Source organism: Schistocerca cancellata, chromosome 3 (assembly GCF_023864275.1).
Source record: "Schistocerca cancellata isolate TAMUIC-IGC-003103 chromosome 3, iqSchCanc2.1, whole genome shotgun sequence".
NCBI classification, from domain to species: Eukaryota; Metazoa; Arthropoda; class Insecta; order Orthoptera; family Acrididae; genus Schistocerca; species Schistocerca cancellata.
In genome coordinates this window covers 851391475-851679832 of record NC_064628.1, presented here as the reverse complement: position 1 = coordinate 851679832, position 288358 = coordinate 851391475, and the positions used below count along the sequence as shown (strand labels likewise).

General features: G+C 40.9%; 2 protein-coding genes across 2 annotated transcripts; both read right to left on the bottom strand.

Moving 5' to 3' along the window:
• Positions 1–26084: 26084 nt before the first annotated feature.
• Positions 26085–87154, bottom strand: LOC126175908 (E3 UFM1-protein ligase 1 homolog). Its single transcript, XM_049922975.1, has 13 exons — positions 86880–87154; positions 86646–86791; positions 86286–86527; positions 86014–86203; positions 77765–77914; positions 77479–77654; positions 75344–75532; positions 61026–61172; positions 58160–58371; positions 43757–44054; positions 26751–26923; positions 26462–26673; positions 26085–26383 (listed from the first exon to the last, which is right to left on the bottom strand). Exons 1-13 carry the CDS (start codon positions 86957–86959, stop codon positions 26229–26231), a joined length of 2370 nt encoding a protein of 789 aa, XP_049778932.1. The 5' UTR covers positions 86960–87154; the 3' UTR covers positions 26085–26228.
• A 36564-nt stretch (positions 87155–123718) lies between these two features.
• Positions 123719–287566, bottom strand: LOC126175907 (mismatch repair endonuclease PMS2). The gene is made up of 14 exons (XM_049922973.1): positions 287247–287566; positions 287016–287175; positions 265245–265450; positions 264966–265105; positions 252856–252964; positions 231058–231258; positions 213849–214013; positions 186255–186564; positions 185409–186160; positions 185174–185322; positions 174618–174718; positions 143276–143373; positions 130217–130366; positions 123719–124267 (listed from the first exon to the last, which is right to left on the bottom strand). Exons 1-14 carry the CDS (start codon positions 287379–287381, stop codon positions 124166–124168), a joined length of 2778 nt encoding a protein of 925 aa, XP_049778930.1. The 5' UTR covers positions 287382–287566; the 3' UTR covers positions 123719–124165.
• Between the last annotated feature and the right edge of the window lie 792 nt (positions 287567–288358).

Genomic DNA, 288358 nt, shown 5'->3' with positions numbered 1-288358 from the left:
CCACCGGAGGTTGGAGTCCTCCCTCGGGCATGGGTGTGCGTGTTGTTCTTAGCATAAGTTAGTTTAAGGAGTGTGTAAGTCTAGGGACCGATGACCTAAGCAGTTTGGTCCCTTAAGAATTCACACACATTTGAACATTTTTGTTATCTTGAAGGCAGTGCTGCGTGTAGTTACCACGCATCCTCACATAGTTTCAACCCCTCTTCGCGGGGAATCGTACACACTTCCAAAGATACCTGGCTCTATTTTGGATTTTGCCCCATACTTTGGTCACACATTCCTGTAACGTCTGCGCATTGCCGGTGTGTTGAGCATAAAGCGATGCCTCTGTTCCAATGAATGCGAAGGCCATACTACAGGGCCTCCTCGACCAATCAATAACTTATGAAACGTAGCAATGAGGTACTATACCATGACTTGTACAAGTAGAGTAGCTACCTGTTGTGCATAAACCACAGTTGTCTTTTTGCTAGTGTCACTTTCTACATCAAGAGCCAAGAAAACTGATACACCTGCCTAATATTGTGTGGGGCCCCCGCGAGCGCCCAAAAATGCCACAACACGACGTGGAATGGACTCAACTAACGTCTGCAGTACTGCTGCAGTGAATTGACAGCATGAATCCTGCAGGGCTATCCATAAATCCGTAAGAGTACGAGGGGGTGGAGATCTCTTCTGAACAGCACGTTGCAAGCAGTCCCAGGCACGCTCGATAATGATCATGACTGGGGAGTTTGATGCCTAGCAGAAGTGTTTAAACTCAAAAAGAGTGTTCCTGGAGCAGCTCTGTAGCAATTCTGTGTGGAGTCGCATTGTCCTGCTGGAATTGCCCATGTCCGTCGGAATACACAATGGACGTGAATGGATGCAGGTGATAAGACAGGATGCTTACGTACGAATCACAGGTCAGAGACGAATCAGGGGTCTCATATCACTCTAACTCCAAACGCCCCGCACCATTACATACCCTCCACCAGCTGGAACAGCCCCTGCTGACATACAGGGTCCATGGGTTCATGAGGTTGTCTCCGTACCGTACACGTCCATCCGCTCGATACAATTGGAAACGAGACTCGATCAACCAGGCGACATGTTTCCAGTCATCAATAGTCTCATGTCACTGTTGACGGGTCCAGGCGAGGCATAAAGCTTTGTATCGTGCAGTCTACAAGGGTATACGAGTGGGCCTTCGGCCTGAAAGCCTATATCGATGATGTTTCGTTGAATGGTTCGCACGCTGACCCAGCATTGAAATCTACAGCAGTTTGCGGATGGGTTGCACTTCTGCCATGTTGAACGATTCTCTTCAGTCTTTGTTGGTCCCATTCTTGCAGGATGTTTTTCCGGTATCAGTGATGTCGGAGATTTGATGTTTCACCGGATTACTGATATTCACGGTACACTCGTGAAATGGTCGTACGGGAAAATCCCCGCTTCATTGCTACCTCGGAGATGTGTCCCATCGCTCCTGCGCCGACTATAACACCACGTGCAAACTTAACTTAAACCTTAATAACCTACCACTTTCGGAGCAGTAACCGATCTAACAACTGCGCCACACACTTGTCTTACATAGGCGTTGCCGACCGCAGCGCCGTATTCAACCTGTTTAGATATCTCCGTATTTGAATACGCGTGCCTATGCCAGTTTCTTTGGCTTTTCAGTGTATAACAGCGCAGGTTACCCATCACTCAGTTATCGGCTATACACAGCACTTGTTAATCTGTTTTGTAAAGTTTATGGCGCTTTGAGTCTGTCACCGTCAATTCCTACCCATACTATGATAACTGAAACGATCGTCGCGCCTCATCTCCACGATTGCTGGAGGATATGCATTTCATACGTTTGGCCACACGTGCGTCTTGTGGTAATGTACGATGCCATTTCTTTTGAATCCTGTCTCATCTGCAGGCTGTCAACAACGGCCCATATCCTAATATATATATATATATATATATATATATATATATATATATATATATATATATATATATATATATACAGGGTGTTTCAAAAATGACCGGTATATTTGAAACGGCAGTAAAAACTAAACGAGCAGCGATAGAAATACACCGTTTGTTGCAATATGCTTGGGACAACAGTACATTTTCAGGCGGACAAACTTTCGAAATTACAGTAGTTACAATTTTCAACAACAGATGGCGCTGCAAGTGATGTGAAAGATATAGAAGACAACGCAGTCTGTGGGTGCGCCATTCTGTACGTCGTCTTTCTGCTGTAAGTGTGTGCTGTTCACAACGTGCAAGTGTGCTGTAGACAACATGGTTTATTCCTTAGAACAGAGGATTTTCCTGGTGTTGGAATTCCACCGCCTAGAACACAGTGTTGTTGCAACAAGACGAAGTTTTCAACGGAGGTTTAATGTAACCAAAGGACCGAAAAGCGATACAACAAAGGATCTGTTTGAAAAATTTCAACGGACTGGGAACGTGACGGATGAACGTGCTGGAAAGGTAGGGCGACCGCGTACGGCAACCACAGAGGGCAACGCGCAGCTAGTACAGCAGGTGATCCAACAGCGGCCTCGGGTTTCCGTTTGCCGTGTTGCAGCTGCGGTCCAAATGACGCCAACATCCACGTATCGTCTCATGCGCCAGAGTTTACACCTCTATCCATACAAAATTCAAACGCGGCAACCCCTCAGCGCCGCTACCATTGCTGCACGAGAGACATTCGCTAACGATATAGTGCACAGGATTGATGACGGCGATATGCATGTGGGCAGCATTTGGTTTACTGACGAAGCTTATTTTTACCTGGACGGCTTCGTCAATAAACAGAACTGGCGCATATGGGGAACCGAAAAGCCCCATGTTGCAGTCCCATCGTCCCTGCATCCTCAAAAAGTACTGGTCTGGGCCGCCATTTCTTCCAAAGGAATCATTGGCCCATTTTTCAGATCCGAAACGATTACTGCATCACGCTATCTGGACATTCTTCGTGAATTTGTGGCGGTACAAACTGCCTTAGACGACACTGCGAACACCTCGTGGATTATGCAAGATTGTGCCCGGCCACATCGCACGGCCGACGTCTTTAATTTCCTGAATGAATATTTCGATGATCGTGTGATTGCTTTGGGCTATCCGAAACATACAGGAGGCGGCGTGGATTGGCCTCCCTATTCGCCAGACATGAACCCCTGTGACTTCTTTCTGTGGGGACACTTGAAAGACCAGGTATACCGCCAGAATCCAGAAACAATTGAACACCTGAAGCAGTACATCTCATCTGCATGTGAAGCCATTCCGCCAGACACGTTGTCAAAGGTTTCGGGTAATTTCATTCAGAGACTACGCCATATTATTGCTACGCATGGTGGATATGTGGAAAATATCGTACTATAGAGTTTCCCAGACCGCAGTGCCATCTGTTGTTGAAAATTGTAATTACTGTAATTTCGGAAGTTTGTCTGTCTGAAAATGTACTGTTGTCCCAAGCATATTGCAACAAACGGTGTATTTCTATCGCTGCTCGTTTAGTTTTTATTGCCGTTTCAAATATACCGGTCATTTTTGAAACACCCTATATATATATATATATATATATATTGTGTGTGTGTGTGTGAGAGAGAGAGAGAGAGAGAGAGAGAGAGAGAGAGAGAGAGAGAGAGAGAGATCATGGATCTGAAGATTTTAGATGTTCAAAACTGAAAGAAACTTAATCAATATAAATAAAAATGGGACAACAGACTGTAATAAGTATATATACAGGGCTCAGTTTTCTTGTGTCACACTACCCTCTGTCGAAATCATTGAAAAGGCTGCATAACTTACATTTTGGTCGAAATATGATGATGGTGGAACTGATAAGCAGCTGAAAAGAGGAATCAGAAACATCTGGGAGACTGAACAAATAAAAAATTTGAAAATAGTGCTTGTTCATCTATTACACGAAAAGGAACCAAAAAGATGTAAGTCAACAGTTACTAAGGGATATCTCTCTTCCCAATGATGTATAAAACACTGGCAAAAGCATTGCGAAATAGATTATAGAACCAAGTAGAGAAAGTGTTAGGAGAATACTAGGGAGGGTTTAGGACAGGAAGATTATGTGTCGAGCAGGTATCGAATCTATAGTTGCGTCTTAAACGGCACTTGCGATTCCCCAACAATTTTGCTGTCAATAACTCGTGGACAAGACATTGCTAATATTTCGCAAAGGCATTCTGTAACTAGTATTCATATGCAATGTAGGTTCTTTGATTGCTGTCTCTCTGAGACACTGTGGTGGAAGCCCGTTACCTCTGATGGTTTCCGCATGACGATGTATATTGACACTAATTTTATTATAGTGTTTTAATTTTATGATGAAGACCTACAAAGTTTAAAGGTTACCTTATACAAGTCCTAAAATATTATTATATAATACAGAAACAACTTTGTGGAAGAGTATCCATAATATAACGACTTATGTGAATCGACGGCAGCATGATGAAGGGAAGATTGTGGTACACCGATGCTACGATGTCGAATGCCGTGCTACAACAGACGACACGTACGAGGAGGCTACTATGACGACGGAATCCTAGCCAAACAGGCTAAGGAACACTTCATATACTTCGTTTTTCTAATGTGTTAATGTTATAATGTAGAATACACCGATTTTAAAGTTTTTTTACTAATTACTAGGAAAAGTTTTTATGGATAGTAGCCAGAACACATCACGTCAACGCATGATGTACAAACATAACGCCGCAGCAGAAGACCACATGGATTGCCAATAACATGGCGGAAGAATCGTTATGGTACGCCGTTACCATAACAACGAACGCCGCGCATAGATGATATTACAGCAGACGACCTATACGAAGCGGCTACCATGACGACAGCGTCCCAACCACACAGGCTAGGGGGCGCTTGATATACTATCGCCCATGGCAACGGGGTCCCTACCACAAAAGATAGAGGGCTCTACTCTATCCACAAATTATGTGAAAAATGAAGGGGAGAACAGTTATCTGAATTTTAAATAATTGTAAATTTCTCGAGATTTAATTAGTAATAATTATTATTATGTTTTATATTACAACTGGAACAAACTTCAAAATTTACGATTCCTTGCTTAAGCGTGTAACGACCGTTGGTCACCGTGGAGGGCGTTAACCGTCTGCCCACGTGTTGTTGGCCGTTATTTAAGCTCATGCAGAGAGGCAACTACGTCCTATGTTATGCCAGTCCTGCCTGGATATCTGCCCCCTCCCCCCAAATTCTATAAGTCCCTCCAGATCCTTGAGCGTCATGCACTCCGCCTCGCCTTCCATATACGCCTCCCGTCCCCCACGCGGATCCTCTATGATCTCATTCCTTTCCCCCATCTGCTCCTATTCCTCGAACATATCCGCATCCTCTACACCTCCCGCCGTCCTGAACCCCCTCAGCCCCTGGTTGCTCCTCTCCTCTCCCATCCCCGCCCCCTGCCACGTCTTCACCGTTGTGTCCCCCCTACCCTCCATCTCTACACCCTACATCTCCTTTCCGAAGGTGGCTTCCATCAACTCACCCTCCCGGATGATGCCCTCTCTCCCTCCATTTATCCCTCACATCAACTCTGATCCTCACTCCCCCTCCTTTCCTCTGTCCTTTTCCCGGGCTCCCTCTCCCTCCCCTTACATCCTCTTTCTTCCCCACCTCCCCTCTTTTTGCCCCCTTCTCTCCCCCGAGTCCTTTTACATTTCCCTCCTCTACCTCCTCTCATTCCCTCTCGCGTCTGCCCTTCTCCCCCTTTATTAGTCCTCTCCCTCCTTGGTTCCCCCCCTTTTCGTTTTTTCCTCTCCTCCCTCCTTGTTTTTCCCCCTTCTCCAGGTCCCCCCCCCCTATCTGCCTTTGGATCGGGAGTGCCATATTTGTGCCGCCATTTTCGTGCGGTGTTTTACGGTGTGTTTTTCCAGTGAGTGTTCCGTGTTGTGTCTTTTGGGAAGTGTAGCGAACAGCCATCATACTGTCGCTGGGTCTGAATTTTTTTTTTTATCTCTTGCGAACAGAAACCAGACTGTCGCCCTGTTTTTTTAAATTATGTGTCTACTATGTTACTTGTCTGATTCCTGTGTATTTTATCAACATTGCCAACCCCTTTTGCTTTCTGTTTTAACTTTCCGCATTTTTACGCCATTTTACACTTTAAATCACCATTTTATCGCCTGTTTTTTTCTTGTTTCTTTCTTCTTCCTTTTTTACCAAAAAGTCTGTAGGATGTAGAGGAGCGTAGTAAGCTGCTGCCAGCCCGCCCCCTTCGGGGGGAATTGAAAATCAATAAAAGAAAAAGAAAAAAAAGGCAACTACGCATAGTTACCAACCGTGCACAGGCAGGGTGACTACTCCAGCGAGCGACCAAATGGGTATAAAAATCTGTTTACTTATGAAACTTTGACTAATTGCTTGTAGATTACGTACATGATTACTTACTAATATTATAACTTTACAGTGTAAATTGCCCTGAAGATGACCCCATCGCGGGTTGAAACCGTTTGGCGACAAAGTAAATAATGCGATTGTGACTGTCATTTTTAGTAATTGAGTTTGAGTTTAATAGAGGAGTGACAGCAGCGGATTCAGCTAGAACCAGTTGCGCAGTGTATGGGGATAGCCGGCCGCGGTGGTCTAGCGGTTCTGGCGTTGCAGTCCGGAACCGCGGGACTGCTACGTTCGCAGGTTTGAATCCTGCCTCGGGCATGGGTGTGTGTGATGTCCTTAGGTTAGTTAGGTTTAAGTAGTTCTAAGTTCTAGGGGACTTATGAAGTAAGATGTTGAGTCCCATAGTGCTCAGAGCCATTTGAGCCATTTTGTATGGGGATAATGCCACTGCAAATAACAGCAAGAAACTGCTTTCCAGTTTTAAGTGGGATCGTTTTGACGTAAGTGACTCTCCACATTCAAAATACCTTCGTAGTTTGATGAAGATCGTTTAAACGTATTAATCGACAATGATCCATGTCAGCGTGCTCGAGAACTGGCAGATGTGATAAACTGTGATCATTCCACTAACGTGCGACATTTGCATGCAATGGTGAAGGTTTAAAAATCGGGTGTATGGCTACCGCACGCTCTAAGCCAAAGGAACAAAAATCAAAGGGTTGCAATATGTGCAACTCTACTTGCTCATCATAAATTGCGTCGTGAACGACAACGACCATTCCTATCCTGTATCGCTCCTGGTAACGAGAAATAGTGGTTTCATGCTAACAGAAGGGAAAGGAAGGAATAGGAATGGTTGAACCCAAACAAAGCAGCAACTCTCCGTGGAAAGACTTACACACATCCACAAAAGATGATGGTATGCGTCTGGTGCATCAGCGACATTGTGGTGTACTACAAATTGCTTCCCTGAGGTGTAACCATCACTGCTGACATTTGCTGTCAAAAACTGCGACATCTTGCAGACATAGTCCTAGAACAACGGCAAGGAAGACTGCAAGAAGCTATGTTAGTCCTCGATAACGCCCGACCACGTTCTACAAGACTCACAAAAAACACTATACGAGTACAGGAGTTCGGTTGGGAAGTCATTCCGCACCCACCTTATTCACCTGATATTTCGCCCTCAGATTTTCACTTTTTCCGCTCTCTAGCGAGCAGCCTTCAAGGAAACTCTTTTCCAGATGAAAATGCGCTCCGGATATGGCTCCACGAGTTCTATGCCCCAAAACCAAGTGATTCCTACAGTCGCAGAATCGGAATGTTACCCCGCCGTTCGCAGACTATTGTAAATGGCGAAAGAGGATATACACTCCTGGAAATTGAAATAAGAACACCGTGAATTCATTGTCCCAGGAAGGGGAAACTTTATTGACACATTCCTGGGGTCAGATACATCACATGATCACACTGACAGAACCACAGGCACATAGACACAGGCAACAGAGCATGCACAATGTCGGCACTAGTACAGTGTATATCCACCTTTCGCAGCAATGCAGGCTGCTATTCTCCAATGGAGACGATCGTAGAGATGCTGGATGTAGTCCTGTGGAACGGCTTGCCATGCCATTTCCACCTGGCGCCTCAGTTGGACCAGCGTTCGTGCTGGACGTGCAGACCGCGTGAGACGACGCTTCATCCAGTCCCAAACATGCTCAATGGGGGACAGATCCGGAGATCTTGCTGGCTAGGGTAGTTGACTTACACCTTCTAGAGCACGTTGGGTGGCACGGGATACATGCGGACGTGCATTGTCCTGTTGGAACAGCAAGTTCCCTTGCCGGTCTAGGAATGGTAGAACGATGGGTTCGATGACGGTTTGGATGTACCGTGCACTATTCAGTGTCCCCTCGACGATCACCAGTGGTGTACGGCCAGTGTAGGAGATCGCTCCCCACACCATGATGCCGGGTGTTGGCCCTGTGTGCATCGGTCGTATGCAGTCCTGATTGTGGCGCTCACCTGCACGGCGCCAAACACGCATACGACCATCATTGGCACCAAGGCAGAAGCGACTCTCATCGCTGAAGACGACACGTCTCCATTCGTCCCTCCATTCACGCCTGTCGCGACACCACTGGAGGCGGGCTGCACGATGTTGGGGCGTGAGCGGAAGACGGCCTAACGGTGTGCGGGACCGTAGCCCAGCTTCATGGAGACGGTTGCGAATGGTCCTCGCCGATACCCCAGGAGCAACAGTGTCCCTAATTTGCTGAGAAGTGGCGGTGCGGTCCCCTACGCCACTGCGTAGATCCTACGGTCTTGGCGTGCATCCGTGCGTCGCTGCGGTCCGGTCCCAGGTCGACGGGCACGTGCACCTTCCGCCGACCACTGGCGACAACATCGATGTACTGTGGAGACCTCACGCCCCACGTGTTGAGCAATTCGGCGGTACGTCCACCTTGCCTCCCGCATGCCCACTCTACGCCCTCGCTCAAAGTTCGTCAACTGCACATACGGTTCACGTCCACGCTGTCGCGGCATGCTACCAGTGTTAAAGACTGCGATGGAGCTCCGTATGCCGCGGCAAACTGGTTGACACTGACGGCGGCGGTCCACAAATGCTGCGCAGCTAGCGCCATTCGACGGCCAACACCGCGGTTCCTGGTGTGTCCGCTGTGCCGTGCGTGTGATCATTGCTTGTACAGCCCTCTCGCAGTGTCCGGAGCAAGTATGGTGGGTCTGACACACCGGTGTCAATGTGTTCTTTTTTCCATTTCCAGGAGTGTATTATTGATGACTAAAGTCTCTGCTATGTGTATCTATTGTGTTAATTACACTTATGGAAAGACGCTACGAACTTATGCACCTACATGATAGTTTCCCACACTAATCGTGATAAACACCCCGTTCCATGCATGCAAATTTTCGGGTAAGTTTTCTCGTCGATTGCTGGATGTGGCAACGCTGTGGCAAATTTTTCATGGCCCATTTTCATGTTCCACGAAATAAGCTCCAGGTGTTTTGCGTTGATGTGTTCAGTACTTCGTAATAGTTCTTGTAGCTTCAATTCTTCTGAGCCCCGTCATTATTAAAATAACTTGAAGTATTATCAGCAATTAGCCATTTCCATACCTAAGTACAGTGATTCCAAACGGAAGCCAAGATCCCTACTGCACAACGTTCAACTATGAAGTCATCACCATTACGCATTTGTAAATTTTATATGATCTTACGAGTGATTTTTCACATTATTTGACGTTCATTTCTACAAGTTCTGGCTGCCTTTTACCAGCTGCGCGATTTTTTTAAGTACAAATACCGAGTTAATTTCTTATTCTTATTCAAAGGCAGATTGCTTATGAAACTGTTTGTGAGTCATGACTTTATTTATAACAAGGCACCATTTAACTAAATTTGGATTTAGAGATACTAGTTGCATTGATACTCCATTCTCCTAAAACAGTACACCACTTGCAAGCTCTTATTCAGATATAAGAACCTTCGAGCTCAAAAATCTTTATGTATCCTTTTTTTGTCTTCAAAAGCCTATAACTCCGTCGACAGAAATACACTATTCAGTTTCCTAAAATAATTTGGAACTAACAATAACACAATGACCATCACTAAGAAACTTTAACTCATACAATTTTCAAAATCAAATTTTTAAATTAAATATCAGAATCTTCCAAAATTAAAGTAAGTGTGAGGCTGGGGGATTGTGTGGCTCCATTATCATTGAACTGCATTTTGGAGAAAATAGTACGAGAATGGAGAAAAAGCACAGTGGAAGAGGAGGAAAATAAAGTGAAACTTCGAAGAAAGATAGTTAGCCCTGAAGTTGACTGCTTATCTTTTGCTGACGATTTAGCAATCTTAGGAGAAAACCTACAAGATACAACGAAACATAAATTTTCTCCAAGTGGTAAAGAAAGAACTGGATTATAAATTTCTTTCGAAAAACTTGACCAGTGAAAGGTGCACCAACACATATGGAATTAAAATGTGCAATAATTTTAAAAAATCGGATTTTAAATTCTTTGGAGAAATAATCCAGCCAAATGCTCTGGACACAGAAGGGAACACAAATAGAGCTAGAGAAATGGAAATGGCGTTCCGCTTAACAAAGAACATGTACAATAAAAAATCGGTATATATTAATACAGAACTGAAGCATTACAATGGAGTTATTATAACTGGTTCTCTTTGTACTTCAAATAACACTGCCACGAACACAGCTAGAATGTTAAATAATATGGGGAAGAAGGAAAGTAGTAGAACTCGAAAAATTTTGTGCCAAGCTATGAAAATGGGATTTGGAAAGTGATAAGCAACAAGGAGAAACATGAAGAAACTGAGAATGTAATAGATACAATGACAAAGTGGAGAATTACATTATTTACAGCCACTTAAATAGAATGGATAACGAGAGGCTGTCAAAAAACCTTCAAAAACAAAAATCTAAAAACCCAAATTTCATGGTTGTTAGAAATTGAGAAAGATCTACAGGAGTTCGTAATGCCAACAGAGACATAGGAAACTGACATGTATTCAGGGGGTTCCAGAAGAAAAGTCAAGGGGTTCCAGAAGAAAACACGTAATAGAAGAGGAGGGACATGGACAGAAAAAATAGGACGAACAAGAGAGAGCAAGAATGAAGAAGTATTGGGAAGCAAAGAGAAAAAAGAAAAGAATATTATGATGCCATAAATCATCTGTTTCATATAGTCCCGAATTGGCCAAATTCGAATAATAAGAACATACAGTGTGTTTCAAATTAGGTGGTCTTCTCTGTAGCCTTCAAAATAATAAGTGAAATGAATATTTCTTTAAATAGGTAAATCAAAAAATTACAAAATTGTGACTATAATTTATTTACGCTGACGGAAGCACCAAAAAGAATAATGAAATTTCGGGAATACATTTATCTTGGTAACGTATTTGACATTAACACTGCAAGACCACAGGTTAATGTAGGCACGAGATAAGCCATTGCAAATATGAAATGCTGGCACGTTAATAACCGGTGTAACCGCCGGAAAGATGAATGCAAGCATGCAGCCGTGCATACATTGTATAATGCAAGTGTCGGATGTCAGCTGGTGGCATGGAATGGCGTTCCGCGCCTGTCGCACTTGGTCGGTCAATACAAGGGCGGTTAATATTGATTGCGGATGACGCTGGAGTTGTTGTCCGATGATGTCACATAATTGCTCGATTGGAGACAGATCTTGTGATCGAACGGACCAAGGCAACATGTCGACACTCTTCCCTAGGAACATTGTTCATGAATTACAGCACAACAGGACGAATTACCAGAATGATGTACGGTTTTGCAGTCAGGGCGCGTGGGATAACCACGAAAGTACTCCTGCTGTCATGCGAAATCGTATTTCAGTCCATAACTGCAGGTGTAGGTCCAATGTGTCTAGCGTGCAGACATGTTGGTTGCAGGCCTTGAACTGCTCTCTTCCTAACCAACACACGACCATCACAGGCACCGAGGCAGAACCAGCTTTCATCAGAAGGTGCAACAGACCTCCACCCTGCCCTCCAGTCAGTTGTCCCTTGACACCACAGAAGTTGCAAATGGAGGTGGTTTGGGATCAGTGGAATGAACGCTACAGGGCGTCTGGCTCGGAGCTGTCCTTGAGGTGACCAATTTGTAACAGTTCGTGGTGTCACAGTGGTGCCAACTGCTGCTGAAGTTGCTGCTGCAGTTGCAGTGCAATGCGCCATAGCCATACGCCGAACACGATGGTTTTCCCCTCTCGTTAGTGCCAACTGGCCGTTCACAGCCTGGTCTTCTCGCGATCGTACATTCCAGTGAACACCGCTGCCAGAAAACATGTTCATTGGCTACATTCCTGCCAAGTCTTTCTGCAGTATCGCGGAAGGAACATTCAGCTTCTCTTAGCCCTAATACACGGCCTCGTTCAGACTCTGTGAGGTGTTGGTAGTGGCGTCTCTGCCTCATTCTTGAGTGACATCAACTCACCACGTCCAGTTACAAAAGTAACTAACGTTCATGGTCGTAACAGCGTGTATTTCAAGCAAACGTGATTTGCGTTGTCGCAGTGGCACTACTAGCGCCACACTTGAGCGACCGGCACGAAATTTGAATAGACATCATATTGCAGATGTAAAAATGCGCCCACCAAATTTCGTTTGTGTTGCACAACTGCACTTGGTGTTGCGATTTTCTCCGCCATTATATTTATTTTCCAGAGAACTACAGCAAAAAGTTACATCTTTTTACATACAACATTACTTTTTTGTTTCAGATAGCTCATGTATAAAAATTAATTTAAGTCAAATTTCTATCTATTTTGATTAGGGATCTAGAAAGATACTAATAGGAATTTAGCCAATAACGCCTCTTCTTCTGCATTAGCGTCTATGATGGAAATGAAATGAGCGAATGGCGTTGTTGGCCGGGAGGCCCCAAGCGGGGGAGTTCGTCCGCCGTATTGCAAGTCCTTTTTAGTTGAAGCCACTTCGACGACTTGCGGGTCGATGAAAATGATAATGAAGGACACACAACACCCAGTCCCCTCCCGGGAACCGAACCCAGGCCCCCTGCGTGATAGGCGGAAACGCTATCGCTACACTACGGCGGCGGACAGCGTCTATGATGATGTAGGATCACCAATGACAGCCACAAGAATTTTAACCGTTGCTCCCACTTCTCCAGCACAAACGCGAGAAAACTCCCCTTTATAAGAGAACGCAACACTGGTCTCTGACAGTGTTCTAGCAATAGTGGACACCGGAGCACCCTGAAGAAGGACCCCAGCAGAGGAGTCGAAACGTCGATTATTTTAGACGGAAATACGACGCAGTCTACCAACCCAGAAGATTTTAACTTTATAAAACCTGGTTGACGGCCGGCCGCCACAGAAACTGTCTTTCACTTAAGACGCAAATAAATCAGGCGACGTTGGAATACTCTCCGTGTGCTGCAATGGCGGTTGAAAATTAAATGTTCTTCAAAGGTGCGGTAATAATTTAACAATTTGCAAATTGTGTAACCCACACTGAGGATGAATAACTTTACTAAGACACAATGTGGTACGTCACAGGGAAGTTCAACCACTCTCGTGTTTTTATTCATAGATCTGCTTGGCATTAGGCCAATGAGCAGGCTGGAAGACGTCACTGTTCGGAAACGGAAACCGATCAGACCCGCGTAATTTTGATTGCAAAATACTCCATACAGCTGAGAAACGATTGAATAAAATATCTCAGGGGGTTTGGAGAGTTAATTGAAGTGTAACTAACGAAACGAGATCAATTGTATCCTATCCTTCGTACCCGAACAACCTGCCACCAATCTCGTCCGTTTTTCCGTGAAGCATATATAAATTACAACGTAAACTGCATAAAAGGTAAGGAGACAAGGTAGTGGCTTCGATTAATGACGTAATCGACACAAATATCTAGATATGAGTAACATTTATCCAGCAAACAGTAACTGTTGTCACACCTTAGGTCTGCACAGCTCAAGAGGTTTTTTAACAAGAGACGGACGATTTTACAGGAATAATGTAAGAGAGTGGCTTTACATTAACCACCTCTGCAACTTCTAGAAGTTTCGCTATGTTAAATGCAATCTTTGAACAATCACCAAATAAGTTTATCATAACCTTTTTTTCCGAACGTGTCATCCTTGTCTTACTACACATTGAGAGAAAAATTGTCTTATTACACATTGAGAGAAAAATTAGAGCAAACTAAAAATAATAAAATGAAATACTTCACCGCCTTTGCGCTTTCTGTCTGGCCATCTGCGCGGTCTGGCAACGCTGTAGGTTTCTGTAGTGTTATCTTCCGATCGATCTATTAGAGTGCTTTATCTGCTCGTGGTGCAGTGGTAAGTCACACAATGTAAACAACATGAAGTCACGAGTTCAACTCCATTCTTTCCTTTACTTCTTTAAACCGTATTTCGGCTCTCAGCTAAAGGTATCAGCCTTATAGGACCCCAAAGATTGCTTCACTCGGTAAACCATCAGCAACGGAAAAAATTTACTGAAACATTTCAGCGAATCATTGCCCTGCAGAGGCCACCGGTCACAGGCGACCTGGCATCAGGTCCCGTCCGACCAGGTAAATGCGGCGCAGTGCGCCTTTGGCACGTTTCTGCTATACGATAGTTTGATTTCCCATGCGAAATAACTTCGTAAAATCGAGCGAACACGGCGCAGTGACACAACACACACCGGTAGTTGTCAGTTCAGTTATTTTCTTGTTTGAAGTGCTAGTATTTGCCTTACATACTTGAAACTTACGAACGTTGTTGAAATTCCTGGGCTAGCATGACAGAGCGGATGCGGTTATATTTGCGTAAAGGGGCCAAAATAAGTTACTGTCAGTTATACTCAACATATAACTTTATTTCTTAAAACACACAATCACACAATCAAGAATCAAAACTTGCAAGGTTTTAACGAAAAACCTCCTTTGATTTAATTTAGATCGGCTGAAGGCCACATCGAAAATCCAAGGCACAAGGCCTAAGCAAGGAATTGAGGTACAGAAGTTCTTCTGGAGGTCTCACTTCTTTAGAAAAAGATTTTTTATCTTCAATATAAATAGGCTGAAAGCCTTAGCTTAAATTTTTCCCTTAGAACTCGGCTGAAGGCCACACATTAATCAAGAACAGTGTTACGGCTTAAGGCCGAGACAAAGGTTTTCAAAGTTTAATCTAAATAGGCTGAAAACTCGGCTGAAGGCCGCATATCAACAAAACAATTTAACGGCTTAAGTTCTAGGAAGAAGAGCTTTCAATTTCTTAAAATATTTCGTGTAAAACTCGGCTGAAGGCCTCTACTAAAGAGTAACAACCTTATGATTTAAGGGCAAGACAAGGATTTTGAATTTTTAATTTAAGAGAGATTAAAACTCGACTGAAGGCCACACACCATGCAGAAAACAATTTTACGGCTTAAGGCCTAAAGGGAAGAGCTTCTAAATTTCAACTGAAATAGACTAAAGGCTTTATCCTAAAATGCTCCACATAACTCTCGGGTGAAGGCCACATACGAAACATAAACAATCTCACGGCTTAAAGCCCAGACAAAGAAATTTCCAGTTTTTAATTTAAGCTGGAAAACTCGGCTGTAGGCCACGTAAAAACTAGAAAATATTTCTTACGGCTTAAGGCCTAGACGAAATTTTTCAACTTTTGATTTGAAAAGGCTGAAAACTCGGCTGAAGTCTACATACCAACTTGAAACCAATTTACGGCTTAATTTTAAAAAGCAAAATCTCGGCTGAAGGCCACACAGAGTACTTAAGACTAAAAAGGAAATCACTATATAAAACACAAGGAGCGGCGGCGCTCGGAAGGTTCCAAGGATCGACCTGGGAAGGTAGCACTAACGCACGTTTAGGTGAGACAGGCAGCCAGACCGACAACCTCTTAATCGTAAGGCAACACAATCTAGGGACGGTTCACGACCAATCGACACTCTGACCGATTTCCAACAGTCAGATCCAGCTGCACATATAATGGAATATATCGGCCTATGAAGAGAAAACCAAGATACCAGTAACTTCAAACTCAGCCTCACCAAGATCAAGGCATCAAACACCAGACAAGAAAAGTTTAAAAGGATATCGAAAACACAAGTCACAACTGTCAAGTCACTACGGAAAGCTACAGATTCTAGGCAACAAAACACTCGACTTGTTGTCACACGCGTCAACGGCTGAGGAAACAACAATCCACAAGCAACGAACAAATCGCAACAGTCGAGTTTTAAGAACACGTAACTAATTACTCAGCTTGAGGATCCTGCTCACACCGCTAGTGCCTCCAAATGCAACAGCGCGTGCCCGCCGCCAAAAGCCCCGGCCTGGCTTCGCACTGTGGAGACTACGTCGCTGCTCAGTTCAAACGAACCAACAAGGTCTAACCACATCCCAATTCGGAAAATGGTGTTCGTCCTGAGGATCCAAGATGTCGACTGAGACGACCAGCCGAGCAAACGACCAATGGCAGTCCACTTTCGCCGACAGCGGTCCCGGCGAATACTAACACCATACGGACCCGACAGTTGCTGGCTGCCAATTCTTCCCCGACTGATACTGGTGTCAGTGCTCAGCAGACAACATGTCGCCATCCCACGACCAGGCGACCGCCCGACCAACGGCCTTCCGTCTGCGTCGACCACGGTCCCGGCGCGTACTTGCACCGTGCGGACCTGCTACTGACTAGCAACTCGTCCAACCTCTGAGCAACGACGAACCCGACTCAGTCCACAACACAAAAGCGACTGAGACTCAGAGCCAACTGACTAACATGAGACTGCCTGCCTTCCGACTGACTCTGTCGACTCACTGCACCGACTCACTCCACCCTCCGTCCACCGACTCAGTCTTTTCTTTCAGAGCAGAGCCTGGAAATACTCGCGGTCGCTCCACAGATAGTAACACGAACCAACTATCGATAACACTGGTGCTGCCACTCACGGACAGCGAAGGTGAGCAAGGATAGTGGCGCCAGAAGACATTAACAGAAAATTTAAAAAAAATATTCTCGCTGTTTCAGAATTGCAGGAAGGACAGGTCACAATCGAGTGCCACGCACGGCTCAGTTGTTTAAGTGTTGTAAACTATAGTCGCAGGTGGAATAAAGACTGTTTGCTTTGCATTTAACAGAAGAGTGACTACTGCGGAGGCAGTTCGAAGCATTTTTATCGTGTCTGGGGCAAGTACTTTTCCTCTGCAGTAGTATGGAGTTGTATTTTCTCGCTACTATTTCGGCAACTTAATAACCGGCCACTTGTGGTCTTTTGTTCAGAAATAGTTGCTTTCCGTACCAAGGCTTTGGCTTGCTTTTCTGCTGATGAAATCAATCAAATAAGATAGTTCTTACTTTCCCCACATAAATGACCATGCTCGCTATTGAAATGTCTCTTCAGTTTCCTAGGGACCACGGGCTCTGCTTAGTATTTGTCCGCTCGGCACGGACAGTTTTCAGATCCCTGAACAGAAATCCAAATTTTAAATAATTCTCTTGCTACTTACGAAATGTTCCCGTATTTCACACCGCTTTCACGAGACATGTCTGGAATCGGTTCGTTCATACTTTTGTTATTGTTATTTGTTTCTCTCACTGAATTATCTTCAACTTTTTTTCCATTTAATCAAAAACTTATCCATATTGAAAAATAAAAACATAACCGAAAAATGCGTATATGTGTGTAGCTAAATATCAACCTCAAAATATGCCGCAACAAGGACTGCGAGTCTTACAGACACTGTTCAAAGTTCATGAGTCCTAGTTTATTGTGCCCACATAAAATAGTCCCTCACCCGCAAGGGTGTCGATGTACTGCGTTGCTATACTGGCTGAAATACAGGGGAGTTTCAACACTTGAAATACAGGGGAGTGGAAGTTCAACACTGTGGTGTCACCGCCAGACACCACACTTGCTAGGTGGTAGCTTTTAAATCGGCCGCGGTCCATTAGTATACGACGGACCCGCGTGTCGCCACTGTCAGTAATTGCAGACCGAGCGCCACCACACGGCAGGTCTAGAGAGACGTACTAGCACTCGGCCCAGTTGTACAGCCGACGTTGCTAGCCATGGTTCACTGAGAATTACGCTCTCATTTGCCGAGACGATAGTAGCATAGCCTTTAGCTACATTTGCTACGACCTAGCAAGGCGCCATTACCAGTATAGATATTGAGATTCTATTAATGTATCATCAAGAGCGATGTTCTACAAATGTGGATTAAAGTTAAGTATTCCAGAAGCTACGTACTTTTCTTTATAGCATTCATTACGTATCCTGTTTCAGACCTCACGCCAGCCTGCGTGAGTTTAAGCGCGTGCCTTTCGGCTTCCTCGCATTGTGTCTAGACTGTCTTGTCTAGACACAACAAACACTGACTACGAAAACTGAAGTAACCGACAGTTGGACAGTTGCTTTTCACAGTTCTTTACTTTAATTATTCACAACCCCCCCCCCTCCTCCTCCTCAATAATAGAGTTATATGGCCAGTGCACTACTGTTTATCTTTCGATAAGCCTCATAAATACACTCCTGGAAATGGAAAAAAGAACACATTGACACCGGTGTGTCAGACCCACCATACTTGCTCTGGACACTGCGAGAGGGCTGAACAAGCAATGATCACACGCACGGCACAGCGGACACACCAGGAACCGCGGTGTTGGCCGTCGAATGGCGCTAGCTGCGCAGCATTTGTGCACCGCCGCCGTCAGTGTCAGCCAGTTTGCCGCGGCATACGGAGCTCCATCGCAGTCTTTAACACTGGTAGCATGCCGCGACAGCGTGGACGTGAACCGTATGTGCAGTTGACGGACTTTGAGCGAGGGCGTAGAGTGGGCATGCGGGAGGCCGGGTGGACGTACCGCCGAATTGCTCAACACGTGGGGCGAGAGGTCTCCACAGTACATCGATGTTGTCGCCAGTGGTCGGCGGAAGGTGCACGTGCCCGTCGACCTGGGACCGGACCGCAGCGACGCACGGATGCACGCCAAGTCCGTAGGATCCTACGCAGTGCCGTAGGGGACCGCACCGCCACTTCCCAGCAAATTAGGGACACTGTTGCTCCTGGGGTATCGGCGAGGACCATTCGCAACCGTCTCCATGAAGCTGGGCTACGGTCCCGCACACCGTTAGGCCGTCTTCCGCTCACGCCCCAAAATCGTGCAGCCCGCCTCCAGTGGTGTCGCGACAGGCGTGAATGGAGGGACGAATGGAGACGTGTCGTCTTCAGCGATGAGAGTCGCTTCTGCCTTGGTGCCAATGATGGTCGTATGCGTGTTTGGCGCCGTGCAGGTGAGCGCCACAATCAGGACTGCATACGACCGAGGCACACAGGGCCAACACCCGGCATCATGGTGTGGGGAGCGATCTCCTACACTGGCCGTACACCACTGGTGATCGTCGAGGGGACACTGAATAGTGCACGGTACATCCAAACCGTCATCGAACCCATCGTTCTACCATTCCTAGACCGGCAAGGGAACTTGCTGTTCCAACAGGACAATGCACGTCCGCATGTATCCCGTGCCACCCAACGTGCTCTAGAAGGTGTAAGTCAACTACCCTGGCCAGCAAGATCTCCGGATCTGTCCCCCATTGAGCATGTTTGGGACTGGATGAAGCGTCGTCTCACGCGGTCTGCACGTCCAGCACGAACGCTGGTCCAACTGTGGCGCCAGGTGGAAATGGCATGGCAAGCCGTTCCACAGGACTACATCCAGCATCTCTACGATCGTCTCCATGGGAGAATAGCAGCCTGCATTGCTGCGAAAGGTGGATATACACTATACTAGTGCCGACATTGTGCATGCTCTGTTGCCTGTGTCTATGTGCCTGTGGTTCTGTCAGTGTGATCAAGTGATGTATCTGACCCCAGGAATGTGTCAATAAAGTTTGCCCTTCCTGGGACAATGAATTCACGGTGTTCTTATTTCAATTTCCAGGAGTGTAGTTTGCAGGCAAACATCAGCATACTGCTACAATAGTTTACTGTTGAACATCTATGAGCAGTAAAAACATAACCACACACTACACAGTTCTTGCAGAATAGTACGGTACATATTGAACAGACACTGTCATTGTTTTAACACGTGACCTAATTGTATTACATTTATTTCACAGTTAAGTTGATGCACTGCTGTTGTTCTCACTATCACAGGTTTCTTCTCTGAAACTCGGCCATGGACTGACTGTCTCGAGACCAAAAGCTGGGCCTTTACATATCATCACAATAATAGGTACTGAAACTATTCATTATTTTATGTTTAATTTACAGAAATTTACTATCAAAACATAACTCATTAAATTAACTGAATACAACGAAAAATTGGTTCTTTTTAACTGTTTCTCCTACCACAGCCTTGGGTTAAGCCGAATTATTTGTTTAAATGATGAAATTAACAGATATAGATGTACAAACAATACTTTTGATGAAACTGGTAATTATTTTGGAATTAATTAAGAGCTGGCTTTGCTAGCAAGTTCACGAAACATCCCCATACTTGCTTTTTGATTGACTCTACTGGTAACCAGTCCTGCAGCATGCCTCCAAACTGCTTCGATGTCTTCCTTTAATCTGAGCTGGTGTGGATTCCAGTCACTTGCAGTGGTTGAAATTTTAAGGCCATTACAATATACAAGGCAAACAGTAATAAAACCTACAAACTGCACGAACAGGTTCCTGACTGGAAATGGAGGAAAAAAAGGTTCTTTTAACATGTGTCTGGAAACGCATCATTGCCACAGTAGATGGCGCTGTGTGATTGACGCAATATGCTGTAAGCAACAGAATAGTCTGGTACTCATGTTAGGAACAAGTCAAGGTGATGTTTGTGAACAGCCAATATAGCGTCCCCAGTGAACAATACGAAAAGAAACGGTATTTATAAAGAAGAGACATCTAAAACATGAATAATATAGATTTTTTATCATTTAACCGTAAAATAATAATTTCTCTGTGTAAGTTTCGAGTGCAAAGAAATATAACAGAATGATCTAAAGAGACGACAACATACGCTCTTTTGTTAATTTTTTAGTAGTCTTCACTTCTTCTCTTGTCTTGATTGCGTGTAGACAGACATCTTGTGTGTGCTGGCAAATGTAAGCATATTTGTACTAATTAATAAGATAATATATTCATTTAATATTATTGTGCACTTTTAATTTGTAAGAGGTGATCCCGATTTCATGTCCGCCTTCCTTGAATTAACCTGCATTCAAGTAATTTACAGTTCAACAATCGCAGCGGCCAATGCAGCCGACGAAGCCATTGCGTGGCAATATTAACTTATAAAAAATTTGCGCAAGCGAAAAACTCGCACGCTATTAACATAGTATTCATTTTTCTCCACAGTCGCCTGACGTTGCAGAAAATACGTAGCTTTAAGATTCTTATTTTCAGTATCACAGCCAAGACCCAGAGCCAGGACTCCGACTACAATGCAATGGTTAACGGAGGTAAGAAAACATACTCTCGCGCGTGTGTGGGCCGCAATTGTAATTAATTACTAAAGATTTTTGCTTTAAAGTGAACTGACTAGCCGAGGAAAGTAATATGAAAAGTTTATTCCATTGTTCAACTTATATGCTCATGTCTTAAGATTCAGCGAGTCTGACATTCATTAACGTAACAAATAATTTAAGATTAATATTGTTAAAAAGGAGAACTTCACAAAAGCATTTAATCATAAATCAAAATTGAATGAAATATCACTTTTATTAAGGCCCACTACGTAAGTCGGCAACAATCAAAATAATGAACATAATAATAATATATTAAATTATGACGGCCGACGGACGTGAGACCAAGCAGATGAAAACGGTCAAGAGGCAGCACGGATATACCCGAACAAGTACCCTCACAGACACCAACCACATCACACAACATTTCAAGCCATTTTTAAGTTTTATTTAGCAAATTACCTGGACAGGGACGCCGTCGCACGGTAAGAACGCTGCAATTTGACGAAGCTATCTTGCAGCATGTGGATGGGATCCTTCAATCAGCACTCGTGCAATTGCACGTAACATGGGGACGAATCAGACAAATGTAAGAACAATCCTTCAAGAGCAATTGCTACATCCATTTCACTTACAGAGTGTTCACAACCTGGAACCAGTTGATTCTCCACCCACAGCACAGTTTTCGCAGTGGTACCTGGAACAATGTGAAATGCATCCTACATTTCCATCCTCTTTGTTGTTTACCAATGAAGCAACGTTCGGGCGTGATGGAGTCTTCAATATGCACAATTCGCATGTTTGTAGTGAGGATAACCCACATGCCACAGTTACTAGTGCTCATCAAGTGCGGTTCTTCGTTAATGTGAGGGTCGGTGTTGTTGGGGTCTGTTTAATTAGTCCGTATCTGCTAACTAGGCCATTAAATGGCACGCACTGTCACAATTTTCTCGCCAGTGCATTGACAGAATTGCTGGAAGACGTCTCGTTCCCTACAAGACAACACATGTGGTTCCAACATGATGAGGCGCCCGCACATTTCAGTCGTCGTGTGCGCCGATTCCTGGATCGACGGTTTCCAGAAACGTGGATTGGCAGAGGTGGTCCTGTGCCATGGCCCGCTCGATCCCCAGATATAACCCCTCTGGACTTTTTTGTGTGGGGAGAGATGCGCAACCTTGTTTACGCAACTCCTGTTGCATCAGAAGAGGATCTGGTTGCCCGGATAGTAGCAGCAGCAGCAGGAACAATTCAGGATACTTGTGCAGTTTTTGCCCGTGTCAGACAGGACATGATCCAATGATGTAACCTTTGTTTATGTGTCAATGGAGGCATTTTTGAAAATCAACTGTAACTGAAATTGGTTGTGTTAATGCGCCATCTCTTGGTAATAAAAAAATGGAAATGTGTTTGTTGGTTTAATTAATTTGCCGCCAGAGAAATCTTCCTCTAGCGGTTTAAATACTCCTCATAGGAAAAATTGACATTAGGGAAAAATATTTGTTTTGATGTCCCCTAAAACCTCCCAGAGTTTGTCGGTTTAAATACTTTTCACCCTGTATAAAAGTGCAGTTGAGTGTGGCATTAGTATATTCAATAAAAATGATCAGGAGTGCCAGCAGGAAGAATTTAAGAAGATTAGTGATTAATATTATGTGTAGAAGCAAAATGCCTCTGTAACACAGCTATTCAAATAAATTTACAAATTACATCTATTTATATAAAAAAAGAAATAATAATTTGCCCATTACTGACTGCAAATTTCTCAGTGTTATTACCAGGATGTTTAAATTGTGGTTGCTATGAGAGAAATGGAACTATCAGGCAGACTTAGATGAGAGCTGAAGTGTATTTTTACTGGGCGTAGATCCTGCTGTTATCGGCATGGAGGAGGAGGAGGAGATTTAGTGTTTAACGTCCCGTCGACAACGAGGTCATTAGAGACGGAGCGCAAGCTCGGGTTAGGGAAGAATGGGGAAGGAAATCGTCCGTGCCCTTTCAAAGGATCCATCCCAGCATTTGCCTGAAGCGATTTAGGGAAATCACGGAAAACCTAAATCCGGATGGTCGGAGACGGGATTGAACCGTCGTCCTCCCGAATGCAAGTCCAGTGGGCATGGAGGAAGGGATGCTGCACACAGTTGGCAGCACCTTGGTTGCAGCACACAGTCGAGAGGTAATGCCTATTCTGGCAGCAGACGGAGCTGGGCAGCCCACAGAAGACTCTCGGCAACCAAATGTCATCTCTTGCCCCTCAGCAGGAGGTCTCTCCTTTTCTGTCAGGACAGCAAGCGTATTCTCTCCCAGCTCGGTCACCAGTTTCCCTTCAACACGACCTCTTTGCATCCTCCAGAGTATGTCCCTGCGCATGGCCATACATTCAGCTAGCTGCCTCATATTCTTCTCTGGCCAATCAGATCATTGTTCACTATCAATATTAAACAGTTTTGTACTGCCCACAATTTCCAAATTCTTGTGGTAAGACTGCTGACCACATGCACAGCTTATCATCGTAGAATTCGGTCACTGCGCAAGCTCCATGTTGCCAGTTAAGAATAGACAACATGTGCCCCCATCAATTTGTCACCTATGCCCCCTCCTCTGGTTAAACCTTCTTTCCCACACTTTCTCTTGGCAAGAGAGCATACATAGCCACTAAAAGGCACTTCATACCAAGCTTTCTTTTCCATAGCAAACTGCATATTGTCATTTCACATAGGCGACTATGTCCTGTAGAGGAATCCAGTTGTCCCCGTAAGTGGCACACTGCAGTTTTTCCGCATCCCTTCCATTCTTATCGAGAGCACAGAAAAACAATCTTTCAGATTACAGCTTTTATGTCCTGGAAATGAAGGAGGAGGAGGGGGTGGGGATCATTCATATTTGGCCCATCAGCACCTGCCTACTTCCAACCGGGGCAGTCAGGGTCTGGGTGAGGGGGTGTGGCAGCCAAGTCTCTATCGACAGGTCCATTACCCCCTCAAGCAGTATTCAAAAATGGGTCACACTAGTGCTCTATATTAAGAAGTTTTCAAGCCACCCATATACCCAAGAACCTAATCCATATGCTTGGACCTTAATTAACAGTCTGTAGCAATGCACTATGTCAAACACTTTCCAAAAATCTAGGAATATGGAATCCATCTTTGCCCTTCATCCATGGTTCACAGGATATGTGAGAAAAGGGCACCAGTGATGCTTTCTAAATCCTTGTCAATTTAGGGACAGAAGCATTTCAGTCTCCAGGAACTTTATTATATTCAATCTCATAATATGTTCAAGAATTCTGCAGCAACCCCATGTTAAGGACGTTGGTCTGTAATTTTGCAGGACCATTGTTCTACCCTTGCTGCATACAACAGTTATCTGTGCTTTTTTCCACTCGCATGGGGCTTCGTGCTTTGTTAGATGTTCACAATAAATGCAAGCTAAGTAGGGGGCAAAACTGTAGAATATGTAGTGAAACATAGTAATCTGCTTGCTGCCAATTATGCTGGTGAACCTGCAAGAACCAACAAAAAATTTGAAAAGGGAGACATCTGTTGTTGAATCTATTCTCTTCGTATGCCTGGAAAAAGTATCAGAGATCTAAAGAATACTAGTTTCATTGTGATAATTTCACAGGGATGTGATACAGCGCAATAAAAGACACTTGTTTTATACTTGCAGGGAAGAGTGTTCCTCCTACACTGAGCTCTTCACAGCAATCAGGAAAATAACTGAATTTCCATGGTCTGTCAAAACATTAAGGAGACTGTTACATGCAATAGGATTTAAATGAGAAAGATGGACTAGCAACAAGAAAACTTTGATTGGGCACCTGCATATTATACATCAGAGTGCACTGACTGTGACTGAAAAAATAAACTATGTTGCTTCTTGAAGAACCAGCAACCAAACAACTACAGGATTATGTTCTCACTTAAGGGTGTGTGTGTGTGTGTGTGTGTGTGTGTGTGTGTGTGTGATTGAGGCATGTTTTTGGTCATTAAATTAGTATATGCATAATAGGGCAAGGCATAGGGCACAGATTGATATGAACACACTACTCATAGTAATAATGTGTTGCAACTACTAAGATGTGTTCTTGTCACTATTGATGTCACATTATTTACTTAAAACTTGTTAATTGTGGCATTCTATCATCTGTTTCTCACTTAGAAACAAATGTGTTGCCTGCTTGCACTTTTCTTTTTTTACCCTTGACACTTGTTTTTTCGCTCATTTTTTATTTACTGCATAAGTCAAAAAAATTGAAAATTTTTATCATATGCACATGCAGACATCAAACCCTCACTGCATGCAAGAAACAGATGAAGAACACAACATTTCATGATATTTTAACTGAATAAGATGGAATGTGTCTTGTGACAAGAAAAAGCACATTTCACTAGTTATGATGTATTAAATGGTTCCAAAAATATTTGAGACAAACACTTTAGTTCACTCATCCTGCGTGTTTCATCACCATAGCTTTATTTCCTGTTTCTTAAGTGTTTACAATATAATTCTGAATGTGTACACTATGGCTTTGTGTATGTGTATGTGTTTGTGTTTCAAGAACACTAAGCTTTATCACAAGCTTTTTCCCAACAGTTTGTTGGGAAAGAATGAATGTCCTCCTTAGTTGGACAAAAACTGATTTGCCTCATACAGAGACTATTTCTGAGACACAACAGCTTATATTGTAAGGCCTTTTTTTAATTTTAATAAAGAAAACACAGTTATACATTTTTATTGTACACCATTTCTTGTTTTACAGCCATATATTTCTTTCGACTTTCCAACAGATTAAATTAACTGAAAAGGCACATGGTAATCACATATCCAGAGTTTTGCTTGAACTTATCCTGAAACTGTAAGTTACTCTGAAATTTTCTGTTGTCTTTCAGAGGCTGTCAACTTCTTGAATGTGTTTGCTATCTCCTTTATAGCTGGCATTTTATCCACCAAAGTTGCCATACATTCTGAAGAATTGTCAGGATTCTGCTCAGCCTGTAAATTCTTCCACACTAGGCCTGAAAGCAAAGGAGAAATAAATTGGTAACAGCTAACACTGAGCAAAGAACAGGCTAGACATTTGCTGGATAAAGTACCATAATATTCCTGAAGTGTGTTGAATGTGTCTGCTGGCAAGTTTGGTTGTAAAAATGACAGAATGTTGTTAACAAATCTGCCAGATGCATGTACCGTGCTCTGGGTCACAGCTTGAAATATCAGTAGCACAGTAATAAGAAGTACTTTAGCTGGCTCTTGTGACGTAGACAGCTCATCCAAAAGACTCTGTCGGCGATTCAGCAGATGGATTCTGAAAAAGTGAAGCATTAGATATGATTGGACAAATTAAGTTAAATGTTAAATGCATACAGAAAGAAATAAATGTACCTTTCTTTCTTTTTATCTGGCTTACGTACTATCATGTCACATATTCCTTGACCCATTACAACTTCTACTGCAGACATGAAGTCTTCCACTGAACTTCCACTCAGTGACTTGTGAAGCTTCAAAAGTGGTTCCTTCATATCATTTGACACTTCATTTATGATCTTCATTCTTGCCTGAAAAGAAATGTGAATGGGGTTAGTATTATAGAACAATCTGATATTACCTAGATTGCTTCACTAAAATAATAAATGAAATTTATGACAACTCAACTACGATTCAATGAGGCTTAACCTAAGGATGGCGGGAGCCAACCAGGAGTAAGTGAAACTAAAGTAGTAAGATACTAAGAGAGAAGGAAATCAGCAACTTCCAAGTCGATAGTACTGAACTAAAGGAGTAAATTACTGCATGGGTAAATTACTCCAGAGGAAATTTTTCATTTACTTCAAAAGTAAATTTATTTAATCCATTACTGGTAGAGAGCACCACTGAGGAGTACACTACTATGCTAGTAACTTAAGGAGGAAATAAAGCCAAAACTTACTCTTAGGCACTAGTAGTAGTAAAGTGAGAGAGTAAGGTGCAATCTTCAAGTTCTGTGTTTTAAGTGCCAAACTCTACGGATTACCTGGACTATGAAGAATATATGGAGATGGAGGAAGAGGTGAACATCCCAAGAATGAGGATTGTAATGGAGAGAAGAGACCCATTTGTGATGTTAACAGTGATTTCAAAGAGCTGATTGGATTTTGTAAGGAATCTTTTGGGTTGCTGCTTGGTATACTGGAGCCATTACCGTAGCATAAATCTGACAGAAACCATGCTTTATCTCCTAGGCTGCAATTTCTTTGTGGAATGCAAATCCTTTGCACAGGTACTTATCAAATTGTAACATAGGAACTCATTAATATCCATCGTAATACTGCTGGAAGAGCTTTTTACGGTATGATAAACAGTTTAATTACCTTGAAGCCATTGTGTGTGTCCATGCCACAGATCCAAGAAAATACGAGGGTAAGGCAATTGTTGTTGTTGTCTTCAGTCCTGGTTTGATGCAGCTCTCCACGCTACTCTATCCTGTGCAAGCTCCTTCATCTCCCAGTACCTACTGCAACCTACATCCTTCTGAATGTGCTTAGTGTATTCATCTCTTGGTCTCCCTCTACGATTTTTACCCTCCACACTGCCCTCCAATGCTAAATTTGTGATCCCTTGATGCCTCAGGACATGTCATACCAACCGATCCCTTCTTCTAGTCAAGTTTTTCCACAAACTTCTCTACTTCCCCAATCCTATTCACTACCTCCTCATTAGTTACGTGACCTACCCACCTGATCTTCAACATTCTTCTGTAGCACCACATTTCGAAAGCTTCTATTCTCTTCTTGTCCAAACTATTTATTGTCCATGTTTCACTCCCATACATGGCTACAGTCCATACAAACACTTACAGAAACGACTTCCTGACACTTAAATCTATACTCGATGTTAACAAATTTCTCTTCTCCAGAAACGCTTTCCTTGCCATTGCCAGTCTACATTTTATATCCTCTTTACTTCGACCATCATCAGTTATTTTGCTCCCCAAATAGCAAAACTCCTTTACAACTTTAAGTGTCTCATTTCCTAATCTAATTCCCCCAGCATCACCCGACTTAATTCGACTACATTCCATTACCCTCGTTTTGCTTTTGTTGGTGTTATATCCTCCTTTCAAGACGCTATCCATTCCGTTCAACTGCTCTTCCAAGTTCTTTGCTGTCTGACAGAATTACAATGTCATCGGCAAACCTCAAAGTTTTTATTTCTTCTCCCTGGATTTTATCCGCAATTTAGTTATATTTTGGTTTATTTTGGTAGTACTGTCCTTTTACGTTGATGACGCTTGCTTTGTTTATTTGTTGTTATATCTTTGCAATTTTCAAGGCGCTAGATTAGTTTCGTTATCGCTGCCATGCTGTTAATCATGGCTCCTCCACTGTCTATTTGCACCAAAGAGGAGCAACATTCAGAGATCTTTTTTTGTGTTCGGAAGGCATATCAGGGGCCGAAATTCATCGAAGACTTTCGGTACAGTATGGAAACAGTGTTTTCCTACAACGGAGTGTCTACACATAGATTGAAAAATTCCGAAATGGTCACACAAGTGTTACACACGATGAAGGAGCCAGACGACCATTTACCGCCACAAATGAAGAAACCATTGAGCGTTCATGTTAGATGATTAACTATTGACAAAGTGGCACATCCTCTGCAAATTAGTAAAGGTTCTGCCTACAAAATCATCCACAACAGAATTGGGTTTCATAAAGTTTGTGCCAGAAGGTTCCCAAAACAACTTGCACAGTTGCATGAACAAACGCACTTGGACATCTGCAAAAAACATTTGGATCGCTATGGTAATGAAGGGGACAACTTCTTAGACAGGATGATTACTGGTGATACATCACTATGAGCTGGAGAGTAAACTGCAGAGTATGAAATGGAAACATCCAAATTCAGCGTGCAAGAAAAAGTTCAAGACCCAACCGTTTGCAGGAAAACCGATGCTGATGGTTTTTTGGGATGCACACGGTCCAGTACTGGAACATTATAGGGAAAGGGGCACAACAATAAACAGTGTACGTTACAGTGAGATGCTTACTGCCAGGCTAAAGCCTGCATTTCGAAGCAAATGCCAAGGACTGCTGTCAAAAGGTGTTGTGTTGTTGCATGACAATGCCTGTCTGCATACTGCTGCCCACACTGCTGAAACGCTTTAGAAACTCAAATTTGTAGTCTTGCCCCTTCTGACTATCACTTGTTTGGTCCACTCAGACAGGCATTAAGGGGGCATTGATTTGCCTCTGACGAAGCAGTGAAAGAAGCTGTGCATTCCTGGCTCACAGCCCAGCCAAGAACCTTCTTTTATGAGGACATCATGAAGCTTGTACAATGATGGACCAAGTGCATTGAAACGCAAGGAGACTATGTCGAAAAATGATGTTCTTGTAAGTTTCCTATTTGATTACAATAAAATTTCATAACTACTTTGTGGATAATAATCGACTTACCCTCGTATATCAAAGAACAAAAGGGAATTCTATTAAACCGGTGGATTCCCAAATATCATAGAGGCTATTGATTGTGTACTCATACCCACACTCTGTCCTGAAGCACAAGCAGAACAATACAGAAATCTGAAGAATTTCTTTTCTATCAATATACAAATCATCTGTGATGCCAATATGAAAATTTTGAAAGTGGTAAGCTGTTGGTTGGGTTCCACGTATGATGCACACATTTGGGACAATAGTAGAGTTGCTGCAGGATTTGATAATTGACAATATGATGGGTTGCTTGTTGGAATAGTGGTTATGCTCTCTCCAAACATCTTATGATGCCTGTGGTCCGAGTTCACACAGGAGCTGAATGGCACTACAATAGAGCCCATATTGCTACCAGATGTGTAACAGGTGAGTGTTCAGTGTTTGGAAGAAACTTTACCAAATTGTCACTAAAACAGTGTGATTTAGACCAAACAAGTGTGGGAATGTTATTGTGGCTGCTGCAGTTGTACACAACTTTGGAATAGAAGTTAGAGATGTGTTTCACCCCGATGCTCTGGAGGTGAATGACATCGAACAACATGTATTACAGCCAAAAAAGGAGATGCTGCAAGTCAAACTGTCAGATTGTCTATAATGCTTAATTACTTTAATTAAAATTGTACCTTGTTTGCTAGTAAAATTAGAAGTTAGTGTAAAGACTTCTCCTTCTTAAGTGAATAAATATGCCACCGGATTGTCACTACTGCATGAAAAGTGACTCATTTTATTTATGTGTAATTTTATAATTATGTTCTTTTTTTCATTCTTTCTTTCTTGTTTTTTTGCTAGGGGATTAACATTTTCATTTTATTTCTTAATTGAATATACAAAGTCATAACGTTTTAATTATTTCTAAAAAAAAAAGGCTTATTTTATAATACTGCAAATTCAGATAAATATTAGAATGTGGTGTTAACAAAAATTAATACCAATGCTGAAATGATAAACATAAATATTATGCCATACAAGAACATATTAACCATTTGAAAAAATATCAAGGAAATAAAAGATGTTTTAAACATATGAATATTTTCTTATTCATTCACAAAAACCCAAATTTCTTGAGCACATCGGTTGGAGAACTGGAACCTGAAGTTTGCTCCATTGCGTTCTTGAACTTATTCATAATTTCCATTTTAAGATTATGCTCTTCTTCTATGATTTCTCTTTGTCTTTTTATTAATAACATTTTTGCATTGTATTCCTCTCATATTAAATGCATTTTTAAGGAATGAAGTTCGTCTGCTCTTTTCAACAACTCTCGGTTTTTTGCTACAACTGCATGTTCTCTCCCTCTTTTGCTGGGCACATAGTCTGATAAGCTCCCACCACAGAATGTAGGCCGAGGTTCATGACTATGGGATAAATTTCCATCTTCAACTGTTTCATTGCTACCTTCAGAGCAGTTATCATCAAAGTTGCTTGAAAGTATCACATTATTTTCAGATGTGTCATTGTCGTTAACTCTAGCTATCCCCTTGAAAACTTGTGTGATCATATCAACAATCATTTGGCTTATATTGTTGACCTTTGTTTCGCCTACTCCACTGCCAGTTTGAAATTGTTCTCAATAACATTTAGCTTTCATTTTCTTTGCTTTCACTTTCATGTCCTTCTAAATTAATTTAAGTTGCTCTTGTGATCTTTGTGTAAGAGCTTCTGTGTTGTATTCAACATTTATTTTTTCCCAAGCATCCTTTGCTTTTTAGCATGTTGGCATCATGCTTTTTACATTCAATAATAGTTATGAACTTTCTCATTATTTCAGAAACTGCTCTTTTTAATTTTCTGGTACGTTTTCTTTAACATTTCTTGGTTACATCCATGTTGCTGCTAGCTCGTATCTCAAGCTGGTGCTTAAATTAATAAGTGTCACCAACCATCAATGGACATTGGTAGCTGTACATGGTAAGGTTAACAATAGATTCATCCATCAATAGCACGTTTCTTTTTCATAATACACAGATCATATCATTAATTAGTACAATAGCATTTAGATTTTCCAATTTTAACAATTCAATTTAATAATCCTTTCTAGCTTCTAAAATCATAGCAAAGAACATAAATTCCACAAAAGGCGATGCAATAATGCCTGCCGACAATCAATATTTTCTGAGAAGTAGCACCATGCATGTGCCAGCTGCGGGCAGAGATGACTTAATTCTTTAGTAAAAAGGTGTTACTACTTTAGTTACAACTAAAGAAGTAAATAGAAATTAAGCTCTCCAACAATTACTAAAGAGTGTATTATTAAAGAAGTAATTTACTAAAACACCCCAGATTAAAGAAGCAATAGTTACTACAAGAGTAATTTATACTAGTTTGGTGCTAACCAACCTAAATGTTTAGTATTTTATTGTTGTCATCATCTAGCTATTCAGGGGTCTCCTCATTAAAATAACCACTTGCGAGTAGGATTTTTAACTCTAGATGTCTTCTTGTTTAATCGGATACACCAATCAGTCCACTGTTCATACTCTTTTGTTTCATATAAGAACTTCAAAATCTATGTTTAACTCTGAAAAACATCTGAAGAGTGAAAGAAAATAAAACATTTCTAGTTGAAAGTTTTCACCAATATGTTTAGGAATGAAGAGATACACACATAAAATACTGGATTCACCTTTGGATTGCACTGTGTCCAACAATGATCTAATTCACAGCAAGTCCTTGTAACAAACTCATTATTAACAGATTTCCCAGTTCTTGTGAGAACTGAATTGTTCTTTCATTTTAAATGACTCTTAAAATATATTGATAAAGATGAAAGTGCTAGCAGGTCGATAGACACACAAACAAACACAAACACACACACAAAATTCAAGCTTTCGCAACCAACGGTTGTTTCATCAGGAAAGAGGGAAGGAGAGGGAAAGACGAAAGGATGTGGGTTTTAAGGGAGAGGGTAAGGAGTCATTCCAATCCCGGGAGCGGAAAGACTTATCTTAGGGGGAAAAAAGGACAGGAATACACTCACACACACACACACACACATATCCATCCGCACATACACAGACACAAGCAGACATTTTATGTGTATGTTTGTGTTTGTTTGTGTGTCTATCGACCTGCCAGCACTTTCGTTTGGTAAGTCACGTCATCTTTGTTTTTAGATATATCTTTCCCACGTGGAATGTTTCCCTCTGTTATATTAAAATATACTGAGTTACATTTGAGGCATCATGAATTTTTTGGATGTTAAAGATTCTTTCAACACACACAATCACCACATATTAAGTTTCATCATGCAGCAAATAAGCAGTAATAAAAGGTTCTCCTTTTTTAATTTTTTATTTATTTAATTTTTGAGAGAATGTCTCAAAATTGCTATTGGTGTACCATCTGACATCGAAAAACCATTGAATTTGGACAGATATATTAAGTGAAAAACAATACTAACACATCTTGCACCATGGTGACTGCCAATAAGAAGAAATTAGTATTCCTTTAATTTAATCAAATTCATACGGTTTTTCTGTCAACTATCAGTTATCCAAGGACTATACTAACTAAGACTAAATTCTCCCTCCTGGCTATCATATATTTGAAGTTTATATCACTCCTTCATAAGAAAGAATCATGTGGTATGTAATACAAAAATAAGATACAATGGAAAATCTAGGATGAAATAATGACAATATTATGAAAGAGACGGACGCCTACTCACTACAAGGAGGAGAAGCCGAGTCGCAGACAGATACAACAAAAAGACTGCTGTACATTTGAGCTTTCGGCCAAAAGGCCTTCTTCTACAGCAGGAAATACACACAAATTCACACAAGCACATCTCATACACAAACAACCACTGTCTTGGCTGTTGAGGGCAAACTGCATACAGTAACTGCACCTCATAGGAGAACTAATCTGTTGGTGGTGGGCGTAAGGAGAAGGTTTGGGCAGGGAGGGGGAGGGATAACAGGGTAGGGGAACATGCAGAGCAGCTTGTGGAAGTGTCCAGTGGGGTGGTAGGAACAGGGTAGGGCTGGTACACTTCCTTCATCATAAGAATAAACCTGATGTAAACAAACAAAAACGTGATGACTGGTCAGCAGCCACAGCTCTTGTACACTGGTGTTGTTCTGCTCTTAGAAGTAGGTCCAATTTATGTATTAGATATCTTGTTACTATGTCACTGTAAATGAAACTTTAAGAAATTCTGATGTACTAACAGACATCAATGTTTTTGTTAATCATACCAGAGCTATGTAATTTTTATTTCACCAAACTGTGTACAGTCACAGTCTTTGTAAGCGTTTCTTGTGCTCTGATTGTCTCGCTGTTCATACGTACCACGAAAATGAATGACACTGCTTCCTGCTTCATAGTGAAACAGTACACCATTAATGGCTAGAAACAAGTTGTTTTTAATGTTTTTCACAAGATTACAGAGAAAAATCGGCTTTGACATTTTTCTTGGCTGGTGGGCAGCAGCTCGAATTCTGTTGTAACCTACAATTTTTTTGTTCAGTTAGTATATGTAAATCATTTAAATATGAAATTCATCAAATATATGAAGGCTGTTCAAAAAGTAAGATGACTTTTCAAATTGTGTGGGCAACATACATTCAATTATTGATTTTTTTTTATTATTTTGGTACACTTGTCCTGAACATATGTTCACAGTTTCAAGTGTACAGCATACTTCATTTGCTTTTGACAGACAGAAAGGTTCGAAGTGTTTCACAGCACTCTGTGATTTACGATTATTATAAAAAATAGAGCCAGGAATTTGCGTCAAATTCTGTGCGAGAAATGGAATCAAATGTTCTAAGACACTTTAAATGTTGATAGTGGCATATGATGCATCTTTTATAAGAAAAATAATGTTTACAATGGTACAAGATTTTCCAAGATGGCCGAGAAGATGCCCAATGACGAACCTTGCTTTGGACGCCCCAGCATATCAACAACAGATGACAACGTCGAAGCTGTGAAGAAAATTGTTTAATTGTTTCGGAAAATCATCGAATTACTGTAAGAGAAGTTGCTGAGGATGTTAGCATATCAGTCAGCTCGTGTCATGCAATTTTTTCAGATGTTCTGGGCACAAGCTGTGTGTCAGCAAAGTTTTTTCCGAAACTTCTCAATTTTGATCAGAAGAAATGTCGCATGTGCATCGCTCAGGAGCTCTTGAATGACATCGATGATTTTCTCAAAAGGGTCATTACTGGTGATGAATCATGTATTTACGATTACGATGTCGAAACCAGATACGAATCGCCCCAATGGAAGCATCCCGGACAGCCAAGACTGAAAAAAGCATACCAAGTTCAATCAAATGTCAAAGTGTTGCTCATTGTTGTTTTTTTTTCCCCCAAATACTGTGGCATAGTGCATCATGAATTTTTGCCTCAAGAGTCGTACGGTCAATAAGAAGTATTACATTGATATTATGCACCATTTGGGAGAAGCAATACGCAAAAAACTCCCATAATTGTGGAAAAAAAATTCATGGCTTTTGCATCACAACAATGCACCTGCTGATTCATGGTTGCTTTTGAGAGATTTTTCGGACAAAAAACAACACAAAATCATGCCTCAGCCACCATATTCAATGGATTTGGCCCCCTGCGACTTTTTTCTGTTCCCAAAACTAAAGAGATCTATGAAAGGATAAAGATTTTCAACAACTGAGGATATAAAAACTGCATCGATGGAAGTACTCCAGGCTACACCTAAAAGTGCTTATGAGAAGTACTTCAAGGACTGGAAGAAGCATAGGAGACAACATGAATATTGATGAATAAATACATATTTTTTCATAAAAATATAAAGTCACTTTACTTTTAAACACACCTTGTTATGTAATTAATTGAGACTTAATCACCATTTTTTCAAGAAAAATGATCATCATCTAGTTTCTAATAACATATCACATGCAAAATTCTGGTTTTCAATGCAAATACATATTCTTAATTATTGACATTTTATAAAAGATTGTTAAAGACTGCTGAAGTTAATGAAACACTACACAGTTAAATTTTTTGGAGATAAATGAAAAATCAAACAGGCTTTGTTTGAATATGTCCATTGTTTTGTAGGACAGATGTGGTCTCACACGAGCCAGAGTAGTAAGTGTCACAGAAATATGGAAAACAGTAATTTTCAAGGTGTTGAGCACACTGTACAAATGCTGCATTTTTACAGTTGTCACCTTAACACTGAAATCTGAACCCAATAGAACTGATATGGAGCCAAGCTAAGGGATTTGTCACAAGAAATAACAAGATATTTAAGCTGCCAAAGATACTGAACTAATGCAAGAAGTTTTGTGACATGTCACTACTGAATGATAGTGAAATGCAGAATAGTATGCCATAAAAGAGAAGGAAGGAATGTGGACTTTCTGGTGGCTTGGGATTCTGCTGCTGATTGCCTCATTATCAATGTAGCAGTACCGAAGTGTACCATATTCCTCAGAGTCTGATATGGAAGGCATTCAGAAATTATCAGATGACTGATTGTATCACCTTCAGTGGCTTCAATATTTAACTCCATGGTGAAATCCCAGCAGTGCACTTTTACGCTGGACATAGCTCATGTACAAAAATTACCCTTTTAAAAGACAGGGATTTTCATCATTCTTATTTTTAATTATACTGCTGTGTTGGCTAAGATCGAGAGCATGTTATGTTTTCCATCAGATCACCGATGAAGCATATCACCTGCGTTTTACCATTATTTCCTCAATTTCAAAACTTAAATGACATTCAATGCTATATTGTTCTCTGCTCAACTCTTTTTATGTCTTTACTACAACTGTTCACATCACTGCAGGTTAGTTGTATCAGGTGGCTGGCCAGTGCCATCCAAGTTAAATGCGCCGGTAAAGCTGTTGTCCCGTATTATCGCTGAGTCGATGTACACATAACACACAGCATAAAATGTATCCTCATTGTCATAATTGACTGCACTGGAGACAGCTTGGGTTCCGCTCCACGCGAAACGAAATCCAATGAGGTTTCAGCATTTAATGTTTACATGAGGTTTAGTTTTATGGTGAACCAAGTATGGATGCAGTCTGGAGGGGAACTGCTCAGAACCACAGCCTAGTGACGAGCAGTCCTCCTCCAAGTATAAAAAGGGTCTCACTGAGGCCTTTACAGACAAAATTACCCCCACAACCTTGTTCAGAAACAGATCTCCCTTGCCTTGTCCCTCCAGACATATACCGCCTCCAACATTCCCACCATCAGGCCACAAATGATGACTTCCCTCATGACTTGGTGCCATGCAGAACTGAGACAACTGAACTGCATTCCCCACCAGTGTTTCGATTACTTCTTGTTGTGCTCTAAAAGGAGGAATATCCTACCCACTATCCTTCCTAACACTCCCACAGTATTCCAGCACCCATTGAACCTACACAACATCCTTGTCAATCCCTACTCTACCCTTTCTTCCAATCCTTTGCCTCTTGGCTCATGTCTCTGCAATAGATCTACATGCAAGACCTGTCCCATACATCCTCCCACTACCACCTACCCCAGTCTGGTCACAGGCATCACCTATCTATCCCATCAAAGGCAGGGCTACCTATAAAAGCAATCATGTGATCTGCAAACTAAGCTGACAACCACTGTGCTGCTTTCTACGTAAGCATGACAACCAACAAGCTGTCTGTCCACATGAATGGCTGCCAACAAACTGAAACCCAGAGACAGCTGGAGCACCCAGTTGCTGAACATACTGCTCAACACAACATTCGTAGCTTCAACTACTAATTCACAGCCTGCACCATCCGGATCCTTCCTATCAACACCAGCTTTTCTGAATTGTACAGGTGCGAACTCTCCCTGCAATATACAGTGAAACACCTATTTTATGTTTTTGTGTGGTCCAGGCTTCAAAAACTCAAAACTGAGGAAAATGTTAAAACGCCCCCCAAAATATGAGCAAAAACACATGTAATTGGCATATGTGATTAAAAATCACAATCCTCTCCAACACTTTGTATAAAATTTGTCTAAGTGAGGAAATTAAATCTACAAAACAATGTTTATACAATAATTTGTAGCAATCAATTTAATCAGTTCCTAAAAAAAATCAAAGATGTGTAACAGCAAGTAAAAACTCAAACTCATCAAAAAATTGAAACTGATATCTGGGTACAAGGTAATCTAGCTATTTTAAGACATTCTATGACCGCAAATTATATGTTCAAACATGCATTTTTGAGAGATCATCCTTTGTGCTCATCCAGAAAAAAGTAAAAATTGATGAACATGGTGAATTACACCACAAACATCACAGCAGCTTAGCAGTTAAGCCCTAAGCATAAATTTGGACATCTGCTTAATGACATTTTGTCACTATTGTTGTTATTGTTTAATGTTTTTCTTATGAGCTGCACTTCATATGCTCACCACCATTAAAGTGTTATTTTAGGCTTGTTGAGAGAATCAAAGATGTGAAAAAATGAGTTTACTTTCTTAATTGATGTTACAAAGCTTATTACAGTCGGCTCGGTGAATTTCTGCATACTGTGTAAAATGTTAATTTGAAAGAAAGCTCAGGTGCTACAATTTCATTTCATGCCCTGTGTCACTGATGCCAAACTTTATGAGCTATAGCGTGTGGTGCAAAGTATACGCATGATTAGTGTATGTAATTGTTGCAATTGTATCGTGTTGTTGCAACTGTATCATGTCAGATTTGAACACTAAAGTCTTTAAAATGTGCTATTGCAAAACCCTATTGTTCTATTTCCACGTGACATCTCTGCCATAGCACATAATTTGCACAAAAAGTGTATTTTCAGCACTTCTTAAAATGCTTTCGCCCCAACCTGCACTCCCAACACTGAAGGGCCACACCCCCTCTACACACATCCGGTAGGTGAGCTCATTTTGCATGTATTGGTGGCTGCACTGGCTACTACGTTGCTTAACAAGTCACCAACCAATAAGAGTTCACTAGCCTGAAATCGTCGATGTTTCCTCGATTATGATTGAGCATATTCTTCAAGACTCAAACTTCAAATTTAAAAGATTGATGACATATTGCTGCGGAACACCGTATGCGGGAAATATGTGAAAAACGATGAGACTGAATTACAAGTGGCACAAAAGGTGGTGGCTGGGACTCTTCATCAAATAGTGGCTCGGTCTGGAACGCTTCACGTTGACTGTCTTGTTTTTCCTTTACCGCAGCATCCTTGCAGTAGTTGTATCATAACTGCATGGTGAAGGTAAATGTTGCAAGTTGTGCTGGCAACACCGATCGTGGATTATATCAGCGTTTCCTGTCTCACGTCTCCCCTCTCCACAATGGCCAAAAATATTCCCCTAATTCTGCCACCACCTGTGGTGCAAACTATATGTCTTTTTAGCCACTTGTAACTTGTTTAGTGACATCCAATGTCAATGGGAAGAAAATGAGATGAAGTCAAGCGAGACATTGAGTATGAACTTATAATCAAGGTAAACCTTAGTTGGACAAAATGTAAAATCAGAGATTTTTACATTGATCTTGTGGGTTTTTCACAGGGGCTATGTATTTATCCGAGAAAGCAAAATCGAAGTTCCACTGTATCCTGCATTCTCTTAACCACCCCCTTGCCTCAGCCTCTGCTACTCTCTGTCCTTCACTCACCTGTCATCTTCCCTGCACCAACTCCATCACTACACAGCCACATCTCTCTTTTTCCCCAAGCCGCTGTCCCCAAATCATCTCAGCTGCACATAGCATCCCTACCCTAACCCTACCATGTCTCTGCATGCTCCCATAAGCATCTCTGCACCCTCCTCTACCCCTTTACTACTATCTCTCCTCCTCCCCGCCGCAGCTGCCTCCTTATACCCACCAACAGACTGGTCCTCCCATCAGGTGCAGTTTTTGTGTACGCAGTTTGGCCTCAGACGCCGGAGATGGAAGTTGTGTCTGTGTTTTCTACTTTAGAAGAAGGCTTTTTGACTGAAGCTCAAAGGTATAGCTGTCTTTTTGCTGTGCCTGTCTGAGTCACCGTCTCCTCTAAACAGTCAGAAGCAATTTATCAATTTCACAAAAATAAAATATATTTGAATATGCACTTGTAAACAATGCCAGTATGAAACAAAGTCCATCTGCAATCCAAATTTGCATATGACCCACATGATAAGATTGCTTAATGCTAAGGAAAATTCTGCAGAATGTAAATAATTTAGGTGTAAAAGAGACCACTCATCGAATAGCAAGAGTTGCCGACAGCCACACCCACAAGAGAATGAAAACTTGCTAGGAATTCTTTGATGAGCTAAAGTACATGCATATGAGCACATGCCCCCCCCCCCACACACACACACACACACACACACACACACACAAATACATACACCCCTCTGTGACGTTACATTGTACTGGTTGGAAAACAATTCTGGGATTGACATTTGGGGTGGAGGACGTGTCAGGTGGGGTGGGTAGTGGAAGAAAGATATGGGATGCAGGAAGAGGCATTGGGGATGGGTAGCTAAGGGTTTGGAGGAAAGCAGCAGGTTTAATCATTAGGAATGTGGGTGGGAGGCATGACATGTGCATGGGCTAAGCATGTGATACACAGGAACTGGAGATGATAAGAGGCAGTGCACGATGAAGACAATGTGGAGATGTGGATTGGAAGGCATGGCAGGATGGAGGGAGATGAAACTGTTCAGTAGAGGGTGTGGAGACAGAGTGTTACTGGAAGTAAGGACATCCTACTCAATATCTTTCCCACCATTCCTAAAGTGGCATTCCATCTCCGCCCAACCTGCACAACATCCTGGTCCATCCCTTTGCCACTCCCACTCCCAACCTCTTGCCACAAATCTCATATGCCTGTAGAAGACTTGCCTGATTCATCTATTCATCTACCCAGCACTTCCTACTCAAGTCCTGTCTCAGGTTTATACTCTTCCATCAAAGACAGTGCCACTTGTGAAAGTAGCCATGTTATATACAGTAGTGGAAATCACTATAAAGGGATGGATATTTATAGGAAAACTACTACTGTCAGTTGGCATAGTTGCACACAGTGTATATGCAGTAGTATGAGATCAAATATACTGACAAATGCAGTCAAATGGTATCACATTCGATGTCAGTAGCACAGTATATAACAAAATATCAGTGACTGAAGTGGTAGAGGATGAAACTCGACATAAAGGCAGTTGGCCCCGTGTGGTGTTGCTGTGTGCGTACATGCCTTTCCTGCCAATAGAAAAGAGACACCATTAGTGACAATGCATATTGTGTACATAAACCACGAATGTGACATAGCCGTGCGGAAAACATTTATCATGCGACGAAAAAGGAAAAAATTGAAGTGTACAAGGAAATGGGACACTCCAATTGTCACGTCACCAAGAAGTTGAAGCATTTAAGTGCAGCGATTTATTATTTCACTATATTCAGCACATAATATGGACAAAATGGAAAACATGGACAAAGTAAAAAATTATCCGAGGCAACAATATGATTACTTCAGTACAAAGCAAGGGCCACAAACCATCATTCATCTCAACTTGTTGCTGATTTACAGTTGCCAGGAACTGCCAAATCTGAATGACATATTTTGTCAAATGGTAAAACATGTTGCATTCAAGAAATGACTGCAGAAATGTGCTCTAACACCTGAACATAAACAGGCTAGTTTGGAGCTTGCTGAAAAACACACGTCATGGACTCCAGAATGGAATAAAGTGATCTTCAGTGATGAAAAGAGGCTTAATTTAGGTGGTCTGGATGGATTTCAATATGACTGACATGATCTGAGAACAGAGCGGCAGGTAAGAATGAGCAGAAATTTTAGTGGTGGAAGATTTGTGATTTAGGCAGCATTCTACACGAAAGATAAATTGCAGCACATTGTTTCGGTGTACAGTAGAATGAACTACAATATGTACACTGAGGCAGAATGGATCAGAATGTATGACGACCTACGGGACAAAAGTCTAGTTTCAACATGGAAATGCATCTGTGCAGATCCCTGCATAACCAAGAAGGGTTTGGAGGTAATGATATCAATCTCTTGTCCTTGCCTGCACGCGACCTAGATTTAAACATCATGGAAAATGTTTGGGGAACACTCTCAAGGTATGTTTATCACAATGGAACACAATTTGAGATTGTATGTGAGCTGAAATGAGCAATACGAGAAGAGTGGGCAGCATCTGCACTACAAGATCAACAAACCCTAACAGAATCAATGCCAAAGAGAATTTTTTGAGGTATTTAGGAAGAACAGAGGTTAGGCAAAGTACTAACAATGCATTTACACAACAGGACAGTGAGTGCCTTTATACACGTTTCCACCCAGGAAATGCAATCATCTTATTTTATTACTCATGTTATGAAAGAAACTATGTAGTTCCATCATGATTGTTTATGTCTTACATGCATCTACTACTTTCATTATAAATTTGACATGAGAGTGGTTCAAACACTGTGTATTGCTTTTGTGGGAACCCTACCTTTATATCTGATTTCCTCTACTGTGCCAATTCTGCTGCAATCAATGCACATCTGTTTGTACCAGCACAACAACCACCCAGCTGTTCGCCAGGATGAAAGGCCACCATCAAATCTTGGCCAAGAACAAAGTTGACCTCACAGTGGCATAACAGACTCCTGAGCACAACATGTTTTGAGTTCAAGGGATGCTTTACAGCCCATGCCATTTGGAGCCTTCCCTCCAGCACCAGCTTTTCTGAACTACACAGATGGGTGTTACTCTTACAACACATCCTTCACTCCCAAAACCCTCCTGGCCTCAATCTCTGCTAACTCACTGTCCTCATATCCTCTACCCAACAGTTCCCTGTCCTGTCACTATGTCTAAAGCCACTCCTCCATATCATCTTAACTATGCACCACATCTCGCTGGCTCTGGTACACATTATCACATGCCTAGCTGTCCATTTGTCACTCCCTCCTGTATTCCTAGCCAGCAAACCTGTTGCCTCTCTTTGAGCCACTAGCTACCCATCTGTAACGCTTCTCCCCTATTTTTCTCCCTTCACCCATCTCATGCAACACAATCCCCATCCCACCCCAGTCCACCTACCAAAATGCAATCCTGGCAAGCATGTTTTCATTCTCTTTTGTATGTGCCTATCAACAACTCATTGCTTCTGCTATTAGGTGTGTGGCCTCCTTCACTCATAAATTATTTTCTAAGTACTAGCTGGTCATGATACACTGGCAGCATAATTTAAGGTAACAACTGTGGCAAACTCAGAGCCCTAATCTGTCTCACAAAGTAGTTAAGGAAGGGTGTAAAATAAAGAAAAATCACTAGAAGGTAAACTAGTGTGACACAAGGAAGGAAAAGTTTAAAATAATTTTAACAACAATATTGAACTGAAAGTGAGGCACAAATAAGTGACAATAGATTTCCAAAAGACATGATTTTCATTACATATATCTCAGTATGTGCAGTAGAGTGTCTTATGTTTAATATCTGAATTAAAATGAAAAGAGACAATGATCTTTCACAACATACTGGGTCCAAATTACAGAGATGAAATCTACACTTTAAAAAATCAATACCAAAAATATATTACAAAGTAGAAAAAATTTGACACAAATTGTAAAACCAGAATTTGTTTTTATGATCATACAAAGAACAAATTACTCTAAATGAACAAAATGTGTCTCCACCATCTGTGATTCAAAACCAAAACAACAATGCCATGGCATATAAACATTTGGGTATACAATAAGATGCACAAAACTGAAACACTTTTAGAAGTTCTATAGGCTTTCTACAGAACTTTCTGAGTGTGGCTATAAGAAGATTAGAGAGAGAGAGAGAGAGAGAGAGAGAGAGAGAGAGAGAGAGAGAGAGAGAGAGAGAGCACAAAAATAAGAACAATTGTCGTAATGGTTGTAAGCTATCATGATCATTGAATGGCTGACTAACGAATTATTATTATTATAAAAAGAAGAACAAGAAATTACCTCTGCTGTTAGCTCCTTTGTTAAATCACACTGAAGCATATTTTCCTGTGCAACATATGTAAAAAGATCAGTAACTATGTCAGTGCATAGACTCTTCAAGAGATATTTTGTTAATTGTTGCTGTAAATCTTTGTCATTAAAAGAGCGGAGCCCTTTTTCAAATAATCGTACATCGATCAAGAGATTGTTCAGTTTCTCCTGTAATTCACTATGGGTTTTTCGACGATTCTGTGCAGTAGAAGCCATGCTGCTTTCAAATATTTTCTGGGCTGCTGCTTCAGCCTGGTTGTTTAAGGTACTGTAGAACAAGAGCAATTTAATAATTTGCTGTTTTAAGGAACCAATCTTCAAATTTAAGATATTTCTTTACAGTAACAGACATCAGATGCATCATGAAAATGTAAACTCTTGCTGGAGAACAAATCAAGACAAGGAGAACAAGTCAAGACATTACATAAATGTTCAAATATCAAACATTGTACATAAAATTATGATAAGGCAATAGCCTGCTGGCAGGATGTATTTGACTATTTTGTTACCTACACACTACAGCTTTGCTTACAAAAAGAAACTTATGTGGAGCTGTATAAAATATACATACTGAAATAAACTCAACTTTCTCTAACGTTTTTATTTTCTTCTTCCTTCAGTAATCAATCAACGACTGGAATCAAATGATTCTCCAGTTCTTTCCACTTTGTGCCATGTTATCCATACCAAATTTGAGTAATTAAAATTTTGAAAACGTGTATTGCTTGCTTCAATTCCTGTCATTTTCTGTAATTAACATGCTCTACTACTCTTTCAGTTCCCCAGTTCATTAACCTGGATGTTATCTGCTCTCATTTGCCTTAATTATAAATATCTTGTTGTGATACAATATACTAAGAAGTTTCTGAACTCACCTTTATGAGCTCTTTTCTTTACCTTTTCAACTATAATATCTCACTAACTTCTTGTTCAATTCCAGACAAGTAACTTTTGCCATAAAACTATTTTCTTTAAGAATGTTTAGCTTGTTTCTGTCCTCACCATTGCTTCTATATTCTTACACAATGCCACTTTCCTGCAAAGTAATGTTCTGTTGTCCATTCAATCTACATCCAACCAGCAGTCAAATGAAAACCGAACACCCACCTCAATACAACCACGGAATAGTTCGATTCAAAAGTAATCACCACATACATTAGGATGTTTATCCCACTGGGAGATAAGATAATCAATTCCTGTTTTGGAGAAGGCGGTCAGTCGTTAAGGGATCCACAACTGCACCCACTCTTGTACTCCCTCATCTAACGGCAACTGCTATCCATGCAGCCAAAGATGTGAAAATCACACGGTTAAGGATCTGGGCTGTACGGAAGATGTTGCAATGTTTCCCAACCAAATCACTGAAGTGTAGGCTTCATCCGATTGTCAGTGTGGACCGGGCATTATCACGCAACAAAGTAAGTCCATCCGATAGCATACCTGGGCATTATGACTTCATAGTCTGTTGCACTTCCTGCAAAGTGTCTTCATAGCGCAGCACATTGATTGTGGTTCCACACTCAAGGAACTCAATGAGCACAGGGCCCCTGGAGTCATACAAGAAGGCAGGATGTATACAAGGCCAAGAAAAAAAAAAAAAATCCTGGATTGTTCCTGGTTAAAATATGCTTTTTACTGGATGCAAATACACTTTCTCTATGTTAAATAATGTGTTTCAAAAATATCTTTGATGCGGTAACAATATGTACACTCCATATTTTCTTATTACGAAAGTATAAATACGAGTTCCACCATATTAGTCTCCGAAGCACTGACATCGAGATTGCTATGTCCTTTTGTTAGGCGATCATAATTCACATCAAGTGTTCTCGCCAACCAATGATAGCAGACATTCAGAGCATATGACACGTGATGCAGACAGCCAACAGGAACATCACTGTTAAGTAGCGCAACCACAAAAATAGAAAGAGTTAAAGGTTTAAATTAACATATGAGGGTTAGAACTTAAATAGTGGCAACTATTTATTCACAACCAATACAAAAGAGTTACACTTTTGCACCTGCTACTGTCCTTCAAAGTAGTCCCCAGCATTGTGTAGAACCTGTTGCCAATGACGTGGAAGGCATAGTATACCATTAGCAGAGCCTGTTCTGTTGATGGTGCAAATGGAGCGGTCTAAAGTTAAGGTGATTCTCGTGTACAACTGTGATGGTGTTATCCTAACGCATTATGTTCCTCCCCGGCAGACCGTCAATGCTCAGTATCACTGTTTGTTTTTGGAGAATCACCTGTGCAACCCTCCCATCATTTTGCATGACAATGCGCGGGCGCATACAGCGCAAGCTGTGGCTGCTCTGTTCAGTCGATAGGACAGGGAAGTATTGTACCACCCACCATATTCCCCGGACTTAAGCCCTTGTGACTGATTCTGAAGATGAAGGAACCACTTCGTGGCATTTGCTTCAGAACTGTTCCAGAGATTCGACAGGCAGTAGACTGCTCCAGATAAGGAATGCCGAATAATAAAAGCAGTCCTTGGTATAATATTAGTTTCAAAACTAGACTATACAACTCAAAATACCCTGATATTTTGCTATGTGGTGACTTTAACATTTTTTTTTATTCATACTTTGCAGAAAAACAGCTATATGTATACACCAGAACTAAGAACAGTAAGTTTTCCATGATTTTTTCAAATGGATTAACAATCAACAAGGTTATCTGTGAAGCTAAGAAATTGTGTGATTGGCCATTTATACTCTACTCCAGGAGTAAAAATACAGCCTTGTGGGGAGTTACAGTGATAAAATAGTGTGCTACTAACCTATAATATAGCGAAGAATGGCATTCTGTAAATTTAAGATACAAGCAACATAAATTAAGAAATAACATAAAGCCTAGAGGAGGTACCAGACAAGTGATGAAACATGTCGTGATTGAAAACCATTGTATTTCACAGAAGGCAGATTTGTAAAATTCTGCTAAGGCTGTCGATGTATTTGAAACAAAACAATTTATTCAATACTACTGGCCAAATTTGCCTGCTTAGTCCTCCTCAACTGAACTTTTACACATGCATACAGCATTAAGAGAGCTTACATTATGTCATAAAAAGAACAGGACATCAGAGAATATTCCAAGATCATTGGAATTTTGTAAACCATACTCAAATGCATAATTAGGCTTAAAGTACACATTCGTATGTCCAGATTCACACTGAAGTAGGCCCCTACCTGGTATTAACTTTTCAGTGAGATTTTCTGGATGCCAGTTTTCTTGCAGTAGCAGTACTGTACTATGTCACGATTCATTGTTTATTATGGCATTATGCCATACATACCAGAAGATGAAAAACGTGCACTTGAAGTTCAGTGATCAGTTGAAACTAGCCTATAATGTGTAATGAAACAATTTGCTTCAAATAAATAGATTGCCTTTGTGGAGAAGATTAATGATAGCCAAAATTCTTTAACAAACCAACAAAAATAACATCACTGTTCTGCAAGACAATTAATGCTTGACTGCCAATAACGTGGAGGTACAATAAAATCAGAAAACTGAAACAAACAACATATTTTTGGTCTTCTGTAACTATATGAATGTATTTTAATTCACTTGATAGCTCCCATACACAGAAATCCACTTTGTTTTCATTTGACATGAGAGATGTAAAAGAGAGAAAACAGCAAAATCATTAAATGTAGACATGGGACATGTGGCGACTTATCCTCCACTGTGACTCAAGACCGCTCACTGATCTGCACACACAAACCTGGCGGCCTGGGCGTGCCAGAAAAATTTTTCTGGTTAGGGTTTGGCTGCTTGCTGCTACTGCTTACACAACTGAGCCACACCTCAAGTAACCAGATGCTGGATGAAGAGCTAATCATGCAAGACTTCAGCTCTGCACATGCACATGAGAGCACTGACAACTACTCAACTGACCTAATGTAAACAGTTGTGACATCACACTCATCGGCAGAAGTTTATTGTTACAAAGTATTGCATAGTTTTTGTGCCAAAGCCTTTGATACATTTTGCTGTCGGCAGACACCTGTGTGTGCCCTGTGTCCTTGTTATTGTAAATGGCACATTTTCTTTGCAACTAAATTTTTATTTTGGCATTTTTCTCTCATTTATGTTATATTGCTGCAGTATAATTCTGCAGTATTGAGCTAAATTAAAATTCTTTGTTAGAGTTTGGTTCTTAGCAGTTGAAATTACAAAAATTTTAATGAAAATTGAAACAATGAAAAAATCCTAGAATTCTAAAAAATTCCCGGGTTCTTCCCAGCTTTCTTCCAGATGAAAAAATGTCCAAGTTTTTCCCAGATTTCCCAGTCGGTCCAGGGCATATACACCCTGAGAAGATCATCATGATATCACCAGTACTTGTGGGTACAGTTTTGGATTTCTTTTGCAGGGAGACATGAGATGTTTCCAGAGATGAATTTTCCAGTTGCCCTTCGGCTGTTGGAATGTTGTCTGACAGAATCATTCTCTTGCCTGTTAATGCCTGCCCCCACACTACCAATCAGACGAAGGCTACGCTTCAGCAATTTGGTTGGGAAATACTGCAACATCCTCCATACAGCCCAGATCCTTCACTGTGTGATTTTTCACATTTTGGCAACATGAAGAAACTCGTGCATGGATGTTGGGTTCAATTGGACAAGGAAGTGCAAGAGTGGATGCGGTTGTAGGTCCGTCAGCAGCTAGCCACATTGTACGAAACAGGAACTGATCATCTCCTCTTCCAGCGGGATAAATGTCTTAACACATGTTGTTATTACTTTTGAATGGCACCATTCCATGCTTCCACTGTGGTAGGTGTTTGGTTTTCATTTGACTGCCCTTCATAATATCTTAATCTATCCACATGCCAGCATCACACTCACCCCTCCCCTGACCATTGCTCTATAACCAGGTGAAATACCTACTATCTACTGTTGCAAACCTGTTACAGACATTTTTTATGCAAAAAGCAGCAGGATTATATGCGAAAGAAGCAATATTACACAGCTAAATTGCTATTACTTTGCATCATTCTATGTATTTATACCAACTTTCTGCATATCTACTGCTGTGCATCACTATGTTTTTATGCCTAATTTCTGTGTGTCAGAATGAATGAACACTGCCAAACTATCTCTAATGCTAGCTTGATCATCCTGTTGCCAAACATGCCGTATGTTGGAGCATAAATGGTTTCAACAGTTGCTTCAGTATTAATAAATCTCAGGTGAGTGCCTATGTGCACCTGTCACCTGCACAACAGATCCATCAGGCAGGTCCTGGACCAAATAGAGGCCAGCCTGTCAGCTGACAAGCAGAATCTAGGTCACACTGGCAGCTGCCCAAAGGCATCAGATATGCCACTAGAGCTTCCATCATACATGGACAAGTCTATTGCACACAGACACGTGACTGAAAATAGTGCACATAGTATTGATGTGCACAGCCAGATGATTGAAAATAGTGCAGCACTTGCAAGAGGAGAACATCCTCACACCCAACAGTCGATGGGCCTACCCGATTATGCTTATCAAGAAGCCCAACAGAGTGCTGCCAATCTGTGGGGATTTTGAGGACACCATTAATGATCAGTCAGTAGACGATGCCTACCTGATCCTCAAAGTCGAGCATATCTTCTCACGTTTATCTGAGGGATGACTCTTTGCCAAAACAGATCTTATGGATGCTGAATTCAGGTTACCACTGGAGGAGGACTCCCGATGGCTTTTGGCAATCAACAACTCTTTTGGTCTTTTCAAGTATAATAGACTGCCTTTTAGCATTCCATATGCACCAGCTATTTTTAGAGGTATTTCGAACAGCTCACAAGGGAGATCCAAAGAGTAGCAAAATACCTCAATAATATACTTATTGCAGGAAAGACTGCCCAAGACTTGGTGGACAATCTGCACTCTCTTCAAGATGATGCACCTTCAAGATGATGCACCAAGCTAACAAAGTATAACAAGGATAAGTGTTCTTTTTTTGTCCACCAAGTAGAATAGCTTGGACCCGTTTCCAGTGCTGCAGGAATCCACCCCAAGCCACAATATGTCGAGGCTGTCCAGCACCTGACCGACCTTGTGACATTAGCCAACTGAAGTATGTTCTTCTTCACCTTAATTATTATTACTAAAAGCCAACTGAAGTCTGTTCTTAGTCACATCAATTATTATTATTAAGTTTATATTATTATTGTAAGTTTATACCACAGGCAGCTGCCACTGCTGAACCCTTACAAAGACTGCTCAGCAAGAATGTGATGTGGCACTGGTCACTGGAGTGTGGTAAGGCCTTCCAAGCTTTGAACAGGCACTGTTGCAGCCCACTTGTTTGGCAGAATGTGATCCATTCTGACCACTGATCTTGGCAGTAGATGCATTGGATTACAGGGAAAGGGCAGCCCTTTCTCAAATCATGGACTGTGTAGTGCATCCCATCAACTTTTTCCAAAACCCAGCCCAAAGAAAGCATAGGCTAGTAAAGAATGAGACCCTGACAGTCATTTTTGAAGTTAAAAAGTTTCATGACTATGTCTATGGTCACCCGTCCACTCTTCTCACAGATCACAAACCTCTCCCCCTTCTCTGCTTCAGTGCCTACAAAGACAGTACAACATCTACAGCGATGGGTTCACTTTATCTCCAGTTATCGATATGAGATTCAATATCAGTATACTATTCATCACGCTATGCTGATGTACTTTCTAGGTTACCCCTGGGATGTGATCTGGCCTTTGACACAAGACTTTAACTGGCGTTCCATTTGGATACATCAGCTGAGGAACCGGTGTCCACACTGCTGGTGGATGCTATTCTCATCACTCAACACAAGGCAGAAGATACAGTTCTGCATGGGATACTACACTGAACACAGGTATGGTGGCTGGCCAACCAGAAGCAGCTCCAGCATCCAGAGGTAGAAGCATATCAACATCATGAAGCATATCAACATCATGAACTCTCAGTCCTCAGTGGGGTCGTCCTCTTTCATGGAGACAATAAGTGAACCTCATTCAACAGAAACGAGTCTTCAACCTTCTTCACATAGGACTTTGGGGAGAGTTTCTAACTATATGGTTTGGGTGATAGCACATCTATCGGCGATGCACGGATGGAGACATCACCACTATGGTTACGGCTTGTCATACTTGTCAAACCAAGCAAGCAGCAACACACCGAAGGTTTTTTTTCCTGGGTGGAGATGTTGGACATGCAATCCCGTATCCACTTTGATTTTGAGAGCTCCTTGTTAGTTCATACTCAGTTGATCCCAGTGAACACTGATACAGGTTTCCCATATGCCTCTCGAATAGCAAATACTTCTGATCATGAAACTTTCAACATCCTTTCTTGCAATTTTTTTTTACTGAGGGCCTAACTGAGATGGATAACTGTTCACAATTTTCATATGCAGAGTTCACCACCTTCTGCGGAAAAATTGGTATTGAGGTTATTCATAGAGCTCCATTCCATCCAGCCTCTAATGACCTGGCCGAACATCCCATTTACACAGGATGTCTAAGCTGACTGTTCAGCATCCTGTCAAAGTAGCATTGCCCCTCTTTTTGGCTTTTTACTGATCTGCTCTGCAACATGGTTCATCTCCAACTGAGTGTCTCTAAGGGCACTTACATCATTATCTGGCTTCCGTACTTCTTCCGGCACACCAAAATCCTCCCAGTGAGCAACAAGGGCAGTAACATTTTCCTGTCCACAGCCCAGTGTGGGCTCTGGCTTTTCCTAATGGACTTGGGCAATGGGGCCCCCAGGTGTGTCTCTTGTTTGCTGGGGCTATTGATAATTTAAGTCACACTCTTCACCAGCACGGTGTTTCGAAAACATACCAATCATTTGTAACCTTGTCATGGGGGCTATTCAGGTACCTCTACCTCCCCACCTCCTTTGTTCACAGATGTGGCACCTTCATTGTAGCATGACCAAATCCAGTTGCCCTCAACTTGATCTTCCACTTCCTCTGCAGTGCTGGCCAATGCTCCACCTACAGAGATGGAAATGCAACCCATCCTTTCAGTGCCACCGGAACCATTTTTGATCTGGAGGCCCCATGGGAGGTTGACATGTGCTGTGCTTTATCTTTGCTATTGGGGGGGGGGGGGGGGGCAAAGGGTATAAGATATCTCAGCCAAGTGGGTACACACATCAGTCACCTGTAGAATATATCTTTCAGGTGGGTCCTGAAATGAGTATGGGCTAGCCTGCTGGCCACCAAGCACAGTCCAGGTCACAGCACAAGCCACTAGGAGACATCAGATATGCCCCTAGAGGTCGCATCATACACAGACTAGTATACTGAACACAGACATGGGACAAACTAGTGCACAGAGTTTTCTGCCAAAGGTAGCCCCACTCAAGGTCGCACACACACCACAGGAGGCAGTCTTCACTGAGTGAGAGCTGAGAGTAATCGTTCTTCCACAATTAGGGGCTTACTCCAGTGCATCCAGGAAGACACATCACAGTCCACTGCTGTTACATTGCTGATTCTTCCTCCCGGAGCAACCACTACACTCCAGACCATTACCAGTCCATGTGTGGCCTAAGAAGTTGTATCAAAAGTCTGGATCTGTAAATCATACTGGTTGTTGATTTTGGCTGTAATAAACTCTGAAACTCTCACCTGTTGTGGATATTGACTGCAAATGATTATATCAAACTCCAGAAAATATAACTGATATACTCGTTTATTTTCTGATCTATGTTGACAGCCAAATTCAGGCTGGTTTAAGTAATTTTTCATATCGGCTTTCTGTCAGACTAGTTGGTGGTGATATTCATGTTGTTCTGTTAGAATTGGCCTTCTGCCAAGAGCTATTTTGTGATTTAAGTATTTAGTCAGAAATTTTTTGTTATTGTTGTAATTTGGCCATCAGCCAATTATTGTTTCTTATTTCAGCCTTGAGCCATGGTCACCACCACTATAAAGGAATCTGTGTTTACTGGCAGGAAATTAACTTTGTTTCTTTACATTCTGAAAACTGTTCTTGTCCACTGACTGTAAATATGATGCATCAATCAATACAATGTAGTGATACATTCAACTCCTTGAATGAGGAGTATCACGCCCTTAAATACATACGTCAGAGAAAAGATGTTAGTGACAGTAGTCAATAAGTGGTGAGCACCGCACTGTTGGGAGGTGCTTTAAATCGTAGGTGCTGATACCACAGCTAACAATCCAGTGACTGTATGGAACGGGGTAGTAGTCACACGACCCTACCTACTGAGATGGAGATAAGAGTTCCATGGAAAGGGCAGTGAGGAGAAAAGAGCTCCATGAAACCTAAGAACGTGAAATGTCAAAGACAATAAATGTATTGCAACTGAAGTTGAATAAGAGCTCTGTTATATACGTAGTACAGAGAGGCAGTATATGAATTGGTAGCTGTCCCCATATATCACTTATTAAGTTGTAATTTTGAAGATAATATAAGAAGGTGAATTGAATCTCACTTCTTATTTATGTCAATGAGTGAATGAGAATGACAAATTAATTTTCAGCTGTTTTATCTGCAGTCTGTAAGGAGGAAGTCTGAACAAAGTTAATAATATTTAACAGCGACCAAATGTTCAGTAAGCAACATTCATTGTATATAAAAGGAGTGTTCATGTGGCAATTTATTTAAGGCTTGGTGCATGAAGTGAAGTATAACAAACCACCATGCAGGCCACAACAACCTGAAACACTTCAACAATTAGGCATACATCTGGTGATGTCATTAAGCATGGCACAGAGTGATACGTCTGTTGGTGCCAAGTCACATGGGTTAACAGCAGCAGCATATTTTAGGACTGTCGCAGACCATCTCGGCCACACTTGTCTACGCCAGCTGATATGTATCATGTGCTCTCCTGTGGACTAATTTACAGCGACCTTTTGAAACTTGCTGAATCCATGGACATTGATTTGGACTCTCTTATTCCCGAGGGTTGACATTTGGCTTCAACATAGACATTTCTATACTCCTAATGCAGTGCAGAATCCATTCTCCACTTCACTACATTTCACCTGCTGTGTGTGCAGTGGGCAGTGAGAGCGGTTCATATTAAGAGAAATTCTCAGCATGACAAAGTTACAATGTTTTCCAGCATTGTAGTGGAGTGCTCATAAGAATGCAGCAGTGCAATAGATTCTTTGCAGAGAAAAAGAGAGAGGGGGGGAAGGGAGGGAGGGAGGGAGGGAGGGAGGGAGGGAGAGAGAGAGAATCACCAGTGTGCTCTGTGTCTCTGTCCCACACCTCATGCTCCTACTGTTGCCTACCCTGGTAACTGGCTATGCTGTAATGAGTGCTACACCATACCACTGTTTATGCTCCTGACTCTCCTTAGCAGCATTTACATCTTAGAAAACTACTGCTGTCACTTCTTAACTAAATACTTTTGTATTTGCTTTATGCCACCCATCATGAACAGTACACTGGCTAAGTAACCTTCCATACCTAAACTAAGATGAAAATCCCCACTACATGATCTATATGGACCTTGATGCACATGTTACAGGCAACAGCAACACCGCACAAGATTACCATGAAGGAAAGTAACAGAAAACTGAGCTATTGGAGGCTTATCGGCAATTGTTCTTCACATACTCCGTTCAAAAATTCAAAGGTAAGAGGGAAATAGCGGTGGTATACACTGTTAAGTGGCTTGCGGAAAAATGACATTGTATGGGAAGAATAAAATCTAAGCTCTGATTATGATTATCTGACCTTTCTGTGTGCCTATGTGCCACACGAGGTACATCTGTGAGTGACTGACTGAATTTCTCCGTCTTTTTTGCCAGTTATTTCTGTCTTGGAATTTTCATTTTATAATGAAAGGATCCTTCCCTAAATTCATACCCTCTCCCACTGTGTGCTTATTCATCATCAATGTTACAAAAAAAATTATTATTTTTATTTGAATCAGAAGATTTTTCCTCTGGAACATCTGGAATGTTTTAAATTACTTGGTAGCATATGAATTTGCTGTGTCTCCCTTAATAGTTCAAAAAACCATTCTTTACTTTATAGCATGGCAAATTCCCAATGGAACTATTCCAGTTTAATACTTTTCTACAAAGTGTATCTTCTATAACTAAATTCAGGAAAAACTATGACTCATCTGTGTGGTCTCCCATATAAAGTCACTGGACAAAATATTAGTCATATTTTAAAAGAAGTCATCGGCCACAGTAAAATGTCACTGTAAATGGTGTAGAGCTGATACCAATTCTTCATCATAGATATACACTGAAGCACCAAAGACACTGGTATAGACATGTGTATTCAAATACAATGATATGTAAACAGGCAGTAGATGGCACTGTGGTCGGCAATGCCTCTATAACACAACAGTTGTTTGGCACAATTGTTAGATCAGTTACTGCTGCTACAATGGCAGGTTATTAAGATTTATGTGAGTTTGAACATGGTGTTATAGTCAGTGCATGAACGATGGGACACAGCACCTCCGAGGTAGAGATGAAGTGGGGATTTTCCCGTACAACCATTTCACAAGTGTACCGTGAATATCACAAATCCAGTAAAACATCAAATCTCCAACATTGCTGCCAACGGAAGAAGATCCTTCCAGAGTGGGATCAAAAATAACTGAAGAGAATCATTCAATGTGAAAAGTGCAACCCTTCCACAAACTGCTGCAGATTTCAATGCTGGGCCACCAACAGGTGTCAGCATGTGAAACATTCAACGAAACATCATCGATATGGGAGCTGAAGCCCACTCTTGTACCCTTGATGACTTCACAACGCAAGCTGTATGCCTCGCCAAGGCCCATCAACATTAACATTGGACTGTTGATGACTGGAAACATGTGGCCCGGTCAGACGAGTCTCATTTCAAATTATATCGAGTGGATGGACGTGTACGGGTATGGAGACAACCTCTTGAATCCATGGACCCTGCATGTCAGCACGGGACTGTTCAAGTTGGTGGAGGCTCTGTAAAGCTGTGGGGCATGTGCAGTTGGAGTGATATGGGACCCCTGATATGTCTAGATATGACTAACAGGTGACACATATGTAAGCATCCTGCCTGATGATCTGCATCCATTTATGTCCATTGTTCATTCCAACAGACTTGGGCAATTCCAGCAGGACAATGCAACGCTCATGCATCCAGAATTGCTACAGAGTGGTTCTAGGAATGCCCTTCTCAGTTTAAGCACTCCTATGGCCACCAAACTCCTCAGACATGAACATCACTGAGCATATCTGGCATGCCTTAAAATATGCTGTTCAGAAGAGATCTCCACCCCCTCATACTCTTAACGGATTTATGGACAGCCCTGCACGACTCATCATGTCAATTCCTTCCAGCATTACTTCAGACATTTGTCAAGTCCATGCCACGTCATGTTGCGGCACTTCTGTACGCTTGTGGGGGCTCTGCACAATATTAAGCAGGTGTACCAGTTTCTTTGGCTCTTCAGCTATGTCAGTACAGTGGTGTGTGTGTGTGTGTGTGTGTGTGTGTGTGTGTGTGTGTGTGTGTGTGGAGGGGGGGGGGGGGGGGGCGCACAGATCCATTGTATGCAACCAGTGCAGTAAAATGGGCTCATATGGTGATGTAACAGAATGATAGAAAGGAACTGTCACATTTGGGCATGCCCATGACCATACTGTGAATGATGTTGCTCAGTTTGTTGGCGTATCAACATGCTCCATCTACAAGGAATGTTCTATCGCTCTCTGCCATCTAAAGATGAATGTCACACCTTTGTTACTGACAAATGGCTCTGAGCACTATGGGACTCAACATCTATGGTCATAAGTCCCCTAGAACTTAGAACTACTTAAACCGAACTAACCTAAGGACAGCACACAACACCCAGCCATCACGAGGCAGAGAAAATCCCTGACCCCGCCGGGAATCGAACCCGGGAACCCGGGCGTGGGAAGCGAGAACGCTACCGCACGACCACGAGATGCGGGCTTTGTTACTGACAATCAGTTTCCAACCTGACAGGAATTGCTGCCGTCAGTGAATGCGGGTTCGCCTTGACTAGTTTCTGAGTGAACATTTCCAAGGGAAGGTCATTGCTCGGAGCAATACACAAAGCTGCACAATTTCAGAGTCAAACAATGCAGAAGCTGGACAGTATCTGACTGGTGGCACATAATGTGGTCCAACGACTCATGATTTTGCTTCTTTTCAGAAGATGCAAGATGTTGGGTGCACTGGTGGCGCAGTGTAGCATTTAACCTACAGTGTGGAAGGAGAGTTGAAGATCGAGGAGGTTCTGAGATTTTTTTGGGTTGGTTTTGTACCATGATTTGGGCTCTCACATACATATTGCTGAGAACATGAATCAGGATGTTTACTTCAACATTCTCAGTAACCATAAGTTGCCCTTTTTCCTACCGGTTCATTATGAATATGCTGTGAACACTCCCATTTTTCAAGAGTCAGCCATGTCCACTGGGCTGCATGCATACATTCCTGTTTGTTCCACACTCGAGTACCCTACTGCACCTCAGCTGGCTACCTAAATAATCCATCCTTAATCATTCAGAAAGTGCCTGGGTCTATCTGGAACAGCAGTTAAAATGAAGCAGCCAACATCCTCACACTTTGGTAGTCCTATTGGTTCTGATTATCAATGAATGTGTTCAGCCGCATATGGCTCACCTGGAGGAATTGCAGACATTCTACTGTGCAGTACTAGAACCATTATCAGGGTGAGAGGCAGTATCGCATTATATTAGCATAATGTATACTGGGAATGACTAATTTTTTTGTCCAATGTGATTTTAGGCTTAACAACTGCAGAGACAACAGATTTGTCAGTGATATTTAACTATGCTTGAATTGTAACTATGAGACTAATAGAGACCCGTAAAACTTAGATGTTTCCTCTTATTCAAAGATTATTGTTCAGTCTGGAGAATAACTGTACATTTTGTCAGCAATAACAGGGCTCAAATTTGTTTGAGTATGCTTGAAATGCAACTACAAGAATAACAGAGACCACGAAACTGTAGATCTTTCCTTTCATTCAAAGATTATGGACACTTCAGAGAATAACTGTACATTTTGTAAGTGGCCCTTTTAGATTAGGCTTCCTGAAAAGCATTCTCCACAATCTAAAGATAACTTTAACAATATTTCAAGTTCAGATGGCAATGGTATAATATCAGTTTCTCCAATATCTATGTCTTCTCTTTTCACCACAAACTGGAAAGGGTATGAAAGTAGGAAGTAAGAGGCAGATGAACAACATGAGAACAGGAAATGAATACGAAGAGGTAAGAAGGCAGGGATTGTGAAAAGGACAAAAAGAAATATAGGAGAAGGGATGAGTAGCACCATCAGAAGAAAATAGGAAGAAAAGAAGAAAATGCTAGAGTAATCGTGATTGACAGTGACAACTTACGAATGTAATGTTGCTGCAATTTCAGACACCAGTTCATCAAGTTCATCATCTTGTAAGGACTTCTCCTTTCTTAAAACTTCTTCAATGTCTGAAATACTAAGAAGTTCAAGCTTCTTAGTTGGTACTGGACCAGTATCTTCATCTGAATCCTCATCCTGCACATGACCACGCTGAGGTTTCTTCTTCAGAGATTTCATTTTTGTTTCACGACCCTGGAAAATAGAATGAAAGAAGAGGGGATTAAAGCTGAGCCAGGCTTAAAATATATGGAGTTTACTGCATGATTTAAAAGTGGAATACTCTATTTAAGCAATGTTTTTGAATTGGAATACCATTACTGTGATTATATATATAATCACAGCATTTCCTTTGCGATGATGAATAAAATTCATAGCTGCATGGATTCAAGACAATCTTGACTTCAATTTCCCATAAAATTAAAATAAGAAACTACAATGAACTGCATTTTCTTACATAATTATCACTTTTGAGGGGTGCTTGTCTAGTGGGAAATAGTAAGTGTTGAACTTGATGCATTTATTAGAAACAGCAATACGATCAATTACCAAACTAGTGGTTTCAGGCATTGATGTGTTGTAATAACTGTACATGTGTTCTGTATCGACCTTTAGGGAGAAATTCGCTGCTACACAGTAAAGACTGAAAATTCCAGGAACAAAGAGAATTTCTTAGTATGACAAGAAAGACGGAAGAACTAATTAATTTAAAGCACTAATTAATGCTACGACACTGAAAGGACCAATGTGAGTTTGGTTACCATCATAAGGCCATGAACAGCCCTGTTAAATGACAGGTAAAGTTGTGATACACTACTGGCCATTAAAATTGCTACACCACAAAGATGACATGCTACAGACACAAAATTTAACTGACAGGAAGATGATGCTGTGATATGCAAGTGATTAGCTTTTCAGAGCATTCACACAATGTTGGTGCCGGAGGCAACACCTACAATGTGCCGACATGAGGAAAGTTTCCAACCGATTTCTCATACACAAAGAGCAGTTGACCAGCGTTGCCTGGTGAAACATTGTTGTGATGCCTCGTGTAAGGAGGAGAAATGCATACCATCACGTTTCCGACTTTGATAAAGGTCGGATTGTAGCCTATCGCGATTGTGGTTTATCATATTGTGACAGTGCTGCTCGCGTTGGTTGAGATCCAATGACTGTTAGCAGAATATGGAATCGGTGGGTTCAGAAGGGTAATACGAAACACCGTGCTGGATCCCAACGGCCTCGTATCACTAGCAGTCGAGATGACAGGCATCTTATCTGCATGGCTGTAACTTATCATGTGGCCACGTCTCGATTCCTGAGTCAACAGATGGGGACGTTTGCAAGAGAACAACAATCTGCACGAACAGTTGGATGACGTTTGCAGCAGCATGGACTATCAGCTCCGAGACTGTGGCTGTGGTTACCCTTGACGCTGCATCACAGACAAGAGCGCCTGCGATGGTGTACTCAACGACGAACCTGGCTGCTCGAATGGCAAAACGTCATTTTTTCGGATGAATCCAGGTTCTGTTAACAGCATAATGATGGTCGCATCTGTGTTTGGTGACATCGCAGTGAACGCACATTGGAAGTGTGTATTCGTCATCACCATACAGCCGTATCACCAGGTGTGATGGTATGGGGTGCCATTGGTTACACGTCTCGGTCACCTCTTGTTCGCATTGACGGCACTTTGAACAGTTGATGTTACCTTTCAGATGTGTTACAACCCATGGCTCTACCCTTCACTCGATCCCTGCGAAACCCTACATTTCAGCACGATAATGCACGACTGCATGTTGCAGGTCCTGTACGGGCCTTTCTGGATACTGAAAATGTTCGACTGCTGCCCTGGACAGCACTGACCATTTACACATCAGGATTTTGCATTAGTCTTTGCTACTAGTAATTCATTTTTATGCACAGTGATTTACATGGTCAAACACACCCATATAAAAGCATTATACACATTTTGAAAAATTATGTGGAGTAGAAGCAGTTCGAACCCCAGAAGTCCTTGTCTATTTTTGTTTATATATATATATATATATATATATATATATATATATATATGAATATAATAGAGGGAAATATTCCACGTGGGAAAATATATTTAAAAAGAAAGATGATGAGACTTACCCAACAAAAGCGCTGGCAGGTCGATAGACACACAAATAAACACAAACATACACACAAAACTCTAGCTTTCGCAACCAATGGTTGCCTCGTCAGGAAAGAGGGAAGGAGAAGGAAAGACAAAAGGATTGGGTTTTAAGGGAGAGGGTAAGGAGTCATTCCAATCCCGGGAGCGGAAAGACTTACCTTAGGGGGAAAAAAGGACAGGTTTACACTCGCACACACACACATATCCATCCACACATCCATACATATGTGTGGATGGATATGTGTGTGTGTGCGAGTGTAAACCTGTCCTTTTTTCCCCCTAAGGTAAGTCTTTCCGCTCCCGGGATTGGAATGACTCCTTACCCTCTCCCTTAAAACCCAATCCTTTTGTCTTTCCTTCTCCTTCCCTCTTTCCTGACGAGGCAACCATTGGTTGCGAAAGCTAGAGTTTTGTGTGTATGTTTGTGTTTATTTGTGTGTCTATCGACCTGCCAGCGCTTTTGTTGGGTAAGTCTCATCATCTTTCTTTTTAAATATATATATATATATATATATATATATATATATATATAATGTCTGTTCAAATGTTTGAGCATAAAGTAAAAATTTGAAGTAAAATGGTCAAGAACTTTGAGATTTAAGACAACAGTACATTTTCTGGTTTACAAAAATGAAAACAGCCAACACAGAAGAGAATCAAGAAGGGCAGATTCCAACACTACCTGTGTGCCACCCCCACCTTTTCCTCCAGCAGCTTTCTTGCGTCTTTCTTCACGGCGGTCAACTTTTGTCTCCTGTTCCACAGCCACTTTCTTATTTGGTAGTTTGTTTTCTATCTGTGCTGCAATGTAAGCACCAGAAGATACTGCCTGAAAGTACCAAAAAAAGTAGACATAAAAATGAATGGTAAGTTGTAAAAACAAAATCATTTCCTAACACACATACAGGAATATTAAAAATCACTTAACATAAAATTTCTACTAACAAGAAGCAGTAAACACAAGCATATAATTTTAGTCACACAGTCAGTAACTTTCACAATTGTAATTTCTTTAACATGGAAGTAGATAGGAAAATTTGGAAACATGAGACCATCCAGAAATGAACTAGGGAAGGCACCCAAAACACCAACTCAACAATTTAGTGATACAGCTTGAGAACATGAGAAAGTACCTTACGTTCAACAGAAATAAAAGTAGCATCAGGTGTGCTGTAGGAAGTGCAATAGTACCACTGAAGTACATTAGTACAGGTAAACGATAGGATCAGCAACGCATTCAGATCGCTGACAATGTTATTGTTTATAGGAATCTGTGCTCAACTGTATGCTTTGGTAGACTCTTTTTTAAATCTCTGCATGTTAATCTAATTTATTAGACACACATTTTGCATTTTCGTCAGTGTCTACAGTAGAGTTTTGTAGCATATGTCAACAGTTGTTTTTCTGTTTGTTTGTTTTGGAAGCTTGTGATCACTTGTTGGCGCTAGTCAGTTAGACAGGCCGCAGCTGCCAGCCAAGACAGAGCAGCAACAGGGAAGTAATCATTTTTGTAACATTTTACGGGCTCCTAACTAGGAGTGAATTATACAGTTTCACCTTGTGCTTTGTTAGTTTAGTTTTTGAATTTCTGTGTGCTAATTTAATAGACACAGTTGTCACATTTTCATCTGCGTCAGAAACTGATTTTGTGACATATTACAAGTTCCTAATAAGCAGTGAATTATCACCTACACGCTTTTGTACTTGAGTTTTTGAGTCACTGCATGTTAATCTAATTTAATACACAAACTTATTGTGTTTTCATCAGCGTGTATAGTAGAGTTTTACAGTGCATACTGATAGTCCTTTGTCTATCTGTGTAGTGTATGGATAGGGACTGTGACTGCTGTGCACAAATGTGAGCCGAATTGTGAGGCTTTGCTCTCAGCTCCAAGCTGTGTTCATTTCAGTTTCATAGCTTGAGGCTGCAGTGGATGGGCATCACTGTTGTGGTCCAGCAATAGGGATCCAATGGACATACAGCATGACCCAAAAGTCCACCGATTGGTCCACACCAGTGGCCAGCCCACATACTGCTGGCATTGAGGTTGACCCCTCGCCTGTGGTTGAGTGGAAGGTCACCTCAAAGTGTGGCAGTCTGCAAGAGACTTCCCGCAAGACCAAACCTAAGGCCTCCCCAGTTAGTCTGACAAACAGGTTCCAGGTGTAAACAGTGGCTGACAGTGTCTCTCAGCCAGATGCAGTCACTTGTCCTGTTTCAGAGAAAACCTCTCAGCCTACAAGATCTGGGCAGCCACTGAGGTTATGATTATTGTAGTTGGCAGCTCCAATGTTAGATGCATTATGGGGCCTCTTATGGGCATGGCTGCTGGTGTGTGTGGGGGGGGGGGGGGGGGTGTGAGGAGGGGGGGGGGGGAGGGAGAGGGAGAGAGAGAGAGAGAGAGAAAGAGGGAGAGAGACTACAAGTGGTAGCTCGCATTGGTACCAATGATGCATGTCGCTTTGTGTCGGAAGAGATACTCTCTGGTTTCAAGCAGCTATCAGAAGTTGTACAGGCTGCCAGTCTTGCTTGTGAGATGAAAGCAGAGCTCAGCAATCATCGACAGGACTGATTGCGGATCTCTGGTACAGAGCCCACTGCAGGGTCTGAATCAGAGGCTCAGGTGGTTCTGCAACTGCGTAGGCTACAGATTCCTCAACTTGCACTATAGGATGGTGGGGTTTCAGGTTCTGCTAAACAGATCAGGACTCCATTAGATCTATGAGGTGGCTACACTGGCAGCGGGGGCTGTGTGGAGTGGACTGGTCAGTTTTTTAGGTTAGAGCATCTCGGGGAATCAGTCTCAAAGGGCTCAGGCCAATCACAGGAAGAATGTAGATCTAGGAACCATTGGTATAACAATAGCAATTTGACGTAGCTGTGTTGGGAAAGTACCAGAGCTCAAAGTGCTAATAGAAAGCACTGATGCTCAAATTGTTATAAGCTGTGAAAGCTGGCTAATACCAAAGATAAGTTTAGACGAAACTTAAGCTAAGGGCCTAATGGTGTTCAGAAAGGATAGTCTATATACAGTTGGCAGTGGTGTGTTTGTTGCTGTTAGAAGTAGCTTGCCTTGTAGTGAAATTAAAGTAGACAGCTCTTGCAAGTTAGTATTGGTAGAGGTCATTCTTGGCAACTGGAATAAAAAAATAATTGGGTCCTTTCGACAAACTCCCAATGCAAATGATGCAGTTGCAGAAAGGTTAAAAATAATTTGAGTCTCATTTCAAATGTGTACTCGACTCATACAACTACAGTTGGTAGTGACTTCAACTTAGGCTCAATATGATGGTGAAAGCACATGTTTAAATCTGGAGGTATCTACATCTACATTTACTTAGGTACTCTGCCAACCACTGTAAGGTGCATGGCCAAGGGTGCCCTGTCGAAATACTAGTCATTTCCTCTCTTGTTCCATTTGCAAAAAGAGTGAGGGAAAAATGACTCTCTACATGCCTTCGTATGAGCCCTAATTTCTCTTGTCTTCGTGGTCCTTTTGCGCAATTTATGTTGGCAACAGTAGAATCATTAGGCAGTCAGCTTCAAATGCCGGTTTTCTAAATTTTCTCAACAGTGTTTCTCGAAAAGAAAATCGCCGTCCCTACAGGAATTCCCATTTGAGTTCCCGAAGCTTCACCATACCTCTTACGTGTTGTTCAAACCTACTGGTAACAAAACTAACAGCCCGCCTCTGAATCGCTTCGATGTCTTCCTTCAATCCAACCTGGTATGGATACGAAACCCTTGAGAAGTATTGAATAGGTCGCACCAGCGTCTTACACGCAGTCTACTTTACAAGTGAATTACTCTTTCCTAAAATTCTTCCAATTAACTCAAGTCAACCATTTGACTTCCTTACCACAGTTATCACATGCTTGTTCCATTCACACATTGCTTTGCAACATTATGTCCAAATATTTAAACAACTTGACTGTGTGAAGCAGAACACTTGTTGTACTGTATCCGAACATTACAGGTTTGATCTTCCTACTCATCTGCATTAACTTATATTTTTCCACATTTAGAACCAGCTGCCGTTCATCACACCAACTAGAAATTTTGTCTAAGCCATCTTGTATCTTCCTACAGTCACTCATCTTTGACACATTACTGTACACAACGGCATAATCAGCAAACAGAAGATTGCTGGCTACCCTGTCCACCAAATGAATTATGTATATACAGAACAACAGTAAGCCTATCACACTTCCCTGGGGCACTCCTGACGATACCCTTGTCTCCGATGAACACTTGTCATCAAGGACAACATAATGGGTTCTACTACTTAAGAAGTCTTTGAGCCACTCACATATCTGTGAATGTATTCCCTATGCTTGTACCTTCATTAACAGCCTTCAGTGGGGCACTGTGTCAAATGCTTTTCAGAAATCGAGAAATATGAAATCTGCTTGCCTTTCATCCATAGTTTGCAGTATATCATGTGAGAAAAAGGGCAAGGTATGCATAATACATCATCTGAAATTGTGCTAAACACATTTTCTGAAAATTATTTCAAGCAATTAGTTCATGAGCCCACTCCAATAGTAAACAGTTGTGAAAACACGCTTGACCTCTAAGCAACAAATAATCCTGATGTAATAATGAGCATCAAAACAGATGCAGAGATCAGCAAAAACAGGGATGTAACTCCCAAATATTCCAAAAATAAACAAAAAATATACGTTCAAAAACACAGATAAAAATTTGCGTGACACCTTCCTGAGACACAATCTCCATTCATTTCAAATTAACAATGTAAGTGTATACCAGATGTGGCTTTAACTCAAAGAAAGAGTATCGATAGCAACTGAGAGATTTATAACAAATAAACTAACAATGGAGGTGATCCAACACGGTAAACAAAACAGGACTGAACACTGTTGCACAAACAAAGTAAAAAGCATTCCAAATTTAAATGAACACCAAATCTTCAAAATTGGCGACCTTTTACAGAACCTCCAAATTTAGTGTGGATTTCAATGTGAGATGCTTATAACAGTTTCCACAATGAAACTTTGTCTCAAAACCTGGCAGAAAATACAAAGAGATTCTAGTCGAATGCAAATTATCTTAGTGGCACGACACAATGCCTTCTCTGTGTGATACCAATGGAAATACTATCAATGAAGCACTGCTAAAGCAGAGCTACTAAACACAGTTTTCCAAAATTCCTTCACCAAAGATGACGAAGTAAATATTCCAGAATTTGAATCAAGAAGAGCTATCAACATGAATAACTTAGACATTGATATCCTTGGAGTAGTGAAGCAATTTACATCACTTAATAAAAGCAACTCTTCCAGTCCAGATGGTTGGTTGGTTTAAAAGAGGGGGGAAGGGACCAAACTACGTGGTCATCGGTCCCTTGTTCCTAATAAAACAATGCCACAAGTGTGAGAATAAAACAGACAAGACATATAACACAAACACTAAAAGGAACAAAAGAAGACAAGAAAACAACAGAGAGATACAGGAAACAGTTAGAAGAGAGTAAAACAAGGAAGCAGATTACAGTGGCTGGCCGACCACAAAAATAGAAAGGAAAAGCTAGCCACCCTGCAACACATTAAAACCTCCACCCTAAAAGCACTAGGGTGGAGGTCACAGAGAGACAAAGAACATGCGTTAAAACTCAGACCGAATGATTAAACCCGCCCTCACAGATGAAACGTAAAACCAAATCATCCGATGAGGCGTTGTCTGCTAAAATCAATGATAACGAGTCCAGCAACTGATGAAGTTGCAGGGCATCCAAAGGAGGACAGAGCAGACGAATATGTGCCACTGTCCACCGGGCGCCGTACCGACAGTGAGGTGGGTCTTCACAGCACAGGAGATAGCCATGGGCCGCCCAGGCATGGCCAATGCGGAAACAGCAGAGAACCATGGAGTCCCTGCAAGAGGCCCTCAACGAGGACTTCCACACATTCGTGGTCCCCATAATGGCTCGCAGTTTGTTGTGTATACTGAGATTTTGATATTCCGTCTCCCAAAGCTGAAAAATCCTGTGGCGTAATAACAAACGCAGGTCAGTTGTAGGGATGCCGATCTCCAGAAATGGTTTCCATGTAGCCTGTTTGGCCAGCCTGTCAGCAAGTTCATTTCCTGGGATTTCGACATGACCAGGGGTCCAGATGAACACCACTGAACAACTGGACCATCCCAGGACATAGACGGACTCCTGGATGGATGCTACTGAAGGATGATGAGGGTAGCACTGGTCAATAATTTTTAGGCTGCTTAAGGAATCAGTACATAAAAGAAAAAACTCCCCAGGGCATGAACAGAGACACTGAAGTGCACGAGAAATGGACACCAGCTCTGCAGTGAATACACTGCCGCCATCAGATAAGGAATGTTGTTCAATATGGCCGCCGTGAACGTAGGCAAAGCCAATGTGGCAATCAGCCATCAAGCCGTCAATGTAAACCACTTCAGAGCCCCCAAACACGTAAAGAATCGAGAGGAAGTGACAGCAGAGAGCCGCAGGGTTAACGGAGTCCTTAGGGCCACGTAAAAGGTCCAGGCAAAGCTGCAGTTGAGGTGTACACCGTAGAGGAGTACGTGAACGGACCGCAAGTAGAGGTGCTAAAGGGAAGGACTCCAGTTCGGAGAGAAGGGACCGCACACCAACCACAATCGTTAGCCCTGACCTGGGCTGCCGATGCGGGAGATGGACTGCCGCAGGTGGGAAAAGGAGACGGTAATTCGGATGCTCAGGAGAACAAAGAATGTGTGCTGTGTAACTCGCAAGCAGTTGTGCACATCTGGTCTTCAATGGAGGAACCCCAACCTCCACCAGTACGCTGGTCACCGAACTTGTCCTAAAAGCATCTGTCGCTAGTTGAACCCCACAGTGGTGCACAGGGTCAAGTAAATGCAATACTGCGGGTGCTGCTGAACCATAAACCAGACTCCCATAGTCAATTCAGGATTGGACAAGGGCTCTGTAAAGCTGCAGCAGAGTAGAGCGATCTGCATTCCAATTGGTGCTGCTCAAGCAACGGAGGGCATTGAGGTGCTGCCAGCACTTCTGCTTAAGCTGACGAAGATGAGGACACCAAGTCAATCGAGTGTCGAAAACCAGTCCTAAGAATCGATAGGTCTCCACTACAGTGACTGGATGGTCATGAAGGTAAAGTTCTGGGCCCGGATGAATGGTATGACGCCAACAGAACTGCATGACAGACGACTTTGCAGCTGAAAACTGGAAGCTGTGGGCTAGAGCCCTAGACTGCACCTTGTGAATGGCTCCCTGTAGGCACCACTGAGTAACACCAGTACTGGAAAAGCAGTACGAAATGCAGAAGTCATCCATATACAGAGAAGGTAAGACCGACGATTCTACAGCTGCTGCTACACCATTAATAGCCTCTAAAAATAGACACACACTCAATACAGAGCCCTGCGAGACTCCATTCTCCTGGATGTGGATGGAACTATGGGAGGCACAGGAGCGACACGAAGTTATGGATAAAAATCTGGAGTGGGACCCGGAGACCCCACTCATACAATGTGACAAGGGTATGACATCATCAGGTCGTGTTGTATGCTTTATGTAAGTCAAAAAAGATGGCAACCAGGTTTTGCCATCTCAAAAAGGCTGTTCAGATGGCAGACTCAAGGGACACAAGATTATCAGTGGTAGAGCGACCCTGGCAGAAGCCACCCTGACATGGAGACAGTAAGCCATGTGACTCCTGGACCCAACCCAACCACCAACATACCATACGTTCCAGCAGCTTACAAAGAATGTTGGTGAGGCTAATGGGCCTATAGCTATCCACATCAAGCAGGTTTTTGCCGGGTTTCAGCACCAAAATGATGGTGGCTCTCTCGCCACTGCGATGGAAAGATGATATCGCACCAGATCCAGTTGAAGATGACGACGAGCTGTCGCTTGCAGTCGGATGAGAGATGTTTAATCATCTGACTGTGGATCCGATCTGGCCCAGGAGCTGTTTTAGGGCAATGTGTAAGGGCACTGAGGAGCTCCCACTCTGTAAATGGGGTGTTATAGGATTCACTGTAGCACGTAGTGAATGAGAGGACATTCCCTTCCAGCTGCCGTTTGAGAGTGCGAAAAGCTGGGGGGTAATTCTCCGACGCAGAGGCTCAAGCAAAGTGCTCAGCTAAGTGCTCGGTAATCATGTTTGTGTTGGTAGATAACACTCCATTTATGGTAACACTGGGAACACCTGTTGGGGTCTGGTATCCAAAAACACATATGATCTTTGCCCAGACTTGGGAAGGCGATGTATGGCACCCAATGGTAGAGACATATCTCTCCCAACACTCCCGTCGTCTGATAAGTTGGCGGACACGGGCACGGAGCCGTTTAAAGGCTATGAAACGCTCCAGGGAAAGGTGCCACTTATGCCACTGTAGAGCTCGCCGATGCCCCTTAACTACTTCAACGACTTCCAGCTACCACCAAGCGACTGCCTTATGATTTGGGCACCCTAAAGAGTGAGGTATCGCAATTTCTGTCACAGAAACAATTGTTGTAGTCACCTGCTCAACCATCACATTGATGTTACCATGTGGGGAAGATTCAGCGGTGACAGCAGACGTGAAAGTTTCCCACTTTGACTTGTTTAAAGCTCATCTGGGCAGATGTCCATGGGCCTGATGCTGGGGCAGTGACAGGAAGATGGGGAAGTGGTCACTACCACACAGGTTGTCATGTGCTCTCCAGTGGATAGATGAGTTAAGTCCTGGGCTGCAAATTGATAAATCAATGGCCAAGTAACTACCATGAGGCACACTGAAATGGGTGGCAGCCCCAGTATTTAAGAGGCAGAGGTCGAACTGAGACAGTAAAGTTTCGACATCTCTGCCTTGGCCAGTAAGCATGGTGCCATCCCACAAGGGGTTATGAGGGTTAAAATCTCCCGAAAGTAGGAAAGGTTTAGGGAGTTGATCAATCAGTGCAGTTAATACATTCAGGGGTACAGCACCATCTGGAGGAAGATATACATCACAGACAGTTATTTCCTGTGTCGTCCTTATTCTGACAGCCACAGCTTCAAGAGGGGTTTGAAGGGGCGCAGTTTCACTACAGACTGAGTTTAGGACATAAACGTAAACTCCACCTGTCACTCAATTGTAGTCACTACGCTGGAAAAAACCGCTGCAATTCCACTGGAGGATGACGTCATCGTGATACTGGGAAGGTATGGAACATTCAATGAGGCAGCTTACACCTCAGGTCACCTGCTGCCACTGACTTTTTGCCTGATCAGTATATATCCATTGTGTCTGAGGGTCCGGTGAGATCTAGGTCCTCAGGGGATGCCAGAATCTCAACCTCATCCTCAGACACAGAGCTCGTAAGTAGTGATGGTGTGGGTGCCACCACAGTGCCTTGGTTCTTGGGGGTCTTTTTCTTTTTAGGTTTATCTCGCTGCTCGTTAGGTTTGTCTGGTCGGGAGGGCTTAACTGATTCAGTCTCAGGGACTAAGGACGGCCGTGAAGCCCTACAACCAGCTGCTTTTGGGCTCCCCATGAAGGGGACAAGTGAAGTCTTCCAGCTCCAAGACGTGACTGGGGTTGGCAGAGCGGATGGTGCCAGAACTGTTGTAGCGGCGGCGTAAGACGATGTCATACATACCGGAGGCAGGCATTCAAATTTTCTCTTAGCCTCAGTGTAGGTCAGTTGGTCCAAGGTCTTGTACTCCATTATTTTCCTTTCTTTCTGGAGAATTTTGCAGTCTGACAAGCAATGCAAATGGTGCTCTCGGCAGTTGACACAGATGGGAGGTGCAGCACATGGATTACTGGGATGTGATGAGCAACTGCAATCCCGACATGTGACACTGGATGTACAGTGGGAAGACATAAGGCCGAACTTCCAGCACTTAAAAGTGCCCCATCAGGGGAGGGATGTAGGGCTTTACATCACATCGGCAGGCCATCACCTTGACCTTCTTGGGCAATGTATCACCCTCGAAGGCCAAGATGACGGCACCAGTGGCTACCTGATTATCCCTCGGACCCCAGTGGACACACCGGACAGAAGTACACCGTACACCTCGCCGCTCTAAACTGGCATACAGCTCATCATCAGACTGCAAAAGAAGGTCCCTGTGAAATATGATACCCTGGACCATATTTAAGCTCTTATTCAGTATGATGGTGATAGAAACATCCCCCAGCTTGTCACAAGCGAGTAATGTCCGTGACTGGGCAGACTGACTCAGATCTCATTTTGGACAATCCCTCTACCTCCCCAAACTTGTCCTCTAAATGTTCAACAAAAAACTGAGGCTTCATCGTCATGAAAGATTCCTCATCAGCTCTCGAACATACAAGGTACCGGGGGGAGTAAGATCCGCTGCCATCCTTAGCCTGATGTTCCTCCCATGGTGTGGCCAGGGAAGGGAATGATTTGAGGTTGTACTTCTGTGTGTTAAATTGAGCTCGTGAATGCTTAGAGACTGCTGGTGGTTCACCACCAGCAAGAATGATGGACTACACTTCATTGCGTGTCATCTGCCCTCATGCCACCCACTCCGACCAGGGTCCCTCCCCACAGGCGCCACCCGACCGCAGCAAAGGCCACCTGGCAGGATGGCCATGCCGGGAGTCCCGAAGTCCCAGGGGGATGGGCATCTACCCCTTGGCATATGTGGGGAGTTAATGGCGAAGGCATCAGCAGAGCAATCCCTGTGGGGTCAGGGGGCTACAACAAACAGGGTACATGGCGACCCCACTATAGCAGACTCGCTACCATGCTGGATATCAGGTGCAAAGAAGTCCATGTTCATCGTCGACGCAGACTGCGACACTGCATAGTGCATGGTGGAAAATGCACCCAGGAAGTTGTTCCCGCCCAAGAAATGGAGAATGAGTAGGGCTGTATTGTGACAACGAGAAATTGGGCTAAATCTCAATGCACGATGGATACTATGCACCATGTAAGGCGCCCTTCCCCAATTGGCTCACTCTTCAGAAAAATTTTGAAAAATGGAGGTCAAACCCTACAGGTGCCATCACATACAGAGCAAAACATATGAGACTCCTTTTAATCACCTCTTACGACATGCAGGAATACCTTGGGCCTATTCTAATCCCTGGACCTGCAGGAGGATCTTCCAGTCCAGACTGTAGAGCAATTAGATTCCTTTCACAGTATGCTGACGCAATAGCTCCATACATAATCATATACAACCGCTCACACAACAAAAGATTGGAAAGCTGCACAGGTCACACCAATATTCAAGAAAGTCAACAGGAGTAATCCATTAAATTACAGGCCCACATCATTAACATCGAGGATGCAGCAGAATTTTGGAACACATACTGTGTTCACACAAGGTAGTGTTATAGACACTCTGCTGTTCCTTATCTATATGAACAATTTAGCAGACAATCTGAGCAGCCGTCTTAGGTTGTTTGCACATGATGATGTCATTTGTTGTCTATTAAAGTCGTCAGAAGAGCAAATCAGATTGCAAAATGATTTAAGAAAGATATCTATATGGTGTGAAAATTGGCAAGGGACCCTAAATAATTAAAAGTGTATGGTCATCTACATGAATATGAAAAGAAATCTGCTAAATTTTGGTTACACGATAAATCACAAAAATCTAAATGCCGTCAATTTAACTAAATATCCAGGAATTGTGATTACAGACAACTTAAATTGGAAAGCACAGGAAAGCAAACCAAAGACTGCATTTTATTGGCTGAACACTTAGAAGATGCAACATATTCAAGAAAGTCAACAGGAAGATGACTTAAGAGACTGCCTACACAATGCCTGCCCGTCCTCTTTTGGAGTACTGCTGCACGGTGTGGGATCTGTACCAGATAGTATCCACGGAGTAGAAGGGCATCACATTTGGTATTATGATGAAATAGGGGAGAGAGTCTCACGGACATGATACGGAATTTGGGGTGAATATCATTAAAACAAAGGCGTTTCTTGTTGCAGCGAGATCTCCTCACAAAATTTCAATCACCAAGTAACTCCTCCAAATGCAAAAATATCTTGTTGACACTAACCTACATAGGAAGATACGACCACCATAATAAAGTAAGTGAAATCAGGGCTCACACAGAAAGATAAAGGTGTTCATTTTTTCTGTGTGCTGTTTGAGAGTGGAATAATAGAGAATTTTTGTGAATGTGGTTCGAGGAATCCTCTGCCAGGCATTTAAGTGTGATTTGCAGAGAATCCTTGTTGATGAAAGTGTAGATGACAGCAACAAATGCGAAAGGACCTGAGACTGTGTTTTTACTACTAGCTGGCAAACCCGACACTGTCCAGGTACTCACTTTGCCAATTGTCTATTAGAAATGGACAGTTTCTGAACACTGGGTGAAACTGCTTTGTGTGTCTACAATGCGATTTTATAACGGTCTCTAAGGCAATGCCTTTTTGTACCTCTAGAGATTGCTACTGATTTCACCTACAGCCATTTATCCTTTACAGCTGAAAGCTGTCAGAGGTGTTGCCAGGTGTCAGGAATTTCCCTAATTTGATCTTATGCATGAGTATCTCAATAGTACAGAATATGACTTCATATATCCTGATCAACATTATGCAGGTGGCTCTTACTACTACAGCAATTGTTGGCCAACATTAAAGGATATATGTACCAAGTTTGGTTGAAATCACTCCAGTGGCTTAAGACAAGATGTGGGGAAAAAATGTGCACGTGCACACACACACAATTTTTATAATATGCGTGGATTTTGGAAAGGGTATAAGACAACACAATTATAGAACACATACAATATTCAGAACACTTTTGGGAAACTAAGTGGTTATATGGTTTTCTGATTCATGCACCTAATGCCAATGCTACTAGATGCTGCAAAAATGATGTATTGTAGGTGTGAGCCTAAAATGAATCTGTTCCTATTCACACAGTTATATAAAACTACAATTGTCTTCTCTCAGTTAACACGCAAATGAAAGACTATTTGCCTCGCAGATAAGCATCACTAGCTGTCAAACCAAATGGCAGTCAGCTACTCTGGTACACATTAAAATCTACAACCTGACAAGACAAGGGGATTCATACCTCTCATAAAATTTTTGAACCCATGTTATAGGCATATAATCACTGATTCTTCAGTTTCTCCTGGCATATTTCTTGCTCAAACAGTCCACAGGTGTAATGCTGGTCCATAGTGTCCAACAGGCACAATATTTCGGCAATCAGACATGTCGCCATCATCAGGCGCACTGACAAACTGAGCTCCTGAGGGCGGGTGGCTGTATTAAATCCCCTACCCTCACAGTAAATACTTGTATAAGTTATGTTGCAAAAAATTCTAAAAGCATAACAAACCTGCTCACTTTTACAGGACAGTTTAAATATGGCACTGCAAAATAGAATGACCTTGTCTCTTCTGAGGGAATGGATGCAGGTACGACCGTCCTCACCAGTGACAATATCGACCACAAAGGTATCTCTCATAATGTTAACACATTTTATTTACAAGTCTTCTTGATTGCAACGGATTCAATACTCTGCTTGTCAAGAGGAAGATGGATTTCCTGGAAGTCCAGGGCAAGATTCTATATTGGATGCATTTTCTGGTTACTCTGAAAAGCACTCTGCGACTTGGAGCAGGTGAGTTAAGTCTTGGCATATTTCATCTCCTTGACATTAGTGAAACCAATATATAATTTTGTAAAAAAATGCACGACATTCTTTGAGTAAGCAATGGAACACCCAACTGAGTATCTGTGGAACCATCTGTGTCATCAAGTTTATCTTTTAAAATTTAATGGGATGTAAGTTTATAATTAAATTTTCCAATGCTCATACAGAATTATTTTCTCTATTGTGCACTGCAAGAACTGATGATCTGCAGGATGGACAGTACCCACCTGTGCAGTTCAGATGTGTGAGTGTTGGGAATAAGAAGGCCTAAAGACACACATACTGAAGCAGCTGTTGGAACCATCAGTACTGTGGTATGTAGCTTTTTTAGCAAACACATCATAAAGCTTGTACTTTGGCACAATGCTGAGGTCAGCCATTAGTGCAGGCGAACAATTGATACGTTACCATATCCGCGAAGAACACTGCACAGTAACCATAACACAATTTATATTTGATGTGGCTGTTTTCATATTTCAACATACAGGAGGTGGCTATGACTGGAATGCAGTAGGAGGTGGTGAGTGGTCGTAAATGGCAAGTCTCGTCCTTGGGTCGTCCACATGTGAACTGACCTCTGGAGTGCCAAATTGGGAGTAGGTGTAACATGGGAATGATATGGCATAATGCTCACAATTGAGTAAGCAACCGAATACTACAAAGGCTGCCTTTTTAGTTTTAACAAATTACCACTAGATGGCACTACTGAGATTTGACATTACTGACTGTTATTCCAAAATTTGTAATTTGTTATTACTGAAACAATGACATCTCAAAACTGGCCAAGTAGTTTGCTTACAATGACTGTTTAAAGCAGCAGTTTGTGAAAAACATAAATTTCGTAGGACATTTTCATTGGACGATTTGTTAGATAACTCAACAACAACATAATTTATTTCCACTTTTGGCAATCAATCACCTTCAGAAAACTAGATTACAGAATTTCATCATGGCTTAGCTTCTGTGAAGCAAAACCCAGCTGGAAGGCTACAAATGCCTGCCTGACAACTCACTAGTGACTGACACTGAATTATCTACACTGAATGGGTATAAGGGAAGTTTTAATATTTCCAAGGTTTGTTCACAAGTTGCCTGAGTAAACGTTGAATTTTAAGTTTATGTGGAAATAAAAAGAGACAACTTGGGGTTTACTAAGTGGTTACACAATAATAATTTTATTAAATCAAAAATTTCCAAACCAAACATATGAGAGTCATTTTGTATGGTTGCCAATAAATTTAGTCAATTATAATGTGGATGCTCATTGTTCATTCTGTGCTATTAAATAATTAAAAAAAAGCATAAACTGCCTCATTATAACAGAGGGAAAATACTTTCTCATGAATAACTATGATAAGAAGAAATATAACAACTCACATTTTCTGCTTTCTTCTGAATCACTGTGTCGAAAGACTTAAGGAGCAGATGTAAAAAGGCATCAGAAACCAAAACAGTCTTGTTAAATATATGCATTTCTTGATTCGGGAACTTATTTTTAACATTCTTTACAACTCTTTCCAACATATGTTCAGCATCTTCTTTCTCAAACACTGGTGGAATGATATCCTGTGGATAAAATGCAGAGGAATAGACATAACTGTAACTTTACCTGTATGTTTTTAACATAGAAAGTGCTCTATTCAATGGCAAGAACAGCTAGATGTCTTCCCAAACACTTACAAATTACAGATCCATGTGCAAGCAGACCAATTTATTTGCAAAATATATGAAAATGGTGCCCTGCATTGAATAAGTTCACAATCAAAATACACTATAGTTTTCAGAGAAGTGACTTTTTAAGATGTATTGGAAACTCAGTGATAAGTGCTCGTAAAACAGAGATTTTGTATTGCCTCTGACTAGTATACTGTCCAGTTTATGACACATTCAGAAATTATCAAATAATTGAAGGTACACTGCAAGAAAAAAAAAAGTATGCAATCACAAAGGATTTATCCAAATGGGACAGAAATCGGTACATGTGTTGTACATGTACAGACAAACAAGTGAGTACAATTTCTGAGAAATCTGAATGATAAGAACTTCACACATTGAGAAACTCAATACTGCATTGCTCTACCTCTGGCCCTAATGCAAGCAGTTTTTCAGCTTGTCATTAACTGATAGAGTGGCTGGATGTCCTGCTGAGGGATATCTTACCAAATTCTGTCCATGTTGTGTGTCAGATCATCAGAATCCCCAGATAGCTGGAGGGCCCTGCCCATAAAGCTGCAAATGTTCTCGAGTGGGAAGAAATCCAGTGACCTAGCCAGCCAAGCTAGCGTTTGGCATGTACGAAGACAAACTAGAAACTCTTGCCAAGTGTGGGCGGGCGTTATCTTGCTGAAATGTGACACTGGGATCAGGGATGGTTTGCCATGAAGGACAACAAATCAGGGGGTAAAATATCGTTGACATACACTGTGCTGTAAAAGGTGCCACAAATGACAACCACAGGGGTCTACGGAAAAAAATAATGGAACCCTACACCATCAGCCCTGCTTTTCGGGCCATATGGTGGGTGACAGTAAGGTGGGCATACCACTGCTGTCAGGAGTCTCCAGTCATATCTTCGGCCTGGAATCACATTGACTGGAGTAGAATTGTATTAACTGAGCCCCAACGGCCAGATGATATGTCTGGAGGTGCCCCAGACAGCGGCAGGATTTCTTTTTACAGCACAACCCCTTTTGTTATAATCAACAGGACTTTTACAGCATAGCGGTACTTCGACAATATGCTACGCCCGTTTTGTTGCCCTTCATAGCAATCCATTCTGCACTTACATTTCCAAGATAATGCCCATCAGCACACGGCTGAGAGTTTCTAATGCTTGTCTTTGTGGTTTCCAAACCCTACCTTGGCCAGCAAGGTCACTATCTCTCTGCCAAATTGACAATGTTTGGAGAATTATGGGCAGAGCTCTCCAACCATCTCAGGATTTTGATGATCTGATGCACCAAATGGACAGAATTTGGCAAGATATCCCTCATGAGGAATCCAACAGCTCTATTGCTGGATGTCACGCCGAATACCTGCTTGGATAAGGGCCAGAGATGGACCAATGTATTATTGACTTGTTCAGTTTATGAAGCCCATCTCTTAAATATATCTGACATATATAGAGAAAATATACTCACAAAATAGTGGCAGATGAAAAGAAAAAGAAGTATATAAAACACTCAGGCTTTTGGATCTGGGACTCTTTCTTTGGGAAGAAAACAAATGATTAAACAAAAAAAAGGCTGGTCACGGCTTAAAGTTACTGGGAAAGCCACCCAATGCCAGGGGGCAAGGGACAGTAACCAGGTAGGAATTATGGAGCTTGTGGTCCATTTAATAGAAAACCATATGCGTCTTGCTGTATTATGTTATGAATTAGAGTATCTTGTGTTACTGTACTGTACTTTTCTTTATCATGTCGTATTTTAATTATTTTGTGTATCTAAATCCTGGACATGTGAACTAAAATAAATAAATCTGCTTTATATGTAAGGCACTTCCAAACTTACCTTTATGTCTACCCATGATCCAGTTGACATTGCTTCCTCAACAACTGATTCTATTTGACCAATAAGTTGAGGGCCCACAGCAAAGTTTTTAATTTTTATAAGCTTTTCTTTTGGGAATCTTTCATTAACAAAATTATGTACATTGTTTACACCCATTCTTGAGAGGTCATCGTAATCTGAAAATTAAACTCAATGCACTTTTTCTTTCTAATATCATAATGCAACTAAGAATTATGTTTAGATTTCTCTCATGAATCATTCTTATACTACTGAAACCAAAGCTCACCTAAGTATCCATTCTGCTTATAAAAGTTGTCTGCATAATCCTGTAATGATTTGGCAAAAATTGCTGGCATATAAACACTGCTACTTCCAGCCTGTCGGCCACTCAAAAATCCTTGCACTTCTTTTTTCTCAATCAGGTTATCTATTATAGCTGAAACCAATTATGAAGAGACATTACTACAAAGGTAATTCTAAGGAGGAAACAAAAACAAAAATGAGGAGACACAACCGCTCACCTTCATATGAATGATGGATTGTGCATAAGTACGCAAAAAGATCGGAAAATTTAACTATCTACTGGGTGACCATTCTTTGTTGTTGATCAGGAAACATTAAAATGTATGAAATAATTGTAGCAAACAGCAATGTGCACAAAAGTAAAGACAAATGCAAAAACATTGTCGTCAACGCCACTCAGTGAAGCACGGTTTCACAATTTGTCAACACAACAAGTTCACTGCGTCATATAGGATCACTGGATCTAATTAGAATCAGTTGTACAATATTTACTTATACAAAACACAGGGAGTTCTGGGATGTAAACACAAATCAGATTACTTTTCCATGTCTGACTAAAATAATGACAAGGAAAGAAATCTCTAACAACCAAGGACTTTCCAAATGACAAAGGTGCAAGCTGACATCTGTGAGATCTCAAATTCATAGTTGGCATAATGGTGGTGTTACATCATCCAGATGAAGAACAATGTACTTCTACAAACATGTCAGTGAAATCACTAATTTCACCCCCTGAAACACTTAACTGGTATCCACTACTACCAGAATTTTAAAAAATACCACTGAAAACTTCAAAGTATCGTCCAGATTTAGACATGAATGCCTGGCAAAACTGACAGTAATGACTGAAAAAAGCTCTGGAGTGTTAGCTTATGGTGATATCATCACAATAAATAAATACAAGGATAAGTCAATTATTATCCACGATTTAGTTATATTTTTGTTTATTTGGTAGTACTGTAATTTTACATTGATGATGCATGCTTTGTTTATTTGTTGTTATATCTTTGCAATTTTCAAGCTGCTAGTTTAGTTTCATTATCATTGCTGTGCTGTTAATCATGCCTGCTCCACCGTCTATTTGCACCAAAGAAGAGCAACATTCAGTGATCTGTTTTTGGTCATCAGAAGGCGTATCAGGGGCCAAAATTCATTGAAGACTTACGGTACAACACAGGAACAGCATTTTGCCACAAAGGAGTGTCTACAAATGGATTGAAAAATTTTTAAATGGTCACACAAGTATTACACACGATGAACGAGCCGGACTACCATTTACCACCACAAATGAAGAAACCATTGCGCGTTCATGTGAAATCATTCTCTTAGACAGATGATTCACTATTGATGAAGTGGCACATCGTCTGCAAATTAGTCACTGTTCTGCCTACAAAACCATCCACAACTGACTTGCATTTCATTAAGTTTGCACAAGATCGGTCCCAAACAACTCACACAGTTGAATAAACAAATGCACTTGACATCTGCAAAAGACATTTGGATTGCTATGGTAACAAAGGGGACAACTTTTTAGAAAGGATCATTACTGGTGATGAAACATGGACGCATCATTATGAGCCAGAGAGTAAACAGCAGAGTATGGAATGGAAACATCCAATTCGCCATGCAAGAAAAAGTTCAAGACCCAACTGTCCACAGGAAAATTGATGCTTACGGTTTTTTAGGATGCACAAGGTCCAGTACTGGAACATTATGGGGAAAGGGGCATAACAATAAACAGTGTATGTTACAGTTAGATGCTTACTGCCAGGATAAAGTCTGCATTTCAAAGCAAATGCCGAGGATTGCTGTCAAAAGGTGTTGTGTTGTTGCACGACAATGCCTGTCCAGATACTGCTGCCCACACTGCTGAAACACTCCAGAAACTCAAATCTGAAGTACTGGATCATCCTCCATATAGCCCCAATCTTGCCCCTTGGTCCACTCAAACAGGCATTAAGAGGACGTTGATTTTCCTCGGACAAAGCAGTGAAAGCAGCGGTGCATTCCGGGCTCGCAGCTCAACCGGGAACATTCTTTTATAAGGGCATCAGGGAGCTTGTACAATTATGGACCAAGTGCGTTGAAACACAAGGAGACTATGTCGAAAAATGATGTTCTTGTAAGTTTCCTATTTGATTACAATAATTTTTTATAACTACTTTGCGGAATATAATTGATTTACCCTCGTATTAATGGTGTTGAGGTGTCTCAAAGCAAAATATGAACAACAGTGAATGGGACTCAAATCTAGAGCTTTATGAGCACTGTCAGAGATGCAAAAGTATTACATAAAAAATGTGAACTGCCAATAAACACACTTTTAAATCTAGAGCTTTATGAGCACTGTCAGAGATGCAAAAGTATTACATAAAAAATGTGAACTGCCAATAAACACACTTTTTAATCATCATATTCAGAAATCATGTACAGCACCTGTCTGAGAACTCATGGAGAAATCTTCATTTCACTCTCGTCAGCACTAGCTGTAAATATTCTGGTATTAAAGTAAAACACTACCAGCTGCTAGTGTGAAATAAGTCAAATGCTATACATTCTTCTTGAGGTTTCCGATAACTGCACACACAATGAATGGATTAAAAAAATGAAGCTAAGAGATGAAAATTTTAAAATTTCAAAAACAATACCTGAAGTTACTTCCCTTTCCAAAAGGGGAATCAATCTAGGTATCATCATTAAATAACACAGACACCTGGCAAGAAAGTGTAAGGAAGAATAGCAGGCAACAGTAGTTACATATTGCTAAAAACCCAGATTTTCAGTGAAAAAAGAGATGTGAACTGATTCAGAATGCTTATGATGCATCAGAAAATAGTTTTGATATTGACTGTGTTTTCTAACAGCAGCTCCACAATACATAAAAACTTCTTGTCTCTAGCTAAAACAATAAATAAGAAATTCCATTAGGAAGTGTTAAAATTCTTGCTAGCTTCAACTCGCTTGGTTCTCATTACCTTACTTTTCTGCTGTAGCAATGAACAGCCATAAAATAAGGTCTCAACATTACACCACATTACTGATCTGTTACTGCTGGACTATCTACTTTTCTCAGAATTGAAAATGGATGTGGACAGTTCAAGACTGTATTGTAACGAGGAGACACAGAAGGCTGGTAAAGCAGCACTTATCATGTCCATTCTTTCCCATTGCATGCTGCTATTGATAATGGTTCCCATGATGAACGATGGAGAATGAGCATAATGAATTATTAGTTAGATGTGGGTAATCAACCACACTGCTCGTTTGTAATTCCCTATGCTTTGTCAATGAAGTTAGGTAGTACTTTCCAGTCATCCATTTTCTTTATCTGGTGTGCTTACATGAAAGACTGTATTATGTAGGAAGCTCTGCGAGACCCTTCGTAGGTGTTTCACTCACAGCAAAGTAAGATGAGCTATTAAGTTACATCCTAACCTCAATCTCAGAAATGCAAGTATTGTGGGAAAGCAGCCAAATATTTGTGAAAAACCAACATTATAACTGTTATTGCTGCTCATTTCACTCATAGCTATTTAGGCTGCGTCTCAACCTTTCCAAAGGCTCAGAAATTGAGAAATATTAAGAAACAAAACATGAGATTCAACTGTCATATACTATCATTCTATCGGCTAAGATCGACGACAATGAACTGACAACAGAAACACACAACAGAAGAAGAAGAAGAAGAAGAAGAAGAAGAAGAAGATGGTGGTGGTGGTGGTGGTGGTGGTGATTGGTTTGTTGGGCACTCAACTGCACACTTATCAGCTCCTGTACAAATTCCCAACCTTTGCTCAGCCCAATCTCGCCATATTCATGAATGATGAAATGATGAGGACAACACAAAAACCCAGCCATCTCGAGACAGGTGAAAATTCCTGACCCAACCGGGAATCTACAACGTGACCACAAGACCACAAGCTGCAGACACACACAACAGAAGAGTCGCAGACACCATAAGTGCACTTTGGTTGAAGGTTGTGGCCAAAACACTCACGACAATTCAGAAAGAAGGCTTCTCTGTAACCAAAAAGAGACTGAAATTTTTCCTGAGCGATATATCATGTCAAGTGAGGCATATTTCCATACCGAGCGGGGTGGCGCAGTGGTTAGACACTGGACTCGCATTCAGGAGGACGACGGTTCAATCCCGCGTCCGGCCATCCTGATTTAGGTTTTCCGTGATTTCCCTAAATCACTCCAGGCAAATGCCGGGATGGTTCCTCTGAAAGGGCACGGCCGACTTCCTTCCCAATCCTTCCCTAATCCGATGAGACCGATGACCACGCTGTCTGGTCTCCTTCCCTAAACCAACCAACCATATTTCCATAAATAAAGTCAAAACTCGTATCATACTGATATTGGCTGGCAATGTATAGATGATGGTGTGTGTGAGGAAAAGACTTTCTAGATAACAGTTAAAGAGCATGCAATTACTGTATCCAAATACCACCGCCATATTCCAGTACTCACAAATGCTGCGTCAGTTACCATACAACACCAATACTAAATACAAGTCACTGAAACACTCAGACAAGACAGACAGCACACACATTCTCAATTATGTTTTGGGAATGTAACCAGTTTTTGTTTCATATCATGGACACTACTACATTTGGGCACTTGCCAGGCAACTTCAGGTGAGCTGTCGAAGGCTGAAAGTTGCTATCCATGTCATACAATTTATTAGCACACTGTATGTAATTTGCATGTGTCATGATCATAACTGCGAGGCCAACAATAATGAAACAACTCTCATTGGCAGAATTACGAAACTCCGATGTATGGTGGGATGCCACTCACTAAGCCCTAGGCATTCTCTATTGTCTTTGCTGGCAGCAAGTCATGGAAATAATAGCAACCCATGCATTAACCAACTGACAACTGCTGTTGCGTTAATAATGTTTTGCGCCATGTATACCTAAGTAGACTCTTTAATAATGGAACTCCAAAACGAATCAGCAGTAATCAAAATGATGTTTTATTGTATTCCCTTGTACACTCAGAGGAAATACAATGTGCAGCAATGGCGGACTTTGAGAGTTGCAAAACCCAACACTAAAGTTGATATCCTATGTAATGTTCTTCCATGGTGCATGTGGTCCAACCTAAATAAGCTGTACTGTATTGGCAAGGTAGAGGATTAGACTAAATGATTCAATGGGTGTCAAAGCACTGTTTATTAACAAGTATGCACTGTACAAATACGGTCAATACATGAAAAAGTAGGTACACTCACCATGTTTAAGAAGCCCATCCTGTGGCCTGCATACATGCTAGATAGGAGCCCTGTGACAGTACTCTACAAGATGGTGGCAATGCAGAAGAGTTTTTGTTTGATGGATATACGAATGACTAATCGAATTTCATCTTTCAAATGGACAGGGCTCCATCTCAATGGAGCACAATTGTCCACGGCTTTCTCAAGAGAGAACTGCCACATCACTGGATAGGGTACGCTGGTCTGGGAAGTGTTATATGGTTGCCATGGCGACCCAGGTTGCCAAATCTTGTGTCGTGATTTCTTCTTCTGGGGTTATGTTGAGAACAAAGATTATATACCCCAATGCCAACAAAGCTGCAAGAACTACAGGAATGGTCAGCTGCTGCTGTGATGGACACTGATGCAAACGCACTAGTAAACATACAGACAGAACTAGATTACTGTTTGGATGTGTGCTAGGTGACGAACACATTGAACATTTGTAGAATGTACCAGAAACTTTACGAGTGTGTCTATCTTCTCATGTAGCTCCCATCTTTGCAGGTTGAACACTTGTTAATAAATGCTGCTTTGAAATCTGCTGAATCATTTGGCTAACACTGTATTTTAATACTCCAGCCTACCACAACAGATTACCTTTCACTGAACAAAAATATCTGCAATGTTAGATGGTGGATGGAAAACCATTTTAGCTGTCTATCTTGAATGAGATATTGCCAACAAATGGAAGACCAGCTGAAGCAAAAAATCAAAAATTTAATGAAACTTCCTGACAAATTAATCTGCCAGGAAGTTTCATACCAGTGCACACTCCGCTGCAGAGTGAAAATCTCATTCTCAAAAATTTAATGTTAGCTCACGACACATGCATATTAATCATGAGCAGAACCTAACCATGCCAAATTTACATTAATAACATTTCTTCAAGCATTGAAGATACCTGTGAAGTGGTTTTGTATGAAGATTAAGCAAGCATAATTGTTATAGATTTAGATTAGGAACTGAGTAATATCATAAATCATAATCTAAAGAGAAGTAGCTCTTGGTTGCCTCTCAGTTGCAATGAAACAAGGAACGTCCAATTACTTACACATTAATCTGATGACACTAGCATTAAGCTCCCATATAATGTCGGCATGATTAGTGAAGCAGAAGACATTAGGTTTCTGGGACTGAGAGAAGATGGTAAACGATCACTGAATGCACCTTCATATAATCTCCTGCAAAAGCTAAGCACAGATACCTTTACAGTAAGAATGCTGTCTACTGCTAGCACCCGTAACACACTTACACTTCACACACTTTCACTACTTCTTGTCAAGCAGCATATTTTGAGCTCAAATAATATTTTAAGCCCAAATCAAGCCATCTGGGTCATACGCATGGTGAAAGTCGAGAATAGGGCCAGTCGTGTACTTTTGTGTTTTGTTCTAGAATGTTGTCAGCACTTGGTGTGAGATATGATGGGAACAAAAAATGATGTGCAGATGTTTGTGTTATGCAGCCAATGACAGAGCAGCAGGCCGATATATTTCGAAGTAAACATTTGGAAGAAAGGGTTAAACATTGCTGTAAATTACAATTATAAATTTAATTGCTCCTTGTTTAAGTTACATCTATTTGAACCGTGCTAGTATCTGCAAACCAAGGACGGCATCTCAACCCATGACATATTTGAAAAAGCAGTGAAATATTTTTCTAGTATGTGTTGCTTCGCGATCAATCTGCACCCACAGTTAAAGGATCAAAATTTTTTAATTAAATCTTGGGAGAAGGTAGCTGGATCAATGTTTTTGTCTAAATCATGGGAGAAGGTAGGTGGATTAATGTTTTTTAATTAAATCATGGGAGATGGAAAGTGAATCAATGTTTATTTATATATCGACTGTGCAACTCTATTGTGAATAAACATTGATCCACCTGCCTTCTCCCAATATTTAATTAATAAACACTGATCCATCTAGTGTGCTTGCACAGATCAACTGTGTTGTCATTGAACCACCACATCTGATACACTTTCAGGACTCTGCAATTAATCAATGAGACATACACCAACATCAATCCACTTTACAGCACTCACTGCCATTATCACAAAATATTTCTCTAAAAATTCACTGATATACCAAAAAACAGCAAACAAAACAATGCTTTTAATTTTGACACTAGAAATATGTTGCCTCTCTTCTTGCCTCTCATTGATTACGTCAAAGGATCATTCCACTGACTATGTGAAACTGAAGAGTTGCAAACCTATGAGCAGTAGATAAGTGCCGCTGTGACTGCAGCTGGCCCTGATCTCCACTTTAGCCCATATGCAGTATTAATTCATTAAGCTTATGCAAGTTGCTAATTAAATTGCCAGGAAATCTTACAATGATGTTGCAGTATGTTAACTGCAGGCAAATGCACATATAACACAAATCACAGATAACCAGTTACGAAAATTTGTGGAGCATGTACTTTTTTACACATATAAAGACAAAGTGGAATGGATGAGTGTAGCATGGAGAACACATCTGGATGCAAAACATAACTTTTCTACAAATGAAGAGCATTAGGACAGCCAAAAAATAAGAAATACCAAAGTGTTAATGACACTGTGTTTTCGTTCCAAACCACTGACTTTACCATGTTAGAATCTACACAACCATATTTCCCTTTCACTAACTTGCATATGAACACCAATCAATAAACTAATGACAACAGCTAATACTATTATAACAGCAATACTTACAGTATACGTAAAAAAAGCAAAACTGCTTTGTTCTACAATTAGTAAGTACAAGTGCATTCACACACACACACACACACACACACACACACACACACACACACACAAGTGCATGCGCTGCAATCATGTCAACATATCACAGTAAGAGTGTAAATATGTCAATCAGTGTTTATTCAAAATGAGGTTCAACAAAGCTACCTCATTAATACACCGGAAAGCAAACTGCACATGCAGCTTAGTGCTTTAGATGATAATGCAAGCTCAGACCTCCACATACCATAGAACAGCCGTTCATTTAAGCCACACTGTTTAACCAGTGTCGCTATACGAATAGGCGCAGTTGCTGCAGCCAATGCTCCACGTATACATGCTTTGTTACGAGCAATGTAAGAGTCTGTGAAGAAAACTCGAGGATCAGTTTTGTCTTGTTTTGCATGTATAACCTTCCCAAGATGGTTCTGGACAACCTGCAAACAATCCGTATATAAATATGGAGCTAAGTTGCTTAAAACATTACTGCACTTTAAAATTTACATGACATCAACGTACTGACTGCAAGAAATCAGCTGGTAAGTCATAAATCCTAGTCAGCTCTCCTATAGACACCTGACCTTCTTGAACTAGTTTATCATTAATTTCTTGCGCTATCTGATTAAGATAGGTTTTATCAATCAATTGGCCAAGCACAACAGTGCACCCTGAGTCTGTGCGTTCGATTTCTGCTGCTCGAGCTGAAATATGACTCAGATCCACGCATAAGATTTTTGCAAGATCCACCAAATTAATGCGACCTGTAGGGACAAGGCATTCTTATCAGTAAACAATATAACAAGAACTGCCAATCGCATGTAATAGTTTTATTATAAAGTGACAAAAACTGCTAAATAAAGGGACAGAAATCAGCGTTACCTCCATGCACATACAGTTCGTCGCGGATTTCTGTTGTTAACTGCTGTGGAGTGACGTAGCCCTTCCCGTCATTGGTGAAGATCACATCCAACAACTTCAACTCAACAAGTTTGGTGACAATTTCTATACAGTTTCTTTCTGACAACCTAAAACATAGCGGAAAATTTGTTATTTGTGCTTTTCAACACAGAATAATGGACATAACAGAAACTAAAAGATTATTTGCTGGGTTACCTCTGAACAGTGGAGCTTAGCTGAGCCCTTTGAAAATCAGCTGCTAAACGCTTAACCTCATTCCAGTCAACAGCTGTCATATTTGATATCGATATCACAGCACAGTTTTATGTTTAAATCGTTTCTTTCCTTTCAGGAATCAACAACAAAAATAAGGTACAATCGACAGCATATTATTAATTACTAAATCTATGTTCTTTCGTTGATCAGGAAGATCCTCCACAACCCAAAACAACACAACTGCCAGGCGCTCACCTGTGCGATGTCAGAGATGTGCTGACGCTACAACGATAAAAGAAAACTTTTGTGTGTACACACATGCAACTACCGTGCCACGAGCAGTGGCGTCACTGTAGTTGCGTGTGTGAACATGGTTTTATGATTAACTAAATTCATTATACGTAGCTTTAGAATAAGCGTCCTTTGACCGTCTGTTAGCGGTTGACCTTCGGAACGTCACTAGTGTTTGTTTACAGTTGAAACCAAACAAACACCACAAAACTAATGTATTGTCAATAGCATGAGACTCAATTTGACACTGTTTTGTACAGATATACGAGAAATAGATTACACTCTCAGAAATACTTGTTTTACTCTTTTACTTTTATCCGCATCAGGGATAAGAGTGGGAATTTGTGTGAGATGGATAAACATTTCATTTGTTACTCCTTGATTAGCAATAATGCATGAAAATGTAACCATTTTATATTGTACGATAACATCCTAACAATAACGACAGCAAAATTATTAGTGCGCGTTTATTGAACCATGAGATTCCTATTCTTCATTTCATTTACAATCTTGACTTCATTCACGAGTTTCGTCATTCCAGTTACAGGCACACAGCAAACTTAAATGGTGAGTGTACATGAGGTTTGCCATCTGATCTCTAGATCAGGGGTTCCCAAATTTTGAGAATCCTGATGAAACACACAGTTTATTTTGAAAGGTAATAAAATGCATAAAAATAAAAAACTTTGCTTATTCATTCATTATTTCAATTCTAAATCGTAACTAGCTACACAGAAATTATAATAAAACGTTTAAAAAAATTACTAACGTCAAAATGCCGAAAAAAACGTATTATTTAATATTGTTTTGCCGACCACCTATTCTCTTACCGCAAAACACTAGTGTTTTTTGGAACACAGATTTGGAAACCAAGCCCTAGATAAGGATTGACTCCATGTAAATTATATTGTTTATAAACAAGAATAGTTGATTAATTAATAACAGAGGGCTGTTTGTGGTTTCTCAGAGGTACTGTTCACTTCTAAAATGGTAAAACTTAAAGACCTCAGATGTACAGTTAATGAGACCCTATCATTCACTCCTCATAGTTTATTCATATTTTGCTAATAGAACCATAACATGATCACAAATGAGCTTATTGGCTGAAAACTGGGGTCACAAGAGAACTTCCAGTAAATTAGAGGCGCAATAATTTTGGTTTGGTTTAAGGTCCTATTCTTGGAATGTGAAACTCTAAGCTCGTATTCTATGTACTACTCGATGATTTTCAATTCTCAATTTATTGCTCATAAAGTAATTTTACATGCATGTCCGTTTTCAGTGAAGTATAAAGTTTTTACAATAACAGTTTTTTAGTTTACATTCTTTTTTATTATATTATAATTCATGATAAATTGAAGTTGTAAGAGCATTTTTGGATAAGCCACTGCTTACTCGCTGCTTAAAAATATCCCATGTCAATATTTTAACTCCCTTTGGTAACAAGTTATTTAAAACAGCTCCTTTGATGAAGGGGCTTTTCGCTGTTGTTTAATCTTTTTAGCCATATGAAAGTCTTTTCTATGCCTTGTTTCATAGTTGTGAATATCCATGTTTCTTTTTGTGATCTTAGTGTCTTCTTTCACTAGCATTATAGTTTCTAGTATATACATGGCATAAAGTGTGAGAATATTGTGTCTAATGAATAGGGGTTTGCAAGAAGTTCCTGGTTTTACTTTTGCTATGATCCTCAAGGCTCGCTTCTGCAGTATGAAAACCCTTTTCATACTAGTTTGGCATGTCCCACCCCACATAATATAAAGTCTTTAGGGTTTCAGAACTAATATATGGTGATAATCTTCTTAATACAAATAGACTGGGTGTTAGGATTTTGCAGACATAATCAGCTTGCTACTTCCATGAATGTCGAGCATCTATGCATGAACCCAAGAATTTGCTATCTGTACAGGTTTATGGTAGAATTTCATTAATAACATTATTTTGTCTGTTTAGACCACTTCGTTTAAAATAAATAGTATTAGTTTTTTCTATGTTTGCTTTCAGGCTGTCTCATTCAAAATGAGCTCTTGCCTTTTCAATAAAGTTATGTATCTTTTCAACTAGGCTGGGCTCACTGTCTGCTTAGCAGACACCAGACATATCGTCTGCATACCTAGTGATCAATTGCTTATTGTCAAGAGAACTTGGGAAATCTTTTACATAGCATATGAATAGGACTGGGCCTAAAATGGAGCCCTGAGGAATACCAAAATGTATATCTCTTATACTTGATCTGCTCTAAAGTATTTCTCCATTAGAGTATACAGTCTCCATGTACTGCTGTCTACCCTTTAAATACGTATCTAGCAATTGCATGAGTTTTCCAGTGACACCACTCTTCGCAATTTTTGATAAGAGCATGTCATGATCTACTCTTACAAAAGCCTTTGAGATGTCCAGGAATACTCCTGTTGCTTGGGATTTTTCATTTATTTTTTCAAGTACATGGACAAATTTTACTGCTGCTGATGTTGTACTTCAGCCTCTTCTGAAACCATTACGGAAATCACTTACTATCTCAGCATTGTTGTAATGTTCTAGGATTTTTTAAAATATTATTTTCTCTATCGGTTGCTGAAAGTTGAGATTAGGGAAGTCGTTCTGTAGTTCTGTACATGCTTTATTTTCCCCTTTTTGTGTACTGGTTTAACTACAGCCAGGAAACACACCACCTTCGAGAACACAGTTTATTTAGTGAACTAGAGGTTTCATTAGTTCATGTTTGCATTTCTTCAATATATGTGGAGAAAATTCATCTAATCCTAATGATTTTTTCTTTCTGGGCTACCTACAAGCTGCAGAATGTTACATATGCTTACTGTGGATAGTGTACTGCAGTTCTGTTTGGTTATGTGCTGTATATCCTGTTTCATAGAGAAATCATTTTCAACAGTATCTATGAAGCAATTATTAATAATATTCCTTATTTACAGTTAATTGTATATTATTAATTTTAGTTCCTGTTTCATTGTTTCTGATTTTATTTACAACTGACCAACAAGTGTTTGAAACGTTATCTGGACCTCGTATCTGTTGGCTGATTCTTTCTAATTTTAATCTCCTGACTTCTTTGCGGTACATATATTTCTGGTGTCTGTAGAGTACTTTATGTAACTCTGAGTTAGTCAGTCAGTAAGAGTTATACATGTTTTCCATTTTTTTCTTTCAGATCTTTCGTTTTAAAGTCTAGTGGTACAGGCTTCAATTTTGAAAGCTGATTTTTCAGGACACTCACTTTTTTTAATGGTATGGCTCTATTTGATTGCTCAGTCAGAATTTCTGTGAACATGTTCGATTTATTATTGACCCCAATGGTATTCATAACTGATTCCCATGATTCCTGTCTTAAACCAACTTAGTGAAGCAATGTTGTCTGCAAATAGTATTTGCCCATGCTCATACATTTTTCTTGGTTTCAATTTGGTATTAAATTTTAGCACAAGTGTTTGGCCAAAATGATCTGAGAGAAGACCATTTATGACATCTGTTGACATGATGTGGTTATAATTTGTGATAACATGATCAACTGAACTACTATGTATGTTATCTGTTCAGGTGAATATCATTCCAAGAATATCTTTAGCCCCATAAGGTAGTACGAGGGTTGTTTTTTTAAGTAAGGGCCATTTTTATTTTTTTAAAAAGATACAAATACTTTTACCTATTTCTCTACATAGTTGCCTTGTTTATTTAAGCACTTGTCATACCGTACAACTAAGTTTTTAATTCCCCCTTCAAAGAATTCGGCTGCCTGCTGCGACAGCCAAGAGTTCATGGCCGCTTTCACTTCATCGTCATCATTGAAGCACTGCCCGCCAAGATGGTGTTTCAGGTACCGGAAAACGTGAAACTCGCTAGGAGCAAGGTTGGGGCTGTATGGTGCATGGTCCAAAACTTCCCAGCCAAAAGAATCAATCAAATCCCGAGAGGTGTGAGGCCTAGCGTTATCATGCAGGAGCAAAACTCCTTTTGTCAGTATGCCACGCCTGTTGTTTTGAATTGCTCTGCGGAGCTTCTTTAGAGTTGCACAGTAGGCATCTGGGTTGATTGTCGTTCCTCGTGGCATAAAATCCACTAGCAAAACACCGTGCCGGTCCCAGAACACAGTTGCCATAATCTTGCGCTTTGACAGCGTCTGTTTGGATTTGACCTTGACGGGTGAGGTTGTGTGTCGCCATTCCATCGATTGTCGCTTGCTTTCGGGAGTGATATGGGATACCCATGTTTCATCTCCAGTGACAATTTGACTCAACATGTCATCCCCTTCTTCCTCGTAACGAATCAAAAAGTCCAAATCTCTTCCGTTTGTGGTCCTCTGTGAGGAGTCTGGGTACCCACCGAGAACACAGTTTCTTAAATTTTAGATTTTCAGACACAATTTTGTACAAAACCGATCTTGAAACGTGTGGAAATTCCAAAGAAATAGTGGAAATTGTGAATCTTCTGTCCTCACGAAACTTTGTTTCGACTGCAGCCACCAAATCATCAGTGATCACAGAGGGCTGGCCTGAGCGTTCTTCGTCATGGACGTTTTGACGGCCATTTTTAAACTCTCTAACCCATTGACGCACTTTACCTTCACTCACTGCAGTCAAGCCGTAAACTTCTGTTAACTGACGATGAATTTCTGCAGCTGATAGGCTTCTCGCGGTCAAACAACGTATCACTGATCGTATCTCACACGCGGCGGGCGATTCAATAATCGTAAACATTATAAAGTAGCACAGCGATGCGTACACGTCAGCTACAGAGCTGCAACTTGCATCAGTGTGAACGGGAAGGATGCCGGCAAGTGGCGCGGTGGCTTGTTGCGGCGTCCGCGCGAACTACGGGACTATACGCGCGAATGGCCCTTACTTAAAAAATAACCCTCGTATACTATCTGTAAAAGATTTGCTTTCCTGACCATCATGTTAAGTGTTGATGTTCAGATCTCCCAGTATGACAAGATTTACACTTCTATAACCCGACATTAATTTTCTTAAAACTCCATCAAGTGATTTCAGAAAATCATCAAAATTTTCACAGGGTTATCTATAAACATCTATGACACAGAGAGGATCAGTGCAAAATGTGACTTTTAGAAATGCAACTTAAAATCTTTGTCAACACAGAAATTGCACTTTTTCCATGGTGGTTATGAAATTACATTTTCTTGAGTAGATGGCAACATTACCACCTTTATTATGTGTTGTACAATAGAATGTAGCTAGGTTGTAGCCTTCGAATTTGCAATATTGAACATTGTCCACTGTTTTGTGGTTTCTGTAACTATTACTACATGTGGAGATAGTCCAGTGATAAATGATTCAAGAGCATCTATTTTGTTTTCTAAACCCTGTACATTACAATGCAAAAGTGGTAAATTATTCTCGTGTGGACTGATGTCTGTGTGAGGTACATATAAAACACACACACACTTGCATCTGGTGTTGCACTGGTGGAAGGTTTTATTGTCCTAAAAAACGTCGCTCTTGTCTTGCCGATGTATTGTTGTCACTGAGCTGGCATTTCGTCATTGAGTCTCCAAGTATTCGTTATTTTTGTCCTTGAAAGGGTTTGCCTCTGTAGCCCAACATTGCACATTCAATTTGCTGTTCACTACTTCTTGGATCCGTATTATAATTAAGTCCTTTCCTAGGCTGTTGAGACGTAAACCATGAGATGTGTGGAATCTTCTTCCTACGCAGCTTATGTCCACGAATGTAACATTTTTTAATCTCGTTCGTATATTTAGACTCTGTTTATTTGCGATTCGCACTTCTTTGTTTACACATGACCAGATTGGGTAGTCATGTCGATGTGGGACAGAGAAGACGATCACGTTTGAGTTTCTCAACTCATGTAGACTTCTTTTCAGTGAGAACATCGGTCTTTCGTTTCGTTTTTTGACACATTATTTGCTCCCGCTAAGAACACGAGAAGTCGTTATTTGTTGTTGCTATTTTCATGTCATGGTTAATGGAAGTAACTGCCTGAAATTTTGCGCCTGGTTTCACTATGCTAGTTATTTTGTGATTGCTTCTAAACTGAAATTTGGCTGCTATGTTCTGTCTTTGACTATCTGTAAATAAGTTAATTTTACACGTTTTTGCTGGTTAATGATAACTATTTTTAGGGCTGCGAGTACTTGGGTGTTGCGTGGTGGCACTGTTTCTTTCGTCTTTTTTGTTCATATTAGTCTTTAGCTGTAGGGCTAAGTTCTGGCCCATCTGACCGGTTAGGCTGCTAGTTTGCTATAAATAACGCACAATGATATCTCCAATGCTGAGATGACAAGAACTATAGACGCAGTGTACGCCAAGGCAAGACTCGCGCGAAAACAAATAAGTGACTTGTTCGCTGGTTGCTAGAGAACTAACACGGAGAAAAAAAAGGGTCTTAAGAATTAACATGGAGAAAACAAAAACTCACGGTTGAATTGATTCAAGATTCAAGATTCAAGATTCTTTATTAGCCATTGATCATGCAAGATGAAATAGGCTTCGTCAGTACATAAAATAATATTAATATTCCAGACACTATATATAAGGCATAGATATAATTAGCATATGAGTAACTTACAAATAACATAAACCTTAAGCAGGTGACTACAATGCTTAATACATATTCTTGTTTCAGATACATACAAAGGAACCAAAAATGAGTTACATTGTAGTAGCAAACACAGTAGTTACGTAACACATCATAACACTGGCAAATAAAGTAGTTACCTAACACAGTTGAAATACAAAGGTATTAAATATGAAATATTTTGTAACAGTATATATAGTAGTTAATTAAGTTAATTATGCAATTACAGGTTTATCTCTGTGCTACTCAGATCATAATATTCTTGCATAGAATAAAATGGATTGTCAGATAACCAATTGTACAAATTTTGTTTAAGAATTTTTGTGGGCATGTCCCGAGCAGATTGCGGTAGTTTGTTGAATATTTTTAAGGTATTCACTTTGTGTGAGTTACTACTTTTTGTTAGTCTGTGTCTTGGTATATCATAATCTGCCTTCCTTCTAGTGTTGTAGTTATGAATTTCTTCCCTGACAACACCTTCCATACCATTGTTTTTAATGTGTAACACACAGATATAAATATACAAGTTTACAATGGTCAACAGTCTTAGCCTTATAAAGAGAGGACGACAGTGCTCCGTGGGACCGACTTTACACATTATGCGCAGCATTCTTTTCTGCATCAACAAAATTTTGTTACTGTGAGAGCTGTGCCCCCATATGAGAAGGCCATATGTAATATGTGACTGGAAGAGTCCACAGTACATTGTTCTCAGAAAGTTCATGCTAATCATGTCCCTAAGTTTCCAAAGGAGATAGGAGACTCTTGAAAGCTTTTTGCAAACCTGATTTACGTGTTCTTCCCAGTTAAGTTTGGAATCAATATGCATTCCTAATAGTTTTACAGTTTTGTTTTCTATGGTTTTGGGTAACCCTAAGAGAAGCTGTTGTGTTTTCTCTGAGTTACACAGTAATTTATTGGATGTGAACCAGTGGATGGCTGATTTGAGTGATTCCTGTGTGTTATTGTCCAAAGCTGAGATGTTCTGATGTGAGGTGAGGAGGGTTGTGTCATCTGCATAGCATATGGTAGTACTATTTATGTGATGAGGTAGATCATTGATGGCTATGATGAAGAAGAAGGGTCCCAGAACCGAGCCCTGTGGTACACCAGTACTAACTGCTGCTACAGGGGAGTAATTATTTTTAACTGAGACAAACTGTCTTCTATTATGAAGATATGACTCTATTACTGCTAATGCTGGGTTACATACACCATAAAATTCTAGTTTTGCAACCAGGGTGCCAAAGGGAATGCAGTCAAAAGCTTTGCTCAGATCACACAAGACAAGTGACACCATATTCCGGTCTTCAAAGGCTGTTAATGTCTGGTCAACAATTTCCAGGATGGCCGCAGTGGTATTTCTGCCCTGTCGGAATCCGAACTGACTATTGCTCAAAAGGTTGTGTGTCTCAAAATAGCTACTTAATTGAGTGTACATAAGTGACTCAAATACTTTAGAAAATATTGGCACAATTGAGATTGGGCGATAACTTTTAGGAAGATGTTTGTCACCCTTTTTAAACACTGGAATAACTTTGGAAATTTTGAGGGAGTCGGGAAACACTCCTGACTGTAAACATTTATTAAATATGAATGCCAATGGTTTAGCGATCGAGTCTACAGTTTTTTTTACTATGTAATTGGAGAGCCAGTAGCAGTCCATACTTTTAGAATTTGAAAATTTTGTGACTGTTCTTTTAATCTGAGCAGGTGTGATACTATACCAGTTAAAGACATGATCTACTGGTGGAAGGGCATTAAGTAAATCGCTTGCAGATGTATCTGTTTTTTCTATCTTACTTTCAATTTCTTTAATTGAGCTAATGAAGTAGTCATTTAGTTCCCTTGGAGTGAGCTGAGTTTCATGTGTGTGACGTGTGGGATTTTCTTGTGCTACAATCTGCCATGCTGCCTTGCACTTGTTTGTTGCACCTTCTATGTACCCTTCATAAGCAGCCTTTTTTGTCTGTATCAGCTTAAGTTTGTAGAATTTTTTACATTTTTGGTATGCTGCATAAAAGGTGCCCTCCTGCTCTGATCTTTGTTTACATGCATTTTTATATGCTGTGTATAGTACGAGCATGTTTTTTCTTATCTGGACCAGTTCGTCTGTGTACCATTCCAGCTTTTTATTTTTATATGTTCCAGAAGAGTTGGTTTTAATTAGTGGTGAGCATGAATACCATAATTCTGTATAATTTTTAAGGAAGTTTTCAAAGGTAGTTTCAACATCAGACTTCTCAGATGAACACTTATAGACAAAGTCCCAACTTGCATCCTCTAGTATACGAATAAATGACATAATGTATTCTTCTTTTTGTCTTCTTACCCATGTCATATTGTGCACACTAGTGGAATTTGGTTGCTTACTAAAGAGATTGAGAAGCAATGGGTCGTGGTCTGCAAAGCACCCATTTGCAAGGCTAACAGTGTAGCTGCCACGGGGAAAATTCACAATAATATTGTCTATGCATGAATTTTTACGTGTTGGACACTGGATGGTACAGTACAGATTAAGGGACCTTAATAAATTAAGAAAAGTTCTTGAGGGCTCATTACTTGTGTTTACCATTTCTATATTAAGATCACCACATATGGCAATCTTTGTTTTATGCATTAGTATTTTTCTAACCAGTAGTTCAAATCTTTCAAAAAATATATCAATGTTGCCATTGGGAGATCTGTATAGGCTTACAATTATTAGATTTTCATCAGTCATTTTTATACAACTAAATTCTGCATCTAACTCTGTACATTAAGATGATACATCTATTTTTGTAAAGTTGAAATTATCTCTGATAAAGATCCCAGCCCCACCATTTCGCCTCTGCTTTCTGCACATTATGTCTGCAGTGACGTATCCTTGAGGTACAAACATATCTACCTCATTTGCAACTAACCAATGCTCACATACACATATTACATCAACATTCTTAATCTTACAGAAATGTTCCAATTCTAACATCTTATTTCTAATACAACAAATATTAACTTGAAGTAATGTCAGCATATTATCTCCCTTTTTGTTTATCTGGATACAGTTTGACTTTGAATCACAGTTTATATTTTTTACATTACCTACGAGTGGTGTGCTTGTCAGATTGTTGATCCCCATGTCTGTTATGGTGTGCTGTTGCTGATCTGGGGCCAACAAAAATCCTGACTTCTCGCAGGTGGTTGCCTCTTGTGAATTGGTCGGCTGCTGCTGGCTTCATTGTATACAAAATCCTGGTCCTTTAGCTGTTTCTTTCTTCTCTCTCCTCTCCCATATCTTGGCTGCAGGATCTCTGAAGGTGGTGCTTCTTCTTCAGCTGGTGGTGTCACAACTTCTTCTTCTGGAGGTGACAACACTGGTTCTTCTGCTGGTAATAACACTGATTTTTCCTTTATAGGGCAAAGTGGTGACTCTTCCTTTTCTTCCTTCACTGGCAGTGTTATGGGTGGATGTATCTGTTCTTGTGGTTTGTCAATTTTTTCTAATATTTCTTTGCACAGAATTGTTTTACCAAAATTGCTTCTGTGCAACCCATGCTTTGTAAAATGATCTCTCTGAGAGCTTGTTGCATCAATAAATGTTACATTGGCGAAACTGCTACAGATCTTTCTAAATTTTCTATTTGTTCGAATAATTTCTTTATTTACGCATGAAGCTTCCATCAAGTCGTGTCTTTGTGGAATGCTTACAACATATACATCTGAATGTGTAATTTTCCCTAAGGTTTCACGTAGAGCCCTTGTTGTATTGACACTTTCGTTTCTATAAACGTCGTTACCTCCTCCAATAATGACACATTTCGAACCTTTTGTTACTGATGTTTCACAGTTTTTTAGCACTTCTCGTAGAGGAGCCCCAGGCTTGGTGGTTCCACTTACTTTTCGTTTATTTTGCATAGTGGCCATTTTACCTGCTAAGCCTCTTCCGTGGCTAGCTGAAAAAATGTAAACATCGCCCTTACTCTCACTTCGTGAACCATTTTGCGAAAATTTAGTGTTTTCTTCACTCTTCAAAGTATGCCCTAGAGACGTGTATTCATTTCTCTTATGTCCCTGGTTGTTCGTCTCTTCATACGTGTCTAGCAGCTCATATTTATTCCTTGTTTTTAGTTCGAAACGATTTCCACTTTGTTTCACACGCCTGTTTATTTTAGGCCTAAGAAAAGGCTCGTTTTCCACTTTTTGTTTTTGTTTGAGATCACTAATCACTGTTTCCAAATTATGTATACAATCGCACCAAAAAGTATTGGCACAGTTACATTTTAGTGGTTGTAGGTTAAACGAAACATATATTTCAGAACAGAACCCATACATGTGACACCTTACATTACATAGTTTACAAATATGTCAAAATCACCTGTCCTTAAAGTAACATACAGTGTCATGAAAAAAAACATCGCTCTTCTGCACCCAAAAAAGTATTGGCACACGCATATGAATCGGACAGTGTGTTCGTTTTCTTCATTGATGTTCACCATCTAATAGCTAGTGTGCATCCCTTTAGCATCTATAACAGCACGTAAACGCCTAGGAATGCTTTGTATTAAATTCCGGGTGATATCAGGGGTAATTTTCGACCATTCCTCCAGGAGCACTTTCTCCAAGTCGTTTTTACCGGACGGACGCCTTTTTCTGACTTGTGTGTCAAGATGAGCCCACAGGTTCTCAATGGGGTTCAAATCAGGGCTCTGAGGTGGTGTTAGAACCCTTCTGGGGGCATTGTACAGTAACCACTCCCGGGTTTTCATGGCGGTATGTTTTGGGTCGTTGTCTTGCTGGAACTGAAACACCCCAGTAAGGCCCAATTTCTGTGCACTAGCGTGTAAATTACCTCGCAACACGTCAATGTATCTCATATGATCCATTGTGCCGTGAATTACAGCTAGATTTCCAACGCCGGAAGCCGCCATACAGCCCCAGACCATGATACCGCCCCCACCGTGTTTGACTGTGGGATGCATGTGTTTGATGTCGAGGTGCGTATTCGGCTTGCGCCAAATTTTCTTTCTTGCATCAAATCCGAACACATTGAACTTCGATTCGTCGCTAAATATCACAGTGTTCCAAAACTCCATCGGCTTGCTGATGTAGTCCTTGGCAAACTGCAGGCGTTTCTGCCGGTTAATTTCCGAAATGTATGGCTTCTTCCTGGGAGAACGTCCATGCATGTCAGCCTCATTCAACACATTTCGTATAGTCTGAACACTAACCGTCTTGTCGGACGTTGTCTGAACAATCTCAGCAATAGTTGCTGCACTTGTAGCAGGTTCCTTCCGAGCAAGTGCGATGATATGGCGACGCTCTCGGGTTGTAAGCACTTTTGGACGTCCAGGACGACACTTATTCACTGTTGTTCCAGTCTCTTTATATTTCTGAATGATGGCTCTTACCGTGGTGTAGCTCACAGACACCTCTGCTCCGATTTGTCGATAGCTTCTCCCTTGTGAATGGAGCAATACCACTCTCTCACGCAACGCCACTGAATGTTCCTTCTTCTTCGGCCCCATGCTGACCACTATCGCGCACTACAGCAACATACTGGCGACCGGGCCGTCAACAACACGCAGTGTCTAATGTGTCAGCAGATGGCGTTCCGGTACCTGAAAACCCAGCAATATACCGAGATGCCATGCTCTGTGCCAATACTTTTTGTGTGCAGAGGAGATACGTGTTTGCCCATAACACTGCATTTCTTTGTTAATGGTAGGCACTATGGGCAGAATTGTAATGTCTGGTATGTGAGGTAGCACGTACATGTACTGTGTACCGGAAAGTGCGGCGTTTGTAACCAGCAACGATAAATACGCACGTGTGCCAATACTTTTTGGTGCGATTGTATACTCTTTAGCGTACAATAAATCCTGTTCTAATGTGGAAACAACGTTTTCTTCTCGCACAGTATCTTGTTTTGATAAGCACATCGATCGCAAACAACAGCCAATTACACCACAGTCACATTTTGCGCTTACCGCGGCAGAACTCGAGATGCATTTTGAATGAATCCATTTTTGACTCGCTGAACATAGTCTGAAAGCATTAAAAAGTCTTTCACTGCATAAGATGCACTTTATATCGGCAGTATACATGTTTTTCACGGAGCCACTTACTAAAACTTCTATACGAGCCGCCATCTTACTACTACTTGTTTTCTTTTTTTTCCTGTAGTTGAAAGCGACAAAGTTGTTCTTTGTTTCTTACGCCCTTTTTCTTCCATTGTGGCTGGACGCAGCTCATTGAGATATCACAGTGTACAGTTGAAAGCACTTCAAAAGAGTTTTAGTCCACAAAGACTGTGTCACCGGTACGTTTACCGTTTACACGATTTTGCGTGCTTTTTTTTGTAATTGACTTTATTCCACTTTTCGCTAGCAGGCGCGATGCTTTACTGAACTTACAGAGTATTGGGCTCATTTAGAAAGGGATTTTACAACTTGAAATCTTGTAGTGAATAACAGATTTTCTCTGTTAATAAATGCTTAAATTTTCACTGTAAGTTGTTTAAATTAGCTGTCTTGAGGTCGGACGGTCTACATCTACGTAGATTCTCCGCAAGCCACCGTACAGTGCGTGGCGCAGGGTACCCTGTACCACTTTCTTGCTCTACTTGCAAATAGAGCAAGGTAAAAACGACTATCTATATGACCCTTCATGAGTCCTAATTTCTCATATCTTATCTTCGTTGCCCTTATGCCCAATGTACGCTGGCAGCTTCAAATGCTGGTTCTCTAAATTTTCTGAATAGTGTTTCTTGAAAAGAACATTTCTTTCTCTCCAGCTGAGTTCCCAAAGCATGTCTGTAACACTTATGTGTTGTTCGAACCTACCAGTAACAAATCTAGCAGCGCACCTCAGAAGTGCTTCGATGTCTTCCTTCAATCTGACCTGGTACAGATCCCAAACACACGAGCAGCACTCAATCACAGGTTGCACCAGCATCCTATATGCAGTCTCCTGTACAGGTGAATAACTCTTTCCTAAAATTGTCCCAACAAACCCAAGTCGACCATTCGTCTTCCCTACCACAGTTCTCACGTGCTTGTTCCATCTCATATTGCTGTGCAACATTATACCCAGATATTTAAACGACTTGACCTTGTGAAGCAGGACACTTGTAGTACTGTATCCCAACACAGGTTTGATCTTCCTACTCATCTGAATTAACTTACATTTTTCCACATTTAGAGCTAGCTACCATTCATCACACCAACTGGAAATTTTGTCTAAGTCATCTTGTATCTTCCTACAGTCACTCAACTTCGTGAACCACACTAAAATGCATAATTCGGCTTAAAGTGCACATTCGTATGTCGATATTCGGATGTAAATTTTCTTGGAGTACCAGTGCTGTATTATCTCTTGTTTGGTTCTTTATTATGGTATAATGCCATACATGCACTTGAAATGCAGCTAACAGTTGAAATCAGGCAAGAGTGCGAAATTAAACTCTTCGTTTCAAATAAATTGACTGCCTCAGCAGAAAAGATCAAGAAAAGTCAAATCTCTTTAGCAAAGCGACAAAATTAACTTCATTGTTCTGCAAGGCGATTAATGCTTGACTGTCAGAAAAGTGGAAATAAAATCTGAAAATAACAACACATTTTTGCCTTCCGTTACTAAACGAACGTATTTTAATTCATTTCATAGCTCCCGGCGGCAAAAATCAGCCTCATCATCATTTAACGTGAGAGCAATAAACGAAGACAAAACAACAAAATCACTGAACGTAAAGACGGGTCACGTGGAGACGACCCACCTCCTCACCACAACTCTGCTCTGTGCATCAGCCCTGATTTACTATATTCCAGAACAGGGGCAATATTAGGTAGTGGCGCCCAGCCACACTTTGGTAACCAGAAGTTGGAGAAGGTACTACGCATACGCCACTAAACTGCGCATTTGCAAGAGCCTGCCCGCAACTGCTCAAACGACTCTAATTTAAACAGTTGTCACGTCACGCTCATCGGAGGCAATTTTTTGTTATGAAGCATTGCATAATCTTCCTAAGCCTTCGACACACTGTGCTGTTGGTAGACGCTTGTATGAGCACTATGTTTTGTTGTTGTATACGGCGCATTTCCTTTGCAACTAAAGTTTTACTTCCGTTTTTTTTTCTCTCAGTCATGTTTTGTTGCTGCAGTATTATTCTGCAGTAGCGGGATACAGTAATATCCTTAGTTAGAGTATTGGTTCTTACCAGTCAAAAATCACAAAAATTTAACTGAAAATCAAAACAATAAAAATTCCCGAAATTCTAAACAATTCCCAGGTTTTTCCCGGTTTTCTCTCGGATGAAAAAATTCCCGGGTTTTCCCAGATCTCCCGGTTGTCCTGGGACATATACACCCTGGGGTGTATCACTCTGAAGGATATTCTTGTGAAGCCAGCTCACGAAAGCTGAGACCCGCTTCAGTAGATACACATTTGTACTGATTTTCTTACAAATATGGTCTACATGTTCTTTCCATGACAGCTGTTAATGAACAATTATACCCAAAAATTTGTGTTAGTTTGTGTTTCTAGTGGACAATGGACATGTAAGTTGAGTACTATTTATGTTCTGATTATAGTTAAGCATAAATTTCATTGTCAGTGTCTTCTGTTTATTTACAAGTAGCTTATTTGCAGTAAGATAAAGTGACAGAAAATTATGATTGATTTCACTATAGCTTGTAGTGTATTGCAGCTCCAGCTGACAAAAGAGTGTCATCAGCATAGCATACAACCTTGCACCTTTGGGGTTCAGCTACATTGATAACGTACACAAGAAACAGAGAAGGCCCCAATATACATCCTTGGGGACATCACATTGAGGTATCTTGTTGGTTGATTTGGTTGTTACCAATTGTTAATTGCTTTTATAAGTTATCTTGATACATTGTTTCCTGTCTTTCAAATAGGATGTAAGTAATTGTAAGCTACCACTCTCATCCCGTATGCTTCTAATTTATGCAATAGAATTATGTGATTCACAGTATCAAAAGCTTTACTCGTACACAGGAAGGTGCCCGTTATCTTTTCTCCTTCATCTAGGTTGTATAATATTTCATGTATAAAAGTTGCTACTGCATTTATAATAGATATTCCTTTTCTAAAATCATGTTGTAGATCGTTGAATAGATTACGTTTGATGAAATATGCCTCAGAGTGATTTAATATTACTTTCTCTAGTTATTTCTCAAGCTCTGAAGTTAATGACATTGGCCTACAGTTTTTCATGTCAGTTTTTATTCCTGGTAGGATTTCAGTGATTTTCAAAAGCTCAGGGAATTCTCTGTGCCAGAGGGAGATACTTATTAGATGTGTCAGAGGCTTCACTAATTTTCCTCTGCATTCCTTTAGCAGCTTGGATGAAATGTCACTCCAGCCACAAGACATTTTAGCTTGAAGTTTTGAAATGATTGTTAGGAGTAATTTCCTGGATGAAAAAAGATTGGCAGGTATTTTGTAACATTTAAATTAGGGGGCCCAGTCAAGTGTCTCATGTATGCCAATTGTATTACACATCTGTATGAATTTCTCACACACTTATTTTGGGACATTCATTATTTCTTCATTTCCTTATAATGTAATGCTGGTGTGTTCATGAGACTGGTGTTTCTCACATTTTTAATACAATATTTTCCATGCTGTTATACTAACACAAGTTGAGTTGCTTATTTGATAGGCATAGTCACGAGTTTTGAGGTTAGTCAAGGAATCTCTGTATTTTTTCTGAGCAGTTTGTATTTTGTTAAGTAGTATTGTAATTTATTATCTCTAAAGAGTGTGTAACAGTCTTTTGTGTTCTCTCTCAGTTCAGTGATTTCAGAAGTGAAATTCTTAGTTTTGTAATTAAAAGCTTTGTTTACTTGTCTTACTAAATAATATGTTTCATTTAAAGTTTTATTATATAATTTATAGAACTTTTTCCATTTATCATTCATGTTTGTTCCCATTTTTCATTGCCTAATGCCCTCTTAAGTTTATTATAATTAAAGTGCCTTTATGGTAACATTTTCTGCAAACATCTTTTCAGTATCTTTAGGCATTTTCACTGACTACTCCTGATAGTCTGTTATTAGATTTATTTTTATTTGTAGTTCTATTTTGTACTGATCTTGTGAACTACATTTTCATTAGCAGATGGACCAAACAGTCCCCATTTTCCACTCTTTTGCGGCCATCTACGTCAGTTCCCCCAAGCCAATGGCTCCTACATCAGTCACCTCTGCTGCCACAAGCAGCTTGCTTCTGGGCTGTCTGCACCAGTCATTACCATGTTGTGCTGTCCAGGTGGATGCAGTGGTTGCTGCCCCTACACCTGAGTGCAGTTACTATTTACTTACATTATTACTGAATTCATTCCCATCCAGAATAATCCTCCAATGTTAGCATCTTTGTTCCAGTCTCATGCATTTGTTTCACATGGGTGTGATTCCCTGCCTCTGGCCCCATGTTTGACTGGCATGATCAGTAGATTGTAGATTGTATTTTATTGGTCCTGTTGTCTACATAGCAGCTTATGCATAAGACATTGGACAAGTCAAGTTATAAATATACAGGCTGAAAATAATTTCAAGGCATACATATTTAAGCTTACAATAATACACTTTACACACAAGTATTTATATAACAGCACACATTTATGTTCCTATAATTATGTGAGTACACCACTTTTAATGACTGTAGCTTTCATTTTGGTTGCCACCCGTATAGAGCTTGTATGCTAGTCGCCTCTCCTCTAGTTCGCAGTTGGTGGCAGCTGAATATGAAGCCTTATGCTTCAAAACTGGTCATGAGATAAATCAAGAAATGACTGGCAACTTAAATGGTTTTTTAATTCCATAAATATATTCTTCAGTTTTGATGTTCATTGGACCAAATCCTTTGTGCTGGTTATTGAGACCAAAACAGAAGAATCAAGTCTTGCAGCAGAATGGTTTAGAGCACCTTTTTTAACATTTTGGATGCTGCACGCTTTGTGATAGATTTTTCACCATCAATTCAGGCAAGGCACATAGCATAAGGTGTGAGGCATATCATTCTGCTGTGGCTGCTGGCTGGCACATGGTAGTAAATGTGTTAAGCGAGCTCTCCATTCTGTATCAAACTATAGGAAGCTATTTTAAGACAAAAATTATGTAGTTCTCTTTTCTTACGGGAGATGACAGAGTGGTGTGGGCTGCTGTAGATGTGGGTGCATTATGAGATGGGCAGTGGGAGAGTTTTGAAATTTGAATAGGCTGCTGCAGTCACACTGTGAATAGTTGTTCCCTCACTGCTGGGTTTGCCACCTGATTTGTGATAAAGACAGTGCTTTTATAGTCATTCCCTCATTGTTGTTTGCCATCTGGTTTGTGATAACGATATCATTATACATTGCCAAAGTTGCATTTGTAGCGATTCTCCACACTAATAAGTGGATGCGAAGGTTAATTGTTCTTCTGTTTTTTAATTTTTTTAGAGGAACTATTTTTCATTAAGTTACTTTCTTGAATGTTATGAAAAAAGCATGAGTTTACTGAAATCCTTGAATGATCTCCATGGATACCAAGAGTTCCAAGGTATATAGTTTAAGGAATGCTGCTTTACGAGATGAAATCTGTAACGTCAGAATAAATTACCCAAGAATTAATTACCAGGTCTGGTTGACTGCGCAGATAAACTATTACCACAGCTTTGATTTTGAGGAATATGACCCATAAACAAAGCAGCGTATGTCAAACTATGAATGTACTGCATATTCCTGTGAGGCAATAATGGAGGATATTTGGAACTAGTCAAAACAGTTGAAGCTCCATGCAGAAATGTGACTAATGTGTGCTTGCGGACTATGACACAGCAACTCGCTCTGCAGTAACATTTTGGAACACACACACTCTGATCAAAAGTATCCAGGCACCTATCAGTGGGCATTAGTATGGATTGTGTTCACCTTTATGATGGCTTGAACTCTGTGGGGAATACATTTAGTTTGGTGCCTGAATGTCTGTGTGGAAATGGCAGCTCATTCTTTCTGTAGACCCACATTAGTGATATTGCTAGGTCATTGGTTCCACGTTCCAATTAAAATAATTCCACAAGGGTGGGAGTAAAATAATTGAGACATACAAAACATAGCTGGAAGAAAGGAGAAAACCACAAGAATGACAGAAGGGCAAACAAACACTAAAATGGACACAATCAGACAAGAAAACCACAGAGAGATGCAAGAAACGTGTAGAAGAGATCAAAACAAGAGAGCAGATTACCATGGCTGGCTGACCATGAGAATAAAAAGGAGAAGCCAGCCACTCTGCAACACATTAAACCCTCCATCATAAAAGCACTAGGGTGAAGGACACAGAGGGACAATGGACATATTCTAAAACTTAATCAAATGATGAAACCCATCCTCACGAATAAAACGTAAAACTAAAGCTGCTGTTGAGGCAGTCGCCTAACACTGAAGGTAGGCTGCTGGGAAAGTTAAAAGTCCACAGCTGAGCAGCTAAAAGTGGGCAGTCCAGCAAGAGGTGGACGGCCGTCATTGGTGAGCCACAGTGACACTGAGGTGGGTCCTTGCGGCGGATGAGGTAACCATGCGTTAGCCATGTATGGCCAATGCGGAGCCAGCAGAGAAAACTGATTCCCTGCGAGAGGACTGCATGGAAGACTTCCATACATTCTTAGTCTCCTTAATGGCACACAGTTTTGTTATGCCATTCTGTCTCCCGCAGCTGAAAAACCCTGCAGCATAAGGCAGAATGCAGGTGAGTTTCTGAGATGCCCATCTCCAGAAGTGGTTTCTGCGTAGCCTGTTTGGCCAGCCTGTTGGCAAGTTTGTTGCCTGGGATTCTGATGTGTCCAGGGGTCCACACAAACACCACTGAATGACAGGACTGTTCCAGGGCATAGATGGACTCCTGAATGGATGCTACCAAAGGATGGCAAGGGTAGCACTGGTCGATAGCTTGTAGGCTGCTCAAGGAGTCAGTATACAGTAGAAATGACTCGCCAGGACCACGAGCGGATGTTCTCCAGAGCATGAGATATGACCGCCAGCTCTGCAGTGAAAACACTGCAGCCATCTGGCAAGGAGTGCTGTTCAATATGTCCTCCATGAACATACGCAAAGCCTACATGACCATCAGCCATCGAGCCATTGGTGTAAACCACTTCATGGCCCCGGTACATGTCGAGAATCGAGAAGAAGTGATAGCAGAGAGCTGCAGGGATAATGGAGACCTTAGGGTCATGTGAAAGGTCCAGAAGAATATGCGGCCTACGTGTACACCATGGAGGTGGCCATGAATGGACCTCAAGGAGAGGTGGTAATGGGAAGGACTCCAGTTCAGATAGAAGGGACCAAATTCGAAACGCAATCATAAGCCCTGATCTAGGCTGCCGATGCAGGAGTTGAACCGCTGTGCTTGGGAAAAGGAGACGGTAATTCAGACGCGCAGGAGAACTATGACCAGGTGCAACATAACTGGCGAGCAGTTGTGCCCACCTAACCTTCGATGGAGGGACTCCGGCCTCCACCAGGTCACTGGTCACAGGACTCGTTCTAAAAGCTGCCGTCACTAGGTGAACGCCACAGTGGTGCACTGGGTTGAGTAAATGCAATGCTGAGGGCGCCGCCTAACCATAAACCAGACTCCCATCGTCAAGGCAGGATTGAACAAGGGCTCTGTAGAGCTACAGCAGCATAGAACGATCTGCACCCCAGTTGGTGTTGCTCAGGCAGGGGAGGGCAATGACGTGCTGCCAGCACTTCCACTTAAGCTGATGAAGTTGAGGTAGCCAAGTCAGTTGGGCATTGAAAACCAGTTCTAAGAATAGATATGCCTCCACTACAGTGAGTAGATCATCATTAAGGTACAGTTCCAGTTCTGGATGAATAGTGCGATGCCGACAGAAATGCATGAGACACAACTTCGTGTCTGAAAACTGGAAGCTGTGGGCTAGAGCTAGCCCATGACTGCACCTTGTGAATGGTTCCCTGTAGGCACCGCTCAGCAACACCAGTACTGGAGCAGCAGTACGACATGCAGAAGTCCTCCACATACAGAGAAGGTGAGACCGACAGTTCTACAGCTGCTGCTAGACCATTAATAGCCACTAGAAATAGAGAGACACTAAATATGGAGCCCTGCAAGACTCAATTCTCCTGGATATGGATGGCATTATGGGAGGCACCAACTTGGGCATGGAAAGTATAGAGTGACAGGAAGTTTTGGATAAAAATCGAGAGTGGGCCCGAGAGACCCCACTCATACAATGTGGCATGGATATGATATCGCCTGGTCGTGTCATATGCTTTATGTAAGTAAAAAAGACAGCCACCAGGTGTTGCTGTCTGGGAAAGGGTGTTCAGATAACAGACTCAAGGGACGCAAGACTATCAGCGGTAGAGCGACCCTGGCAGAAGCTGCCCTGACATGGTGCCAGTAGGCCTCGTCACTCCCGGACCTGACCCAACTGCCGACATGCCGTACGTTCCAGCAGCTTACGAGGAATGTTGGTGAGGCTGATGAGAAGATAGCTATCCACATCAAGAGGATTTCGACCGGATTTGAGCACCAGAATGATGGTGCTCTCTCGCCATTGCGATGGAAAGACCCCATTGCACCAGATCCAGTTGAAGATGACGAGAAGATGTCACTTGTAGTCAGACGAGAGATGTTTAATCATCTAACTGTGGATCCAATCCAGCCCAGGAGCTATGTCGGGGCAATGTGCAAGGGTGCTGAGGAGCTCTCACTCTGTAAATGGAGCATTATAGAGTTCACTGTGGCGTGTAGTGAACGAGAGAACTTTCCTTTCCATCTGCGGTTTGAGGGCGCAAAAAGGCTGGAGGGTAGTTCTCCGACACAGAGGCTCGAGCATAGTGCTCAGCAAAGTGCTCGGCAATCGTGTTTGCGTCAGTAGATAACACGCCATTGATGTTAATGCCAGGGACACCTGTTGGGGTCTGGTACCCAAAAAGACATCTGATCTTGGTCCAGACTTGGGAAGGTGACATATGGTACCCAATGGTCGGCATGTACCTCTCCCAACACTCGTTTTATAAGGTGGCAAATGCAATTATGTGCTCTCGGGAAGGGTGCCACTTATGTCGCTGTAGAGCTCGCCAACACACTTTAATTGCCTCAGTGACTTCCGGCGACCATCAAGGGGGCACGCTAAAGAACAAGGGATCACATTTTCTGTCGCAGAAATTATCTTTGCAGTGACCTGCTCAACGACAACATCGATGGCACCATGTGGGGGAGATTCAGTGGTAACAGCAGAGGTGGATGCTTCCCCGTCTGCCTTGTTTAATGCCCATTTGGGTAGGTGCCCGTGGGCATGACGCTGGGGGGAGTGACAGGAAGATAGGAAGTGGTCACTACCACACAGGTCGTCATGTGCTCTACAGTGGACATATGACTGCAAACCGAGAGATCAATTGCTGACTATGTGCCATGTGCCTCACTGAAATGTGTTGGGGGCACCTGTATGTAAGAGGCAGAGGTCGAGTTGTGATGGTAAATTTTCGATCTCTCTGCCTTGGCCAGTAAGCATGATGGCTCCCCACAAGGGGTTATGCGCGTTAAAATCTCGCAAAACTAGGAAAGGTTTAGCGAGTTGATCAATCAGTGCTGCGAATACATTCAAAGGTACTGCACCATCTGGAGGAAGATATACATTGCACACAGTTATTTCCTGCGCCGTCCTTATCCTGACAGCCACAGCTTCAAGAGGGGTTTGAAGGGGCACAGGTTCACTACATACTAAGTTCAGGACATAGGCGCAAACTCCATCTGACACACTATTATAGTCGCTGCAGTTCCTGTAATATCCCTTATAGCCGTGGAAGACAGAGATCTGCATTGCTGGGAACCAGGTTTCCTGGAGAGCAATGCAGAAAGCAGGTGTAAAGCTTAACAGTTGCCGTAGCCCAGCCAGGTGGTGGAAAAAACCGCCGCAATTCCACTGGAGGATTACGTGATCATGAGACTGGGAAGGCATGAAGCACTCAATGAGGCAGTCTATGCCTCAGGGTCACCTGCTGCAACCAGATGAGTACCTGTGCGATCAACAATCATTGTGTCTGAGGGCCCAGCGAGATCTGGGATTCTCTAGCTGGTCCTTAGGTTTGTCCGGCTGGGAGGGCTTCACTGATTCAGTCTCAGGGACTGAGGAGGACCATGAAGCCCTATGACCAGCTACCTGTGGTTGCTTCAGCCACTGGCAGGTGTCAGCTTTGCCACTGGTAGGAACCTGGGAAGGGAGTGACCCAAGGGATCCCTTCCTGGCAAAAGGAGCCAAAGAAGACTTACGTTTCTCTGCCTGAGACGTGGGGACTGACGTCCCTGATGGTTGGGAGGGTGTTGCTCCTGAAGTAGGTTGTGCAGGAGCAACAGGGAGGGAAGTGTCCTCTGCCGTCAAATGGGCAGGTGGAGTCTGACGGCTCTGAGAGTCAGTTGTACACAGCAGAACAGAAGAGGGTAGAACCGGTGTTGTAGTGGCAGCATAGGTTGATGTCATATGCACAGGATGTAGCCTATTGTATTTTCTCTTAGCCTCAGTGTAGATCAGTCGCTCCAGGGTCTTGTATTCCATTATTTTTCTTCTTTCTGCAGAATCCTGATGTCTGACGAGCAAGGCGAAAGGTGCTATCTCTAGTTGACACAGGGAGTATTGGGGCACAGGGAGTATTGGGATGTGAAGGATGTCCACAATTCTGACAGGTGACACTGGAAGTACAGTCAGAAGACATACGGCCTAACTTCCAGCACTTAAAGCACTGCATTGGGGGAGGGGTATATGGCTTTAAGTCACAGCGGTAAACCATCACCTTGACCTTCTCGGGTAATGTGTCACCCTTGAAGACCAAGCTGAAGGCACCGGTGGCAACCTGATTATTCCTCGGACCCCGGTGGACTCACCAGACGAAATGTACAGCTCGCTGCTCTAAACTGGCACACAGCTCATTGTCAGACTGCAAAAGAAGGTCCCTGTGAAATATGATACCCCAGACCATATTGAAGCTCTTATGGGAAACAGAAACATCCCCCAGCTTGTCACAGGCAAGTAGTGCCCATGACTGGGCCGAGGATGCTGTTTTGATCATGACCGACCCTGACTGCATTTGTGACAAGCCACAAACTTGTCCTCTAAATGCTCCACAAAAAACTGAGGTTACATTGACAAGAAAGATTCCCCATCAACTCTCCTACATATGAGGTACTGGGATGAATAAGCTTCGTTGCCATCCTAAGCCTGGCATTCCTTCCATGGTGTGGCGGGGGGGGGGGGGGGGGAGGGGGATGATTTGTGGTCATATTTCTTAGCACTGAAGTTAGACCTTGATCGCTTACAGACTGCTGGTGTTTGACCACCAGCAAGAGATGACATACTACGCTTCATGACGTGTCATCCGTCCTCATGCCACCCACTCCGACCAGGGGCCCTCCCCACGGGCGCCACCCAGCCACAGCAAAGGCCACCTGGCAGGATGGCCATTGGCAGGAGTCCCGATGCCCCAGGGTGGTGGGCATCTACTCCTTGGCATACGTGGGGAGTTAACGGTGCAGGCATCAACAGAGCGATCCCTGTGTGGTCAGGGGGGCCACAACCGGCAGGGTACATGGCCGCTCCACCACAATTGACTGGCTACCGTGCTGGATATCAGGCGCAAACAAGCTAAGAAGTCCATTATCGTCGACAGCGCAGAAAGCAATACTGCACAGAGGATGGAGGAAAATACACCTATGAGGGTGGCCTCGCCCAACAGCTGGAGAATGAGCGGATCCACATTCCCCGGGAAAATTTTGAATAATGGAGGTCAAACCCTGCAGGGGACCATCACATAAAGGCTGAAATGTGAGAGACTTCTTTTAGTCACCTCTTACAACAGACAGGGGTACCTTGGGCCTATTCTAACTCTGAGGCCCGCAGGGGGGACTGATGGATTTGTTAGTCAGGAGACCTCCAATGACTAGTCCACATTGAAATCGGTTACCTCTCCTGACCAACACATTCTGCTATTGGTGCTTCTCCACTGTCAACACAATACTCCCTGCCTGTTTTTATACTAGCGGGTCTGCCTCTCGTCAAATCTAGAGGTCGTTTTTGCTTTATATTGGGGTGTATTGGATATTTTTTATTATATAGTGTACATCTCACCTTTCTGATACTGTGACAGCTGTGGAGTAACTGCATGAGATCAGTACATTGATATGGTGCCGATTTTCAGGATAGGCTGTTATTGGGTACGGAGGGATTTTCATGCAATACTATTCCATGCTAACAGGTGTGAGTCCAAATACTAGTTTCCTTGCAATCTTGTACAAATTATTCCATCATAGTTCTTGATATGATGTTGTACTCGTACATATGTAGTCCAAGGGTTACTGTATGAGATTAATTAACATTGTTTCGTAAAAATTCTCAACACCTTTGTTGATTGGACCTCTGCCACTACTTGCCTTGCTGCAGTTGTAAGGGATGTCTATTCATCAGTCGTTAATTATTTCTGAAACATTCCTCCACAGTTTCTGTCACAAGTTGCAAAAATATCTGGGACTGACCTCCTATTTGCACTGACATGGATAATGAAATGAATTCTGAGCAGTACATTGTAAATCTAGGCACTATTTAAGGGCTTTAGCAATTTGGTTTGGTGTCACCTGAAACTCAACAGATTTTCTGCTGTATCTGAAAATAACTGAGATCCTTTTTCAAATACACAAGTGTACTCCATGCTCTTAGCTTCCACCTTATGCCTTAAATGATTACATTGCATTCAAACTTGTCTGGATTGAGAGAAGTATGGTAGTGACTAGACATTGGATTCATACCTGTGAAGAAAGCAGTTCAAATTTCCATTTGAACAGCCAGATTTAGAATTATGTGATTTCTGTAAATCACTTACGGCGTTCTAGGATGGTTCTTTGCAAGGACTCAACTGACTCTTTCCCCTACCCAAGCATGTGCTCAGTCTCTTGTGACCTCTTTTCATCAACAGGGTGTTAAACTCTGATCTTTCTTCACAATACTTGCGAAACTGTTGAGCTGGCTGTTTGCTTGTAAAAAAGTTTCAGAAGAAATGTCAAGTTGGCATTAGGGGAGGAGGGTGGAATGGAAGTGCAGGGAGTATGGTGAGTTGAATTAGTGGTGACTTTGACTAACGGGTTTGCAAGAAAGATTAATATATTGGAGTTACACTTTGAACTTACACAGCTTAGCAATTCGATGTCAGCAAAGGGGTCGTACAGAGCCTGTGCACATTTGAACTGCCCTTCGTCATATGAGAGATTAACAGACACAGTACTGTGGAACCCTAAAGGGTAAATACAGAGGGGAGAGGAAACTGTCACTTAAATGAAACGTTCTAGTTTCTTGATATATCTGTTGCAGAAGGAGGAATAAAACATAAGGCTATGTTTGCTCAGACAAACAATAAGTAGAAACAGCACTGCGAGTGTGTGTTAAGCCCATTAAATCCTTAGAATTCATTTTGCACATGTGAATCCAATTTCACTTCACAGACGGAGCTTTGCTGCATATTGGTCTGGGTACTGCAACAAGCTATGCAACTTTTCAGAGATGCAATTGTCCAGACTAAACTTCATGGATGACAATGCCTGCCTTCAGTCAGTTCATGTGGGTGAGTTTCTTGTTGGTGAAGATTTGTACTTTATGGACTGACCAGACAGGTTTCTAGATATGAATCCCATATGCACAGAAGAGACAAAATGCTTCCTGTCTGCCTTCTTCAAGAACTTTTACAGATCTCTGCAAAGTTTGTTCTCAGGAATGAAACTGATTTCAAATAAAGCTTTTAATATGTTATCACACAGAGCATGCAAAATCACTATCAAGCATACACAGCACATAGAAGTAATCGTACCTCTTCCGTTTTGTTGTTGTGAAAGAGATTTCTCTCTTAATGTGAAACTTCTGTTGTATTTTAGTAACTTGTAGCAGAAACATATTCCAATTAAGGTTTATCTAGTGTTGTAATATATCCAACATCCTTTTCAGGAAGCATATGCTCATTTTTTGATTAAAATTATCTTTGGGATACTAATGGGGATTGATCACTGGAAGTACAGTAACTAAGCTGCCTGATATTGAAGGATAAAGGATACAGAACACTGTTCCATATCTCCCAGTGTGACACAGCCAAAGAGATTAAAAGACAATGTAAACTGACAGAAGTGAATGAGCAGAATATCTCTGCAGATGGCCATCATCTTGGATAGCACCTTACACAAAGGTCCCGAGTTCTAGTCTCAGTCTGGCAACAGTTTTAATCTGCTAGTAAGTTTTATATCGGTGCGTACACCGTCACAGAGTAAAAATTTAATTCTGGAAACATTCCCCAAGCTGTTGGTAAGCCATGTCTCTGCAACATCCTTTCTTTCAAGAGTGCTAGCTCTGCAAGTTTTGCAAGAAGGATCCTCTAAAGTATGCAAGGTAGGAGGTGACGTACTGGTAGAACTAAAGTTGTGAGGACAGGCTGCAAATTGTGTGTAACTCAGTAGGTATAGCACTTTCCTGCCAAAAGCAAAAGTCCCCCGGGGCGCTGATGACCTCGATGTTGAGCGCCCATAAACCCCAACACACACACACGCAAAAGTCCCAAGTTTGAGTCTCGGTCCGGCACACGTTTTTAATCTGCTAGGAAGTTTCACGATGAGTGTAACCTTATATTAAGCGTAAGCTTGTTAATATGTGAATTATCACACGTGTACAATAATGTGCAGCTACATCATAGAAAGCTACCCCCTTGAAAAGAAAGTTCCTCTCTTTAGAGTATAGAATTGTGTCATATGACATGCTGTCACCCCTTGCGTAAGGTTTCTGTGCAGCTGTGATACACAGAATGGACAAGACATCATATCGCAATAAATTTGATCTCGCCCAGATCATTGGAACCAGACCAATGAAATATTGCATTTAAGAATAATGCAGATCATTTCTAGTTCCCAGTTGCCAAGTGTTTTCTACATCATTACTCAAAAGAGATGAATGCCTGTTATGCCCACACCCATTTGGATTATCTCAGCAACACTAATTTCTTGGAATTATTGGAGATTGGAATTTGCTCTCTGGTGTGCCACTGGCAGGCACAGGTGAACAGCTCAGGTATAGGGAACAAACAAAAGTTTATTGAACACAAATTCCAAGTAAATATTTTCCACAATGAAACAAAAGAAATGATGGTTCTTCAGTAAGTGAAAAAAAGTGGATGCTAGTCCTTAAGTAAAAGAAAAAAGTAAATGAAGCCACTTAGAGTTCCCCAATCACAAAGAAAGAAAGTAAGTAAGTTCCATGATGCTTAAAACAATCACACATGCTTCAGTGAAGACAATCTTGAAGTCTTAAGAGCTTTCCATTAAAACAGTGAATTAAGTTTCTGTAGTCTCATGCTCTTTAATGAGCAGAATCTTGAAGTCCTAATATCTTTAGGTTAAAACAGAAACATAAGTTTTCTCACTTCAGGTTTAAAACCAAAGTCCAAATCCAAGCTTTATTCAAGAAGAATAAACACTTAACAACTCCTCTGGTGTACATCTCTGAAGGAGTACTGAGGGCCAACGGTAATGAAATGTCTAAGCCTGACAAGGACAGAAACTTCCAGTCTGACACTATCTTGTTGGTTAGAAGAACAGCAGTACAATTACACCATGTCTCTATGAGCACACTGCTGGTCACTTTGGAGTCCCATCTGAGAAGGTGGCATGCTGTCCAGAAGTCGATGGGTCAGTCCTTCATGTGATGTAATGGAGATGTTCAGGTTGCAAGCTGTGCCAAAACTGCTCTCCGGAGCTTGTGTGCCAACCTAAATAGCTGCCTTGTAGACAGATATATGTGGTCTTATTTTTGGCACATGACATGGCAGATGCATGAAGAGGCGCAGTATGCTAAGAACACCTACTGTTGCCATGTACGCAGCCTTGTGACTTGGCCAGAATGTTGTTGATACTCTTTGCTGGTCTTGCTGCTGAGTTTTGGGGTTGTAAAGTTTCATGTCATTTGCACTGCAGGGGCTGAGCATGGTGGCACCTATGCCTAGAGAGCCATGGCACTCTCCAACATATCCTCAAAAAACTGCCGCCATCCTGGAGACTCAACTTTATTAGCTCACCCCCCCCCCCCCCCAATTTTTCTTTCACTATTCTTTCAGGAATTTTTTTTCTCTGGTTTATTACTTTGAAGTGTATTCTTTTTCCTACTGCTCTTTCCCTTTATTCTTTTATATTCATATTTACTTCTTACTGCATCACTCTCATCAGCTTTGAATTGAAGCTGGCAAAGCGTTACTGACGTACTACCTTTGACCTCACACTTTCTCAGAAGCCTTTTGTTTCATTTTTGCTTCCCTTCCTCCATACATCGCAACACTATCTTAACTCAGGGTTTGGGTGACTCTTCTCCTGCAGAAAGAACTTGGGGCTTCCAAAGGTAAGTGTACTTGATATTTATTTGTAATTTGTAAGTGTTGTGTGTAAACTAGGAGCTGCACCAGCTGAAGGTAAGTATGGCCAGCACATCTCTCGCTTTGTGAATTAAAACATTTCTAAATCAAATTTTCCTTTTTATACAATATACAGGCTGAGATTTTTTATCTTGGCAGAATGAAATATCTCAAAAACTAAGCTTTGGATTAAAAAATGCAGTAATACATGTTCCAACATTATGAAAGGATAGTTGCTACTCACCATACAGTGGAGATGTTGAATCACAGACAGGCACAACAGAAGGACTTGTCACAAAACTTTTGGCATGGCCTTTGCCCACACACACACACACACACACACACACACACACACACACACACACACACACACACACACACAACCACAGTCTCTGGCAGCTAAAGTTAGACTACAAGCAGCAGCTGTAGCGTATGATAGGAGAGGCAACTGGGTGGGAGTAAGGAGGAGGCTGGAGCAGGGAGGGGGAGGGATAGAAGGGTAGGGGTGGGAGATGCTAAAGTGCTGCTGGCGAACATCCAGGGATGAGGTGGAGAGAGGTTAGGGCAGCTCGATGCAGTCAAGAGGTTAGATGGAGGGTGGGGGAGGGACGAGGGGGGTGTAGCGGAAAAGGATTGAAGTAAAAAGACTGGGCGTGTTGGTGGAATAGAGAACTGTGTAGTGCTGGAATGGGAACAGGGAAGGGGCTAGATGGGTGAGGACAATGACTAACTAAGGTTGAGCCCAGGAGGGTTACAGGAACATAGCTTATATTGCAGGGAGAGTTCCCACCTGTGCAATTCAGAAAGCTGGTGTTGGTGGGAAGGAACCATATGGTCTAGGCTGTGAAACAGTCATTGAAATGAAGAACATTGAGTTTGGTAGTGTGCTCAGCAGCAGGATGGTCCAGTTGTTTCTTGGTCACAGTTTCAGTGGCCATTCATGCAAACAGACAGCTTGTTGGTTGTCATGCCCATGTAGAATGCAGCACAATGGTTGCAGCTCAGCTTGTAGATCACATAACTGGTTTCACAGGAAGCCCTGCCTTTGATGGGATAGGTGATGTTTGGAACCAGAATGAAGTAGGTAGTGGTGGTGGTGGTGGTGGTGGTAGTGGAAGGATGTATGGGACAGTTCTTGCACCTAGGCCTACTACAGGGATAAGAGCCATGAGGCAAGGAGTTGGGAGCAGTGGACAGGTCTTGCATCTAGGTCTACTACAGGCATATTAGCCATGAGGCAAGGAGTTGGGAGCAGGGGTTGTGTAGGGATGGATGAGGATATTAAGTAGGTTCAGTGGACCACTGCGGGGGACAAGGTTGGGAAGGACAGTGGGCAGGACATTTCTCATTTCAGGACATGATGAGAGGTAGTTGAAATCCTAGCAGAGAATGTAATTCAGTTGCTCCAGTCCTGGGTAGTACTGAGTTACGAGGGGAATGCCCCTCTGTGGCCAGATGGTGGGACTTTGGGAGGTGGTGGCTGACTGGAAAGATAAGGCACGAGACATTTGTTTTTGTACAAGGTCTCATTGAGATCCTTGGTATATTTCAAGAGGGACCACTCACCACTGCAGATGTGACGGCCATGGGTGGCTAGGTTATATGGAAGAGAATTTTTGGTATGCAATGGGTGGCAGGTGTTGAAAGTGGAGGTACTGCTTGTGGTTGGTAGGTTTGATATGGACAGAGGTAGTGATGTAGCCATTTCCGAGGTGAAGTCAGCATCTAGGAAGGTGGCTTGTTGGGCTGAGTAGAACCAGGTGAAGCGAATGGGGGAGAAGGTGTTTAAGTGCCTGTGGAATGTGGATAGGGTGTACTCACCCTCAATTCAGTTCACGAAGATGCCATCAATGAATCTGAACCAGGTGAAGGGTTTAGGATTCTGGGTGTTTAGGATGGATTCCTCTAGATGGCCCATCAATAGGTTGGCATAGGATGCTGCCATGTGGGTGCCCATAGCCATACCCCAGATTTGTTTGTAGGTAATACCTTCAAAGAAGTAATTGTGGGTGAGGATATAGTTGGTCCTGTCGACTAGGAAGTAGGTTGTTGGTCTGGAATCTGTGGAGTGTTGGGTAAGGTAGTGTTCAATACTGGTAAGGCCATGGGCATTAGGGATGTTCAAGTAAAGGGAGACCTAGTCACCAGCCACAATGGGGTGTCCTGCATTGTCGGTTTCATGGACTTTAGAAAGCTTATAGAAGGTAGGTGTGCAGGGAGTGGAAGGGGTGAGGAGAGAGTTGGACTCCAGGGAGAGGCTGTGGGATGGGCCTAAGGATTTGAGGAGAAACTGAACCAATAAGCTGTCTGTCCGCATGAATGGCCAATGGACCACCCTGTTGCGGAGCACGCCACCCAATATGACGCTTTTCATTTTAATGACTGCTTTACAGCCTGTGCCATATGGATCCTTCCCACCAACACCAGCTTTTCTGAACTTTGCAGGTGGGAACTCTCCCTGTAATATATCCTATGTTCCCATAACCCTCCTGGCCTCAACTTCCATTAGTCATTGTCCTCACCCATCTAGCCCATTCCCTGTTCCCATTCCGGTACTAACTACACAACCCTCTATTCCACCAATGCATCCAGTCTTTTTACTTCTATCCTTCTCTACTACCCCCCCCCCACCCCCCATTCTTTCCCACTCTCCATAAAACCACCGAGCTGCCCCACCCTCTCTCCATCTCATCCCTGCACACTCCACAGCAGCATTTTAGCGCCCCCCAGCCCCACCCTTACCCTGTTATATCCCTTGTCCTCCCTACCCAGCCTCCTCCTTACTCCCACCAAGTTTCCTCTCCCATCATGCACTGCTGCTGCTGCTCATAGTTTGGCTTCAGCTGCCAGAGACTGTGGTTGTGTGTGTGTGTGTGTGTGTGTGTGTGTGTGTGTGTGTGTGTGTGTGTGTGTTGTCTATTTTTGACAAAGGCTTTATTGGCTGAAAGCTTATTTTGTGACAGTTTTTTAAGGCGTCTACCTGTGACTCAGTATCTCCACTATATGGTGAGTAGCAACTACCCTTTCATAATATTGTTACATTCCATCCTTAATTTTCCACTTAATACATGTACATTATTTTTAAAAATGCTATCCAGCAAGAGAAAGTTCGAAATCGTAAATAGGAACATCCCATTTTCATTGTAGAATTTAATTCGATGGGAAAGAATACATCACATCACCACAAATGAAAAAACACAAAAAATAGCTAGAAAAGAAGCTTAAATGAACAAAACTTAACAGACCTTAGGATAAAACTTCAAAAAGAAGAATGGGAAATACTGGAAAAAGACTCTCCATCAATGGATCATAAAGTGACTTATTTTATTGACACACTTTCCTACCATCTCAATATTACACGCCCAGTAATAAAAACTAAAGACAAAACCACAAACAAAAACAAAAAATGGATAACAAAAGACATTTTGGTCTCTAGTAACAAGATAAAAATGATGCACAGAATATATAAAATCAGCATTGATGAAAACTTTAAAGAGTACAAATCGCAAACCCTCCAACTCACAGGAACATAGCAAAATACAGTTCATGATCAGCAAAGAAACTATAGCTGAACAGAATAAAATCATAAATATCTTCAATGACTATTTTGCCACTGTAGGCCAAAAACTAAAAGAAAAAACAAATAACAGAAAATACAATAACACATGAAAAACATTTATTAATCACCAGGGAAAAACAATAGCACTTTTACCACTGACAGAAGAAGAAACACTAAAGATAAAAAACTTAAAACAAACAGTCATGTGGAATTGACAGAATATCAAGTATAGAAATTAAACATTGTATGCAGGAACTCAAGAAACCTCTTACACAACTAAGCAATTCATCATTACTGGAAGGAACTTTTCTAAAGGGCTTAAAGACAGCACTGACAAAACCAATACATAAAAAGGGGAATGAATACAATCCAGAAAACTATAGGCCTATAGCTCTTTTTACCAGTTATATCAAAAATATTTGAATGAGCTTATGCACAGAGCCTCGTTGCTTTTCTGATGAAATATGAAATAATCAACAAGAATCAGTTTCCAGAATGAGATTTTCACTCTGCAGCAGAGTGTGCGCTGATATGAAACTTCCTGGCAGATTAAAACTGTGTGCCCGAGTGAGACTCAAACTCTACCATCTGAGCTACCGAAGCACGACTACCGCCCGGTACTCACAGCTTTACTTCTGCCAGTACCTCGTCTCCTCAGCTCAGCTGGTAGAGCACTTGCCCGTGAAAGGCAAAGGTCCTGAGTTCGAGTCTCGGTCGGGCACACAGTTGTAATCTGCCAGGAAGTTTCATATCAGCGCACACTCCGCTGCAGAGTGAAAATCTCATTCTGGAAACATCCCCCAGGCTGTGGCTAAGCCATGTCTCCGCAATATCCTTTCTTTCAGGAGTGCTAGTTCTGCAAGGTGCGCAGGAGAGCTTCTGTAAAGTTTGGAAGGTAGGAGATGAGGTACTGGCAGAAGTAAAGCTGTGAGTACCGGGCGTGAGTCGTGCTTCGGTAGCTCAGATGGTAGAGCACTTGCCCGCGAAAGGCAAAGGTCCCGAGTTCGAGTCTCGGTCGGGCACACAGTTTTAATCTGCCAGGAAGTTTCAAGAATCAGTTTGGCTTCCAGAAAGATAAATGTACCATAGATGCAGTAACAGATCTCATCAAAAATGTCATAACAAACAAAATAAATGTGTAGGAGTATTTATGGATCTAACAAAGGCATTTGACTGTGTAGACCACAAAACTTTAGTAGAAATATTAGGAGTATATGGCGTAAGAGGAAATGCAGGAGACTGTATTCTCTCGTACCTGACGAACAGGAACCAATCTACTGCTACCGGTGAAAAAATACGATCTAAAGCAAGAATTTTACACTTCTCTGTGCCACAAGGCTCCATTCTTGGCCCAAACTCTTCATTCTGTGCACAAATCAGATCCCAAATATGATTAGGTATGGTAGTATAGTGACCTATGCAGATGACACAACTCTTCTGTTCAAAGATAAAGACACAGAAAAGCTAGAAATAAACGCCAATGTAGAAGTAAATAATGCCATCCAAAGATTTACTGAATTAAGCCTGCACAACAATATTACTAAAACAATTTGTGTAAACTTCAAACTTCGAAACTTTCACAGTGAAGATATCAATGTATGCAAAGATGAGTGCATAGCAGAGAACACCAAATATACAAAATTCCTTGGGATAATTATTGATGAAAATGTAAACTGGGATAAGCATGTAGGATGTATAAGGGGGAACTCAGTGCAAATCTATATGTTCTGCACAAACTCAGCTACCTAAAAGATACAGGCATAATGAAAACAATATACTATGCATTAATTCATACGACATTAAGTTACGGCATAATTTTGAGGGGAGGTTCCTCAAAAACAAACATTAATAAAGTATTTAAATTACAAAAAAGAGCCATAAGAATGATAGCAAACCTTAAATGGAAAGATTCATGTAAACCAGCATTTAAAGCTCTCAAAATACTAACATTACCCAGTATATACCTATACGATCTCCTCTGTTGGACAAAATTCAAATATTCTGCCAATACTAGAGATAACAACACACAACACAACCATGACACAAGAAAACGGAACCTTTTCCATGAGCCTACACATAACATCACAAAATACCAAAAAAGTAGCCATCATGAGCCGGACCAAAAGCCCTTGAGAAACTCCATTCATTCTTGAGAGAAATAAACAAAAAAAATATTTTCAAAAAGGTCTGAAAAATTTTTCTAATAGAAAACTGTTGTTACAGTGTTAATGAATTTATGTGCACTACAGTTCAAAACAATTGCAATACCATTATTGTATCAAAAGAAAAATGTACAAAATCTAATTTAATATGAAATAGCCCTAGAATAATTTTTTAATAAATTATATTTTTGTTAAACAGTAGACAGTAAAAACTATGTACCTGTCGCATGAAATGAAAATATATCTTGATCCATACAATGTTCTTTGTCAAAGGATAAATAAATATAATTTTTTTACATACCACTTTTGTTGTTGTGCAACAGATGGCACTGTAATTGACAAACAACTCAATTGAGTTCCAAAATGTTATTATCTGTGGGTAAAAAAAAAAAAAAAAAAAAAAAAAAAAACTGTGTGGCAAATAGCTTACACGTTTAGCAGTTTTCTCCATGTAGCTGTTTTGAAACATTCATTCATTCATTATCTGACTCGATGTCATTGCACGCACCTTGTCCTTCATTTCTTAAATATGTTCCATCATAACCAGGCTGCATTATTAGTTAGAATGCAGGCCTTTGCAATAGAAGAGAAAATTGAAATTGTTTACATTTATGGAGACAGTGGCAGGGAATGTTGAGACCTACACAAACCACACCATGATTAATCAAAACAACACACATTATTAGAACGTGGAAAACCCACATTAGATATGGCACATTGGACATCAGCATCCTTGGACTGTGAATGCTTTGTGTAGAATGACTTGTGACAAACTCACTGATTGATTCTGTATTGATGGCACCTTGAATGGTTATAAATATCAAATATATCCTTGTACTTGAGACAAATACTGTGGTTTCAATATTATGTTTGTCTCACACATTATTCTGCAGCAGCACAGGACGTATTAGATCACATCTATAATCATTCGTGAATCAGAATAGGTGGTCCAATGTGATTCAGTGTATCACCAGATTATATTGGAGACACTTATTGGTTGCATGGAATTATTTCATGTGTGAATAAATAAGTGCATCAAGGAATTATTCCATGTGCGAATAAATAAGTGCATCAAAGTGGGCAGCAACACTGATTTGGAACAAGAGTTACATATTTTTTCCTATGTATTCCAAATCTCCATTAAAATTGGGATGTTCCTATTTAAAATTTCAAAGTTGCCCCACACAGCACAACCTGGGGGGAGGGGGGGGGGGGGGGGGGGAGGGTGGAGGGGGGTTTGAGGAAAACATTTGTATCGCCAGATAGCATTTTTAAAAATACTGAACAGTTATTTTTTCATTTTTTAAATCCATTGCATGGTTTTTCAGATATTTCCTTGTCTCAAGTTAACAAAGTCATCCTATGCATGATTGTTAATGTAAGTATTGTTATTTACCAGAATTATGAAACAAAACAGCAAATTCCACAACTTCCCATCGATTAACATTTTGACTGCCATGAGGCTGCTGCTGGCCACAGCAGAGCATTACACCTGAACTATGTGCCTGTCTCCATCCAAAGCAGAGCTTCACAGCTGATGCCATAGCATAGCCTGGCAGTGAAACGTCAATCACCGTGCATGTGCCAGTCAGTGTGTTAAAAACCAATAATAATAATAATAATAATCACCCAATCTAAATTATAAACAGAGGGACAAAACCATAATCCATGCTGCAACTGTTTGACTAATGAGTGAGTGATTAAAATCATAATTGGCTTTTTTTCTTAATGATTTATTCCTTAGCTTACTTTTTTTTAGCTTCAAAGTTGTAAAAGGCAGAGTTCTAGTATAAAGTATCGTGTTACAAAGAAGTTCCACTAGAATTCTTATGCTGTATGAGCTCCTCTTTCATATTTCCTCTAGTGCAAATAAGAAGTTGAGGAAACTGCGTAGGGAAACAAAAATATTTATTTTACAATCACATGTACATTTCATTATACGAAAGAATAAAAACAAAACGTATACAACATAAAATACCACACAGCTTAGTTATGGTATTTTGTATAAATATGTACACATTTAAATTAAACTGTGAATGTAAAAGCATAGGCCTATTAATTAAAAGAAAATCTTTTAAGGCACAATAGTCTTAACTGCTCCTCAGTTGCCTGTCTAATAAATATTCTTATCTACAAGTATCATAAACACCAAGAACAAAACTGCTATAAAAATATGTAAATGGTTTCTATAAAAGAGTTTCTGTAGTTTTTTTACATCATTTGTGTTTTTTGTATATTTTATAACAAAATCAGCACAACAGCACTAAAATTATTTCCTAATTACTTTTATTCCTGAATCTGGTATTTCATTTTTGAAGAAAATGCTGAAATTTACCAAGTGCCGCATAGTTGGACGTCCATGTGGGCAGTTCTGTAACAAGGGAGAAAAATATTTTTTTGAAAGACAGCTGATAATTAAATTCAATGTCTTTGTTCTACTGACATACAGAGCTCTACTAATGCAGTAACATGATGGGAGACAAGATTTTTTTCTGAACACTTCATCCTTGCTTCAAGGCACTACAGAGGAATCATGATGTACAAGTTCTGTGAAGAAAAGATATTTAAAAAAATATTATGGCCTATGAAAAATATTTGTTACTATAAACAAAATTTTTACATATTTGGCAAAATTATTCACTAATCTTTACACTGATTGTTGGAACAACAATATGGTTCCTCAATAACAAACAATAATAATATGGTTGCTTTACCTACAAATAATTTTCATAAAGAAATAGTCATAATTTCAGATTCTTCAAGAATACTTGGAGATAAAATTTGCAGTGAACTAATAGATGTTTACTTGTCAACTGATATAGATTGTCTAAAAGGACTCATTCTGCTCTTTCCCATAAGCATTTTATATTTTTTACAAAATCTTCCTATTTAAAAAATAATTCATAATCAAAAGTCGTATATTCCAGAATGTGTGAATCATAAATAATGGTTATTTCCAATATTCATTACAATAGTTTTCTAACTCACATTTTTCTCATTAATAAAGTGCCCATTATTGCTAGAAGAACTTGTTAATTTGCTAACTATTCAATTTAGAAAATTTCATTTTTTCAGTAACTTCTGGCGGGTTTCTGTGAATGCCCACAGTAGCAGATTTTATTTACATAAAATAGTACATATAATTTTGCACTTTTGTTACTAAAGCTAAACACACTTGCATTTTGTTCATTATAATTTTGTACCCTCTAATTTTTCTCTCTTTTGTGTTAATATTTAATATGCAACACCAAATTAATTTTTTTTTAATTTTATTTATTTATTTATTTTTTTTTTTTACGTGCCTCTGTAAGTATACTTAGACAATGCTTCCATCAGTATGCAATAGTGAACCAAACTGTGAAGATCTCTGGGTCATTGTCAATGAGCTTGCATTAAGTAGCCAACTTGATAACATCTCTCCATCTGTGTCCTCAAAATGTACAATTATTTTGTAAGTTAGTCTGCAGCTAACTGGTAAATCATTAATAGTGTACTGACAGTATTGGAGTCTGTCCTCAGTGTCATATCAAAATGTACAATTATGATGTTTAACCAATAATACAAATTTAACAGGTACTATGTGCAGTGACTCCATAACCAAATTAAATGCCAAGTTATGTGTCAATCGGAATTGGATAATAAAAGTGTCTAGTAAAACTGCTGCCACTCAGTCAAAACATCTGTATGTATGTTGCTGGCCCTGTGATGTAAGTACTGTCTCAATTATTGAGTACAATGTGATCATCATCGTTTTTCTGATGTCAATAAATGTGAAAAGATCACAATTTACACAGCACTGTGTATGTAATTTAATACAAACTGGTCACTAAACTAAATTATAGCAAGTAGCCAGGAGACTGAAGTGCAGCAGCATTACTACCTATGCTAAGTCTAGGTCTGTAACATTAGAGAGACTGAGTTTCAGTTAGTAATTTTCCTCAGCACAGGCTGGCATGATCACATCACATGCTTTTCTAAATCTGAAGGCCTGTGTCTGATGGCTTAGTTTATGTTTAAATGTACTATTAAATGTTTGCCACTCAGTGCCTCCTCTATGTGATGAGTAGCAAACTATTCTAGCTATATCATTTGTTAGATAGCATTAGAGAAACACATGTTTTTACACATAATTACAGATAATATATATTTTTAAAATATGATTCTGCAGAAAAAAGAACTTCACATTCTGTGCCTTTGAAAGTTATACTATAGTAAGATGTTTCTTACTAAATGTCTTTGCTAGTACATACTTTATATTGCCCTCTTGGTCTTCTCCTAATTGTCTTGGCAAAATGTTTGGAAAATCCATTAATATGAGAAGAGCTACAGTACTTCTGTTGTTTGTGGTGTGTGTCTAGCTGATGGTCCTCATGGAGGAGAAGACACAACTAACTGTTTATGGAGACTTATCATGAATTCCATTCTGCTGTTTTCAATACCACATTGTTTTTTATGCACAGAACATATGTACTGAGGCATGCAACATTCAACAAATGGAAAAATCGTCTCTGATAATACTTTATCAGGCTGCTACAGCCATTTGGTAATCCTACAATTGGTTTTTTATGCACAGAACATATGTACTGAGGCATCCAACATTCAACAACAGCCATTTGGTACTCCTACAATTGGGAATAGCTCCCAAGTACACTGTTTTGTTGTAACCCAGACCAGCATCTACATCTATATCTACATCCATACTCTGAAAACCACCATGAAGTGAAGAGGGTACATCTTGTTGTATCAGTTTTTAGGATTCTTTCTTGTTCATTCATGTATAGAGTGAGGGAAGACTGACTATTTGAATGCCCCTGTGCATGCTGTAATTATTCTAATCTTGTTCTCATGATCCCTATGTAAGCGATACTTAGGGTGCGGTTGTATCTTCCTAGTGTCGTCATTTAAAGCGGATTCTTGAAACTTTTGTTAGTAGATTTTCTTGGGATTGCTTATGCCTATCTTCAAGATTCTGCCAGTTCAGTTTCTTCAGCATCACTGTAACACTTTCCCATGGGTCAAACAAACCTACGACCATTCGTCCTGCCCTCCTCTGTATACATTCAATAGTCCCTGTTAGTACTATCTGGTAGGGGTCTCACACGTCTGAGAAATATTCTAGAATGGGTCATACAAGGGATTTGTAAGCAATCTAGTTTGTGGACTGATTGAACTTCCCCAGTATTCTACCAATAAACTCAAGTCTAGCATCTGCTTTATCCACAATTGAAACTGTGTGATCATTCCATTTCATATCCTTACAAATTGTTACACCCAGGTTTTTGTGTGAATAGGTCAATTCCAATTGTGACTCACTGATATCATAGTCAGAGAATACCACATTTTTTTCATTTTGTGAAATGCACAATTTTACATTTCTGAACATTTAAAGCAAGTTGCCAATCTCCGTGCCACTTTGAAATCTTATCAAGAACTGACTGAATATTTATGCAGCTTCTTTCACACAGTACTTCATTATAGATAACTGCACCATCAGCGAAAAGTCTGACGTTAGTATTAATACTGTCCACAAGGTCATTAATGCACAACATGAATAGCAAGGGTCCCAGCACACGTCCCTGGGGAATGCCCGAAGTTGCTTCTACATCTGACAATGACATTCCTAGATAACATGTTGTGACCTCCCACTAAAAAGTCCTCAATCCACTCACAAAATCCACCTGATACTCCATCTGTTCGAACTTTTAACAATGTAGGTGAAGTACTGAGTCAAATACTTTTCAGAAATCAAGAAGTACTACATATATGTGACTGCCTTGAACCAAAGCTTTCAGTATGTCATGTGAGAAAAGTGTGAGTTGGGTTTCACATGATCAATGTTGGCAGAGAGAAGGTTATACTGTTCTAGATATCTCCTTATGTTTGAGATGAGAATATTTTCTGAAATTCTACAACAAATCAGTGTCAAGGCTATGGAACAGTAGTTTTGTAGATCACTTCTACTACCCTTCTCGTAGAGGGGTGTGACAACTACTGGGTTATTGTTCAAGGGCTCTATGACAGACTATAATTAGAAGAGGGACTAACTCATACGAATTTTCAATATAGAATCTGATAGGGATTCCATCAGGCCCTGGTGCTTTGTTCAATTTTAATGATTTCAGCGTTTATCAACACTGCTGACACTAGTACTGATTTCACACACCTGGCAGTGGTAAGAGGATTAAATTAAGACAGTTCTCCTGGGTTTCCTTTGTAAAGGAACATTTTGAAACAGAGTTAAGCTTTTCAGCTTTTGCTTTGCTCCCTCAATTTCAGTTCCTGTTCCATTTGATAAGGAATGGACACTAACTTTGGTGCCACCAACAGCTTTTACATACGACCAGAATTTCCTTGGGTTTTGTGAAAAGGCTTCATGCATTGGTCTCTCTACAGCCGAACATATTTCATTAAGCATCCCTCTACCCATAGTCCTATGCTTTGTTTTACACCTATTATGCAGTGGTCTCTGTTTCTTTACAGTGACTGTATACCATGGAGGATATATACAACCAGTGCATGGTAAACTATTCTCCTCTACATGCTCCTGCCCTGTGCTGAAAGTTTGAAGTTCCTCATTTAGATATGAAACTACTGATTTTTTTATCTGTTTTACTGAACATATATATCTTTCTGCTTATTTTAGCTTATCACTGATACCATTTTCATTGTGGATATCATCAAAGAGGTCAGCTCTATTTGTTGCCATTAGATTCACTACATTTCCATCACGAGTTGGGTTCTGAACTATCTGTGCAAGGTAGTTTTCAAAGAAGGCATTCAGTAATATTTCAAAGGATGTGTTATCAGGGCCACCACTAACAAAATTGTAATTTCTCCGAGTGATTGCTGGACGATTAAGGTCTGCACTGATGAGTAAAATATAGTTGAGGAACTTATGTACAAGTGAACTGAGGTGTTATCTAAAGTTTTCAGTTACATCATGAAACAAGTCCGGTGGGCAAAAGAAGGAGACAATTACCACTTGATGCCCACCCGATATTGAATCTTGCCCAAACAATCTCGCATGCAGCTTTGGTTTCTATCTTGGTGGGTTTGAATTTTTTGTCTACTGTGACAAATACACCACTTCCATTTCCCCGTTAGCCTATCCTTTAAATATACACTTAAATTTTCCCCCCAAAATTTTAATCAGCTCTCTGTATCTTTTATTATGTGAGCTTCATTGCTTTTCAGGGGAACTTGAAACTCTGGCACTTTGTTGTGAATACTTCGGCAGTTAATCACTAATATTTTAATACTCTCACCTGAGGGAGGCACCTGAAAACAACAGAGTGGAAACAAACAAATTTTCGGGCCATCACCCAAGCTGTGACTAAGAGCAAAGTTATGTTGTTGTTCTTCTTCTTCTCCTCCTCCTCCTCCTTTTTTGGCTTATACACCTGTTATGAGTGCTGCACTATATGGAAAATCAGCTTACAGTACTGGATGCAAACAAGGGCAGAATATGCAACCAGTATATTTACTAGAATACCAGGAGAAAACATTATGGGACTGTACAAGTCACAGAGAGTGAATAATAAAAGCACAACAAAGGGATCATGAGTATTATGTGTGTGATGGTTGATGTCACTGGTTAGAGAAAGATATATGCATTAGTTGTCCTAGAACCAGATGGCACAGCAAAGGGCTAACGCTTGGACACCATACTACCCAATGCCTACAGAAGAGTCAAGGGTTCAGATTGGAACCACATTTGCATCAGAGTAACCACCAGCATTGTGGGGTGGGGGGAGGGGGTTGGGCAATGGTGTAGGGTGCCAATCTCTGACATGAGTGGCTTTTTCATGACTACTAATACTGGCCATCTGCCACTATGAGCCTGCACCAATATGTAATGTCAGTGACAATCCATGACTGACTGCAACGCGAATGAATGAAGTATGGACCTTCATTCCATTTGTGTGACTATACGTGTAATCTGTCCATTGTGTGCACAAATTTTGTTTTCAGCTATGGCTTCATGGAGTTCATTTTCTGTTTCTCTTTGTACATGAAGACTGCTTGTAGAATTTTTATAAATACAAAAGTAAAAATTGTTTTCCCCCTTAATGAAAAGAATAAAACAGTAGAATAACACAATATAAGCAGAAGAAAGTAAGAAGTAATAGTATTTGCAAACAACAAATGTCCAATATGTAGGTTATGAAACCTCATATATACGAGACATTTCCTGAAAAGCAAATTAATTCACTGTAAATTATACGGCAATGCTGTAATGTATTCATTAAGGAAACATACTAATATTATTTGAGATAAAAAAGAAAGATGACACACAAATAAATGCATCAAAGGAACTTACCCAGGGACTGTCCATCTCACCCATATGATCTACAATTCTTCGCATTTCTGCCAGACTAAGATCTGTTCCAATCATAACGGCTTTACGACATGCTCGTGATGCAAACATTGCCCGTACACGAGTTGGTCGACACATTACATGGGGAGCACCCTGAGAGAGAAACATACATCTCAGTCAACAGTCTTCAGTTGTTATGAAATAATTACAATAGTAATTTTAATAATAATATAATGATGATAATAGTAATAATAATAATAATAATAATAATAATAATAATAATAAGTGGGGAAGTCCTTATGGATGTGAAACATCAGGAAACAAAATATGGAACACATATTTTATATAAGAATTAATGCACTCAGAGTAAATTTTCTTTCCACATATCCTCAGTGAAATGGACCTCAGCCTTGTCCACCAGATCAAAATAGTGTATAACACTCACATTACTTCATATTATTAATAGTATAAACTTGAATTGATTCTGCAGACAATCCACTGATGAATAGAAGGAATCTGACACCAACAAGTCTTACAAGCTTCTCTTCCACTGTACATTATTTTAGAAGCTGCTAAGCACATTTGTCAGAAGATATTGAAAATGTGTGTTCCTGAACAACAGGCACCTCTTTGGATCAAAGTGCCGTAGAGTCTTTATATAAAGTTATTCTTATTTCTAGTTCCCATGTCAACCAGCATGGGTTTGGAAAAAAGTGATCACGTAAAATCTAACTTGTTTTTTTCTCACGTAACATCCTTTAAGCTACAGATCAAGGCAGTAAAGTATATGTCCGCCTAATTTCTTGACTTCCAAAAAACATCTGACTCAGTACCACACAAACACTTATTAAAGAAAGTAGGATCACATGGGGTATCAAAGGAAATTTGTGGGTGAACAGAAGAATTCTTGGCGTGGAGGACGCATCATATTGTCTTGGATGGAAAGTCATCAATAGATATAGAAGCAATTTCAGGCATGCCCCAGGAAAGTGTGTTGGGATCCTTGCTGTTCATGTTGTATATTAATAATCTAACAGACAATGTTAATACTAACTACAGATTTTTTTCCTGATGAAGCAGTTATACATGTGAAGTACTATCTGAAAACAGCTGCATAGATTTTCAGTCAGATATTGATCAAGTTTCAAAGTCATGCAGATATTGGCAACTTGCTTCAAATTTTCAGAAAATGAAAATAATGTATTTCACAAAATTTAGAAACGCTTTGTCCCACAGCTACAGTATCAATGTTTCAATTAGAATCAGTCAACTCATACAAATATCTGGGTGTAACAGTTTGTAGGAATATTAAATGGAATTAACACACAGACTCAATGGTAGATAAAGCAAGTGGTAAACTTCATTACTATGACACTGGAGACCTGCAGTCCGTATATAAATGATATTGCTTACAAAACACTTGTGCATAACATCCTTGGAAACTCATAAGGCGTTTGGAACCTATACCAAATACAATAGTCACAGAAATGCTGAAAAACTTAAAGTGGCAGATGCTTAAATTTACATGCCAACAATCTCACAAAAGCTTACTTATGAAGTTTGGGAAACCAGTTTTTAGTGAAAAAATATACTGTAGCTCCCTATGTATCACTCCTATATGGACCCTGACGACAAAGTCAGACTAATTGGGACCATACCAAGATGAATTTATTTTCATCCTTTGGCCTTTGAGAACTTGAAGTTGTGATGTCAAAGGCCTCTTCTGGATAACAGGACCCTAGCAACAGAGGTTTTTCTTTTTCTTCTACAATTCTTTTGCAGCAATCTGGTATAGAAGATCATGTCAATTGTACATCTGGAGGAGTAAAACCAAAAACAAGATTTAAGAAATATTTCTTCTCAGATTGTCATGTGCTTGTTCAACAGAAATATAACCAATATTTTTTCCATGAAGGAAGAAAAAGATATGTCATGATAATTGTCACAGATGTTGCAATCAACTTTTCTTTAAACAAAATGGTGACTATAATATTGTTTTTCAGGTCTTAGAAGGCTCAGGGAGAAGGTACTGGCCCTGAAGGGTATTTATCTACTTTATAAGTTCTAGAGGTGGCCCAGGATCCTTTCTCAGTTTCAGGCCTTTAAGTGCTCTTTGTTGAACTCTGTAAAGGTTGCTCTGGTAAGGCTATCGGTACATTTCTACAACAGAGTTCAACAACTGCCTTTACTGACAGAGAACATTCTATTCAGCTCTCCACAAACAAGTCTCCCATGGCATCTCCTCCTTTGGTACCAGTAAACCTATTAAACAGCCAGCAATCAGTTCTCTTCTGATCACCCAGTATTACCTTGGCCTTGAAAAGCTCAACCACATCCTCCACGAGGGCTTCAACAATCTCATATCCTATACCGAGATGAGCGATATCCAACCCAAAATCCTATCAACACTGCCCCAAAGCAGTGTTCGGCTGCCCATAAACCTACAGAATATCCTTGTCCATCCCTGTTCCAATCCTACTCCCAATACTGCACTCCATTGGTCATTCCCTTATGGTTGGTCCAGATGCGAGAACTGTCTCGTACACCAACCCACCACCTCCTACTGCAGTTCAGCCACAGGCACTTCCCACCCAATAAGAGGCAGTGCCACGTGTGAAAGCAGGCATGTTATACATCAGCTATGCTGCAATTACTATACAAGATTATATGTGGACATAACAAGTAAGCAACTGTCTACTCGCATAAATGGTCACTGTCAAACTGTGGCAAACCACAAACTTTACCATCCAGTTGCTGGACATGCAGCACAACACACATGCCTTCAACAGCTGCTTCACTGCCCAGGCCATCTGTGTACTCCCTTCCAGCACAAGTTTCTCTCAACTACAAAAATGGGAACTGTCTCTCTAACACGTCCTGCACACTCAAAATCCACCAAGCCTAAACCTCTGCTAATCTGTTCCCACTGCCTCACCTTGCCTTTTCCCTTCTCTCTTCTGTCCATATCACTGCTTCTCCATTCAAATCATGTACTGCCTTCTCCCACTACTCTTTCTCAGTCTCCCCTTGTCATGAGCATCCCCTCTCCCCCCCCCCCTGTCTCTCCATCGCTTTCAATGCCTCTCCCCTCCATTTCTTCCTTGTAATCTTCACCTTTTCCAACTTCCCCCGCCCCCTCACCCCACCTGTCGTCCTCTTCCTACACCTCTTTTTGTTGTATCGTCTGTACTTTTATCGTTTTGTTGTGCAGCCACAAAGACAGATGTCCAAAGACGTGCCTCTTTTCTGGTAATCCCTCCTTGTGTTCTTACATACCCCTCCCCACCTCCATCACCTCAAGTAACTGCTTTCAACAATCAAGTATCAACAATTAGTCTTGATGTGGTCTCACGGGTGGGTGGGAGGGAGGGAGGGAGGGTGGGAGGGAGGGAGGGAGAGGGAGAGAGAGAATGTGTGTGTGTGGGGGGGGGCGGGGCAAGGGGAGGGGGAAGTGGGGGGAGGCACTGCTGAAAAAAGAACTTGTGCTAGAAAGCTAGTGTGACTGCTGTATTCCATTATGTATTACTGTGCTTCATGCATCTATCCACTGTACACAAGTGGTTGCCTTTCTATTATTTTACATTTTGCTCCACCCAGGAATTTACATTATTGTTATAAATATTTTATTCATTTATGCAAGTCCAGCTTTAAAAATTATAGAGGAACTTAACAAATGTGGAATATGTAAAAATAGCAACTAAAAATTTCATAAAGACAAGGGAATAAGTATCACATTAACTTAATGAAGACAACTGGAAAGTAATGAAAAACACAGAAAGCATAACTAACTAAAAACACAGTGTAGTGTAGTGTCATAAAAACTGCTGGCTAAACATACTACTGGAAAATGAAAGATGAACATGTTGAGAGAATTAAGTTTTATTATTAAAATATGCAGATTACAGAATATGGTAAAAATAACAGGATCATACAGCTATGGACGAATTCTCTTGATGAACAATTTCAGTATGCTAAACAGTAATGGAATAATGCAAAGATGTGTCACATGCACCTTCAGAAATGTTCTCCTATACTTCCATTTGTTGCCAGTATAGTTTACAGCAATAATCTACAGTGGCTGCTTCCATCAAATGAAACACAATTTGATTTTTTCCATATCTCTCAAGGCTGTCCTTCAAAATAAGATTTATATAACATGACGTATGAATGAATGAATGAAATAGTCAGGGGACACCATTATCAATGCAGATTAAACCAGACACTGTCTCATCATGTCCCACAGTGAACTCAATAATGAACTGGTCTGGTGAACAAGATGACTTGAGGGTAACATCTTGGAAAGTTGACTGGGTATGAAATGAGAAGTGTTTGTGTGCTCCCTGTCCCATTGTGAGAGAACGTCTTTCTGACACTATGGGAATGACATTGGAATGAGCCTGGTAATGCTCTCAGCATACACTATAGTCTTTCTGGTACTGCGCGCCGCGGAATTTGAATCCCCGCCAGACGTCAAGGACGTGTGCCTCCTGGCCCGCATTTAGTGTGAGGGCGCCACAGTGGAACACGTGGTTCCAGCAGCCAATAGCAGCACTCCCAATAGAGTACTTAAGCACCTGCCTCTCGCACGGCCAGCCAGTCTAACCTTTCGTACGTCTCTGGACACATCGCCTCACCTTAGACAGCTTATTTACTTTCTTGTTCTGTGTACGAGTGGACGTGGTTGTTAGGTTTTCTTGTGCCTCTGTTGTTTCGATCTTGTTGTTGTTTGTTCTGTCCTTCGTTGGTTGTGTCCGTCCTCTCCCATTGTGTTGTTGTTCGCGGACCACTCTGCGGGTCCCGCCGCACTTTCCGTCACTTCAACCCCGCGACCATTCCGGTTGCCGTTACAACATTTTGGCGACGAGGTAAACAGTGGTCGTTGTTGGTATGGAGGTGAAGTTGGTCTGTCTGCTGGAGCAACAGCAGAAACTCACGCAGCAGCAGCAGAATCAGCAGCTTCAGTTAGACATCTTACAAAAGTCGCTGAAGTTGCTAACAAAGTTGATGCCTGGGACGCGTTACCACAACAGTTTCAGAGTCCTCGGGTGTCCGATACTTTCCCACGTCTGCCATCGTTTCCACCCTTTAATGACACTAAAGAGGACTGGGAAACCTACTTACATCGGATGAAACAACATTTCACGGATTTTCAAGTCACGGACGACTCCTTGCAGCAGTCATTGTTTTTGTATTGGGCCTCCCCGGACACGTTCTTTCTTCTCCGCAAGTTGGCACCGTTGTCCGATCCTGTGGCTCTCACTTTCCAGGAGATCTGCCTTTTGCTGACAAACTATTATTCCCAATGCTACCATGTGGCCACCTCTCCGCTGGAGTTCCACCAGTGGTAGGGACAGAGCATTGAGTGACATTATACTGAGTGCACCATCCGAAAATTACCTCAAGCAATTAAACAGAGAACCGACTTGCGGAGATAACATCTTGGACCTACTGATAACAAACAGACCCGAACTTTTCGACTCTGTGAGCGCAGAACAGGGAATCAGTCATCATAAGGCCGTTGCAGCATTCCTGAATATGGAAGTAAATAGGAATATAAAAAAAGGGAGGAAGGTTTACCTGTTCAGCAAGCGTAATAGAAGGCAGATTTCAGACTACCTAACAGATCGAAACAAAAATTTCTGTTCCGACACTGACAATGTTGAATGTTTATGGAAAAAGTTCAAGGCAATCGTAAAATGCGTTTTAGACAGGTATGTGCCGAGTAAAACTGTGAGAGACGGGAAAAACCCACCGTGGTTAAACAACAAAGTTAGGAAACTACTGCGAAAGCAAAGAGAGCTTCACTGCAAGTTTAAACGCAGCCAGAACCTCTCAGACAAACAGAAGCTAAACAATGTCAAAGTTAGCGTAAGGAGGCCTATGCGTTAAGCGTTCAGTGAATTCGAAAGTAAAATTCTATGTACCGACTTGACAGAAAATCCTAGGAAGTTCTGGTCTTACGTTAAATCAGTAAGTGGCTCGAAACAGCATATCCAGACACTCCGGGATGATGATGGCATTGAAAGGGATGATGATGGCATTGAAACAGAGGATGACACGTGTAAAGCTGAAACACTAAACAACTTTTTCCAAAGCTGTTTCACAGAGGAAGACCGCACTGCAGTTCCTTCTCTAAATCCTCACACAAACGAAAAAATGGCTGACATCGAAATAAGTGTCGAAGGAATAGAAAAGCAACAGGAATCACTCAACAGAGGAAAGTCCACTGAACCTGACGGGATACCAATTCGATTCCACACAGAGTACGCGAAAGAACTTGCCCCCATTCTAACAGCCGTGTGCCACAAGTCTCTAGAGGAACGGAAGGTTCCAAATGATTGGAAAAGAGCACAGGTAGTTCCAGTCTTCAAGAAGGGTCGTCGAGCAGATGCGCAAAACTATAGACCTATATCTCTGACATCAGTCTGTTGTAGAATTTTAGAACATTTTTTTTGCTTACGTATCATGTCGTTTCTGGAAACCCAGAATCTACTCTGTAGGAATCAACATGGATTCCGGAAACAGCGATCCTGTGAGACCCAACTCACTTTATTTGTTCATGAGACCCAGAAAATATTAGATACAGGCTCCCAGGTAGATGCTATTTTCCTTGACTTCCGGAAGGCGTTCGATACAGTTCCGCACTGTCGCCTGATAAACAAAGTAAGAGCATACAGAATATCAGACCAGCTGTGTGGCTGGATTGAAGAGTTTTTAGCAAACAGAACACGGCATGTTCTCAATGGAGAGATGTCTACAGACATTAAAGTAACCTCTGGCATGCCACAGGGAAGTGTTATGGGACCATTGCTTTGGACAATATATATAAATGACCTAGTAGATAGTGTCGGAAGTTCCATGCAGCTTTTCACGGATGATGCTGTAGTATACAGAGAAGTTGCAGCATTAGAAAATTGTATCGAAATGCAGGAAGATCTGCAGCGGATAGGCACTTGGTGCAGGGAGTGGCAACTGACCCTTACCACAGACAAATGTAATGTATTGCGAATACATAGAAAGAAGGATCCTTTATTGTATGATTATATGACAGCGGAACAAACACTGGTAGCAGTTCCTTCTATAAAATATCAGGGAGTATGCGTGTGGAACGATTTGAAGTAGAATGATCATATAAAATTAATTTTTGGTAAGGCGGGTACCAAGATGAGTTCATTGGGAGAGTACTTAGAAAATGTAGTCCATGAACAAAGGAGGTGGCTTACAAAACACTCGTTCGACCTATACTTGAGTATTGCTCATCAGTGTGGGATCCGTACCAGGTCGGGTTGATGGAAGAGAGAGAGAAGATCCAAAGAAGAGTGGCGCGTTTCGTCAAAGGGTTATTTGGCAAGTGTGATAGCGTTACGGAGATGTTTAGCAAACTCAAGTGGCAGACTCTGCAAGAGAGGCGCTCTGCATCGTGGTGTAGCTTGCTGTCCAGGTTTCGAGAGGGTGCGTTTCTGGATGAGGTATCGAATATATTGCTTCCCCCTGCTTATACCTCCCGAGGAGATCACGAATGTAAAATTAGAGAGATTCGAGTGCACACAGAGGCTTTCCGGCAGTCGTTCTTCCCACGAACCACACGCGACTAGAACCGGAAAGGGAGGTAATGAGAGTGGCATGTAAAGTGCCCTCCGCAACACACCGTTGGGTGGCTTGTGGAGTATAAATGTAGATGTAGATGTACCATAAACTGCCTGGTTAATCGTATCGTTCCTGGGTCACGGACTTGCAGGGTCTCAGCCATCGATGCGATTTTACGTGTACCAATCAGCAGTGTGAGACTTCGTATGCGGACTCTCCAGGATGTGGTGGTTCAGCTGGCTCTCGATCCTGAGGTCTGTACTGCGGCATTGAAACTCGACAACCCCTCCTTGGAAGAGGTTCTCTGCATTGCCTGCCCACTCCTTTGAAATTGCTAAAGCGGCTAACCAGTGTCTTATGGCGCGACCGCAGGTGGCGGCGATCGCGACGTCATGGCTGGTTCTGCTCTCGCAACGTTGACGTGGCCCAGCCGACAAAGGCCAGTGCCATCAGGACTCCTCGTTGTCCGACGTCTCTATGGCATCGGCACCTTTGGTCGCCCCTCATCACCGGTTGATGGCCCACTTTCATCTTGCCCACAGTGCTTTACTGCCCATTCGCGGGCTGATTGACCCCACCGCTGGAAAATGTGCACGCTGTGTAACAAGGAGGGCCACATCCGAACGGTTTGTCGTAGTCGCTCGACTCGCTCCAGTCCTGCCCCTCCTGGGCCTCAAGATACAGTCCATGCTCTGCAATCGGTCGTTCCACAGGATGACCCGCCAGCACAGAAGCTTTTCCTCATGCTCTGCATTTTCACTGAGGATGTCAGTTTTCAAGTCGACACTGGGGCCACCATCTCCATGATTAATACGGCGACATATACCTGGCTGGGCTCTCCTGCATTGTCACCTCCCTCTCACCGTTTGGTCGCCTACGGAGACGGTTCCATTCCCTTTCATGGGCAGTTCATCGTCCAAGTGATGTACAAGCGTGTTCCCCGGATCCCTACCCTCTTTGTCATCGACCATCCATCGGCTTCGAATATTTTTGGCCTGGATGCGTTTCAACTGTTTGGCATTTCAATTTCCAACAAAGTTAAGGTTGTTTCCACGGCTGTTCCCTTTCAGGACTTGGATGATCTGTGCTCTGCTTTTGCGTCGTTGTTTGCACCAGATCTCAGATGTGCTTCCGGCTTTCAGGCGCACATCACCCTAGGCCGGATGCGGCACATCACCCTATGGTCGGATGCACAGCCTCACTTTTTCTGGGCCCGGCCCCTTCCAGTGGCCTTACGGTCAGCAGGCAAGCAGGAACTTGATCGGCTCCAGGCTGCTGGCGTGCTGGAGCCTGTATCTTACAGTGCATGGGTGACGCCACTGGTGGTCATACGGAAACCCAATAGGTCCCTTCGGCTGTGTGGGGACTTCGGCACTACAGTCACTGCTCAGTCCCTCATTGAAACTTACCCCATTCTCCAACAGGAAGACCTTCTTGCCAAGCTTGCCGGGGGAGAGTATTTTTCCAAGTTCGATCTGGCTGAGGCATACCACCAGTTGCTCTTGGATGCCGAATCTAAGAACATCATGGTTATCAACATGCTTTTCTGATTGTATAAGTACAAGCGCCTTCCCTTTGGTGTCTCTTCAGCGCCGGCCATTTTCCAGCAATTCCTGGAGCAGCTTACACAGCCTATCCCTGCCTGTGTGAATTATCTGGATGACATCCTGGTCACTATTTGTTCCCACAAGGAACATTTGCAAAACCTCAGCGCCTTATTTCATGCTCTGCAGTCTGCTGGTTTACGCTGTCGGCTGGACAAGTGTTGTTTTTTTCAACCGGAAGTGGAATACTTAGGCCACTGGCTTAGCAAAGATGGCATTCACCCTTCGGGCCGTAATGTCGCAGCCATTGAGGCCCTTCCTTGTCCCAAGGACTTATCTGAACTCCAGGTGCTCTTGGGCAAGGTTACTTATTACTTAAAGTTCTTGCCCCAGGCTACCTCCGTTGCTCAACCCCTCAATCACTTGCAGCGCAAAGGGGTACCTTTTGATTGGACTCATGCTTGTGACCAGGCTTTTCTCAGTTTAAAGGTGATGCTGAAGTCCGCTGCTTGCCTTACTCCCTTTTCTCCAGACTACCCCTTGGTTGTGGCGGCTGACACGTCAGGCATTGGGGACGTCCTTGAGCACTGGGGCCCTTGCGCACTGGGATGCCGATGGTTCCAAACAGCCCATCGCTTATGCCTCTAAGATGTTGACCCCAGCACAATGGAACTACTCCCAGAATCAAAAGGAGGCTCTGGCAATTGTGTTCGCTGTCCAGAAATTTCACACCTATCTCTTTGGGGCAAGGATTATCCTCCTGACGGACCATAAACCCTTGGTTACACTTTTCGGACCCCACTCTCACCTTCCAGAGCGGACGGCTCAACGTCTCCAGTGCGGGGCATTGTTTTTACGTAATTACACTTACACCATCCGGTATAAGCCCACCGCCCCCCATGCTCTAATGTGGACGCTTAGTCACGTCTCCCAGCAGGCCCCGATCCTGCCTTTGACCAACAGGAGGTCCTCTGCTTTCACATTGATTCCGCCCACCGGGATGCGCTGGATGGTCTGCCTCTTATGGCTGCTCACATTGCTGCGGCAACCCGCCGTGACCCTGTCTTGCAGCAGTTTCTCATCTACGTGGTCCACGGGTGGCCGTTCTATGTTACTTGTTGGATGCAGTCCGATTTCAGCCCCTGGCGCAACCTGTCCCACAGGTTCTCCATGATTGGTGATGTCCTTCTGTTGGCCACAGAGTCGGATGCCCATCAGATGGTCACCCCTCCGGAATTGCGGCTTTGGGTGCTCGGTTTGTTACTGTCCTGTATGAAAGTTTTGGCTCGCCGCCATGTGTATTGGCCCAGCATTGATGGCGATATTGAGCGCCTGGTCCGTGGGTACACTGTCTGTGAGCATCACCAGGCAAGGACCCCCCCCCCCCCCCCAGTCATTTGCACCCTGGCCTGTGCCTCGCCGTCCTTGGGATCACATCCATATCGATTTTGCGGGCCCCTTTTTGGGGCTATGTGGTTACTCATCATTGATGCCTACTCCAAATACCCATATGTTGTCCGCATGGCATCCACCACCACAGAGGCTACACTCATGGCCCTAGTCCAGGTTCTTGCAACTGAGGGCCTGCCACACACGTTGATCTCCGATAATGGTCCCCAATTCATGGCGGCCTCCTTCCATGACTTCTGTCAGGCCAACGGTGTCAAACATATCTGTAGCCCCCCCTTGCCATCTCCCCGTGGGCCTGCCGCCGGCTCTCTCTACCTCCGGGTGGATGGGCAGCTCCATCCCCCGCCCTGGTCTCTGGATCGGCTGTCACGGATGCCTCGGGTGTCCCTTCCTCCACAACAATAGCGGTTGATGAGCCTGGCTCCTCTTCCCACTGCCGCCCACCTCGGCACCGTCCAGGGCATTTCCGCCCCTACGCGCAAGTTTCAGGGAGGAGGGATCTGGTATCATGCACCACGGAATTTGAATCCCTGTCAGGCATCATGGACGTCGAAGACCCCTAGAGGTCTCCACAACATCGCGCCGTAAGCTGTAGCAGCACGTGCCTCCTGGCCCGCATTTAGTTTGCGGGCGCCACAGTGGACTACGTGGTTGCAGCGGCCTATAGCGGCGCCCCGATAGAGTACTTAAGTGCCTGCCTCTCGCTCAGCCAGCCAGTCTAACCTTGTGTATGTCTCTGGACACATTGCCTCGCCTTAGACAGCTTATTTACTTTCTTGTTCTGTGTACGAGTGGACGTGGTTGTTAGGTTTTCTTGTGACTCTGTTGTTTTGATCTTCTTGTTGTTCGGCTGTCCTTCGTTGGTCGTGTCCGTCCTCTCCTGTTGTTTTGTTGTTCGCGGGCCACTCCGCAGGTCCCGCCACGCTTTCCGTCACTTCAACCCCGCGACCGTTCCAGTCGCCGTTACAACAGTCTTCAGTCTTCCATCAGCAAACATCAGTGGTATAAAAAAAAAAGGCAAAGGTCCCGAGTTCATGTCTCAGTCCGGCACACAGTTTTAATTTGCCAGGAAGTTTCATATCAGCGCACACTCTGCTGCAGTGTGAAAATCTCATTCTGGGATCAGTGGTATAGTCACTGTAGAGGATTCCCCCCTCAGTCCCTACCATGATGCCTGCTGTTATTTCTGTATGTTACAGTTTATACACTGCAATCACAACTGCTCATTGCTAATCATAAGGCAGAATTTTTCTTATCCCCGAAAACCAACTATGTGGAATTTATCCATGCAGCTGCGACTTTTGCTAGACCATAGTAAGTGGGCAGCCAGGTAATGATGAGTGAGAGGAAGCTTTACAGGTAGAACTGTTGCTCATAGTCTAGCTTCTACCGAACAGTCCCAGATAGGTCTAGCTGATACTCTTGGTAGAACACTTATACTAATTTTCGCTGTAGCCATTGTGCAATCACTAATGACAGCTAGTTTTTTCTGACAGTCCAGGCACACTGCCATCCAAAATGAGGGCAATGAGAATCTGTACCGTCCTTGGATTATTAGCACGAACACAGACACCTAACTCATGTCTGACTTGTTGGGTAGCTGTTCAAAAGAACTATCTAGTCTCCCAAAGGCCCACAATCCATTCTTCAGGTCATTGCTTGCTTCACAGTCATTGACAGCATTCTAACAGGTCTGTAACATTTAGTAAGCTAGTGTGATGTTCAAAACAACAGACCACTAAGCCAGCAAGTAAAGTCCCATGGCATGAACGGTTGGGAGACACTGAAGGGCACATCATGAAGTATGAGAGCTGAGAGCTGTGTGTGTAAGTGTATTTGTTAAGTGTAGGTGACTGTAATACATGTGTGTGTGTGTGTGTGTGTGTGTGTGTGTGTGTGTGTGTGTGTAGTGTAGTGTAGTGTAGTGCAGTGTCACATTTGAGCTGCAGATGATGAGAGAAGAAAGAGGGTGAAAAGCAGTGCTGACACATGCCTAATTGTCTAGAAAAGCATTAAGGGGACAAGTGTGCTTAATGTCCCCATCTGACAGAGGGATCACCATCAACAGTGTCACATGCCCTCATTTCATGAAACACTGTGGAGAGGTTTGGAACATAATCCAGGACATTGGTGAAAAGATGGGTGATCAAGCCACAAAGTCAAAGAGAAAATTGTCAACAGCACGTGGCATATAAGGACGATCACCCATCCAAGTTCGGGCCATGCCCAACAGTGCTTAACTTCGGTGATCTGAGGGGACCGCTGTATCCACCTTAGCACTGCCACTGACATCCAACAAGTCAAATGCCATAATTATTAATTTAGGATTTTCATGCTCAGTTAATGGTTTTTAACCTGACAATACATTTTGAATCATTGCCTTTGCTGTCCTGCATCAGTGACCCATGCAAATATCATGATCCTGTTACATATTTAGAGTTGTTCATTTTTCATTTTCACTGTTTTACATACAAAAAGAAGATCATTTCCTTTACATTATCAATAAAATGTTTGTACTTACTTCCAACATAAACAGCAACTCATCAATGTCATCCTTCCCAAACATCCAATTTTTGCTTATGGGAATTGAACTCAATTTCACCCTTTTTGTTGGTTCAGCTAAAATGAGACAATAAGAGAATATTAGGATTATTTTGAACATTATGTTCAAGAGAAAGAAATATTTGTATACAAATACTTACAGATAAAAGATACATTATTTACTGACAGAAATGACTGAATCTAAGACGACTGTAAAGGTTAAACACAATCATTATTTTTCTTAATTGTGATTGTAAAAAGTAATGTAAGCCTGGGAAAGGAAAATGCCCACCATTCTCCAGCAGGTTTCCGAAAACTTTGTCTCTAAATAATGGTTTTTGAGGTTCTTTCTTCTTTTTATAACTATTAAGCAACTTTATTTCTTCCATTTTCCTGTAAACTTTTGCAAAACTACCAAATGATTTTTTTCCTCTGAGAGATGTTTGTTACTGTGTCACACTCTCATCTTTAGCTGCACATGGCTTTTTGTTGTTAGTGAAATATACCATCACAAACATGAATACTAAAGGCAATTATTATTGCATATTTCCCAAAGGTAAAATAAAGTTGAGGAATGCAATTGACTATAATGTGAGGAAAATATAATCAAGATGATAAACATTCTGAAACAATTTTAGAGCAGATCTTGGTCTGCTGAAACACATTTTACATTCAATACAGAGCAGATATGTAGAAAGACTGCGACAGCTGTTTAAAATATTAAAGTAGTGTCTCTCCAAGCCTAACTACATGTATTACTTTTGTTTAAAGCAAATGTAATGGGCAAACAACTGACAATTCATGCAATAAGTGGAAAATGAAGTATGAGTCCTATATTTTGTCAGCATCTTATAATAATAATCATAAACCTCTGAAATCAACAACAAGTTTGTCAACTGAAGAATTTAATTATTGGAAAGTAGTTTCATTCAGGGCTAACCCCCATCTCTGGAGAGCAACATATATTATTTCCATAAAACTTGAGTTTCTCCTGGTGTGTAAAATATTCAAATAAGTTCTGTGAATGCAGCCAGGTGATGAATTAATGAACTTATTTTGACACGTGTTGACTCCCACTTACTTTTTATTCAGTGACCAGTACTATGAAATGAGAGATGGAATTTCCATGGGGAGCCTGTTGTCATTTATTATCATCAATTTCTTTATGTAAGATTTCCAAGAATGTGTTCTAGAGTTGGTGGTATTGAAACGTGTCCTTTTTTTTTTCCCCAGATATGTAGATGATGCTTTCATTGTCTGGTCTCATGGAGATGAGAATTTAAATGGCTTTTCAGAACATCTGAATTCAATCAACCTGAACATTAGCTTCATGATGGCTGTCTTCCCTTTCTTGATGTACTGGTCAGGAGGAATATTGATGGGATGTGGGAACTTGTCATTTACAGGACAACAATGCACAATGATTTGTATCTACAGGCAGGTATTTGCCACCCTCTGACTCAGCGTGAAGGGTTACTTCATACCTTCGTTCACAGGGCCCACATCATTTCAGATCCGAAGAGTGTGTCAACTGAAGTAGGCCACCTTGAAGTCACCTTTCATCACAATAATTACAGTGAAAGACACAGCAGATGCACATTGCACTACCGACCAACTGTGAATTGGGTGAGTGATGATAATAACATGGTGGCACTAAAGTCTATGGCATTTTTGCATTACACAGAAAGCATTTTCAATAGGACTGGTTGTTTTCTATGGAAATCTGATGTTAAATATTTTTTTCAACCACCAGCTAAGATTAGGGCCCTCTTAGGATCTGTAAAGGATGATCTTGGCTTGTGTAAGGCAGATATCTGTTGTATTCCTTGCAGGTGCAGCATATGATTTATTGGTTAGTCCATGAGGATTGTCTAGAACCACTGTATTGAGCAAAAGCATCACAATAACTGAGCAAATCTGCTATTGAAGGCATTACCTTGGCACCAGTCAACTTATGGAACAAAGCAACACAGAGAATCTGGCATGCACATCCAGCTACTGGAATAGCATTATTAAGGAGGCATTGAGGTTAAATTAGCAAGTGACCTTATAAACAGAGATGAAGGTTTTTGCTTAAATTGTGCATGGAATCCTCCTCCATCCTTAGTCAAAGAACAGGGGGACAGAGTTAATGCTACCTCACCCAATGGTCTCTCTCTCTCTCTCTCTCTCTCAGAGAGAGAGAGAGAGAGAGAGAGAGAGAGAGAGAGAGAGAGAGAGAGATCTTTTGGCAAATTTTCTGCATACCGAGGTTTTAAATTTCCTCGTATAGCACCCTTTTATTGCATCTGTGCCTTGAAAATGACAGCGTGTGCACCTGTCGAAATAAGGGTGCTTTTTGAATACGTCATCTGGATGCATTCCCATAATTTATTAGAATATATTATTTATGTACTCTTTTATACTTCAGAAGGATATCCTACAGATTATACAACCATTAAAAAATTTCTGCAGATTTTATCAAAGCCTTTATTGATAGTAAGTTCGTTACAAATTTTTGCTTATGCCAGTACGAATGATGTTTAATGCCTCCGTTCAGTTCCTTTAGACAGTTAGCCTTTGCACTGGGTTGAAGAATAGCTTTTAATTTGAAAGCACTGTTCCCACAGCAAATCACAGGCCTTTCAATTACAAAATAATCTTGGTGTGAATTTTTTGTCTTTCATGATTGGTTGCAGAGATCATTTCAGCAGACCGGGCATGTACTATGAACAGAAAGTTGCTACTTTGGTAAGAGAGTTCCAGTTATAGCCCATACTTGGAGAGAAGAATAGATTGGCCATATACTTTGCATACAGCAGTGTTCATCATGACAGGTCAGGAAGAGTAAACATTAATACTATGTTGTTGGAGTGTACCTGGTAGGATCTTAGAATTAGTCTTGCATATTAACACCAATGATGCATATGCTGTACTGCAAACAGAATGCTGGTTGAAACCAAAAGTGACTAGCAACCAAATTTTACAACCCATCTGAAATATACATTGCATGGACAGGTTGAACACTGAGGCATATTTATTGTCATAAGTAGCATTAAGGTTACTAGTGATTGCAAGAATTCGGACAAAGATAGACAGCAAAGGCACATCAAACAAAGTTTTTAAGATCAGCCTTTAAGGAGCTGCAGTAGCAGAATCCAACAGGAAACATAAATTTTAGAATTATGCTATGGTAATCAGGAGAGATTTCAGTTTACCAGCTAGAGATGTGGAAACTCCATTGATTTGAATGACTGGCATTGTGTGATATTGTATTAAATGTCTTATCTGAAAATTACCTTGGGCAGTACGAAATGATTTCTGAGTATGCAGTTTTAGCTTTCCTGGTGAAAAACAGACCCTCCTTACAATTCATTTAATACAAGAGGTGGATTTCTGAGTCTGTACGACTCATATAGCATCAGTGATTGCATGTGTTTAATGAAATGTAAGAACATATAGCTTCAATGAGTGCATGTGTTAAATTAAGCTAACAAGTGCAACAAGAAACTAATCAGTCAACATTGAACATTCATCCCTGGGACTAGAAAACAAAAAGTCAGAAGTATTGTATAAAAAAATCTAACACAGGTATGTGTTGATAGCTATTAGCTATTTCTCACAAATGATAACAGCCAACACTGTCCAGTAGCTGTGTTACAAAGTTACTACAAAGCACAGATAACTTCTTCAAAGATTTAAACAAATTCAAAGCCTTGTTGACATTCATAAGCTGAATGAAGCCAAAATGATCTTAAGCAGAGCAATGTGAGAAGTGTTCAATGGATTCAAAAGTAGAATTCTATTGAGCAATCTCAAGAAGCTTTGGTTTTATCTGCAGTAAGTAAACAGATCAGACCCATGAATAATATTCTACTAAGCAATCTAAAGAAGTTTTAGTTTTATCTACAGTAAGTAAAAACATCAATATGAAAGCCAAAATATTGAATTCCATTTTCCAGTTCTGTTTCACTGAGGAAGATCATATTATGGTTCGTCCTTTCAATCATTGCAAGAACTCAAAATAAAAGATATTGAGATAAGTGATAGTGGAACACGAACTCAACTAAAATTGCTCTACTGCAGGAAGATGATTGGCCCAGACAGGATACCAGCAGAGTAAAAATGAATTAATGAAATAAATTTGTTATCTTGTAGCGGAACTTTACTGCATATCATTGATGCCCTGCAGCAATCCAAGTGTATGGAGAAAGTGCATGTTGTCTTTATTTCCAAGAATGATTGTTTGATAGATGATGATAATATAAACGTATAAAACTAAGGTCATTTTGTTCTATAATTATGGAATATGTTTTGTGCTAGTGCATTAATATCTTCCTGGAAACCAAAAAATTATCTTTTGGAAACAACATGGATTCTGAGCTGATGAATAAAGCTGTTCTTGGAATCACAACACAAAAAAATTATAGTGAAGCACAGGAATACCTGCAGGGGATCGATGGCTGATTTAGGTACGGGCAGTTGATTCTCCACATAAACAAGTAAAGGTTGGAGGTGGAACGAGTCATTAGTTTTTTATCACATAGTTGATGACCAGTCAGTGAAAACAGTAACAACAATATATAAGAGTACAGACATGGAGTGATTTCAACTTGAACGACTATGTACAGCTACATACAGAAAAGGCAGATGGCTGAATGGGATTGAAAGGGAGAATCCTAAAGAAATATAACTCACACATACAGGCTGTAGCTTGTAAGAGCTTGTTCAATCAATTCTTGAGAATAGCTCATCAGTTTGGGATCAGCAGAAGAGACAGAAAAGAACCTAAGAAGAACGTTACTTTTTGTCACAGGTTAGCTTACAAAACCCAAGAAAATCGTAGAAATGGTCATCATTTTCTAATGGCATATGCCAGATAGATGCCGTGGGTCAAAGAAGGGTTTACTGTCAAAATTGGAATACAGTACATTCTGAGAAGAGTAATGAAACCCATTACTTTTCTCTACATTATTGTGAATGTAAAAATTAGAGAAACTGTAGCTCTTGTGGAAGCTGACTGACTGCTCTTCTTCCCACACATCATTTACACAAAAAGGGACAGGAACGAAGGAGATGGGGAGAGGTAGCGACCTGGTTCATAAAGTACCCTCAGTCACAAATCATAGGGTGCTTGGCAGGCTACAGGCATACTTCTGTCCCATCTGTTTGAAGTTAAAAAGTATAAGAACTACGTCCTGCTACAACATTCCTGACACTTCTCACACTATTAATATTTTTTCTTATGTGGGTAAGCAGTAGTTCAGTCTGCAGCGGTAATTCTCTCTCATATTCTCTGCTCAGCTACCTGCCAAATCTGTTGACTCACTCCTTTATCAGCTGCACAAAGTTTTTTATCTGGTTGTGTTTCTTTCCCTTGCAATCTCTTCTTTCACTACACTTGAGTGGTCTGACTTGCTTTTAACAAATTTTTTGTGATAGTTTTGCAGTGCCTTATAAGTTTGTGGATAACTGGATTGTTCTCTCAAAATTTTCCTGTCAGAGGGTTTCTTGTGCAGTGAGCTGGAAGCTATTTGGGCTCATGTGCTTTGCTGTGGTTTTGGCATGGAGAGTAGCACTGTGGGTTGTGTGGTGGCTCCCTGTGAGGTGCTGCGAGCAATGCGGTCTGTGATGACAGATGCCGGGACAGTCAGCTGTGGTGTATCTAAGGTGGCTGTTGCTTGTATAGTGGCTTGCTCTGGTTTGCCATCATTGCTACAGGCAGACTGAAGAGCAGATCAGGAGTCTGTGTGCTATTTTGCAATTCTGTGGAGCAGATTCTTGTGGAGCCTGCAATGAATTGACACATTGTGGCAAACTATTGTGGGAGTCTTGTCAGTTATTCTTATTCTGGTATCCTGCCATACCATGTAAATTCTTGCTGGTCTGCAGAGCTAAGCTATGTGTCGGTTGTTTTCCTCTAATGAGTCTTCCAGAAAGTAATGAGAATTTTTGCACTACTTATACTGTTCCTGCACCCTGGTTACATCTGAAAGCCAAATTATGTTTATTCTCATGTCAACTTTTGAACAGTGCTATGACTTCAAGTTGGTTGTGTTTTTGTAATAATCGAATCAATAGCTATAGCACATAACAAGTGCACAAAGGCCATACCTATGTTTCAGTTATATTGGTTCCTTGTGGTAACGAATCTATGTTTCAGATAATCCCACCCAAATGTTGTCCTTGTTTGTTGTTTGTTTTGTTTTAGGGTGCAAAAAACAACTAAGGTCATATGCACCCAAGTCGAAACTACAGAGCACAAACACAGAGACAAGGGAAATGACTATATGCCAGTCCCAATGGAAAGAATAGGAGACATCTAAACAAGGCACATGGAAAAGGGCTAAAAAAGACACTATACCAAAATGGATATCCAAAACTAAAAATTAAAGGGCCTTCACCATATTGCTTCGGTGAATAAAAAGGAAAACGTGGGTGACAGCCCATGCGTCATCTGCTGAAACAGCTGATAAATCAGATGGCAAACCCAAGATGGAATGTAAATTATTAAAAAAAAAGGGCATTCCAGCAGGTAGTGGTGGACAGTTAAAATTTAGGCGCAATGCATACAAAGTGGTGGGGCAGTGCCATTGAACTCATGACGATGGCTAAAAAGGTAATGCCCAATACGCAGCCGAGTTAAAATAACAAATAGGGCCGATAGGAGGTCATTCATCGGAGGGAATAGAGGTACTCGTGGGCTGAGGTAAGAGGACTGCAGCCTTGGCAACAGCGTTAGCACCCTCATTTCCTGGCAGACCTACATGACCAGGGACCCACAGAAACAGGACATCGGCTCCACCAAGAGTGAGCTAGTGGCAGGTTTCCTGGACCTGCTTCACTAAGGGATGAGCAGTGTACAGAGACTTTGGAAGGTGCTGAGTGAGTCTGAGCAGAGGACACAACTGGGACGGCTGTGTCACTGGATGTACTCTGTGGCCTGATAAAAGGCGAAAAATTCTGCTGTGAACACTCAGAGTGGGCCGGAAGCCAATATCGAAAGACACGGGTGCCAATGACAAATGCACACCTGACCCCACGATCAGTCCGAGAGCCATCAGTGAATACAAAGGTACTATCGCTAAGTTCCATGTGAAGGTCATGAAACTGGAGGAAATAGACCGAGGCTGGAGTAATGTTCTTAGGAAGCGAATGAAGGCCAAGGTTAACATGGGCCACATCACAAAGCCAAGGTGGTGAAGGGTTCACACCCATGGGGAAAGTTGCACATAGTGTGAAGTTAAGCCGCCATAGTAAGTGGCGAAAGTTGATGCCTGGAAGTAACAGGGACGAGGGACGAGCCCCATACTGACGATCAAAGGAATCATCAAAGGAGGAGGCATAGGAAGGGTGGCCAAGCATGGCAGACTAATGGCATGCATATCTGCTGAGGAGGAAGTCACGGCAGTAGGACAGTAGCAGCTTCAGCATACATTCTCAACCGGGCTGGTGTTAAAGGCAGCCGTAGCCAAACAGATGCCACGATGATGGGTAGTGTTGAGACAGCGTAAAAGGGATGGGTGTGCAGATGCATAAACAAAGCACCCATAGTCGAGTTTCGAACGGACAAGGGACCGGTACAAACGGAGGAGGGTGGTTCAATCGGCACCCCAAGAAGTACCACTGAGGACACATAGGACATTGAGGGATTGTGTATAGCGGGCTTCTAGGTAAGAGACATGGGAGGACCAAGAGTGTTTCCTATCGAGCATGACACCCAGGAATTTTGTAGTGTCAATGAATGGAAGGGCAACAGGCCAAGGCGTAGAGATGGTGGGAGAAACCATTTGCGCCACCGGAAATTCATACAGATGGTTTTGTCATTGGAAAAGTGAAAGCCATTGGCAATGTTCCAGGAGTGAAGACGATCAAGACAGTGCTGAAGACGCCGCTTAGTGAGACAGGTCCGTGGAGAACTGCAATACATGGCAAAATCTTTGACAAAAAGGGAGCCAAAGATGCCCGGCGAGAGACAGGCCATGATAGGGTTAGTGGTGATAGCAGAGAGGACGACACTCCTGACAGAACCCTGAGGCACACCAGTTTCCTGAATAAAGATGTCCAATGAAGCAGAACCCACGTGCACCTTGAAAACTTGGTCTTGAAAAAATGACCGAAGAAAACAGGGCAGGCGCCCACAGAAGCCCGACGTGTAAAGAGTACGAAGGATACCAGTTTTCCAGCAGGTGTCGTAGGCCTTCTCCAAATTGAAAAACACGGCCACAGTCTGTGATTTCTGCAGAAAACCATTCATGACATGGGTGGACAAAGTAACAAGATAGTCAACTGCAGAACACCGCGCTCGAAATCCACACTGTGCATTTATGAGTAAATGGCGAGATTCGAGCCACCACACCGACTGAGCATGAATCATATGTTCCATCACCTTGCAAACACAGCTGGTAAGAAAGGTGGGGCAACAGCTAGAAGGAAGGTTTTTGTCCTTACCCAGCTTAGGTATGGGTATGATGGCTTCACGCCAGCATCCAAGAAATGTGCCCTCAGCCAAGATGCGGTTGTATGTGTTAAGCAGAAAGTGCTTGCCCACAAGAGAGAGGTGCTGCAACATTTGAATGTGGATAGCGTCTGGCTCCCTCATAGTGAAGGCGGCATTTGTAGCACTCATGTTTCAGAGAAGAGAAGGGTATCGCCCGAGCCTCCTCAACTCGTTTCCTATAGATAAAGGCAGGGCGATAGCGGGAAGAGCTTGAAACTTCTGCAAAATGGCGGCCCAAGGTGTTGGAGATAGCAACAGGATTCACAATGACATCAGCACGTACTGTCAGGCCGAAAATGGGGGAATGGATCTTGGTTCCAGAGAGTCGTCGGAGGTTGGCCCACACAGCAGAGGAAGGTGTGGAACTGTTAAAAGAACTAGTGAACGAAATCCAACTAGCTCCTTTGCTATTCCAAAGAACTGGACAACACTTTGCATGCATTTGTTTATAATGAATGCAGTTTTCCAAAATAGGGTGGTGGTTAAAAACACGGAGAGCACGTCTCCACACGCGAATTGCGTCAAGGCATGCCTCAGTCCACCATGGGACTGGGACACGATATGGTAAAGAGGAAGTGCGAGGAATGGAACACTCTGCAGCAGTAAGGATAACATTTGTGAGATAGTCCACCTGGTCATCACAACTGAGGAAATCTTGTTCTGCGAACATCGCAGGGAGGAGTAAAGCTGCCAGTCAGCCTTAGTAAGCTGCCATTTGGGCAAGCATGGGAATGGGGCAGGAGACAGGAGATGGAAAGCACACGGGAAATGGTCGCTCGAGTAGGCATCAGAAAGAATGGACCATTCAAGACGATGGGCAAGCTGGGCAGTGCAAAAGGATAGGTCCAAATGGGAATAGGTGTGCAAGGAGTCAGAAAGGAAAGTGGGTGCACCGGTGTTAAGGCAGAAGAGGTTGAGTTGGTTAAGAATGTCAGCAAAGACGGCACCTCTCTGGCAGGTCCTGGGAGAACCACAAAGGGCATGATGTGCGTTAAAGTCACCAAGTCGTAAAAACAGTGGAGGCAGCTGCCCAATAAGCTGAAGGAAGTCAGCCTTGGTAACATCGAAGGATGGAGGTACATAAATGGTACAGAGGGAGAAAGTCAGGTGGGGAAGGAAGAGGCGAACGGCAACAGCTTGAAGACAGGTAGTCAGAGAGATGGGCTGACTATGAAAGTATCCTGTATAAGCATCATGACGCCCCAACGAGATGGGATGCTGACATCAGGGCGAAGGTCAAAATGAATCGGTAAGTAGTGTGGAAGCTCAAAGTGGTCTTGAGGGCGCAATTTCGTTTCCTGAAGGCAAAGTACAAGGGGATGCTGTGATGCTAGAAGCAACCGTAAATCCTCTTTGTGGGCCGAAGCCTGCAAACGTTCCATTGGAGGACAGTCACGAGGTGGAAGAGATGTAGGGGTGGCAACTCAAGTGTCCGCCAAGGGACACCCAGTAGAGAGTCACTACTACAGGGCACAGAAGCAGGAGGATCCTGCTCCATGGGGTCCACACAAGCATCAGCATGCTTGTGAGGTTGGTCGGTGGAGTCCAACGCCGAAAAACGGTTGGTGGTGCGCACCGGCGAGCGACCACGTGGTGACACCGTCGAGCAGGATCAAGTCGGTGAAGGGGAAGACCGTTTATCTTTAGCGGACTTCTTCGAGCCCTTCTGCTTAGAGGAAGACTTGGGTGTTTGGCTGGAGGGATGGAGGAAGTCTTCTCGGGAGTACTCCTTCTGGCCTTTCCTGCCTGCTGGTTGTGTAGTGGGTAGCTTCACCCCTTGAGGCGAGAGTTTGACTGTTTGTTGCACAGCGGGATGGGGGGACGGTGATGCTACCTTGAAACTGGGCGACTTCACAACCTCAGAGCCAAATTTGAGGTCGCAAGTCTGCACAGCCATGTCCTTCATGGAGCGAGGGGTAACAAGAACTGAACTATAAGTGCCAGATGGGAGCACAGGGTTTGCGACTAGCTTGTAACTTGTGAGCTACTGGGTAAGGCACTTTTTCCTTTACCCGAATCTCTCAAACAGCCCTCTCATCTAGATAAAAGGGACAATCCCGGGAGGAGGCAGCGTGGCCACCATTGCAGTTAATACAGAGGTGGAGAAGGAGGTGGACATTCACCCTCATGTGCATTCCTGCCACAGGTTACGCATTTGGATGGGTGTCGACAAGACGTTCTAGTGTGATTGAACTGATGACACTGGTAACAGTGCATCGGATTTGGAATGTATGGCTGGACTGGGATGATTTCGTAGCCTGCTTTAATCTTGGATGGCAGCACCACCCTATCAAAGGTGAGGAAAAGAGTGCGGGTGGGCACCAAGGAGGAATCGACCTTTTTCATGACACGATGTACGTCAATCACACCTTGATCAGAGGTAAGCTTGTATTTCAGCCTCGGTTAGACCATCAGGCAGCCTGGAGTAAATTACACCATGGGAAGAATTCAAAGTTCTACGTGCTTTGACACAAACAGGGTAGCCATGGAGAAGCGAGGCAGCAAGTAATTGTTGTGTTTGAGCATCAGAAGCTGTCTCCAAAAGCAAAGTGCCATTCCGTAAACGAGAGCAGGATTTCACAGGGCCAGCAATGGCATCAACACCTTTCTGAATAATAAATGGATTGAGTGTGGTGAAAGACTGACCATCTTCAGTACCTGATACCACAAGGAACTGCGGTCCAGCAGGAAAGGTCTTCAAATCAGTAGCCTCATTACGCTTTCATTTCATCGATGCTGATGGAGAGGATCCCCCATGATTGCCACCATCTCTGATGGTGCGCTCCTTCCAAATAGGGGCCACCTACACAAGGGGGCACACCCGCCTTAAGTGATTGTTCACACCTCAGGTCACACATCCTAAACACCTGATGGAGGGACCAATGGGCAATCTGGGAAGGGTTACAGCTCAGGCAATCACCCCTACCTGGGCCTGGCCTGTACCGGGGGGTATGTGCGAACCCTACCTGTTGATCTGGGGCTGGGAATTACGCGTTACCCAGTCACGGGCCTGGCCTGTACCGGGGGTATGTGCGAACCCTACGTGTTGATCTGGGGTGGGAATTATGCGTTACCCAGCCACCTTTTACATGTCAGACGTATGCGCTGGCCTTCAGGAGCGCACAGGGAGGAAGACAAAAAAAGGGGATCCTCAAATGCCGAAGTGGAGGAACGAGAGGAGAAGGGAAAAAAAGGAAGGAAAAAGGAGCCAAAAAGAAAGTTGAGACTGTTCGCAGGTCATCAACAGAATGCAGAACATTCCTAATAATACCCCAGATATGTTCCCCAAGGGAAGGGAAAAAGAATAGCAAGAGCGTAGACATGCAGTACGGAAGGGAAAAAGTGCTGCAAAGGCTGCGACCCCGTGGTTGCCAAGCACGAACTTGCCAAAGAGTGGCGAGCGCCCTGGGGGGAATGTTTTTCTTTGTTAACAGTTGTAAAGGCCACCTTGATAACTGACATTTTGTTAAACACCCAGGAAGCAGTCATTTGACAGTGGAGCTTGTAGCTGCATGTTATTATTTGGAGCCAGGCTCTTAAGTAATCTGGGTTTTAATTTGTCGCATTGTAAGCTAGTCGGTGTTTCAATTTGTCATGTTGTAAGCTAGTCAAAGGTAATTATTACTTGGTGCTCATTAATTATTTGATTCTGAGTGGTCACTACTGTTTTCTTGGAACTACCACTGTTTCTAATGAGATGCATCAGCTCCTACAGGTAGGTAATGTGGAAAGCTTCTGTGCCTCAGGTTACATTATAAGGTATTTGTGTATTCAAGCTGAAGTTAAGTAATTACTGTTGCTCTTTTAAAAATCTGTGCACTCCACTGAACTCTGCTATAATGCCTTTTAATAATTTAAGTGGTAACTGCAAGTTCATTCTTCTGGAATTGGATATGTCAAAATTTACGAAAGCACAGCTAAGTTTTCCAGCTCCAGCTCTAACTTGTCTAGTTGTCATCCGATCTCTGTGAAACTGATGTCAGTTTTGAAACATTCTTTTCATGAGTTACAGTCAATGTGTAAAACTTGTCATTTGAGCTTGATTTCATGTGTATTGCCATTAAACTGTTAAGCTCTTATTTCTGTAGCATGGTGTCATTGGAAACTGCATTGTGAAGTAAGGGAGCTTTAATATTAAAACCCAATCTTCGTGTAATAAATAATTTTTTGGTAAAATGTGTAAAGTAATTTCAGTCCAGCACTTTACCACTTCCTCCCTGCTCCTACCACTACAGCCCTTCCAAAATCTGCCTTGTCTTCATATACGCCCAACTCATTTATCTAACAGTGGAAAATCCAGGATGGAATGTAACAATATTATTGCTACTCACCACATTGCGGAGTGGTAGATAGGCACAACAAAAAGTCTGTCACAAAAAAAATCTTTCGGCCAGTAAGGCCTTCATCAAAAACAGACGACACACACACATATGCAGGCAAAACTTTTGACTGAGACTGCAGTTGCATTTACATGAGTGTGTGTGTGTGTGTATGTGTGTGTGTGTGTGAGAGAGAGAGAGAGAGAGAGAGAGAGAGAGAGAGAGAGAGATCTATTTCTGACGAGGACCTTACTGGCTGAAAGCTTTATTTGTGACGGTCTTTTGTTGTGCCTATCTGCGACTGAGCATCTTCGCTATATGGTGAGTAGCAACTTTCCTTTTCATAGTATTATTAAAATTCATTTATCTTATTATCATTAAAATATTAAATGGCTCTGCTTCCACTTTAAATTAAATCACATTATCGAAGTGATATTAAGGTACTCCAGTGACACCATATCTCAAAACTTTCCCCTTTTTTAGGGGTGAGTAGTAAGTTGAGATGGAATGGGGGGGGGGGGGGGGAGAAGCTGGGGTATAATACAGACCATTATACCACCTGTAAGCTTTGACCAAAATGGTATCCTCGTTCACAGAATGAAGAATGTACTGTGTATTACTTTTATAAGATAATTAAAAGGTATCACCATTTTACTGATTAGATACTATTATGTTATGAAGTATTATATTATGCAGTATTATGTTACATAGTGAGACAAAATTGGGTATATAAGGCACCAGAATAGGATATTGTCAAAGAAATTGAAGAGTGTCCTTTGAAAATATCCTTGCACTTGGTTTATAGTTTTGACTCTAGTTGTCAAAATACCTGATATGAAGCCTACCATTAATTTCATTAAGAAACAGAAAATTTTGTAAGTACAATTGTATACATGTAGCACAACATGGCGAAAGTATGCTTCTGTGAGATTGGGATGAGTTTGTGGCTAAGTCCTCCCCATAAACCATCGTCCTTGCCGTTGGTGGGGAGGCCTGCGTGCCTCAGCGATACAGATGGCCGTACCGTAGGTGCAACCACAACGGAGGGGTATCTGTTGAGAGACCAGACAAACGTGTGGTTCCTGAAGAGGGGCAGCAGCCTTTTCAGTAGTTGCAGGGGCAACAGTCTGGATGATTGACTGATCTGGCCTTGTAACAATAACCAAAACGGCCTTGCTGTGCTGGTACTGCGAATGGCTGAAAGCAAGGGGAAACTACAGCCGTAATTTTTCCCGAGGGCATGCAGCTTTACTGTATGGTTAAATGATGATGGCGTCCTCTTGGGTAAAATATTCCGGAGGTAAAATAGTCCCCCCATTCGGATCTCCGGGCGGGGACTACTCAAGAGGACGTTGTTATCAGGAGAAAGAAAACTGGCATTCTGGAGCGTGGAATGTCAGATCCCTTAATCGAGCAGGTAGGTTAGAAAATTTAAAAAGGCAAATGGATAGGTTAAAGTTAGATATAGTGGGAATTAGTGAAGTTCGGCGGCAGGAGGAACAAGGCTTCTGGTCAGGTGACTACAGGGTTATAAATACAAAATCAAATAGTGGTAATGCAGGAGTAGGTTTAATAATGAATAAAAAAATAGGCATGCGGGTAAGCTACTACAAACAGCATAGTGAACGCATTATTGTGGCCAAGATAGACACGAAGCCCATGCCTACTACAGTAGTACAAGTTTATATGCCAACTAGCTCTGCAGATGATGAAGAAATTGATGATATGTATGATGAGATAAAAGAAATTATTCAGATAGTGAAGGGAGACGAAAATTTAATAGTCATGGGTGACTGGAATTCGAGTGTAGGGAAAGGGAGAGAAGGAAACATACTAGGTGAATATGGATTGGGGCTAAGAAATGAAAGAGGAAGCCGTCTGGTAGAATTTTGCACAGAGCATAACTTAATCATAGCTAACACTTGGTTCAAATATCATAAAAGAAGGTTGTATACTAGAGATGGGCAAAACTGTTCTTTTCAGAGATCGGATCAGAACTGTTCACTCCCTGAAATGAACTAGCTCTTTTTCATGACTCACCACTCATTCACAATAGAAAATAAATGGAAGGCACATTGCCCTTTAAACTTGGTTTATTCCAGTACTATACCTGTATTTTGATCTTATTTGATCCTATTTTGAAGTAACACAAATAATGAGTAAGAATTTTGTATTGTTTATTGAAATTTCCACGATATGACAAAGTTTTTGATTACTGATATATTTTGCACTATCATGGTTTTTTGGGTGATCGGAAAATGTTGTAACTTGAGATTTACATTAACAATATATTTGGCTATAATGTATTAAAATTTGATTAACCTCATACAAATACATCACAAGCCATATATTTTTAAAGTGAACGTTTCCTTCCAGACGCCTAAAATTGCAAAATCCGTACCAGAATAAGAAAAAAAAAATATAAATTTGACTGTAAGACTAAAGTGCTGCATATAGCCTTACGCAGAATAAAACAAGAAAAATATTGGTGTATCACATTTTGCGATACGTTTATCGGTTCGCTCGTAATTAAAGCGTAAATTCGAGTGTCCGTAATAAAAATCCTATAGTAAGAGGAGTCGTCAGGAACCTAATCTGATCAGTTTAAACAAATAAAAATAAAATAAAAACAAATGATGTATACATAACAAAATAATGTAATATACATAGCGGTATTACTACGAAGAACAATATCCAGTAGAGACAAACTCCGATGCAGAAGCGCTGAGTCAAGTAGGTCGAGCCGCGAGCTGTATTACTGCGTGAGCTAAGACCGCAGAGACCAGAGTGACACCTGAGTTGCTTTGCTCAACGCTCTGGCTGGAGTCAAGAACGGTGGGGTGAGCGTTGAGCGGGCGAGTTCCGAGGGTGGGGGGAGCGGTGAACGGCCACCAGTCACCCGCTCCGAGACAAATCGTCCGTTCTCCTGCGAGCAGGTTGTTGCAAGTAGTTCTTATGTTCTCCGCTAGGAGGCTCTCTGTCCTGTTGCTCGCATCAACTGCCCAGAGGGCAGGACGTGCGACTGAAACGATCGCCGACAGAGTGCGATGCTAAGTTAAGCTGCGCCAGACACTGCACGCGGCAGAGGACGCACAGAGACGGCACGGCATATGTGAAACACAAAATCCAATGGGGCACTGCACAATGCAGGCAGCCAAGGCAGAAGCAGGGCAGAGGCCGGCGCCGGCTGTGTTGTGTGGTGTGCACTGTGCTCTGACCAGCAGAGGCGCCACTGATATGCTCTCTCTCTCTCTCTCTCTCTCTCTCTCTCTCTCTCTCTCTCTCTCTCTCTCTCTCTGCTGTGGGAAACGTTTGGAGCTACCGTTCTTTTTTTCTGAATCACTGATTGTTCACTCCTTTGAAAGATTCAACTCTATGGATCAGTTCAGGAGTGGATCCCCCATCTCTATTGTATACATGGAAGAATCCCGGAGATACTAAAAGGTATCAGATAGATTATATAATGGTAAGACAGAGATTTAGGAACCAGGTTTTAAATTGTAAGACATTTCAAGGGGGAGATGTGGACTCTGATCACAATCTATTGGTTATGAACTGCAGATTAAAATTGAAGAAACTGCAAAAAGGTGGGAAATGAAGGAGATGGGACCTGGATAAATTGAAAGAACCAGAGGTTGTACAGAGTTTCAGGGAGAGCATAAGGGAACAATTGACAGGAATGGGGGAAAGAAATACAGTAGAAGCAGAATGGGTAGCTTTGAGGAATGAAACAATGAAGGCAGCAGTGGATCAAGTAGGTAAAAAGACGAGGGCTATTAGAAATCCTTGGGTAACAGAAGAAATACTGAATTTAATTGATGAAAGGAGAAAATATAAAAATGCAGTAAATGAAGCAGGCAAAAAAGGAATACAAACGTCTCAAAAATGAGATCGACAAGAAGTGCAAAATGGCTAAGCAGGGATGGCTAGAGGACAAATGTAAGGATTTAGAGGCTTATCTCACTAGGGGTAAGATAGATACTGCCTACAGGAAAATTAAACAGACCTTTGGAGAAAAGAGAACCACTTGTATGAATATCAAGAACTGAGATGGGAACCCAGTTCTAACCAAAGAAGGGAAAGCAGAAAGGAAGGAGTATATAGAGGGTCTATACAAGGGCAATGTACTTGAGGACAATATTATAGAAATGGAAGAGAATGTAGATGAAGATGAAATGGGAGATATGATTCTACGTGAAGAGTTTGACAGAGCACTGAAAGACCTGAGCTGAAACAAGGCCTAATTCTATTAGAACTACTGACGGCCTTGGGAGAGCCAGTCCTGACAAAACTCTACCATCTGGTGAGGAAGATGTATGAGACAGGTGAAGTACCCTCAGACTTCAAGAAGAATATAAGAATTCCAATCCCAAAGAAAGCACGTGTGACAGATGTGAAAATTACCGTACTATCAGTTTAATAAGTCACAGCTGCAAAATACTAACGCGAATTCTTTACAGACGAATTGAAAAACTGGTAGAAGCCGACATGGGGGAAGATCAGTTTGGTTCCCGTAGAAATGTTGGAACACGTGAGGCAATACTGATCCTACAACTTATCTTAGAAAATAGATTAAGGAAAGGCAAACCTACGATTCTAGCATTTGTAGACTTAGAGAAAGCTTTTGAAAATGTTGACTGGAATACTCTCTTCCAAATTCTAAAGGTGGCAGGGGTAAAATACAGTGAGCGAAAGGCTATTTTCGATTTGTACAGATACCATATGGCTGTTATAAGAGTCGAGGGGCATGAAAGGGAAGCAGTGGTTGGGTAGGGAGTGAGACAGGGTTGGGGCCTCTCCCCGATGTTATTCAATCTGTATATTGAGCAAGCAGTAAAGGAAACAAAAGAAAAATTCGGAGTAGGTATTAAAATCCATGGAGAAGAAATAAAAACGTTGAGGTTCGCCAATGACATTGTAGTTCTGTCAGAGACAGCAAAGGACTTGGAAGAGCAGTTGAACGGAATGGACAGTGTCTTGAAAGGAGGATATAAGATGAACATCAACAAAGGCAAAACGAGGATAATGGAATGTAGTCGCATTAAGTGGGGTGATGCTGAAGGAATTAGATTAGGAAGTGAGACACTTAAAGTAGTAAAGGAGTTTTGCTATTTGGGGAGCAAAATAACTGATGATGGTCGAAATAGAGAGGATATAAAATGTAGACTGGCAATGGCAAGGAAAGCGTTTCTGAAGAAGAGAAATTTGTTAACATCGAGTATAGATTTAAGTGTCAGGAAGTCGTTTCTGAAAGTATTTGTATGGCGTGTAGCCATGTATGGTAGTGAAACATGGATGATAAATAGTTCGGACAGGAGGAGAATAGAAGCTTTCAAAATGTGGTGCTACAGAAGATTGCTGAAGATTAGATGGGTAGATCACATAACTAATGAGGAGGTATTGAATAGAATTGGGGAGAAGAGGAGTTTTTGGCACAACTTGACGAGAAGAAGGAATCGGTTGGTAGGACATGTTCTGAGGCATTGCACAATTGCATATGCAGCCTGCCAGCTGAGCCCCCTGTTGGAACTAATGACTACACAGACCGCAATGCAAGGATCCACAACCCACTTGTGTGTTGTCCATTGTATGTAATTTATCTCCCATGTGTTCATGTTTTTTCATGTAAAAAAATTACAATGTTCTTGGGTTAGAACACTTTGGCGACAAGGATGGGATTCAACCCCATGCGTTCTTCTTCAGTCATCGGTCCTTTGAGTTTAATTTCAATGGAGACAGTACTTACATCTCTTCTCGAGCAAACAGCAAGTGCTGACAGCTGCTATTTATGATTTAACGACTACATTCTCACAATTATTTTTCAGAGACTGACTAAGCAGATGCATTATTTACAGCTGCTGCTAGACGAGGAATCTAAATGCCTTCTTATTATCAATACACCATTTGGGCTTTATCACACCAGTATTTTCCTTTTGGGCAACGGCCTTGCCGCAGTGGATACACTGGTTCCCGTGAGATCACCGAAGTTAAGCACTGTTGGGCGTGGCCAGCACTTGGATGGGTGACAATCCAGCCACCATGCGCTGTTGCCATTTTTCGGGGTGCACTCAGCCTTTTGATGCCAATTGAGGAGCTACTCGACCGAATAGTAGCGGCTTCGGTCAAGAAGACCATCATAACGACCGGGAGAGCGGTGTGCTGACTCCACGCCCCTCCTATCTGCATCCTCCTTGAGGATGACACGGTGGTCGGATGGTCCCGGTAGGCCACTCGTGACCTGAAGACGGAGTGCATTTGCCTTTTGGTGTGGCAAGTGGACCAGCTATTTTTCATGCTTTTTTGAGCAACTTATCACATCTGTCCCAGGCTGTATCAATTATTTAGAGGACATAGTAGTGTCTGGTGCCTCTATAGAGGAACATTTGCACAACTATCATACTCTATTTTCTGTTTTATAGTCTGCAGGGCTAAATCACAATTTGGACACAGTTTTTCAACCATCTACTATTCATTTGGGTTTTGAAGTACTGGCATTAAACCACTACACCAGAATATTGATGCTATTGCCATGTTGTCACACCCCATATCAATGACGAATGACGGACTTTTTAGCCAAAATTGCGTACTATTATGGATTCCTATCAGATGCTGCTATTGTAACACCACTCCAAGCATTATTACTTAAAGATGTTTCTTTCAAGTGGTCTCTGGCTTGTGACCGGGCATTCAAGTTGTTGAAATCTAAGCTTCAGTCGGCCTCTTGTTTGGTAACTTTTCAGCCAGGCTAACAGTTTGTGTTAACAACACATGCAGCTCAGTTTGGCCTCCGCGCCATTCTTGCTCATAGTATGTGGATGGATCAGAACACCCTATTGCATGTGCCTTTAAAACCTTAAATTCAGTGCAACAGTGTTATTCTCAAATAGATAAAAAAAGCTTGACCAATCACGTAAGCTCTAAAAAAAATTCATGTTTTTCTGTAAGGGTCTAAGTTTCGCCTGATCACAGACCAAACACTGCTTGTGTTTCTTTTTAATCCTTCAGCAGTCTTGTTGGAAAAAGCCACACACTGCTTACAGCGATGGGCTTTTGCTCATCACAATACAATTATGAGATACATTTTTTACCTACGGAACAACATGCAAATGCTGATGACTTATCACGTTTGCCGATTGATCTGGATCCAGAGTTTGATAAAGAGGCATTGCTTTGTTTTCATTTAGACATTGTAGCCCAAAATATTCTTGATGGTTTTCCAGTAAAATTCCAGCCACATTAGCTGCAGGTTCTGTTCTAAGTAAAGATGTTTCTTTTGTGCAACACAGCTGGCAAACAAACCTCCAGGCCATGCTCCTGATCCTTTAATAAACTATTCTGAATAACAAAATTTTCTTTCTGTTTGGAATGGAGTTCTGCCATTAGCTACAGAGGACATTGCTCCATGGGTTATAGCTCCATCTAACCCTCAGCGTGAGGTTATGCACTTATTACATGTGGACCACTGGGATTTGTTACATACAAAAATGTTGGCAAGCAGACGGGTTTTTTTGGTCAGGCATTGATGGGAAAGTAGTGCAAGTGCTGCAGCCTGCCCACAGTGTGCCACCCATCGCAGATGAGGAATTTTGCAGTCTGATCACGCCTCATCTGCTCCAGTGTCCTCCAGATTGTGCACAATTCCCTTTTGGAGACTGCTTCAGCTACTAAATGGATCCAGAGTTAGAAGTGGTTGCTGGAATTGAGGTCATTCATAATATCGCCCTAAACAGAAACTGCAAAGGCTAGAGAGCATAAGGGAGGTCTATGACTGAAGCTGACCCAGTAACAGTGCTGAAATGTGTGTGGTTGCTGGTGTTGCGCATACACAACACTTGAGACATCATGAGCCCATTTAAAATCAACCCCAGGGAAAGTACTTACATGCCTTTATTTCTCCCAGTAGGAAATAGTACAGGGCAGTTCTACTACAAGACTTGGAGAGTCCCATAATCTAATGGGTCTTATGGTGGTAAGCATGGAGACCATACATCATTCTCCCATTTGAATTCCCAGTCAGCAAAAAGGGATATAGCAGTGGGGTGGTATGCATTATTCACAAACACTGCTACCCCTCCCTTGGTTCTCTTCCCAGTAAGGTCACTCTTGTGGCGAAAAGTGTAGGTCATTTGCACAAGTGCATCAGTAAGTTTAATACGTTTTCTTGCAAACTCAAACCCAGACGACTTACATGTGCAAGGAGTTTCAGTTACTTTCATGTGACTTGAAATTTTTACTCCCCACGAGAGCCACCTTACCAGTGAGCTTTGTGTTTGTCTTTGCCTTAATCCTTCTGCAGTTGGGAAACCTAAAGTGTATGGTGGATTGGACGAGAGGCTCAGTGGTTCCACCAGACAAATTTCACAGGTCTATCATCTTCTGAAATATTGTAAGATCCATCAGATAAACTTGGTGTTGAATGATCTGACAGGTATGGACTAAGTCTTGTATTTTGTTTTTTATTCCCTGTTTATCTCTTGGTGATGAAGGCGATGATTTAACTACTGTACAAACACTATTAGATTTATCTTTGTCTGCCCTTTACGTAGGTGCAGTTTCCTGTATAATATTCATAAGTAAAGGCTTCATTAATTGCTTGGAGCAGATAAGCTGCTTTCTCACTAATGAACTTCCATACACACACATACACACACACACACACACACACACACATTTGCATATACATATATTTTCTTTCTCCATAACTGCCTCAATCTGTGTAAAACAGGTTAACTCTTTCTGGCAGTTTTTTCACTGTTGTCACACATTACATTGCAAGGTAGGCAGTTTTGTCTTTTTCACTTTGCTGCAAGGTACTAACTTCATCACTTTAATTTCTTGAATCTTTTTCTCTTCCAAGTAAATGTGACAATTCTGACTCCAAACAGCATTGATTCTATGACAATTAACAGGAGGATGGAGATGTAAACATGGTGCCAAGTTTATGGTGTGCTTTGCCACAATTGCTGTAATCTGCCTGACCCTAAAATGCCACTGTATTGTGTCCAGAATGCTTGCATTTAAATTACCTCAAAAGGTTTGGTATGTAGGAATGGACTTGTAAGCAGATAAAACCTGCCTTGACCTACCCTAGGAAGAACAACCATTTTAAAACTCAAAATAAATGCAGCTGTTTTTTTAGAGTTCTCCACTGACCTTTTTTATGTCACATATACAGTGAATTCATCAGTCTCCCATTCTTCCTTCAATTAATTTGTGTCCAAGTCGATAATGTCACTGCAGGTTACAACACTTTTGATAAAATTTAATATGTTCTGTAACTTTGTCATGATTGGGTATTCACCAGTTTAGTGTTCCTGGATACAAGGTTGCAGCTTCCACTAGTTGTGTCCCATTTCGTGGATGTTTCAGCAACTTCAGTGTAGCTTCCATCCCACGGAAAGTTGACAACTATTCTTAAGCACTGTCTTCCCCCTTTATGATTAAAAACACATTCTGGCAGTTGATCTGTGTTCTGTTACTATTATTATGTCTCATCTTACATAGTACAAGTTCAGGATGGCTGAACTAAGACTTTTCTTGGTTGGTTGAGTGTTAATACAACATAACAACCTATCCGCACTGCTGTGATTCTAGGCAACATATCTTCATGCTCCATAAGGTTAAGCCAAAATCCTCAATTCCTGTGACAGACAATATTCAACATTCACAGCATAGTTGTCACTGAAGCATGCAACGAGCTTACATTTACATATGGCTGGCAATGTAAACTACAGCTCGACTCTGGAAACTTACCCAGTCAATGGGGAATGAGCTCCCTGAGATGCTTGCCATTTGGTATGATCCAGGAGGTGAGTGTGGCTTGCCAACTGCCACAGACCTCGTGGGCAATAATCACATAATTAAGAAGTGATTGATAGGAGAAGGTGTACTCATTACTTGTAAATAATAATAATGCCGTTGTCTGTGCTTTGATTTTCTATCATCATGCCCTGAAATCCTACCCAAGATCATTCCCAACCCTCCTAAATTTGGTGTTCCATCGCCCACCCAACCTCCACAACTTCCTAGTCCATCCCTGTGCCACCCCAAACCGAGCCCGTTGCCACAGGCAAGACCCAGGTGCAAGACCTGTCCAGTCCACATACCCAGCACTTCCTATTGCAGTTCTGTCACAAGCTTATCCTGCCCCATCAGAGGCTGGGCCACCTGCAAAACCAGCCTCGTCATACACCAGTTATACTGCGATCACTGTACAGCTTTCTATAATGCTATGACTGCCAACCAGCTGTCCAGCAGAATGAATTGCCACTGTCAAACAGTGGCCAAGAGCAAAGTGGATGGATGGATAAGGTGTTATGGGCGCTCAACAGTGTAGTCTTTAGCACCCAAACGGAAACAACAATGGACGAGTGTCACTAAAATGCAGCAAGTGCAAAAATAGGACTAAAATTAAAGGTGACAGTCTATGTAGGCAGTGTGCACATCAACAGTAGCAAAGTGGAAAGCAGCACATAAACAGAAGAACTGCAAGAGAACGTAGGGGAAGGGGTTAAAATAAAACACATAGCACATGTTTGGAACTGGCCTATTACAAGAATAAAAAGGAGTAGTCAGCCACTCGGCAACACTCTAAAAATGCCAACCTAAAATTTTAGGCTGAAGCCCAGAAACAGCACAGTACTTTAAAACTTTCTTGACACTCGCCTCGTCATCGGCTAAAATCGAGGGCAGATCCCCACTAATATTAACTTCCGTCCTGACAGAACGATATAAATCACACTCAACTAAAATGTGGCATACAGTGATTCGTACGCCACAGGCATCACACAGCGGGGGTTCCTCTCGCCGTAGTAAGAAGGCATGTGTAAGAGGACAGTGCCCTATGCGAAGACGTGTAAGGGTCACTTCGTCACGCCTAGGTGACCAGCAGGAGGAACACCACGGCTGGATGGTGGGTTTCACCAACCGCAGCTTATTTTCCCTCACCGCCAGCCATTCCTCCTCCCACAATTGCATATACTTCCGCCGCAGCACAGAAACAACACCTTGCAAAGGAATAGAACATTGTGTCACCTCCGGTAATCTGCAGGCGCCCTTGGCAGCTCTATCAGCTTGTTCATTTCCCCGTATGCCCACATGCCCTGGCACCCAGCAAAAGGACACTTGCTTGCCCTGTTGTTGGAGGATGTACAGTTGGTCGTATATCAGCTGTTCCAACTTCTCCGCTGGGTACAGGTTCTGCAGTGACTGTAATGCGCTCAGTGAGTCAGAGCAAATTAGGAAGTGTTTGCCCTGAGTACACCATATCTGCTCCAATGCTTTCAGGATCGCGTCAAGTTCTGTGGAGAAAACAGTGTAGTCCTGGGGAAGGCGAATCCTGATGACACATTCGGGGAACACTACTGAGCAGCCAAGAAAATCCCCCTGTTGGGATCCATCAGTGTAGACTACTGTAAAATCATGATGCCTATCTAAAATGGTAAAAAACAAAGATTTGAAAGTAAAATCTGATGTACTGTCTTTCTTAAAATTTGCCAAATCTAAAATCAGCCTGGGCCTCTGGAGGAGCCAAGGTGAATATCTGCTCCAACCTCGACGTGAAACATTAAAACCGGCCACACCCATCAAGAGCAAAGTGGACCACCCTGTGGCATAACATGCTTTATTTCCATGGCTACTTCACAACCTGGGCCACCTGAAGCCTCCCTTCCTCCACCACGTTTCCGAACTATGCATATGGAAGCTATCCTTAAAACACATTCTCCACTTCTGAAATCACCCCAGCTTCAACTTGTGGTAACCTACTGCTCCACGCCCTCCATCCTACAGTTTCCACTTCCTCTGTCCTACAACATCTCCCAGTTCATGTCTCCTTGCCACTTTCTACCAATGCATCCAATGGTTTTTCCACCTGCTCCACTATCTCTCCTTTTCCACTCCCCCCCACCCCCTTTCCCCTCCCCCACAGCCTCACGATGCTGTGGCTGGCAGCCTCCTCCTCCTGCCACCAACTACGCACTCCACCAGGTAGCATTGACTTCTCGGCCCCCACCCATACATGCCTGGCTATACCTCTTCCTTCCCCACCCCACTCTACATTGCTGCTTCTGTTCGATGTGACACAATTGCAATGTGGCCAGAGCAGCTGGAGATAGTAATCATGGGCATGAGGTGTGCTTGCTTGTGTGAATGTGTGCGTGTGGGTGGGTGTTTTTCTTTCTGATGAAGATTTTGGATGAAGGCTCAAATGTGGAACAGTCCTTTTGTCATGCCTGTCTGGAACTTAACATGTCATCTTTACTGTGAATAGCAACCTTGTCTTTTCTTAAAAGTGTTAATACTGACCTTACAGTAAAGGGGAGGGGAGAGATTGCAGGAACACTACTGTGGGGGAAATCAAAAGTATCACTGGGCAGACAAGGTAGGGACTATCATCTAGATGAATATACCTTGAGGGAAAGTGCGTCACATGAAACATATTTCATGAAACAGGTAAAGAAAATTTATATTCCTAAAATCAAAAACTAAAGTATTATATATCGAAAAATTAGCAGAAATGTAATTATGTGAAAGGAGTGAAGTGTAACAGATGCAAAAAGGAAAGCATGTCTGCTCCTGCTAACTCTTTTTATGTAAATTTCTAGTTTAATGACATTGCTTTTGTATTTTAGTGTATTTCATACTGAGTACTGAAATTTCCTGGTTATAAGTCCAGGTTTGTTTTATGTGGCATTGACTACAATGTTTTATTGTCATTTCTTAAGAGATGAAGTTGTTTTTTATTTCTATGTGTTTAATATTTTCTAAAGCCTTAGGTCTGGGGATTCGGGAAGATTAGAGCTGGATTACATTAAGATCAGAAACAGACTCTGAGATCAGATATTGGATCATAAAACACAGACACAGATCACATTTAGTGGTGATGAAAGGTAGACTGGAGTTTAAGAGAACTGTAGGGTAGAATCAGTGGGGAAGTGGGATATTAGAGTACTGAGGAATGATGAGACATGTTTGTAGTTCATTAAAGACATCAATACTATGATACTGTAGGCAGTTCAGCAGAAGAGGAGTGGATATCTCTTTAAAAAAAAAGAGGGGGGGGGGGGGGGAGGAGGCAACTACATGTGTTGGAAAGACAAACATAGGTTGTAGGAACATAACAGGTGAAATATTTCAGTTTATCAATGGGTGAAAGGAAGTACAAAAATATTCAAGGAAAGCCAGGAATACATGGAATACAATAAATAAGAAGTGCAGAGAAACCGGGGCAAAATGGCTGCAGTAAAAATGTGAAGAAATTGAAAAATAAATAAATAAATAAATAAAGTTCATCTGAAGGACTGAAACAGCATACAGAAAGGATGGAGAAATTAAAAGCAAGGTTCTGCAACATTAAGAGTGCAATGGTAATATCACAGTTCAAATGTAGAGAGGAGAGTAGATATGTGGAAAGAATGCACTGAAGGCCTCTACTGGGGGCCTATCTTCAAAGATAGGAAGAGCACTTAAGAGCAAGAACAACTGCACAATGATCTTAAGAGCTTATACTTCCAAACTGATGACAAGAGTAACAGACAAAAGAATGGAAAAGAAAACTGAGGGAAGGTAAAAGCACCAGAGATTTGGTCCACTTGATAATGGAAGAAAGACTGAAATAAATTAAGACATATTTGTAGGATTTGTTGACCTGGAAAACGTGTTCAACACTGTAAAATGGTGCAAGATGTTTGAAATTCTGATAAAAATAGCAGTAAGATGCAGGGAAAGATGAGTAATATGTACAAGAAGCAAGAGGGATCAATAAGATTGGAAACCAAGAATGAAGTGCTCAGATTAAAAAGTGTGCAAGACAAGGATGCAGTCTTTTTCCCCGGCTGTTCAATCAATATGTCATAGAAGCCATGATGGAAGTAAAAGAAAGGTTCAAGAGCATGATTAAAATTCAGGGTGAAAAGATATTAATGATAAGATTTGCTGGTGATATTGCTGTCTTGAGTGAAGGTGAAGAAGAATTACAAGTTCTGTTGACTGGAATAATCAATAAAATGAGTACAGAATATGGACTGAGAGTAAATGAAAGAAAGATGCAAGTAATGAGTAGCAGCATAAATGAGAATAACGAGAAATTCAACATCCACACTGGTATCACAAAGTAGGCGAAGTTAAGGAACTCTGCTACCTTGGAAGCAAAATAACCCATGACAGATGAACCAAGGACTACATAAACAGCAGACTAGCACAGGCAAAGGGGACATTCCTGGCCACAAACATCTACTAGTATCAAACACAGGCTTTAAATTGAGGAAGAAATTTCTGACAATGTACTTTTGAAGTGCAACACTGTATGGTGGTGCATCACGATCTGTGGGAAAACCGAAACCGAAGAGCATCAAAATGTTTGAGATGTGGTGCTACAGAAGAAAGTTGAAAATTAGATGGACCAATAAGGTACAGGGTAAAGAGGTTCACCTCAGAACATATGGAAAACACAGGCAGGAAGAAGAGACAGGATGATAGGAAGCATATTAAGGCATCAGGCAATAACTTCCTTTGTACTACAGGGGTCTGTAATGTAAAAACTATAGAGGAAGACAGAGATTGGAATATATAAAAAAAAAAAAAAAAATTGATGATATATGGCACAAGTGCTACTCTGTGGTGATGAAAAGGAAAAGGATGGCAAAGAAGAGAGAGAGAGAGAGAGAGAGAGAGAGAGAGAGAGAGAGAGAGAGGATGTTTTGGGGAATTGTTTTGCAATTTGATTTCTCAGAAATTACTCCGCAGGAAGAATTCATTTAATTTATGTGTTGTTATGTAAGTCATTGTCAAGTTGATAAATGTAGCTAAAATAATAAAATGAAAATAATTGCTTGTGATGCATTTTGTATCCCTAATTGTTTCTATGTAGTCACAGTTCATATCATGATACATGAGATCCTATGAAACCACATTATTAGTCTTCGCAGTTGGCATTTATGTATCATATTCAGAACTTGTTCTGTACAGCAGAAGTTAAAGTATAAATATTGGATGAAACAAAGGTAACAATTCACCATATTTGGCTGAGACTTTGAGCCATCAACAGGGATGTAAATGAAACTGAGAACATTGCTAACTTTTGGATGAATCACTCTTCAGAGATAATAAATCCACAAACATACACATGCTTGGCAACATTCCATGTGTATGTGTATTTTGTTAGCTCTGAAGGAAGATTCATATAAAAGCTTAACAACATTCTCAGTTTTGTTCATGTGCTTATCAATTAATCAACTCCTATATTTTGAGTGAAATTTCATGCCAGATTAAAAATGTGTGCTGGGCCAAGACTCGAACTTGAGGCCTTTGCTTTTCATTGGCAAGTGCTTTACCAACTGAACTACAAGACTCATGACCCATCCTCACCACTTTACTACTGCCACTAGCTTGCCTCCTACCTTCCAAACTTCACTAAAGTTCTCCTGCAAAAGTTGCAGGACTGTCACTCCTGGAAGAAAGGATATTGTGGAGACATGGCTTAGTCACAACCTAGAGGATGTTTCCAGAATGAAATTTTCACTCTGCAGTGGAATGTGCAGTGATATGAAATTCTCTGGCAGGTTAAAACTGCATGCAGGAATGAGACTTGTACACAGGACCTTTGCCTGTCATGGGTAAGTGCTCTACCAACTGAGCTACCCAAGTGTGACTTAGGACCCCTCCTCCCAGCTTTACTTCCGCCAGTATCTCAGCTCTTATCTTCCAAACTTTAATCTGCTGGTAAGTTGCATATCAGCACACATTCCACTGCAGAGTGAAAATTTTATTCCGGAAACATTTCCCACATTGTGACTAAGCCAGGTTTCAACGATATCTTTTCTTCCAGGAATGCTAGTCCTGAAGTTCTGCACGAGAATTTCCATGAAAGGCAGCAGGTAAGATACTGGCAGAAGAACATCTGTGAGGGCAGTTGTGACTCATGCTTGGGTGGCTCAGTTGGTAGAGCAGTTGCCCATGAAAGGCAAAGTTCCCAAGTTCAAGTCTTGGTCTGGGACGCAGTTTTAATTGGCCAGGAAGTTTCATATCACCTCACTCTTCAGCGCACAGCGACAATTTGATTTTGTATACTGTAAGTTGTTAGCTTTATTGTTTCCATTATTTACATTCCATCAAGGGCTATCAACATCTTTTGGAGACATACCCCTTTCTTGGCAGAAACTATGGAAATTGCAGCAGAACTTGAAATGCTTGAAATGAACAAATTATACCAGTAATTGTACAAAATGTTGATTTGGCACAACAGTAACATCCAGGGAATCACATGGTTACAGTAATTTTCCCAGAATTGTTTGAGTCTCCATATGAAAGTTATATATTTACTTTTCCTAAATCCAGTCCAGCTATCTTCAACCCAGAGCCAGATCAAGAACTTTTTTCCACAGAAGCAGCAACTCATTTGGAATCACACACACTAATTGCCCTTCCTTGGGATTTTACTCATGTAAAATATAATAATCTCTCTCCGTAGCTGATTGGTGACATTAAAGCTTCTCATGCAGTGGACTTGTGTTCGATTATTGATGACAGCACCGATTTAAACTACAATGGCTGTCATTGGAAACATGACAGATAAAAACTTTTCCATTGAGCTTTGAACCACACTGGATTTATTATTTATTTATCTATAAATATTACAGTTAAATTTTGTTGTTATTTACACTAGGTGGATCAAAATTTTAATAGTGAAAACCAGCACATCTAAAAGTATACAACGAAAAAAAAAAAAAAAATTTCCAGGAAACACGAGTCCGTAAATGAGCTGTTTCAACATAATTGTGAATATGTGGTTACAAACACCACTAACTTCAGTATGAAATATTGTCCTAATTTGTACATATGTAGTTGAAATATAAACTTTCTGATTAAGTCCCCATGTAATTGTGCTCAAATTTCATTCATGGCCTGCCTAACCTTGAACAACATTGGAGAAATGTGGTATGCGCATGATGTGGCACAGGTCTATTTTGCTGCTGATGCAAGACATATATCACACCATTATGGTCCAAGATGTGTAGGTTTAACAGTGAGCACAGCCTATATTTTAGCCTCCATGGTTACCAGACCTCAGTCTTTTGGATTTTTTTGTCTGTTTTTTTATATTAAAACTATAGGGTGCGACACTCACTTGATATGGTTGAAGAACAGGAATGGTGAGTTGTACAGTCTTATCAAGATTTTATGAGATGATCGGGGTGGGTCTGAAAAAATTCATAACTTGCTGCAGAGATGAATATAGTGCAGTAATACTGGTTCAAAATGTGAGGCCAACATATTGACCTTGTTAGAGTAGGTGTTGGGTGGAATTTAAAAATTACATTTAAAGTACATATCCACTAACTACGATAATATTTGGTACTGAAGTCAGTTGCAGTTTGCAACCATACATTAGCAATTATTATGCAAACAAATCATTTGCGGACTCATGTTTATTGAAAGTTTTGGCTTGTGTTATAGTTTGTATGCTTTCTGTGGCTGCTGTGCCCTCCTGTAATGTTTTATGGTTCCTGGTTGGATGAGGAGAGGGTGGTATGATAAGATGGGTGGTCAGTTTCCTCTCACTACAACAAAAAATGCACATGTGGTTAAAATATGCTTCATTTCAGGAACCAATTGAGTACTTAACTTCAATGATGTCCAACATGTACTAATTTCTGAATCTTGTCCGTGTCCATATCGCAACTATATCCAATGACTAACGTTCCCTCACAGCTAGCTAATGTGCAAGACAACGACTATCACTGTGGAAGGCTAGAGCACTGTGTGACGTATTGAGGTACGATGAAAACTAAGTCCCGATGCAACGTACTGAGGCTGAGCGACTGAGACAGGTTGGTTGGCGGCGACGGTAGCCTATATGCACACTGCCCAGGGGGCTTTATCGGCACATAGCCTGGGGGCGTGTCTTGGTCTTCTCTTGTCATAGGCACACTTAGTTCAGCACCTGCTATACAATGTCTCCTAGTGCCAACTGGTGGACTGGCAAAGGCATATGCCATCACATTTCCACCTGTGTCAGTTTTCACTGCTAATTACTGTAAGCTACATGTATGAACTGTGCAATTTCGTGCCTCTGGTGCCCCTTAAACTAGCCTCACTACTACTCTTTCATTCTTTACTGAAAATTTTATCAGTTTTCTGTCTATCACCAGATGCTTTCTAACCATTATACTTATATTATGTATTATCCCTGTCTTGTACATAATATGCAGCACATAACCAATAAATTTCATTTGAGTGTGAATTGTGTTACAGACATTATTCCTCCATACTGGTAGTAAATTTAAGTCACAAAAACTTAAACTTTATATAAAAAAAAACACAGGTAAAGTTGAGGTCATAATGGACAACATATGAAATTACCTATTTAAAATAATATGGAGAAGAAATGAGACATTAGCTCTGCTGCATTTACTGTGATAGTTTATTATAAAATTGAAATTATAAGTATTGAAGTATTGCATTCCACAGCCATCTGTAGATACTTAGACACATAAAATAAATATTACATGCATTAAAGTACTTACCTGTTTCATCAATAATAAATTCAAAACCATTTCTATTGAAAATGTCCAAATTTTCAATGAGTAAACATTCCTTAATATAAGTGAGATCTAACTTCTGTGGCCTGCAAAAAAATGACACAATATTCAAGTCAAAAAATATCAATCAATATAGATGTTATTAAAACCATAAACTTATTTAAATTAGTTATTATTACCTTAACAGGTACCACACTCAAAACAGGAAATTGAGAAATTGACAATATCAGAACACTGTTGTCATTAAGTCCTCACAAAAAATCGCGGAAACCAATATATGACATTACAAGACACTGGGAATTGCACTTGAATGATAGTAAAAGTTGTTATTGGACAAACAAAAGGAGAAAATCATTTACAACTCATATACAGTAGGTATTGGTTCACATTTAAAATGTCGAAGAGTATAACTTTAACGAGGCTACAGGATTTCAGAGCATTGTTATGATATAAGAAAGAGAGGATGAGATATCCCCTAATCATATGAAACCAAGAGTCATGTGAAAGACTGGATTTTAATGAATAGAGTTACCTTGGATTACATATAGAAAACACATGTGAGTTATCAAGGGGAGGGGGGCGGGGAATCTGTTGTCAGATGTCGAAGTGTCTGGGCTGTCTTCAGTGAAATCAAACGTGGCTGCATTTAAGCTCTCCTGTACCAACCCATGGTGTGCGACCAGCTGGGCAACATAGCTGCACCCAGACTGTGTCAACCGCAGCCTTGGAGGCTTTATCGTAACTATGTCATTGTTACCACTGGTGCCATCAAAATCCACGACCACTGCCTAATTGCTCACAACTTATCACCCAACACTCTGCCACAGGCTCTACAGGACTGCTCACCATTGCCAGAGTCTGTCAGCTGCCCACCAATGCACTCCAGCCAACAGGTCAGAGTTACGTTCTGGGCAGCACCACAACCTAATGCAATGGCAGAAGATGCTTGACTGCCCCATGCCACACAGCATGTGCAGTGCTACGGCAGCACACCACCACCCGAGCAGAGCGTATTGTCCGCACGCATGTCTTCTTTGCCTGGTACTATAAGGCCGGAATATTATGGGATAATGCCACATGTGCCAAAGAAGAGGGCACATTCAGGAGACGGCATAATTAGAATAAATTAATAAGGAACTGTTTTATACTCATGACTGGTTTGCTGCAACTTCCCCACCTGTCGCATCTGTCTCTCAAACTATCTACAAATCCCACAATACTCCAGGAAGATTCAAGCATATCCTGACAAGCAAGAACTGTTTATGTTTCATTCCTATTTCTCCACAGCTATGTTGGACCCAGTATGTTTTAGTCCCCAGTGAGGAACATCTTACTTTTGCACCATTACATTTTGGGATTGAAGCAGGAGGAAGAAGACACGCATCATTCCATGATGATGATGATGATGATGATTAGTGTTTTAGGGCGCACAACAGCGAGGTTATCAGTGCCCGTTCCCAAAAGTTCAATTCAGAGCCAAATTGTGAGAGAATTGGTATCGTTCAAATTGCAAGATTGGACACAGCACATCAAAACAGGGAGATAAAACTAAAAATAAAATAGCAGTACAAACAGGTACAAATAATTAATTAACGGTGGCTGAGTGACCACTTACAAATAATGGGTGACCAAACTCATCATTCCAGTGGTAGAAGACTGCAAGTGGTGGTTCAACTGGGACAGCAACATATGTGAGTAGCAGCAAAGGCTCTTCAGTTGTGGGATCCGTACATTCGGGTACCTTTGTTCCATGTCTAGTGTGGCACTGTTTTGATTTAGCCTTCCAGGTTGACACCACTTTCTGTACTTTGCTGCTGGCGAGTGTGGCTTTTCTCTCTGGTTTGGAAATATTTATCTGGCCATGAGCTGTGGGCATTGAGCAGAGCAATGAGGACAGAGGTAGTTGCTCAGCAGGAGAGCAAGGAGTTGAGAGTGGGCTTGTTAATATGTGGCCATCCACATGCACAGAGTTATTGTAGATCTGCGGAACTGAGCAGTTTGAGGCACTGCAGCCTGTGGCTTATGCATTTGCTGATAGTGTGACCATGTCCCAGGTACGTCAGACATAAGGAGGTATATTGTGGCCACAAGATACACGTAACTGATTGTGGCAAGCAACATTCAATTCTGAACAGCTACAGTAATCTGATGAGTGCTATAACTGCCATTATCAAACAACCACAACCAACCACCTATACTGATGTTTGCTGTATAATTCTACAGATCTTCAATGAATTTGCATTGTCACTGGTCAGTTGGCTTGCTGTTTCTGATACTGAGGTGTTTGATTTTTTTTTTTTCTTGGAAGAGAAACTCTGTAATGGCCTAAACCACAGACAGTGCAAGTGCCGTATCTGGAGTGCCAACTGCTGCATTCAACCTCCTGATAACAGAAGCACCTCTCACCATGTGCCTGCTACTGTAGTGTCACTTTCGAATGTCAAGAAGCAGGGACATCAGGAAGCTTGTACAGTTTGACACACAGCCACAAAACAACAGCCAAGCGGCACTTACTGACTCTGTTCTAGACCTTCCCATCGTGGCACACAAAATCTGTCCCTCCGTGAAGTCAGCATTGAGTGACTGCATTTAAACCCATCTGCCACCAGCCCATAGTGTGCATTGTAGCTTCACCCATACTGTCAGCCTCAACCTTGAAGTCTTTGCCATAACTCTTGTCACCATCACTACTGCCAGCATTGAGCCATGATCCAAGAACTACTGCCTGACTGCCCAGGACTCAGCATCCAATGCTTTGCTGCTGCCTCTATGAGGGTGCTCACCACCTCCGGAGTCTGCCTGCTGAGCGCTCTCCAGCTAGTAGTTCAGAGTAAGAACTTGGGTAGCACTGCAACCTACTACAATGACAGAAGATGCTGCTGGCTGCCCCAAGACGCACAAAAGCAGAACCATGTGCGGTGCTACAGACATCACTGGCAGCTCAGCCCTGGCATGGCTGTGATGCCAGGCATGCCACCACCTGAGCAGCATGTATTGCCCATTCTTCCTTTTCTGCTGCTACAACACTTGAATATTAGAAAGACTGCCAGACTGCAGCACAGAAGAGGGCGCACTCAGAAGCGTGTCTAAGTTCAATAAATAAATAAATAATAGTTTTACATTTACCATTCGTTTCTGCAAGTTTCCCACATCACACCTGTCTCCCGAACTATCTACAAACCCTATGATGTCCCAAAAGACTCCAGCACATCCTAACAAGCAAGAACTGTTTATCCAGAATGACATTCTCACTCTACAATGAAGTGTGTGCTGATACAAAACTTCCTGGCAGTTCGCAGGAGCACTTCTGTGAAGCTGGGAAGGTAGGAGATGAGGTAGTAAAGCTGTGAGGACAGGTCGTGAGTCATGCTTGGGTAGCTCAGTTGGTAGAGCACTTGCTCACAAAAGGCAAAGGCCCTGAGTTCAAGTCTCAGTCCAGCACACAGTTTTCATCTGCCAGGAAGTTTCATATCAGTGCACATTCTGTTGCAGAGTGAAAATTTCACTCTGGAAACTTCCCCCAGCCTGTAGCTAAGCTACGTCTCCACAATATCCTTTCTTCCCAGAGTGCTTGTCTTGCAAGGTCCACAGGAGAACTCCTGTGAAGTTGGGAAGATATGAGACAAGGCACCCATGGAAGTAAAGCTGTAAGATTGGGTCGTGAGTCGTGCTTGGGTAGCTCAGTCGATATTATGCCCGCCCCGAAAGGCAAAGGTCCTGAGTTCGAGTTTGGTCCACCACAAAGTTTTAATCTTCCAGGAAGTGTCAAGAACTGTTAATGTTTCACTCGTGTTTCTCCGACCTGCTACAATATTTACAAAAATCACATAACACAAACCAACCATTGTCACACAAAGCTAAGAGCCTACAGAACATACTATGCACTCAAGTACTCAGTGAGTGTATGCATCCATGCAGCCTCAAGACCTTTCTCCTGCAATGCACTGAATGACAAGATTCTGAGGAAGATTTGACTTTTTTTTTATGCTTGCCATCGGACTCACAAGAAGTTCTCACTGTATGCATCAGTGGCCTTCATTCCCTAGGCTGAACAATTGATCGTTTCTTGAAAATGTATCTAACCACTTGCATTGCTATCATTTCTATAAAGACAGAAGATCCCATCATTGAGCTGACCAAGTAAATTGTGGGCCTCACAGCAATTACATTTCTGAAGTAGAACACAGGTCACTCAAATCAGGAGATACCTATTTGTACAACAGGAAATTTGGACCTAACACTCAAGAGTGCTACCCACTTCACGGTAAGGGAAATGCAGTTGGAAGCCAACAACAATGATGACTGACTAGAAAGAAAGACAATGCTGACTTTTTATAACACAGCATTCAATGAAACTTTGTGTTTTTGGAGTGTAAAATTGTTGAAAATTCTTCTTTTTGCTTTTATTTTTCCAGACAAAATCACATTTTTTGTTATTAAAATGTGTGTTCTAGCTATAAAGTACAGTCATCAGATCAAATGTTGTACTCATAAAGAGCCTCTTGTAACATCTGAGATGCATGTATTGTATGTTTTGTAGAGCTGTTGACAATTCCATTTACCCTTCCACTCTTGACTGATAACCCAGCAGTTTAGTCCCATTATTCTCCAACCACCCTCCCCCCTCCTTTCCTCTCATCTTCCACAGTGCAGATGGATGTCAGGTACTTGTATGCTCCAAACTGGTCGATCTTTAAGGCTTGGGTCACATCACACTATCTGCTAACTTTCACCTCCAGCACATGTGTGGCAGTCATGATTTTCTACGTGATCATTGGGAAAGACTTCCTACCATTTTATAGATTTCTACTGAGTATTTGCTACTAACACCATGTGGAGGACATTGCAAATTTGAGGGATCATGGGTGAATCTCTCTATGTTGACTGATCTTTCATTTCCCAGAGATCACTCATCAACTGCAGCATCAGTAGAGCATTCACATTCAACTATGCACCACATCACCACTAAGTCTGGGCCATTGATCTATGCACAAAATGCCATCTAGGTCCAGAAAAGCACACAGTCATCAGCCAGGAATTTTTCTTAAGACTTATGCAAGAGTCGTTTAGTCTCTCAGATAGAACCTAGGTTTCTTTATCACATATTCTGCTAGCAAAGAACAATGGTTGGTGTCCGTGAAGCTATTATAGGCAACTGAACACTCAAACTGTACTTGAATACAATCATTTTTCATATATACTGATGGGAAAAAAATCGCAACACCAAGAAGGAGTTGTGCCACATAAACGAAAGTTGGTAGGTGTGTTTCTACATTGGAAGAATGATGTCTATTCAAATTTCGTGCCGGTCACATAAAAGTAGCACTAGTAGCGCCACTATAAGGATGCAAATCAGGTTTGCTTTAAATACATGTTGTAATGGTTGTGAGCATTAGTTACCACTGAACTTGGACAGGGTGAGCTGATGTTAATTGAGAATGCCTTTAAGGTGACAAAGATGCCATTATCAAAACCTCACTGAGTTTGGATGAGGTCGTGTAATCGGACTACAAGGAGCTGGATGTTCCTTTCGCGACACTGCAGAAAGACTTGGCAGGAATGCAGCCACTGTACATGATTGCTGACAGTGCTGGTCATGAGATGCAAGACGACCAGATTCTGAATGGTAACATGGTTCTACCGAGACAGAAGAACACCGTGTCGAATGGCTCCAGCATGTCATACTGCATCTGCAGCAGCAATTTGAATAAGCATTTGGCACCACAGTGACACAACAAACTGTTAAAAATCGGCTACTTCAAGGATGGCTCTGAGCCAGACATCCTGTAGCGTGTATTCCACTGACCTCAAAACAACCACCGTTTGCTACTTCAATGGTGCCAAGCAAGAGCTCATTGGAGTGCAGGGTGGAGGCCTGTTGTGTCTTCCCATGAAAGATGGTTCTGCATTGGTGCCAGTGATCATCATGTATTGATTAAAAGAAGGCCAGCTGAAGGCCTGGAACCAACCTGTCTGCGTGCTAGAGACACTGGATCTACACATGGAGTTATGGTCTAGAGAGCAATTTTGTATGACAGCCAGGAGCACTCATGTGGTTAACCCACATACACTGACTGCAAAACTGTAAGTCAGTCTGGTAATTCAACCTATTGTGCTGCCATTCATGAACAGTATTCCAGAGGATGTTTTCCAACACGATAATGCTCACCAACATACCGCTGTTGTAACCCAACATGCTCTACAGAGTGCTGTCATGTTACCTTGGCCTGCTCGATTACCAGATCTGTCTCCAATCAAGTATGTACCCCACGTCGTCAGAAGACAACACCAGTGTTATGCACAAGCACCCTTAACCATCCCTTTACTAACCCACCAACTGCAACAGGCATGGAACTCCATACAACAAACTGACATCTGAGCCCTGTACACCACGATGCACTCACACTTTCATGCTTGCGTTCAACATTCTAGCAGTTACACCAGTTATTAACGTACCAGAATTTCACATTTTTAATGGCTTACCTCGGAGTTACATTAACCTGTGATCTTGAAATGTTAATCACTTGAATATGTTAACTAGTAAACGTATTCCCGAAATTTCATTAATCTAGATTAATTTTTTTTGTGTTGCGATATCAGAATAATTATCAAAGACTTCATGGTGAATATCCACAACAAACAAGTTTTTTGTGTGATAAATGTCGTCTGCAACATCTACCACATTCAGCTGCTTCAGATGATGACTGAAAAGCTCTCTTGATAAGTGAAGGGTCTGCATGTAGACTAGATCAGCTGTTGTCACTTTTAGGTCCTCTTTAAAAGCTGTATGCAGCCCCACTTTGTCTATGTGTAGATTCATAGTCCATTGTTCAGTGCCCTAATAACCTGTTTACAGCAGAATTGTAGTCAGTTTTCTGGATTCACTTCATGTCAAATGATGCTGCAATGACAACGATAAGATTCACTTGGTGTACCTTGGTCCATTTTAATGGGAAGTGTTTTGCTGAATCACAGCTGTGTTTAGCAGTCCATTCTGACTGCTCAAGTTCACCCACCAAAGGAGCATAAATTTGTAATACTGCTGACAGACACACATAAAGGTAAAAGTGACTGCTTTGGTGTTGGGAAGTAATATTTTCTTCCTTGGGAATGTGAGGGGGACATGTCGGGAAAGGTTAAAAAAGGAAGAGCAGAAGAGCTGATCACTCAGACCCCAGGGAGGGTAGACAAAGATCAGATTAGAGCAAAATGAAGGGTATCTGTACAAAGACAAATGGGATGCTGAAAAAATTTTCAGAATATAACTGAAAAGAAATATTCATTTAATATATTGCAAAGATTGTGGAAATGCAGATAAGACTGGAAGAAATAGCTAAACAGCAGAAGCCAAAAAAAAGAAGGTTGGTTCCTCTCATTCTGGGTCCTGAGAGTCCTGCACATTCTTTTCAACCTTCTGCAATCTATTCCTCTCTTGGTCCCGAGGGAGGAACTATTAGTTTCAAATGCTAGGATAGTGTTTAACTTTAATCTATGTCTATCGGCAATACTATACATTTCACTTTGATGGTATGTATTGGCCAGAAATTCTGTCTCATAATTTGTTATGTTTCTCAATTGATTTTTGCTTTGACATATAATTTAACAGACGAGATACCTCATGACCTAGAAACCTGTTTTGTGTATATTGGGGATCTCTATACCACATCGTATAACAAAGCAGAGTACATTGCACAGCTATGAGAGAAATTCACTGAAATGTGAGAGTATGTTTTAGTGGCCCATGCCTATAAGTGAGTGTTTACAGTTAATGAAGCATAATACCTCATCTAACTATAGCAGATCTCACAAAACTCTGAGTGAATGTTTTAGTGCTCCATGCTTACAAATGTGTCTTTAGAGCAATGGAAGCACATTTTCTTAGTTATGTGATTAATGCAAAGGGAATTCGGCTAATACTAGAAAGAGTGACAGCTACCTCTGCATTTCAACGGTGTGCTATGATATGCAAGTTCCAATGATTTTTGGGCTTGATGAGCTTTTAGCACAAATTTGCCATGAGATTATGGCTTTTTACCATTCAGCACATTCATCAAAAGGATGTCCAAAACCAGCACATATGTTACTGTCAATGGAACATGATAAAAATAGGTTTGCCAATGTAGGAGCCGGTATCACAGGAGTTGCACTGTTGGCCCTTTGTCTTGTGCTCCCTCTGCTCTCATGGTAGTTGCATATGCAATAGCTATACAAACCACATTACGATAATCCATCAACTTCAGTGGCTACCTCTGACATTTTTTAGCTAAAAACTATCACCATTCAAAGCAAATTGGTCAGCACATAACTGCACATTCTACGAGGCCAATAAATTTATTAAAATATTTCAGCATAGGCTCAAAGAAAGGCACATAACGCCTTTCACCAACCACAAGCAATTGAAATTCATGCTATGCCAGAAGCCTGACAAAGTGGACATCAGATACATTAATAATAACAAAATAAGCTGGCAGCCAGCTGTCTTTCATCAAGACAGCTACAAACAGACTAATTTTCAAAGCAACTGCCCTTGTTCAACGATGTTGTTTGGTTGGCTGGTTGATTGATTTGGAGAAGGGAACCAAACAGTGGGGTCATCAGTCTCATCAGATTAGGGAAGGCTGGGGAAGGAAGTCGGTCAAACCTTTCGAAAGGAACCATCCTGGCACTTACCTGAAGCAATTTAGAGACATCACAGAAAACCTAAATCAAGATGGCCAGACGTGAGTTTGAATCGTCATCCTCCCAAATGCAAACCACTCTGCCACCTCACTTTGTGTTTAACAAGGAGATGATGAGCTTAAGTCATTCCTTGCAACTTGTCAAGCCGTCCGCAACTTGCAAGCCTCATGAAATGTATGCACTCTCTATCACGACATTTCAACTACGAATATGCCTGCATTCATGGAAGCAAGAGTTTTGCCAGAGTATTGTGTCCTCACACCACAATTTGTCACAACAGGGAGTAAATGTAGGCACACACACACACACACACACACACACACACACACACACACACACACACACACACAAAATTAAAAAGCCATTTTGTCTGGCTCAGTGTTGAGAAATCAGACAAATGTGTTCTTTATGAATGCTGTGATTCTCAACACAAGTAACTCGTCATGTTGCACACGACCTTGGCACATTCATTCTACCCAATCAGTGCTCCAATGGAGTATGTAACTATTGCCTAAACCTACTTCCGTAGGTGGATCCTGTGATTCAGCAAAACATTTTCCATTAAAATGGACCAAGGTACACAAAGTGAATCTTATCATTGTCATTGCAGCATAATTTGACATGAAGTGGATGCAGAAAACTGCCTACAATTCTGCTGTAAACAGGTTACCAGAGCACTGAGCAATGGACTGTGAATCTACACATAGACAAAGTGGGGCTGCATACAGCTTTTATAAAGAGGACCTAAAAGTGACAACAGCTGATCTAGTCTACATGCAGACCCTTCACCTATCAAGAGAGATTTTTAGTGCCACAACAAACAATGTCATTGAAATATCAGACTTTGTGCATCAGCTGCAATCACAGATTTGCAAAGTAAGAGTAGCCATGCCATAAGAACATGGCATGCAGCAGCCATTCATTTATTGTGACCCATAATCATGCAAGTGTGCCTTCTTCTGCCATGAAACCTCATTTGAAGGCCCAGTTATGGCATCTCAAAATCATGAAAAGCTTCTGATGTCACCAAGATAGTAAAATCTCCTGCAATGACTTGCAACAACACACTGAAATCTTCCTTCACCACAACAGAGATTCTCGTCCATGAGGGAAAGAAGAGCAACCTTGTGATACTATCTGTGCATGAAAATGTGAAAACACCAGCCACAACAATCCTGACAACAAACATCTCATGGCCGCTGAGAAGTAGCCTCATAGTGACGCTGTTCATTTTAATTCCAGATATCACTGACATTTGGTGAGAATAAGGAGACGCATATGGATATTTTTTTAATTATATGGAGAGCATATCGTCATGCCTCTCATCTTTGAAATAACAACATATATATTTATTTTAAACTATTAACTTTATGTAATTCATGACCAACATATCTCCATGACACTTCACACTGATAACAGGGACTCTTCAATAGGAATTACTGCAGCTGCTAAACAGTAACAATATTATAGAGAAAGGCACGAGTGTAACTACTGCTCAAAACTATATGTAGTATACAGTACATACAGTTTTAACAATTCTGCATCTAATTACAAGTCATCATGACAGTCTGATGAATTTTGGAACTACAATGTGGTCTTCTTTAATGTATGCATTTTTTTCCCCTCAAAAGAACTACTTCAATACTGTAAATTGTTTTAATTTCATAAAAATGCACTGTAATGTGTTCAAAAAAATCCCTTGACTATAAACTGGAAAAATAGTAGGTTACCAATAAATTCAGGTTTTAAGCAAATAGGAAATTAAAATATGTTTGGCAGTATCTCATACATAATCATGGAAAGAACACAAAAACTGGTAGATTACTCTTAACTCAGTCAGTCCATACATAAATAAAACTTACACAACAAGTTTCTGGTTTTGAAGTGATACAGTTTTTTGCAACATTTCAAAATTGTAAATTTCATCTGATGCATGCTGATCAATGATGAAGAGATCGGAATCCAAATGTGTTATAATGAAACCTTTATTAAACTGCCCAACTATTTTCATCTGCAAGAAAGAAAAAACATCAACGAAAAAAACAAAGAGATAGACAACAGTATATATGTACTTTCCAAATGTCAGTAGTAAAATACCTTAGCAAACATGTCTTTTGTAATCTCTCTCCTAAGCTCTTGTTCTGCAAGTGAGTTCTGCGCTGGATCAATTTCAGCTTTGAATTTAAAGTTACATTCTGCATCTGCTGTAGACTTGGACAACCGTTTAAAAGCTTCCATTTCTTCAGTAATGGAATTTAAATCAACATTCCATCTAATAGGTTCTGATACATAAGTAACTTCAGAAGTGACAAATTCATGGTCACCTATTTCATCTGCTGTAATGATCACTTCTTCATCTATAGAGTTTATCTCACTTGTAACATCTATGGGTCTGGGTTCTTCTGCAGTAACATTATTACTACTACCAACAAATATTTCAGTTTCCACATCAGGAGTCTTATTTGTAGTTCTACTGGTCACACAAGTTTTTTGCTCTAAATAACCCTCACTGGTTAGATTCACATTTTCTGAACATGTCTGGATTCTATCTGACACACTGTTTTTACTTTCAGCTGCAGAGGAAACAGATGTAGTACGACTGAATGTAGATACTATACTGTTCAGATTCTGTTCCTCAGATTCTTCTCCATATTCAAAAGGAGTTTTAATAGATTCAGGTGACTCATCAGACAGGAAAGACTTAGTTCTGCTGAATGAGTACACATTCCTTTCAAAACTGTTGTCACCATTTCCCTTTATGGTGTGTGCTTGTGTAGCTGTGTCTACTACTTCAGATACACCTGTTTTTTTCACACTCATATGTGTAAAGTAGTTGTTCAGACAATGCTCTGTAAAGAGATGCATCAAAACCAAGTGAAATAAAAACAAACCACACATTCATGGATCAAGAGAAAAAAAAATATCAAAAGTGACACTACTCACGTTTTGATCGGCCATATTTATCTTGGCGAATAATCTCAAGAGTCCTTTTAATGCCTCTCTTTGATGACCCAAGAGTTCCTGGAGATCCAATGGCACCTCCTGGAGAAGTAAAGTTACTTGAAGGAGAACCAGTACCACTCACTGGGGACCCAGAATCACTGCTTGGAGAACGGCGCCACTGTTGTATGATATCTAACCCTGATAGAGGCGATTCTGATGATGGTGATGATGTAGGAGATTGTGTAAAAGATGGTACGTTATTCACCTTGAGTGTTGAAGGAACCGACTCATATAGTTTCAGCAATGATCCCTAAATGTGTTAATAAAACCAGACTGTAATAAGTTTATAATAAAATATTGAAAATTTAAACCTGCATTAAAAGAACAGTGACAAAAATTAACATAAAAAAGTCATCAAATATATTATTATCTAAAAAACTACAGCACCATACAAGAATGATTAAAAGAGAATGAATTTTGATCCACATTTTAATAAAACAGGTATGAGAAACAATAAAATTTACAGTGCAATAGTAAATGCCCCATATGAACCAGCACATACTCCAATAAGAATTTACTGACTCAAATAGGCTCTTAATATACCCCTGAAGAATAGCTTCATTCTGACACCACAGTTTATTCAGACTGGCTATTGGAAGATTCAACCAAACGATTTCTCTGTACACCTGGCATAAGTAGAGCAAGATAACATTTCCAGTTACAAAATTTATTTTCTGAAGATGAGATATGAACTGATGTCAGGACAATAGAAAACTAACTGAGTATTTTGTGTGTTTTTAGTTTACAGGTACTCAACGGTGAGATCATCAGTGAGTATTCTGCAGAGGTTGCATTAAGCTGGCTGCAGTGCAGTCATTGTTATATCCAGGAACTAAAAATGATCACTTATCTGGAGAAAACATACACTCTGGCCTCATGAAATACACTCTTTGGTAACAGTATTTATGAAACAGTCATCAGACAGAAAAATGGTACATAACACCTAGAGCATTAGGCCATTGCTCAACACATCAGGATTACAGGAGTTGTTACTGACTTACCGATAATTGTTAGACCAAAAACCTCTGCATACAGAGGCAGTGAGACACATACTTTCTTTTGTGCAGAATCACAAGAATTCATTCTGTAAGGATTTACATGAATTACAGATGAAATATTGTCACATACAGATAATGATAATGGGAATTTCAAAGACACCATTATTTCTTGTGAAGTGTAACAGTATGGACCTAAACAAGAGGCACTGATGCTGTAAAGAGAGCCACCTGTAACAATACTCTGATACAGCATTTTGCTATGGCACCTGCTGGACAACAATGCCCGCCTGCCAGTCAGCAACAACAATATGACAAACTCATTCTGGTGAGTGTAAACACCGGTCTTCTGGCCAGGCACGTCATCAAATTGGCGGGTCATCAAGTCTACATCTGTCACAGTATTGGCTTCTGTCGTGAGGCCAGTCTGCTCCATCATCATCTTGATAGGACAACTTGTCTGGGTGTTCTACCACTGTCTAATGGGCTGAAGGTTGAACTGAGGCCCTCTTAGCCACTGACCCTTTGCAGTGTCTGCTAGCACCAGCCATTTGGTGCTTGTGCACTGTGTCACTTGTCAAACTTGTCAAATCAACACTGATATAGCACAGCTGCTGGCCAGGGGCACTGACTACACAAGGTCATGCCACACCAGTGCTGCACTGTGCACAGTGTCTGCCAGTGGTGGTGGTGGTGGTGGTGGTGGTGGTGGTGGTGTGTTGGGGCTTATGGGCGCTCAACATCGAGGTCATCAGCGCCCTGACACACATTAAAAGGAACGAATGTGGACAGACCTAAGAAAACTAAAGCACACACTCAAAGAAAGCAGGATTGGATTGGATTGTTTGGGGGAAGAGACCAAACAGCGAGGTCATCGGTCTCATCGAATTAGGGAAGGATGGGGAAGGAAGTCGGCCGTGCCCTTTCAAAGGAACCATCCCAGTATTTGCCTGGAGCAATTTAGGGAAATCACGGAAAACCTAAATCAGGATGGCTGGATGCGGGATTGAACTGTCGTCCTCCCGAATGCGAGTCCAGTGTGCTACCACTGCGCCACCTCGCTCGGTAAAGAAAGCAGGAAAAGAAGAAAAATGCTACATAAGAAAGTAAAACCCAAGGAAAGGGGAAACATAGCAACAAGAATGTCATAGGCAATTGTTATTGGCTGGCCACTTACATAAAATATGGGCCAGCTTGTCACACAGTGAGCAAATTAAAATCCTCTCCCTAAAATCTTTGTAAAAACATTTGACAGGGCACAGAACTTTAAAACTTTAACCACATTCGTCCGAGTGTTGCCTAAAAGAGACGGCAGGTCCGCTGGCAAGTCAGCCGCGACCCGCTGGTCAGAAAATAAAACGCAATCCAATAAAACGTGGCGCACAGTGACCTGGACGCCGCAAGCACCACACATTGGAGGGTCCTCTCGCCGGAGCAGGAAGCCATGCGTCATAGGGCTGTGGCCTATTTGAAGCCGAGTGAGGAGAACCTCGTCCCGTCGATGGGGCTGAAAGGAAGTACCACCACACACGCGTTGTGGGCTTGACTATACTGAGCTTATTGTCAGTCACTTCCAGCCACTCATCCTCCCACCGACGCATGACCCGTGAGCTCAACAGCGAGGTGAGTGCATGCAAGGGGATAGCACACTGAGATACTTGTGGGGCAAGACACGCCTCCTTAGCTGCAAGATCTGCCCTTTCATTCCCAGCAATGCCGACATGTCCCGGAACCCAGCAGAAAGCTACAACCTTCCCCAGTCGCTGTAGTCGGAGGAGGGCATCTTGGATGGTCTGGACAATTTTGTCTGCCGGATACAAACGTTGCAATGAGTGAAGGGCACTGAGTGAATCGGAACAGACAAGAAATTTAGGAGAGGAAGAATGTCTCATGCGCTCCAGTGCCCGCAAGATCACAAACAATTCTGCATCAAAGACATTAAAAGTCTGAGGCAGTCGGACCTTGAGGACATGATATGGAAAAACAACTGAGCAACCAACAGAATCCCCTTGTTTCAACCCATCTGTAGAAACAGCTACATAGTCGTGGTGCTCAGATAAAATGGCAGAAAATGCTGCATTAAAAACGGTGGCAGGAGTGCAATCTCTCTTGTACTGCAATAAATCTAAAATCACTCCGGGCCTCTTCAGTAACCAGGATGGCAGGCGGTTAAAACCTTGGATTTGGGGTTGTACAGACTCCACACCGAGGGACTCTAGTACACGTTGCACACGGATCCCAAACGGCAACGTAGCCTGGGGATGGCGGGAAAAAAGGCGGTCCAGAGGTGGATGGGCAACAAGATGGTGAGCAGGCGATCTGGGAGCTAGTGACCAACTACAATGCTTCACCAGTGGGTCTCTGTGTCAAGGCCCACATTTCAGCTTGCCACGAGTCGCCATCTTCTATCAGAGAATATCCACATGGCTCAGAGGTGATCTTTTATGTTAGTTGTGTAAACTGCAATTTCATAACTCCTTTGTGAAATGATGATATCTGCAGCAGGCACACCTCAAATGCAAACAATGATGCACAATTTTACATGATAAAATTAAAGGATAACTCTCTTTATTACCAAGTTCATAATGATATAACTAGGAAAAGAAGATGTCTGGAAAAGAAGAGGTGCTCCCATCCTTTTCCACGCCTCTCCCTTTCCTCTCCTCTCCTCTTCCACTTTCCTCCTTTTCGTCTCCCTTTTCACACACAGTCTTTTCCTCCCCCCCCAACACCTCCTGATGTTACATCTGGCAGTCTCTAGTCCCTACACACCCTGCTAGACAGCACTCTTCTAGCCCCCCCCCCTACCCCTACCCCCACCCCCACCCCACCAAATGCTATTCACATGACAGTAGCATTCTGCTCAGAGCTGCCGGTGGTGGTGGGCGTGAAGTGTGCTTGCCTGTGTGAATGCGTGTATGTTTTCTTTGCTGAGGAAGGCTTTGGCCTATAGCTACAAGTGTAACAGTCTTTTCATTCTGCCTGTCTGCAACTCAACAGGTAATTTTTATGGTGAGTAGCAAATCTATCCTATTGATAATGTTGTTGTTATTGCAACCTGGAGTTTCCATTGGTTAACGTGTACAATAACCTGATGTGAGCCTAAATGTTTTACAATATTTTCAGCAAAAATAAATGATGCTTGCAATCCGCAAAAGTCTTCCTAGGCACACTACCACTGCCAAGAAGAAGAAGAATCTAAACTGCCTACACGAAGAAGCAAGGACAATGGTCATGGTGGTTGTGTTGTTATGAAGTATGTTTGTACTCTGAGGAGAAGACAACAGATTGTGCTGTTTAAAAGCATACAGCTTTCTGAAGATACACCAATAACACATCTACGGTATGGCTTACAGCATGTGACAAATCTTTAATCCTGTTTATATGATACCATAAAAATTTGATGTTCCATCGGAAAACAGGTATTGTGCTTGATTCATTTAGAAATAACCGGTTTCTATGAAAGTTCAGAATCAGAAGATCTACATCTACATGGCTACTCTGCAATTCACACTTACGTGCCTGGTGGAGTGTTCAGTGCAGTCTTTGTTTCGCCTTCCCCACTATATTATCTATGTGGTCTTTCCAATTTACGTTGTTCATAATTGTTTTCCTAAGTATTTAGCTGAATTGACAGCCCTTAGATTTGTGCGATTTATCGTATACCCAAAATTTATCGGATTTCTTTTAGTACCCATGTGGATGACCTCACACTTTTCTTTGTTTAGTGCCAATTGCCACTTTTTGCACCATACAGAAATTCTCTCTAGAACATTTTGTAATTGGAACAGATTGTTTGATGATTTTACTAGACTGTAAATTATAGCGTCATCTGCAAACAATTGAAGGGAGCTGCTCAGATTATCACCTACATCAGTTATGTAAATCAGGAGCAGCAAAGGGCCTATGACACTACCTTGTGTAACACCAGATATCACTTCTGTTCTACTCGATGATTTACCGTCTATCACTATGAACTGTGACCTCTCTGAGAGGAAATCACGAATCCAGTCACACAACTGAGACGATACTCCATATGAAGGCAATTTGATTAATAGTCACTTGTGAGGAATGGTATCAAAAGTCTTCTGGAAATCTAGGAATATGGAATCGATCTGAGATCCCTTGTCAACAGGACTCATTACTTCATGGGAACAAAGAGGTAGCTTTGTTGCACAAGAACGATATTTCGGAGTCGGGTGAAGGAGCCAATAATTTTTTTGCTACGGCTGTTGAGTAATTCGCAGGAACTATCTATTTCAACTTCACTACAAGATAAACTACTACCAACAGACACAAACACACCACCACTTAATTTATTTAATATATCCTTTCTGAACATGGTTTGCACCTCTGTAAATTTCAGCAGAATTTATCTCAGGCTTTAGCCAGCTTTCTGTTCCTATAACAATTTCAACTTCAGTGCTTTCTATCAGTACTTGAAGCTCTGGTACTTTTCCAACACAGCTACGACAATTTACAACTACAATACTGACTTTTGCTTGGTTGATTCTCATGATCTCTTTACGCTGTACCCTTTGAGACTGGAGCCCTTTTTGACCTTTCCCGTGACTGTATAACCTAAAAAACTGCCCAGTCCACACCACACAGCCCCTGCTCCCTGCGTAGCTGCCTCCTGTGTGTAGTGGACACCTGACCTATTTAGCAGAACCTGAAACCCCACCACCCTATGGCGCAAGTCGAGGAATCTGCAGCCTACATGGTCGCAGAACCATCTGAGCCTCTGATTCAGACCCTCCACTCAGCTCTGTACCAAAGGTCCGCAATGGATCGTGTCGACGATGCTGCAGATGGTGAACTCTGCCTTCATCACGCAAGCAAGACTGGCAGTCTTCACCAACTCAGAGAGCCACCAAAAACCAGAGCAAATCTCTTCTGCTCCATAGTGACACACGTCATTAGTGCCGACATGAGCCACCACCTGCAGTTGGCTGCACCCTGTACCCTTCATGGCATCCAGAAGGACCCTTTCCACATTTTGGATGACTACCCCCGGTATGCACACAGAGTGCACATTGGCTTTCTTCCCATCCTTAATCCCTAAGGGGCTCCATCACCCGCCTAACATTGGAGCTCCCAACGAGAAGCAATCCCACCCTCTGCACTTGTCCGGACCTCTCAGGAAGACCGGCCACTGCTGCAACAGGCGAGGCCACCCTTGCTGCCTCAGAAGTACTTTCAGCAGTGGGCAGTACCTCAAACCTGTTACAGAAGCAAAAGGATACAGCCTTGCAGCCAACAACAACTTTTGCCTTCCACCCAGGGATTGGCGACCCCGCCACAGTTCTCCAATCACCATCAGGCAAGTGTCAACCACCCCAAATTTGTGAATTGAATTATGCAAGTACCCAAAAACATGAAAAGAAATTAAGAATTAAATTATGAAACAAATAAGTGAGCTAAGAGTACGACTTGCTGCTGGCTGCTGCTTATCCAGCAGCAGCAGGGAGCTCATAGTAGAACAGTATAGCTTATACTAGACTAACTAAGTGCACACAATGACAGTGCAGCACCCTCAGCTTACAAGTCATTTCACACCCTCTTGCTGACAATGTCAGAAATGACAATTGCCAGGAGATACTAGTATATTCTGTGGTAGCATTTATAAATATTGTTGGTATACAGATCAACAAAGTCTCTTATCTTTATGTGAAGTGTACTGTTTATTATGTACCTGCAAAGTGGTGACTCCTACAAAAGAATCATGGAGCTATTATAACAGCAATAAGAATGGATGAATAACTCCAAGAGTTGGTGCAGTCACACAGCCAGGAAAGCACATGTCCGGCCATGCTGGCATTTCCTGCCTGCCGCCCGCCAGCAGACAACACTAGTTCCACCTGCATTTGAGGCGTAACACTGCCTGCATTCGCCCCCAGCCGCAACTCCAGTGAGTCTTTCTACCTGCTGTGATCTCCTGCACTTCTGGGACTGTTCCAAAAACACAAGTGAACTGGTGGCGTTTAATGTGCCAGCCAGCCCTCTGGATGGATTATCCATCACTTTCGTTGATTATCCATCACTTTGGTTCACACATATTGAAAGCCATTTAGTCACCTCTTGCATAAAGTGAGATTCCACCAAATGTGCACATGTGGTGGCACTACAAGACAGCTACTCTTCCAAGTGAGGTTAGTGACACCATTACAAACTTGCTTGCCTCTGGAAAATATGAGTCCAAAAGGCAAGTTTATTCAGCAGCTTTCCCTCTCTTAACACACAACGCTTAGGACATTGAATAGGGAGGAAATTGGGGACAAAGAGCCATCACCATTCCTGGAACACATCCACACCTTGGCTGGACCAGGCATCCCGGATCCACTCCTAGGGTCCATACGGGTTTCTTACTTGCCAGAGGTGCATTGCAATCCACTCTCAATAATGCAAGAGGTAAATTGGAGCATACTGGCAGAGATGGAAGGTACGGTATCTGAGGTAGCTGCTCTGCAGGTGTTCATTACAATGCCCGCCAGAGACAGGTGGGACATCATCATCTATCATCTTGACAAGTTGATTTGGCAGGTTGTAGCCCTCAATATATACACCCAATGAGACTATACGTCATCACATGGACGATGAGCATGCACTCCTCAGGAAACATGAACAGCAGCCTCCCACATCCAGTGGGCAAGTCTGCGAGCAACACCAGCCCAGGCAATCATCATTTTTCATTTTTGGTGATAGCAGACAGGATCACTAAGACGCATTTTCTGGTTGATACTGACCTGCATGTGTGCATGTTTCCCAGATGCCTGCTATTGTAACCAAGACCATGTGCAAATTATGACTTAGCAAATGATTCGTTCATAGCTACATATAGGGTCATGATTACATTTAAATGTTGGTCTGTGACGGTCATTTGAGAGGTGATTTATAATCACAGGCATGACATGTGCTGTCTTCAAATACCTGTGGCAACAGAGGAAACTGATAAAATAGAAATAACAACACACTTTGGACTATCTGAATTCCCATACAAGTCATATGGCTACAGAATGCAGTACAGACTTTTCAGCTCTTTATTGATGAAGTTCTGCGGGGACTAGACTTCTGTTTTGCATACATAGATGAGGTGTTGGTGGCACTGTTATTCTCTGAAAAATATGAAAGACATCTACGCACAGTCTTCCACAGATTTGATGACTACGGAATCTTCCTCACAAATCTGGCTAAATGCGTCATTGGTGCTAACAAAGTGACATTCCAGGAATTTCAGGTTAACATGACTGGCAGATATCCACCAGGAGACTGCATCACCATACATCTTACCCGGGCCCAAAAACAGTGCACGAAATGCATAAATACCTGGGGATGATAAACTTTTACTGTTGTTTTTTATGCCAAACGGCCGGCTGGTGTGGACGAGCGGTTCTAGGCGCTTCAGTCTGGAAACGTGCGACCAGGTACGGTCACAGGTTCGAATCCTGCCTCGGGCATGGATGTGTGTGATGTCCTTAGGTTTCTTAGGTTTAAGTAGTTCAAGTTCTAGGGGACTGATAACCTCAAATGTTAAGTCCCATAGTGCTCAGAGCCATTTGAACTTCTTTTTTTTTTTTTTTTTTTTATGCCAAACTACTGAGGGCCCGCGTGCCATCAATGTTGTCCTCGTCGGCTCCAAAGTGCACAGTTCCACACCAGTCACTTGAACTGACAAACTGCACACAACATTTGAAACTTGTCAGACAAGCCTCTCCTCATGCATCTGACCGTTAACACCTCACCAGCAATTTTCTCGGGTGTCCATTGTGTGCTGTCAGTGCGATGCTACAGTAGGGTGTAAATGGCCACTGGAAGTTTTGGGTTTCTTCTCCAAGAATGCCACAGAGAAGCAGCACTCTTGGTCACCATTCTAAACACAACTTTTGGCAGCTTATGAAATAGTTAAATACTTCTGATTCATGGTGGAAGAACATGCCTTCACTATATATACAAACCATTCACCACTGGCTTTTGCATTTCCATAACCACAAATTAACTATCTCCGAGAGTAAGTTAACCAACTAAATTTTATTTCACAATTTACAACAGACATTTTGAATATAAGCAGTTCAAAGAATGTCACCACTGACCTTTTGTCTGGTGCAGAAAGCATTTCCACATGTTTGGATTTCACCAAGCTGGTGGCAGTGCAAGAAGAGATCTACTACAAGCAGTCCAAGAAGAGACCTGCTGCAAGGCAAGACGGCACTACATTTGCAACGCATGTTGCTGCCAGGCACAGCGGAGCTGATGTACTGGGATGAGTCAGCAAAACGATAGCAGCTCTAAATGCCTTCCTTCTCTGACTACGGGTTTTCAACTCACTACACATGCTCAGCTTTCAGAGAATCTGTGCTACAAAGGCACAAGTAACACAGCATTTTGTGTGAGCTGACAAACATAAGGACCGCTGTACATATACTCACACATGCATCCCCTCCCAGAAGTGCAAAGTAACATGACACATATGAACTCCGATTGGGAATTTCAGTGTCCTACAGGCACGATCCACACATGGCCACAAGGACTTGACAGGATCCCTACCAGCTGCACGTAACTACCAGGATTGGCTCACTGTGATTGAGAGATACATCAAGTGGCCAGAAGTAGTCCCATTGGAAACACAAACTGCTGAGAATGTGGCATGCACATTCCCCTGTGGTTTGATTTCCAAGTGATTTCTGGCCAGGGTCGGCAGTGGGAGACAGAAATATTTCGCACAATGGCTCAGCTGTATGGGATATACACGATAGAGACTTCAGCCTATCACGCAGCTACAGACAGCATTGTGGAGAGACTACGTCGTTCTTTGAAACCCACTATAATGTGCCACGTGACAGATTTATGGATTAATGCCCTCCCAGTAGTGCTGTTGGGATTGCACAATGAATAGAAAGAAGATCTGCAGGCCTCTCCAGTGGACCTGCTGTATGGCAAACCTTTGCATAAATCAGGAGAGTTTCCATACAACAACTCAGCCCCCCATGTTCTACTCAAGATTTCATCTCGGATCTCTGGTGGCAAAAGGAAGACATGCAACTGAGTAGAACTACATGGCATGGAAAACAGGCTACCTTTGTTTTCAAAGACTTGGTAATGACAAAGCATGTTTTTTCTCTAATATAATCCATCACGCACATCACTGCTACCATGTTATCAAAGTCCGTACACAGTTACGGGGCAAGATGATATGACACTCACTTTATGCAGTAAAAGAGTAGGCACAGGAGTGTACATTGATCAGTGCAAGCCAGCCCACCTAAGTGCATTATACATAACAGAAATGCAGGCCAGCACCAGACACAGAATGCCTTCCATGTCACAGCCGACAGCATTGCAATGTCATCCAGAGCAGAGCAGTCCACCTGGAAACCAAATGGTCACCAATCACCCAGATGTGGCAGCTATCTTCCAATACCAGCAAACCCACCAGCATTCAGCCACAATGTTAACTCATTATGGATGAAATGTGTGGTCCTGTTTTGATCTGGCAGATGCTCCTTAACTTAATGTTTTTTCTTTTCCTTGTGTATGTGTGGGGGTGGGGGGGGGAGGGGGAGGAGGAGGAGGAGGAGGGGGTAGCATCCTCAGATCGTAGGTCACTCCACACCTCTCTCTTGGCAATGATGTCAATGACAAATGCCAGAAAGACCGCACTCTCCAGTTGTCAATACATCACTACCCACTGCAGTGTGAGGATTGGACTGAGTGCTGCTGACTATCAAGACAATACTGGTATATTCTGAGGTAGCAATTATTTATCTTGTAGGTGTACAGGTCAATAAAGTGTCCTGTCTTTATGTGAAGTGTACATTTTATTAAGTACCTACATGGATATTGTGTTAGACATTAACAGCAAAACTTTCTAAGTGAGTACAGCTATGAGATGGACATTGACCGAAACCTGTACCCTTCTCTTTTCAGTGAGGGGAACGCAAATACAAGAATCTTGATTTGAGCCATGTTCCAGTTCACAGTTTTAATATATCAGAAAGCAACATAACAGATTCATTCTGGAAACAACATTTAGGTTGTGGCTATGTCATTCCCTGGCGTTTCCTTCTGTAACTGCTGCTAATCAAATAAGATATGCAGGAGAGACTATACAGACTTGCGGAAGTTGGTGAGAGGTATTGCCAGATGAAGACATAGCTCTTTATGTGTGGACTGAATAGCCCAAGCCAGTACAACATTTATCACAAAAAGCAAGGATCCAGTTTAAAGCCCTGATCTGGTACACCATTGCTAAAGTGCACACTCTGGTACAGAGCAAAACATTCATTCTGCCAAAATTATTGATACGTACCCTTTTACAGTCCAGAGAATTTGCTGCAGTTGGAGATTATACTCCTTATGACCATTTTGAGGATTATGCCAGTGCAATAACAATGATATTCTGCCAAAGACTCATTGATAAGGAAAGGTGTGCAAGCACGGCCTGCATATTGTCGATCATGAAGACAATTATATTTAGTTTAATTACAAGGAAGGCAATGCCTTCTCCCTGTGCCAACTGATTGTGTGATACATCTAATCCATTATGTTGCAACCTGAAAGATAACTAGATTTTAGGATGCTGCAGCATTCATAACAGCAGTGGTGTACATGGCAGTGTCTTTGGTATAAATGAATATTATCTGTGATGACTGTGAAATTTTGCAAGATGAGGGCCAAGCAAATATTGTACACACAAAAGCAAGTCACCATTCACAAGCTGGTTGTCTGCATACTTCTCAGACTTTGTGAGTTAATACTGGACAATACTCGATGTTACAGTATAGATATCTTCACTGAGTACATGGAACATTTTCATGAAAAATTTGATGGCTTATTGCACACTCCATCAGAGAAAATGGAGGGATTACTGACTTATGGTGTTTAATGTAACTTCCTTAAATAAACCTGTCAGGAAAATTGATCTAAAGATGCTATAAACCAAATACAATTTAGTATTCCCTATTCAAGTAGCTCAAGACAGTTTTACCCAGATAAATAAAGTATTCATACAACAAGTACAAGTTTAATGGTACCGGGACTGTTGTTATGCATGTTTAGTAACATCACATGATTTAGCTGCATGTACAGTCCAGACATTCCAACAACAACAAAAAAAGGTCTGAGGGTGATTGATGACAAAACACAAGATCATTTTTTAAAAAAGCTTCAAAACATTGTGATCAAATTTACAATAAGACTAATGCCAGCTATAAATGCAACATACAATCAATTTTTCAAAAATTATTAAATATAATTTTAGGAAGTCTTAAAAAAGGAGGGAGAGAGAGAGAGAGAGAGAGAGAGAGAGAGAGAGAGAGAGAGAGAAGAAACCTGGAACACTGCAGATATCAGAGTAGCTTCAGAATGAAAAACTGATATCTACAAAACAGCAAAAATAAGTAGGGATCCAGAACAACAATGATGTTATAAACAGTACTATAACAAATTAACAGAAATTATTTTAAAAATGTGGCAGTAAGTGCTTCTTGTCAGAAATTGACATCTTGGATAGAAAAATCAAACCGGTATGGAAAAAATTCATAGAAGATGACATCCAAACTTATTATAAAAATCACAATTCAGGAGATATGACGCAATAAATAATGCGATGGATGGAAAACTGAAGCATCGTGCATGATGCTTAAATTTATTACTTCTGTGCTAATAACTCCATTTGCAATGTATTTTGCAGAAGTATCCACATGTCGCCGAATGTGCCAACACAAATATATCATTGTATGACACATAGGTCGAGATGTATGATAATCACTGAGATGCCTGAAAAAATTACACATTATGCATGAAGTTTTAATACATTTATTGTTTACTACTAAGACACTCCTACAGTTGAGTCATCGTATGGAAATGCCTGACACCTGTCAGCACTTCTGACGAGTTGCAACTGCAAAGCACAAATGGCAAAAACAATAGCCGTCTATTGAGCTGTGAAGAGGCATTGCCATAGAGACGTTTACAAAATCACACTGTAGACAAGCAAAGCAGCTGCACTCAGCTTACAGATACTTTCAGGGATTACGTTTCTTAAACTGGATACTGTACTTCTACATCTGTACATTGTGCATACTTCTTCATATGACTGCTTCGTAATTTCAGAGTGTTTTTCATCATACATGGAAATGAAACTTTTTTGATATTTCACTACAAACACTATTATTTTTTTTTGTTTTTAATGTAAAATTGGCAAAATGAGCATCTGGGCAATGCCAAGTCTGCCAACTAGTTATTTCTATAAAACAGACTGAAAGTGTTGTTGTTGTAAATTTAACGCACAACACAACTACAAACGTTAGTGCAACTTTATTAGACTGTGCCTTGTATGCCAATCACCATAACATACAATGAACACAATAAGATAAGGTAAATGTATTAATGCAGTAATAACATGATAACTGAGCGCTAGCATAGCGCAGCAGGTTTTAAATAGGTAGATAGAGCCCACGGAAGGCTCTATCAGAAGTTTACAGTATTACTCTTTTGTGGCGCAATCTGGCAGGTAACAACACACTGCTAATGCAAGCGGCTTTCAAGTGTGCACGAATTACTTCCTTCGTTTTCCCTTGGGGAATAGCGTGTTCCTCTGTGAGGCTCTGACTGAGATGACATGCTGATACTGGGGTATATAGTCGGAAGTACTTGGGGTGCGGGCAGTGTCGCAGTCCATCTTCTTGTGTCAATCCATATGGTAAGATGGGTTACGTCGGGGCGAGCTCCATGTCCACATCAGGTCCAGGGCCTGGTAGTGGTGGTGCCCCCACAGCTGGTGGCCAAGGTGGAGCAGATGGCTCCAGTGTGGATGGCAGATGCATTGGTACCGATTGTGGTATTGGAGAAGCTGTCCCTCTCTTATGTCATGGCAGGGACTCAGCCATGTCACGTGACCTGTCAAGCAATGCAGACTTGGGCAGTTGCAAATGGTTGTAATGATGTGCACAGAGGCCTTCTTCCGTACGGAGGTCACAGAGGCAGTGGCTGTAGCACCGGGAGATGATAGCAGGAATCCATTTTTGGCAACGACCAAACCTGTGTGCCCAGATAGCCACCACGAGTCAGAAAAGGGACGACGGCTGCACAGGTTGACGTCCCTGGCCAGGCCACAGGAGATGCAGAAGTGTCTGGGATTGATGCCCATGGAGCAGTTTCGCAAGGCTGTTGTCACCGAATGGCATAAACCAATAGGAACACAGAAAATGATCGACGGGAACATCTGACAGGAACAAAGTCACGTACTTTTTCATTTGTGTTTTGGATGTTCTGACTAACCTTTCAACCTGACCACTGGATTGGGGGGAAAGGCAGAGTGAAAATGTGGGGAATCCCATGGGCATTGCAGATGGAGTCAAACTCCTGCGAAGCAAACTGAGGGCTGTTATCAGAGACAAACAGTGCTGGAAGTCCTTCGATGGAAGGTTGCCACAGTGACAGAGGCCAAAGTTGACAAACAACGAAAAACATATGGGAACTGAGAGACTGCATCAATTACTATTAGCCAATATGTATTAAGGAAAAGACCTGCAAAATCAATGTGGAGACAGTCCCAGGCCTGCGAAGGTTGCAGTCAAGGAGACAACATTGCCTGCAAGGCAGCTTGCTGCAATGTGCATTGAGAACATACCTTAACATGAGTGATGTCGTTGTCCAAACCAGGCCAAAAAACATGATGGCAGGCTAGTGTCTTGGTGCGTGACCTCTTACCTCTTGCCTAAAAAAAGCCTGGAGTTTCTAGACCTACATAGGATGCAGAAGAGCCACAAGGGCAGAGACATTCTGACAAAGGCATTTGATACCAGCGCCAGAGACCTCTATCCCAAGATTAACAACAGAAGAGTGAAAGAGGAGTCAATTTTACAAATTGCAATTTAACCCGGCAGCCTGTAACACTGAAAAGAGCATACGTGAGCCGTGAAGATGCTCAGCATGGATGAGCCACAGACCACAATATCAATAAATGGCATAGCAAGGCACAGTCCTCGAGAATTGTTCGAGAAACTGTTGAAAAATCACCGGGCCACTGGCCACACCAAATGGTAACCATAAGAATTGAAACAAGCCAAAAGACGTGTTAACAAGCAAGAGCCTTTGTAAGTCAGCATCAACTGATCCCCCTAACCAACAAGTCTGAGGTGCTGTCTTTCACTGAAACTGAGCCAGTGGGACTCACTTCACCTGTTTTGGGTTGGTGGTTAGTCGATTTGGGGGAGGGGACCAAACAGCAACGTCATTGGTACCACCAGATGAGGGAAGAATGGGGAAGGGAGATGGCCATGCCTTTCAAAGGAAGCATCTCGTCATTTACCAGAAGTGATTTAAAAAAAATTATGGAGAACCTAAATCAGGATGACCAGACACGGGTTTGAACCTGTTTGGGGGAAACCTGCTTTGTCTGGTGTCAGGAGGAGGCAAACACAAAAGGGTAGGGGTCTATTAATCGTCAGCAGTTTAAACATATGGCGAATGATGGTACTCCTTAGGGAAATGGCAGCAAGGGACTGCGGAGGACACTGGGTGCACACAGTATGCCTGGGTACTCATTCAACATGCTGAAGAGGCTATTCCAGCAGCCATTGAGGAAACAGGGTGCAACCAACTACAGATTGTGGCACACACTGGAACAAATGATGCCTGTCATCTGGACTCTGAAGTCATCCTTAGGTCATTCCAGCAACTGGCAGAGAAGGTTGAGATAATCAGCCTTGTGCATGGAGTTTCAACGAAGCTCGCAACTTGCAGCATTGTTCCCAGAGCTGATCATCACCCTTTGGTTCCGAGTCGAATGCAAGGACTGAACCAGAGACTACTAAAGTTCTGTGACAAGCTAAGCTGCGACTTCCTGGACTTGCACCGTACGGTTCAGAACTATAGGGTCCCCCTAAATTGGTCAGGTATGCATTGCACATCAGAGGCTGTTACTCAGGTAGCTGATTGTGTGTGTGGTGCACATAAGGGTTTTTTAGATTAGGCAACTCTCCATCAAATCCATGTAACAATGACTGTAGGAAACACAGAAGTAACAGTGTAAATGCCTCCCACAGGTGAGATTATTAAAATCCTAATGGTAAACTGTCAAAGCAATCATAACAAAGGGCCCAAGTTTGAAATGTTCATGAAAAGCAGCGAAGCTTACATAATATTAGGAACAGAAAGGTGGTTGAAACCTGAAATTAATAGCAGAGAGATTTTTGGGGAAAATTTAAGTATATATCAAAATGATAGGCAAATGGGAAATGGAGGTGGTGTATTTGTCACAGTAGACAAAAAACTCAAATCTACCGAGATAGAAACTGATGCTGCATGTATGACGGGCAGATATAAAATGATAATTGGATCCTTCTATCACCCATCTGATGCATCTCCTGATGCAACCAAAAACTTCAGAGAAAACCTCAGTTCACTTGTATGTAAGTTCCTCAATCATACCATAATAATCAGTGGAGACTTTAATCATCCAACAATTAATTGAGAGAATTACAATTCTGCTAGTGGTGGACATGATAAGACATCCTGTGAAACTTTACTAAATGCCTTCTCTGAGAACTATCTAGAACAGATAGTTAGGAACCCCACTCAGGATGGAAATATATTGGATCTAATGGCAACAAATAGACATGATACCTCTGAGTTGTTCACACTGAAACTGGTACCAGTGACCATGACGCGATTGTGGCAACAATGATTACTAAAGTACAAAGGATGACTAAAACAAGCAGAAAGATATATCAGTTCAATAAACTAAATAAAAAATCAGTAATGTCTTGTGAGGAACTTGAAACTTTCAAAACAGGTCAGGAGCATGTAAAGGAACTCTGGCTCAAGTTTAAAAGAATAGTTAACCACCCACTGGATAGACGTGTACCCAGTAGAACAGTTCATAATGGGAGGGAACCCCTTGTATACAGTTGATGTAAAGATACTTCAAAAGAAACAGAGATTACTGCATAATAGGTGTAAAGCAAAGCATAGGGCTATAGATAGAGAGATGTTGAATGAAACATGTTTGGCTGTCAAGAGCGTGTGATGCCTCAATGACTACCATAGCAGAATATTATCAAATGACATTTTACAAAATTCACAGAAATTCTGGTTGTATATAAAGGCTGTTAGTGACACCAAGGTTAGTGTTCACTCCCTAGAGAATGAAACAGGAACTGAAATTGAGGGCAGCAAGGCAAAAGCCGAAATGCTGAACTCCGTTTTCAAATTTTCCTTTACAAATGAAAACCCAGGATAATTGACCCAGTTTAATCCTCATACTACTGAAAATATGAATGAAATAAGCATTAGTGTCAGTGGTGTTGAGAAACAGTTGAAATCATTAAAACTGAAGAAAGCTCCAGGCCCCAATGGAATCCCTGTCAGATCCTATACTGAATTTGCAGCTGAGTTGGCCCCTCTTCTAACTATAATCTATTGTAGATCCCTTGAATAAAAATGGTGCTCAGTTCTTAGAAAAAGGCACAGGTCACACCCGTCTAGAAGAAGGGTAGTAGAGGTGATGCACAAAACTACAGCCCAATATTGTTGACATTGATTTGTTATAGAATCTTAGAACATATTCTAAGCTCAAACATAACGAGATATTTTGAACAGAATACCTCCTTAATGCCAACCAGCATGGTTTTCGAAAACATCAAACATGTGAAATCCAATTTGCACTTTTCTCACAAAATACTGAAAAATTTGGATCAAGACAACCAGGTAGATGCAGTGTTTTTTGATTCCCAAAAAGTATTTGATTCAGTACAGCGCCTAAACTTATTTTCAAAAGTATGATCATATAAGGTATCAAGTGAAATTTGTGACTGGACTGAGGACTTTATAGTAGGGATGACACAGCATGTTGTCCTGGATGGAGAGTCATTGTCAGGTGTAGAAGTAACTTTGGGTGTGCACCAGAGAAGTGTGTTGGGACCCTTGCTGTTTATGTTGTATATTAATGACCTTGCAGACAATGTTAATAGTAAAATCAAGCTTTTTACAGATGATGCAGTTACCTTTAATGAAGTACTATCCAAGACAAGCTGCATGATTATCCAGACAGATCTTGATAAGATTTCAACATGGCGCAGAGATTGGCAATTTCCTCCAAATATTCAGAAATGTAAAATTGTGTGCCTCACCAAGAAAAAAAACTTAGTATCCTACAGTTATAATATCAATGAGTCACTGTTGGAATCAGTCAACTCATACAAATACCTGGGTGTAACACTTTGTAAGTATACAAAATGGAATGATCCCATAGGTTCAGTCGTTGATAAAGCAGGTGGTAGATTTCGGTTTATTGATAGAATACTGGGGAAGTGCAATCAGTCCACTAAAGAGATTCCTTACAAATCACTTGTGTGACCCAGCCTAGAATATGGCTCGAGTGAGAGAGACCTGTCCCCCTCAGGGGACACCGTCTTACAGTAGCACAGTCCGGGCGGGTGAGGAGGTTTGCATGCTCTGGATCCTGAGGGCTATGCCGGCGGTAGATTAGCTATCAGCAGGGTCACCCATGCCGGATTGGCTGAGGGGGAGGAGCCAGATGAAGTGTGTCCCACAACGGCCCACTGATCCTTTGCACCTGTCCCATGCCTGTCCTTTTCCTGCCATCTCAAATCATAATAAAGGGTAGGGGTACTCTTAGGCATAGGGAAGCCAGCTGCACTAGGGGAGTAAACCCTTAAGAGAAAATCAGGCAAGTCTGGAGGCTCTTAGGTGGCAGCCCCACCACCAGACTAGGGAGCTGTGGGTCAATCACTGGCACTCCCAAAAACAAATGATTAAGGAAACAGCAGAAAAGAACAGCCGAACGGACTCAAATATGACAAGCTTTGGCATGAAAGGGGCAACAAAAATATGTTTCTGGAATATTAGAACATTGAAAGAAGCCAGCAGACTGAAACAGGTTACAAAGGAGATGACGAGTTACAGGTTGGACATTCTTGGACTTTGTGAGGTGGCTAGATTTTGGAGAAATCTAAACAAAAGATGGATACACCTTTTTATACTCTGGACCCACTGGAGAGGATGCAGAGCACAGAAATGGAGTTGGACTTTTGTTAACCAAAGGATGGAAAAAAGAGCCTTATGGAATGGAAACCGGTTTGAGAAAAGACTACTGACAGCATGTTTTAAGACAAACATTTGAAATGTCACAGTCATTCAATGCTATGCTCCTATAGAAACCTCAGATACTGAACAGAAAAAAAAGTGTTTTACCTCTCCTTACGTGACACCACTAAAAGTACCAGTACGAGAGACATCTTGATTATTATGGGAGACCTAAATGCGAAAGTCGGAAAGAATAATGAAGGCCTAGAGCATGTACAGGGGAGTCCATGGTATCGGAGAAATCAATGAAAATGGGGATATGTTTTCAAATTTCTGTGCCAGTCACAATATAGTGATTGGAGGTACATTATTACCATACACGAATTGCCATAAGGTACATGAGTATCCCCTGATCACAGAACGGAAAACCAAATTGATCATATAGCGATAAGCAAAAAATTTAGAAGGTTGCTGATGAACATGAGAAATAAATGTGGGGCTGATGCTGGCAGTGATCACCACTTATTGTTGCAAATTTTAGACTAAAAATCAGAGCTACAAATAGAAAGTTCAAACAACGGAACAAAAAATGGAACAAAAAATATGACGTGGGAAAATTTATAATAACAGCAAAACAAGAAGCTTTCTGTACTGAGCTAAGGAACCACTATGAGGCACTCCAAGAAGCAAAGGAAAATGATGAAAATAGTGTTGATGATACATGGACTCAGAATAAGGACGACTATTGCAATGTGAGCAAACAGGTCCTTGGCTTTAAAAACCATTTGAAGAAAGATCAGATATCAGAGCGTACATGGAATTTGATCAGCTGTAGGAATGAGATTAAAACAAAATTAAATATGAGTAAAACAATACAGCAGAAAACTCAAATGCAAGCTGAGTATGCAGCTACTGACTCTCAAATAAAGAGGAGTGTGAGGAATGATAAGAGAAAGTGGATGGATGAGCAAGCTCTGATAGCAGGCATAGCCACAGCAAGGGGTGACGCAAAAGTACTGTACCGCATCACTAGAATGTTGTCCAAAAAAGGTTTCAACAAGAACAGACCTGTGAAAAGCAAGGAAGGTCGACTGTTGACAACAGAAAAAGACCAACTTAGAAGATGGAGAGAACATTTTTCTGAAGTCTTAAACAGAGAGCAACCTGACGACAGGGAGAGGCAATGGAATTTTCCAGATGCCAGTGACAGAATCAATGGCAACACACCAACTAAGACTGAAATTAAAATAGCTCTCAAACAGATAAAGAATGGGAAGGCTCCAGGAATGGATAATATTGCACCTAAGGCACTAAAAGCAGACATTGACACCACCATAAATCTACTGCATCCATTGTTTGAGAAGATATGGTCAGAAGAGAAAATACAAAAGGATTGGAAAGAAGAGCTGATTATTAAGTTGCCAAAGAAAGGGGATACTACCAAATGTAATAACTGGTGAGGCATCACCCTCCTATCTGTACCAAGTAAACTACTCTGTAGATTGATGCTAATTCATATCAAGGACTCAGTTGAGGCACGACTGAGAAAAGAGCAAGCTGGGTTTAGAGAGCACTGAAGTTGTGTCAGTCTCATCAACACACTGCGTATAATACTTGAGCAGAGTCAAGAATGGCAGAATACACTCTACCTTACATTTATTGATTTTGAGAAGGCATTTGACTCTCTTAATAGCAGAGTTATGTGGCATACCTTGGAAGAATATGAAATACCATCAAAGATAATAAATATTATTGAAGCCATGTATGATGGATATGAATGTAGGGTGCTACACAATGGGAAACTTACTGACTCTATCCAAACAAATGCTGGGGTGAGGCAGGGATGCATTCTGTCACTTACTTTGTTCTTACTGGTACTGGACAGCGTAATGAAAAGAGTTGTTGTTGGTAGGAGAAGAGGTATTCAGTGGGGAACGCAAGACAGGCTTGAAGACCTTGACTTTGCTGACGATATTTGTCTGCTCTCGCAAAGATTGTGTGACATGGAAAAAAAGTTGGAAAGACTGAAAGAGGAAGCAGAAATTGCAAGACTTAAAATAAATGTTCAGAAAACTAAGGAAATGAGAATACGATCTGAAAATCAAGCGAAGCTAACAGTGTATGGAAAGGAATTGCAACAAGTAGACTCCTTTGTATATCTAGGAAGTACTGTTTGTAAAGATGGAGGGGCCGAGGAGGATGTAAAGAGTTGGATATGAAAGCCAAGTGGAGCCTTTGTACAACTGTACCCTGTCTGGCATAATACGAACACCTCGAGACGAACCAAGCTGCACTTCTTCAGTAGCAACATAAAGTCAGTCCTCCTGTATAGTTGCAAAACATGAAAGGTAACAAACATGATTGTAAACCAGCTGCAAGTCTTCATAAACTGGTGTTTTCGGCAAATTATAAATGTGAGGTGGACAGATGTTATACCAAATGAAGAATTGTGGGAGATGACAAACCAGCGACCAATCCGTGAACAAATAAAGGAAAGAAAATGGAGGTGGATTGGTCACATAATATGCAAACAACAAGGAGCACGTAGACGTCGCCACCCAAAAAAGACATGGAAAAGAATGATGGAAGAAGAAGCTCTGAAAGCTGGTAAAACATGGACTGAAGTGAAATGTTTGGCTGCCAACAGAACCAGATGGAAGGTCTTTACTGCTGCTCTATGATCCAACAGAAACAACAGGAAATCAGTCAAGTAAGTCAAGTCAAGTGTGAGACCTGTACCAGATAGAACTAACAGGTGATACTGAACGTATAGAGAGAAGGGCAGCACAAATGGCCACAGGTTTGTTTAATCCATGGGAGAGTGTCACAGATGTACTGAAGGAACTGAAATGGAAGACTCTTGAAGGCCTATGTAAACTATTGCGAGAAAGTCTATTAACAAAGTTTCAAGAACTGGCTTTAAATGATTACTCTAGGGATATACTACAACCCCCTATGTAGCACTACACAGGGATAGTGAAGATAAGATTTTAATAATTACTGCACATACAGATGCATTCAAACAATCATTTTTCCCATGCTCCATACGCGAATGGCACAGGAAGAAATACTAACTGGTTTACTGAGATGTACCCTCTGCCAGGCACCTCACAGTGGTTCGCAGAGTATACATGTAGAACGAGAAGCTGCAAATACACACCAGAAGGTTGATTTAGGAAAAATACTACCACCAGCGAGCTTAGCAAAAAGTTCATCAGGGCACAGCAAGGAGTGTCAATGATAGACCAAGAAGTGACAGAAACTTTGAAACTGCCGGAGAGGCATAAGCATCTCGACAGCTTCTTGTCAATGACTAAGAAGGATTCCCATTCACTGGATGTGGTTGGTTGGATAACCCCATATGCCGTGAGGCGGTTGAGCTCCACCTCATCACTGAGCAGCATCAGCACCAGGTGAGCCTGAAAGAAATGGGGTCTGGCCGAAGGGTACATGGTGATGAGGGCTTTGGAAATATTGGCACAACACAAGCGTGCAGAAAACAAGGTGGAAAATTAAGAGCATAGAGAGTTGAGTTGTGTGTATGGTAATTGATCAGAGACAAGATTAACTTCATCGGCAATAGTAAATCTGAAAAGGTTAAAGGTGTACAAATCAAACAAATTTTAGGTGTATGCATTGTTCACCACCAGAAAAGACAGTGGATAAACCACAGACTTACTTGTGTCTAGGGCTGAGAAACTACCTGAAATTGGAATGCTTTGTTTATTGTAGGTGACTAATGTAGCACTAAAGAGGGAGAACCCAAGTCCATGTACGTTTGGGAGTTGAATCAACTTGCATGTGCAAAACCTTCTGACAAACCTTGACTTCAACAAAAAGCTTATTGAGTGCAATGAAGATTGCCGATATACAACTGGCATCCATGAAAGCGTCTGCAATAGGCTGTTGGAATTTTGCATTACAAACAGGAGCAATGTGGTCCATTTTGTTGCACTGGCGGCAAATGGCCCACTGTTTAGGACAAAGCAGCCTATCATGAGTGACAAAATATTGTTCATTACCGGGCTTGCTGTGCTGCTGCAATTTCCTTGGTGATTTTCTCTAGGTCGTGCGGCAATCGCTTCTTGGCTTTTTCATCCTAGCCCAAAATTAGGTCTTAATAATTTTGATTTATTTTCCACTTACCAATAGTTCATTATTGTATGATCTGTTTTGGACCCATCCATTGTAGTGGAATCTGGCAAATTTTAATCTATGACATATGTCTTTTAGCAGCGTTTTGTTCGACGGACAACGAATGTCGGGCAAAAAGATTCCGAGCTTTTCGACTCTAATGTTTTAAACATATGTTCACCTAAAGATGTGACTTTTAGTGCCACGAAACTGGTAGTGATCCAGTAATAAAGACTAAATACAGCTGAAGCATTTATTAATGCCCAAGATGAGAAAAAAGCATCAAGACTAAAAATAGCAAATTATGTTTTTGTTAAAGTTATTAACGGGTTTTGTATAAAGGGGCTACCTTTGAAAAAACCACAGCTCATCCAGTTTTGTCTGTCAGAAACACTCCTGTCTCCTATTGACATAGTGTACTAACAGAAAATAATGAAACAGCATACGAAGTTCTAGGTTTTTGAGGATACTTGCTGATGAAAAATTAAACTGTAAAAACCATATAGTAAATCTGCAAAACATTTAGGATCGGCTACTTTTACCACAGGAATAATTGCCAACTTTGGGGATACAGAAATGAGTAAGTTAACATATTTGGTATAACTTCGTTCCCTGATGTCCTATGGTATAATATTCATGAGTAGCTCCTCACTTAGGCAAGAAGTATTTGTTGCAGAAAAGAAATTAATCAGAATTATGTTTGAGGTAGGATCTGTTTCAGCAATCACCTTCATAGCAAATTTATTGACTGAAATAATTTTTCAGTCACAATGCATTGCTGACTGACAGTAATAGAGTTATTCCCAAATACACTACTAGAATGAAAAGCACTTCCTCTGGTGAACCTAGCGTTGATATAGAAAAGAGTGGAAACACGCAACTACAAAACTCTTTGGCAATCTGACCAGGAAAATAAAATGAGTGAGAGACAGCAGAAGTTTTTTAAAAAGTTGATAGCATTTGTTCCCCCTTAACAAGACCTTCTATATCAATAAGGAGTTCTTGAATATAAATATGAGGTCAATTACAAACCTGTAAACAGCCAGCATGTAGCCGTATCAATGTATATGGTTTTTAACTGTCTAGAAAATATTTTTCTCCACTGATAAGTTTCCACATCATAACATCTACTTTGAATATGTTTCATGGAACATCTAACTAACAATAGGCCTGTTTAAATTAGTTGGAATTTGACAGCCAGTGGGCAGGGCTGGGCACTGCTTCTGCCAGCAATATATCTTTGGCATTGTCAGCTCCCACAGTGTTGTGTCTACTGCTGCACAAAGTATTATGCCTGCCAGTTCTCAAACAGCAAACTTCTTCAGCTGAGAAAATTTGCCTATTTCAATAAAAAACACAACACTGGTCCAAATTAAAATTAACAACATACGTTAGTTTGCTTAGAGCTACTATATAAATGTCAACTGTTTCTGAAGCTTTAACAACATAATGTGATATGGCACTTTGGAATGATTTATTGTCAAGAGAGGTATCTTGTAATCACTGGAAAAGCAACTGATGAAATTATATCCTGAATGGGAAAATTTCATCCATTTCAAAAACATAAAATAATTCATGCCCTAAGTAAAATTACGGACAGATTCTACAAAATGGTTAGGAACACTATCGTAATCTATACTATATGTGAATTTCAGATTTTTTAATGTAGTCCTTGTATAGTAGAAATCAAACAATGGAAAATCCAAGATGTAATAACAATATTATGAAAAAGGATAGATTGCTACTTGTTGTGCCTGTCTGTGACTCAACATCTCCCCCATAAGTTTTGTGCGAGACAATCTTTTTGCAATATTCTATTACCAAAGAGAGCGAAGTGCTACAATGGCTGCCTGCAAACAGGACTTACTTGTCGCAACATTGCAACATCAGATGCCAACAAATTTAAATCAGACTATAACCAACTAACCTGAAAAGCTCAAACTTGTACTACCGGAATTCCCAGTCTGTGCACTGTTCTTCATTGGCAGACTTCAAATTTAGTGGTGCATGAAGCAGTCTGTTATGAAGACAGAACCCAGTTCAATGATGATTACATGAGATTCAGAGAAATGTTACGCTGAATATTATCTTTAAAAGCGAACTTAGTTGTTATACGCAAGTTAGCATCTCAACTTTACAATGGGCCCAGCTGGCGAAACAACAATCAATGTATTGGAATCAACTGAGGGGGCACTCATCTATAGTGTTAAATAGGCATGGAGAAAAGTTATATATTTACTTTTATGTGAGTATTGGTTGAGGGAATGTTCAACAATTCACAGTTCATGCACAAGAGGAATATGCTTGTAGAGGGTAGTGACATCTATGATGACTACCAAGGTGTAGGGTAAAAGTGAAACAAGCACAGGTTTCATATTACCTGGTGTTTGTTAGAGTCACAAATATCTGTATGAATCTTTTGTGCAAAGGATTGCACACAGGGATGGTTTAAGGCTGAACAGACATAAGGGGCTGCTTGAGGCATTGAGCTTAGAGATACACCAGACGTGTCCAAGTGCAAGATGGATGTAGACGGTGTATTGTAATTAGTAGAATAAACTGACAGGGTGCACAATTATAAAAGCAGTCACAACTGCAGTAAACATGGGTCCACAAATGAGCCATCTGGGAAATAATTATGAATGTGTGGTTACAGGCCACAACTGACTTCAATACTAAATATCATTCTAGTTAGTATAAATGTATGTGAAATGTTATCTTTTCAATTAAATCCCCATTTAATTGGGCTCAAATTTCAGCCAAGGCCTACTTTAACAATAAACACAGTACTTCGAAATTACCTTAAATAGAAATGAATTTGTTTCTCCTTTGTAGGACTGCAATAAGATTCAGAGATTTATTTCAGTAATGGAAGATTGTCTACACAACACTAATTTTGAAAGAAAAATAACCGATTTACACATTCACTACATTTAGATTTATTATTAAAGGTCTTACCAAGAGACAAATGGCGCTGCTTATGTCGAAAAATGTTCTCAAACTGGTCCTGTTTGCAGGTGTTGATCAACCAAAAAACGGTTCAAATGGCTCTGAGCACTATGCGACTTAACTTCTGAGGTCATCAGTCACCTAGAACTTAGAACTAATTAAACCTAACTAACCTAAGCACATCACACACATCCATGCCTGAGGCAGGATTCGAACCTGCGACCGTAGCGGTCGCTCGGCTCCAGACTGTAGCGCCCAGAATCGTACGGCCACTCTGGCCGGCATCAACCAAAGCAGAAAGATATTCTGGGGATATTTTGCAGTATATTACTATCTGGGTAGTCAGCCTGACTATATTTTAGCACCTTCAATAGCAAGAGATCACACTTTAAGTGGACTCAAAAGAATGAGGTGTGAGGTCACAGAGTTGAGGGAGAGGGAGAGGGAGAGGGAGAGGGAGAGGGAGAGGGAGAGGGAGAGGGAGAGGGAGAGGGAGAGGGAGAGGGAGAGGGAGAGGGAGGAGGAGGAGGAGACACACTACAATTTTCAAGCACTTTTCAAACTATTTTTGTAGCCTATGAATTGACTAATGGTGGCAGAAGCAATAAATGTAAATAAAAGACAGATAGGACAAACTCTCTTCCATCCATCCTCAGTGAAAAAATGTAAAGGATAATGGTAAAGTTGAGCAAATTAAGTGCTTGTGATTCAGCAGTTGTTACATCAAGAGTATAGTAGAAACACAAGAGCAAAAATGGTTATGCCATGCTGAATGCAAGATTTTTCCCAGAATAACCGATGAATGCAATTCTATGGGAATAATAATGGATCAAGCAGGGATCAGAACAAATTTTGTCCTAGGTATAGTTGAATGTGAATCATATGTATCAGAAAGTTTTGACTAAGAGGGCAATTACAATTTCCAGTGAAAAATCCACCCTGAAATAACAATGCTATGAAAAGGGCAGACTGCTACTCATCATATAGAGGACAAATTGAGTCACAGACAGGCACAAAAAAAAGACTGCTACAAAAGGCCTTTATCTGAACTAAAAAAACACAAACACACATTCACACAAGCACAACTCTCTCTCTCTCTCTCTCTCTCTCTCACACACACACACACACACACACACACACAAACAAACACACACACACACACACACACACACACACACACACACAAACACTGTGTCTGGCCACTAAGATTGAGAGGCTATCGATAAAGGTTTCATTACGGTTCATAGCACCCATTTCTTGTGAAATATAATTTAAAAAATAATTCGGATTTCATCATTATTTTAAATGTATTGACACAGCATTACAAATATCACAATTAACTACACTTTTCTGCTACACATTAAAAAAATGACTACAGTAGTAACAGATTTGGTGGGTCTTACATTACCTTTATAGATGCCAATAGAAGTTTTTCTTGGTTCAGCAAAACTTGCCTCTTGTCAGGAGTTAGATTCACATCAACATTATCTTTCTCCATTTTTATATTCATAAAAACAAATGGGTACTGCTTTTTGTTGAACACATGATAAACATCATTCACTACTTTCATCACCTGAAAGTACAAAATTTCTCATGTAATAGTGCTGTTTTAAGATGCCATAAACATGGTATCATGATTATTCCTGATAACACTTGAAAGAATACAAATCAGTTCTTGTCTGCCTTTTCTTGATGTTCCTATTTTTTTTTTTTTTTAGTTCAGGTAAGACAGAAAAGGAACATTTACTTACAGACATTCAACAAATATCAGCAGTCTATGGCTGAGACGCTGAAACATGTCTGTACTGCCTTTTCCATCAACTGTGTTCCAAGATATTTCAATATAGGATCCCTTTTGATTTCACCAAGTAGCCAAATATTTCACACATTTGATACAGGATATGGAAAATGTTATAACAATATTAAAAAACAAAAACTCAGCCAGATGGGATGAGATATCTACTGAAGTCATTAAAGCAGTTATCACATAATGGCAACCCCACTAACACTTCAGCCAATCTTTTGAACAGGGATGCTTTCCTGATGTGCTGAACTTTACAGAAGTCAGACGTCTGTTGTACGAAGGGTCGAGGGAAGAAATGGAGAACTATCACCTATTACTTTCCTTCCAATTCCATTTAAAGTGCCTATAAATTGTCTCAAAATTTTACTGTAAAAATATTACTGTAAGTAACCAATTTAGATTATGACAAGAAACAACACAACAGAAGCTATGAATGTTTTTGATAGACAAAGTATTAGGTCAGATGCTTAAATTTAAAAGTATCTTCTGAGGTCTTACAAAAACCTTTGATGCAGTAAACATGGCTTGTTTATCTACAAATCAGATATATATGGAATTAACGGCAATGCTCTGCAATGACTTATACTACGTGTGCAGAACAAAAAACAAAATGTAGCTGTAACTTCAAACTCAGTGAATTGTCTTTCTAAATGGAGTACATCATCTCAAGGTTTACCTCAGCGCTTTGTTTTAGGGGCAATCTTTTATATTCCAAGTAAATGACTTACTCAAAAATATAAATAATTAAATTCTGATATCTATTGTGAGCACACTCGATGCCCTAGAAAACTGGTTCCAGTTAAGGGGCTCCGGAACGCCCTATACTTGCAATGTTAAAATAACGCTTATAAATTACATCTTTCCTCACAAAGTATTTGAGGTAGGAAGTTGAACTTTTTACAGATTATTTATTGGAATATGGGCTACAGCTTAACACAGGGATTTTACAAAATTTTAGTTCAGTTATCAAAGATGATTTTTTTTTCAATTGTAATGAAAATTCACAACATTTTTTGCAATTTTTTATTTATATATTCAAAAATATACAGTTTTTTGGAAAAAGGCTGTGTTAAATTATGCAGAAGGTACTGTGTAACATTTACTGAAAGTTTGAAACAAATATGTTTGGAAGATCCTTAGAAAACATGTAATTAGTATGAGAAAATAAAAGTTTTGGGAATCGAGTGACAAAGATTGGATTAACTTTTTAGTGCATTCCGGGTCCATAGGATGGATTATCTTCATCCTCTGCAAACTCCTCCTCCAGCTTCCTCTTGTTCCTCCTCCTGTCTACTCTTGTTTGTATTTCTAGACTCTTTACAGCTCTGTCTGCAGCCCGAAGGCGTTCCTTGTGTAAAGCAAGCATCGCTCGTACCATGTTAGAATGTTATTATTTACAGTAATAACACATACCTTTGGCTTTCCAACATTTCTCCTTTTCTTAAAAGCCTTCAGAGGATTTCTAATAACTTTACTTTTACTAATTATTATACTTCAACAAAACAGAGACTCAAGAAACAGAATTAATTACGAATATTTTCGAGATAACGACAGAGTACATAAACATGAAACAATCGACAATCACACCAGCGATATATATTGAACCATCACAGGTTAGCCACAACACATACTTTATCTCACATCACTAAAATGTACCTGATGAACACGGATGTTAATAATAACACCATTCGACAGCATTTTAACAGCGCCACAGTGGGTCACGCCCATGTAGAACACATTTTAAAAAAAATTTAAAAATAGTTGTAGTCTTCGGAATTGAATAAATTATATATCTACTAAAAGGTAATAGTCTGCAGATTCAGAAAACGCAAAAAAAGTAAAAATTGAACTTTTCATGATTTTGAGCCTTTCCGGAGCCCCTTAAACAGGTTGAAACCAAACACTGCAAAAACCCTCACAATACATGAGAAACAAAGAGAATTTTATGCTTTCCACACATCACTGAAGAAGAGAAATTTGTTAACATTGAGTATATATTTAAGTGTCAGGAAGTCGTTTCTGAAAGTATTTGTATGGAGTGTAGCCATGTATGGAAGTGAAACATGGACGGTAAATAGTTTGGACAAGAAGAGAATAGAAGCTTTCGAAATGTGGTGCTACAGAAGAATGCTGAAGATTAGATGGGTAGATCACATAACTAATGAGGAGGTATTGAACAGAATTAGGAAGAAGAGGAGTTTGTGGCACAACTTGACAAAAAGAAGGGACCGGTTGGTAGGACATGTTTTGAGGCATCAAGGGATCACAAATTTAGCATTGGAGGGCAGTGTGGAGGGTAAAAATCGTAGCAAGAGATGAATACACTAAGCAGATTCAGGAGGATGTAGGTTGCAGTAAGTACTGGGAGATGAAGCTTGCACAGGATAGAGTAGCATGGAGAGCTGCATCAAACCAATCTCAGGACTGAAGACCACAACAACAACAACACATCACAAAGTAATAGATGAAAATATACTTAATATAAAGCCAGATACCCTAAAAATAAGGCCACAGCAAATTGTGTGTGAGAAATGCTACTCTGCTGGAGAATAATTCATGGAGGATGAAATAATAATCAGCAACATCTAGCTTTTTAATACAAGGTGTCCCATGATGTTTGATCAACATGCAGGAATGTGACAAGAGCCATGATTCAAAGCAAAAAAGTCTAGTGAACATGGGATCTATAATGCATTCCTTGAGAGCTATGAGTACTTGTTGAGTACAGGAGATTTCGTTTCACAGTAGTGAAGATGAAAAAGTGCTCATAACTTTTAAGGCATGTACTCTGGAGCCCACATTTAGCGGACACATTTTTCTTCTTTTGGTCCATACTACCATCTTCCAGAATATGGATAATAAAAAGTTTGCAGAAGAAGAGATTTGTTTGACAGTACCAAAGATTAAGAAGTGCTCATAGGTCTTAAGGTATGCATCTTAGAGCCCTTGTTTATCACACCTTTTTGCTTCAAATGATTCTTGCTGTCATATTTCTGAATATTGACCAATCCTCCTACGACACACTGCATATACAACAAAATTGTTTATTGTTATGATACTGTTATTGACATCAGCAATTCTGCACTTATGGTGAAGTCTTACTACAATTTTTTTGATGTGTTTTCTGTACCTGAATCAAATGGCTTCGATTATGTATGTTATGAGACGAATAAATAACAATCCACAGAAACACAGTCTCTTAGCACATGAAGCTTCATTTTAATTTTCACTGTTGTTTGGCTCATAGTCAATGAGCCCCCAAGTTTCAAATGTCTACAATGTGTTTCAAGTCCTCACTGACACAACAAATTACCAGGAGCATTTTAGTATCACATGGACTAAGGTTGTTAAGATTTTTCAGCATGTTGAGGGCAATGTGTTCTTGTCATCCCTCCCAGGGGATGTTTGTGAGTGGCTATATACATGGAAAGTGGAATAAAGTCTGTAGGCCAACACATACACTGCATTAAACAGTTTTTCAAGTACTGTGTTTCAGTAGGTCTAGAACATAAGAGATAGCAGCTCTGACTATATACAGTCCCCCAACAGAAAGAGTTTTTAAGTTCAGCATGCAATTAAAGAAATTTAACAGAAATTCTCGGGAAGTCATTTTACATTGTGATTTCAAGACTGAATTTATCTCTGATAGTACTAAATGAGACCTTTAGATTTACTAATTCCCAGGTCTGATTTGCTCCTCACAGCAGCATTCTAATCAAGAACAGATGGGCAGCACAACAGAGACTATTAACTGTCTTTCATAAAATAGATATGAGCTCATAATACTGTACAACACTGTGGTTACAGTTTTTCTTCACAAAGGGCCAGGGATAAAAGCAGTGTAATCTGAGACAAAGGGTGGCAAACATCTAGAATCAAAATATCTTGTGCCAGTAAGAGAGAGATTTAATGCAGGCAGGTAGTGCAGGCAGGTAGGAGTATTATTTGAAATGAAATGAATACTCAATAAAGCAAATGACCTGCAACTCTCAGATAGTAGTTGCAATGAGATTGTGGTAGACCCAAATTATTGTTGACTAATTCAGTGAGTAATCTTACAAGAGTATGCACAGAATAGAAATAAGTTTCTCATCTACAACCACATCTCTTAGGTTTATACTGAAATTTATTACATAATCAGGCAGTCATTTAAGTCCCCCTATAACTGGCTGGGTAAGTCTGTTCAAAGGTCAGAGGAAAGCTAGGATACAGTTGCCCCCTCTCTGGTACCACGTGCCACGGAATTTGAATCCACGCCAGGCGTCATGGACATCGAAGACCCATAGAGGTCTCTGCACCATAGCGCCGTAAGCTGTGGCGGTGCACGCCTCCTGGCCTGCTTTTAGTGTGAGGGCGCCACAGTTGAACACATGGTCCCAGCGGGCAATAGCAGCGCCCCTGATAGCGTACTTAAGCGCCGGCCTCTCGCTCAGCCAGTCAGTCTAATCTCGCTTATGTCAGTTTACACCTTGCTTTGTGCTAGACTGCTTACTTCCTGGTTCGTATACGAGTGGATGTGTTTGTTTCCTTGTGACTCTGTTGTTTGGTCTTGTTGTATTCGTTCTGTCCTTCATTGGTTGTGTCCGTCCTCTTCCACTGTGCTGCTGTTAGCGGGCCTCTCCGCGGGTCCCGCCACGCTTTCCATCATTGCTACCCCGGGACTGTCCTGGTTGCAGTTACAACACCCTTCAATAGTACCATGCCTAGAAAAACAATGTAGTGTTCAAATCAACCTTCAGTTTTATGACAAATTTATCTTACATAACTCCACTCCAATAGACAAGGAGCCAAAACCTGCTCGATAAAAGTGTTTTCATTTTATAACGTGATTTTGAAAGTCAGAGTTCAATTAAAATTGATTTATGTTATCAGCAGCGAAGATTACTAAGGTGTAAATGTGTTGAGAAATGACTGTAAGAATTCTGAGATCCTTACAGAGAACTCGATAATGTAACTGGATAAATAAGGGTTGAAGGAGAAGGAAAAGAGGTAAAGGAAAAGGACTAGTGAAGTTTAGGAAATAAGGAGAATTTGGGGAATCTGTCCAGAATCCCGGTTATGGGGAAACTTACTGGATGGGGCAAGGAGGAAAGACTGACAGCTGGGGGCTGCACTGGATGAGATTTGAAAACCTGAGAGCTTAAAGGTAGAAGATAGAGTAATACGCAAGACAGGGATTCCTGCCCAAACATTGTGCATGAGTCAATAAGAGCAGAAAGACAAGTGCATTGTACATAGTAGAGATTAGAGGGCAGGGGCAGGGGCAATATGCAGGTCAGAAAATGAAAGATATAGAAAACCAAAAGCAAATGAAGAAAGGAATAGTTACTGTGAAGAAATGCTGAGACCAAAGAAATTAATGCAGGGTGAAATGGGTTGCGAGAAACAAGGACATGTTGTAATGCCAGTTCCCTTTTGCGGAGTTCTGAGAAAATCCCATTCCAAGCAGTTCCCAACAATCGGTCTGTCATTCCCATTGCATCCAGTAAGTCTCCCTGACCAGGGGTTCTGGGCGACTTTCCCAACTCTCCTCATTTCCTAAACCACACCAGCCCTTGTCCTTAACTCCTCTTCCTTCTCCTTCAACACTTCAGTCACAAGGAGGGGCCAATAGCTCAAGAAGCTTGCAAATTTAAATACCTTTACACGTGTGTTCTCCTACCATCACTTAGCGAGTAGATTTTTTATCTATGCAATTAAATTATATTTTCAGAAATTGATTATTCTCGTTGTTACAGAGAACTCTGTATGACGATTAGTTATCTACTTGACAAGTATTTCCCCTACTTACTTTGTCCAAGTAAATACTTTATTCATTTTATGTACATTGTTCCAGAAGACTATTCAATAAGGCAAATATACAAACCAAGGAAACCTTCTTGTCTGTAGACCACCAACACAATGAGACCTACTTCTAAGGGCAAAACATGCTGAAATAAACTTGAGTGAATTTTGTGTACCAACTATCTTAACGTACTGCGCACTTAGGCCCAAGGCATTTCACCATTAATGTCTACTTCTGGTGGTAACAAGTCTTTCTTGCTTGTTTGAAACTGCATAAGTATTTGTAAGATTAAGAAATATACTGTTTGCTGTGAAACTGTCATAGGTCGCTTCAGCTATTATCTGAGCTGTGCCTGGAAGGCTTGAATTTGGACTGGTCGGTTGATTTGGCGGAGGGGACCAAACAGTGAGGTCATCAGTCCCATTGGATTGTGGAAGGATGGGGAAGGAAGTCGGCTCTACCCTTTCAAAGGAACCATCGCAGCATTTGCCTGAAGCGATTTAGGGAAATCATGGAAAACCTAAATCACGATGTCTGGATGTGAGTTTGAACCATCGTCCTCCCAAATGCGAGTCCAGTGTGCTAACCACTGCGCCACCTCACTCGGTGGAATTTGGACTGAAGGTTAGTATGCTTTTGCCATCAGTAACATTACAGCTTTTGAACTATCCTAAAATCATTGGAAGATCATTTAAGTAGAATAGGTACCGATCAATGTAGGACCCCTCATTATGTTCCTTCATTCCGATGTCATCCCTGTAACATATTTAGTCATCATAGAGTTTGTCATCGCACAAACATGCCATTAATGGCATAGCCCTTTAGTTTCCCAAGGAGAATTCTGTGGCTCATAAAATCAAAGACTTTGGTAAGGTAACAGAATACGCTAATGGGACAGTTGTTTTTGTTCAACTCGGTCACGATTTCTTTTCTGTTGTCTTCTACTGCTTTCTCTGTGGAGAATCCTTTATGGGAGATACACTAAGAGATAGTTAACAAGTTCTGCTCATTGTCAGATAAATGAGACAATATTCTAGCCATTCATTAAACATGTTCCATAGATCATATAAAGAAGGATAACAATCAAGAATGTAAGGGAGTAATGCACTCTCAACTAAGCTATGATTTTTGCTTTTACAATTGTTTCAGGAGAAATAGTACATATTTTACAAGAGAGTAGTATAGACTAATTTGAATAAAACGTTTTTTATAACACATATCTATTTTTTATCAGTTACAGAGATACAGCTGGTTACAGAGATAAGTTTTCATTTCATAGGCTGGTACTTCAGTTGCTGTGGGTTTATTTATCAACTGTCATTTTTGTTTGAAGTTGAAGTTGTATGTGAGTTTGCATAGTTGAATTTTTAAAATGTGGTTGTGATCTGTTAATCAATTCTACCAATTTGCTTAATCATGCCACAATTATTTACAAATGCTGAGTATGCTCATGTGGCATCTGTGTAAGAGTTTTGTAATGGAAATGCTGCTGCTGACTGAAGAGAATACAGTAGATGATTTCCTAACCCAGAGCATCAGATTTAAGAGTATTTACTTGTGTGTGAGATTGGTGCAGTGCCCAGCAGTTATCCCTCATCTGATCATGCAAACACACAAAGCATGGAAAAAGTCGAAAACATTATTCTGTTGATACAATATAGACCTTCAACAGGCACATATTGAATTTCTACATGTACCAGTGCCACACAGAAGAATATGGTGCGCATTAAGTATGCAGAACCTCAATCCACATACTTTACAGTGGATTCAGCGTCTTTGAGAAGGTAGACTACTGAAATTTTTTCACTGGCAAATTACACATTTGCAAGTAATTCCATTAATACTGTTGACTGATGAAGCCACTTTCACTAGCAATAGTACCAGTCACACTTATAAATCACATCAAAGGCCCAACGAAAACCAGAATCCCATTGTGGAGACAAATTTCCAAGAAAGCTTCTCTGTAAATGTGTGGTGTGTCATGATAGACAATCAGGTGACTGGGCCTGTTGTGTTACCCCACTGTCTTACACAGTTCTGTTATCTAGATTTGATTGAAAATGAGGTTCCAGAATTGTTGGAGAGGTTCCTTTAGCTATAAGGATGGATATGTTCTTCCAGCATTTCAGGGCTCCTACACATTCTAGTCATCAGGTGACACATCATCTCGCTCTAACATTCCCTAGAAGCAGAAGTGATCATGTTTCTGCCCACCAAGGCTCTGGATATTACACCTTAGATTTTTGTATGTGGGGATGGCTGCAGAATAAAATAATAATAATAAAATAAAAATACAGGTCAACACAACAGATAATCAGTTGTTTGGATTATGAACAGTGTTGTCCCTACAGACTAGGTATTCATGGCAAACGTATCTGCTCCAGTGACGAATCCCTCAACAATTACACCAATAAACCTGACCAGTGCTTTCCTCTCCCACAACTATCCTGCAGACCTTGTCCACAAACAGATCTCCTGAGAAATACATTCCTCCCCATCCAACAACAATGTTCCTACTCCCAGACCACACAGAAGCATCCCCCTTGTCAGCCAGTATTATCCTGGCCTCGAATACATCAACAAATTACTCCGCCAGGGCTATGACTTTCTCAAGTCAAGCCCTGAAATGAGATCATCCCTAGACAACATCCTCCCCACCCCACCCAGAGTTGCCTTTCATCGCCCCCCTAACCTCCGTAACATCCTTGTCAAACCCTACAATATTCCCAGACCACTTTCTCTACCCAGCGGTTCCTACCCTTGTAACCGACCCCGCTGCAAAACCTGCCCCATGCATCCCCCCCACAACCACCTACTTCAGCCCTGCTACTGGTAAAACATATACAATTCAAGGCAGGGTCACATGTGAAACAACACATGTCATTTATCAGCTGACATGCCTGCACTGCACAGCCTTTTACATTGGGATGACGACAACTAAACTGGCTGAGTTCATGAACGGGCACAGACGAAATGTCTGCCGAAGGGAGATGTCCAATACCCAGTAGCAGAGCATGCCCTACACCATAATTCTAGGAACCAAGGAACCTGCTACACTGTATGTGCCATTTGGCTTCTCCCACCCAACACCAGTCACTCGAAACTGCGGAGATGGGAACTTGCACTCCAACACATCCTTTGATCCCGCCATCCCCTGGACTGAACCTGAGATGGGAACTTGCACTCCAACACATCCTTTCATCCCGCCATCCCCTGGACTGAACCTACGTTAACCAACCTCACTCCCATTTACTCTTCAGTCTTCTCCTCTTTCCCTTTCCTCTTTAGCCATTCACGCATCCTTTCGTCCTACATAGTTGTGTTCATCTTTATACTATATACTTCTTTACTTCTGTATGCATCCTCTTTGGTTTGAAGCTGGCACAGTACTTACAGTAGAATATCTTTGGCTTCCCTCTGACACGCATGCCTCCATCTTTGCTACCCTCCCTGTTTACCTTTCCCCTGTTGCTTCATAACCTGGGTTGTGAGAAACTGAATCCACTTTCCCTTCTTCCCCATTTTCCCCTATCTCCTCCCTGACGAAGGAACAAGGTTCTGAAAGCTAGGATACGTAAATTTTCTGTTCTGTTTTGTGTATCTATCGGCTGTACTGAACTGAGGTAAGTAATGGCCAGCCTCTCTATCTCTTTTTTAGTATTTGATTAAATTAAATAGCTTTTTGACTTTTCCATACCTAGACAGCTGATAGCATTTTCTGAATACAGCAAAGTGATATAAATGCCTAGCTGCAGAACAGTGAATTTTTGAATTGTGATTTATGTTTCATAACATACATCACCTAAACTATCTGATTCAAGTACAAAAGACATTCCAAATAAATCTGTGGTAAAACATCACTGTAGCAGCCAAGACCACTGCTTCTCACTATAGTGCAGTGTTGTGTGGTGTTGCGAGTGAGCTGTCAAATGTTTTCACAGCACCAGCTGCCCGAGGCACTGTATTTTGCAATGATGATGTGCTTATTCTTTGACTAAATGTTGTACCTTCCTTTTGATAAACAGTTACTTTGTTACAGGCTTGAGCCTAGTTAATTCTTTTAGGGATAATACTACCATAAGGTGGAATTTCTCAAAGTTGTATTATCCATTGACAGTAAGTGTAGGCAGAAGTCGACAAAAGCAGCTGCTTAGAAGTACAAAGTGCAAGAACTAATTATTTATTAGTGTACTTTACAGAAATAGCGGTGGGAGCTCTAGCCTGTTAATGTATAACTTGTCTCATTCCTTCTTCCTGAAAGCTCCCCTTAGCAATACAATTTATCAAAAATGATGTAGAAATTAATTAATGAATCTCTGTTTCCCTTACTTGACTATGATTCTTGGTATAGAAAATAATTTCATACTTTCTGTTTGTCAAACACCCTGCTGCAAACTTCCCATAATCAATAATCAAATTTTATGCTATCTATTCTGTAAGCATCCCACATAAACTGTGCTCCACAGCCACGAATTTTTTCAATAACATTTGTCATGTGACTATATTGTGGGCTTCTGTCATATACTTTAAGTGGAGATGAGAAGTCAATATATTATAAACAAGAGCACCATTCTAAAAATAACAACCTGCCAGCTGGCTGGTTCACTTGTTATTCTGTCTAACAGTGATCAGCACTTATGATACACTTCCCTGCTCGGTGTGATGTAAATGGCATAGTCCATATCACGGTGGTTACACTCCCCCATCCAGAAACATCTACACTCCATTAATCAATACAGAATCACCTCAAGTCATCACATCTCTTCCACCACACATATTGGCCAATTCAGAACTCCAGCATACCCAATTAGTGTTGGCAACACACAATCACACATTTAAAGATATTTATACGAACATTTAACTATTTTTAAATGTATTACTTGCACACCAGTGTATGACATTTTTCTCAAATTTATTTACTGTTGTTAAAGAAGTCAAGTGTGCAGCATTTTTTATTTTTTTTAAATCTTTATTCTTCATCAGGGTGGAGCAAATATTTCTGTCAGACACTGTATTTGTCCATGCCCTTGCAGGTGGCTGAGTATGCTGGGTTAACAAGTCTAAAGAAGATAGCAGGATCACAGGAGTAAAACACTGTAGATTTCAAAGCATCCTATGGGTTGATCACTTTATTTATTTTTTACCCTTGCAGTAATAAAAATATGCACACCTGAGAACCAAGTTGTTGATATAGCAAATGAGATGCATATAGCCAAATAAAATTATTATTTGCTCATATAAAACATCAGGTTTCTAGTTCTGTTCTGTTTCACTTTGTTTACAGACAACTACACATTCGTATAAATGAATTATATCGACAGGAAGTGTTTCGAATTAATATTACCAACATTATCCTAATGGAAATGTAGAGCATTAAAACTCACAGGGATGCTTTACCCATTTTTAATGTAGAAAGATTCTTCAGCTGATAGCACTAGGTCACTATGTACAGTGAGTCACTAACATCACATATCTGCCCAGTTCAGAACTCCAGCGTGCCCAGTTAGTGTTGACACTAAATCATACGTTTAAAGATATTTATTGTCAAAACTTGTGGAACTAACAGCACAGTTCTCTACACTCTGAAATGATGGAGAAACGATAAAGTAGAAATTTCTCAAACGTAAAGGGAAAAAGAAGTTATTTCTCCTTCTCCTCCTTCTTAGTTTATCCTGCACTAGCACTGTCTGCTTGTTGACACATGTGCCTCCATTTGGATCTGTCAAGGCTTCTCCACAGGTGGCACTGATGAATTCCATATCCTTTTTGATACGATCCATTCATCATGTCTTGGGCCTGCCATGAGGTCATCAGCCATTTATATCCAGGTTCATAGCTGTTCTTGCCATCGAATCTGTGCATGATATGTCCGTATCATGTTAACCTGCTTTCTCATAGTTAGTCTGAGACTGGTGCAACTCCAAGTCCCCGTCGAATGTCGACGTTTATTGCATGGTCATATCGGCTAAGCCCAAGGGACCATTGGAGTGTATGAATTTCCATCACGTGAAGACCCTGCTCATGCTTCGTTGTCGTTGACTAACAGTCCAAGCCATAAAGTGCAACTGGGAATATTACAGGCCTATAAACCTTTGACTTAATGCTTAAAGGTATACAGCGATCACAAAGGACACCCATCGCCTGGTGCCATTTCATCGAGGCCGTATTAACAGATATCCAGTAGACTTTCACCATCACTGATTATAAGTGAGACAAGATATTTGAATTGCTCCACTTTCTTCAGATCTTCTACATCAATTCTGATGGTCTCATTGGTTTCAGTACCACACTCCTTGTAGTCTGTATACATGATATTCAGTCGGAGGGCAAATTTACAAAGTCAATTCCATTACTATGTCTGTTCCTGGAGGTCTTCACGGTGTTTGTTTGCCAGTAAAACATCATCATATAAGAATGACCAAGGGTAGGTTGACTACAGGTCGTATACCACAGTGTCCGCACAGAGGATAAACAGTTGAGATGACAGTGCTGAATCTTGATGTACTATGACACTAATATTAAAAGGAGATTATGTTCCCACTGCATATCTGATATTGCTGGAAACATTTCGATATTGCAGTTGTACCCATTGGACGTAGGCTTCAGCGACATTGTGAGATCATAATGCATGTGGGGCACAGTCGAAGGCCTTTCCATATCTACAAATGACATATGAATATCCTTGTTCTTCAGAGGTGTTTCTCAATAAGTAACCGAGAGGCTTGAATGGCATCTGTGGCTCCAGTTCCTTTGATAAACCCAAGCTAACTTGTGTGGTGCCTGGAGCCTATAACCTGCTCAAAGACCTTGATGGTGTGACAAAGCAGTCAAACTGGTTGATACTGCAAGAATTCTGTCACATCACATTTTCCATTCCAGACTGGCACTGTGACACTAGTTATTTGTTTATGACAGTTATCTGTGATAGAATTTTATTATATTCCAAGGGTTTAAAAGTGTCTGATAAAGGTTTTAGTTATTCTTCAAATAAAAACAGACACTTTTGTTTGTGTGATGGTGATGGTCTGAAATATTTTTTTAAATTATCAATATGTAGCTTTAAGTGTACAATATTTTTCAAAGATACAGGTTTTAGGAAGGGAAAGCCTTGTCATCTCCATTTTATATGGTCATTCCATTTCATACCCCTACAAATGTGCTGTCTCTTCCTGCCAAGAAATCTTCAATCTAGTAATAAATTTCAACAATATTATGACAAGGAAAGTTGCTACTCACCACATAGCGGAGATGCTATGTCACAGACAGGGGCAACAAAAAACTGTCACAATACAAGCTTTCAGCCAACAAGGCCTCTGTTGAAAATAGATAACAGACATGCACACACACAAACGCATGCGCCCCCCCCCCCCCCCCTACACACACACAGAGGCTGCAGTCGCGCGCGCGCGCGCGTGTGTGTGTGTGTGTGTGTGTGTGTGTGTGTGTGTGTGTGTGTGTGTGTCAAAAATAGATGACACACTTGCACACACACAAAGGCCTTGATGGCTGAAAGCTTATATTGTGACAGTCTTTTTGTTGTTCCTGCGTGCGAGTCAGCATCGTCAATTGGTATCAACTTCCTTTTCATAATAATGTTACATTCCATCCTGGATTTTCCACTGATTTCAGTCATAAATTTCACTTGATACTGCATATGATTGTAATTTTGATAATAACCATACGGGTGGCACTGAATCAAATACTTTTCGGAAGTACCTGACTGCTTTGATCCATAGGATTCAGGATGCATATGAGATAGCACAAACTGTGTTTCAAAGGACTGATTTTTCTTTTTTTTTTTTTTTTCCCTTCCATGAGAATTCGTAAGGAGGCCGTTCTGTTTAAGATACCTCATCAAATTTGCACTGAGTAAATGTTCTAAGATATATTGAGCAATAATGGAAATTCCTAGATGGAAAAAAGCATACAATAAAGAAAAGACAATCACTTACCTACATTGGACCTATGCGTGGTGCACAGAGGCATCAAAATCTTTTGAGCTCTTGCTCTTTCTCTAGCAGAAGTACAGACATTCACAAACAACCACACAGACACCCAAACATACACTCCCACAAAATAAATGTCAAGAATACTGGACAATAGTCTGGAGGGCAACTTCTGTCATTCTTCTTGCAGATGAATGTGACCTGTGCTTCCTTTCAACTACTGGTTGCAGGTTTCTGTTCCAGGGATCAGTGGTAGTTTATGATTAAAAGAGGGGCTAACTCACCCACAAATTCTGTGCTGAGGCCGATAGGGATTCCATCATGCCCTTGAGCTTTGTTCAATTTTAGCAGTTTCAGCTGGTTCACAATGCCACTGACAGTATTACTCCTCTTTGCAGTGCTGTGCGAGGTAATCTGGGACAGTACTTCCGTATCTTCCTTAGTAACAGAGCATTCAAAAACAGAGTTCAGAATTTCTATTTTTGCTTTACTACCCTCAGTTGCAGTTTCCGTGTCATCTATGAGTGCCCGGGCACTAACTTCCAGTGCCAATGGTAGCTGAATCACATGAAACTGATTACTCCTTCTCAACAGTGCGCTGATAGTTTACAGCAACTGTCACCATCGAAGACATGACATAGGTGTTTGTCATCAGTGCAGCTTCTCCATGTAAATCTATGGCTGGTGATGGTCGTACCGAGCACAGTAGAAGACTCAGAGGTAAGTGGAGAGATGTCCATCTGTTCTTGACGAATGTCCACATAATATACATATCCTAAGTAATATCCATAATTATGGTCAATACTTCAGTTGTGTTTACCTTTGTCTTGAAGTACCATATGTGACACTTTTTCATCTTTGTCATGCCTGTCCAACATTTATGATGGTGATTTTCCAAGTATTCTATCGTCTATTTTATCTCATGTATACTACATTGAATCTATCCTTCCCCTACCACTGAACTGGAAATGTGTCTACCCCATTCTCTCTCTCTCCATCCCATATCCACAAACATGCAACACTTTACCATTTTTTTCAACCATTTTTTTTATTATAATCAGATCCCGTGTTTCTAACTTACAAGATGTGACTGGAAAGTTTTAAGAATGCGCTTGTAATTGTACAATGATGGTACTTACATGCTACTGTGATGCATCTCCTTCAAAATAGTCGCCTTCTGATTGAACACACCAACTCCAACAGTGTTTCCACTTTTGGAAATATTCCTGGAAATTTTTTTCCTGAAGTATGTTAAGGATGCTCTCCGTATTTGCCTGGATGTCTTCAACCAAGTCTAATCGCTTCCCTTTCAGTGAAAATTTCAGTTTAGGAAAGAGATGGAAGTCCACAGGGGCCAGATCAGGGAAATATGGCAGTTGTGGAAGCACAGGAATTTTGAATTTGGTCAAAAATTCAACGATGGAAAAGGCACAATGAGCCAGAGCATTGTCATGGAACAGCAGCCAACTCCTGTCTTTCCACAATACAGGCCTTTTCTTCTGCACCTTTCAGTGCAAACGCTCAAGGACACATTTGTAGTATTCCTGGTTAATTGTCTGTCCTCCAGGGGTAAATTCATGATGCACAATACCGGTAGAATTGGCAGAAAAAAAAAAAAAATTCACTAACATTGTCTTCACCTTCGACCAACTTTGCCGTGCTTTTTTCGGTAGTGGCGAAACTGGAATCTTCCACTGCGAAGACTGCACTTTGGTTTCAGGATCATGTCCATATACCCATGATTCGTCACCTGTAATTACCCTATTTCACAAATGTGGGTCATTTTTAGTCTGATTAACCAGTTATTGGCACACTTCAAGTCAGTATTGCAGTATTGTCTCTGGTCATTTGACAACACTTTTGGAATGAATTCTGCGGACACTCGCTGCATGTTCAGATCTTCAGTTAAAACTGACTGCACTGCATAGAAACTTAAATTGAGTTCATCAGCAATCTCCCTAATTGTAAGTCTGTGGTCAGAGTACACTAAGTCACAAACTTTCACAACATTTTCATTCATTCTGGAGGTGGAAGGATGACCGGACTGTAGTTCATCTTCAAATTGACATTTTTAAATATGTTGAAGCAGACAAAAACATTTGACTGGCTCATACAATTAACTCCAAAAGCTGTTTTTAATAGTTCTTAAGTCTCAGAAGCTGAATTCCCAGTTTTAAAACAAAATTTCATACAAACTCGTTGTTCCATTTTTACGTCCATTTTCACACGGACAGAATCCAGCAACAAGCCCTACCAGACCCACACTCAACCAACTGCCAGAACGAACTGAATAAAGGAAACAGTTTCCTGTCAGAGGGCGTTCAAGGACAAGGCAATGACTCACTCCCCACCCTGTGTACCTGTCCACCAAACCAGCAAGCAGTAGCGGATTCTTTCTTAAAACTTTTCAATCACATCTTGTATGCACATCAAATAGTTGAAAACCCCTTTCCAGCCACTTAGATCAGTGTTTTCGTTTTTTCCCAAGATGACTTCATGTGCTCCCTCAATAAGGCAAAGCCTGATTCCTTCCTCCATTCACATACAAAGGCACTATTGCTCTATCTCTCATGACCGCACTGTCAGCAAGACAGTATTGTCATAGTCACCTTCAATATATCACAAACAGTTTGATATACTGTTGCCTGTATGGATCCAATGTCTAAAATCATGAAACACACTGCAAACTTGCTTCTAAGAAATATCTCCAATCTCTCACAGGTACTAAACATGACTGAATGAAAACAAACAAACAAACACGTAGACAAATGAGGAGGAGGAGGAGGAGGAGGAGGAGGAGGAGGAGGAGGAGGAGGAGGGGGGGGAGGGATGGGTGAAGAGGAGGGGGGATGGACGGGGAAAGAGGAGGGGGGAGGGATGGGGGAATAGGAGGGGGAGGGATGGGGGGAAGAGGAGGGGAAGAGGGATCTGTCTGTATTCCTTGTTCAAACACAAGGCAGACTTTCAGATGCCAGTTGCATGAAGGATACAACTGTACTTAGAATACAATAGTGCATATTTTAAGATATTTATTGTTAATGATATTTCATGCTACTAAAATGCAAGAAACGACACATCTTACCTGTGGTGGCTCACATGGCCTAGAATTCACATAATAAAACTGTCTGTCAGGAGCTGATCTGCCTTCTCCATGAGAGCATGATGATACAAGGCCCTCCAGTGTGAATGGGTAATCTGCATCAGCAAGTTTTTCAGAGAGGCCTAAGCTCTGCAGAATTTCTACACTTGGTTTTACTTGAGATAACTTCATAAGTCCATGAACCTTTATAGAAATAAAAAGGACAAGATATTTTGACAATAAGTCATCCAATCAATTGTGACATTTTCCTCAAAGTGACACAGTTTTATTAGGAAACCAAATTTAAAAAAAAATATTTCTTATCTTAAGATTACTTGCATTTACAACAAAATTCTCAAGAGTTAAGACCGAGTAATTTGTACACCACATGGCATAATTACTCTACTGCCAGAAAATGAAATAAAACGCAACACCAAATTACTATTACTTTGTAAAGAGCAGACATGATGCATTTGTTATCAGTCACTATTAAAACTAACAACACTTAAATATTGGCCACTATGATAACACAATCTCACATGAAAGTCTTCATGTCAGATTTGCAATCAGTGGTATGACATAACATACTAGAATACAGTGTGAATAAAAATAAGCTACCTGATTTGAATCATTTGTATTTATCAATATAAATACTTTACCAAAAAGGAACAAGTCACAACATAATCACAAAATCTTACAGTCTTTTGCTGTGTTTTGGCACGGTATTGCTCTATAATCTGATAATAAAATGTTGTAAATTATGATATAGCGGGTATGCTAGGAAGGAAGTGTGCCTTGATAGAACAATATGGCCTGGAGTTTCAGAGAAATGCCACTAGATGCTAATATATGCACTGATTGTGTTCATAATCTCAATCTAAAATATTATGGTGTCCATTCAACTGAAGATATTTTTGCGTGCTGCAGTTGAACAAGGTGAGCAATGCCTGGGATCTAGCATACTTTTTGTCGGTGTCCAAGGATTGTTACATCTGTGGCAAAAAACGTGTATCATTGGTATTTCCAATGTGAAGAGAAAGTATCTTTGAGTGACAATAAATGTTAAGTTTGATTTTGAAGGCGACTTGCCTACAACAAATAATTGCATAGCCGTCCGGTATAATGAGTTAACGAAAAAATATTTATTCGTGAAAACTCACAATGAGAAGAAACTAAAAAAAAAACAACAGAGAAGTAACAAAAACTAGGAGATTCTATAGTCTTACAGCAAAGATAAAAAACAACACATGACCAAAAAAAAAAACTCGCGTACTTTTGATATCACTTTGCACCAGACATGAAAAATATCTCTGCCACACAGCCCCTCCCTCCCCCCCCCCCCCCCCCTTAAAGTGCGGATACTTGAATTTTATTCGACGTCCAGCTCTGGTGTGCGTCAGGTGTCTCGGGAGCGGTGACGTTGTTGTTTGTGGTGGTGATTCACCTGTCTCGGAGGATGCACTGAGCAGTGTTTCAGTATGCTCTGCATCCATCATGTGTTGATGCAAAGGCATGGTGTCAGAGGTCGGAGAGGGTAAAACCCTTGACACGTTCAATCAATACCTTTGTCGGAACACCATTGTACATTATGTCCACGGTATGCTTATTTCTACTCAGCACCTGAAATGGGTCCGTATATGGTGGTTGTAAAGGCAATTTGACTGAGTCTGTTCACAACATTATGTGAGAGCAATTGCACAAGTCTTTGTGTACAAACACCTTACGCTCGTCCTCTTGTTGACTTCGTGTTTCACGCCTAGCCCAGTCTCTCTTGCACTTAAAGATAACTTGTGGTCGCTGCAGCGTGCGTAGTTGCGCTCGCAAATCCTCTAATTTCGTTAGAACTTTTTCGACCGCGGCACAGTTTACTGTTATATCGTCAGTTTGGTCTTGCTGGTAATGGTAGTTACCGTACGTGGCATCTGTCGACGTCATTGCGACTGTTGCAGTAGTCTTGTGCGTCTCGTAGATTCTGTCTGCAGCGAGCAGCAGTTTGTCAACTGATCTTTCGTTGTATATAGCTAGTGTAGTTCTTACTTGCGTTGGTAGCTCTTGTTGCCATACGTGGAGTAACAGTCTATCAGAGACTGCTGATCTATCTACCAGGCTGCTTAAATGACGCCAGTATTCTGACAGGGTCCTATCTCCCCGTTTCTCTTGGTACAGTACTTGTTTGACTCCGATGTCGACTGACTTCACACACCGAGAAATTAATTCTTCTTTCAGTCTACAGTATGCTCCTTCTGTAGGCAGGTTCACTATAATGTCAGATATCAATATCTGATGGTCCAAATTACTTATCACCAAGGTGAACTTCTCGTGATCACTGACTATTCTTTGTTGTAGAAATATATTTTCCATTACCGCGAACCATGTGTGTGGCTGAGAAGGCATGAATGGGGGCACCCGTAATTGCAACCGTTGAGTTGGTGAAGCGTTGAAACCAGCGGATACTTCCATTGCTGTTACTTGCTGTGGTTGTGCTGCCATGGTTGTTCAACGTCATTCCTTTGGTCCGGTATATGCTTTAAGTTCATATCTTTCGAAATATGCAACTGTTGTTTCTATCTCATTCTGAAGCCTATGAATTTCTTCCGTTATCGAACCATATCGTTTGCCATTGTTGTTCATTGCTTTTGAAGTTAATGTTCGACGTAGCTAACGAAAGATTTAAAATTCCTTAATCGGAGGTCACCAATTATGTAGGCGACTTGCCTACAACAAATAATTGCATAGCCGTCCGGTATAATGAGTTAATGAAAAAATATTCCTGAAAACTCACAATGAGAAGAAACTAAAAAACACCCAGAGAAGTAACAAAAACTAGGAGATTCTATAGTCTTACGGCAAAGATAAAAAACAACACATGACCAAAAAAAAAAAAACTCTCGTGCACTTTTGATATCACTTTGCACCAGACATGAAAAATATCACTGCCACAATTTCATACTTCTAATTGGGACGAAGCAAGCTGGGGTAATTTTATTTCCCCTCTTGTTTGCCATCTGCCTCCTTAAAATTCATTTTGTTCTTAACTAATTACCATTAACATATGCGAGTATAATCTGCATTTTCATAAAAGAGAAAGGTTTGCCCTCAGTTTTAAAGAACATAGCACCAGATCTAATCTTGTGCTTAGTTTTATGTCTGTAATTGATTTTCTAATGTTATAGGGTGAAATCAGTTATTGTTTCGTAACTTAAATTCTGTTGTTGACTTATAAACAAATATAAATTCTGTACTAATTATAAACATTTGGGAGACAAAACAATAGCATTCTTTAAATATTTATTTGTCTCTATTCGAAAACATGTTAGCAAAGCCAGACCTTAATTAATTCCAAAGTAATTAACAGTTTTGTCAAAAGTATTGTTTGCGTAATGATATCTGTTAATTTCATCATTTAAACAAATAATTTGGCCTAACTTGCAGTAGAAGAAACTGCTAAAAAGGAACAAATTTTTCGACGTATTCAGTTAACTTAATGAGTTAAGTTTTAATTGTAATTTCTGTAAATTTAACTTCGAACAATGTGTTGTTTCAGTACCTATTATTGTGTGGATGTATAAGGGCCCAAGCTTTGGTCACAAGACAGTCAGTCCACGGCCGAATTTCAGATGAGGAACCTGTTTTGGTCAGATCAACAACAATGCATCGTGAAATAAGTGTAACACATTCAGGTCATGTGTTAAAACAATGACAGTATATGCTCCATATGTACCTTTCTATTCTTCACGAACTGTGAACTTTATGATTAGGTTTTTACTGCTCACAGATGTTCAATAGTAAACTATTGTTGCAGTATGTGGAGCTTTGCCTGCAAACTATTAATGAGGCTTATCGAAAGTTAAACAATGCAATGCACTGACCATATAACTGTATATTATTGGGGAGTTGTGAACAGTGAAATTAAAGTACTATGAAACGTAAATGTGCATCTGTCAGCTACATCATTTACAGTAGACAGTACTGCACTTCCACCCCCTATTTTTCCAGCCAATATGTCGACACTGAGGACAACAAACGAAGAAATAAATGGGTGTCAGGCCACAGTAGGACATCAGCCAATCAGCGAGCAGGTTCTATGGAAGCAGCCATTGAGTACAGGAGCAGCGAAGTAGCATGCAGGTGGATACAGTTGATCGAGATAAACACAACGCCTAGCCAATAGAATTACAACTCACAGCAGACGAAAAATCGAGATGACAAATGCAGCAACAACAGCAGCAAGCAGCAGACGAGTGATTAAAAAACATGGTAATATCATAGCAAATGCTATTTTGTATTAAGTGATACATAACGAGTGGCCTTAACGAGCAAGACAGTGTGACTGAGGACAAAACTGTAGGGGTAAAGTTGTTAAATAAACAGAAAGACTTAATGGAGACTGATTCACAGGACAACAGCGGTAACAGAAAAGTGGAAGCAATGTTAATGCAAATTATGAGTAGTTTGAGTAGTATGTGTACAAATGAAGACATCAGTAGTATGAAAGTAAACATTAGTAGTGTTAAAACTGACATGACTGCCCTAAAAGATGAACTGAAGAAAGAAATTAAAAGGAAATTAAGGTAGTTAGCACTAGCCTTTCAGAATTAAATAAGAAGGTTGAGGCAGTAGGGAAAGATTGTGATGAAAAGATAAAGAAAGTATTAGATAACATTAATGAGAAATTAACATTAATGAGTAGTAAATGTGTAGAAGAGAGAAAGAAACTTTGTGATGGCAATAGTAGGAAGGTGGTGGCTTCCGAGAAACAGTGTAAAGATGAAGTCAAAGCTTCCAGGAAATTTTGTGCTGAAAACAGGCTTAAACTTGAGAACCAAATCAATCAGATTAAAAGTGATTTAGAAACTGGGGTAGAAACCAATTGTGCAGTAGTGGTAGAGGAAAAACTGGTAAATGTAAATGAAAATGTAGATTCAAAATTGACTGAAAAGGAGAAAAATGTGGAAGAAGTACAAAATCTAAAGCACAGAGAAAGTGAAAATGGGTCTGATTCTGACAGCAGTTGTAATGATGATAGCAATGATGAATCCAGTAGTAATGAGGATAAGGTATTTGAATTTATAATTAATAATGATGGCAATGTGTTAAGTAAAGAAAGAATAAAGGGGGATAATATTAGACCTAATGAAGTGTTAAGAGTTTGAGAGTGGTACATAGGAAGAGGACCATGCTATCTGTCATTTGACTGTGTCTGATAATCATTTTGGTGAGCAGGATGATAGTTTTTCCAGGAAAAAGATTAATGAGGATTTTTTGTGTGGAGAAGATCACATGGTAAGTAAAAAGGAAGTATGGCACCCTGTAATAACAGCAAGTGTACAAGGTATACATGTTTTGAATCTATTAAGTAGTGATGCATATTTCTGGAATAAAAATTATTGGCGATACTGGTAAGCTATCAAAGAATATGAAACAAGAGGTACTATTAACAGTGGAAGTGGCAGGGCAGCTGTTGGAGTGCAATTTGTTGGTGATCCAAAATCTCAGCATTGATGTAATATTTAGAACTAATTTCTTCTGCAATTAGCAAGTACGGGGTTCAACAATCTGTGTTGGATTCATTATGTGGTGATAATGCTTACCCCAGCTGTCTGTCTCATTTTTCATGTTTCCTGAGGTAGTCAAACTCTTCTACTATCCTATCTGTAGTTTGTAAATAAATCAGAATTATGCTCTCTTCCACTTTCATGTGAGTTTGTACAGTAGGATACTTTAGTATAGAGATAAGTTAGGAAAAGTTTCTCCAGTGTTGTATGTATATATATTATGTTGTGTTAGTTATAAGTAACATAATTATAGGAGGATGGAAGAAAGTAAATTGGTACCTTGGTTAAAGAATTTATGTCAAACAAGGAGGTAAGGTAAACAGAAAATGAATGAGGTCAGCATATGTGGAGGATAATTAACATATGAAATAATCAGCTCATGGGTGTAGCAGCAGCGGCAATATGCAGTAAAAACCATATTAAATATGAGATCTTAATATTAATTGTGGTATAATAGAAGTGTTTGTGTTCAATGCAATCAGTATATGCGAGGTAACTATCTGTGTCATGGTACAGCCTTTTCTAACATTAAGGAATTCCAGCTTTAGACATAGTTGCCTGGAGTAATGTGTGTGGAAAGAATAAGCAAGATTTGTATATACATCGCCCTTCCGTCTAGAATGTCATGCAACTAATAGTCTTTCTAAGTGATAATTTTGTCTGATTAGTAATGAAAGTTAAGTTTGCCTTAGCACAAGGATCTGTTACTGTGGACTGCTTTTCAGTTGAGTCAATTTTGCATTAGATATGCAGGGCAGGTGTTTATTCATCAGTTAATGAAGCAACTGGATATCCACATTGTTACATGAGAAGAGACAGTCAATGGCATGGTGTTTGTCTTTCCTGTCATCCAAAAAAAGTCAGCTGACGAAATCCAGGATTAAGATGATGTTGACTGCCTTTTTCGAAAGAAAGGCTTGATCCTTCATGAATCTGTACTGAAAGGATGTGGGGAAGATGATGAACACCATGCTATTAACCATCATTTGGTGTCCAGATGGTATTGATAGCACCAGGTCTCATCTCCTGTAATTTCAGAAGTGTGTTGTAGCAAATGGTGATTATTCTGAAGGCCAGTACAGGTATTTTGTTTTTAGCTCCTGTTTCCTTTATTTTTTGAGACCATTCTTCGAATTTGTCATTTGCACCTTGTAACCATTAGTATCAACAGCACTGAGAAACAATGGAAATTCTTAAAATTAAACAATGCTCTAGAGCAGAAATTAAATATAGAATTGGCAGATAAGTTAGCCCTCATTTTAACTATCATATTTACGAGAATCTAGCGTGCACTTTTTTTTACCACATGAAGTACTCAAAATTGGAGTACGCATAAGATTCGATGGCGCAACAAACTTGAATCGTTCCCCAGTATTTCTTATCCTATGTGATCTGAAATAGCAAAACATTTATTAAACTCTAGCAAGAAAACATAGGTACGATATCTGTGAATTAAATAAAGGAAGACGTAAATTCAGTAAGAGGTTATTAAGTTAAAAGACCTGGTATATATTTCCACTCCAGAATTCTGTTTGCAGGTGTCAGAACAAAATCCATTACTGCTACAAGAGGAAATTTTCTTTAGTTGTTGGTTTAAATCGAAGGTGTCTTTTTTTTTCTTTTTAAATTACTTACTGTCTCATACCTTATAACACATTGTATTTCTCAACCTCCTTTCATTATTGTTGGCCTACTACAGTACTTCACATTGTGTCTGCATTGGGTAGTCACGAAATGGAAGGCAAGCAGAGAAGAATATCGTATGGAGCTACTTTCAAACGTTAGCTAATTCTTTATGCTGAAAAACATGGTAACAGAAGGGCAGGAAGAGAGTTCAATGTAGCCGAGAGTAATGTTCGCTTATGGAAGAAACAGAAATTGGGATTATTTGCAACTACCGCTCCTGGAAAGAAATTCACTGGACCTCGGAAAGGAAGACATCCTGATGTTGAAGTAAATGTTTTGGAATTCATCCGAGAAAGGAGGAAGAATGGGCAACCTGTGACCAGTGACACCATAATAAAAAAAAGCAAAAGAGGTGGCTGCAGCTCTTAGTATAATGAAGCAAGAGTTTAAGGCTAGCCGGGGATGGGTTGATAGCTTTATGAAATGAGCGTGCTTATCTCTGTGATGCTGTACAACAATATGCCAAAAGCTTCTACAGGATTTTGAGAAGAAACTTCAAGAATTTCAGCAGTACGTTACTTCAGAAACGGAAGAAATTTTGATGAGCCAAATAGGCAACATTGATGAGACTGCAATTTGGTTTGACATGCCATGTAATTACATGACTGATGAAAGGGTACAAAAGAAGTTACCATCAAAACATCTGGGTGTGAAAAACAGTGTGTAGCAGTAATGCTGGCAATCACAGCATATGGAAACAAAATTCCCCCTTCTTTAATCTTCAAGCAAAAAACAAGCCCCAAGACACCAAAAAATTGAAAGCTGTTCCCGGATGACATCATTGTTCAGAATCAAGAGAAGGAATGGATGACAGGAACTTTGATGCCTGACTGGCTCCAAAACATGTGGGAACTCTGTCCTGGTGGGCTTTCCAAGCAACCATCAATGATCTGTCTTGATGCATTTCGTGGTCACCTCACTGACAACGTAAAAAAGAAGATCCACAGCCTACCCAATGGCCTTGTTATTATTCCTGTATTACAACTCCTGGATGTTAGTATAAATAAACTTTTCACAGCTATTGTTTGAAATAAAGTTACCATTGTAAAATAAATTTCAGCAACACAAAAACACCCTACCAGCGACGTGCCAAAATTCCATTTTTTTTATTAATTTAATTTTTAAAATTGGTATGTGCATTACATTCCATAGCACATTAGATTCTTGTAAATACAATATATACCATAGATCCCTCAAACAAACAAAAACATAGCCAGAAGAAAGCACAGGTCACATCCAACTACAAAAAGTGTAACAGAAGTGACCCACAATACTACCAAACAATCACATTTCCTTAACCTTTTTATGTGTTTGTACTCCTGCCGCCACTTGGTGCATAGATTATTTTTCTATCCTGTTACATAAGCCATCACACTGACGTCCATCTGTTGTCAGCTGCCATTCTCTTCATTTCTCGTAAGATTGCACAGTTTCAACCTTAGGCCATTCTCAAGTATCTAAAAGGAAAGCATTATACATTGGATACATTAGTGACACTTGGATTTTGATGTAGGAACAAGTCATATCTGTAGCTATACTACATGCATTGTAACTTACTTTACAGATTTTTAGTAGTAAATTATGCCGTGTATGCCATTGCTGCTATGACTTCATGTTATGCTCATAAAATAAATTCAAGATGTTTTACACTATTTTAGGAGCAAATTACTTTCAAGCAGTCGTTGCAAAGCTCTTATATGTAACGCCTATGTTTTAACGTACTTAACACCAGGAAGATTAAAACTATTTTACACAAATTTGTTAATTAGCCTGCATATGCTTTTGTTCTCAATTATATTTAATTATCACTCATCATTGGTGTAAATATGACTGTAAGTAATTTCTTTAAAATAACTTGTAAATATTTGTTCTTTTACTGTGGGAGCACTTCATTTGAAACAACAGATATAATTAAAAACAACTTTCTCAAACATAAGAAAATCACTCAAGTAGAAATTTGTGAAATAATATAACTTCTACAATTAATCACTTCCTATAATTATTTCTCATTTCAGAACAAAATTTATCTCTAAAAAGATGGGGTAGCAATGTGCTCATGCCTAGCAGGTCCATTAACTGATATTTTCATATACACTTAAGATGAAAATTTTTTTAAGAAGTTCACTCAAACAGTCAAAAAAGTCCTTTATTATTACAGATATGCCAATGAGATTTTAATCCTATTCGATGGTACAATAGATAAGAGTAATGTCGTGCATTCACAATTCAACAGTTTCCATTCAAAAATTAATTTCACTATCGAAAGAGAAAAAAAGAGCATAAACTGTTTGGAATTAAAAATTTCAAACGAAAAATCTTAACACATATTCAATATTTCTCGTAAATCAACAACAACAGACATAATTATCCACAATCAGTCATGCCACCAGAGAGCACACAAGCTCACCTATTTTCATTCTATGTTACATAGACTAAACAACTTACCACTGAAAAAAGAAAAAAATTGAGAAAGAACTAGATCTTCTCCGAAATGTAGCGAAAAGTAATGGTTATCCTAAAAACTTAGCAGACACATTATTCAAAAGGAAAACCAATCAAAGACATGACAGTTCCATAGATGAAATAACTTTAACCAGAGACAAAAAAGAACCAGGGAAAAATAAAGTTCTTGTATGGCCACATCTAGGTATATTTCCAACAAAATCACTCGATGTTTCAAGAACACAAAATTATACTCCAGCTACAGTACCACCAACAATCTACAATGATTATTGAGACACATATCACCAAAATCAGAACCATTTTTGCAATCAGTAATTTACAAAATTAACTGTGAAGAAGGCCCAAAATTTTATTTAGGACAGACGGGAAGAAAAGTTAGTACACGATTTAAAGAAAACTCAACAATAAGTGAAAATAATCCATCTACATTTGCTGCACACTTAAAAGACACCAACCACAAAATACCTAATGCAGACGGATCACTCCAAATATTACGTAAGTTACAGAAAGGAAAAATCATGGATGAGATGGAAGAAATTGAAATTTACATGCATTTAAAAGATCAGTGAGACAGTTTTAAATGAGCAAAACTACCTGTGAAATGGGAAATTCCTAGACAATGTTTTACCAGTTCTACAACAAAGCATTACAGAACCACAGAATGTATAATTATCACTACACTCATTAATAAATATAACTGTACTGCGAAACGTCACGCAACCATAAAGCAGTTTTTACTTGACTCCCATAGTTTTCCGTATTGTTTCATTAGAGTACTGGAATGGATTTTATACATAAGACCTTTGTACCAACTATTCAAAAGTGATATGCTCCCACAACAAAAGAACAAACAAATATTTACAAGTTATTTTAAAGAAATTACATACAGTCATATTTACACCAGTGATGAACAATTAAAATTGAGAACAAAAGCTTATGCAGGTTAATTAAAAATTTCTGTAAAACAGTTATAATCTTCCTAGTGTTACGTACTTTCAAACATGGACCTTTTATATAAAAGCCTTTGCAACAACTGCTCGAAAGTAACGTGCTCCTAAAATAGCATAAAACATCTCGGATCTATTTTATGAGCATAACATGGAGTCGTAGGAGCAATGACATATATGACATAATTTACTACAAAAAAATCATCCATAAAGTAAGTTATAATGCACCTAGTATATCTACATATATGACTTTTTCCATATCAACATCACAAGTGTCATTAATGTATGCAATGTATAACGCTTCCATTTTCGATATTTGAAAATTGCCTAAGGCCAAAATTGAACAATCGTACATGAAATAAAGAGAATGGCAGCTGAAGGCATCTTTCAAAAACTTCATCGCAGCTGCAGACTGTATCATACTGAAAATTAGAACATATTGTGAACTCAATCATAATGAGGTATCCTAGACAGAATGACATGTTTCATGACAACCAGCATGGATTCCAAAAACGTTATCCACGCGAAACCCAAACTGACATACTGAAAGCCATAGAATGAAGTAATCAATTGGATGCAGTATTTCTTTACTTCCTAACAGCTGGAATCAGTCAACTGATACAATCACCTGAGTGTAACAACTTGTGGGAGTGATGACATAAGGTCACAGTCTTAGGTAAAACTGGAGTGATCACGTAGGTTCACAGTCCTTGGTAAAGCTGGAGTGACCATGCAGGTTTACAGTCCAAGCCAAACCAAGTGGCAGATCTCAGTTAATTGACAGTATGCTGATAAGATGAAATCAGTCTGCAAACAAGATTGTTTAGGAGATTCTCATGTGACGTGTCCTAGAATATTGTTAAAGTATGTGGGACCCATGCCAAATAGGACTACCCTGGGACACTGAACACACACAGGGAGGAGCACCACAGATGCTGATAGTTTTTTTACCCCATGGAAGAGCATTATATACTGTATAATCCGAACTAACAGGTGTTTAAAGGCCAACTTGTCTCTCAAAAGCCTACATTCAAAGTTCTAAGAAACAGGATTAAGTAACGAATCTAGGAATATACCAAAGTTTCCTATGTACCACTGCCATAGGAACTACAAAGACAAAATCAAATAGTTTAGAGTGAGCACAGAGGTATTTAAGCAGCCATATTAAATGCACTCCCTACACAAATGGAACCAGACAAAAACTGTTACACGTATTACAGTGGGAAGTCCCTCTGCCATACATTTCTCAGTGGTTTGCAGAGTATGTTTGTAGATGTAGATCTAGACTAGAACAGGCAAAGAGAGCACTCTTCGCTCAAAGAGGTCTACTAATAGAAAAAAAAAAAACTGCGCTTAATTTGAGGAATAAATTCTGAGAAAGTGTGTATGGAGCACAGCATTCTACAGATATCAGTCAAGATTGTGGTAAGAGGGGAACTGACACATTTGAAGGGTGTTGTTAAGGAAGAATGATGAAAATGAAGTGAACTGATAAAATATGAAATGGGAAGGTTCTAAACAATATTTAAAGGATTGGGAATACTGTATGTTGGGAATACTGACAAGAAGGAGGGGAATCATGATATGACATGTTACGTCATCAGGGAATAGCTCCCATGATACTAGAGGGAGCTGCAGAAGGTAAAACATGTACAGAAACACAAGAGATAGAAATACATGGAACAAACTATTGAGACCACTGGGTGTAAGTGCTAGTCTGAAATGAAGAGATTGGGACAGGATAGGAAATTGCAGCAGGCTGCAACAAACAAGTCAGAAGATCGATGGCAAAAATTCCTGCAAATAGCAGACATGGGTGAAAAGACAGATTCCACCATTTAGATCTCCAAAATAATTTAAACACTGTACCACATTGGTGTCTCATAACTGAGATAAAATCCTTCTCAGATACTTCCATTATTCAAAGACGCGTGACTCGAAGAAATACAATAGGACCACTGATGTCATCAATACACAAAAATGGAGCATCAGTAAGGTTATCAACTATGATCTGTTGCTGATGAAGCTGTAGTCTTTAGGAAAGTATCACAGCTGGATGATAGTAATGCAATGCAGAATGTATGAAGTGTATCATTTCCATTACCTGTAGTGAATGGGAGCTCTCTTTAAATATGGATAAACAAAAAGCAATAGTATAAACTTACAAAAGGATAGGTAAATGCCTAACAGTAATAACACAGAGCAATGCCAAACACAATAACATGTGAGGTCAGTAGTAGGAGATATGAATCTAATACTTGCATCAGTTGTGAAGCACCTGATAAACTGCAGTGGATTTGTTAAGAAGACCATGCACAAGACAATAACGTAATCTTTTTTTAGAATATGATACCAGTATTTGAAGTATATACCAGGTAGGTGCAATATTTGGAAGTTGCACTGTTTGAATCATAACAGATGACTATAACTTACACAAAACTGCAACAAATGATCAAGAAATTTAATTGGGAATTAAAAGACACACTGTACTCATGAAACTCTACTTGGAGAATTTAAAGAGTGGTGCCCACTTAAATTCTCTTATCATCCCTGTTACTGTGTCACAGACAGGGGCAACAAAAAGGGTTCGGCAAAAAGGCTTTCTTCTGAATCTCACACACACACAAACAGAGAGAGAGAGAGAGAGAGAGAGAGAGAGAGAGAGAGAGAGAGAGAGAGAGAGAGAGAGAGACAGAGACAGAGAGACCAGGTCTAGCTTTGGCAGTCAGAGACAGTGGGTCTTGTGTGAATGTGTGTGTGCATGTTCTCTAATTCAAAAGAAGGCCTTTTGGCCGAAAGTTTACTTGTTAACAGTCTTTTTGTTGTGACTGTCTGCAACTCAGTATCTCCACTATATGTACTCGAAGAGTACAGGGTGCAGCCAATTGCAGGTGGTGGCTCATTTCAATACCAATTATACGTGTCGCTTTGGATCAGAGGGGATTCTCTCCGGTTTTGGTCAGCTAGCGGAAATGGTAAACACTGTCAATCTTGCTTGCGAGATTAAGGTGGAACTCACCATTTGCAGCATCATCGACAGAACCAACTGTGGTCATTCCATGCTGAGCTGAGAGGAGGGTCTGAATCAGAGGCTCAGGCAGTTCTGTGACCTTGTACGCTGCTGATTCCTTGACTTGCATCATCGGGTGGTGGGTTTCGGGTTTCCGCTTAATAGGTCAGGTGGCCACTACACACAGGAAGCAACTACACGGGTAGTGGGGGCTGTGCGGAAGGGACTGGGTGGCTTTTTAGGTTAGAGGGACTCAGCAAACCACAGAAAAAGCATCCATCTAAAAGCGGGCAGGTAAAACACAGTAAGGTAGTTGTAGCAAGAGTCAGTATTGTAGCTGTAAATTGTTGTAGCTGTGTTGGGAAAGAACCAGAGCTCCAAGCCCTAACAGAATGCACTGAAGCTCAAATAGTTATAGGTAGGGAAAGCTGGTTAAAGCTGTAAATAAGTTCAGCTGAAATTTTTTCAAACGACCTAACAGATTAAATACAGTTGGTGGTGGAGCATTTATTGCTGTCAGAAGTAGTTTACCTTGCAGTGAAATTGAAATAGATAGTTCCTGCAAAATAGTATGGGTTGAGGTTATACTGGACTAAGCTATTAATTGGATCATTTTATCGACTCCCCAACTCAGAAAATGTAGTTGCTGAATAGTTCAAAGACAACTTGAATCTCATTTGAAATAGGCACCCCACTCATACAATTATAATTGGTGGTGACTTAAATCTACCCTCGATATTCTGGGAAAGTTATATGTTTAAAGCTGATGGCTGGCATAAAACATCATCCGAAAGTGTACTGAATGCTCCCTCAGAAAATTATTTTGAACAATTGGTTCATGAGCCCTCTCAATGCGTAAGTGATTGTGAAAGCATACTCGACCCCTTAGCAATAAATAATCCTGCCATGTACGTGAAGAACAATGCCTGGTGGTATTTCAGAAGGTTTTGGTACTGTTTTGCACCTGAAAATGATCACTGGATTAAGTTTAAGCACAATACAAAAGGACAATATTGTAGTGCATTTTTTCATGTCCACTTCTTTTTATAGTTACAGATTTTTACTTATTTATTCATTTTTCGATGTTGAATAATGAAGCAATGGAAAGAATATTTTCTCTTCACACATTTGTGGAACTTTCCGAAGTATTTCAGTTTTTTTTCACATGCTAAGTCCATGACGCTTCATAAACCTGTAGCACCATCCAACTCCATCCTTAAAGTCTGTTAAGTTACACTGTATGGCTAGCTTACAAGTGTGTATTTGAATCATTTTTGTATTACTTCCAATGCCATTTTAATGGTGTCCTTGAATCCATTTTGATATTGCATCTTCTACTTTTGGCCATTTTCCATTCAGTCTTCTATCTGCACATTTAGTCTTCCTCATTTTCTTCAGCTCTTCTTTACTAGCTCACCAATAGCGAATGGTTTTTTGTTGGTGGAGGGCCAAAATGGCACTTAGCTGTGCTGTTTCCATGTTCTTCTGCACAGTCTATTACTTTCAGTTTACGGTCCGCATCATATGAGTAACTTTCTTTTTTCCATTACAAAACTAGCTACAAACAAAAATACTGTACTGTTACCAATACAACAAATCACTTTCAATTCAAGTTCACTGTCACTGTCGACTGCAATGACACATCATAGGCTAGACAGTGTTCTGGATTTGTGATGGCAGGGCAGGAGGGAGACAGTGTTAGCAAGCTTCTAAATCATCACAACTCATGTTCATCTCAATGGTGCACTGCTGCTGCCAGTTGAATCCAGTCTTGCCAGACAGAGATAGGTTTCCTGCAGCATCAAGTACAAGGTCCTTTTTAAGACTGGTGGGAATTTTAAATAAAAAACTGGACAATTTGTGTATTAATTTTGAGTATAAGATGCACCTGAATTTTGCAAGCAATTTTTTGAAGAAAACTAGTGCATCTCATAGTCGAAATATGGTACGTCAACTGGTTTGTAACACGAAGTCTTCTGTTGTTGCATAAAATCTACCAAGTTCTGAATGTGATGTTCACATTTTCCTATCAAAGGGATCAGAAGAGAAGTCAGATGTTTAGCTAGGTAATATGTTGGGGCTCCTATAACGCTCACAGTGGAAAGAAGTGGAACCCCTTCCTTAGGGATCATAGGCAGCCCATAAAGTCGTGATGGAACTGGCAGTTGTATGCTTAAGCTCTTTTTAAAATGTTCAGGAAACTGGCTGGATCTGAGAAGTGCAGATGTATTCCAATGTACTGCATCAGTTATATCTTTATGGAGACAACAATGTGCTGGAGTCCTGCAGTAAATCCATCATCTTGCTGAGATAAGATGTTGAAGGCAAACGAACAGTAGTGTTTTGCTTGTCTGCAGGTAAAATCACTGTTTCTGTGTCTTCTCTTCAGGAACGGAGAGTTCTCCTTTCTTCAGCATTGAAGTTCTGCTCGGGTGCGGGCATCCTGGTTATGGGCCTGCAAGTCTTTTGCCTAATTTCTTCAGCAGTCTCATCCAGAGAACTCCACAAGGGTGGTTTTTCTTACCTCTGTTGGTGGTGAGTCCTTAAAGATTGGCAGGCTACTCAAGAAACATTAAATAAAATGTGTCTTCTGCCCTCCAGTGAGAGTGCAAACTATGCTGGGTTCCATTAAAGACAACCTAGTTCTAAGGAGACCAAGAATATATAAAATCACATGCCAATGTAGGAAATCATACATTGGCCATGCATGTTGGACTGTTAAGGATAGCCACATTGAACACAGACAAGGCAAAGATCCTTTCATCTGCTACCACATACTGGGACTCCATCATTTAAGAAGTACTCAAAATACATATAAGTACCGACTAGATAAACAGAGACATGGAATTTCAACTCAGCAAGGTGTGGGAACCAACATTGGCAGTTCTAAGGCATCATCAGCCACAGAAAAATGAATGTGAGTCAACACAGATGGGGAACTGGAGTCCACACACTTAAACTGGGCGCCAACACTCTGCATGTGCGCGCTCTGGGTCAAGATTTGCGGCCACACTTTTCCCGTGTTGCACCTGCGGATACCCTGGCCCGTTTCTTTGGCAGGGGCACTGGATGTCACTATGCTTTATGATTCATCTACAATAACGTTATAGCCCCACCAACACCTGCACTTCTCTAGCATCGCATTGGATAATGTTGTCAAAGCTATACAGTATTTCAACAAGACAGCTGCACGTCATCTTCAGATGCTTACTGACATTTTGCTGCATTGGCTTGGCAAGCTACTGCAACGACAAGTCAATAAGTACCTGAAGATGACATGCAGTTGCCTCACTGAAATACTGTGTAGCTTCAACAACACTATTCAACATGAAGCCTGTGAACCATTGAACTAATTATGGTGTCGAGAAAATCTCAAACTGGAAGATATAACTTGTTTAAATGGAAGACAAAATCTGAGATAGAGAATGCAAACCAGAAGAGGGAGCAAGTGCTACTTGTGGACGGCAAGAGATAACTGAACGTTGAAGACACAAGTTCCATGTCTTCGTGATTTGAAGCACTCCTCCCTTTAAAAAAACACACTGAACTCAACTGTTGAAGTATTATCATCAGCACCATCAGCCATTGCTGTCAAGAATGAGCTAGGTAGATTGACAGCTTTGGACATTATTGAACAAATGTCTGCAAGTGAGTGCAGAATGCCTTTGGTTATCTTGGGGGATAAAAAGGCAAGAAAACTGTCAGAGACCAATACATATCCCATTTGGATACCAGGCATGCTTTTCTCTGCACCTGCAGGAGACCGGTATTTTTTGAACATTGATCTCTCCGGAGCTTGCTGACGGTCCCACTGGAGGAGGAATTGCAGTAAGTCCTGATAGTCAACACATCACATGGATTGTATCATTTCAAATGCTTTGTTTTTGGGGTGGCCAGTGCACAAGCAATCTTTCAGTGATTCCTCAAGCAACAGCTGCTGGGCATTCCAGGCTGCATACATTATGTACATGACATCTTGGTGACAGGAGCCACAATGGAAGAACACTCAGGAAACTTGCGGCAGCTGTTCCACACCACCAGTCCACAGGCCTCAAACGCAATTTTGAAAAATCTCTCTTTATTCAACAGTTGGTGGAATACCTAGGACATATCATCTCTGGCGAAGGTAATAAGCCCACACAGGAGCTGGTCAAAGCCATTATAGCACTTCCTCTCCCCACAAGTTGGAAGGAGCTCCAGTCTTTCTTGGGAAAGTAACATATTAAGGGACACTTATGCCAGGTGTGGCATCGACTGGGCATCCACTGAACAAGTTTTGGAAGAAGGGCATACCTTCTGAATGGTCAGAGGCATGAGAACAAGTGTTCCATACCCTGAAGCAGTCCCTGCCCACTCAACAACCTGTGGAAGAAGGGAATTTAACATCTACTGCCTTCAACTTTACGTTCCCAGTCAAATGGTGAGACTAAAAGCTCATGAGAGACTCGAAAACACTCAGGAAGGAATATATGGCCCACATTCCTACAGATAAGATACTAACACTGTTTTGAATTCCTACAGGTCGGCACCAAAGGGAAGAGGAGTCCAGTGGAACTTGTCTGTGGCTGTCTGCCCCACATGCTCCTTCATCTTATTCTGCCAATGCCTGTTGGGGCATGTGCAGCACTGTCTCCACACTTTTGCTGGGCACCTGGGTGCGGGCATGGAGCTTCAGATGCCATGACAAGTGGACACCAGCAGTCGTCCAGCAGTAGTGAGGATGCTACATGTTCACTCTGGCTACGGGGAACCAAACAGTGACACCATCATAATCAGATCTGTTGTGTTGGGCACCCAGCCTCCATCACCTCTGGACCCTCCAGCGGGCACCATCATGACAGTGCCACTTTTTGTTTCTCTTCTGATGGACCCTCTGTTATCTTCTTTCCTGCTCCTGAGCTGTTCCTGCCCTCTGGTTCTCAGCCCTGTTCACCAATCCTGCCCACATCCTCATCTCCCTCTGTTTATAGGCTGCCCGAGATGGACTGGATGTCAGAAGATCAGGCTGTGGTTTCAGCCCTGCCAACACAACCCCCACCAATGTAGCTCCCTTCCACACCAAGATCCAGCATTGAAACGGAGCGGCTATGCCCCCATTGTGTACGCTGTGAACTGTTGCCCTGTGACATCATTAAATATGCTAGTTCTGGAGGTGTCATCTCATTTTTTTATGGTGTGAGTCACAACAATTATCAATGAACGTTCAAGTACGTTAACACATATTCCTCCATTTCCCCGTTTAAGGATTTGAAATCTTCCTCCAAGGTTGTTCAGTAAAAGTTCAATAATATGGAATCTCCTTTTCATACCCCTCTTTCAACTGTAAATTCTTCATTATCAACACAAAACCTAGTTTTGATTAGTTATTGTACTCCAATCATTTTTTAACAACAGAGCATTGGGTGTTTCCAGGGAAGACAATTTATCTGTTGCTATTCATTCTGAGAGAGCACTTGCTGGTAATCGTGCCAATATCAAACACCCACAAGATTTGTGTGTGCTGATGTGAAACTTCCTGGCAGATTAAAATTGTGTGCCGGACTGAGACTCGAACTCGGGACCCTTGCCTTTCGTGGGCAAGTGCTCTACCATCTGAGCTACCCAAACACGACTCACGCACTGTCCTCACAACTTTACTTCCACCAGTACCTCGTCTCCTACCTTCCAAACTTTACAGAAGCTCTCCTGCGAACCTTGCAGGACTACCGTATTTACTCAAATCTAAGCTGCACTTTTTTCCGGTTTTTGTAATCCAAAAAACTGCCTGCGGCTTAGAATTGAGTACAAAGTAAGCGGAAGTTCTGAAAAATGTTGGTAGGTGCCGCCACAACTAACTTCTGCCGTCAAATATATGTAGCGCTACACAGGCATGCTTTGCAGGCACAAAGATAAATACTGGTGCCAAAACCTCTGCGTCAGTAAATAAATTTTAAAAAAAGGTGGAAGACGAGCTTTTTTTCCTCCGCCTCAAGTTTCAACCACTGCATTTTCATACATTATCCATCGAAGTAAATACAAATTCCCTATTGTTCATCTTCGAATGTTGCAGCATTTCAATGTACTACGAAAATCCGACTGGCAAGACTGTTAGGGATGTTTGTCATTATGGCCAACTCTACATTCTGAATTTTTTCCTACCTGTGAGAAGAGATGGTTGTTAATAGGAACTTTTATGAATTGTGAATCACATGCAGTATTCTCTTCACCATAAGAATAATACGAATATAAACATTTTACCATGTATTCTTTCATGTTTGCTGCTATCTCATTTAAATTCTGTCTGCCTAATAAACTACGAAACGAGTGAGACAACAGCAAACGTGGAAGAATATAAATATCATGTCATGTTTATATTCGTATTATTCTTATGCGTAATAGTGATACAGTCAGAAATGAAGCACGGCAATTGACTAGATTTTTAAATCTAAGATGACTAATTTCTGTGCAGAAGGTAATGTACTAAAGAGGCGCCTGCAAAGATTTTCAAACAGAGAAAATTTTTTGCTAAACTCTCGTTCAGAACATCTTCAATCATTCGCAGTCTATTATTTGGTTCTTGTTGATCATTATCAAAGAAAGCAGCAGTGTAAGTAACAATAAATAGCAGTCTATTGCCATTGTTTCCTAATGAGACGATTCCTCTCTCTCTCTCTCTCTCTCTCTCTCTCTCTCTTTTTAATTGTAAGCGGCGGTAGTGCGCAAAAAAGCAAGCCATGCCACGACTGGCAACAGGCCATAAACACTCATTATCAGAATGCGACAAACAATGCATGACACAGTACAGTAATGCATCTTCAGCTTAGAGTGACGTAAACACCTATAACAAAGAGAACGGAACTTATCAGATCAAAGAAAATTAAGCAATCAATTCCACCAGACGAAGCACATGGAAAAGGAAGGGTACCCGTATAAATACAAACGGAGCGCCTGACACAGCAATGGCTACCTGGTAAAGCTTAACTGCTAAGCTTATGACTCGTACCAAACTACTGTAGCTGTATCGTCATTCATTCAACCTAAATTGTGTCTCATATTACAATGGACCAACTTTGTTTCAATTTGGAGGTGCGGCCTAAAACTTTTCTCTCCCCTTGAATTTTGAGTCTCAAATTTCAGGTGCGGCTTAGATTCGGGAAAATTTTTTTTCCTTGACTTCGAGTCTCATTTTTCAGGTGCAGCTTAGAATCGAGTGCGGCTTAGATTCGAGTAAATATGGTAGCACTCCTGAAAGAGAGGATATTGTGGAGACATGGCTTAGCCACAGCCTGGGGGATGTTTCAAGAATGAGAGTTCGAGTCTCGGTCCGACACACAGTTTTAATCTGCCAGGAAGTTTCACATCAACCCACAAGATTTGTTGGTCAACCTCTTTTATTAGCTTTTATACTGCTTACGGTGAAGTTCACAGAGAACATGTTACAGTGGTTTGTTGACACCACTTGTGGCATGTGACACATACGTGTGCAACAGAGATAACATAACCTTCACAAAAATATTACATAAATTGCATTTATAGATGCAAGATTAATCATGGAAATCTAAAAAATATTCCAGGTAGTGTCATCCCCACATGAAGAACGACTTAAGAAAGTAACATTATTAACATTCCAGCTGCTTCTCTCACAATCAAGTTTTACTATGGAAACATATTAACTTCAATAGACTCAAATATTTTTGTGCGTCTTTGATGAAATGCTATCCAGCTGTTGACAATTTTGTACCTCACACTTGAGCTCATTACGCATTCTACTGAAATTGTGTACATGGTAGTGCATCTCCCTTCATTAAAACTTAAGTACAGTTGCTGAATCTCAGTCATGTTCAAGATTGTATGCATGATGAGTATTTACTGACAGTGTTTTCATCACCATCATCTCTAATATCCTGGCAGTTTTGCTGTTCTATTCATGTTAGGGAATTTATTAAAATAAGTTCCCGTGAGCCATTTTATATGGAGCTATTTCTCCAGCAGCTTACTTACTTTATTAAAATCAACATACAACAAAACAAGTGTAACAACAATGATGTAGAATTTTATAAAAACTTTAAGTTCTGTAATTTATAAATCCTCTTTCTACAATCAGTGTGTATTTATATGTCTCAGAGCTCACACGGGAAATTAAAGAATGCTTGACACTTACCTGTTTTGAACCAAATATGCAGGTAATATTTTCAGATATAGTATTGCTTCCCTGAGTACTAACAACAGTAGTGCGGCTACCCTTCTTTGGCTGGTTTGTACATGTGATCCTTTAAGAAAATAGACATTCTTGTCAGAAGATGAATTTAAAGGACATTCTAAAACATAATACAAAGGAAGATAAAAAGAACTGCACAAAGTCAACTGTGCTACCAATTTATGAAATTGTTTGTGAATATTTAGTAAAATATCAGCAACAATATTTATCAAGCATCTTAAAGGTTTAGAGTAAATGGATTTTTTCTTAACGAAACCAAAATACAATGAATGTATATGACTAAGTCTTTTATGTGTCAATACTTTTTTAAGATCTGATGATGGCTGTAAAACTGAAACCAGTTACCTGTTCAAATAAATTCAAATAGTGACAGGAAATTCTACAGTTTACATTACTAAGTCATTTTGCTGAGAATACTGTAGTGAACAAATCCTGCACAGTGCTGTTCTGTGGTTATTAAAAAATGGATCTCATGTTGTGTCCATGTACATAAAAGTTGATTTTTGGCTGCAATGTTCAGACAACCAAAACTGTTCTTAGAAATTAATTACTGTTGAAACACCAGCACTCTGGAACAAATTCAGTATGATTTTTTAGGTCCAGTTCTGCAGATGATTATCACAGATCTTTTTTCCATGACCAGTAGCTTATTTAAGTCACTTTGGGCTGTTGCACTTTGTATATCTGTTCAATAAACAATCTTATTGGGGTCCCATTAACCCCCATAGGGCGCATTGCTAGTTCGTAGATAGGGCAGGGTCAGCTAACGCATTCCAAAGTGCACACGAGCTCAATGTGCGGGCCACATGCAGGTTGAGGCTCAGCCTATCTCGGCTTAGCGCCATCCTTCTCAGAAGTCTTGGCACATGCAACATTTCATTCAGCATCACAGTGTGGCATTTTTTGGTCGGCACTACGTTCTTCAGTTTTGTACAATCATAGTGTCAGCACTGTTTACCCTTCACTATTCGTCCATGGTATAATGGAAGTTTGACGAAAATGAGGCAATCTAGCGATCTATCATTACAACCCTTGAAAAATAAATGGGACTGAAAGAAGAGAAAGATAAAAACTCTCAACACTGCACGGTAAATATAGAGTCAGATAATTGACAGGTACTGCAAATTTGCTTCAGAATGACATTACAACCTTTTTTAAGAAGACTTTAAAGATTTAGGTGATGATGAAAGAGCAAAAAATTACAATGATCGATAGACGAGATTCCCTGTTCTGTACGTCAAGAAACACTCTGTGATAAATTTATAGGCATGGAGCCAGCCCATGATGAAACTGGTGGTACGAACAGCAAATTTTCTAAAGTTGCACGCATTATTCCACTATCAGTTGCAACAACAGTTTTGATGAAATTGAAATAAGAGTGTAGAGACTTTACATATTAAGGCAGAGTGCACTGGTTCAGTCAAGGGACTTGCTGGGACAATTTTTTTATTTAAAGCTCACTACTATTGAATTTACGAAGAAAAAAGCAAAGCAGGAACGAAGTTTAGAACATCTGGAATGGACTGCAACCCTCACATTTTAAGTGGACTTGACTGCACACTGCCCACAATAATACTTTGCAAGGTTCTGATTCAATGGGGATGCAAAGAGAAAGAAAAAAAATAAAAGAAAAATGATCATCGCAGTCTGCTGGAAGGGACAAATTCTGACAAAAACCAACGTTTATTTTGCAAAGATCATTGCCATTAAAGAAAATTCAAGGTTTGAAGATTTAGTAGGATAGTTTTCTAAATGATTTGAGGACACTGCCAATCTTACATCTGCTTGTTTGCAGTTTCAGTTGATAGCATCCTGAGCATGTGCAGATGGAGCTGACTGATCTGCAAAGTACTTCCCAATTAAATGACAAATCCTTTCATGTTAAAACTGTTCAGGAGATGTACATTATTTTCCTCAGAAAGAGTTTCTATTTCTACATAATGAGATTGCTAAGATGATAAAATATTTTGATCAACATATGCTTGTGAAAAACTTTTTTCAATCATGAAAGTAAATAATTCACAATTACGTGACAAGCTGAGTGTAAAAGTCTGTGAAACTGTCTCTGTCTGTCCGTATGCCAACAGTTTATACCACACAAAAATTATATTATGTCTTCATCGTGCAAAAAATAATTAAATAATAATGAAAATTTGTTTTGTTTGTGATCTACATTATTGAGACATATGGTACATGAAATCAGAGTGACGGCATTGCCACCTAAATGTGGCACTTTCACAATTTCCCCTCTCCTCTTGCTCAAACAGCATGGTATGGTGGGGGAAGGGTGCAGCCAGACGAGAGCTAAGAGGACTGCTCATGTGCCCAATTCCTGGCCATCCCTAAACAACCCACAGAACAACAGGCAACCCAGTTCCTTTAAAATACTGGGAGACTCTCTCATATGAATGAAAACTCCAATGAGACCATGGTGCAATGGGTAGATGACACAAATAATCTTTCTGGCAGTTAATGAAGAAAGGAATCACTGCCTTGTGGTGATGGACATTCTAAGACTAAAGGAATCAACTCTAACAGAAAATCCTCAGGTGCATAAGGCTTAGCAAGCCTGCTGAAGAATAGTTAATTATGTTACTTTGCTACAGAGAATGAACCTTAGATGAAAAAGAATCCCACATACTGTACCTTGGGGACAAATGATGAACCTCTGCAGTCAATGGAAATCCAGGGAATGCACTCAATTTGGACATTCAAACAATTATAAACAGATTGCTGGAACACTAAAAGTGATAACCTTGGCAGGATGTACAGAGGAGACATTAGATATGATGAAGATAAGGGAAGATTCATACACTTGAGCTTAGTGAAACAAAGTGGAGCTCATTCAAAATTGTTGAGAGTGGATTACAAGTTGTAATGGTATTGGCAAAAAACAGAGACAAGAAATGGAGTACATTTGGTATGGCATAAAAATGTTGCTCCTACCACTGATGTTACTTTTATTAGTGGCAGAATAACAAAAGCCACAATAAACACTAGCCACACAACAATTTAAATGTATGCTGCTCAAAAATGGTGCAATGTTGGGAAGAAACTAGAATATTTCAAAGAAGTAGAAGAGGAGTTACAACAAGAAACTACTAAGATAACAGGGTTTTGTGTTGTGACAGTGCCATGACATTTAACAGTGCCGCCACAGCAGTACGCGCAAACGGCGATAGAGGTGCTCCGCAACTCGGCTGAGCGCGGGAGCGCCACCTAGCTATGAACGGCGCCGGCCGCATGTCATGGCACGGCAGTCGAATGAGAGATACTGAGTTGTTATCATGTAACCAGCTATTGTTTCTAAGTGAGTGTGTTTGAATATCCACGCAATTATTGGTGATTAAAGGTTATAACATTTTAGAATGCAGAAGTTGGAACAAATAGGTTTGATTATCAGATGGCAGGACCTTTCGGTTACAGAACAAGGAGTATTGAGGAAGAAAATTTCCTAAATTTTTACATGAAATAAACTTTTGGTAAAATCACTCATGATCCTTTTATTAGTGACACACAATGAAAACCTAAGTACAGAGAACACCAGCTTCACAATAAACAAAGCGATTGCCCCTAAATAAGGATGTGGTAATAAGGATGACTATGAATTTTTCAAAAAAATAGAACAGCAGATACAACAAGAAAACACCATAATAATAGGGTGATTTGAAAGCAGAAGTTGTAAAAGACAGGTCTGGTTATGAGGAGATGATAAGAAGATGTGGCTAGGGAACTATGAATACTGAGGGAACAAATTTCCTAAATTTCTGTATGAGAAACTATGCACTGATAAAGAATACATTCTTCAAAAAGCAGATCAGTCACAAGGTCCCTCTATATTCTTTCTAACCAAAAGTATCCAGACAGCCCTATGTAATGTGGAGTTGATGATGTCAGGAGATGTGGACCTGCCAGTATAAATAAAGACAGGGAGTATTGAGTTGTCAATAGAAAAGCAGTAACAGCAGAATGGGTCGGTTAGGAAAGGTCAGTGACTTAGAACATGGACTAGTCATTGGATGTGACCCGAGTAACAAAGTCATCTGGAGCATTTCAACCCTTCTAAAGCCACCCATGTCGACTGTTGGCGATGTGATTGTAGGGAGGAAATGTGAAACAACAACCGAAGCTTAACCAACACCAGTCATACCTAATTTACTGACAGAGAGAGGCCACTGAGCATTTGTGGGCTGCTGTAGAAAATTGCATGAAATTAGTGAACTGAATCTCTCATCAGTTATGAAGTGCTACCAGCAGTCCAGCTAGCATAATGACTGTGCATAAGGAGTTAAAAAGAATGACTTACAATGGTCAAGCAGCCCCTAATAAGCCAAACATTTCTGTAGTTAGTGCTAAGCAACACTTGAGGTGGTGTAAAGAGCAGATGACTGAAAATGAGTGATGAATCATGCTATTCCCTGATGCAATACAATGGAATGGTTTGGGCATGGCAAAAGACTGAAGAACTTAAACTGCCACTGTGTGCAGTACCAACAGTGAAGTACGGAGGTGGGGTTGTCACGGTATTGGCATGTTTCTCATGGTTAGGGTGTGGTTCCATTACTGCACTTGCGAAAATGTTGAATGCAGGTGGATATGAACATATTTTATGGCACTGTGTACTGCATACAGTAGTGAGACAGTCCAGAGATGATTATTGATTGATTTTATCAGCATGAAAATGCACCTTGTCAGAAATAAGTGTCTGTGAGGCAGAGTCAATGATTTGTGGACAATGGAAAACATTTGGAATGTGGCTGAACGTCAACTTTGCTCCAGACCCCAGAGTTCAACACCACTACCTTCTCTGGTTTTATCTCTTGAGGAATAATGGACTGCCATTCATCAACAGACATTCAGACACCTTACTGAACATGTCCTCAGCAGAGTTCAAGGCATCATAAAGGCAGAGGGTGGACATAGCCCACATTAATGTCCACTAATAGGTATTCCAAAACCTTTGATCAGATAGTGTATAGCTGAGATTGAAAATTTAAAACACTTATTGACTATATATTAAAAGATAAACTGAAGGAAGATCAAACATCCCATTGGCAGCATGGACATTAGAGACAGAGTGCACGCTCTGATTACAGAGGAAGGGGAAGAAATCAGCCATGCCCTTTTTAAGGAACCATCACAGCATTTGATTTCGGAATATCATTAAATACCTGAATCTGGATGGCTGGACAGGGATTTGAACCATTATGCTCCCAAATGCAAGTCCAGTGTGACACCACTGCACCACCTCACTTGATAACAGATAAACTTTTAGGGGAAAAGGTAAGAGACACAAAAGTCATCTCAGGTGAATGTTTATAAAGTGACCAAAAGCTTCTAGTATCAGATCTAAATTGCATGGTGAAATATACAGGAAGAGGACAGAAGTTGAATGCAGTTGAGAATAAGAGAGCTTTTCAAAATTGGATGCAGTGAAAAGTGAGAAAGAAGGTGCCAGAGAATACTGAAGAAAAGTAGAATATATACAAAACATCAATAATCAGTTGAGATGTTGAAGTGTGTGGTCAAATAAAAAGTCGAGTAAAAAATACTGAAATAAATGAAAAAATGGTACTCCAGGATTAAAACAGTAAAATTATTACTAACCAATGGAAAATCCAGGATGGAATGTAACAATACCAGAGAAGGAAAGTTGCTACTCACCATATAGTGGAGATGCTGAGTCGCAATAGGCACAATAAAACAAGTGGACCACCCTGTTGCTGAACACGCTGCAAAACATAATACCCCTCATCTCAATGACTGCTTCAGAGCCTGTGCCATATGGATCCTTCCCACCAACACCAGCTTTTCTGAATTGCGCAGCTGGGAACTTTCCCTGCAATACATCCTACGTTTCCGTAACCCTCCTGGCCTGAACCTTTGTTAGTCACTGTCCTTACCCATCCAGCCCCCTCCTTGTTCCCATTCCAGCACTACACAGTCATCATTTCACCGCCACACCCAGTCTTTTAATTTCATTTTATTTTTATTTATATTTCTCTCCTTTCCACTACTTACCCCCTCCCCCCTCCACACCTTCTCTCCTGCCATCCGTCTAAACTGCAACACTTCACTGTCCACCACTCCCACCATATTATCCCTCCCCCACCCAGTCGCCACTCCCATCATGCACTGGTGCTGCAGCTCGCAGTATAGTTTCAGCTCCCTGAGACTGCAGACGTGTGTGCAAGTTGTGTTTGTGCACGTGTGTGTGTGTGTGTTATGTGTGTGTGTGTGTGTATGTGTGTTTTTATACGGTGAGTAGCAGCTTTCCTTCTCCGGAAAAATTATTATTAATGATTGAAAAATGGCAAAGAAAAACAAAGATCCTCCAAGAAAATCAAATTAATGCTCTTGTGTCACAGAACGTATTAAGAATAGCGACACCTGAGCAGGAATATACACATAAGAATAAAAAGAGAAAATTTGAGATACTTCCACTAAGAAACTTTAAAAAGTAGAGAGAAAAAAAAAGATACTTTATGGCTTGATGAATAGTATGAAATCAGAAAGCACAGAGATAAGGCAATATAAAAGGAAGAAGGAATCATCAACAAAGACGTAGAAAGACTAAGAGAAGACATGATTTATTTTGCAAAGTTACTGAATGAGGAGAATAAGAAATACCATGAACCCAGAGTCACTGAACTACATGAAGAGCATTCACCAATTACTGGACAGAAAAAGAAAATGCTCTGAAACAAATGAAAGGAGTGAAGTCTCCTGAAGATGATCAGTCAACTTCAGATGTAAAAAAGGCAGTGGGGATCAATGGAATACCACAGTTGCCCTGAATCTTGGGAGTGATTTGGAAAGAAAATGGGATATGCAGTAACTGGACAAGGGAAATTATAATTCAGATATTTCAGAAAGGAAAATGAAAAAAGTGTACCAACTATAGAGATATCACTTTATTATCATAGAACAAAGATCGTGTAACCGGTTCCGAAAAACGTATTAGGAATTAATCTTGAAACTCAGTTTGAAGAAAACAGAATGTATTTATGACTAACAGAGAAACAGTTCAACTTATTTTTACAGTCAATAAATGGGGAAATATTAGGGGGGAAAGAAAAGACCTGATGTGACGACAATATACATTATGATGAGAAGTACCTGGCGACTCCTGTGTAAGACAAAATTGACTATGGATGTCACAAGAGGCAGACCAGCCAGTATAAAAGGAGGTGACAAGCACTGTGTAGTTAGTAAAGAACCAGTAATAGCAGAAGGTCAGGAGCGCTCAGTGCCTTTGAACTTGAACTAGTAATTGGATGTCACCTGAGTAAAAAATCCATCAGAGATATTTCAATTATTCTAAAGCTGCCCAAGCTGACTGTTGTTTATGTGATTCTGAAGTGGAAATATGAAGAAACAACCACAGCTAAAAGAGAATGTGGCAGACCTCATGTACTGGCAGAGAAGAACCTTCATGCACTGTGGAGGGTGCTTGTAAAAAAATCACATGAAATCAGCACAAGGAATAGCTTGACAATTCCAAAGTGCTTCCAGCAGTGTGGCTAGCACAATGATATGTAGAATCTCAAAAAGGAAAGCAGCACTTAATAACCCACACATTTCAGTAGTAAGTGATGCTTGAGGTGGTGTAAAAGAGCGACGCTGCTGGTCGCTGGACAGTGGTCGTACATCACACTGACAGTGAAGTACCGAGAAGGTCTTACTACAATATGGTGGAATTGGATGGATTAAACATCTACTCACTAAGTGGCAGCATGAGAACGCACATATAAAAAAAGTTATATGTATGCAAGCTTTCAGAGCCAGTGGCTCCTACTTCTGGCAGAAGGGTTGAAGGGGAAGGAAGAGGAGTGAGGGAAAAGGGGTAAAGTTTGGAAAAGTCACCCAGAATTCCGCGTCAGGAAAGACTTACTGGACAGGATGAGAAGGAAAGACTGATTGTTGAAGACTGCACCAGATGAAATTTGAAAACCTGAGAGCTTAAAGGTATAAAACTGGGTAACATGCAAGACAGAAATTACTGCTAGAACATAGTGAGTTAATAAGAGTGAAAAACTAAGTGCATTGTATGTAATAAAAGTGGAAGGGTGCAACGAAAAATAGACAGGTCACAAAATGAAAGATATAGAAAACTAAAATGGAGTGAAGAAAGTAGTAGTTACTGTAAAGAAATGCTGAGACATAAGAAATTAACATAAATTAAAGCCAGGTGGGTGGCCAGAACCAAGTCCATGTTGTAGCACTAGCTCCCACCTCTGGAGTTCGGAGAAAGTGGTGTCTGGGGGAAGAATCCAGATGGCATGTGTGGTGTAACAGGCACTGAGATCACAACTGTCATTTTGTAGAGCACGCTCTGCAACAGGGTATTGTGTGTTGCCGGTATACACCCTCTACCTAAGCCCATCCAGCCTAACTGATAACTTGGTGGTAGTCATGTTGATGTAAAGGGCTGAACAGTTTTTACATAATGGCTGGTATATGTATGACCTGTCATTTCACAGTATGGGGTTGTTTCTCATGGATAGGGTGCGGTCCCCTTATTCTGCTTACCAAAGATGCTAGAACTGAAAGTGTACAAACATATTTTACAGTAATGTGCACTGCATACAGCAGTGGGACAGTTCGGATATGACGACTGTTTGCATCAGCATGACAATGTTTCCTGTCACAAAGCAGCATCTGCTAGGCAATAGGTCGTGGTCAGTAACATTCCTAAAAGGGACTGCCCTGCCCAGAGTCCCAACATGAATCCACTAGAAAGTGCTGTAATGTCAGCTTTGCTCTTGACCCCAGTGTCCAACATCCTACCTCCTCTGGTTTCAGAATGAATGGGCTGCCATTCCTCCACAGACATTTCAACATCTCACTGAAAGGGTCCCCAGCAGAGTTCAAGCTGTCATAAAGGCAAAAGTGTTCGCTAATAGATGTTCAGATACTTTTGATCAGATAGTGTATGACAGTGTGCCGTGGTACAAAATAATGTATTGCTTAGAAAAATGTAATGTCCCTAACTCCCTAATTACAAAATTTCAGATGCTATATGATAACTGTGAGGAAAGTGTATAAACAGGTGCTGGAAGGTGAAATATGTTTACATGAAAGAGAAGTGTGGAACAGGCCACTTCTTTTTCCCCATTACTCTCAACACAGTCATGGATACCACAGTGAATAACACAAAGTAAGCAGAAAAAGAAGACCTAAATGTTCTTGTATTTGCAGATGATGTTAATGATGGAGTGAAATTATAACAGAGGTACAGAGGAAATTGAATCCATGGAGCACCATGTTCCAAGATTTCAAGATTCTAATTAAATGTAACTAACAATACAACAGTGGCAATGCTAATAAGAACACTGGCTCCATGAAACCTATTTCTGCAAAGGAACAAGACTGAGAGTGTGAATAATTTCACATAGATTGGTAGTGTTGTGGTAAGTGATAGGAGTGTCAAAACTGAGGTTCTGGGCAGTAATCATAAGATCCAAATTCTTCAACCTAATATGAAGCCTTGTCTGGGATAAGGATATCCCTCTAAAAACTCAACAGCCCATTTTCCCATATTTCCTTCTAGTCATTATGTCATGTAGTCTGGAGAGCTGTGTCATAGCCAAAAGATGCACAAACCAATTACAAGGCTCTGAAATCAAATTCCTTATCACTTCTCTACAAAGACAAGAGTAGATAACATCAGAACAGCACATAACGAGGTACCTGCATGTGGAAGTGATCATGGAGGGAATGCTGATTGCATTGAGACCAATGTGGTATGGCCACATGAAACAGTTGCAGCCTAACCGAATTCCTTCGTCAGTACTAGGAATGGAATATGTCATGATGAAGAGCAGTTGAATATCCATGGAAGAGGTGGGTGGTCTAGATTAAAGAAGACTTTGAAAGAAAAGGAGAGACGTGGGAGGTGGACATTTTTGAGACCCTTGGTATGATTAATGGAGAAATTACTGTAGCTTATTTGCATTTTCGGGCTTTCTACAAATAGACTTAAGCGCTAAAGAAACTGGTGTAGGCATGCATATTCAAATACAGAGATATGTAAACAGGCAGAACACAGTGCTGTGGTTGGCAAGGCCTATATAAGACAACAAGTGCCTGGCGCAGTTGTTAGATTGGTTACTGCTGCTACAATGGCAGGTTATCAAGATTTAAGTGAGTTTGAATGTGGTGTTACAGTCAGCACATGAGCGATGGGACACAGCATCTCCAAGGTAGCGATGAAGTGGGGATTTTCCCATATGACCATTTCACAAGTGTACCATTAATATCAGGAATCTGGCAAAACATCAAATCTCCGACACTGCTGTGGACGGAAAAAGATCCTGCAAAAACGGGACCAAGGACAACTGAAGAGAATCATTCAGCATGACTGAAGTGCTACTCTTCCACAAATTGCTGCGGATTATTTGTTGGGTCATCTACAAGTGTCAGTGTGTGAACCATTCAACAAAATAACATCAATATGGGCTTTCAGAGCTGAAAGCCCACTCATGTACCCTTGATGACTACACAACACAAAGCTTTAAGCCTCGTCTGGGCCCACCAACACTGACATTGCACGGTTGATGACTGGAAACATGTTGCCCGGTCAGACGAGTCCCATTTCAAATTATATCAAGCAGATGGACGTGTACAGGTACGGAGACAACCTCAGGAATCCATGGACCCTGCATGTCAGCAGGGGACTGTTCAAGCTGGTGGAGGCTCTGTAATGGTGTGGGGTGTGTGAAGTTGGAGTGATGTGATACCCCTGATACATCTTGATATGGTTCTGGCAAATGACAGGTACATAAGCATCCATTCACGTCCATTGTGCATTCCCATGGATTTGGGCAATTCCAGCAGGACAATGCAACACCCCATACATCCAGAATTGCCACAGAGTGGCTCCAGGAATGCTCTTCTGAGTTTAAACACTTCCACTGGCCACCAAACTCACCAGACCTGAACATTATTGATCATATCTAGGATGCCTTGAAACGTGCTGTTAATAATAAATCTCCACCCTCTCAGATTCTTATGAACTTATGGACAGCCTTGCAGGATTCATGGGGTCAGTTCCCTCCAGCACTACTTCAGGCATTAGTCGAGTCCATGCCACATTGTGCAGCAGCACTTCTGCATGCCCGTGGGGGGCCTACACAACATTAGGCAGGTGTACCAGTCTCTTTGGCTCTTCAGTGTATAATAGTAATTGATTCCAGTGAATAAACTTTCGTAATGCTCACAACAGTTGTGTAAGACACCTTCGAATCTGGGATTTTTATTATGATTAGAGATTCAAAAGTTCAGGACAGATTTGCTGTTGGGAAATTTGATCATGTTTATCATTTAGCTCAGGAACAATATTGAAGAGTATGCTAGCAACAAAAATTGGTGGCATAACATCAAAATAAATTTAAAACAGGTTGAATGAGCCTTAACAACAAAGCAACACCAATGTAAACGTTTCTGCACATCAGCTAGTGATAGCTCTATAAATCTTGTTGGATGCAGGTGTCACACACTGCATACCACTTTCCAGGAATGTAAGCCAAACTGGTGAAACTTATCACCAACAACTCACATGCCTTGCAACCACAATTGAAGATGAAGTCATTATGTGTGGCTGCAATCCAACCACTTGCCATTAACATGAAGAAAGAAATTGCACGAGAAGATGATTGAGAGGTGATAACACATCTCCTAAAAAGTCTCCTAAACTTGTGCCCCCAGACTTCTAACTTCCCAATTCCCAGACAGTCAGTCATCAATGAATCACTTTCAGAGAAAAACGTGATTTGACAACTTAGCCTCTGTGCTTCAGTTTGAAACCAATGACATTTCTTGAAATTCAAAATGTAGAAATAAGCTTGGTGTTAAGGTAGTAACAGACAATAAGAAATGCTACAGTACTGGTTAATTCAACAAAAAACCATTTCTATCATAGCCAAAAAAATTAAAACTTTAATGTGAATCTTGCAGCTATAAAACTTTAACACGGGCTAATTGTTTAAATGAAATGGAAAAAACTGAAGGTATTACAAAGCTTACAATAAAATGCTTTGCTGCATACAAACCTTACACCGGTGGAGATGAGACAATAAGCATGTAGAATCTGCACCATTTTGCTGAATTCTTTACGCAAGTTGCGATGGAAGTCCTTATGTCTCACAGGAAATGTTACAAATAGGTTCTTGATGCAGACCGTTGTCCCTACCTATACAAATCATTTACGTCAATTCATACAAATACATGATCATAGATACAGCACATGCACGTACAGAACAAACGAGGTTCCCATCTAGAAATAATTAATTTAAATAGTGATCCACAACTGACAAATTGTCATCACTCACCTGACGAGCACATGGTGTTTGCTTTGTTATGTGTCCATTATGGTCAAATTCCAGTCTTGTTGCACAACTGGCACTACTGTGGCGTGTTAAAATTGTCAAGTCACCAAGGGCACACAAAGAGTTCAGTGCTTCTCCACGAAACCCAAAGGTTTCAACAAAACTTAATTCTGAGTAATCCCTTAGTTTAGAGGTATGGTGTTTCAGGGCTGCAAAAAACAGAGCTCACACTCAGATTTCAGATATAAGAATGATACAAAGTCATTCATAACAGATGTAATACATTATGGAATCTTCTTATCCCAAATTGTTGTTGTTGTGGTCTTCAGTCCTGAGACTGGTTTGATGCAGCTCTCCATGCTACTCTATCCTGTGCAAGCTTCTTCATCTCCCAGTATCTACTGCAACCTACATCCTTCTGAATCTGCTTAGTGTATCCCAAATTAGTCATGGTTATTTTCGTCCACATTTCAGAACACAAAACACAAACACAAACACACACACACACACACACACACACACACACACACACACACACACACACACACTACAACCAGAACTACAACCCAAATCAAAGAGGAAAAAACTCATGCTAGGAGAAGTGTTGCAGTGCTAAAGAAAAGAATATAATAGTTACAAACATAACTTGGCTAGATCAGAAGATTGATATTATTGAAACACTTGTCTATTTCAAGCATCTTTCCATAAAGCACTTTAATACTTTCCGACTGCACAAATTTGATAAAAAAATGTGGTCACCACAGGAGAATGCTCAGTGTGTAGCCTGGTTCAGAGAGACTAGGTCTTATACCCAAGTGCAAAAACGCAGCCAACTATTTTGCTTTCTAGAATTCGAATAAAAAACAGGTGTCAACATGAGTATCTTAGAAGTAGATATCCTCCATGCAGCAAAGAAGTTTAAATCTCATAATAAAGGCAAGTCTTTTGACCCAAATAATATCCTAATTATATTCCTTTCAGAGTATGCTGATACAATAGCCTCATACTTAGCAAACATATACAACCACTCACTCGATGAAAGATCTGTACCAAAAGAATGGAAAGTTACACAGGTCATACCAATACTCAAGAAAGGAAACAGAAAGTAATTAAATGAACAACACCCCTATATCACTGACAGCGATTTGCAGTAGGATTCTGAAATGTATACTGTGTTCAGACTTTATGAAATACCTCAAAGAAAAAAGTCGATTGACACACAGTCAGCATGAATTCAGAAAATATTGTTCTTGTGAAACACAACTGCTATCGACAGGTGATCTCAAAGTGATACCACATTTCTAGGTTTCCAGAAGGCTTTGAACTCTGTCCCTCACAGAGAGTCTAACAAAATTGGTGCTTATGAAGTATTGCTTCAATTGTGCAACTGGATTCGTTATTTCCTGCCAGAAAAGATCACACCATGTAGTAACGGATGGAAAATCATATATCAAAACAGATATGATATCTGACATTCCCCAAGGAAGTGTTATAGGCATTCTGCTGTTCATAATCTGTGTAAATTATTTAGAAGACAATCTGAGCAGCCCTCTTAGATTGTTTGCAGTGATGTTGCCATTTACCAGCTAGAAAGCCATCAAAAGATCAAAACCAATGGCAAAATGACTTAGACACTATGTCTGTATGGTGTGAAATGTGGCAATTGTCTCTGAACAAAGAAAAGTGTGAGGTCATCCACAAGAGAAAGAAAAGAAATCCTTTAAATTTCAGTTCCATGATAAATCACCAAATCTAAAGGCTGTCAATCCAACTAAATGTCTAGGAATTACAATTATGAACAACTTAAATTGGAACACTGACACAGATATTATTGTGGGAGAAAGCAAATCAAAGACTGTGTTTTACAGGTAGAACACTTAGAAGTTGCAACAGGTCTACTAAAGAGACTGCCAAAACAATTCTTTACCATCCTCTGCTGGAGTACTGCTGTGCTGTATATGGTCCTTGCCAGATAGGACTGATGCAGGACAGTGAAAAAGTCAAAAGGAGGGCAGCTAATTTTGCATTATTGAGAAATAGGAGATAGCATTTCACAGATATGATAAGCGAGTTGGGAGGCAATTAGTACAACAGCAGCATTTTCTGTTGCAACCAGAACATTTCATGAAATTTCAGTCACTTTCTCCTCTGAATGCAAAAATATTTTGTCACCAACTGACAAAGAGAGAAATGATCATTGTAAAAAAAAAAAATCAGAGCTTGTACAGAAAGATTTAAGTGTTCATTTTTCCGATTGGCTGTTAGTCAGAAATAGTCTGAAGTTCAGAAATAGTTTGAAGGTGCCAGGCACTGTGAATTGCAGAGAAGTCATGTAGAAGTAGATGTAAATTTAACAGCATTTATGGAAACAGGATGTGTTCTCCATAAACAGGGCATGGATCATCCACCTGTTTCAAATGACATCATGGACAAGATAGAGCAGGTATTTATAAAGAGTGCAATAAAATCAGTGTGTATGGCAGCCATAGAGTTGGGAATGCCATGAGAAACAGTGTAGAAAATCTTGCTTGAGAAGTTACAATCTTAATGCCTACAAGGTGCAACTGCTTCAAGTACTAAAGCTGATGGGCAAGCCTCATCATGAACAGTTTGCAGTGGATATGCTAGCAATATGGATGCAAACAACAACTATTTGGAATGATATGTTTCTCTTACAAGTCAGTTTTTCATGTGTACGGCAAACTGAACCATCAGAACATTCATATTTAGGGATCAGTGTGTCTTCACGTTACATCCCTGAAAAGGAAAGAGACAGTCCCAGAGGCAATGTGTACTGTGGACTTGTACACAACTGTACTATTGATTTATCTATTTTCAGCAAGTCTTCTCTCAAGTGATCTTTATGTGGACATGTTACAATAGTTAGCTTTGCCAACAATGGGAACACCTGCAACCTGATGTCATATTCCAGCAGGGTGAAGCACAACCTCACTGGCCCCTAAATGTCCATCAATTACTGCACGAACAGTTTCTGGATAGGTGGACTGGATGAGATCCTCTGATGTAGTGGTCACCATACCTGGCTGACTCCATACCACAAGACTTCTTTCTAGAGGGTTTTGTAAAGGATAACATGTACTGAATCTAAACTACAGACCTACAGCATTTTAAAACATTTAAAATGCCTCTGAACATGTTTCCACAGAATTTGTGAAGCATATATGGAGAGAAATTGAATACTGACTAGACATTACCATGCCACTTTGGTTGCACACACTGACATGTACAAATAAGGAAACAAAACATTATGAGTTACCTCGTCACATGTCAAAAGCCAACTGTTATTATCTAGTACAGTTTTAAAGTCATTAAATACTCAAAATTTAAAGATAAGTTATGGATACCCTGTGTGCTTTTCTCAGTGTAACTAGGTAAGACAACAACGAAAAGCAGGAACACTGCCCTTCATCCTCCTCACATGTTGGGGAGAGGTAGATAATGAGAAGGGTTCTAGAATGTTTGAGATCTTCCAGCCAAAGAAGTTTCAGAAATCAGTCAATAAGCAATAAAATTACTAACATGTAACCTCTCAGGCAAAATATGTCAGCACTAAAGAGCAGCAAGGAATATACGAGGGGAAGTCAAAAAGTACAGGCACTTTAGTTTTCCGCAATTTGGATCTGACTGCAGGCTTCTGTTTAGTACACAACACATCACAATAGTTCTCAATGTTCACATCTTGGGGTGAAATGAACAGCTACCACATCTTCCATATCCCAGAATAGTGTTAGCATAATGCATAGCACAGCTGCTGGTTGACCTTTCAATTTCTTAACTTCTGCTGATGATAGGTGATTCCAAACCATGCTCACAGCCTTACTTTCCAGTTCGTGATGGTGCACCATGTTTTATCTACAGCAACAATTAGTTGTAAAAAATCCATCTCCTTCCAGATGATAACGGGCCAAATGTTTATGAGAGATATCCATCCTTTGCGCCCTACACTGTGCCGACAATTCTTTCAGTACCCATCTTTCATGCACTTCCCAAAAATTTAGTCTGTTGCCTAAGACGGAATACACTAACCCATGACTGATATGTGAAGTACTGGCAATTTTGTCACTGTGATTCATCCCTTCAACATACTTCCAATGACTTCCAAATTGTCCCAAGCTGGCCTGCCCAATCTTTCCTCATCACATAGAGAAGTTCTTCTCTGTTTGAAGCACTCTTCCATTTGCAGATCTTGCTTCATGATAAACAGCTGTCATCATACTGCACCCACATTTGATGAATAATTTCCACTGTTTCAACACCTTCCGCAACCAAAAAGCGAATGGTTGCCCTCATTTCCTCCTTGGTGCAGATCAACAATGGAACTGCCTTGTTTCACGGTCTATAAGAATACAATGACTGACGCAGGACTAAGAGTGACACATTATATAGAATTGTTGCAGACAACAACACTTCAACCCTGGATTCTAGCAGTGTTACAAAGACCTGTGGTGAGAAATTGCAAAAGTGTGTCTACTTTCTGGCTTTCCCTTGTAAATCAGGGTGAGGACATCATCCTCACAGGCATGCAAAATACCATAAGACTTATCCGCAGCATGCATACATGCATAGGTTACAGATTTTAGCAGTATTCTTAAATGAACTATACTACAATTGGGAAGATTTCTACATCCACTGCAATAAGCATTGTGTTTATGTTTTACCAAATAACGTAATGAAAGACCTGAAGCCATTAGCACATCATCATCTGTTCCTGCACTGCACAAGAATTTCACAAAATGAAGATCTATTAGGCAATGACAGGCACAGAGGTGAAACTTGTTGTTATCCTAATACCTATAAGAGATACATGAGCCCTTCATACCATGAAGTCTTAAGTTTTGAGGGGGTCCTCAAAATCAACACAGTGATGAGCTCTGATGTTTCTCTACATAAATAATCACAATATTTTAGCACTGTTCAATTTCACATTGTAATTAATGTGAAGTTCTTATTTCAACACTGTTTAAGAACCTCCTATTCTGAAATAAAAAACTACAACATATTGGTACTATGAGCGAGTGTTCTCATAATATCACAAATGATGATGTAACTGAAATAACAGTGTCCATAACGCTTGCTAAATGAGATAAGTCTAGGTGAAACCTCTGTACTTCTCTGCAAGAATTGGACAAAAACCGTGATTTTGCTTTACCGAACACACGCGTGACAGAGGGAAGTGCAGGCTACAGATGATGTGCACAAGTCCAAGCAGTCTCATTTTAACTCAGGTCCAATCAGAAGCTAATTGTTTAACAGTTTAAGCAGCTACTAAACACAAGATACAGACACTCACTATGGCAACTGGAACAGAATTTAGAAAGAAACTGTATGAAACCTTACAAAAAGTTCATCTTCAAATGAGAACCAATTGCTAGCACCAACTTATACATTTCAACATTAGGTCAGCTCCTGATCCTGTAATATTTAAATTACACACAACTACCTACTGACAAAAACACACCAAGGGATGTGATATTCTTCCATAAAATTTTCGTACAGTTTTCTGCAAAATTGGTGGTCAACACTTGTAGAAGGTATAATGCCGTTACAGAGGTTTGTTAAGAGTGATACATCATAGGATGGCAATATGCTTATCTACATTTCATACCATTGCAGGTAGGATAAAGCTGTGGCAGCTGCCAGATCTGGAACAATGATGACAAAGACAGCGATGTGACACTGGATGTGAAGGGACATCACACAATTTATGTATGCACACAATTATGATCACTTGGCGGAAGAAGAACTGTGACCCAAGACCAGCTCTCACAGAAAATGGTAAGTTTGAACTTCAGTGTCATTTGGAAGGTAAGAACATTAGTGTTTAAACATCCCATAAATGACAAGCTCATCACACAACAGAGCACAAGTTCAGATCAAAAGGTAATTGGGAAGGAAACTGACCACAGCATTGCCAGAGGAACCATTCCAGCATCAGCATTTAGACATTCAAAGAAACTGCAGAAAGCCTGGATCCGAGTAGCTGGACAAGGATTTGAGTTTTGCTCCTGTTGAAAATATTTGAGTGCCTCAACCTATGTGCCACCCTGTTTAGGAGAAGTGTGACATACTGCTAATATGAACAGCAGACAATGAAGGAGATAAACCAGCAGTCATGCAAACTACAATTAACAAATCACTGCAGCATCAGAATCGAACTGAGTGAATTAAGAACCTAACATTTCCAGTTACATTCTATAGTACATGAAGTCATCTACGTGGTATGACACTTGACACAATCCTCATTACTTGGCTCTTTGTGCACAAAAGATGGACTTAACAATTGAGGTACTTTGCTTTTAGTACACAACGTGGAGCTTTGTTATGTTTGCACATTCTTTGTGCAACAATTAAGTCTGTAAATGCTAAAAACATTCATGGAGCCTATTGTTCCAGCAAGAGATGTTATGCTGGAAGCAATTAAAATACAATACAGCAAATCATATTTTGGGCTATTGTATCTATGGCTTGATTATGTTATGGCATCATGGAAAAGCTTGACCAGGCCCAAGAATCTAATTAAAACTACTAGTTTCCTTCCTCTGGACAAACCTAAAGGAAATGGTACAAAGCCTACAATAGACACAGTACCACTTTGATTTTCCTACAGTGCTATAGATATTCGTATTGTCCTGAGCCACTGACCTCTCATTGCTTTCATATCTCGGCGAATAAAAAAATTTCACATATGAAACATACATCATATGTGCCTCACTGTGTGCTATCATTTGCAAAAAAAACTTGTTTCAATATCTTGAATAGTTTATGAGGTATGACGATTGTTATGATCCCATGATTCAAAATGTGCAAGGTCATGAATAGGCGCATTGACGTCACCATCCATCAAATATAAAACTCGATACATTGAGAACAAAGCAAGCTATAGTTCTGCTCTCAATTTTAAATGAATTTCTGATATCTTACCTACACTTCATTCCCTGCAACACCTGAGCTAAAATCAACCATACGTTAAGTTTAAGCAAGGTGTTTCTATGTCTGCAAACTTTTTAAAATTGTGTGTAATGTTTTACTCAATCTGATGCAGCACAGCACATATGATGGATAACATAAAGTAATTCAGTTCTTTATCGAGTGAAGCTATCAGACTGTAAGATGTTCAAAAACCACATTTTTTCACCTAACAGTTTGAGAAAGATCGAGTGGTAACTATTTCATATCATCAGTGCAGGCACCAGCATTTGCCATGCAGTACAGCCATAACAAAAGCCTCCATCAGCACATAATGCAGAGAGCATGTCTGTGGCACGGGAAATGTTACACTACCATTTAAAATCAGCTAAATCTGTAAATTCATTTTATACTTCCTTGGATGGCAAAGGCCAATTGTGTTTTCGGGTCCAATTTTACATTCCTTTTTTTTTTTTTTTTTTTTTTTTTTTGGGGGGGGGGGGGTGTGTCTCCTGTCTTTGTGCCATTTTCCTTTTCAACACTGACATTTTTATACTGGTACTGAACATATAAAACATCTGGAACTCTGAGAAAAACGTACAGAGACTGGCAAGTACTTGCAGCAAGATGAAAGAACCTGTTCTCACTACCTTGCGGAAACTATTTCTGCAACTTGACAAAACCTATGGAAGTTGACTTCTTAGGAGTGAAGGACATCAAAGAACTTGCAGAGGTAGCTTCTGTTAATGAATTGTGAAAGTTTATTTGCTAGTGTACATACACCATAAGGCCAATTAATTGGCAATGCAAGTTTTCCTTAACTTATTCGAAGTTTTTTACTACTTTCTGGTATGAAGACTATGGTCAAAGACAGGTTTGTAGTGTGGTTCAAAGTTTAGATTAGTTTGAAATGTGACAGTCTGATTGTGAGCTGTCAAAGCCAACAAATATAATACTATGAAAAATAGCTCAAATACTTTTACCTTAGTCTAATCTTATCTTCACAGTCACGCAAAGTACTTGTAGGGGTTGTAGTATATTCCTAGATTCCTCACCTAAAGTTAGCTCTTGAAATGTTTTAAGTACACTTTCCCAGAATAGTTTGAGTCCATCTCCAAGCACACGTAATTTCAATTCTTTTCAGCACCTCCATGATGCTCTCTTGTGGGTCAAACAAACCTGTGACCATTTATGATACCCAACTCTGTTGGTATATTTGGTATGGGCCCTACGTACTTCAGAAATATTCCATGAGGTGTAACCACATGTGTTTTGCAAACAATCTCCATTGTTAACTGACTGCATTTTCCTAGAAACCTACCAATGAACTGAGGTCTGTCACCTACTTTGCCTAAGATTGAGACTATATTAATGTTCAGTTTCATATTCCTGTGAATTGTTACACACAGTTATTTATATGAATTGACCAATTCCATTATTGACATTTTGATATTTTAATCACAGAATACTACATTTGTTTTAAAATTTTGTGATGAGAACAATACTGCTACATCTCTGTGACCCGGCAGAAATGTCGGTACCCTGACATGTCCTCTATCAATAACTCTTCCAGCTGCTGGTGAAAGGCACCAGCCAAGTCCCATGCTGATGTCAAGCCACAGGAAAGGCCCAGCTATCAGGCTGCAAGACTCTTCAAATCATCCTGTGCTAAAGTCTTTACCTCACTTACATCATACTTCCATGAATTGGCTGTTTATTGCATTTCAACTAGACTACATTTTGAACTGCTGTTCTACACGTTATTGACAAATCTGCAAGACCTCAGATTATCTGGATTGTTCTCTTGGTGTGTCCTACAATTTACTATGACCTGTTGTGGACAGAAATTGTAAATTATCAAGTCATTGCCATGTGTCCATATTTTCTGTGTAATAAAGTGTGTTGCATGGTAGTGGATGCAATAATGGTGATGAGGACCCTTAACTTCATGTGTATGTGAGAACAACAGACCAAGCTAAGTGACCATGGATTCAGAATTCATAAAATTGTAGCAGCAACAGCTGCAACTTGAAATGCAGCAGCAGACACAACAAGCAGAACTACAAAAGCAACAGCTGCAACATCAACTGCAGCACCAGCAGAAGACAAAAATTTCTTTAACAGTAGCAACAATTTACACCACATCAACTCACCAACTAGAACAGCATCTGCTGCCACCATTTGCACAATTTCATTCAGAAGACAATTGCTATGACTTATATCACAAGTGTCAGCAGAGTAGCATAACCAATGTCGCTTCTCTGCTTTCTCCTCACTCCCAAATGTTATTTCTTCTTCAGAAATTATGTCCTCCAAATTAAACTGAGTAGTTTCGGTTTGCCTAAATCCATCATTCTCTCTGCAAGCATTACAAGCAGCAAACAAAAGTTGTAGCAGCTAGGCTCATATGTTTTCTTTGCCATAAGCAGTAACATTAGTAATATCCAGCATGGGCAGCTGATGTCAAAGGGCTGAATTGTAAGCATCAGTTTTTGTTAAAAATGAAAATGGCAAACAATCCTACGCTGAATTACTGGTGCGTAGTGTCATAATTCTGTATGCATGTGATAAAATAGCTTGTGCACAGACACTGAAATTAAGAAATCTTACTCTCGAAGTAGTGTTAACAACAGCAAAAACTTCTGAAAGCTCAAATGCAGCACAGTACTAAGTTGACGAAAGCAGCATTATCCCCTGTAAAAACCATTTAAAATATCTCATACAGTGCAGCTTAATTCTGATTTAGGGACAAAGCCCACAGCAGCACATATTTGGCCCACAATCTCACTGCAGTCCCTCTACACCCACCCTCACAATACCAATGACAGGAAGCAGTGTAAGGGTGCTCGGATTGTTTTGTTAAATGTATCCACACTCAGAGTCCTTGTAAGGAAATGTGCCGTGTACAGTGATGTAAAGGGCATGTGGCAGAAGTTTGCAAAGGTAGCACTGCAATGCAATGACAAGACCACAGCAGCATGAACACATTACAGCTGAACTCTTTCACAGAGCAACCACAAAAGTTTTTTCTCCCACTAATGACCAACAACCAATTAATAAAATTTCTTGTTAATACCTGTTTGCATGGTTCTATTATAAATGAAGAAAACTATGCTCACACTGGTTCTTCATCTCCTCAGCCAACATAACAAAGATTAAAATCCCACACCAAGCACCTCACAATTTTGCACGATACAGGCATAGTAACAGCATTGTACGAAGTCACCCATCCAATTGTTTTCTTAATTGTACCATCACATCAGGCACAAAGAAATTTGGCTTTTGGTTTTAAAATAGCAGCTGGCATCAACATTGTATCAGCAGTTGTACCATCTGATGATCCTGACATACACACTGAATTTTCAGACTTTTTTCCACCAGACTTAGGGCATGCAAATAATTATGTAGCTCACATTCAGCTACAGTCTTCTGTAGCACCTCACTACTTTAGAGCTTGACCAGTGCCAGATGCATAGCGAGATGACCTCAAGTCCATATTACATTGCCTGGTGCAACAAGATGTCCTCACACCAGTCACATCTAATTAATGGGAAACACCACTGGCAATTTTACAAAAACCATATGGCTCCCTAGATGTTTGTAGTGACTTTAAATTAATTATAATGGCACAATTAGAGATTGATGTGTATCTCATTCAAAGGTCGTAAGAGCTCATATCAAGACTGTCAGATGGATAATACTTCTCAAAACTGATCTATCCAAAGCTTATTTACAATTGCCACTAAACAAACAGTCTCACCATTTCATGGTCATCAACATTCCACTTGGATTCTACAGAAACAATAAATCACTTTTCAGAATTGCTAGTGTGCCAGTAATTTTCTAACAATTTTTGGAGCAGTTGATATAAGATATTCCAAATGAAATCAATTATTTGGATGATGTATTAGTAAGACGCATTACAAGATAGCAACATTTTGTGAATTTACATCTACTGTTCCAGACATTACAACAAAATGGAATAAAGTACAACCTAAACAGGTGTGAATTCTTTGAACAGCAAGAAGAGTAATTATGCCACTTATAGAGTTGTAAAGGATTTCAACCTACTCAGCAACATGTGGAAGCCAAAATAACAACAATAATAATAATAATAATAATGAGTTCTTTCAAAGTTAAAATGCCTTCAGTCTTTTCTCATCAAAATACAATAAATTATCATGCCAAAGTTATAGCAAGTGCTGCCCAGATCAGAAAAAATCCTTAAGAATCTACACAAGAACAGTGAAAAATGTGAATGGACATATCGGTGCCAGGAGGCTTTTCACAAGCTAAAACATTATCTACCGTTTGTTCCTTGTCAGGTGACACATGTCCCCTCAAAATGCCTTATTTTTCCCACTGCTGTTTCACAACATGGCATCAGAGACATAGTTTTTTCACACAGTGATTATAGGCATGAACAACCCATTGCACACACATCTAAAATGACTACATTACCCCGGATCAATCACTCATAGGGGGAAAAAAAAAAAAAACCAGCACACTAGCGATAATATTTGGTATCTGAAAATTCCATACATTTCTTTATGGCACAGTATTTTACCTCATAGCAGACCATAAGCCATTAATTTCCTTGTTCACTCCTAAGGACTGCCTTTCACAAAAACCATGTAACGCCTGCAATTCTGGGACCTCTTCCTCAGCAATTACAATTACTTAATTCATTGTCACCCAAGAGCACAACATGCTAATGCAGATGCCCTTTCAGGACTATTATGGGACCAGATCCCACATTTGAATTTCAGGAAACACTGTGCTTTCAAATAGGTGGCATCTTAGAAAACTGTTTACAAGAGTTTTCTGTAACTGCATCTGTAATTGGGAAGAATACAGCTGAGGATCTTATCCTCAAACACATTATGAAATACATTTAATAAGTTTGTCCACTGCCCACCCCTCTCTCTCCCAGAAATCTGGACAGACCTTTCCCTATAAGACATGATCCACAAGGTACAATGAGTACTGATGCTGAAATCAGATGACAACAGCTGCAAGGTGCTCATCCCACTGCTTCTGTGTCAGTGAGAAGTAAACATACTGCACACTGACCACTGGGAGATAAGACACACGAGGACACTCATAAACTGGCATTCCTAAGGCCCAACAACAAGTAGGACATCGATAGCACAGCTTGCTCTGTGAGAGCTGACATCGAGCCAGTCAGAAGCACCTCAAGGGTTCCAAACCTGGCCTAGGTTGCAGCAGCCTTGGTAGTGCCTCCATGTGGACATCACTGGCCCTTTCCTCAGAGATATGTGGCTCATTGTCACAGATTAATTTTCCAAGTTTCTTTACATAGTCTGAATATCAAATCCCAAAGCAAGGGAGACAATAAGCACCTTGCAGAATATTTCTGACCTCAAGGGAAGCCAAGAAACAATTTTTACAGACACTGGCCCTCAATTTTCATCCATTAGGTTTAAGGATATCTGCTCTTGGAACAGCATAATGCACCAGACAACAGTGTCATTCCACCAAGCCTCCAATGGTGAAGCCAGGCAGTTTGTCTACACCTTTAAGGTGCAGTTGCAGAAGATGCCATCAGTAACATGCAAGACCAAGGTCCTGACACAGCTGCTGCTCTCCTACAGGACCACACTGATACAGGGATGAACACGGGCAGAACTGATGCAAGGCCACTGACAGTGAACCCTCTGAGGCCTCCTGGGGCCTACAACACACGTACACCAGTCCAAACATTGCACTTGCTACTCACTGGGCACAGAGGTTTGAACTCAAACTTTGGGAGGGCCCAGGATGGATACCAGGTGTCATCAGTGCCGCCTGGGGACACCAAACATTCACAGTTGACGTCAATGGTGCCTGCTAGTAGAACACGCCAACAAGCTGCACCCACACTTAGCAGCTTCTACCTCAGGCCAACCACCACTATCCCCAGGGCCAGCTGAATACAACTTCCATTAAAGCCACAGTCACAAGCTTAAGTGCTACTAGAGCTGATTCATTGTGAAATTGGACCCTTTCCCTCCTACAGCACTGCCACTTCCAGCAGGGGCACAGAGACTGAATCAGCAGCTCCAGCCAACTCCAGCATCACAAGCAGAGGACGCAGTGACACCAGACACAGAGATCAACAGCAAACCATTAGGTGGATCACCTATCCACATCTATCCTCTCCTTTACGGTGGTAATGATTCCGACAAGGACACTTCCTGCCTTACACACCGATTAAAGGGAGGCAGAGGTGTTACATCTCTGTCATCTGACAGCACCGTTGATACCCTACGATGCCTGCTATTAATGACTCATTCAGCTGACATCATATGGGTCTGTCTGTTGGCATCAAACCAGAGATAAAATATGGCTTCCAGGTGGCTTCAAGACACTGTTACGCTAAAATCTCTACCGGGTTACACCATTCTTTTGTGACTTGACTGTTTACTGCATTCCAACTGGCCTACATTTTTTATTGCTGTTCTATAGATTGACAGATTTCCTTGATCCTGGACTATCCGCATTATTCTCTTGGTGTTTCTACAATTTATGATGACCTGACATGCACTGGAGACACGAACTATCAGGTGATTACAGTGCACCCCTATTTTCTGTGTAATAAAATGTGTCGCTCTGCAGTAGAACAGTACATTTCTGTACATTTGAAGCAAGTTTTAAATCAAAACATCTTGAAATCTCATCAAGATCTGACTCAGTATTTGTACAGCTTTGGCTACTGTTAACATTATCTGCAAGGTCATTAATATACAATACAAACAGCAAGGTCCCAACACATTTCCCTCTGGCACAACTGAAGCTCCTGTTGATGACAATCTATTCAAAGTAACAGGCTGCATCCTTGCTATCAAGTCACAAATTTCACTCAATACCTAGATTGGTGTCAAAGAAACTGAATGGTAGTTTTGTGGATCATTTCTGCTAACCTTCTTATCGGTGAGTGTGACTTGTGCTTTCTCCCAACTATGGGGCACAGTTTTTTTGTTCGCATGATCTATGGTACATTATAGTTAAAAAGAGGGTGTCAACTTTCCCAGGAATTCCGTGTAGAATCTGATAGTGCTTCCATTCGGTCCTGAAGCTTTGGTCAATTTTAGCAATTTCAAATGTTTCTCAATAGCACTTATACTAATATCTACTTCATTTATCTTTGTAACAGAGCAAGAATTAAACTGGGGCAAAACTCCTGGCCTACCTTTTTAAAGGAGCATTTGAAAATGAGGCACAGCATTCCTGCCTTTGTTTTGCTCTCTTCAATTGCAGTTCCTGTGTCACCCATGACTGTGTGGACACTAACTTTGGGGCTACCAAAAGCTTTTCCATATTACTAGAATTTCTATAGGTTCTTAAAGAGATCTTTTGCTAATATTCTAGTACGATAGTCCTTGAAGACTTCACACATTGTCCTCTTGACAGCCAACCGCATTTCAATTAGTATATCTCTATCTATAGCACATTTACACACACACACACACACACACACACACACACACACACACACACACACACTGTTCCAGTGGGTGGTCAATAATTTTTCTAAGCTTGAGCCAACTTTCTTTCTACAGCCTCCTGCCCTGTGTTAAATGCTGTAAGTTCCTTGTCAGGATATGATAATATTACTTATTTCAGCTGCCCTTTGCATTTTGCTAATCACTGTAGCTTCAGATGCTCCATGGTCACCGACACCATTTTCATTGTGGACATTCTCAAAGACGTCGGGTATTTGTAGCAACTGGATCCAATATATTTCTATCACATCATAAGTGGGTTTCCAAACTATCTGTTCTTGGTAGTTTACAGAGTAGCCTATAGATTTAATATTGTTTTGAAGGGTGTCTTGTCACACCCTCACTTACAAAACTGTAAATATCCCAGTTTATTGTTGATTAAAATCTATTCCAACAATGAAAGTCTGATTGGGGAACATACGTACTTGTGAACTGAAGTTTTCTTCTCAAGTTTTGGTTACATCTGAGGCTGAGTTTAGCAATCAATAGAAAAATACAATTATAAGTTCATGCCCATCCTTGATAGTAATCCTTATCCAAACAAATTCACATTCAGCTTTAATTTCTATCTTGGTGAATTTGAGCTTTTTATTTACTTTGACAAATACACCAAGCCCATTTGCCATTAGCCTTTACTTTAAATATACACTTAAATTTTCAACAAAAATCTCACTGCTATGAAGTTCAGGGTTTAACCAGCTTTATGTACATTGCAGTGCTTTTCAGGAGTGCTTGATACTCTGGCAATGCTTCAGTAGTTGAGCACTAGGATTTTAATACTCTCAGCTGTGTGAAACATTTCTTCTGATTTTATACTGCTACTTCAGGGTCCCCTACAGCTATCATTATATGGACTAGATGGAGAGAGAACTAATCTATAAAAACTTGTGTATGCCCTGCACACAGCTAAATGGGTAAGCAGCCTATTAAAGGGGGCCCTACAGTTATCAGCCCTAAAGGGCAAATCTAGCAAGTTGCAATCTATGGTACCTTGTCACAGAACCTTCCAAATATCTGGTTCAAATCTTCTAGCTGACTCAAAATCAGAGGGTCACAATCTACATCTACATCCATACTCCGCAAGCCACCTGACAGTGTGTGGCGGAGGGTACCTTGAGTACCTCTATCGGTTCTCCCTTCTATTCCAGTCTCGTACTGTTCGTGGAAAGAAGGGTTGTCGGTATGCCTCAGTGTGGGCTCTAATCTCTCTGATTTTATCCTCATGGTCTCTTCCCAAGATATACATAAGAGGGAGCAATATACTGCTTGACTCCTCGGTGAAGGTATGTTCTCGAAACTTCAACAAAAGCCTGTACCGAGCTACTGAGTGTCTATCCTGCAGAGTCTTCCACTGGAGTTTATCTATCATCTCCGTAACGCTTTCGTGATTACTAAATGATCCTGTAATGAAGCAAGCTGCTCTCCGTTGGATCTTCTCTATCTCTTCTATCAACCCTATCTGGTACGGATCCCACACCGCTGAGCAGTATTCAAGTAGTGGGCGAACAAGCGTACTGTAACCTACTTCCTTTGTTTTCGGATTGCATTTCCTTAGGATTTTTCCAATGAATCTCAGTCTGGCATCTGCTTTACTGACGATCAACTATATATGATCATTCCATTTTAAATCACTCCTAATGCGTACTCCCAGATAATTTATTGATTTACTGCTTCCAGTTGCTGACCTGCTATATTGTAGCTAAATGATAAGGGATCTTTCTTTCTATGTATTCGCAGCACATTACACTTGTCTACATTGAGATTCAATTGCCATTCCCTGCACCGTGCGTCAATTCGCTGCAGATCCTCCTGCATTTCAGTACAATTTTCCATTGTTACAATCTCTCGATATACCACAGCATCATCCACAAAAAGCCTCAGTGAACTTCCGATGTCATCCACAAGGTCATTTATGTATACTGTGAATAGCAACGGTCCTACGACACTCCCCTGCGGCACACCTGAAATCACTCTTACTTCGGAAGACTTCTCTTCATTGAGAATGACATGTTGCACTCTGTTATCTAGGAACTCTTCAATCCAATCACACAATTGGTCTGGTAGTCCATATGCTCTTACTTTGGTCATTAAACGACTGTGGGGAACTGTATCAAACGCCTTGCAGAAGTCAAGAAACACGGCATCTACCTGGGAACCCGTCTCTATGGCCCTCTGAGTCTCGTGGACGAATAGCGCGAGCTAGGTTTCACATGATTGTCTATTTCGAAACCCACGCTGATTCCTACAGAGTAGATTTCTAGTCTTCAGAAAAGTCATTATACTCGAACATAATACGTGTTCCAAAATTCTACAACTGATCGACGTTAGAGGTTTAGGTCTATAGTTCTGCACATCTGTTCGACGTCCCTTCTTGAAAACGGGGATGACCTGTGCCCTTTTCCAATCCTTTGGAATGCTACGCTCTTCTAGAGACCTATAGTACACCGCTGCAAGAATGGGGGCAAGTTCCTTCCCGTACTTTGTGTAAAATCGAACTGGTATACCATCAGGTCCAGCGGCCTTTCCTCTTTTGAGCGATTTTAATTGTTTCTCTATCCCCCTGTCGTCTATTTCGATATCTACCATTTTGTCATCTGTGTAACAATCTAGAGAAGGAACTACAGTGCAGTCTTCCTCTGTGAAACGGCTTTGGAAAAAGACATTTCATATTTCGGCCTTTAGTCTGTCATCCTCCGTTTCAGTACCATTTTGGTCATAGTGTCTGGACATTTTGTTTTGATCCACCTACCGCTTTGACATAAGACCAAAATTTCTTAGGATTTTCTGCCAAGTCAGTACATAGAACTTTACTTTCGAATTCATTGAACGCCTCTCGCATAGCCCTCCTCACACTACATTTCGCTTCGCGTAATTTTCGTTTGTCCGCAAGGCTTTGGCTATGTTTATGTTTGCTGTAAAGTTCCCTTTGCTTCTGCAGCAGTTTTCTAACTCGGTTGTTTTACCACGGTGGCTCTTTTCCATCTCTTACGATCTTGCTTGGCACATACTCATCTAACGCATATTGTAAGATGATTTTGAACTTTGTCCACTGATCCTCAACACTATCTGTACATGAGACAAAACTTTTGTGCTGAGCCATCAGGTACTCTGAAATCTGCTTTTTGTCACTTTTGCTAAACAGAAAAATCTTCCTACCTTTTTTAATATTTCTATTTACGGCTGAAATTATTGATGCAGTAACCGCTTTATGATTGCTGATTCCCTGTTCTGTGTTAACTGTTTCAAATAGTTTGGGTCAGTTTGTCACCAGAAGGTCTAATATGTTATCGCCACGAGACGGTTCTCTGATTAACTGCTCAAGGTAGTTTTCAGATAAAGCATTTAAAAAAAATTTCACTGGATTCTTTGTCCCTGCCACCCGTTATGAACGATTGAGTCTCCCTGTCTATATCCGGCAAATTCAAATCTCCACCCAGAACTATAACATGGTGGGGAAATCTACTCGAAATATTTTCCAAATTATCCTTCAGGTGCTCAGCCACAACAGCTGCTGAGCCAGGGGGCCTATAGAGACATCCAATTACCATGTCTGAACCTGCTTTAACCATGACCTTCACCCAAATTATTTCACATTTCAGATCTCCGTCAATTTCCTTCGATACTATTGCACTTCTTATCGCTATAAACATGCCTCCCCCTTCACTGTCCAGCCTGTCTCTGCAGTATACATTCCAATCTGAGTTTAGAATTTCATTACTGTTTACATCTGGTTTCAGCCAACTTTCTGTCCCTAGTACTACGTGGGCATTGTGACCGTATATTAATGAGAGCAGTTCTGGGACCTTTCTATAGACGCTCCTGCAGTTTACTATTAGCACATTAATATTGTTATTCGCTGTTGCATTTTGCCTACTCCTACCTTGCCGCGTCTCAGGAGGCGTCTTGTCGGGCCTAGGGAGGGAATTCTCTAATCTAAAAATCCCAAATGTGCACTTCACACGTACTCCGCTACCCTTGTAGCCGCTTCCTGCGTGTAGTGCATGCCTGACCTATTCAGGGGGACCCTACATTTCTCCACCCGATAGCGGAGGTCGAGAAATTTGCACCCCAGATCTCCGCACAATCGTCTGAGCCTCTGGTTTAAGCCTTCCACTCGGCTCCAAACCAGAGGACCACAATCAGTTCTGGGAACGATACTACAAATAGTTAGCTCAGATTCCACCCCGCGAGCAAGGCCTTCCACCTTCACCAACTCTGCCAACCGCCTGTATGAACTGAGGATGACCTCTGAACCCAGATGGCAGGAGTCATTGGTGCCGATGTGAGCAACAATTTGCAGTCGGGTACACCCAGTGCTCTCTATCGCCACCGGCAGGGCCTCCTCCACATCTCGGATGAGACCCCCCGGCAAGCAGACAGAGTGAACACTGGCCTTCTTCCCCGACCTTTCCGCGATTTCCCTAAGGGGCTCCATCACCCGCCAAACGTTGGAGCTCCCAATCATTAATAAACCCCTCCCACCGTGTGTCTGCTCGGAACTTGCTGAAGGAGTGGCCACATGTCCACTCACAGACAGAGCGGGCGATGCCACACGGCCAGCCTCCACATTGACCCTCTGCCTTGTGCGCCGCGAATGCCACTGAACCCGCCACTCCCCTTGCGGAGAGGGTGGCCCAACCGCGCCCGGTACCCGCGAAGATGTCTCGACAGCAGGGACAGTGGGTGAAGCATGTAACACCTGGGGTGTACCATGCGACGCACCAGACTATCCATCCTAAGAAATCAATTTACTGTAGAGAGTTAATCAACTTTTAATTAGACTGCTAATTCACTAAAGGCAGCTGATAGTTGACTAAACTGTGGTTACTAGACACTTCTTGTAGAAAACAATGAAAATAGCACTACCTGTCTCTGGACTGTATTCAAAACAAACCTTAGCACTACTGGCACTATGGCTGACTAAAGGGACTCTCTCTGACTGTATTCAGAACAAACACGAAATCTATGGAACACTATTACTAGCACTTGACAATTAAAGCTTCCTAAAAGCAAAAACACATGGAAGAATAAGTGACAAGTAAGAAAAATACAGTTAATACTTAAATTAACGTAGCTTGCTGCAGAGCAGACGTGACACAGACGGCAATTACGGTGACACTGTTCTGGGGACCATGCTATGTAGATTCTGAGGTTCATTGAAATTCAGTGAGCAAAGCTGATGTTCCCAACTTTCTCTGTCGGTCACTGGAATGATTCAAGTATGACCTCAGAGCCCAAATGACAGACATTGTTTGGTCCTTCAGTAGCTGCTGGAACTGCATCTTCAACATTCTGAATGTGGTCTCCAGGCATATACTCTGAACGCACATGCTGAACCTTCCTGTCTCCTGCCGCCATTTTCCTAAGGAGTACCATTATTTATCAGATATTTGAACTGCCAGTGATTTCTAGTCCCCTACCCTTTTGTGTTTGCTTACTCTTAGCATAGGAGACAGCATGTTTCCCAACAAGTCTCACTGACTCAGTTTCTTCAGTGGAAGATAGGACATAGAACTTGTTGCTTAAAGGCTGCGTATAATACACTTATTTCTGTCTGATTCCTGTCTCCCTTGTTCAGAGCCCCTAGATCAGGGATTCACAAACATTAATACGATGGCAGCCTGCCCCTCACCATTCATTCTTTTCTATTTCTTTGACTCTTCTTGTATTACGAAGCAAATCTGTTGAGTCTCTGTCTTTGTGTCACTGGAAACAATCAAAGTTATGGTAGCTAACGCATTAAAATGCGCTTGCTTCATTGGATGAATGCGAACAATGTATTTCCATAATGAATTGTAAAAAAATAAAAAATAAAATTAAAAAAAGGAACTGCCTGCCAAATGATGCGTCAATTTTGTACTTGTCTACTACAAAAATTGAGCCACACATAAAAGTAATTGTGAAATCAATGGAGTATTTTTTTGAAATTAAATTGTGTAAATATTGCTCCTACAAGAATATACTGTTGTAACTAAATTTATTACATAAAATGAATATTTTTGAAACATATGGTGTGAACTAATTATGTATATGGTAATTTTTTTGTGCTTACGGCCCTTCTGTTGTCACTGCGAGGGGTTTGCAGCCCACTGTACTAGCTTGTCTGAACACTCTTGATGTAGACCTACCAATGTCATACCACTAAGTCAAGTGAACAAATGTTGATAGATTCTGTACTTCCCATAGAGGAGATAATATCCACAGGAGATGATAGTACTTGAGGTACCGTTGGTACCACCAGCACTTGTAGCCCTAACAGTACACTAGCTGTACTCAGTTTCCTATCATCTGACAGTAGTCAGGGCAATCTCCAGTTGCTTATAACATGGAACTATCTTATTCTGTACCCAAGAACAACATTCACAGAAGGAAAGTGTTATGGCTGGTGCAAACACACAACAGTAACATTGCTGATTCTCTTCTAATTTCCATACCTGTTAAGCAGTAAGGATTACCCATTCCCTTTAAGAACTGTATCAATTAAAACCAAAGAGATTTCTGGTATGACAACACAAAAAGCTGGAATAAAAATTACTGATTCCTTTAAACTACTTGGAACCTTCCAATATTTAATGGGTTTAGAACTGTATGAGCATTAAACACAATTTACTATAGTTAACTAAAACGCCCATTACAGAAGAAACACAGCGAATGGATTGTGTGTTCCTGAAAGTTTTGTTCCCTCAACAGAAATTTGGTGTTTGGAGGCATCAGCAAACTAAACACCTGCCAAGAACTCATCTGCACACTTTTGTACCTGACTTTATTAATATTCGTATTAGTTGTTGTAACAACTCCTTCATGTAAATGGATGATGATGATGATAGAAGGGATAGGGTGAAATGGATCAACTGAACCTACCAATAGTATAAGTCATTTTCATACCACCATGCTGTGGCATTGTAAATGTGAAAGCAAAAAGAGAATGGAACACTGACAACACTGTATTATTTTTTTGAATGTACATTATAAAAGCATACTGACGTGTAGCGTTTCACAAGGTTTAGTTTAGGTCATATGTAACAGTTAATTTGTGAGTTTGTGAAGAGGTAGCCAAGGTTTCGGTTAATCCAGTGAATTCTCACATTCACACATCCCCTGTGGCTCTTTAATGCCTTTCATTATGAAGAATTGCACTGTACACTGGTTTGCTGTGGCTTCCTCAACGTCACATACATTTTTTTCCATAACGCAAAGATCAGTAAAGCCGCGGTGATGCTGTTTGGTCCCTCCCCCAAAGCAATAAACAAGATAACTTTCGTCATACTATAACTCTTTGCGCTGTCTTATCTATACAATAAAGATAATTTTGGAAATTTTTCTTTGCGAACTTCATACTTACTCAAAGCCTGAAAATCTCTTTCAACGACGCCCGATCCATCATCACAGACTTCTATTGTATCACTTCCATAGTCTTTCAAAAATACGTCTATATTGCGTGCACCAGCGTCCAAACTATTTTCAACAAGTTCTTTAACAGCAACTGCCAAATTTAAAACTACCTGAAATTGGAAACAATTTGTATGCGCAAGTCTGAAACAACCAACAGAACACAAAACGGAACAATATGTACCTGTGCTGAGCAAAGTTTGCTCGAAGATTCCTTGTCAATTTGATGGATAACACTTTGTTTTGTTTCTTCACTTCGGCACGTAAAATTTTTCAAATCTAATGTCGTTTCGGTTTCGGCTTCTGGATATACATCCATTCTGATCCAAGACTGTGAAAGGGAAAATTTTTATATTGGGTGAACAACCACTTTGGCTGACACACAAAATAATGTTTTCGCTTTCCTAATCATTTTTCATAAATCTTTTGACACAATTTTGCTTGTAACACCGCGAAATCATGTAAACAAACATTCGCGCCATCCAGAGTTCACATACACAACCACCAAACAAGACGCAAGATATACAAATATTTCCACTGACAAAGATTGCCGGCTGTCAGTCAGAAAGCAGAAATATCTCTGGAGTAAGCAGGTTTTGAGTTGTCAACACACATTGCCAGTCCGGTCACGTCATCTCGGGACGCTGTAGGACTGTGTAGGTTTATCAGCAAAGCGCCCTGTGCATTTAGAATGTCATAACATTAGTATAGCCAGATTCCCTTCGTAGGTACCGTGAATCTGACATAGACCTTTCTCAAACATCATAACAGTTTGTTTGATACCTGGAATAAAGACCAATGCACACTGGTCTTCACGTCAAGCCTTGTCCACAGTTTCATGCTGTCAATCACGTCACTACACTTCAAGGTTTCAAATCAAGTCAAGTCATGTGATCTGAACTCGCATGCCTATGGTCAACTGTTTTTTCGCTGGAATCGCTATCTTCGCAAGATGATTTTCGATTTTATTTACGCGCGAAGTGCACGTACTCAGTGATAGCATATATATGTGGATATTTACGTCCACATTTGTACGAAAATGACATTTATTGGACTGAATGGTTTTCAACTTTCAGGGGTAGCACGTATGTGCACAAGTGCAAAACAACTCAAAAAAGTGAGGTCCGAAAAATATCATTATGTAGTTTAGATAGGGATTTTTACAAGCTATACAAGGAGCTCGAGGAAGCGGAATCTTCATTTTATATTCTAGAAAGTCAAAACATCATTTTTTTATTTGTTACATTTACTTGCACCCATATTTACTAGGAGAAACTCAATGCTACGAGCAGCAGT

What these genes read in the sequence shown, in the direction of transcription:
- LOC126175907 (XM_049922973.1), bottom strand. Translation starts at nt 287,381, where the DNA reads ATGGATGTATATCCAGAAGCCGAAACCGAAACGACATTAGATTTGAAA. An exon ending in CAAAACCAGAAACTTGTTGT is followed by an intron (nt 174,719 to 185,173) that starts GTAAGTTTTATT and finishes ATTTTTTTGCAG; the next exon opens with GCCACAGAAGTTAGATCTCA. An exon ending in AGTTGCTGTTTATGTTGGAA is followed by an intron (nt 130,367 to 143,275) that starts GTAAGTACAAAC and finishes TTTCTCTCTCAG; the next exon opens with GGTGCTCCCCATGTAATGTG.
- LOC126175908 (XM_049922975.1), bottom strand. Translation starts at nt 86,959, where the DNA reads ATGACAGCTGTTGACTGGAATGAGGTTAAGCGTTTAGCAGCTGATTTT. An exon ending in ATTGCAGCAACATTACATTC is followed by an intron (nt 44,055 to 58,159) that starts GTAAGTTGTCAC and finishes CTTGTTCTACAG; the next exon opens with TACCTTAAACAACCAGGCTG. An exon ending in CCAGATAAAAAGAAAGAAAG is followed by an intron (nt 26,674 to 26,750) that starts GTACATTTATTT and finishes TCACTTTTTCAG; the next exon opens with AATCCATCTGCTGAATCGCC.